This window comes from Coccinella septempunctata, chromosome 8, assembly GCF_907165205.1.
Source record: "Coccinella septempunctata chromosome 8, icCocSept1.1, whole genome shotgun sequence".
NCBI lineage: Eukaryota > Metazoa > Arthropoda > Insecta > Coleoptera > Coccinellidae > Coccinella > Coccinella septempunctata.
In genome coordinates, this window is record NC_058196.1 from 17,543,244 (window position 1) to 17,831,601 (window position 288,358).

At 36.6% G+C, this 288,358-nt stretch overlaps 10 protein-coding genes across 15 annotated transcripts; 5 read left to right on the forward strand and 5 right to left on the reverse strand.

Annotated features, from left to right (window-relative positions):
* Positions 1–721: 721 nt before the first annotated feature.
* On the reverse strand, positions 722–11,850 carry LOC123319044. Its single transcript, XM_044905887.1, has 5 exons — positions 11,699–11,850; positions 11,540–11,639; positions 5,450–5,539; positions 5,236–5,391; positions 722–824 (listed from the first exon to the last, which is right to left on the reverse strand). The coding sequence occupies exons 1-5, from the start codon at positions 11,842–11,844 to the stop codon at positions 765–767; spliced, it is 552 nt and encodes a 183-aa protein (XP_044761822.1). The 5' UTR covers positions 11,845–11,850; the 3' UTR covers positions 722–764.
* Positions 11,851–28,555: 16,705 nt separating this feature from the next.
* On the reverse strand, positions 28,556–32,086 carry LOC123319045. Its single transcript, XM_044905888.1, has 4 exons — positions 31,962–32,086; positions 29,196–29,763; positions 29,036–29,135; positions 28,556–28,698 (listed from the first exon to the last, which is right to left on the reverse strand). The coding sequence occupies exons 1-4, from the start codon at positions 32,044–32,046 to the stop codon at positions 28,564–28,566; spliced, it is 888 nt and encodes a 295-aa protein (XP_044761823.1). The 5' UTR covers positions 32,047–32,086; the 3' UTR covers positions 28,556–28,563.
* A 2,710-nt stretch (positions 32,087–34,796) lies between these two features.
* On the forward strand, positions 34,797–36,035 carry LOC123318348. The gene has a single exon (XM_044904958.1). It carries the CDS (start codon positions 34,797–34,799, stop codon positions 36,033–36,035), a length of 1,239 nt encoding a protein of 412 aa, XP_044760893.1.
* A 7,678-nt stretch (positions 36,036–43,713) lies between these two features.
* Positions 43,714–69,066, reverse strand: LOC123319037 (poly(ADP-ribose) glycohydrolase-like). Of its 2 annotated transcripts, XM_044905859.1 has the most exons (10): positions 68,968–69,066; positions 68,647–68,902; positions 55,181–55,336; positions 54,878–55,116; positions 49,774–49,868; positions 49,554–49,719; positions 48,075–48,205; positions 47,832–48,019; positions 45,025–45,253; positions 43,714–44,548 (listed from the first exon to the last, which is right to left on the reverse strand). In XM_044905859.1, the coding sequence occupies exons 2-10, from the start codon at positions 68,872–68,874 to the stop codon at positions 43,752–43,754; spliced, it is 2,229 nt and encodes a 742-aa protein (XP_044761794.1). In that variant the 5' UTR covers positions 68,875–68,902; positions 68,968–69,066; the 3' UTR covers positions 43,714–43,751. The 2 variants fall into 2 exon arrangements, with proteins under 2 accessions (XP_044761794.1, XP_044761795.1); XM_044905860.1 differs by lacking the exons at positions 68,647–68,902; positions 68,968–69,066 and having other exon boundaries at positions 54,878–55,106; positions 55,181–55,298.
* A 2,635-nt stretch (positions 69,067–71,701) lies between these two features.
* Positions 71,702–143,555, forward strand: LOC123319538 (WD repeat and FYVE domain-containing protein 3). 2 transcript variants are annotated; one of them, XM_044906576.1, is made up of 35 exons: positions 71,702–71,852; positions 72,560–72,791; positions 72,849–73,094; positions 73,148–73,306; positions 74,654–74,846; positions 80,819–81,005; positions 82,694–82,892; positions 86,513–87,128; positions 89,164–89,333; positions 89,392–89,714; positions 91,927–92,080; positions 92,140–92,268; positions 93,105–93,618; positions 95,454–95,675; positions 96,746–97,065; positions 101,381–101,746; positions 101,830–102,114; positions 108,974–109,527; positions 112,212–112,662; positions 114,326–115,059; positions 115,398–115,964; positions 119,636–119,903; positions 120,073–120,342; positions 120,395–120,639; positions 123,416–123,671; positions 124,285–124,503; positions 126,378–126,657; positions 127,589–127,823; positions 127,882–128,117; positions 128,174–128,427; positions 130,818–131,243; positions 134,401–134,779; positions 135,243–135,392; positions 135,451–135,562; positions 143,254–143,555. In XM_044906576.1, exons 2-35 carry the CDS (start codon positions 72,579–72,581, stop codon positions 143,546–143,548), a joined length of 10,227 nt encoding a protein of 3,408 aa, XP_044762511.1. In that variant the 5' UTR covers positions 71,702–71,852; positions 72,560–72,578; the 3' UTR covers positions 143,549–143,555. The 2 variants fall into 2 exon arrangements, with proteins under 2 accessions (XP_044762511.1, XP_044762510.1); XM_044906575.1 differs by lacking the exon at positions 71,702–71,852 and adding an exon at positions 72,179–72,337.
* Positions 143,556–155,492: 11,937 nt separating this feature from the next.
* LOC123319128 (ethanolamine kinase 1) lies at positions 155,493–185,190 on the forward strand. Of its 2 annotated transcripts, XM_044905980.1 has the most exons (7): positions 155,493–155,828; positions 174,258–174,391; positions 177,038–177,203; positions 177,258–177,310; positions 181,482–181,708; positions 184,083–184,305; positions 184,987–185,190. In XM_044905980.1, exons 1-7 carry the CDS (start codon positions 155,712–155,714, stop codon positions 185,045–185,047), a joined length of 981 nt encoding a protein of 326 aa, XP_044761915.1. In that variant the 5' UTR covers positions 155,493–155,711; the 3' UTR covers positions 185,048–185,190. The 2 variants fall into 2 exon arrangements, with proteins under 2 accessions (XP_044761915.1, XP_044761914.1); XM_044905979.1 differs by having other exon boundaries at positions 155,495–155,828; positions 177,038–177,310.
* Positions 185,191–195,475: 10,285 nt separating this feature from the next.
* Positions 195,476–224,266, forward strand: LOC123319179 (synaptotagmin-11). Its single transcript, XM_044906039.1, has 6 exons — positions 195,476–195,638; positions 212,666–212,904; positions 213,686–213,942; positions 221,102–221,474; positions 223,579–223,899; positions 224,061–224,266. The coding sequence occupies exons 1-6, from the start codon at positions 195,599–195,601 to the stop codon at positions 224,178–224,180; spliced, it is 1,350 nt and encodes a 449-aa protein (XP_044761974.1). The 5' UTR covers positions 195,476–195,598; the 3' UTR covers positions 224,181–224,266.
* On the reverse strand, positions 219,525–220,570 carry LOC123319180. 2 transcript variants are annotated; one of them, XM_044906041.1, is made up of 4 exons: positions 220,521–220,570; positions 219,924–220,446; positions 219,732–219,865; positions 219,525–219,676 (listed from the first exon to the last, which is right to left on the reverse strand). In XM_044906041.1, exons 2-4 carry the CDS (start codon positions 220,320–220,322, stop codon positions 219,589–219,591), a joined length of 621 nt encoding a protein of 206 aa, XP_044761976.1. In that variant the 5' UTR covers positions 220,323–220,446; positions 220,521–220,570; the 3' UTR covers positions 219,525–219,588. The 2 variants fall into 2 exon arrangements, with proteins under 2 accessions (XP_044761976.1, XP_044761975.1); XM_044906040.1 differs by lacking the exon at positions 220,521–220,570 and having other exon boundaries at positions 219,924–220,502.
* Positions 224,267–233,805: 9,539 nt separating the features above from the next.
* On the reverse strand, positions 233,806–256,306 carry LOC123319012 (GRAM domain-containing protein 2A-like). Of its 2 annotated transcripts, XM_044905812.1 has the most exons (9): positions 255,630–256,306; positions 251,573–251,791; positions 238,679–238,860; positions 237,545–237,648; positions 237,265–237,489; positions 236,924–237,026; positions 236,689–236,864; positions 234,975–235,103; positions 233,806–234,431 (listed from the first exon to the last, which is right to left on the reverse strand). In XM_044905812.1, exons 1-9 carry the CDS (start codon positions 255,794–255,796, stop codon positions 234,321–234,323), a joined length of 1,416 nt encoding a protein of 471 aa, XP_044761747.1. In that variant the 5' UTR covers positions 255,797–256,306; the 3' UTR covers positions 233,806–234,320. The 2 variants fall into 2 exon arrangements, with proteins under 2 accessions (XP_044761747.1, XP_044761748.1); XM_044905813.1 differs by lacking the exon at positions 251,573–251,791 and having other exon boundaries at positions 255,630–256,305.
* A 335-nt stretch (positions 256,307–256,641) lies between these two features.
* Positions 256,642–276,338, forward strand: LOC123318778 (Fanconi anemia group D2 protein). Its single transcript, XM_044905517.1, has 6 exons — positions 256,642–257,111; positions 259,800–260,251; positions 265,732–266,387; positions 269,975–270,185; positions 270,319–270,685; positions 274,224–276,338. The coding sequence occupies exons 1-6, from the start codon at positions 256,816–256,818 to the stop codon at positions 276,196–276,198; spliced, it is 3,957 nt and encodes a 1,318-aa protein (XP_044761452.1). The 5' UTR covers positions 256,642–256,815; the 3' UTR covers positions 276,199–276,338.
* Positions 276,339–288,358: the final 12,020 nt, after the last annotated feature.

Consider the following 288,358-nt stretch of genomic DNA (forward strand, 5'->3'; position numbering starts at 1 on the left):
GCTCTCATAGTTGGTCCTCAGCGCCCAAACACTAAGTGCAACTCTTAGATTATATTCTGAAGAGAGAGATATGAAGGACTGATTGTCCAATTTTCACAACCATTCTATAGTTTCAGACTATCAACGTTTGGGTCTGTTTCAGCAAATGATGCCAGATTTGCACGCCGAAATTAGCAGAATTAGATTCACGATATAGTTCTTTCATTAGAGAATGATCTCTTGTAGTTATAATAAATATAAGACTTACCCAGCTGCCAATTTCTGTTCGGGGTAACAACTAAGAGAATTTTCAAATAGGAAAGTGTACCCATTGTGTGAGTTAGGATTGAACTAAAAATACGTAAGAAGGGTCTCAATTTTTGTAAACATCTTTCCTATGTATGCTTGTTTTATTTGTATTTGTGAATTTTTGAATTTTATAACCGAACTCCTAGTTTGTAACTGTAGTCCATCACAGGAACCTGAAGATGGGATGCGTTTAGACATCCCGAAACCGGTCGTAATTTCGAGAAATAAAACTGTGAGATTGAGACCCTTCTTACGTATTTTTAGTTTAAGAGAATTTTTTTGTTCAATAATGTTTACTTAGAAATTAAACAAATTGAAGGGTTTATTCGCAATAAAATAGAACAATGATATTTGAAGGAGGAAACAATGGATCATATGAACTTTTAATCTATTGAACGGAATTTAACAACAGCTATATTCCAGTCGAAACAGGTTTTAGTAATTCCGAATATCCATTCAATTCTGTAACATTCTTTTCATCTTCTGCTCGATGAATTGATCAAGAATGTAGTTATGCTGTAAGATCCTTGAAAAACCTGAAAAATGAATCAAATCAATATACGGGATGATTGATAATTGGATGTGATTCTTCGAAGCGGTTATATGATACAATAGGTAATTTGAAACTATTCAATCTAGTGAACCCTGTTCAAAAATTGATCGTTACTGAGATGTGATGATTCCGTCTGTGTCATCACTCAGAGATTGTGATTTCAGCTTTCGTGTCTGAAAAAATCTAATAAAGATATTATAAACGCGAATGTTTGAATGGATGTGTGGATTTTTATTACTTCAAGCAGAAACTACCAGATGAATGTCATTGAAATTTTACAATAATATAGCTTATAGATCAGAAAAGAACAAAGAATACAATTTATAACAATGAAAAGATTACGAAAGTTATCGATTTTGTCATTTTTTCAAACCGTTGATTTCAGATTTTTATGGCTGACGCTGGCTAAATTATAACAGATAGAGAAAAGTTATCAAGTTTTTCCCGAATGGTTTCAATTAATTACGTTATTTACTGTGTATATCATTCAAAAAATTTTTTTTAATTAACATATTTTTATTCCAATGGAGATTTCAAATTCAGAATTCCCAATTTGATTTTGTTTATTGTCAATTCACAATTGATTAATGCCAAATTGAAATTGATTATTGTCAATTTGCTTCTGATTAATGCCAGTTTGACATTGACGTTGCCAATTCGATATTGACTATGCCATCTTGATTCTGATTTGCACCAATTTGAACTTGAAAAGGTATAGAATTGTAGTATTCACTTGTAGATATTACTTTTCTAACGACGCCGACGTTTCCTCGATGGTCCCGAGAGACTGCTATTCTTTAAAGAGAAAAATAGCAAACTTACCTCGGTGGCTTCTAGTCGAAAACAAGGTTCCTTGTTATCTGGGATATTAGCGACAACCAGAAAAAGTCAAAATCAAATTTTATCCGTTGACTTGCAATAAGGAACAAAACAGGCACTATTATTACTATTATTATATAAAATCAGTCAAGTGAAAAGGGAAGATGAACAGTCTATTTCACACAACGGTTTTCCTCGGAATGGAACAGAAGTAGAGAAAGAAAAAGGGGGATACGATCTCAAACGCGCCACGGGTGTTACGGATTCGTTCGCCAGCCAGAACCAATACTCTCACCTTAAACGGGCAATGAAGTCGAGGCTCAGTTCCAAAACTACGGAATTGAGGTTGGGAAAACAAAGGACGGCGTTAGGAAACGGTTCTCCATTCTGTTTTATGCTTCCACTCGGCACATAATTTCGAATTATGAATTGATACCAGCTATATGAATAAGAATCAAGCAGAATCAAGAATTAACACCATAGCTACCGTATAACTACTCAAGACAGAAAATACGGATTCCTTGACCTGCGGGGGGACATCTCCTTTTAAACCCACTAGTATGGGTGGAAAAGGAATGTGTCTCAGACGTTTTTCTGATCTAAATAAGGAATAAAACGCTCCGGAACTTTTACGTTTTCGAACGATGTCGAAATCCCCAATTGCGAATAGAAAGTATTCCTATTGAAAACAAAATGAAAAAAATTATTCAAGACGAAAAAATTATTCTGAACTGAGGGTGCATTTTTGCAAAAAAAATGAAACTTCATTACACTCCCCCTGCGTGAAAGCAGAATTCAATCCGCTATAAAATAGCGGACTGAATCTGTACTGTATCTGAACAACGTTTGTTGATTTTACATAATCTACATGTATTGTGTAGTTTATCCTGTTTGTATCCCAAATCGAGAAATAAATGAATAAATTGATTATAAGTTCTTGGATCGAGACCTTTGTTAATGATGACAAATGGAATGAGATGCCTCATGAATTCAACATCCAAAACCTCATAAACCAAATACTCATAGAATGCAGCATGCACACACCACCCCTAGATCTACCAATTACATCGAACTGTTTGTCTGAACGCACTAGACTATAACCAGGAGGGACCAGCTCTGCATCAAAAACTGACTCATATATATATATAGAGCGGTCCTAGATTAAAGTCTAGTTCATATTATCCGTCCTTCTCGGTTTAGCTCAGTCGCACCAGAATATCTTTGAATGTCTATTATAATGATTTATACACACTATCTGTCTACGCTACGAATATTCAGCACCTATCAGCATATTTACAGCCGTACGACCACAGAGCACGAAGATTCAAGAAAGGTAGTGTACCTACTAATGAAAGAAGAACAACGCCTTTACTATACCCAATTTAGACTGATTTACTTGACAGGGTTGAAGGTCAGGTTGTTGGAACAAAAAAGCCCCTCTCAGACCATTGCCGACATGTTTCGATTTTAGATTAAAATCGTTTCAATCCTTGCATGCGCGTCTGGTTCATTTTCCAAAGGGCTCCAGACAGTTATCTTTTGAATTAAAAAAAGCAGACTTTTCTGCTTTGAATAATTCTATCTGCCGCTATGATTGGACTATTTTGGAGATGTTCAGTGATATCAGTCTGGCCCTGGAATTTTTTCATGATAAGCTATTTTGTTTTTTTGGTGAACATGTTCCTACTAGGTTAGAGGCTTCCATGGGGGGAAGATATCTTGTTTGATATGCTGAAAGACACGAACATCAGTGTGCGAAATCTGCTCGAAAGTTGTTGACCGGTACTCTCGAATGTTCGTATCTGCTGTTCCAAGGTTGACCTCTACATAGATCTGTTCCTGTCTTTCGATTGCCGACACCTCGCACTAACTTTTTAATTCGTGCACAAATTATCGTGCCTGTAAAAGTGCAAATGAGCTGAGAATGAATATGTTTCCTTAGATGTTAGGTATGGTCAAGTGTTATGATTTTTTGTTCATAAGCTTGTTCATAGTTTGTATATTACAAAGAGTATCTGATATTTTCAAATATGTATGTGCTTTTTCTCAGGTCTCGAATTTTCAAATTTTTTTGATTATGTTTTTATTTTACCCTGTAATTGGGAGTACAATGTTATATTATTATTATTATTAAATATCACTCAATCGCAACTTATCATATCAGTTGAATGAAATTCTTTGCTTGAATTATCGAATGATTATACTCATCAACTCGATAAGAATTTCAGTTCTTCACGTTTTCGTATTTTGAAATTATTCGTTCACAAAAACTCGCAGAGCAGAAAAAATTTTGGCATCTATAATTGACTCAAATAACAGGGTAATAAATTTCAAAATATAATTCTCACGACCAACGAGAACAATTAAGAGCTGCTTCTTTGATGTGACTTAAGGTGTGAAACAAAAATTTTCTAACAAAGTCAGCAGTACCTAGAACCAGCCGCTAGTGATATTCAGTAATACCAAATGTCCAGAATCCAGAGGTGAGACAGCACTCCTTATTATCATCTGAGAATCTCAGCCTGCACCTTTACCCATCCATTGGATCTGCTGGTTTGAAAACCCGGGGGGGAAATTATGGGTGAACTTTATTCGATTTTTTCCTAATTTGATAGTTTCCAGATTCTACTGACAGTACGAACATCTGCTGATGTGAAAACTCGGAGGAAACTCAAAGCATCTAGAGGTGAACCAAGCCGTTTTTCTGTGCCATCTTGCTCAAACCCTAACCCTGCTGAGTTCCGAAATCATTGTCCGTTATGTGTAAACCTTGGTTCTGGCTGGCGAACGAATCCGTAACGCCCGTGGCGCGTTTGACATCGGATCACAACGTAAATTCACCATCTGTATGTAATTTCAAGAAAAACTCTCTAAGTTGTGTAAAGTAGACTGTTCCGATTTCACCAATTGCACTGTGATCATCACTTGATTGATTTAGTTCATCTCCCTGTGAATCGGTGGATTTTTAGAGTTGTGAAATATTGCGTATTATGTTCCTTATTGTGAAAAAACGAATTAACTTTGTTAACTCGGATTTTGACTTTCATTAGTTTAATTAGTTATCGCTAACACCCTAGATAACTGGGAACAGGGAACCTTGTCTTCGGCTTTCCCAAATTTCAGATATTTGAGAATTACAGATCGACACATACATTTCATTTATTAGTTTATTGAGGAATTGTTGCCATTATAAACAATATTTCAACACACATACAGTTTGAATTCGCATATATTTTCAATTGCTAATAACTTTCGGGTCACCCAGGATAATCAGTTGATATTTGGAACATAAAATATTCTTCTATTGGTCAGTTGATTCATCATGGAACCGATGAAAGTCGTGTAGAGTCGAAGTCTAGTTTTATCGAGCCAAGCCAAATCGAATGCAATTTGGATATTCACTTCGGCAATCATGAGAGCTTATGTTTTTCGGTCTTATTTCATTTATGTTCAATATTATTATTGAAGAATCTCATCTGAGAAAACTTACGAATCTCGGTTATTCCATCACAATTTTTAAATATGTCTAATCTTGTGCTGTTGGTGAAAATAAGGAAGTATTCATTTTGACTCACAGAAAGTAAATACTTGTGGTTAACATCTATATGTGGATATATTCTGATTTGAAGTGGCATGTGAGCACTTGATAGAAAAAGTCGATAATTTTTCTTCATTTGCGGGGACATGTTATACCAAGGTAGATCTTCAATGGAATATATCAACTTCTGATGCTGAAAAATTAAAGATATTCGATGATTTATTGAATTTCTATGGAATATTTTCTTTCACCTCGTCTTCCAGATTTTGTCCCACACTGCACCATGTATATTGTAAACCGATACAACCAAACAGAAATGTAAAATTCTTTATACTGCCATCCTGTTGAATAAGATTTTCTATATTGATTAATATCCAAAGTGTCAGTCAGAATTGATTCGAATACATCCGGATAATACACCCAACATCGATCTAAGGAATCGCTATAACACATCAACAAAAAGATCATTGCATCGAGGAAGAGTATATGCTGAACATGGTTTCGGTCTTAGTCGATCACGTCATAGCAGCACAACTCCCGACTCGACGGAAATATGATATATCAAGCACCCAAGCGATAGCTGACAAGAAACGGGATCCACCTCAATTAATTTTCTATCACAGTGTATTAATTTCCCTCTGCAGTCCGAAGACAACCAAGACAGGTCAACTACAGGCAAAATTTCGTCCGAAGTTAAGAATGATGTTGCTTCCCTGTCTGTTCTGTCTGACTGGTAAAAGTCTACCCTCTTCAGACATGTGCTATGCCAATTTTACGATGGCGCTACCTACATATTCTGAATAATTGAAATGTCGACGTGCAGAAAGATTAACAAGAAGTAAAATAAATAATTGCGCATGACTTCATTTGACGAATATATTTATTCATTTCTCAGATCCGATTCATGTTTTTAATCTGTTTTTAACATATTATTTTGTCTGCCCTATATAAAACTTATCGCAATCCCGGCAAGGAACCTTATAACTACTTCTGTCTGCAATTCAGGAGGAGTAAAGAACCACTCGATTGTCTGCAAGTTATAAAAAGCGGCTGATGGCGTGCTAGGCTGACGCCTGCCAAGTCATGATTATGGCCCTTAGCATGCTAAAAAATAATTAAAATAAATAATAAGTGGACAAATTTCCAACCTTACAGGAACACCGTTACTCGGAGGGTTCACTTGCTCTTGGACTATAAAGGCAGTTCATATCAAATTCCCGGTAACGGGATGCAGCGATGAATTCTTGGCTTTCATTGATACCCCTAGCGATTGCAGTGACTTCCATTTTCTCCGTTTTTAGAGACACAGTTTCAGTACGGCGATCGTTCTCCTTCTCTCTACTCTACATATTATTGCTTAATTTCCAATTGCCACCACTGTTAGAGTCACAGATTACAGAAATAAATTTAGATGAGAAACTCCCCCGTAAAATCGTGAAACTGAAAAAAGTTAAGATCTCTTCAGACAGTAGGATCCAAGCAGCGAAAAGCACAGGTTACAGGTAAAAATTTTCTGTTTTTGTAATCTGTTGTGAAAAGTCAACAAATTGACAAATTCCTGATGAACTTAAGTTTTTGATTCCAATTAAGAAGCAGAAAAATTATTGATTGAATAAATACTGTGGAGGAGAGTGAAGCATTGAGAATGGAGTGTCGTTTTCTTGGATGCCAAGACAAGTAAAGCAAACGACATCGGTTTCTGATAACAAAATTTCTGGAAAGTGCCTGGATATTATTATTGGCATCCACTAGTCGGAATTAATAAACTTACCTTTGAAAAAGCGTATTTAAAATTTCCTACCCAATTGTTGATGAAACAATAACTGATAAAAACTGCTCCACAAGAGTTAGGGATATCGTATTCAATCGTTTTTAAAAGAATGTAATCTTCGAGAAAATCGCTGTAAAATCATTTAAAACTCAACAAAACAACTTTAATCGATCCAATAAAAATCAGTATGAAACATTTCGTCAATCTGATTCACTTTTTTCTGAAATTTGGTTCTTTGCATATGCTTCATGAATGTTCTTATTTTGAAATGAAGTCAGTTCATCAACGGCTTCGATTTGAAACGAGTTTTCTGAAAATGCCAAGACGTAAATTAACAAACGCTGAGGCTAACAGGGATATCGGAATGCTACAGGGTGGCCTAACTCAGGTTGTTGTAGCGGAAAGGCTCCCAGTCAGCCAAAGTGTGATATCTCGACTTTGGAATAGGTTCAGGGAGGGAGGTTTTGTGTTGGAAAGACCAAGGCTTGGTGGGCGACGAAAAACAACACCTGCTCCGGATCGTTTCATCACCGTTTCGGCGAGGAGAAACCCTACATGTACGTGTAGAATGCTGCGGAATACTCTTCAAAATGCAGATGGGGTCCAAGTTTCCATCTAGGTTCTAGACGTTCTAGAGGAGTTCCATTAACACGTGACCATAAGCGGCAAAGATTGGAATAGGCATGGCAACATATCAATTGGAACGATCAATGGCGTAGTGTCCTTTTCACTGATGAATGCAGATATGGACGATTTTTAGATTCTCGAAGAATAAGGGTGTGGACAATCCCACACATACCCCGTAATCGTCGCTATGTCCAAGAAGTCCATCCATTCCGAGGGGGTAGTGTTATGGTATGGGAATCCCGGCCCATACCAACGTTTCAACGGGCGCACAGATCTACACATTTGTACTGGGAATATGACCGCCCTACACAATGTTGTGCCAAATTTTCACGCTGCTATTTTCAATTTCTAGACGATAACGCTAGACCGCACCGTGCAGCCATAGTTGTTGCATAGAACATGCATGGGCTATGCTCCAAAGAAGATTAGATAATCATCAACCTACCCCAGAATCCTCAAATGATCTCAGAGAGCTTCTGCCCCATTTATGGAACCAAATTCCTCAAGAAATGTTCAACAACCTCGTGTGTAGTATGCAAAGAAGATGTTAAGCTGTTATCGATGCCCGTGGAGTCCATATATTGTATTGATAGGTAGTCTTAAAATGCTTGAATTCTCTGGGAATAAAATTTCGTTATTTTACTCGATTTTTTCAACCACCCTGTATACGCTGCAGACCTACAGGCTAAAATAAATTTGCAACTTGAAATCATATTTATATGAATTTTCATCACAAAAAACTTATTTAAACTATATTTTTTTGCAATTTAAGTCAATATCCCTAACTCATGTGGAGCAGTTTAAATTTCGTTTCGAATCTCGTCCGCTACAACAACAGCGCCAATTGATGTTTGGCTCTTTAGGCCCGGTACTTTCACGTGCGAATAAATAAATTTATTCGCATTTATTAAGTCTTATTCGTAAGATTAGTAAAAATGCAGTCTTTTCACTTTCAGATAGTGTTATTCATCGAATAAATCTGTCATTGAAACTTAACTAGAAGAGTTTATTTGTCATAGATCGAATGTCGGTACGTCATTATTCGTTGAATAAAATTTATTCGAAGGTGAAAGTACCGGGTCTTAGTGGGATTCCCATAGGGATGGGGCGTTATTCCCTAACCTGTTATTTAACAACGGTTATTCGAAAAAAGCAATAACTAACCGTTATATGTCCTGAACAGGTTGCGCAGTAACGTGTGCGCGAACAGTCGGCGTTGAAAAAGCCGTTTATTCAGACCGTTTCTGATCACTGAACTATAATCAAAATGGAAAGCGCCCAGTAATAAATACATGCAAGCCGAGAGAGATGGGTTTCTTAGGAGGATCATCTATCCTCGTAAATGAATTTTAGCCAATCATTTCCTCTGCTCCAATAACTGATTTCATTACTATGGAAACGGCTTAAACAGTACCGTACTACTGTCACGAATGAAATAATTATCATCATGTTCATAAAAATGGTGAAAAAGTGCTGTATTGAATCATGCAAGTGTGAATCGAGTCCTGAAGGGATTGTTACTTTCCGTAGGTGATATTGCAAGGTTTATATTCATAGAATATAAGAGTAACTTCTGGTAAATTTCAGTTTCCCACTGAAAAAATCAGAGCTGTAGGAAAAGTGGATGATGGCAATTCCTGAGGATCATAAAACGCCAACAAAATACCATTATTACCATTATATCTATTTGTAGCCAACAATTCTCCTGCGAGTCATTCAACAATTTAACATAGGAACGAAGACCACGGTGCTGTACCAAACATGTTTTACTGATGTTGTTGAGACTTACAAATACCTGAGTTCTTATTGGTTCCATAAATCTGTCTCTTGATCTTTCCTGATGCTTTTATCCTAGACATGGCGAAGTATACTGATGACATACCATCCGATGGGTATATGGAAATGAACATTCCCAGTATATTTTGAACAAGATAATCAAAATCATTCTTTTTCCCAGAATTGAAAATTTGTGGAATGAAAGCAATCGTAAGATATTTTCTATGCTAAGTTTGAGTTATAAACAAATCTAAATTATATTAGGAACATTCAAATCACTAGATTTGTGTGATTTTGCCTAGATATTCACCTTAATAGTTTTCATTTCACTGTTAGGACTTCGATAAGCTCGGATAAAAAAAATAGCATACATTGAATTTTTAGTTACCCATAATTGCCGATTTTCATTTTCAGATTACAATTCCCTCAATCGATGAGAAATGGATCCGGTTTTGTGATGCACCTATTCAGTTTTCGCCCCAGGACTCAAAACCGTCTAACAGAGAAAAGGAACTCATAACGCTTTCCTTGCTTTTTAATTCATAAAATATGTATAATATTCTATTAAAATTTGAAGCATTGTTTTATATTCGTTATCTTATGTAATAATTTGATATGCTGGTGTGATGAGTCCTCGCAATTTTGGCATGTTCTTTTGTTGGTATGGTGGAATTGGATGTCAATAATTGCGAGGCATCATAATTTTATTTTGATAGTCTGGTTCCTTCCATCCAGCCATGATTTTCCATTTTTTCTATGTTGACATGTACCTATGCTCATGACCTTTTATATTTATACCGATTTGATGGTGATAATCTAAAGGAGAAGTGAAAAGGGGATGCACATACGAAATTTAAAAAAAATCAGTCACTTTTCGTTCTTTTTGCGTATTGGCGTATTGATATTTTTCTGAGAGAATATTTGTGAAGGAAACAATGGTGTTATTGTGAAGAATGATAAAATGGAGTAAAGAAGGTAATAAATCGTTATAATTGAAAAATAATTACTATATGGCAAAATCGGAATAAAAGTTCAGGGGTACGGCACTCGTCGACGTTGGCGTTGAAAAAGCCGTTTATTCAGACCGTTTCTGATATAACAGTCGGCGACGTTAGCGTTGATGGCGTTTAGTTAGACCGCTTATCATATAACTGTCGACGACGTTGGCGTTGAATAAGCCGTTTATTTAGACCGTTTCTGATATAACAGTCGACGACGTTGGCGTTGAAGCCGTTGAGTTCAGCAGAGAGGTTGTTTCTGGCGGTTATTGTTTAGTTAAACCGTTTCTCATATAACAGTCGGCTACATTGGACTTGTTGGCGGTTAGTTAGATCGTTTGTTGGCGTTTATTAACAGTTTACACTTTTCAAACGGATAACGTTGGCCATATTCTCGACTCTCGATCTCGGTTGATGGTTCTGTTACGTTAGCGAGCGGATGGGAGGCTATTATTGGTACATTATGTTGTTCACATCGAAGTGATGAGATTGGATAAAATATCGGGAGGAGCACTCACCGCAGATATTAGCCGATATTAGCGTATTATTTTATTGGCTATATAGAATTAATAAATCGAACTTGGAATAGGACGAATGGGTAATGAGAGTATCCAGATGAAAAAAACAAATGAAAAATGGTTATTTAAATATTGGGGAACACATTGAATACTCTAATATTTTTCATCAGTTGCGAAGTATTTCACTGGTTTAGAAAAAAGTAATTTTTTTTTACATTAATGTAACATTAAGATGAATGAAAGTAGTAAACATCCACAAAAATTATAATCAAAAATTTCCAACTCAGTCGTGACTCGTTTACACCCTAAATTTGTAGAGAAAACCCCTTAATCGACAAACCTTGAAGATGTTATCGGTTTTCAGAGCAAATAACGTATTCACCTGTTATCAACAACCGTTATTTAAAAAAAACCATAACGGTTGATAACCGTTAGTGAAAAATAACCTTTTTTTGTAATCTATGGTCAGAGTCCCTGAACCGCACTGGTCGCAGGAGACCTAGATCGTAGTATTCGTTGATTCTTATATCAATGGATGTTATGCAGCAGAACTAATTGCGATTATTAGGTGTACATTTTGTTTTTGTATGAAGTTATTCTTCTTTTTATATCACAATATTTAAATTATTGAGTTTACAAATGTGTACTTACTACTAGACAAATGTATTCCAGCAATGCCACACATACTGTTATGAGTACATATACAACAATACAACAATATCCGAAGGTTTGGTTCACGTCTTTAACGAATCTGAAATGAAACGAACAACGAGAAATTTTTGCAATGAAGAACACTGAACGAAAACTCACTTTTGTATCTCAGAGAAGTATTCTACGAGGGAGTCGAATTTTTCCTCCAAATCCTGAATATTCCTTTCATCGAATTCCATCAAATGCATTGTGAGGTCCTGCATTCTGAGAGTAATAATATAAGCCATCCCAATAAATCCAACCATAGTAACACTATAAAAGGTCAACATGGCTGCGGAACCTATACTTGTGTAAAGAGCAAAAAAAAATTTCCAACGGCTCGAATCATCTATCTCGAACGGATACCAGACAGGGTTCAGTAGACCACACATGTATCTTTTATCACCTATGCGCTTCCTGGCTTCACAATGCGCATCAAAAAAGAAGGAAATCAAACCAACAAATATGATGACGGCGAAGATTCCGTAAAACGTACTCCAGATTAGTTTATTGAGATAGATATAACCCTTAGCAACATTCATGGGTACTTCATTGGACATACATTTTATCCCGTGAATGAGTTTTCTGATTCTCCCACCAAGTGAAAAGTAGATCATCGTGCACAACACATCCATCACGGCATTAACTACTATATGCAAAGATTCAATTAACTCGTGGCGTAGGCCATCTGAAAAAGGCGAGAATTGAAGCAAAGTATACATTTTTCGAAAGATGTAGAAAAGCTCGAGATGCTAAAAACATCTGTAGCATACTTTGTAGTTGGGGAGCCGACGATGCTGAATCGGGATTTACTAGAGCGTCGTGGAGACCTAGTGAAGATTAGATGGTAGAAAGAAAAAAAGGTTCTATGATGTATGCACTTTCGAAGGTGGGGAAAGCATCTGCAGGGTCTCAAAGATGTAAAAAAAACTCGTCAGGTGTACATACTCGAGCGTGTCAGATTAAGATACTGTATATGTCCTACCTACGTGTCTCTGATAATGAATTCATGCTCATCTGACAGTTTGCGCGGTGGGACTGGCCGTACTACGGAAGAGTTGAGAAATGGTGAAAAAACAAAACTTCCAACGTGTCAGATTTTTGGAGGATATGTTAATTGGTCCCAAAGGAAACTACTTTTCAAGGGACTGACAATTTGGAAGTGACGCAAGATCACAGCGGTCTTTTGAAAATGTAAAAAAAAATCGTTATCTGTACATACTCGAGCGTGTCAGATTTTCATACAGATGGTTAATCTCGGTGTTGTAGACGTGTTGAACCATTAATCTGACACTAATCAGAGGGGGTTTTCTTCATCTGACACTTTGAAGATGATAAAAATGCTTTTTTTTTTCGAGTATTCCCCTGCCAGTACCTCTAATCGTTTTTGTAATCATCATGAAAGTTGTAGATAATAAAATTCTACACAACTTTTGTCTGAAGCAATTTCATATACTCTTAACCGTTCTGGAGTCAGAGGGGTTGCGTTCACAAACTTACTCAGAGCAAGCTCTGAGAAACCTCTGATTACCCGAAGCGTTCACAAACGTACTTTTAGTTCCTCAGAGTATGCTCTCTGTGCATGACCATACTCATACTCTACTCTCGGAGTAAGTTTATGAACACACCCAGGGCGATAAGGGCGAGGAGCTTAGCCACACATGCGAAAGGGCAAGGTCAATGTAGAATCCCAGTCTAATCTACATTCATGCAATCGTCAACATGACAAAGTATTTCTATGATGACAATTTCGAAATTAGTCTCTGACTGAACCTTAGAATGTACTATTTTCCAACGAGTGAATTTTCGCTTCAGCATGTATCGCTAAACACCCCGCATTAATTGCCATATATCTCAAAAACGTTTGAAAGTAGAAAAAATTGCTCAGGACAAAATTTGTAGAAAATGTTATGCTCTACAACTTTTATAATAAATGCGAATAAGATTCGAAGCCCAGGGGAGGAGATAATTCAAAAAAACTGATTTTTGTGACCTTTATGGCCAATTTTTATTGTTTCGGCTTGCTAAAACTGTCAAATTATATTTTTTCCGTTATTCTTGAATCATTAACTTCAAAATAAGAGAAAACGCCACCGTGTTCGAGAATGTACACGTGACGTTTTTTTTGCAACTTTGGCGCCCTCCCACACATTTTTGACAGGCTTAAATTCTCAGATTAAGAGAATATATACTTTTGAAAATGTAATTAACCACATATATCTCAATCTGACACGATCGAGTATCTACAATGATCGTGTTTTTTTACTATTCTGACAGGCTATCCTAGACAATTCCCCCTATATACAGGTCTAATTTTTGGTAGAGGTACTCTACAGGGTCCAAGGTATCTATCCTTGTATTAATCTGACACGCTCGAGTATATCCCGAATCTCCCTCTTCGACTCCCCAACTATTGTGGCCTAGCTCAAAATTCGAGGCCCGTAATTCAGATATACGCTTGTTTGTGAAAATTTCAGAAGGCCCCAATCTCCCCCACTATGGTACCTAATTTCCTCCAATGGAAAGGTATGTTGTCAGCACTCGTGTATACATGCACGATTGAAATCAAGCATTTAAATGTTTAGCTGTCCTGCATAATTAGACGTTGGATTTCGATAAAATCACAGACCGTCGTTATACTCAGCAGTACCTATAGTATAATACTAAAAGGAGTGTAAGGGGAATGGATGCGTTTTATAGCCTCTCCTCTCAAATGCCAACCTCACCTACTCGCGGTGCACCCAGTTCTTACGAACGAGGCTCTGGCGACCGAACATGGGCGGTATAACTCTGTTTCCCATAGTTACCTAGCCTGAACATCGGCTTGAGCAGGAAATGGCTCTCTGCGTTGCATAAGTTACGTCTTAGACCTTGTCGTCTCAGGATACCTGTGCCACAAGATAATCTAGGCGAAACCGCAACCAAAGTTGCACTAACAGCGTTACCAGTGCAGCTTTCAAACACCTTCTAACGCAGCTCCTACAAAAAGATGGCTCAGTCGAACAGGACAAAATTTGTATCCGGAGGTAAAATACCCTCCCATTCGGATCTCCGGGGGAGGGTGCCTGAACGAGTGAATCATCGAACAACCACCAATGAAAAGCACATAGCTTTTGCAGCATGGAACGTCAGAACCTTGCTAGACAACCCCAGGGCCGAGCGACCAAAGAGACGTACTGCCCTGATCGATAAGGAACTGCAACGTACATCCATTGCAAAAGTTGCCTTAAGCAAGACACGCTTTTCGGACGTAGGTAGCTTGGTAGAACAAGCGTATACTTTTTTCTGGAAAGGCTTGCCGGAAGGCGAAATCAGACAACATGGCGTAGGCTTCGCCATTAGAAACGACCTGGCCGCCAAACTAACCGAAAAACCAGTTGGCATCTCAAAACGATTGATGACCCTACGCTTTCCTACAGCGAATAACACGTTTGTGAACATCATTGCAGTATATGCACCCACTTTGAACTCCTCTGACAACTTTAAGGACACCTTTTACGAAACACTCGTTGCTACATTGAGTAAAATCCCAAAACGGAAACGAATTATTCTCCTTGGGGACTTCAACGCCAGAGTGGGAAGATGTCAAGACTCAGAACTGTGGCCGGAAATAATAGGGAAACACGGCACAGACAGCATCAATTCGAATGGAGAACGTCTGCTGGCTCTTTGTGCAGAACACAATCTGTGTATAACGAACACCTATTTTATTGCGAGACCCGATTCAAGGGGGACCTGGCGCCACCCGCGCTCAGGGCATTGGCATACTCTCGACTATGTGATCGTGAGAAGAAAAGATCTGAAAGAGGTGTTGGTCACTAAACCCAGAGCAGATCTGGAGTGCTGGACTGATAATAGGCTGGTAATCTCGAGAATGAAAATCTCAATGCTCCCAAAATACCCACGGAAGCCAAAGTATCTAAGAGAGCGCCTTCAAATCTCCAAACTACAAAACCCTTCTACAAAAGAAACATTCACATCCGCCGTCAAAGATAGCCTAACACCACCGGATTATAATGACGACATTGAGAGTCAGTGGCTCCGCTTCAAGACATCTCTTACAAATACAGCAAAAGAAATACTGGGCACAGGACGCACCCGAAAATCCCCAGACTGGTTCGCCTACAGCGAAACTCATATCGCACCTCTTTTGGAGGCAAAACATAAAGCGATGAAAACGGCAATTAACAAGCCCGGCGATGTTGCAGCCCAAAAGAGTCTTACAAACATAAAACGCGAGGTCCGTCAAGAAATAAGAAAAATCAAGGATAGCTGGTGGAAAGAAAAAGCTGGGGAAATACAAGCTTACGCCGATAACCATGATTATAGGCGTTTTTTCGAAGCTATTAAAACTGTTCATGGTCCAAGTAGAAAAGCTAACTTTCCTATAAGAGATGCTCATGGAGCTCTTCTAACTGATGATAGAAAAATTCTCGAAAGATGGAAGGAGCATTACTCGGAGGTCTTGAATCAAAATAACGACTCGGATTTATCCACTTTAGACCTGCTCCCCGCATATAGTCCGATGACATCGCTTGAAGACGAAATCTCAATGTCGGAAATAATAAGTGCCATAAAAATTATGATAAATGATAAGTCACCAGGTCTAGACGGCATTCTAGCGGAGGTATTCAAAACCCTGGATGAAGACATTGTCAATAATCTCCTAGCACTATTCCGCAAGATCTGGGAACAAGGAGATGTGCCACAAGACTTCAGAAACGCTTTAGTTATCAATCTCTATAAGAACAAAGGCGATACGTCAAATTGCAACAATTACAGGGGCATATCGTTGCTTAACGTGGCCGGCAAAATTCTCTCGAAGATTATGGCTAATCGTCTGATTCCACTCTTAGAAAAGATTTTACCTGAATCCCAGTGCGGCTTTCGACCAAATCGAGGTACGGTGGACCTAATTTTCACACTGCGACAGCTGCAAGAGAAGGCCCGTAAACAACAATCAAGGATCTATACAGCCTACATTGATTTAAGTAAGGCCTTCGACTTGGTGAATCGAAGTACCCGAAAAATTCTTAGCAGAAAACCAGGAGGCCAGTATAAGCGGTTTAAGGATACACTTCATCAATCCCTAAAATCAATCAATGCCAATCATAACTGGGAACAAATAGCGTTAGACAGGTCACAGTGGAGATCTATGGTGCACAGTTACAATAAAGACTCGAGAAGAATTCAGCGGCTGCCAGATCTGGTTGGTGACTATCCATGCCCGGAGTGTGGAAGGATCTGTAGGTCGCGGTTGGGTCTCTTCAGTCACAGAAGGGCACACAGTCGCAATTAGCCCCAAGAAATTATAAGTCTGTTCTTTTTTATATCTTTTTGTAGATAAATTCCCGGTAACGGAAAACAGCAATGAATGAATAGTAGGTGCAGGCGGATGAGTAAGACGTCGGATGTCGAAGAAAATTCGTTCTGAATCGCCCAGAGGAAAAACATTCCGGGTTTGGTAGCTCAAGTCCACCTTTTGCGAACCTTCAAAGGTCAAGGAAGAAGATATGGAGAAGCTCTTGAGGAATACTGATGGACGTGGGAATATAATTGTGAAAAAACTAGATACAAAAGGTTCAAATTCTGCATTCAGTGTAGGTCTACCAACAGAAGAAGAACAGTATACAATGAGGAAGTTTGGTCAGCAGGAATAATCCTGAGGGAATTCTCATTTGAGAATTTTTTTTCGAATAGAAAGAACAATTACAGGCAAGTAATACATTTTCCAAAATTTTTTGTATAATCCAACTAAATGTTCAAGCCTTAAGTACAGCTTTCAATAAATTTGACTTAGTTATAAATAAAAACCTTACCTATTTGCCATCATGGAACATTGGCAAGAAATCAATCAACTTGAAGCAAACAATTTTGATGAATATAAATTGGCTTCAAGCTTTTGTAGAGACAAAGGTAAACATGGGGGTTATGCTATATACCTACGTACGCAACTTCTATACTTTTGATGAGAGACTAGATATAACATCAATCAATGTTCCCAATATTTTTGAATGTTCAACTATTCAGCTAGACTTGGGATGATCTAGAATCATAGCAATATGTATTTACAGGCCTCCTCAAGCTGATGTTAACATATTTTTCGAGAAAATAACAACCATTCTCCAGAAATGTTTACAGGAAAAAGCAGAAATCCTAATAATGGGTGATTTCAACATTGATATACTGTCTGATAACAAGGGAACACGTGAGTTCTTCTCTATTGCAGAGTATTTCAGTCTAAAGTTCACTATCAAAGAGCCTACACGTCCAGTTTCAAGATCATGTTTGGATAACTTCATGACTAGTGTAGAAGGAGAGACAAAAGTTACTGAAAATCATATATCGGATCACTCTACCTGCGTATTCAAATTTGCTGGAGATGTAAATGTAACTGAGGGTAATAGCAAGACAGAATACTTGAAACGAAAAATAAATGTGGAAACGACAAAAAGATTTCTAGAGTGCCTTTCAGAACAGAACTTGGGGGATATTTTTGAATTTGAAACACATTCCAAATTATATTTAATAAATGTTTTCCTATAGTAAAAAAAACCAAATCGAAATCAAACAAATTTATAGAAACTCCTGATTTAAAAAGAATGAAAAATCTTCTTATCTACTGATTGCATGGACAACAAAACAGGAACTAAAAAGCAGTTACAACAAAATGAAGAAAAAATATGATAGGGCTATCTAAGTGGCTAAACGAGCTCACACAGGCAAAATAATCGCAACATCAGATAACAAAAGCAGGGTAACATGGAGGTTAGTAAACTCATTAACTGGAAAACAAAATAAGAACAACGAATGTTCCATGAAAACTGGGAATCCAAAACAACTAGCAGAGAAATTCAATAAATTTTTCGCTAATGCTGCACCGGAATTAATTAAAAATCTCCCAACAAAACCACAGGAGAGGAGAAAAGAGCAGAAAAGCATAAAAAATTCCTTTTTTGTGTTTGACATTACTGAGGCAGAGATGATATCTGCCTTGAAGAAACTGAAGAACACTAATGCATGTGGTTATGATGACATTCCTATCAGCTTGTTGAAAACTTGCATGTCCGAGATAGTATCTCTATTAACTCATATCTTGAATTGTATTCTAAAGGAAGGAATTTTTCCAGATGCTCTGAAGGTAGCAATTATGAGACCTATATTCAAGAAAGGAAGGGAAAAGGAACTTGGGAATTACAGACCCATAAGCCTACTCAGCTCCTTTTCAAAGATTATTGAAAAGGTTATAGCAACTCGATTGATTAAGTTCTTCAGGGAGTTCAATATATCATCTCAGACTGCCAACATGACTATAGAAGAAATAAAAATGCAGAAACTGCCATTTATGAGCTAACGTTGGCTATTTTGAAGACCTTGGAGGGGGGAGATGTGGCCATGGGCTTGTTTCTTTATCTCTCTAGGGCCTTTGATTGTGTTGACCATCAACTGATTTTGAACAAGCTTGAAAGATCTGGTATTAGGGATAAACAACTTAAAATAATGAGTTATCTGCAAAACAGGAAACAGAGAGTGGTTATATCTAGAGAGGGTGAGAAGTATAACTGAGAAGACATCGACGTGACCATGGGCATACCGCAGGGCAGTATACTGGGTCCTCTACTTTTCCTGGTGTATATTTATGACCTAGGCCTATAAATAACAAATGAAACATAATAAACAACATAGGTTATACATATAGATCTCCCATGAAACAAATATTTGCATGATCCATGTTTGAACTATTTACGCTCCTTTCAGAAAGGAGATTTGTTCCTTGTTTGAGGCGGACATAGGAGCACAGCTCTGCTACATAAGCGCTCCTGTATTTGTGCTGTCAGTGTGATATATCTGTTATAAAACAAGGAGCGTGGGATACATTTCTGCTTCATAACTGTAATGAGATATGGTCACCTGGGAAATGGTATATAGTGGAATCTTATAGCTTGTCATGGGGCGCATCGGATTTCTTTTATATATGAGAGAATCAAGAAAAGTTATCTTTTTACCTGAGTAACCATGAAAAATGAAGCCGACGATACCATAGACGTGAAATCCGACCGTGGCCAAAAGAATTGCCCAATGTTTGAGCATCAGAATGTAAGCATTATATTTTTCTCCTTCCTTCGGGAGGGCGAAAAAAGTCTTGTGGATTACATCCATAGCATGCCAGAACTCTGGTTCATTCCATCGGTGCATCCTTCGTTTTTGTAAATAAACTGTTTTTAAAAAATGTTGATAATTCGTTCGCTTAACTTAATTGAATAATTTTACTTTATATATGTGTCTCTGACATTCAAAATTGCGACATTGGGATCAGGAGAGCAGCATAAATATGGTAATCAATTGAAACTATTAACCACATATGTTCAATTCTCATGTTAGGGGCGTGACTGTTAAGGATATTACAATTCTTTATGGACTGGAGATGATTTCTAATGAAAAAAAGCCATCAAGTGAAATCGCCGTATTCAGGATTCCGTTCTATGGACTATCACATATACCATTAAAAAAATTTCGAAAATATAGCTCTTTCCCACAAAATATTACATCATATAATCACCACATTTATCAGACTTCGTTGGAAGGATTTCCGTTAGAGTAGATGTTTCCTTTTATTAAAATTTTTTGGGTTAAGAATTTTGTAAGTGAAAATGGAATAATGTTGTTAGGTTCTTCGGAGAAGCAAACTGTCCTGTCTCCTGATGTCTTTTATTATTGATGTTTTATGCTGAAATGATATCTTATGCTGGTGATTCATATATATTTGTATGATGTCTTAAAGGAATATTTGCACCACTCATATGTCAGCACCACATTTTTATTTATCAAACAATCTAGCATAATGTACTGTGATGAAGTTAATTTTAACTCTATCTAAAAAGGCCATTCCTTCACAGCAATACTGTGGATAATAAATAGATCTGAAAACCGAAATATCTTGAGACGTATTCAAAAAACTGAAGGATATCCGTATAACTATAGGGTTTTGAGTAGGAGCATAAGCATTTCCCTTTTTTTGTATTCACAAAGATTACCTTATACTTGGGAGGATATTATGCTCTAAAAATAATTATGGGCATGGTGGCTTTGTGTGTACCTCGTCAGGTTCCAACCTGTTTACTAGTGTGTGGGAGGATAGAAATCAGGGCCTTTTGGTGTGCCTACTGATTGCAAATTGCCAGTGGTAGTCGAGTCGGGTTGTTCACATCAGAAATTTAACATGGAATTGTGGTGAAATGTGTTCTTAAATTTTTTTTTTGCTTAGGTTGCTTGATTTATTGGAACTCAAAGTGAATGTAAGTGTTACCTTCTATACATATGTGTTATGGAAGAAATCAACTTTGAGAAGGGACAGTTGATATCTGAAATAATGAAGAGGTTAGTTTATTATACCAAAGCCGTGTCCGCCTTCTTCGTAGAGCGAATAATTTGAACTCAACTTTTTCTATTTGACTTAAAATCGCCAAACTTCATTTTATTTCACATCAATTAATTCCTTCTGCTCTTTTCTCTTCTACTTCACTCCACTTCAGGTCCTTTCACTCGAATCTATACTAATCTTCCCAACTTTTTTGTACTCTAATACCTTCCTTGAAGAAGCCACTTCACAACAGTCAAACACCCGTTAGAATTGGTGGGCCATTCGAGGAATTACCAGAGACAAACATATAAAAACTTCGAAGAGAATTGATTAGGTTTAGATAGGTAAGGCGCAATTAATACAAAGATTTCGAAAAAGTAATATATTCGAAAATTACAGACTAACACTACAATTCATTGATTTGTATAGGTTTGCAAATCTTCGAGCATTTTGAATGAGAACTGTTTTTCAGCCACTGAGAATTGAGTTCCCAATATACCGAGAAAACCCCTAAATGAAATTATACATTTTCTTCAATTTTTAATTTGAACGATAATTATTCTCTAATTATTCCTGAAAAAACTGATTTAGTATTACTAAAATAACTCTATTCTAGATGAATGATGACAAAAATTAATTTTTTTTTGACAATGTCCACAGCGACATATGATATTAACAAGATCGAATTGATTTCACAACTGTCACACTTTAATAGTCATTCCAAAGACAAAACAAATTCCTACTCGTTTTTCAACATTTGGTGTAATTATTTCCGAAGATCTTTCCTGGTCTGCTCATGTAAGCTATACCGGGTGTCCCAGAGAGCTTTTAGGCCAGCAGATATCTCAGTTACCTGCGGAAAAAAAAAATTGAAAAAAATACTTGTCGTAGGAGACCATACGCTCTTTCATGCAGCATAGCAAAATCCACCCCCTGACAAACAACCCCTGAGAAACAACCCCTAACTTTTGTTTTTCAAATGGCACCCCCATGTTTGTTTGGCTTCAACTGACAGCTCTTTTTAATTCTCAATCAATGATATATCATAATATGTAGTTGTAAAGATAGTCACTCGATAAAATTGAATTCGTTAGTGGGTACTGTTAATTGGACTGATCGAATTAGTCCACATTGTAGAGACAAGAAAAAATGGATGTTGAAAAAAAAGATTCAATAAAATGTGTGGCAAGTGCTGGCCAACATTTTGAACATTTTCTTTAGTATAATGTTGCAGTAACAATACAGCTGAGCGTATAAATTCGTATTTCATTTGTATTTTTATTTTCCATAATTCTGCATGCCATTCTAGCTACCATGATACATCATTGAATGAGAAATGAAAAAAACTGTTGAAGCACAACAAACATGGGGGTGCCATTTGAAAAACAAAAGTTAGGGGTGGTTTCTCGGGGGTTGTTTGTCAGGGGGTGGATTTTGCTATGCTGCATGAAAGAGCGTATGGTCTCCTACGACAAGTATTTTTTTCAATTTTCTTTTCCGCAGGTAACTGAGATATTTGCTGGCCTAAAAGCTCTGGGACACCCGGTATATCATCTGGAACAGGGATCCTATACCTGATCCGAAGAGTGTTTCCTGGATGCTCGGTAATTACTGATTGGTAAGATTGGAAACATAGTGGGCGAAGACGACGTGTGTGAAAGTGACTCATTCAAAACTGTCAGAGAAAGTGAATTTAAATCCGTTCAATGTAGAAAAAAAGTAGTGGAACCAGTGAAGTGTTATGAATGCTCGGAAATTTTTCACCCTAAATGTATGGATCTGGCCGCAGGTCAAAAATCTGCAAACTGCAAGCACGAAGAAGGAAACATCAGAAAACTCGCGAGAGAAATTAGCGAACTTCGAAAAAAACGGATATTTTGAACATCGAGTTAACATACCTCGGATAATTACAAATAATAGAATACTAATGGAAAATAACGCCCTTCTGAAAAATCATAATGAAGATGAAACAAGCTGATAATTCAATCAAAGTTAAAAATGTAAACAAAGAAAAAGCGGAGAAGACAGACAATATAAAGACAAGCGTCAAGACAGAAGGAATGCGGAAGATAATGAAATGTCATATGCCAAAAAGGCTGCAAAGGGAATTTTGAAATTACCGTCTCCCAGAAATTATGCGGTCGAAAAGGTTATGTGAATATAGAACGCCAAATTAGTCTAAACAGCAAACAAACGTCAGCACAGGATGAAGACGATTTTACGCAATAAAAATGAAACTAAACTTAAAATTGAAGTAATATGCACAGGCTCACAAAAAACCGACGAAATCCATAATAAAAGGAGCTGCTAAACGAAAATGAATCTATTTCGGCAGGATTCAAGGCAAGGAGATTACTGAAAAGCAAATAAAAGATTACCTTGGAGATATGAGTCAAAATGAGGAAATAAAAGTGAAAAAGCCGAATACACAAGGCAGCAATTCAGCTTTCAGTGATTTCCTGTAAAGACACCACAAAAACAGAGACACTCCATTTTAACTGAAGTTGATGCGTAATCGACATAACAGAAAAAACACTACTATTGATTGTTCCATTTTAACAGCCAGTCTAGCCACTGAAACATCAAATAATAGCTTTTGACTATCATTTTATCTGCGTGTTTCAAGAAATGATGCCAACTGCTGCCAGATTCTCACCCATAACTCACTGCACAACTCTCTGGTCTCCACACTTTCAAGAACTTCTCGTTGCCGAAAATACTTCTGTCGCCGAACTTCAAAGTTGTGCAAAATCATAAAACGCTTTCAGCTAATATGCTAATCAGCGTTCAAAATGAGAATTATCTACCTAGCTGCAACTTTTTGTTTAGGGTACCAACTAGGTGAACAGATTTTTTTGTTCAATATTGTTCACATAGAAGCTAGAAAATAAACTAATTGAAGGGTTTAGTCAGGACAAATTATAAGAATGATTATTGAATGAGCATAAAAATAGGCAGGCTTTTGCCAGAACTTTAAATCTATTGTATGAGTTTCAGCGACGTGATAACTATAAATATTCATATACTTAGACGTTATACAAATTCCAAATTATGATCAATTAATTATGTTACATTTTCTTCAACTTCTGCCCGTTGAATTGAACAAGAATGTAGTTATGCTGTAAGATCCTTGAAAAACCTAGAAAATGAATAAAATCAATGTATGTACAAGGTTACTAGCAAAGATTATATAATCTTTGGTTACTAGTTATTGGACGTGATCCCTCAAAGGGTTTTCTCAAGAGGTTATTTGCAAAAAAGTTGAGTCTAGTGAAACATGTGTCAAGAATGGATGTTTACTGAATTATTACGATTTTTTGACTTCTTTCCCACCTCATTATAAACGGTTGAATACTCAAAGCTTATTTCTGAGCACAATTTATAATTTCTTTGCCTATTCCATTGGATCCATGTTTTTGGCGATTTTTTGTAAACCGTGAATATCTCCGAAAGTATCAGGAAAAGGAATAGGGAAGTACAAGACAAAAACACTACGATAGAAATAGAGAAGCGAAAAAAGGTATAACAAATAACCTTGAAATAACGAAGTTTGTAGTATTTTGTGTAAAAGCAGCAATGTTGCAACATTGATCATATTTTAGGTCCAATGGGGTATTTTCCTAAATTTCAAAATATATGTCATTGAAATCCTTATAACACAAATATATCGAAATATATTTTTTTAGAATTTTAACATATTGCGTTTTGTCTGTATTCACTTACGAAAATTCTGATTTCAGAAGTGCTCTCTTATGAACATTCTACGTCATTTTCACAATCCGGCAACGCCCGTCGAATCAATAAAGGTCATGAAAGTTTTATGATCATCATAGACTTAATAAATATCAAGTTTGGTGATCACATTTGACAAGGAAAACAAACAGTGCATAGAAATATCAAACAATGACACAAAATGTCATCGTTTTTAAGAATATATAGACACAGATTACAGAAACAATTTTTTGAAATGTTCTATATCTTCTTGATCAGTTCCACTGTTGTCTAATTAACAAAAATTACTAGACTTTAGTAAAGGCATTCTACGTCACAAGCTTTTACATACTCGAAGTTTCGAAGGGTATATTTCTGAAATTTCTTAATTTTGAAGCGAATCTTTTACGTGTTGGATAACTAATGGAAAGGGGTTTCCATAAATAATTTTAAATTCGATTTTGGAGTTTTAGGAAACTTGCCCATTCTACCAAACTGTGATTAACTCCGCACAACTTGAACTCAAATTAACTGTTTTAACATTGAAATCTGCTGTTTCCACGAGGTTTCTATGAAGTGAAGTAAGGAGTGTGAAGAATCTACAAAATACAGAGACACTCCATTTTAACCGAAGTTAAGATGCGTAATCGACATAAATCAGCGCACTTCTTTCCTTAACGCCAGTTAGGTCTTATCTCAGTTAATATTTTGGGTGAAATTGGCCCAATAGTCAGATACAGCAGAAGCGTAAACCCTAGTAGATACTCAAATTTTCAGAACAATCCTCTGATGAGTTTTCCGTACACGGCTAATAGGCCACCTATATATTGTTTATACACAAGTTTGGTGATCACTAGAGCTGATTATCAATTTAACAGATGCTAGGGGAATTCATCACAGAAAAGTATTTGGAATTTTCCACCTTGGTGATTTTGACCCAGGCACATAGGGTGATTCTTTAGGCGGGAATTATCTACGTACTTAAATTCATCTAATAGGCAGATATCATCAGGTAATCAGGTAAACCTTGCAACCATCAAAGAATTTATGAAGAGGAAAGCTGAAAAGTTATTCGAAACAGCGAAGGAACATCCTAACGAAGAACTCAGGAGACTAGTGGAATACGATCCGGAGGAAGACAGAGGAAGAATGAGAATTTACAAAAGGAGACCGCGAGATCAATTGAGGAGAGATTAAAATGAGTACGGAAACTTATTAAAACTATACTAAGAAGAGATATCCGAAGAGGACGAACATGAAAACCCTGGCACGACAATGTGCAAGAAGAAATTAACCGATTAAGGGATAAATGGTTTATAGGCAAATGCCCGGAACCAATGTAAAGCAGGTTAGGTTTAGTGGGTCGCGAACTCAGGAGAGTGAGTAACCCCACAGTGTTCCCTAGAAATGGGTTCCTCTGGGCGAGAGATAGAGCCCCGTGTTTTCACGGTCGCAGATTCCCCCTGCTATAAAAAAAACAAAAACCTTGCAATACAGTTAGTTTACCCCTAGAACTTTCGTGGTTCTACCCTATATCTAGGGCTGCTTAATTCCGGCTGTGGCCGGGTACGGCAGAATATACTGTGCTAGCTGTTGAGGTGGATCAACGCTTGAGGTGTAGAAGCATTGCACTTAGGTACGACGAGCCCCTAGAATCCTAGTTGAATTCATCCGCGAGCGGATCAATAGGCGTTTCTTTTTTGTGCTTCATGCACCAGTACAGCTCCGGGCTTATCGCCCCGGAACGGTTCCGGCATAGACAAAGGAAGGAAAGACAAACAACTCTCATTGGTCGTTTAAAATGTTGATGGTGGCGCCCTGTCCGGCAGTAGATAGAACTTATTGTTTGAAATAGCGCTATAGTAGAAAAAGACGGAATAAGTTTTCGCAGTGAACTCTGAAGCAACTTTCTTCTTTTAGAGTTCACTGTGTTTTTCCCAAGAGATAACCTAAATTCTGAATTTTCTTTCGATTTCAGTTGTATTTTCAGATTAATCTGAAGTCATAAGTCAAGTTTTCGCCATAGTTTTCTACAATTTTTTTATAATTTGTTGTGATTTTAAGGCATACATGGGTTTATTTCTTGCAGTGAATACATCAATTTTATCAACAAGTTTCATCAGATAAAAAGGCAAATATCTTTCCTTCATTTTGAGAAGCAATCGTGGAGTGTAGAAGTGGATAGGGGCTACTATATCTTCATTCCATTAGTTCCTTTAGGTTTACGTGAAAGAGTAAGTATTAATTCTTAGCACCTATTGTCATAATCAATCAGTATGGCATCCTTTAAATTTCAGTTTTCATACTGCATTCCAAATTGTTCGAACAAAAATTACTCGGGGTCAAAAAGGAACAAGCACTTTTTTCGATCTCCAAGTAGAATTTCAGAATGGGATAACGCAATCAAGTCAGTTATTGATTCCAATTGAATTTTTTAAAAAATTTTTAGGATTTATGAGGACCATTTCAGTCTAAAAAATTAGACTAAACCAAGATTTGTACCTTTAGCTCTACCGGATTTTTAAATTTTTACGCTGCATTCAAATCGATGGAGGTTTGAAATCGTCTGTTGCTTAGAGAATATTAAATTTTCGAAATTTGACTGTTAGCCGAGCACTAGTTCAACATACTAAAGATCAAATTTACCAAATGCAGTAACTTTTTCCTCTTCGTGATAAAAAGGTCAGGCATTTTGAATGAAATTGATAACAAGCGTAGGAACCAGTTGTCACATGGAGAAAAATATTAGTTTTATATCAGTAAACATCAATAAGAGCAGCTATCTTGGTTGAAAAAAATCTATTGAAAAGTCCAAACATACATTGAAATTAGCTGCATTAGCTTTGAATGACCGATTTTTCACTCTGTTCCAGGTTATGTGAATCAGATGGCTAATGCTGGAGTTGTGCCAATGAATCAAAGAATCCAATTCATTATGTACAGTACTGTACAATGAAGGTTTTAATTCAAATTGTTCCGAATTATGATTGAAGGAGGCAAAATGGGAATTCAAAGAGAGCAATACGCCCCCTGGTGTCAATTTTCGTAACAAGTTAGTTAAGACCTCCTGCCGATTAGGGGGCTTCAATCACGCTTAATTTATTTTACTACTGAGTCGGCACTATATTCCTCCTTTCTCTATGGGTTCCGGAATCAAACTAAAGAGGTTCCTCTTTAATAAAAGCAAAGAGTATAAACAAGAGTATTCACTCTATCATTTTGGCCGGTTGCGTTTCAATGCCCTTGAATGTTCCTTGGTTTAGTGGAGGGACGAAAACGAAAGCAGATGTTCGTTCTGTTCGCAACTCCCAATCTGATTGGTCGCCCAGATTCTCGTTTGACTGTAGTGAATCTGAGCGCAGTATTGCTGGCGCGTAGCGTCTCCCCACTTCAAGGTTGAAATTCCATGCATTCGATCTTCCCTTGTAAATCGGCGAAGTTAAACCTCTTGTTGTTACTCTTTGATAAAAGGGTGTTTGCGGGCTTCACTCACACTCACGCACTCGAGGTGCACCAGCCAGACCTTTGGTTGTTGCAATAGGAAGAGGGGGCAGGGAAAGGAAAAGCGAGGTGCTCCGGTGCTTCTCGCTCAAATCGTGATCGTGCTAGATGCAGCCATGCAGCCCAGGAGGGGTTCACTTCGGACATAACGCGGATATCACGGGGAGAGGGGAGCCCCATCAAGCGTGCTGCTGGTACCCGCTTTTTGGAAGACCCCTAAAAATATAAAATGATTCAACTTGACTCACAGAAAGTAAATACTTGTTGTTAACATCTACAAATGGGTATATCCTGAATCGAAGTGGCATGTGACTACATCCTAGAAAAAGTCGATAATTTCTCTTCATTTGCGGGGACATGTTATACCACGGTAGATCTTCAATGGAATATATCATTTCCTGATGCTAAAAAACTAATGATATTCGATATGATCGATTGAATTTTGTTGAATATTTACCTTGTCTTCCAAATGTTGTCCTACACTGCACCATGCATATTGTAAGATGATACAAATACAGAGAGATGCAAAATTTTTGACACTTCCATCCTGTTGATTAAGAAATCCAAGATATCAATAAATGTTCGCCAGTTTCGATCGAAATTAATTTAGATAAACATATATTGAAATGAAAATCAACAAATCGAAATAGTTATAGCCAGTTTTGTGAAGGTGCTTCATTCCTGTGCGACCTTGGGATTTTTCGATGCTTGGGCAAAAGGGCTTTTAATATTAGCTTCGCGCGGCACTACGCCATCTTGGCCATACAATGGATATTATATATATACACCTGAATTAATTTCGATTACAATCATTTCCTCTTAGATATGAGGGTAGTCTTCTTCTCAAAGTATCGATTTTATTGAATTTATAAAAGTGTGCTTACTATTATACAAATGTATCCCAGGAATGCCGTACATATTGTTATGAGTACATATACGACAATACAACAATATCCAAAGGTTTGGTTCACGTCTTTAACGAATCTGAAATGTAAAAAAAAAACGAGAAATCTTTGCAATAAAAAACAGTTTACGAATACTCACTCTTGTATCTTAGAAAAGTACTTCACTAGGAAGACGAAATTTTGCCCCAAATTCTGAATATTTTTTTCGTCGAATTCCATCAATTGCTCTGTAAGATCCTGTATTCTGAGAGTAATAATATATCCGATACCAATAAATCCAACAAAAGTTGCACCATAAAAGGATAATATGATTGCGGAACCTATATTTATGTAGAGAGCAAACATAACTTTCCATGAGCTCGAATCCTCTATCTCGAACGGATACCAAACAGGGCTCATTAGACCACACATGTATCTTTTGTCACCTTTTAGTTTCCTGCCTTCACAATGAGCATCGAAAAAATAGGACATTAAACCAACAGAACAGATGACGGTGAAGTTGGCATAGAATGCAATCCAGGTTAATTTATTCAGAAAGATATAACCCTTAGACACATTCATTGGCACTTCTTGGGACACATTTTTCATCTTTTGTAGTAGTTTCCTGAATCTCTCACCAAATGGAAAGAAGGTCATCATGAGCAATCCATCAAGCAAGGCTGTAACTATTAATTGCAAAGGTTCAATTAACTCGTTGCGAAGGCCATCTGAAAAAAGTCAAATTGGAAACAAAGTTTGTACATTTTATAAGAAGTGGAAAAAGAAAGTATTCTGAGGAAAAAATCATCAGCATATTTTTTGGTATTACTGTAACCTGACAATTCACACGAAATATCCGTTAAAGAAATATTTTTCGAATATCATTTTTTATCCACAATGAATGCACTTTTCAATTTATTCCATGTCATCCAGAAGTCCAGTTTGAATGAAACATTATTTTGGATTGAATTAAAAACTTCAAAATCGGTTATTTTGTGTTATTCTCAAAAGTAAGATATATATCATCACAGATTATTTAATTGAACTTTTTGAGCCTACAAAGTTGTACTTGATCTCATAGCTCAACCAGCGTTGCCGTAAATCCCTGAAAACAACTGCTTCATCCATAACTTGCTTGTGAAAAAATCGAAATTTTTCGTCATCTCTTCTTTCTATATAAGAACGAATCTAATCGAGTGTTCATTTCAAAAACGAATCATACCACTTCTAGAGGAGTGTACAGGGTTGGCAAATTTCGATGTTTTAGCACTACAGCTTTTAAACCAGTGGAGATAGACAAAATCTGATACCCCATTCTCGGTCTCTTTTTCTGAGAAACTAACAAGAGTAGTAGTCATTTTTGGCCACCTTCTTTTGTTTTCGAGATATAAGCGAAAATTGGAAAAATGGCGATCTCGAAATGAATATATATCTCCGCTAATACTGATGATAGAGCTCTGAAATTAAAACATTATACAGGCACTTTTTTAAGTAGAATCCAGTGGCGTGCTTGCCTTTTTAGCAGGATTTTTAATTACGAAGCTATGACCCAAAGTTATGTTTTTTTAAATGATTAAATTTTTGTGCGATTTTTTGAAAGCTTAATTTTTACCGATTTCAAAAATATATGACATCATATAATTTGTATCAATATAAATAATAGAAAATGGTCAAAAACCTATTTTCTCAATATTTCTATGGTTTCAACTTTTGACGAACACAGAAAAATAGAGCTTCCTATAACAAGAGCGCTCTCCTTCCGGAAATGTCATTATTTCTATGCTTTTTACCAATTTTCACAAAATTTGAATCTTGAAGAAATTGAGTAACGAGCATAGAAATTAAAGGACTAATAGAAGGAAACTGTGGTTATCATAAGATGCTACATTTTTCTATTCTCATCAAAAGTTGAAACCATAGAAATATTGACAAAAAAGGTTTTTGACCATTTTTTATTATTTATATTGATACAAACCATATGATGTTATATATTTTTGAAATCGGTAAAAATTAAGCTTTCAAGAAATCGCACAAAAATCTAATGTTCTCATTTAAAAAAACATAACTTTGGGTCATAGCTTCGTAATTAAAAATTCTGCTAAAAAGGCAAGCACGCCACTGGATTCTACTTAAAAAAGTACCTTTATAATGTTTTAATTTCAGAGCTCTATCATCAGTATTAGCGTAGATATAAATTTATTTCGAGATCGCCATTTTTCCAATTTTCGCTTATAACTCGAAAACAAAAGAAGGTAGCCAAAAATGACTACTACGCTTGTTAGTTTCTCAGAAAAAGAAACCGAGAATGGGGTATCAGATTCTGTCTATCTCCACTGGTTTAAAAGCTGTAGTGCTAAAACATCGAAATTTGTCCACCCTGTACATAAATAGTGCCAAAAAAATTTCGGGTGTGATTTCTCGTCAAAAAAATAGGCTGTATCTTTCATATAAACTTTATTTTTTAGCCTCCTTGTTAAGTGGCGGCCCCCTGAAGATGTCACCTGAAAAGCAGTTTTCAATTTTTTTCCTTGAAAATCAAAAAACTGACCACAATGAAATTGAGCAAACATTTTATGCGAGCGAGCATAAAAGCACTCAAAAAGATTTTGGTGGTGTTTCTTTCTAACTGCAAGGGGTCAACTCCTTGCAATATAATTGCTAGGGGTAGAAAAAGCTACCCCTAACCTTGTTTCCCAAGCAACTTTTTTCCGTATTCATATTTTACAATTGAAACATTGAATTTGCACTGCTTTTGTTCCATTCTTAACAAATAAAGGCTCATGTAAGTTCTCAGTTAGTTTCACGATTTTTGAGAAAAAAAGATAGTTGACCTGAAATGATGTGAACAGCAGAATGTGATAGTCCGTCATGTGGTGAATCCGATTTCTTACAAACATTAGACAAACAAGAAAAGTTATCTTTTTACCTGAGTAGCCTTGAACAATGAAGCCGACGATACCGTACAACTGAAAACCGACTGTGGCCAGAAAAAGGGCCGAATGTTTAAGCATAAGAATCTGAGCATTATATTTTTCTCCTTCTTTTGGGAGAGCGAAGAACATCTTATGGATTGCATCCACATTTTGCCACAGTTCTGGTTCATTCCATCGGTGCATCTTTCGCCCTTGAAATTCTGTATATCTACCTAAGTAAACTGATGTTGATAATTCGTTTACTTGACTTCATTGAATAATTGAACTTCATACCTATGTCTCTTCAACATTCGTAATTGTGATCTTGTAATCAATAAGGGGGCATGAATATGGTAATAAATTGAAACCATTAAACCTCATATGTCCAATTCCCACGTTATGTGCGCGTTTGAGAACATTGCAATTTTTTACGTACTTGGATTGTGAAACAATGTACTGAAAGTATTGGGAGGAACATCATATCCCACAAAATCTAATGGGACTGATCTACGATTCTACGATATACAGGGTGAGTCGTACAAATATTTTAATAGTAGATTCTTGAGGTCAAAAGAAACACTTTTTCCTTTACTATTTTTTCTTCCGAATCGGTTCGGTTTGAAAGATAAATGCTGTTGAAACACCAAGAATGGAATGAATTTCGGAAAATGGTTTTTAATTTTTTTGATTGATCTTTTTGGAACACACGATATGATCCACTTTTTCCAGTTTTCTCCATTATGATAAAATTAGGGAAAAAAATGAATAAAAGTACCAAAAATTCAAAGAACTCAACTCTTGAAACTATAAGTTGAGCCGTATCTTATGAATACGTTTAGTGAAATAAAAGCATTCCTCATATTTTTTAATTAAATTTAATAATTTTTTTTAATTGGGTACTTTGCCTGAATACAACTCTTTTCAAATGATCCGCAGATGTGTCACAGCTTCAGCTAGTTATTCTGAAGGTAATCATGTCGTAGTGAGTGGATGCTCGGAAGTTACAATTGAAAATAACTCTAGTTATCGCTCTTCAGATTTATTTCTGGCCTTCTGGGTGTTCCTTGAGAGGTAGGATAAGCCAATTGCTCGATTGAATCATTTTCCTCACTAAATAACTTTTATCGTGAGCTAATTTTATTGGTGTTTTTTCTTGATTTCCTTGTTCATTCGTTGAATATTGTTGTTTACTCCTGCGTTTACGCACCGCGCAGGGAACCTGTTTCCCCACTATATACTTTGGCAGCACTGCGCTCTTGGTACCGAGCGCTGCGTGAATTGTGAATTCAGTAATTTCTAATAGCTGGAGGAGTCCATTAGTTGTCTGCACAAACACTGGGCGTTCTTCTCACCGCGTCAATTTCTCGTTTCCATTTTCACATTCCATTCCTCGTGTGTAACCTTATCTTTCCGTGGCCGTCCTTCTGTTGGCAAGTCTCTATTACAGGCCCAATAGAGTGAAGCGTTTATCCTTTACCCATCCCCCGTTATTAATTCTGCTCTTATTTTGAAGATCTGTAAATTATGCCAATTTGTAAGTTGTGCGGCGGTTCGGGCACGCCGACTCAGAAATTCTTAAACTGTGCGTCATGCGCAAAACACTTCCATGCAGATTGTCTGAAGCTCTCACCCTCAGGTTCCAATGCCTTGTATGATAATTGGTCATGCCAAAACTGTGTGAAGGACGGTCGCGTCCTCCGAAGTAAGACTGCCTCCGGTTCAACGTCTGGTGAAGTCCGGGGTAGCTCAGCTCCTGTCTCCGCATTTACATCTAACCAATTTGATATTATCATGAACAAATTGAGTAAGATTTCTGACGATGTTTCGGAGATAAAGTCCACCCAGCATACACTCAAGAAGGAAATATCTCAATGTCGCTCAATTCTTGAAAAACACTTTCAAGTTTGAAGACAACATACGTTCACTTGAAATCAAGATCGACCAGATCAATACCAACGTTGATTTTTCAAATCGTTCACAACCTCAGGTGAGGCTCACAATATTTTGGTTAGAGGTGTCCCTGAGAGTTCCAAGGAGGAAGACGCAACTATTGTGGGTAATTTGTTGGATTTTGTAGAACCCAATGCGAGTTCATCTAAGATTAACAATATCCGGGTGGGAAGGAGAGACCCTTCGAAACCGAGGCCTATCAAGGTATCCTTCACTAACCCGATGGTGGTGTCCAAAATTCTTCGTAACAAAAAAAAACTGGCCCGCGAGTCGACTTTCAGTTGTTATTCAATTTCCGATGATAAGACACCGCAGCAGGTTTCGGAGTTGAGTTGCCTGAGAAAGGAGTTAGCTTCCAGAAGAGGTGCTGGGGAGGAGGGTATAGATATAAAATATATCAATGGCGCTCCCAAAATAATCATGATTAATAAAAACAGCCCAAAAAACTAAAAAGCGGTCCACTCGAGTGGAGCGTCACCTACTCGAACGTACAGTCATTGCATTCAAAGTTACTCGAGGCAACTTTGTATGTTGCCAACTCCAAACCAACTTTTCTTCTCATCACCGAATCATGGCTTCACCCAGGTATCCTTGACAGCATGGTAGCAATCCCGGGATATTCTCTGTTCAGGAGTGACAGTGTGACAACCATTGGTTATGGGGGGGTATGTGCCTATATCCTCGATAGTGTGATTCGTGACTTTGCTGTTGACGTTTCATCTGTTCATCTACCCGGTATTGACAACATTGTGTTGAACGTTTCACATAATAAAAGGGAGGTTTTGACGATTTTGTGTGTTTATAAACCTCGACCCAGCCCAAGTGATTCTCAGTTGTGTAGCCTTTTAAAGGATCTAACCAATAAAAAGAAGAACCTATTTTTTGTCGGTGATTTCAACATGCCGGACGTTCGATGGCCCTTGTCCAGTAGCAGGGACTATAACTCTCCTTCGGGTTTATACGTCGACACTATCAGAGAGAATAATCTTTTGCAGCTAGTAAGTGAACCTACTCGATTCAGGAGCGGTCAGACCCCGTCCTTGCTGGACCTTATTCTGGTAAATGATCCAAATCTTGTTGCTTACCATGAAGTTTTGCCACCTTTTGGAAGGTCAGACCATGTCACTCTTTCTTGCAAGATCCAACTCAACATCACTGAGCCAAAGAAAGTAACTAAGCGTTTGAAAATTATTGATTACGAACAACTTAACGCCAATTTGGAGAATGTTGACTGGGAGTCAATTCTTCATTCGAGCATGGATGTTGAAATTATGTGGTCTTCCTTCGTTGATAGGCTTTCGGTTGAGTGTGAGTCCTGCACTTCCTATCGCTCTCTGACTACAATTCCATCCAAACCGTGGATCAACAAACGCATGCTGAGGATGCTGCGCAACAAGAAATCCATGTGGCAGCGCTATTTGCGCAGCCGTAGGGAGGAAGATTACGTGGCACATAGAACCTATTCCAATGGAATCAAAGTTTTGCTGGAAGGTGCAAAATCAAGTTTTGAGTCTAACCTGGCGTCTTCGAGGGACCGCAAAAAGTTCTTCAGGTACATCAGGTCCAATCTCAACACTAAGGTGACCATCCCGATGGTTAGGAATCGACAAGGCTGCGTGAGCAAAAGTGCTGCCGAGTCTGCAGAGTCTTTATCTGAAACTTTTGCAGCTAGCTTCATCAAGGAACATGACAACCTTCCTAGGACAAATTTTGCCGGCAGTCAAGGTCAGCTCTCTTCGGTCGAGTTTCCTCCCGAACTTGTTGAAAAGCATTTGTCCTCGCTAGATATTGCAAGTGCACCTGGAGGCGATGGGATTTCTGCTCGATTGCTCAAACATTGCGCTACATCATTATCTCTCCCGCTGTCCATGATTTTTGAGCGATCGTTCGCCACGCACTCGTTGCCGGGATGCTGGAAGGAGGCTCTGGTTACTCCGGTTTTCAAAAAGGGTGACAAGCACGACCCGAACAATTACAGACCAATTAGTCTAATCCCTATAATTTCTAAAATCTGCGAGGAAATAATTCATGAAAAGATTCTTCATTTCGCCCTCTCTAACCGTGTTCACATCAGACCTCCCCACTGGGCTGAAGTCGACTTGCTCCTTGTTTACCGACGACGCAAAAATTTACGGTAACCCGTTAACCGGGGCGCACCATTTGCAGGATGACCTCGACTCTATTCTGAGATGGTGCTGTGCTTGGATGATTCCCTTGAACATAGAAAAATGTAAAGTGCTCCACATGGGTAGAAATAATCCAAAACGAATCTACCATTTAAATCAAGATATTATTCAACCGGTTTCTTCCCACTGTGATCTCGGAGTTACTATGACTGAGGACTTGTCTTGGTCTGAACATGTTGTGGCTGTTACCAACAAGGCCAAAAGAATGCTGTACATGGTCCAGAAGACCTTTGGACGCTGTGATCCTCAGACCAGCAGCTTTCTATATTCCACTTATGTGCGTCCTATTCTTGAATACGCTGGACCAGTGTGGGCACCAGTCCTATCCCGTGATAAGAACCTCCTCGAATCAGTCCAGCGAAGGGCCACAAGGATGCCTTACGGTGTGATAAGACCTAGTTATGGGGAAAGATTGGGTTTGATGGGCCTACCAACTTTCGAAGCTCGACGTTTAAGAGGAGACTTAATTATATCCTATAGGGCTTTACATCATCTGTTTGATGTGGATCTATCGGTTCTCTTCACTCTCAATCCTATCACTCATTTAAGAGGACACAATTTAAAATTGGCGAAAGAAAAGTTCAAGTCTGCCAGTAGAGAACACTTCTTAACCAACAGGATTTTCGGCTCTTGGAACGTACTACCAACCGACGTGGTAAACGCTCCTTCGGTAAACGCGTTTAAGAATTCTTTGGACAGATGGCTCGCTAGCAACGCCCAGTGACAGTTCTTTGTTCTGTGCTTAACGACTGTGACAATTCATTTTTTTTCTTTTTCCTCATATGTTGTAATTTTATTGAGTTTATAGATTTTATCTCAACTCTACTCCATGTTTATAATAATAATAATAATAATAATGAAAAAAAAAGGCTATATCTTTTTATCAGGGCTGAATCGGAAAAAATGGCATGGGAAAGAAGTGTTTCATTTCACCCCAAGAATCTACTGTTTAAATATTTGTACGAGTCAAAGACCCACTCTGTATATTCCAATAACCCAATACATCATGCAACTAAAATAAAAACAGTGGATGAACTAACTGAACCTATAACTGTATCAATTCTGCATCACGGACATTCTGGAAGCTAAAGGACAGAGTATTTCAAAATCACGAACTCAATCTGAAGACCAAGACAGCTGTTTACAAAACAGTGGTCCTTCCAACGCTCCTCTACGGAAGCGAAAGCGGCAACAACGTCATTTAAGACAAATAATGCACATCAGATGGTTCCACAAAGTTACAAATGCAGAAGTCTTGCAGCGCGCGAGTTGTATAAAAATTGAGACTCAGTAGGTGCGGCCACATTCTGAGAATGCAAGACACAAGTCTTCCCAAAATAGCTCTGTATGGCGAATTCACAGAGGAAGCCCGGAAACCAGGAGGCCAGTATAAGCGGTTTAGAGATATACTGCATCAATCCCTGAAATCAGTTAATGCCATTCATAACTGGGAACAACTAGCGTTAGACAGATCACAGTGGAGGTCTTCGGTCCACAGTTATAATGGAGACTAGAGACGGATACACCGGAGGCCAGATCTGGTTGTTGACTATCCATGCACGGAGTGTGGAAGGATCTGTAGGTCATGGTTGGGTCTCTTCAGCCACAGGAGGGCACACAGTCGCAAGCGGCCCTAAAAAATTATAAGTTTGATTGCATCGTTTTGTCTTTGAGTCTTTTTGTAGATTTATTCCCGGTAACGGGATACAGCAATGAATGAATGTACTGTCAAGTGGAGTAGCCAAAGAAGGAGGGAATGGGGAGACCATGTTGATAGGATGGAGTCAGATAGAATTGCATACATCTGCAAGAATGAACAACCCAAGGATAAAAGAGAATCTGGACGACCATCGAAGAGATGGGCACAAAGCTGGTTGTCCACATCTACTGAATATGAAACTATACCAAGCAAACAGAAAACAATCCCTAGATGAAGAAAGTAACAAAAATACAGTTTATTTCAAAAAGGATACTGATAATAAAACGTTTTCTTTTCTAACTTTAGAATGCCTTCAGAACGTACAAAAAAAAGAACTATTTTTTTATGTTTATTTCACTGCAATCAAGATAGCCTGTTGTAATGCCTTTTTCTCGGGGTACTCGAGCGCCAGCTATTCTTCAAAGGGAAAATAACAAACCTACCCTGATAGCTACGAGCCAAAGACAAGGTTCAGCGGTGTCTGGGGTGTTAGCGACAACCAGTGAAAGTCAAAATCAACGTATACAAATCATATTTGTCGACTTGTAAAAGGAAACACAAATAGCACTATTATAAAATCCGTACAGTGAAAAAAACTCAATATAATGGGTGGAACGGAAATAGTCTACTTTATACACTTCAACAGGTTAATCTCGGAATCAGATACAAACGACAATATCAGGGAATTTACAGAGCAAAACGGACGAACTGAAACAGGGGGTCCGATCTCAAACGTGATACGCCAGCCAGAACCTAAGACCCACACTTAACGGACAAGTATCGGACCTCAGCCAGGTTAGGGGACGAAACAAGACGGCACAGATTCACGACAGCTCACCCCTAAGTGCGTTCTGCACCCTCTGAGTATCCACGCCAGCGGGCAGCTTTAATAACAGCAGAAGTGAGCGTTGGAAAACGAGGGAGGTAGGAGGGTTAGCCACTCCAAAGTGCGTTATGCACCCCCTGAGTATCCACGCCAGCGGGGTGCTTTAATAGCAGTAGGAGTGGAGGTTGGAGAGCACGGGACGAGGGAAGTTCAGCCACTCCAAAGTGCCTTATGCACCCCCTGAGTATCCGCCAGCGGGATGCTTTAATAGCAGTAGGAGTGGAGCTCAAACTGGGGTATAGGAAGGGTGGAAAGGAAAGCTGAAGCTCCAATAATATTTGAAAAAACGGAGTGTCGTCTTACCTATGGTTTCGGTACGGCCACTTGAACTCGCAGATTTAAAAATCACCCAAATAATAATGAAGCAAAAGAAAAAAAAAATATATTCTGGATTATAATAATACATTAAACGAAAACTTCTTTAATCGGCGGAAAAAGGCAATTGAAACACGTTCGTACTTGGGGTAGTTAATCGTAAGTGATGTGACCTGCGGGGGGACATCTGATTTTATACCCACAGGAGGGGTGCGGAAATCAGATATGCCCCAGCTGTCAAAATTCGGTAAAATTTGCGTCGATGATGACGTCTTAATTTGGACTTCTGTCGTCTGGCTCTCTGGTGAACCAAGACCAATCGACGGAAGTCTCGAAGTCGTTCCGCTGGTAATGCTTGGCGTGTACACCCAAGGTTGCCACGGAAAGACCACGTAGCCTATCCCGTCCTACCCCTATTGTGTTCCGTTTAGATTTCCCGTTTACCTCAGCCTTCTGTCGCCTGGCTCTCTGGTGACGGAAACCAATCGGCAGAGGTCTCGAAGTCTTTCTGCTGGTAATGCTTGACGTGTACACCCAAGGTTGCCACCGAGATACCACGATAAACTACCCCGTTAAGCGGTGAACACATATGAGCGGCCGCGGCCACGATCACGATCACGATCGAGACTCGTCCCATGCAAATGTATTATTCCGCACATAATATCACGATCTGTTCAGCGATATAGCGGCATTCAGTCGCGATGTCTCACGATCGTGATCGTGATCGTGGCCGCGGCCGCTCATGTGTGTTCACCGCCTTATCCTGTAAATTGTTGCATTGTGTTTCACCTGAAAAAAACCCATCCCGTTCATTGAATAGTTTCAATTCTGATCGCTAAATTAACCTATTACAGGGACTTGGATCTTTCTGAGACAATCGGTTACTGTAAATTTTGTCTTAACCCCGTACATCCCTCATTGTCTCAGAAGGAATCAAATTGACCGCTATTGATTTCTTTCTTTCTTTAATACCTGATATTTTGACTGAATATAATTAATTTGAATATTGTATAATTCATTAATTTCACTGTGTTGAGTTCGAATTTCTGACCACCGGGACAGATTAATATTGTTGCGTTTCTGTTTTCCTCATTTTAAACTGGGTCATCAGCTGTATATATTTCTTGACTTGGAAATCATTGTATGGTTCACTGTAATTTAGATTCTTGTAATAAATTCGGTTTGTAAGTACTTGTTATCGCTATCACCTTAGATAACCCCGAACTCTGTCTCCGACTAGTAGGTACCTGGGTGGGTTTGCTATTTCCCCCTATTGAAAGAATAGGGTTCGGTTTACGGTTTGACTATTAACTGCGAGGCGCTAATCTACCCAGGTGGCGTATACTCGGCTAACGCCATCTCGGTTGCTCCCACTCTATGGTCCGCGTAGACGGCGCACGCTTCGATGGGGCTGTCGGTGACGAAGTTCTGTATTCTATCAGCTTACCCCCAATTGTCCAATTCCGCCGGGTGGTTCCAGATTTCAATTTCCATCGGTAGAAGAAACGCTGGAAAATCGTGGAAACAGTGCAGGATGGAATCCTCAAAGTGAGTACCATTTCGATTTGTCATTCGTTGTGATATTTCTGACCATTTTAGGGTGGACTTCGCAAAGCCGGGCTAGGAGTGGACGTGGGGGAGCACGGAACGAGAGAAGTTCAGCCACTCCAAAGTGCGTTCTGCACCCCCTGAGTACCCACGCCAGCGGGGTGCTTTACTAGCAGTTGGAGTGGAGCTTAAACTGAGGTATAGGAAGGGTGGAAAGGGAAGCTGAAGTTCCAATAATATATGAAAAAAGAGATGTAGTGTCGTCTTACCTAGTTTCGGTACGGCCACTTCCACTCACAAATTTAAAAATCGCCCCAAATAAAAATGAAGCAAAAGAGAAAAAAACAAATTATATTTTGGATTCTAAGGATAAATTGTACGAAATCTTCTTTAATCGGCAGAAAAAGGCAAAAATATCACGTTCGTACTCGGGGCAGTTAATCGTAAGTGGATCGTAAGTGAAGTGACCTGCGGGGGGACATCTGATTTTATAGCCACAGGGAGGGGGATGCGGAAATCAGATGTGCTCCGGCTGTCGAAATTCGGTAAAATTTGCGTCGATGAAGACGTCGTAATTTCGACTTATCTGTGTTAGCGAACAAAAAACACAGTTATCTTCCAATTCAGGATGTTTTACATAGTGCGGCATCGTTTTTCAGAAGTGAAAACGGAATAAACACGGTGCGGAATGTTTACACATCCGAACGATGTCGGAATCCTCAATTGGAAACTGAAAATATTTCTCTCAAAATTGATTCAAAAATTAAATTATTAAAATGAAACTAAAAAATTTATTCTAAAATTGTTGGTATATATCGTTAGGCAAAACTCTACAAAGAAGAACGACTCCTAGATAATATAGGAAACTACGAAATTCTGTACTTTTCCAATAACACAAGGTATCAAGCCCTCGTACAGATCTATGAATTTCTAATGGCATTTTACAACTCTAAAAAATTAGAAACTATAGATGTCTTTTGCGCACCATTTTGATCTATATATACTGTAACGATACTTGATTGTTTCATATAAAAATCAAACCTCGTTTTAATAAATGTCCGTTTCCCTGATGTTTCACCGTCTGATGGAGATTTCAGTTTTAATATAGATATTCCGTTTCACTTTTCAGAATCCTGATTAATAAATTAAAATTCTGTAAAATTGAAATTTCCATCAGTAACCCGCCGTAAGAATCCAAGACAAAGAAAATGTGTCTTTCTCTCTGTCGGCGTTGTTTTTCCGTCCACAAAAACACACCGAATTCAGTATAAAAACAACGTGGATTGCAGATAACGACAGTTTCTTTTACCGATAAGGAGATAACCGCCACCGAGAATATATCATCTGGGGAGAATATTTGGATGCAATTTTGATCACATGACTGTACACATGTGGAAAAGTTGATAAATAGGGCCGCACAACCAGACGAACGTCATTCTTTATTCGGGCATTACTTATTCACTGTTCGACAGTTATTCATTATTCGGCAGTCATTCTTTATTCGGCAATTCATTCATTCTTTATTCGGCATTCTTCATTCATTTCGCTATTAATTTTTCTAAATTCGAAGATCCTGTGATCTGTTTCTTTTTCTTTTCTATTATTGGTGGTGTAACCGTACCGGAACAAACCGTAAGTCTTCTTGATACCGCATACTTCGTGATGGTTGCGTTCACAAACTTACTCAGAGCAAGCTCTGATTACCCGAAGCGTTCACAAACGTACTTTTAGTTCCTCAGAGTATGCTCTCTGAGCATGACCATACTCATACACTACTCTCGGAGTAAGTTTATGAACACACCCGATTCAAAGTTGCATACTTTAATTTGTTTAATTGTGTTAATCCTTATTGTTAATCCCCCTGTTTAACGCAGACTTCTGTCGTCTGGCTCTCTGGTGAACCAAGACCAATCGACGGAAGTCTCGAAGTCGTTCCGCTGGTAATGCTTGGCGTGTACACTCAAGGTTGCCACGGAAAGACCACAGTAGCCTATCCCGTCCTATCCCTATTGTGTTCCGTTTAGATTTCCCGTTTACCTCAGACTTCTGTCGCCTGGCTCTCTGGTGACGGAAACCAATCAGCGGAGGTCTCGAAGTCTTTCTGCTGGTAATGTTTGACGTGTACACCCAAGGTTGCCACCGAGAGACCACGATAAACTACCCCGTTATCCTGTGAATTTTGTTTCACCTGAATCAAACCCATCCCGTTTATTGAATAGTTCCAATTCTGATCGCTAAATTAACCTATTACAGGGACTTGGATCTTTCTGAGACAATCGGTTACTGTAAATTTTGTGTAAACCCCGTATATCCCTCATTGTCTCAGAAGGAATCAAAGTGACCGCTATTGATTTCTTTCTTTCTTTAATACCTGACATTTTGACTGAATATAATTAATTTGAATATTGTATAATTCATTAATTTCACTGTGTTGAGTTCGAATTTCTGACCACCAGGACAGATTGATATTGTTGCGTTTCTGTTTTCCTCATTTTGAACTGGGTCATCAGCTGTATATATTTCTTGACTTGGAAATCATTGTGTGATTCACTGTAATTTAGAGTCTTGTAATAAATTCGGTTTTTGTACTTGTTATCGCTATCACCTTAGATAACCCCGAACTCTGTCTCCGACTAGTAGGTACCTGGGTGGGTTTGCTATTTCTCCCTATTGAAAAAATAGCTGGCGCTCGAGATTAAACCCTTTTGCAAACTAAACCCGTTATAATACAAAAACTACCATCCCTCCAACCTATAAGGCACCTCTTTATCATTCCCAAATCAATTAGATGCAGGGAATCACCAATGGGGAAGTCTTCTATCATATCGATTGGGAGTAACATCAATGGAGAATCCTGTTTGTGGTGACTTCCTTATAATTTAGCCCTAAAACTTGCTTCCGTTCGTAATCGTATCGTAGTATTAATTACGAGTATATTTTAGTGTTACTTGGTTAACCTGCCTGGCAAGATAGATCTATGGGGGGACAAAGTCATTATAATGAACTGTTCACACATTTCAACAGCTTAGGCTGAACAATAATATGGCCATTCGTGAAAAGAAAGCACAGTGTTATATAATTTTCAAAAATCACTTTATTCCAAATTAAATATTCTTGTATCTCGTATCACATGTAAACAAAATATACTTCACTTTTCTGCAAATTGTATGTATGTATGTGTATGCAGGATTGAGAGTAAATTATAAAAACCCCAGAATAACTAGCTTTTAGTGGACTTCGAGAAATAATCTGTGATTTTATTTTTCGTTTGAAGTACTCTGCTTTCAGATTCCTGATGATTTTCTTCAATTTCCATGGTATTTTCATTCATATTTATAACAACAAAGTCATCTGTTTGCATCATCTTCTGTTCTTTCACTGTGTTCTCTTCTTTCAGCCATTTATCTGAAGCTGTTAATAGTGTATCAGAAACCTCTTCCTTGGCTTCACTACCAATAGGTGGCCCATCTATAGTACTGAATATATTCAAAAGTTCAGTGTGACTTTTTTCGAAGAATTTCTTGTTGAACTTAGTTTTCTCACTAAACTTGTTTGTTGAGATACTGTAGAATGATTTAGGATGTAGAGCCGCTATTGAATCACTATTTGAATTGGACTGCGAATAAGTGGCAAATGTTGTAGATCTAGGTTTATCGGATGAAAGGATTTCATCATTATTCAAAGTTGCTCCATGTTCCTTTCGTTCCTGAGAAAAAGGGATAATCTCCCCTTCAACAAAATTTGGCTGAGCACTACCTATAGGTTTGGATGTCGTCGGTGTATCGAAATGATCCTTCTTAAGTTTTTGTAAGGGACTTTTGGCAGGTGATGTTTCCCTTTTAGAAGACTGTCCATAATATTGTATTCCTTCCCTACTGAGCAGCTTGAATGCGGAATTATCAGAAATGATCGTTGGATTATCCTTTATATCGAACCAGCATTGTTGAATGAAGGAGTAAAACTGATGAATTTGTAATCTTGCAGCAGCAAATCTACAGAATATCTTCCATAATTCACCTAAAAAAAATATATTCTTTAATATTTTGAGAGCTTCATTCTCAATAAACGAATTATCAATTTGCAATTAAAAAACCATGTTCACTCTGGCACAGAATGGAATAATCTAGAAAAATAAGAACAAAACAATTGAATGCGCTCACTTATCCCTCACAACAACCAATGAAAAATTAACAATTATGGCGGTAATGGTAATGCAAGAGGATAGTGGAAAAACTACTAATTTTCCAACACTCCTCTCTCACCAAACCTGTAAGCTCAAAATAGTGGGACTTTTTACCCTATAATATAAGGACGGTGTAAGTGTGTAGAACAATTTGTAGTTGGAGGAAAACATTCACTTTGATGTTGGAGTTTTTGTCTGATTGCGCCCTATTGATATTTCTTCTAAAATCCATCCGTGAACCGTATTTTATTTTTGAATGTGTGGGCGAGTAATGGACAAGCGAGAATTCAACCTGCAAAAGTGAACTAACCTGTTTTGATCTTATTATTGGCAATGAACAAGTACATGCTGTAGAGAGTCTCTTGCAATTCTTCATTTCCAAAAGTATAATAGACGAGATCCCGATGTGCTGCATTGCAGGCTATCAATTGAATCAACATCTTGAGTTTCACATCCCCATTGAATGCACCACAACCCCAATTTCCTGTTGCAACTGGAGCTAGATTATCAGTGTGGTGAGAAGAGAATCCAACATAAGCCTGCAATAGATATTTCACAAAGAAGTTACTCTGCTTCAGAATAATTGTGTAGTTAGTACGGAAACGGAATATTATATTAATCTCAAGGCACTCAATAGTATTGTGAGGACGAGTAGTATTCATCGACACAATTCCACGAATCGTAAAGTTTTGAAAGTATAATGCATTTATCAAAATACAGAATGTTTATAATTTTATTCATAACAAATCATTCATCAATTCATTTGCAATAATAATTGAGGGGTTCAGAGCTGAAGTGAACCAAGTCCATTCAGCCTAGTTATGAGATGAATGGCTTAGAAGTTGTTTATCACCAATTAATTCAAAAGTGACTTCTTTAGATTTTGAAAGATTAGAATGTAAGCATATGCTCACATAAGAATAATAATAAATAAAGAAGTCAGGAGATTGAACGAAAGAACTCTTCCTGACCGATATCAAATTCCTCGGATCGAAGATTTCAATCACATATTAGATAAACAACTAATCTTTTCAAAAATTGACCTTCAAAAAGCTTATTACCATATAGCGATAGCCGAAGAAGATAGACATAAAACCGCCATTACAACTCCATTCGGGTTATTTGAATTAAGAGTTATGCCATTTGGACTACGCAATACCCCTTCCACTTTTGAACGGTTCATTCATGAAGTTTTGAGATGTTTCCAATTTGTTATTGCTTATTTTGCTGATATTCTTATAGCTTCTGCTTCTGAAGAGGAGCGTATAAAACATCTAAATTTAATTTTTGATAGGCTTTAAAATTCGGTCTCAAAATATATGTTGCAAAATAGAAATTTGGTGTTCAAGAAACTAAATTTTTAGGATATTTTATCTTTTATCACCCCTGAAGGTTAAAAACCGCTTCCTGAAAGTACAAGCTATTGTTATAAAACTTTCGCGCTGCAAGACTTCTGCATTTGAAAATTTGTGATACCATCTGATGTGCATTATTTGTCTTAGATAACGTTGTTGCGTTTGTTCAAGCTGTTTAATGTGTCGCCGCCTCTAGGGCTTCCAGCTTTCGCTTCCGTAAAGAAGCGTTGGGAGGACCACTGCTTTGTAAACAGCTGCCAACAAGCAATAAAATACCTTGAAGTCTATGATAAAATGAATTTTAACCAACACCCTAATCGAATGAAAAAAAAAACAAAGCATTGCTCCAAACTTAATCGGAAACCAAGGTTTTTCTGTTAAAAAGGTCGTCAAAATTTACAAGGCAATATGCAGACCAATTTTGGAGTATGCCCATCCAATTTTCATTAATTGCAGAAATCCAGCTATTTAAAATATAGAAACAGCAGAAAGAATAGCACTAAGAACCATATATAGAATAAGACATCCCCACAACAGATTACACAATCCACCCAAGGAATTGTTATATGCAAAAACGAAGATACAACCTATTTCGGACAGACTTCAGTTCCTTAATTCAAGATTCTATAATAGACTGAAAGAGATGCCAGATATCTACCACGAAGATCCCGTCAACAATCCAGCAAGAAAATTTCCTACAACAACCCTTCTTACGAAACTAAGACATATAGAGGAAAATTTATGATTGTTTGTAAATGTTAATATATATTTTTTTTTGTGAAATATGCTGGACATAAAATTTATAGAGCTGAAGGACCAAGGTCGATGGCTCTTGTCGATGACAATAAAGAACAGTTCTCTCTCTCCCTATATTATTCGCCTTCTTAAGAATAATCGCTTTTCACCTCATCAATTAAGGGACGCTGTAAATTTGTTAGTGCCCCAATCACTTGAACAATAACTACAGCGTGTACAAAGAATGAACGGGGAATGAAATTAAGGATTTTGTAGGTCTTCATTCGTTGAATTACTCTCTAAACGTGGATTCTTGCTCTGGCAATATATTTCGTTTGCTTAACTCAAGTGGGTGTGAATTGAGCACTTACGAAAAATGGAGGAATATTTACATTCACTCCATTAGGTAGTAAATCCGTAATTAACAAGCCTTTATCAGCCAATATCAAATCACAAGTTTCGAGATTTCCCAAAATGCCACAAGTTTTTTATCAGATAATAATTTTATTCTTATGATTATAGCTACTATAAGTGACTTTTTGTGTGCCCATTGGCGCACGGGGAACAGTCATAGGCTTTCGGTGCAATCAAGGACAATCCCATAATTTTGTTGAACGCTGTTGGTAGGCAAGTTTGATTTATTATTTCGTTTACTCACCTTAAATCTCTCAATTTTGTAAACTGTATGAAATATTGAACACAATCTTGAACAACTCTCACTAAAATAGCTTTGTTTGGAATCCAGACACTGACCTACGTTAGTTAGCTACGTCACACTAGCGCGTATTCGTCAATAGTGTCAGAAGTTAATATGAATTTTTTATATTCCCGTGCGGTTATGATTACTTTCTCATACTCATTTAGGTTTCGAAAATGTCACTTCTCGATAACCGGGATTAATCAAAAAATTGTAAAATTATTAAGGTAACCGAAAGGCACAGATACAGTCTAAAAAAATGCATTTCCGGCGGAAGAGTTTTTTCTAGTATCGGACCCACCAATGAAAATATAAATAAACAATATATACCTTATTCAATTCTCTTATTATAGCACTTGGATAATATTGTTGATCAGCTTTCCAGAATAGAGTGGCATCTATAATGGAAATAGTTGTTTGTCTTCTACAATAAATATCGAATGGGGTGTTATCCACGTAGTTTCCATCCCATTTGAAGGTTTCTCCATACCCTGTGTATTTGCTGAATCTTTCCACTCCTTGAAATATAATTTACCCAATATTTTTTGTACATTTCAATTGCCTTTTTCTTACCTCTAACAATAACGGCTTCAGTATCATCTAACTGTTCGATGAACAACCGGGTAATCAACAATTCTGGGCATATCACAAACCTTATTTCTTCTTGTACACAGCCATAACCCAATACACCACCTCCTACATACCTGGGGAAAAAATAGTATTTCATAATAATCGGTTTTCGGAGGCAATGTCAAACATAGAATGATGCATCTCAGACGGAGGTATTACTGATAACTTTTTAGGCGCACAGCACAAAAACTTGAATGACAAAAACTAGCGTGAACCTTTCCTGAAAATAATTAGTACGCGAGACATGTTTTATTGCATCCACTGTAGTCAGATCAGTCAGTAATCCAACTGCTTCACTGACGTTATCTGGAGTAATATTTTGCCTATATAGTTTCAAGAAAAAAAAAACTTTTTCGATAGCCAAGAACGTAATTCTATGCGTAGATAGGCGAATAGCCTTTAAAATGTAGGCTCCCACTTCAAACAATCTTTATAATCAATGTTACTATTGTCAAATCATCAATAAAACTTACTTTCTCGAAATGGGATAAACGCAATGAAAATTTTTTTAGCACATAGAAATTCTTATCTTGTAGCTAATTAAATGCCGTTTCCAAATATGTGGTCAAATTTGATGAGACTACAAGGATAACTGAAGTATAATTGATTTTATAGCAGCTAGAAAAAAACGGATAACACGTTTCCGAGTTCTTTTTCGGAGAAACAAAGAATGGTTAAAACCGCAGCCTCCTACGATACTTCGTTTTTGAGTTTGACAATTTCGTAAAGTTCTCATAACTTTTTTGTCTTTGAAGTTACAAATCTGAAACCTGAACCTTCTACAGGCACTTTTTACGTAGAATCCACTGACGAGCACAAAATATTTTCTCATTTCGAATCATTAGGTGAACTTTCATTTTTTCAAATGCAAACTTTTATTGAATTTGTTATTTTTGAATCGGAAAAAAATCTTGTCAGTAGATTCCATGTATGAAAGTGTCTAAGAAGATTCAAGTTTCAGACCTGTAACTTCAAAAACAAAAAAGTTATGAGAACTTTTCGAAATCGTCCAAATCGCAATTTTTGTTTATAACTCGAAATTTAAAAATGATAAGCCGATTCCGTTTTCAGATTTGGATTAGTCATGAAAAAATACATCAAGAATGTATCATCTGTTTTCTTCTAGCTGCTATGGTTCTCGAGATCCCCTCAGTAGACAACGAATTTTGCCCAGTCTGTACAAGAAATTGACAAACGCATATGTAAAGAAGACAGAGTGAGAATCAAACTTCAGCTACCTCGTTTTCAAAGAAATGCTGCCCAATAATTCTTTCAGCCACATTGCACACTAAACGCAACAAGACCCATCCGTAACATCACAAGCAATACTATGTGTGTTACCTTGACTGGCAAGGATTCAATTCGTTCGCTGTTACTGAATCACCCTGCAGAATGTTAGTGATGAACATAAATAACAATTACTTGTTTGCGAAATCGATCTGCAAAAAGCCCAGTCCATCATCCTCTATTGTACCAGTATTAGCAATATGGACTCTGGTGTTTCCGAGATTATTTTGCAAAGTATCCCACCTAGGGATTTCAGTCTTGTGTAAAAATCTTCTTTCAACTGTGATAACACCTTTTGGCTCTGAAAACCAGAAAAATTGTCAACTTATCAGCATGAGAAAAATTTATAGCCCACCTGTTTTTGTCACTCTTCGAAAATAATGTAAAATACATTTAATTTTTTCAGCTACAGAATCACGATATCTAGGTCTTTGGCTAGATATATACAACCTAAAAAAAAATACGGTCAGTTGTTTATATTGATAACATTTCCAGTTCCCATCAAGTTTATGGCAGCGACTCGACAACGATACTATTTTATCTTTATTGAGGTAGGTATGAGCATACTTAAGATCAGTGGGATAAACTTAGGATTATAATCGAGGACCGGCTAAGGTTCGATAAAATGTTTTTATCCCATTTTGACGTTTAAAGGAGACAATATTCAACCCATGGTAACAAGTAAGATGTTCTTAGACATCTTAGTTTCAAGTAAAATGTTTTTAGACATCTTACTTACAAGGGTAAGTTGACGTTTATCCACTGAGTGAATTAAATTTTTTTTAATTGACTAGTGAAATACTCATTTTAAAGTAAGTTTATTATAACTTCATCAAAAATTCTATTTAACAGTCATGTCTTTCATTACAGTAGAAATTACAATTATGAAGATTTTCAAAATGAAATTGAAAACCTGCACCTCCTTCAAAAGAAACACGCTCAGCTGTAATAGCACATGTGTTTGTGGAATTCTCAGGCCCTGCTGGAATATCTACTTCTGCATCATTGGATAATGATGTTCCAAAATCTGCTGACTTGTTAGAGGTTGGGAGAATTTTTTTCGCAATGGCATTTCTTTAAGCAATGGAATGATCAACATAGACCTCGGCTATACCGTCCTACACTTCCGTCCACCATGTTTTTTTATCTCCGTTATATTTGCTCCTGATTCTGCTTGCAAAGAAGCGGAGGATCTACGAACAGTGGGCCGTATATTGCTTTGGTTCTGGCAGTTTGAGGAATTCGGCAACAATAGGAGGCGTTTTCCAAAATGTATTTACACCAACTGGATTGGCAGTGCATTTATTATTTATGTATTTCAGGAAAAAACGACGATGTTTGATAACGGTGCAAAGTACTTACGAAAGTAGTCAACATACTTCCCAATAATACAGAAAGAACGACTGACTGTTGTTTTTGTGTTTGGAAGTTGTATGGCCAACATAATAATCAAACCAACCAAATAATCCCAAAATAGTTGCAATCTAACCATCAAGTATTTCTCATCTGGTGCCTCATTTATAAATTTTTCAACTTGTTCACGAGTGAGAATTTTTGATTTTTTCGGACGATATCCTTCACTTCGTTTTGAATATGCCATTTCCTTAAAATATTTACTAGCATCCACACCATTTTTAGCAAAGGTGCTTGACTTTATCATTGAAAATTTGCTCCACAATGATGATGAGCTCCATATTTTTGATTTTTATTCTAAATATGCCAAGAAAACATGTGCACTGAAGTTCCCTCTTACATTTTTCAATTCACACCTGGCCAGGAAATTGATATATGCAATATCGTACTGCTGAGCAGATTTTTTAGGTAAGAGTTCCAGCTCTTCTTGCAGACTCTTCAATATCCACAGGAACAACCAAATCGACACTTTTATTAATAATTCCACTATCGACAAACATATTGAGCAGTCAAGAACTAAAGATAACAAAATCATATAGATACCTTAGAACATAGTATCTATGTTCTAAGATAGATACGACACTTCTCTAATATGGTGAAAAAAGCTACAGTGACTCTAACGAGACAGTGGAGATATTTGTGGTCTCGTTTTTCATAGTTTTATCAAGAATATGGCGGATTTGGTCACGTGACGTGACGTGAGCCAATTCGCATTCCGAATTAGAGATCATAGCATTGAAATATGTGCTTCTAAGCCGCCATATTCTTGTTAAATTTCCAATTGGCGCCACTGTCTCGTAAGAGTTACAGTGACTCTAACGAGACAGTGGCGACAATTGTGGTCTCGTTTTTCATCGTTTTAGCAAGAATATGGCGGATTTGGTCACGTGACGTGACGTGAGCCAATCCGCATTCCGAATTAGAGATCATAGCATTGAAATCTGTGCTTCTAAGCCGCCATATTCTTGCTAAATTTCCAATTGTCGCCACTGTGTTTGATAGAGTCACTGTAGTTAGAGTCGCTGTAAAAAAAGCTGTTTGCCGCCGCCATCAAAACGGTGCGATTTGAACTACGAATTACAGACCCAATTTATCGATACAAAAAATTTAATTTAGCGCGAAATTCAAATAAGCGCTTTGGCGTGAAATTCGAATTATTTTATTTGATGATTTTATGCCGTGCTCTCACGGAAGCAACTTATGTCGCAAACCAGTCTTCTACCTGATTGGTGAGATCGCCATAATAGTAATAGTATTTATTAATTCTCACAATGATTCTACAAGTGAAATAAAAAGAGAGTAGGTCAAAAGAGAAATTGAATTTAATTCAAGTGAAGTTCAGATAGGGAGGAGGGTTCTATATCAACCAAATAACTGAATATTTTCCTCTTGGAAGTCTTTATAATTGTGATTTTTCGGTATTCCTTTGGTAGGGCGTTGTAGTATTTCATTCCTATATATATAGAATGCACATCTCTCATACATCGTTAGGGAATATTTGGGGTAGATATAGGGGACCACCTGTCTTGCATCTTATCGACGTCTGCATCCGGCGAATAGTTTTTACGTGGAACAGCAGTAGTTTATTCACACAGACTGTAAGGATTTCGTTTTCCTTGAATGCTCCTCTGCAATATACTCCGTAACCCTTCTTCAGCATAACTCTCAATACCCTCTTTTGGAGTACGAAAACTTTCTCAGTATTTGAGCTGATCCCCCCAAAATATTACTCCATAGCCTATCAGGGACTGAAAGTTGGAGAAGTGGATAGTCTTGAGTAGATCGATCAGAACGTGTTTGCTTAGTACGAATATACTGTATGCTACTGAGTTGAGTCTACTGCATAGTTTATCAAGTTCCACTTGAGGTTAGTACCCAGTATCACGCCAAGGAATTTTGTCGAGGGCTTCGGTGAGATTTCAACGATCTCTGATACTTCAATTTTCTCCGGGTACGTCAGACGGCTTTTATCTGTCGAGAATCATATCAACCATACCACGTCCTTTGCAATGTACATAAAAAGGATAATGGGAAGTAGGACTGAATGATTTTTATAAATATTAACTCTACTGTAAATGACAGAACGGATACACATAATTTGAGTTCTGTGTATTCCAATATTTTGAATTTGTACAGTGTGAACAGAGGTCGGCTGAGAGAGAGAATAACATGAACGTTTATACCTGGTTCGCATTACAACCTGTATTGATATTATGTTATCACACTACATCTGGTGATGAGATAAATTACTATTTGATGTGAATTTCTGGTTGATGTTTGTTATATATGATGTCCGTTCTAATTTGTTATTTTAATTGTAAATATCTGAACAAATTTTATTTATACACTGTGTGTTCAATGTTTTGTATTACACCGTTGGCCCACAACAATTAACTAAGGGTGAGTCACCACTATAGTTTTTTCCAAACATTCTGTAATGGTCCATTGTTCTAGCTGTGAAGAAGTCCAAATATATGGACGAAACGTCGCTGAAGTAAGAGGTTGTGTTTCATTGGCTGTCCTACTTCCCATTATCCTTTTTCTGTCGAGAATATTACACATTCAGTCTTGGTATCATTCAATATCAGACAGTTATCTATACACCAGTTTCGAGCTCTACCGAACGCCGAAGACAAGTTACCTCGAAGATCTGCGATGTTTGCTGACAGGATAAGGAAGTCTGTATCACCCACGTATATTACAGCTTTCTCGCTTCCACTCACTGCTATTTTGGGAAGGTCGTTTATGTATGATATGAAAAGTATCGGTCCTGATGTAGCACCCTGTATTACCCGCATATTAACAAGGCGCTCTGAGGAGTCAAAGGGTCGCATTTCGGCCTTAAGATGTACACGTTGTCTCTTATTTGAAAGGTAGCTTTTGATGGGAAGTAGCTGTCTGTCTCTGATCTCGTAGAGTTTCTGAAGTAATCTCACATATCTGATAGGCAACATCGACTTAATTACGATGAAACTGGATCTAGGTATATTGGGAGAGCAGTCAAGAAAAATAAGTGGACTCTTTTTTCTGAAGCTCGAGCTTTCGGAATATGTTTATTCCTTCATCAGGAGCAGCTATAAACAATTTCCAATATTAATCTACAGAAATATAAGTACCACCAATGTCTTACCTATATGACGAACCCTACCGCATTATTTTTATGAAACCAGCATTTAAAACACAACCTCAATTTGTAAAATGTACTTATATTTCTGTAGATAAATATTGGAAATTGTTTATAGCTGCTCCCAATGAAGGAATAAACATATTCCGAAAGCTCGAGCTTCAGAAAAAAGAGTCCACTTGTTTTTCTTGACTGCTCCCCCAATATACCTAGATCCAGTAATCTCACATAGTCAATGCAGTCGAAGGCTTTAGAAATATCTAGGACCTTTCTCCAGTGCTTCAAGAATAGACTGCGTTAGTTGGAAAATCGCTTTTTCTGTGTTTCTTCCATTAATAAACCCGTGTTGACTTCGGGATAGGATTTTGAATTTTTGAAAAAACTTCATGAGTTGCTGAGCTAATATTTTCTCGAAAATCTTCGAGAATGAGCTCAGCAGACTGATAGGGAGATAATATTTCAGATGGGTTCCCTTTTTTTAGTATAGGTTTGATAATTGCTAGTTTGAGCTCGTCAGGGAAAACTCGACATTTACGCCTATATCACCACTGTTGAAGACTGGTGTGATACATAAGTTGCCTCCGAGGGCTCCGACCTAAAATGAAAAATGATATCGGAATTACTTTTTTAATAATAGCAGATGTATGTGAATGTTTGATACAGATTTATACAATTCCTCCATCCACTCAAAACCTCTAAAAACCCAATCACAAGTATTGAGATAAGTTTGTAAGAAATTAGAAAAATGAATGTTTTATTCAACACAGTTCACATACCCCTCATTGAAATGGTAATTATATTTCAACTCTTCACATCTTTTTGAGTAGTTCTGTAGTTCAATTAAATACAATAACTTATTTTAGGAAGAACAATTAAACAAATTATTGATTAATTTGGAAAATGCATTGATAAATACACTCACCTAATGAAATTTATTCCTGGATACGAGGAAGAAACATTTTTCCTCCAAGGAAAAGTGCATAGAAACGCATTGGCTAGAAGTGAAGATACTTGCACTTGGCTCAAACTCACAGATTTGCTATGATGCTTTTTCAAAAGGGGTATACTTCCGGGGACGATTTCTGGGAGTCTGAGTGCTAACTGAATTATTTTTGGTAGCATATTTTCAAAGAATTCTTCCGATTCTTCCTCTGAAAGCACCTTCAAGTAAATGAATATGTATATTACAAATCAGGAAATACAATGAAACCTAAATCGAACTTACTTCCTCAAAAAAAATTTTTAGTGCTGTTAGTTTTGAAATTGATCGATTATAAGAACAAATTGCTTTTTCAAGGTCTGCAAATGATTTTATTGGTTTCTTCAACTCTTCACAAATCAGTTTCCACCTTGATACAAGGATTGCTTCAGTGCCACCTTCCTGAAAAAACAATTAATTGGAACAGCTAGATATAGTTAGGCAAAATGAGGGGCCGACCAAATACTATGAAAAGTGACCGTCCTTTTACATAAGGGCTAATTGTTTCTAGTCAATGAAATTACATATCCACTAAGAAAGTATATTTCAACTACTATTCCAAATCAAAATTGGAACGATTCAGAATTTTATTAAGGAAAATTGACGGCATGTAGACAAATTATTAATAACAATTATAATAATATAATGGCAGGATATTGAGGAAGCGGGCTCCTGCTACGAAAGAAGCTACAGCCCCAAACCAACAACAGCAACCAACGAGTCTAATTCAATTATACACCTCCGGGCAGGACTCGAACCCGCTACCCGTTCATTACCGATCGAGTGCTCTCACCAACCGAGCCACCAGAGGACACCAACTTCCACCTGAGTTGGGAGGTATACTGGACCAGAATTCAATTGCTAGTAAGGGTTACCTATTACCCCTGGCATCTTCGACATTTAGCAACATCTGCAGGAAGCGGGTGAGGAATCTCAGACTACTGAACCGAATAAGGCGAAATTTGAATTAAGAAGTAGGTTTTAATGTCTGGGAATAATAATTAAGGAATAACTCATACTTGTCATTTTGACAATTGTATATTAGACTGGGATTCTACATTGACCTTGCCCTTTCGAATGTGTGGCTAGGCTTCTCGCCCTTATCGCCCTCTAACTCGAGAACGGTTAAGAGTATGTAAAATTACTTCAGACAAAAGTTGTGTAGAATTTTATTATCTACAACTTTCATAATGAATACAAAAACGATTAGAGGTACAGGGAGGGAAATATTCGAAAAAAAGGGATTTTTATCATCTTCAAAGTGTCAGATTAAGGAAACCCCCCTCATTAGTGTCAAATTAATGGGTCAACACGTCTAGATTAACCATGCATCTGTATGAAAATCCGACACGCTCGAGTATGTACCAGTAACGATTTTTTTTTACATTTTCAAAGGACCGCTGTGACCTTGCGTCATGTCCAAATTGTCAGTCCCTTGAAAAATAGCCTTCTTGGGGTCCAATTAACATATCCTCCAAAAATCTGACACGCTGGAAATTTTTTTTTTACCATTTTCAACTCTTCCGTACGGCCCGTCCCACCGCGCAAACTGTCAGATAAGCATACATTCATTATCAGAGACACGTAGAGCATATACAGTATCTTAATCTGACACGCTCGTGAATGTACAGGGTGGGCAAATTTTTGTAGTTTTAGCACTACAGCTTTTAAACCAGGGGAGATAGACAAAATCTGATACCCCATTCTCGTTCTCTTTTTCTGAGAAACTTACAATAGTAGTAGTGATTTTTGGCCACTTTCTTTTGTTTTCGAGTTATAAGCAAAAATTGGAAAAATGGCGATATCGAAATAAATTTATATCTCCGCTAATACTGATGATAGAGCTCTGAAACTGAAATATTATACAGGCACTTTTGCACTTTTTTACGTAGAATCCAGTGGCGTGCTTGCCTTTTTAGCAGGATTTTTAATTACGAAGCTATTACCCAAAGTTATGTTTTTTTAAATGGGAACACTAGTTTTCTGTGCAACTTTTTGAAAGCTTAATTTTTACTGATTTCAAAAATATATAACATCATATGGTTTGTATCAATATAAATAATAGAAAATGGTCAAAAACCTTTTTTCTCAATATTTATTTGGTTTCAACTTTTGATAAGCACAGAAACATAAAGCATCGTATGATTACCACTGTCTCCTTCTATAAGTCTTTTCATTATTATGAAAATTTATTAAATATATCTTGATTCAAATTTTGTGAAAATTGTTAAAAAGCATAGAAAGAATGACATTGCCGGAAGGAGACTGCTTTTGTTATAGGAAACTCTATTTTTCTGTGCTCGTCAAATGTTGAAACCATAGAAATATTGAGAAAAAAGGTTTTTGACCATTTTCTATTATTTATATTGATACAAACCATATGATGTTATATATTTTTGAAATCAGTAAAAATTAAGCTTTCAAAAAGTTGCACAGAAAACTAGTGTTCCCATTTAAAAAAACATAACTTTGGGTAATAGCTTCGTAATTAAAAATCCTGCTAAAAAGGCAAGCACGCCACTGGATTCTACGTAAAAAAGTGCCCGTATAATGTTTCAATTTCAGAGCTCTATCATCAGTATTAGCGGAGATATAAATTTATTTCGATATCGCCATTTTTCCAATTTTTGCTTATAACTCGAAAACAAAAGAAAGTGGCCAAAAATCACTACTACTATTGTAAGTTTCTCGGAAAAAGAGAACGAGAATGGGGTATCAGATTTTGTCTATCTCCTCTGGTTTAAAAGCTGTAGTACTAAAACATCGAAATTTGCCCACCCTGTACACCTGACGATTTTTTTTTTACATCTTTGAGACCCTGCAGACGCTTTCCCCACCGCTGAAAGTGCATACATCATAGAACTTTTTTTTCTTTCTACCATCTAATATTCAAAATCCACTAGGTCTCCACGACACTCGAGTAAATCCCGATATAGCATCGTCGGCTCCCCAACTACAATAGATAGAAATTTTTCAAAACTTTTGTTTATGAATTTTTTTTTTTTTATTTTAGAAATTTCGCTTCAACCACAAGGGTTATTAGCGATGGAGTGGTACATATTAATATTATTAATTATATAAGGTTGTCAATTTGTACACTTCTGAGAAATTTTATAATATTATTAACTTCACACTTTTCCACCAAAATGTCTTTCAGAGAACCTGCAATGAAATTTCTTGTTCTTTCTTCGTGGTATCTTGGACATTCACAAAATATATGTTTTACAGTTTGTTTCACGTTACACGTGTCACAGAAAGCTTCTTGGGTCCGGGTTATGAGGTGTTCGTGTGTTAGTCTGGTATGACCGATCCGAAGTCTACTTAGTATCACTTGGTGTCTCCTAATTTTCGGAATGTTTTTATGTGGTTCAATGAAGTTTTTTACTTCTGCCAACTTGGTAGTAGATGAGTTCCATTCTGCTTGCCACAGTTTCTTCTGGGTTTCTTTCAGAAGAGGTGTCAGATCTGTTTGTATGTTATATGGAACAAGTGTAGCGTCTACGTTGGTTGTGGCAGTTTTAGCTAGATAGTCGGCTCGCTCATTACCTCGGATTCCTGTGTGTGATGGAGTCCACAAAAATTTGATTTTCGCTGCGTTGGTATTTGCCCTTTCTAGTTCTTTTTTAATCCTTGTCAAAATTGGATGGTTAGTGTAGAGATCTTGCGTGGCCTGTAATGAGCTGAGGGAGTCGGTGATTATGACGCATTGTCGAAGGTTTTCATCGTTGCAGAATTTTAGTGCTCTCCATATAGCGTATAGTTCACCAGTGAATACTGTTGCTGTTTGGGGTAATCTGAAAATGCTTTCGTGGTCGTCTGTGGTGAATGCAGCTCCAACTCCTTGTTCTGTCTTAGATGCATCTGTATATATATGTTTGTAATCTTGGTATGTTTGCAAGTGGTCATTGAAAATTCTTCTAATAGTATTGTAACGTTTTCTTCGCTTAATTAAAACGTCCAACTTATTAAAATTATTTATTTACACTTAATACACTTATAACTCACAAACTAACTATCACACTACTATTTATTTCCACTCTTGTTTATTTCCACTAGTCGCTTGCACTGTTACTGTACTTGTCCTTCACTACCTGCTCCTCCGCTGGGCTTATATAGGCGCCGGAAACATTCAGGTACCTTCGCGAACCTTTCGCGATTCTTCCAGAGGAAGCGACCGCTCGGTTCTCGAAAGGTCCGACCGCAAGGGCCGGACTGGTTACACTGTCCCCTCCTTAAGCCTGTTCTGTCCCAGAACAGATTTAGTGAATTTCTCCGAGGACCGTGGCGAAACTTGCAGTCATCACCATTCCTACAGTAGCCATTCTGATGGAAGTAGCACTCCACAGTTTTTCCAGGCTCCCTGGCCTGCTTCGGGTTGAAACTGCACACCAGGATCCGTATACCAGTCTCCTGAAATACCACCTCCAGCATGCTTCGCACAACTCGCCAATTCAGCTGGTCCAATCCACAACCGAGCTTGGGAACAGCTAATTTCCTAACTCCAAAGCGTTGAAGGTCTTCTTTCAAGCTATGCAGTGCCGTCCATAGATTCTGATAGGTTGGCTTCTGATAGGAATGTTGCTTTGTGACTAGGTAATAAATGAACCGACCTTCAGCCTCCAATTTCAAAACTTTTCCGATTCTTGGCTGCTGTCGCAATAGTTGTTCCTGACGTCCAAATTTATTTCTGAATACTCTGGCTATTCCTTTGCTCATACGAAGGTCCTCCGCTACGCAATGAGCGAGAGAGTATTCCTCAGACACGGTAAAGAGATCTTGATGTACTTGCTGTGTAACGCCGAACCGTGCAACGCGTGTCTCACCATAACAATCCATAAACTTCTGGTAATCGCTTCTACCTTGCATCGGGGCTTCCACAAGACGTACCTCTTCTTCGTCCTGCGCGTACGGGGCTAATCGGTTGAAATGGACAACCTTTGGTTTTCCTCTGGGGAGCTTCCTTATCCGGTAAACTACATCATTTATCCTCTTGATTATTTCATACGGTCCCTCCCACTGTCTCTGCAGCTTTGGTGAAAAACCTTTCCTCCTTTGTGGATTATGTAGCCACACCAGATCTCCAGTGGTGAATCCACCTTCAATAGCCTTGATGTCGTAGCGCATTTTCATTCTGTCACTTGCTTGCTGCATTTGATTGCGTACCTTGTCATGAATGTAATCCAGCTTGTTCCTTAATTTACTAACGTAGTCCTCCCCAGCTACGTCTTCTCCAGGCTTACATCCAAACTCTAAGTCGCAAGGCAGCCTTATTTCTCGGCCGAACATTATACTGGCTGGAGTTTCCTTGGTAGATTCTTGAACCGAAGATCTATATGCCATGGTGAATAGATGTAAATATTCATCCCAATCCCGCTGGTGATCAGAAACTACTTTGGCCAGATGTTTTCCCATGGTCCGATTCATTCGTTCGACCATGCCGTCTGATTGTGGATGAAGAGGTGTAGTCCTTGTTTTATGAATCCCCAATTTGCTGCATACTTCTTGGAATAACTTCGATTCAAAATTTCGGCCTTGATCACAATGCAGCTCCAGAGGTATTCCAAATCTGCAGAAGAATTCTCTGACCAATTTATCAGCTACCGTACTTGCCTCTTGATTAGGAATACCGTAGGCTTCCACCCATTTCGTGAAATAGTCCATCGTTACCAAAATGTACTTGTTTCCATGGTCTGTTTCGGGAAAGGGGCCAGCGATGTCGATAGCTACTCGTTCCATAGGGGATCCGACGTTATACTGCCTCATTGGTGCTTTTCCTTTACCATAAGGTCCGTTAGCAGCAGCACAAACCTTGCATCTTCTACACCAATCTTTAACGTCCCTCTTACAATTTAGCCAATAAAATCGCTGCCTGACTTTTTCCAACGTCTTGGTTATCCCGAAATGTCCACCTGAAGTTCCATTATGTAGTCTGGTCAGAATGTCTGTCACACGGCTTTTTGGCACAATCAACTGAAGTCTCTGCTCAGTTCCATCTTCATTTTCCCAACAACGTTTCAGAAGACCTCCATCAATCTTCAATGTTTCCCATTGTGCCCAATACGACTTTACATTCTGGCTCAGTCTGGATACTTCTTCCCAAGTAGGTCGTCTACCGCTCTTCTTCCAACTCAGGATTACATTCAAGTCGTTATCTTCCTCTTGTGCTCTTTGAATTTCTTCAGGTAGCCAGTCGTCTTCGATTACGGTGGTCCGCCTTAAATAGATCTTTTCTTCCAGGCGCGAACAATGGCTGGAATTCTGGGGACACTCAATGGTTTTGGTCGAGCCATTGTCTACCACAGCGACTCCTTTTATTTTCCCAGTTGTAGCCCTTTCAAATTCTGGACGATTTTGCTTGAAATGCCTCCTTTTGTTGCAGTTCCAGCACACAGCATCCTTTTTCCCAGCAAGCAATATTCTGCGGACTTTTTCTCTGACAATCTCCTCAACAGATCGATCTGTTTCTTGCTCTTGTCTTACACGAAGGTCTCCCCTATGGGACGCTTGCTTCGCTGCTTCGATTTCCAAAGCCTGGGCTAAGGCATCATCTACGGTTCTAGGGCGTGCTAGTCTCAGAGCTTGTTGTATTTCACTATCCTTTATCCCATCCACGAATGTCTGGATTGATAGCTGTTCCAGGAAGCTATCTGGAGCAGATGGATAAGCCAGCCTGACTAATCTCGCCACATCAGCTTCAAACTCCTGGAGATTTTCCCCTGTTTTCTGCAATCGGTTCTTTATTTGTGCATGGTATACTTGTTGTAAATGAGCATCACCATATCTCATCTGAAGTTTCGATGTAAGAACTTCGTAACAGGCTTGTTGACTCTCCGGGATCGTCTGCAGAATGTTGAGTGCCTCTCCTCGTAGAGCGATAATTAATGCCGTGGCTTTTTCGTTGTCGTTCCAATTGTTCGCCAGCGCAGCAGCTTCAAACTGTTTCTGATATGTCGACCAGGGTATTTTTCCATCAAAAGTTGGAGGCTTGATCTTCATTCTACTACCTTCGCCGTCATTTTCCGCTTTCGCTGTGCTGTAGGGTGTTGAACCCAAAATATCTGTTCTGTTTGACATTCTTTTCAAGGAATCTATCAACTTGGAATGATGTTCAATTATTCCTGCCATTTCTTCAAACTTGCCGTTAACCTTGTCAAACTTTTCATCAACTTCGTCAAATTTTCCACTCACTATATCGAATCTCTCGTCCACTTTATCGAATTTTTCATTTATGGTTTCCAGTTTCTCATCCAATTTATCTGATAGTTGACTCACCACATCGTTACAATTTTCCCTAATCTGGTCCATTTTCTCATTCAATTTCTCATCAATTTTCTCATTTAATTTTCTGGGATTTTCTTCCATTTGTTCATTCAACTTACATGAGTTCTCGTCCATTTTCTCATTCAACTTACAAGAGTTCTCGTCCATTTTCTCATTCAACTTTCGAGAATTTTCTTCCAACTTACAAGAATTCTCGTCCATTTTCTCATTTAATTTTCTCAAAAAGTCCATTACCGCTTGAGTCTCCATCGTGTTCTGCAGTCTTGTGGTCACTGGCATGAACTCCAAATATCCAAAATTATTTATTTAATTCGAGCGATGTTTCACCCCACACCTGACACCAATGTAACGTTTTCTTCGCTTAATTAAAACGTCCAACTTATTAAAATTATTTATTTACACTTAATACACTTATAACTCACAAACTAACTATCACACTACTATTTATTTCCACTCTTGTTTATTTCCACTAGTCGCTTGCACTGTTACTGTACTTGTCCTTCACTACCTGCTCCTCCGCTGGGCTTATATAGGCGCCGGAAACATTCAGGTACCTTCGCGAACCTTTCGCGATTCTTCCAGAGGAAGCGACCGCTCGGTTCTCGAAAGGTCCGACCGCAAGGGCCGGACTGGTTACAGTATCATGGTTAATTTCTGTTTTTTTGATGTAGGTGAGCTTACAGTCACATTCAGGGAGAGGGACTATCCAGGGTGGTGCATCGTGAGGATTCGATGTCTTGATCATAGTTGGGATGGAGGTGTTGTATTTTGATAGGTATTTGTTCAGTCTTTCATAAAATGGTGGATCAGTTCTGGGATTTCCAAGGTATGTAGTTTTGAAACGATTAGCTATTACGTTATGGAGAACTGGATTTGATGGATTCGATGAAACTTTTGTTTATGAATTGAGGACCCCTATTTGTAACTATATAATTACACAAGCCGAATCGGATGAACAGATCTTTGAAAAAAATCAACAATTTTATCAGCTTTAATGTTTATTCCAAAATCATGAATTTCCGGCCATTTACTGGTCTCAAAAAATCAACATGAATACGAGACCAAACTATATTTGGATAAGGCCAATGTACAATCCAAATTTTCGTAGGATTTTTTCTATTAGAAACACAAATTTCGCAACTTGCACTGATTTCCTTAATCTCGGAATCAAGATTTGGCCACCAAAAATAAGAACGAGCCAACTGTTTCATTTCACATATACCAAAATGTGACGCATGCAGTTCTTTCACAATTTCAGATTGAAGAGATTTAGAAATAATTATTCTGATGCCCCAAAATAAGCAACCCTGATCTAAATTGTATGAACGTCGATATTTTTCAAGATCCATTAGTTAGGTTGAAGAAAACTGTCAGGACCAACCTTGAGGCCTCAGATCGATAATTTTATGATTTAATGTAAGCCTGTTTTGTTCATTTTTTTCGGGTTGGTATTTTATGTTGTTTTTGCCTTAGATGGTAGGTTCTTGTTATTTTGTGCATGTATGATTTAGGAATTGCCTTTTGTTTGAAACAGTTTGTATATTATGTGAATACTGTTTCTGGGCGAATGCCTGTATGTATTCCTTTGTGAAATAAATAAATAAATAAATTGAGTTCATTTCTTCTAAAAACGAAGTCTCTAACTCTCTAACACGTTTAACCCTCAACTGCTTTCGTTATTTCATATAACGATTCTTATATGGTGGGGTTAATTCTGACCCCAACTTTGAACTATGTCTAACCATGAAAATTGTCTATATTTATTGGGTTTTTTGTTTATTGAGTGATGTTCGAAGTCTGCAATTTTTGTGCAACAGTACTCAGCATTCCACTCAGTTAAAGTAAGCCTATGTTTTGGGTATTTCAAGTCAGTTGTTCTTGTGTTGTATTTGTGGTTTTCCCTTTGAAGTAGTCTCTATTCTTATGGACAAATAACAGACATTCCTGAATGTAAATGGCGAATGCTGTTAGTAAATTGTTTTAATGGAATCTTCCTCTACATGATTCTCTGAATTCCAGTCTATATATGATGCGAATCGCTCTCTTTTGGAGTTTCAAGATCTCCTCCATTCGCGAAGAGGCCCCATAGAAAATGATACTGTATCTCATCTTTGATTCAAATACCGCTTGATAGATTGTCTTCATAGATGTTGAGTCAATGTATACTCAGGACACCCAAGGAGTAACATATAGAACTGAGTTTTCCACATAAGTTGGTGACATTATCACGGCAGTTGAGACTTTCATCTATGGTCAAACCCAAAAAGTTACAATTTCTTTCCAGGGGGAGCTTATAATCAACTCTCTCAATGTATTGAGGAATTTCAACATTTGCGTGGTTGGTGTGAAACATTACAACACTTGTCTTCTGAGTGTTCAAACATAACTGATTTTTAAGAAACCACTCATTTACTTTTGTGATGGTTGATTCAATCAAGCATTTTAGAGCACCAAGCTTTTAATGAAATATTGGTGTCATCAGCATAATTTATCAATGAGCAATCGGTGATTGAGGCTGTCTCAGCAAATAGATCATTAATGAAGACAATGAAAATATGTGGACCCAAAATGCTTCCTTGTGGTACACCCAAATCAACTGAAAGTGGATCTTAGACGGCTTGGGTTTCTTCGTTGGTGATTAAGACTTGTGTTCGAGAAGAGAGATATGATCTAAACATTTAAGTGGGATATCTCTCATTCTATAGGAATTCATCTTTTGCAGTATGTGCTCAATCAATGATGAACAGGAGAAATAGAAGTGGCCCAAGGACCAATCCTTGTGGTACTTATTCAGATCATGTTCGCCAGATAGACAGCTTCCAACTTTCACAAAAATGGATCTACCCTCGAAATAGCTCTGGAGTCAATCCAAAAATACACCTCGAAAACCCAAGTGTGTCTATTTGTAATATACTGGTCTCGGGTTGTAGGAATTAAGAATTATATAGTTAGGTACAATAATAACGTTTTATTCCAAATCCATAATACAACTGGCTGCGGCTGTTCGAGAGGGAAATCGACATATGTTTCCCCCAGATTTCCCGTTCCACAACCACAGCTCAAACTCCCTAAATACAATACAATACATTACACTATTATAATATTATAAATCGAAAAGGAGGACTATCGAATGCTTGCGAGAGGTCGAAAAATAAGGCCGCTACATGCAAGCCATTCGAGGCATTCATACATTCATTGCTGTATCCCGGTACCGGGAATAAATCTACAAAACAACAAACAAACAAAAATTTGAAGGTGCGAACAGACTTGTAATTTCTTAGGTCTAGTTGCGACTGTGTGCCCTCTTGTGTCTGAAGAGACCCCAACCTACAAATCCTTCCACACTCCGGGCATGGATAGTCATCAACCAGATCTGGCCGCCGCTGTATCCATCTCTAGTCTCCATTATAACTGTGTACCAAAGACCTCCACAGTGACCTGTCCGACGCCAGTTGTTCCCAGTTATGATTGGCATTAACTGATTTTAGGGATTGATGTAGTATATCCTTAAACCGCTTATACTGGCCTCCTGGTTTTCGGGCTCCCTCTGTGAATTCGCCATGCAGAGCTATTTTGGTGAGTCTTGTGTCTTGCATCCTCAGAATGTGGCCGCTCCATCTAAGTCGGGCCCTCGTTACTTGAGTCTCAATTGTTGTACAACTCGCGCGTTGCAAGACTTCTGCATTTTAAACTTTGTGAAACCATCTGATGTGCATTATTTGTCTTCGATGATGTTGTTGCGTTTGTTCAAGCTGTTTAATATGTCGCCTGTAGGGCGTCCAGCTTTCGCTTCCGTAAAGAAGCGTTGGGAGAACGACTGCTTTGTAAACAGCTGTCTTGGTCTTCAGATTGAGGTCGTGATTTTGAAACAGTCTGACCTTTAGTTTTCAGAATGCCAGTGATGCCGAATTGATGCGGCTGTGTGTTTCCGTGTCTAGGTTAGCCCTAGTATTTATGAAGCTTCTCAAGTATTTGAACTGCTCGACCTGTTCTAGAGTTTCATTCTCAAGGTTAATATGTGTTTGAAGGCTTTCTGGCGGACTTACCAGGATTTTGGTTTTGTCGATATTGAGTCTAAGGCCTAAAGCTTCATACACATAACCAACAAAGGGAACTGCAGCTGTCCTTGTTGAGCGACCGATCTGAAACCATGTTGAACCTTATCAAGTATACTGAACTTGTCAAGATACTTGATCATTTGGTTGAACACAACTCTTTCGAATACTTTAGAAAATACGCTCAGAATAGAAATTGGTCTATAGTTCGACATGCTACAAAGGTCGTTCTTCTTAAAGATTGGAACAACCAAGGCTTTTTTCAGAATAGAAGAAAAGATGCCAGAACTTACAGAAAGATTAATACAATGAGTGAAATGCTTACAAATATTTGAGCTTTAGACTTTAGAAGTCTAGCAGATATAGAATCAGCTCCTGCACACGCATTATTTTTCAGAAAGTTAATTACATCAGCCACTTCGCACTCAATTACCGGATGAAAAAAAATGTTGGGCTAAACATTACTGAGGAAGTACATGAGGAAGATAAACGAGTACCCATAGAATAGACGGAGGCTGGTTTCGATTACCGTTGAAAGGTAAGCGGCAAAAATATTTGCCAATTCCAGGGTATCATTGTGCAAGACACCATCAACGAAAAGCTCAATACACTCGTTAGTTCTACCCTTTCGGCCAGTCAAGTTATTTACCATGGATCATACTGTTTTGTTTTTATTATCTGATCTACTAATAAGGTCATTATGAAATTTCAATTTAGTATTTCTGATTAACGAGTTATACTCGCTTTTAGTTTCCTTGTATGATGTATAAGTGCTGTGACACTTTACATTCAAGTGTAACCAGTGCAGATTCAAAAGTATGTTTGACCAGAACCACCTCAGGAGTGATCCAACTATTTATTTTATGATTGTTAGTAGGGAATTTCACCAAAGGACAGCATGATTCAAATGTGCTCTGAATTGCATCAACATGTGCTTGAAAAGATTCATCGACATCATTGATAGTATAAATAACATGAAAATCATAAATTGGGAAATGGAAAACAAAATTGTTAAGATTTTGTTGACTTAGAGCCACCCTGTGTATTCATATGAGATATGCTATTGAATTCAACCAAGGTAGCACGGTGGTCACCCAAAAGAGGCTCAAAAACTTTTACATTGGAGTCAGATACTATAGATCTGCACTTATTAAAACATAGTCCACTTTTGAAATAGATGTATGACCCGTTATGTTAGTGAATACACTCGTAGGTTGTGACGAAATGTTCAAATCAAAACAATCCATCAAATCTTTGAGTAGCCAACGGTTATTACATTCAGACTTCAGATAACAAAGTTTTTGCTGTAATGCCAGCTTTCAGATAGATCATCGGCCCCCCATGTTCCCGGCAAGGGTGGCAGTTATAGTCAGCTAAAATATATCCAGGTACTCTTTGTTTTCACACTACCGGCAATGCACCAGTGCTCAACAACACTTATATCAGGATCATTCTCTGCCAGAAGTAATTCCCTGTTATTTATTAGAGTGGACGTTTAGCTGCAGAACCCTCAATTTATGAACTTTAGCAGTATTCAGTCAGTTGGACGGTTCATCCTTTTGGGAAGGAAAAAAGGGTGGATATTAGCGTTGTTTGGCCAATTTGATCCATTTTAAGCCTTCTCATATTCAGAGCATGGAATAAGCACTTTGAAAGATGAATAACTTTTAGGATATTTTGAGACAAGCTTTTCACACTGCACTGAAGAGAACCTCTGCATTAAAATATCTTGTCTCAGACCCTCTCATTTGGTATTTCTATATATAGCATGTTTATTGGTTTCAGAAATAGTGTGTGTAATGGGTTCCTGTTTACTTTAGCGCTCACCTTGAATTTTTGCCATCGATTTTTTCATAAATTTCAATGAATTTGGATGTTAGCCTTGAGATAACTCAATGAGTTAACGTTTTCAGTTAGTTTATTCTGAAAAATTCAATAGCATACAATTCATCATATGATACAAAAGTTTATGGAGAAACCCCACAATCCCAATGAGTAGCATAGTGATGTAGAAAAATATATTTATAGAATAAGCTTATAACACTGAAAGGCATATATCAGACAGGAACCCAATTAACTGGTATCATTAAGTCAAATCTGACCCTGTTCCTATTGTTTTCAATGTTTTCATAGCAGCATTACTGTTTCTGCATAGGGGCAATTAGTATTGCAGATATACTGAAGGTACTTGTGATGAAGGGTCGATAATTTCTAAACAGATAGTCTTGCAAATTGACAGAACAAATGCTAGTTCATAGAAATTAGTCAGAGAGCCTAAAAGCTGATACTGAAACTTCTTAGTTTCGAAATAACCTGACAATACTAGTTAAGGTCAACTATTAGTCAGATCCCTTCATCTTTTCATATTTCACATACCTCCAGAGGATATAAATTTTCTGCAGAATAGGGCATTCTCACGTGATCTTCATCCCAATGTTTTGGATTCCTCTGCACATGAGGTTGAGGTATTGATGAGAGAGTTGCAGGAAACTGGTATAGAACGGTATGATGTTTCGATGGTGTTATTGGTGGTACATAGAAACTCCATTGATCCTTTCCTCTATAGAAATCACTTATACTAGACCCCGAGTAGTTCTTAGACATCTTGATAATGTATTCAAAAAATAAGTACCTAGAATTCGTGTACCTTAGTAGTAGGAAGTGGAAATTTTCTACATGTAGAACTATTTCACCAACCAATTATTGTTGAATCCTTCTATACATTCATTCCATGTAACCCTTATATATATTTATCGAACAAGAAGCTCATTAATGTTAAATAAATATTGATATATATACATGTCAGAGGAATGTTTGTTTTGATTGCTAACTAACCTAACAGTAAGTTATAACTTCTATGGCTTTACCATACAACTCTGTCATAGAAATAATAATTACCGAGTTCGGCAATTACCTCGGACCTCTCGGATTCAGGATTGCTCTGAATCGTTCGTTTACGGTATCCAGATGCACCATAAACGCTCTATTGAACAAAGGCTTCCTTTCTTACATACGATCTGTTATGAAGTAACTATAAAAAAGTTATATTTCATCACTCAGACAAATAGTACTGACCAAACATCCCCTAAACAGAGTCTCTGCCCTAAATATAAAAATTATTAAGCCAGAAGTATGAGCTCGAGAGAACTATGCGAATGCATGCGTTTCAGAGTGAGTGAAACTATAGCTTTGTTTTGGTTCGCACTTGAGGCGGTTCCGAATCGGTTCAAAGTAGTGGAGCAGCAATGGTGTGGGAAGCTACCCGCATGCTACGCGCGAGCTTACGCTGAATAAATAAATGTGCGACTGTTTTGAACCGTTCTGGAACCATCCTAAAAGCGAACCAAAACAGGCCTAATGGTACCTCGGTTCCCTTTAAAAATCTGTTTGGAGTCCCTTTACTGTATACATTGCTCGCACATGGCACATACACATACCTAAGAGTATCAACTCTTGCACATACACAGCATATATTTATACACAATAAACTAACTGACCGCATTCATAGTCCCTTGTTAATTCAGGTACAATGGGGTAGAATTTTATTTCCTATTCTTAAATAGTTAATGGAGAGGCATATCTCTTATTTATGGAGGGTACCCTCCATACTCTTATTGAAACAATAATTCTGTTATATTTTCGCAGATGATGCCAGGTTTTGCACCAATCGATTGCAGTACGGTACAGTCTCGATTATCCGAAATAATGTGGTCCAAAGTGATTTCGTATAATTGAAATTTTGGTTAATCCACTTTTTTTTGAGTTTAGGATACCTGTATCATAAGATCGAGAAGAAAATAAGTAAAGTTAATTTATTTTTTGTGCAGCTTCAAAGCGTCTGCCAAGAGTTTCGGCCCATGGAAAGTTTCTGTCACTTTTGATATATCTTCAGAATAATATTCTTCAAAACATATATAAAAATCAGCCATGTGAAAATAAGTTAAGTAACACTTATTTTCAGTTAACTTTGCCTCCTGGTATCTGCTCAAGTGACACTAGGCAAGCTTCACAAGTTCGCAGGTATTCAAAGCACATGAGACTACTGAGATCCTAAAGTTTACAATTTACATCCGTGTGAAAATAAATTATGTCTGGTAGCTCTGGGATCTTGGACTATGAAATTATTAATTCTTTCTCAGAAAAGTTTTGTACTATTATTGTCAAACTAATAATGCTTATAAAGCTTCTTATAAACCTAGCCCCGTAGTACGTTACTGCCAATTCACAATGATGTTAATGGTAATGGTAATGTTAAAAGTGAGCTACGATGTTAACGCTTAAATAATAATAAATTCAAGAAATATTTATCATTATCATTAACATTACGCTTGACATTAACATTGATGTGAACAGTATCGTAGAAGCTCTATTATTTATTATTATTTAAGCGTTTACATGTAGTTCACCGTTAACATTACCATAACCATTAACATCATTGTGAATTGGCAGTTAGTAATCTGCTTCTGACACAAAAAAATACCTGAATGTTCTGATAAGGATTTTGTAATCGAATCGGCGCAGAATTTCCATTCTACAACTTCTACAAGATTGGAAATATCTTTACCAAAGATTATAACTTAATAATCTTTGATTATTACATTACGACGCCGTTGCCGATCCGATAGTTTCCTATTGTTTCTATTCTAGTGTTTCCTCTGACCCAAAGAATAGAGAGTTGAAGTGCAGCCATGAACGTAAACGTTAACGTTATAATTGACATCTACGCATGCTCATTCGTCCGTTTTTAACGTTAACGTTAGCGTCAGCTTTACGGCCTACGTAAACTAGCGGTCTCCCACGTATACCTTAAACATCGACGTACGTTATCCGAACGTTAAACGAGTAGCACCGATGACTTGCGAATGGCCGAATTTTGATTGTTAAATGCAATTCTCGATAACCTCAAACTGTCATTGTTTACATTTCCTGTGTATTTTCTCATAATGAACGAAAATTATAGGAAATCAGCAGTGATTTGAAAGTTATCAAAAGGATTTAGTTATATTACTGTGTTATCAGATTACATTCAGTACATAAGGAAATGGCTGAAACTACATTGCAATTCTCATGTCTCTAACACTTGAACATTTCATTGATAATAAAATACTTCCAAGCTGAAAATCCTCTTTATTAGGCATATAAATCATTAGAACATCAAAATTCCAAATGTTATTCCAGCTTTCGAAGCTCAATATCAGATAAAAGAGAGTTCACGCGAAACGAAAGCAAAATCAAATTGATAGGTTATGTTTAACGTCTGACGTTTCATGATGGCAGCACTTCAACTGAAATTTCATTACAACACGTAAACGTTATATTTGACGTTATTTGTCACGTTAACGTTTACGTTCAGGCTAACGTTCTGTGCGCACTTCAACTCTCTAATATCTTTGCTCTGACCGATATATTCGTGCATGCGCTTTCCAAACTAATTTCATTATTAGTCTGATAGTCTGAACAGTTCAACCATTGGAGGAAAATCTTGAGATTTACTGTAAAACCACAAATCATTCAAGATTCAGACTAATGAGCCGCTTTAATCTAGTTCTTTCAAGTTATACTGAAGCTTCCAGCAAAATAATGTAAGTGTAGAAAATTCCATTTCTCTACAGTTCTCTTTGACAGTTTCGCCCAGACAAAATCGATTGGAATTATGGAATTCTCACTTATGTTATTGAAAACAGAGTGTGATTAACTTGAACTGGAAATGCGGAAACAGTGTTTATTTATTTGTCTTGGCAACTCCGGAATCTCATGAAATCTCAAGCAAAGATTATAGAGTTAACTCTATAATCTTTGATCTCAGGAATCAAGAATCAAGATTAACCTCTTTGATTAAGCTCACAGTGTCTGATCTCTGGTCTGATCAGACAACAAAACTGTCATTGGTCTCACTAGTCTGATGAAGATTAAACTTGAGTTTAAAATGAAATAGAGTTGTTTAAGTTTATTACATTACAAGATAAGGCTAATTCATCAAACTACAAGATAAGGGTAATTTTGTTTATATTATCCGAAAATATGCCAGAAGGAAGTTGAATATTGTTTTTCCTCTCAATTATAACTTGTAAGTTTCAATGTTTTGACAGTGTATACACCCCGACTTTTGACATTGTTTATTTGTGACATAGATAAACAAACAATAATTTATGAATCATTGGAAAATTTGTTGTAGGAAAAATGAGTTTTTCTTTCGTTTTCTGATTAGAAAATGAAAATGAATCTGAGTATCTATATGGATGTACAATAAAAAAACATGGTTTTCACATTTGATCATTTTTGTTTTTAGGTATTCATGAGTTGATATAATGAATATTATGCGAAAATTGAGAGCTGGGGTTTCCAGTGTGCCACCGGTCTCTTCAGCAACCTTAGGTGATACAGCTTCATCGTCTCCACACAATCAATTAGGATTAATGCACTTGAAGAAGCTCTTTTCTGAATACACTCATCCGAATCATCCACTTACAGAAAAGGACAAGGATGATAAACTTTACAACATGCTTCCCTTATTCTGCAAAGTAATGTTTTTTGTTGCTCATCTAATCAACAAATACTAACCATTTATTTTCATTCAGGTCTTTGGTTCCAATCCTTCATCAGATATGAATGAAAAATTTTGGGATATTATGGCTTTTTGCCAACATGTATCTTTACTGATGGTGAATGAAATAAGGAAGAGAGCTTCTAACCAAAGCACAGAAGCAGCAAGTTGTTCTATAGCAAAGTTTTTAGAAATTGAGAATTGTGAAGAATCGAGTAATGGCTGGATGTTGTTATCAACTTTGAATTTATTAGCTTCTGGGGATACGACACTCATTCAGGTTGTCCTTCCTGAACAAACAAGTTTTGCCTATTTTAACACTATTACTTCTAGGTTATGTCTGAAGTGTCAGTACCTTCCACTTTGGTTAAATGTTTGTATTTATTCTTTGATCTCCCTGAGATGAATGAGAAAGACTCTAATACAAAGGAAACAAATAGCGATTTTACACCTAGAGAAAGAAGGATTTTACTCCAGAAAATCTTTGTTCAGGTAGGGAATTACACTCAATGATTGCGTTCACAAACTTACTCGGAGTAAGCTCTGAATAGGGTGCAGCATTCCCAAACTTACTCCAAGGAAGACTGAGTAAGCTATGTAAGCGTTCATAAACTTCCTCGGAGTAAACTCTGCCTTTGAAGTAGGTAAAGTCATACTCTGAGAGTTTTGACATAAGGTTCCCAAGAAGACATTATAGGATCCATGTTATACATTTACGACAGCCAAAATTCAAGATAAAAATGCACTGACAACCTTCAGAGTAAGCTATAATTGTGAACGACGAGCTCCAAGTAAAGATCGGAATATATTTCTGAACATATGGTCTTACTCTTACTCTACTCTCGAACTAAGTTTGTGAACACAACCATTCAAATTTAAACGAAATTTTTCTCCCCCTACAGACCTATTAATTTATTTATTTATTCAAATTAATGTCTCACAAAACACCCAAGAGTAATTACAAAGTAAGACAGTAACAAGGGAAAACACAAAAAAAAACAACATAATTTATCAAATAAAAAAAAAACCATATCAACTATCAGTCAGAATTAAATTTCTTAAAACAGTCACACTTGTGCCAAAGAAATCCACTTACTTATTTCTTAGTCTGGGAGGCAGGGGCTTTTTTTTTCAAGGAATTTCATCCCGGCTGAATTTAGTACTGTATGTTGTAGTCACTTTGCAAATGACGAAACTGACCGTCAGCTGTATGAGCGCGCTCATGCATTTATAAGGCGCGCAGAATTTTCAATGGTCGGACTGACGGTTTTTCCCCCGCTACACACGCAGCTGACGGTCATTTTTATATTTACATTATATGTAAGAAATCATATGGAGGTGTTTTCATTCGGGATGAAATCACTTGAGTTAAAAATTTTTTTCTCAAGTTCACGCGCTCGACTGACGTATTTTCCACCCTCCGCCTATCGGCTGACTTCACTGTTATGTTTCTAATTAACATCAGTATTACATATAGAAAATTTCAGCCGGGATGAAATTACTTGAAATTTTGAATTTTTTCCCAAGCTTATTGTTTATATATTTTTCGTTACCAAATATTTCAGTTTACCTTCACCTACCTGAAGATGCTATTGCGATAGCGAAACACGTGTCGTGATTTAAAAACTCATTTTGTGGAAATCGTAAAATCTGTTTCAAATAAAACGAATTTTGCCCACCCTGTACATGGCAGCACTTGAACTCAAATTACACAACCACCCGTAAACGTTACATTCGAACGTTTTTTCTCACGTTAAAGTTTACGTTAAGGTTTACGTAATGCGCGCCCTCTCTCTATTATCCTGTTTTATAAGTTGTTTGATGAGTTTTCTCTTGCAGCTGTTAGTGAGGTTATGTAGCCATAAGATACCCGCAGAAGAATTGGCTAGAAAAGATGATTTGACATTATTGTTTTCTGCAATTACATCTTGGTGTCCATCATACAATACGATGTGGAGGAAAAGTGCAGCAGAGGTCCTCATGACTTTATCTCGCCATGGACTAACCCCACCAGTAGTTGGATATATTCATTGTAAGTGTGAACAAGTAATTATTTTTTTTTTTGATATGGGGGATTTATAAATGATTGGAACAACGTAGTTGACTTTGAATGATCCTAAGCTGCTGTCTCGGTTGGTGCTTCCTAGGGTTCTGAATTAAATATAAAATTTCGAAATGGAATTTATACTTGCTTAAAGAATTATTGATCTCTCGGGCAGTTATGGAAAATCGAAATTATGCTGGTAATATCCAATTTTAGTAAGAAGTCTGTAAGATTTTGAATTGCTGGATTCAGGTGTTATTGAGAACAAACGCTGACTGATGGAAAAATAACATATAGGAGTCTGAAAATTACAGTGCCTCTAACATGACAATAACATGGCGGCTTAGAAGGACAGATAATATTCGTGTTCTGTGCTGTAATCTGTACTTATCTCTATAGTTGGGTGATATTCTTCCCATTATTTGTTTTTTGGTAGATTTTATAGGGAAGAAGAGACGTTTAGAGAATACGAAATCCAACTATTCCCTACAAAAAATTGCAAGCTCCATTAAAGATTTATAAAATACATATTCGTTTTCACTGAAGGCCTTCAATAATCAAAAGCAATTGTATTCTTGATGGGCATTGGAAATTTTGCGAAACTATATACAGATGGGGAGGTAACGTTAAATTTTTCTTCTAATTTTGACACATAAAGTGACACTTTTTAAAACTCAATGACGTTTTGAAACGTTTTAAAATAGTTCGCAACTGATGATGAAACGATACTTGAGACGAATTTTGGCGCTAGTGGTTAACTATGGTTAGGTTGTAGTTACTTGGGTAACCACATTTTGGCGATGATAACCATGTAACTATGACGTTTCAATGACGTCACAGGAAGTTAACCACGTAACTACACGTAACCTTCCTCTTGAGTAGGGTTAAAGCATTGAACTCTATGGAGTTCCCATAGAGTTCAATGGTTAAAGAGTATGGTATGTAGTTCTATCTCCTTTCAATGAGTGAAATGGAATGAATTTTAGTGCCATAGATTCTTAGCAGAGACGCACAGAACACAAATAATAGACGTTGGGAGCGGGATTCACGAAGCACAGAACACACCCATATAGAAGGGAAACTTCCCTTCTATGAAGTAAACAGCGAAAGTAATTTTTTTTGCCCTTGGTGGATCCATCACAACACATACATATAACAAATTATAAAATACTACTACTGGAATCTATAATGCGTATTGAATTATTAAAAAAGAAAGAGGTAAGCAAAAAACTGCATTTGGAGAGGCACCAGTATACACCAGGTAGGTTAAACTAGTTAAAGAATATTTTCTTATTATTCTTCTTGTACATCTTCTTCAAGAAGGGTCTCTACCCTCCAAAATTTTATTTTTATCGAAAACTAACCAAACAAAACGTACAGCTGTCACTTAACAGCTGATGACATAAATGTCATCAGTAACTATGACGTCAGAGATAACCATAACCATAGTAAGCTATGGTTACAGCGCCAAAATTCGCCTTTGATTTCCTAATAACGGAGTGAAAACCTGAATTATTTCCGTCACTAGACGATTTTAAAGTGATCTTTGAGAGTAGCTTCTATAGACGTTTTTGGAACTTTTTATTTGAATACATAGCAACATCCTATTCAAAATTAGAAAAAAATATTGTGTGGAACACGTTGGGAAACAATATTTTTCGTATTTCGCGTTATTACGCTCATTACGAAAAATAATGCTTTTCCCAACTGGTTACACAAATAACTAATTTAGTGATTTGATAATTCATTGTGGGGTTAAATTTATGTTCAAGTATCATGAAAGTAAATGTCAGTCGCCGCGCCAATGGTGGGGCTAATGGTAGCGACGTGTTAAAGTTGCCGAAAAAGAAAATTTTTCAAGTGATTTGATACCGCACCAAAATCAGTAATATGATTGACCAGATCTTTCTGAATTGGAATATAATCGTCAGCTGCATAAACGATGGTGGATTATACGTCAGCCGCTCGTATGAACTCGACTAAATTGAAGAAAATAATAACTGTAAGTTTAGTGTCCTGAGAGTAGGACGAGTACTTCCCGAGAGTCGTTGCGAAACATCGATGGAAAAAGGAATGTATTTAGAGATTTATTTTTTGAAGGAACTGTTGGTATGAAAGGTAGGCATTTCTCCGCCAGATGTCACATCTGTTTGTTATATCTCAGATGTCATTTCTGGCATTGAATGTAAGTTCTGAATTTCATTTTGGTTGTCATCACAGAACACATCATCGATTTGAGTTGTGGGGTACTGATGACGGCAAATAAGCCAGAAACCGGTCTACCTACTACTCTTTCGATTGATGGCGACACGTTCCATACAGTTCACTTCTCAATTTAGATTTCCTACTAGTCCATTTTCATTATTAATAGTACTCGTCCTTCTCTCAGGACACTAAACTTACAGTTATTTAATTATTTTGACTTCCATTGATGCAAGATGATGTTTTGTTGAAGAATTTAACATTCTGACATTCTTATAATTATCCGTTAATTCCTTTAAGAGATACCCATTCCCTACCACTGCACTATATGCATTTCATCTTCAAGTTGATCTTTGAAAGCTACAATTGATGTCACGTCTTCAGCCTTTGGCCAAAGAAGATAACCAACATTAACTCTCCTCAAGCTACTGAATATTATGTGTCAATAATTCAACTTTCTTATTTATATGTATTTATTTAATTTTTCATTTATTTGATCAATCTTTTGCGAACACAAGATATCACCCTCGCCTTCCAGTTTTTTCATTATAACCATTACGTACCATAAAAATACCAAAAATTCGAAGAACCCAGCTCTTGAAACTAAGTTTGACGCTATCTAATGAATATTTGAACGTTTTGCAGAATAAAAGTATTCTCCCTATTTTCTCGTGTAATGCACCGTTTTCGAGTTATTTGTAATATCTGCGAAATTCGAAAAATTGGCTACTTTACCGAATGCAACACTTTTTAAAAGATCCACAGATATGTAGTGTCACAGATTTTGCTAGTTATTCTGAAGGTGCTCTTGTTTTTTCCAGAGATGGCTCAGCTTATTGAAACTTAAAATGGCTATATCTTTTTATTAGGGCCCAACGTAGAAAAGAAGTCATCAAATCGTTCTTTTTTGATGCTGTGTCGTGGCGGACAGTAGACTGCTGCAATTGTGAGATTATAAGATAACGATTGTACTCTTATTGTTGTGGCTTGTAGAAATTCTTTTTCGTACTTTGGCAATTCTTCATGTTTTATGGTGTTTTTTATCACAATTGCAGTACCTGCATGGGCTGTTTTGTCTGGATGGTTGGTGGTGTAAGTTTTGTACTGTGGTATGTTGAAGTACGATTTTTCAGTAAAATGTGTTTCACTCACCAGTAAGACATCTATCGAGTTATTATGAAGGAAAATTTCTACTTCATTCTTATGTTGTAGAAGGCCATTGGCATTCCATTCTGCAACTTTTATTATGTTATTGAATTTTATTTATGAGCGTTGTCAATATATTCATTATCATACTGTTTTGTTGGATTATTTGCTGGAACATACCTTTGAATTCCTCAAGAAAATGATTCATGGTGTCGTTGATATTTCCTAGTTGCTCCCTGTTGTAGTTGACCGCATCTGCATAGCTTTTCCTGGGTTGTGTATAATTCTGAGAAGTTCTTGTTTGTTCGTGTTGATTTTGTTGGGTTTTTGGATATTGGTCATATTGTGTTTGCGTTATTAAAGTTGTATTATTATCGGTTGTTAACTTTTTGTTTTGTTGGATATTTAGTCTGTTATTTGTATTTTGTTTAGTTTTCATAAGGTTGTTATAGAATTCACAACCTTTGTAATTTGCAGGGTGGGCTCCACCACATAAACAGCACTTTGCTGGAGAGTCTCGGCTCTTCTTTCATGCAGTTGTGTTATGTGGTCCTCCACATTTCACACAGAGGAATGGTCTGTTACAATATGTCTTGGTGTGGCCATATTGTTGGCACCTTGTGCATTGGGTGATTCCTTTCGATTTCCTCGGTGGTTCTATTTTTATTGCTCTGTTACTTAGGTTCTGTATTTTATACACATCTTTATTATTTGGGGCTGGTTCCAAGTCCACAAAAAAGATATTTAGTGGTTCTTTTGTTGACCTGTGTCTACCATTCATTATATTCCTTGTTCTGTGTCCAGAGTTTTCTAATTCCTGCTTGATTTCATTTACATCAGTTGTGTGATGTAAGTTTTTTATCACTATCCTGAAAGCTCTCTCATCTTTGGGTTGGTATGTATGATGGATAACATTATTGTCGCGCATAAAATTTATAAATTTTCTGTAAGTTTCTGGTGTTATGCTATTTACTTTGATAGTATTGTCGGGCAAGCATTTCGTGGTATACTGATCATCTTCTGCTACGCTTTTTAGTTTTTTGGCCATTTCAGGGTAGTGAACTACCCCGTAAATGAATATTGGGGGTGGTTTCGGAATTTTCTCTGAAGCGGCATAATTTCTTGTTGTAGTTGTTTCGTCGACACTCTTTAGAACATCGAATCTATTTTGGATTGTAATGTTGTTGTTGTTGTTTTTGTTGTTAATTTTTCTCCTCTTTGTTGGCGCCGACCTTACTGATTGCCATGGATTTTCTTCAGACTTATTTGTCTCAAATCCTAGAAATTCTTCTGAACTTGTTGATGACGTTCTCACTATGTAAGAATTGTTTGTTTTTGTTTGTGTTCGATTGAGGTTAATAAGAATATCTTCTAACGTACTTGAGTTCTGTGATTGGTCACAGAATTGTTCGGTTGACGTATCCATGCTCATTGAGTAATTTGGCGGCACGCCAATGAATAAAGTAAACAGACGTTATCTGGATTCAAGAAATCCAGACCATCTGTTTCGATTGTTTGTTTTCTTTCACTTTCGAGTCTTTTTTCTCACTGTTGTTTTTGAACTTGTAGTGTCTTTTCTCACTATTGTTCACAACGTTTGAAACGTTTTCTCACTTGTACTTAACTTCAATTGTTACTGGATCGAAATTATTATTTTTCACTTCTCAAATTACACGATTTGCGATTAATTTTCCCGGACCGTCGTGAATTACGACCGACCTGCGCTCAGTCCACCGGAATCCGACCACTGACCGAACCCCCAGATACCAGACGACTGAAGAGAAACTGGCCAGCAGATCTGAAGGATGCCTGAGGACTTATCTGGATAAGACCTCATAACGCCACTTAGGAGCCTCAGCTCTGAACCAGCAAACAGGCCCATAGAATGTACATTCTGATTGCTTGTATACGTACTATAATAAAAAAAAAAAAATCTTTTTATTAGGGCCGAATCACAAAAAAATGGTAGAAAAAAGTGTTTCTTTTGACCTCAAGAATCTACTCTTGAAATGTTTGTACGAGTCGAAGACTCACTCTGTATAGAGCAAATACAGAAATTCGAAGGAAAAGTCCCATATACGCCAGTTTGACAACTTTCAACAGCATGTCCAGCCATATCAAAAATTCTTTGAATTGTAAAATTCATAATTAAAAAAAGAGTGGGGCTTCTGCGTTGGTCAATTAACGATTTCCCTAATTCCCATAGAATTAGGGTACTATACTTTCACGTCTGGAACTTGTCAGTAGCGTAGAGCAAGGTCAAAGGGGGTTTCGCTCGATTAACATATTCACTTCCTATATGACTGGAAGTGCTATTTTGATGAAAATATTTTAGAAAGTTTGCCCCCAATAGAAATGAGCAGTGTCTCAATTTTTTCTAGAAGATGGGAAACGTCTAATGCGCGGATTGTTTTGATAACCCTGTATGTTAGTGTTGACGTGAAAAAATTGGGGATGGAAAATTTTTAGTAGGATTCATTTGGCCATTTTCAAATTTGCAATATGGGCTTGATGTGGGTTTTGATAAATTTACAAAAAAATGTCACTCCTAATAAATTTGTTATCTCAGTTGAAATTCGATCAACTACATGAAATAATTTTTTCTATTGCAGCAAAGGGGTGTGTGGCATTATGTATAGACAATATGAAACGTGTACCTGAGTTAGCACCCTTAGAAATAGTTGAAATGTTTGTTACCATCTTCTGTTTTTTGAAGGACTCTAGTGATGTCTCATCAGTGTTATTGGATGATTTTCGACAAGCTCAAGGTTATCCTTTCCTCTCAGATTTTCTTCTAAAGTAAGTACTGAGTTATTTTATATACCTAACCAATAACTGACCTCGTGATCTGAATTTCAAATAAAAATGTGATCGAAGGAATATACAGGGTGGCCATGATGAATAGATGGGAGTGCCAGAAAACAGCAATTGAAATATAGACTGAGGCTCTTCGTTTCTGATATACAGGGGATTTATTGATTTGGTTTGAACTTTCAGTTTGCTGTAAATCTTTTGAATTTGGCAGTTATTGCCATCTCTAACCATAAACAGTGCACATCGCGACAGAAATATTTTGATTTCTGCCCTCGGGTTCAATAAAAAAACCTGCCATAAAATATCAATTTGTTATTATCGTCTGATTCTGTTTAGATTTGTACTTCGAATACTGTTCTTCACTAAAACGGCCCATGTTATTGCAACTAATTATACTTTATTTTCTTCAATTCGGAATCCCTTGCTTGTTGAACTGAAATACGTCAATGTTACATATTTCAATTTTCCTTCATAACATATGCTAGAGAATTGACGAATGTCGAGAAGGTATAGTCCACTTTTATAAAAGCAGTCATGGTCATGGTGGAATAATTTTCTTATGTTTTTGACCAGTGCAGTTCAGTCGTTCGATGTCAAATTTGACGAAACAGTAAACTCCGGTTTGCAAATAAAACGCAACTGTTTACCACAGTGTAATCTGTGTGCCAAAACGAACGATGTCTTTGTAACTTGCACGGAGTAAGGTTGGCACTCATGAAATTTCCTTATATAGTGTATAAACGACGTTGCCACAACCATTTACTAACTCTTTTTTTCACGCTGCAAATATGCCGACAGTGCTTGTCACAAAAAAAAGTATCAGGAATTGCTACCACGTTCTTAATTCACTCGTAAAATGTAGAAGATTCCGTGAAGAGTTAATTTGGCAAGTGCAAATGACAGTTATTGTCACAGTCCCTTATGTTTTCATCAAGTCCTGGCTCTCAAAATTGATTAAATCGCGCCAGAAATAGTCGACTTCGTTCGGAAATCAGTACGTAAGATGTAATTTTTTTTATGTCTACGAAAAATTGGCTTATTTCATACTTATACTGATACATTTCGAACAAATAAACCTCAAGCTACCGTATCTATACACATGGTTATATCCCCCCTGGTAGTTATACTAAGCAGTTAACTCCCTCTAATATATTTACAAAAACAAACCGAAAATTGTCGGTTTCTTCAGTGAACTTATTTCCGGAATTGCAAGAATTCTCCATTGGACGGTTGTTTACGAATAGTCAAACATGAAGTCGATGTTTCCCTTCTTTCATCAGACATGCCAGCCAACAGACTACTGCAGTTGGGTAGAAGTCTGTACTTCAGCACTTGTTTCATTCGAATTCATTGAAATTGAAGAAAAAATCGATGACAAAAATCCAAGGTGGGCGCTAAAGTAAACAGGAGACCTTTCTTGATTTCATTTTTCTCCTCATTGTTTTTTTCACGGCCTTTCGAATTTTGAAACTTCAGTGCCCTCATCGTGCCAGTACATAAATCTTAATTTTTGGGCGTCATTATGTCTCAGAATATTGTGATGAAATCTTCTTGAAATTCGTTGATCGCTTCTTTCGGCCCAAGTTGACAAGATACGGTGGTTCGCCACCTTTAATGTATAGTGTTTATATTGAACAATCTCATCTATTTTGAATTTTTTCGTAATTTTACAGATTGGAAAATGAAAAATTGCCTGAAGCTCAGGAATCTATTAGAAATCTGGTATTAATGGTGACATCACTTTGTATGTGTGGCTACATTGAGTTGAAACCATCACAGGCTTCTGCAGGTTCTTTGTTTCAAATGCAAGGCTTCGTTTTACCTCAGCCTTCTGGTCATGGAGCTAGTGTTAGAAATATTCAAGCTTTTCATGTAAGTTAAAGTTTTCATTTTGAGATTCCACCAATTTTATACGAAAATAAATGTTTTCTGAATGGATTATATCAAAAACCCTGTGTGGATCTGATATGATGGAGGGCCTGTTCCGATATTGCTGGTTTTACTGGCCAGCAATTGAATAACAATAGAACTCGAACGACTGGGCCAATAGGCATCGTCTCCGAAATACTGACAGTACTGTTCAGGAATATCGGAACAGACGGTGTGTGCAAACATGTTGATCAATCAGTTCGAGATCCAAACTGTACGCAAAATGTCCAAGCATTTCATCAGGATTTGAAATATCAGGCGCTGCGGATTTTGCATCGTTTTTTTTTTCAACTCTCTCACTTATCGAATAATAATATAATAAATAATAAATAAAGTTTATTCTGTAAATCAACATACAGTTGTCCTCATAGAAATATTAACAAAATGTAAATGTTTTTGCTATATAAATTTCTTATTTGAAGTTTGAATTTGTTAGTATTCAATAAAATCACACAACTAAATGTTTTCATACATTAGCTCGAAATGTTCCCAGCGATGTGGAAGATCTGATGGTATGGGGCAATTTGTTATAAAGTTCTAGCGGCATAGCTAGGTCTTCTGCCATAAATTGTTTTCTGTGTTTTTATCCAGCTCGTATCTGTCTCTATTTCTTGTATTATATTGATGTATGATGTTGTTCTCCACTGATAGGCCGTTAAATGGCTTAAATGGTTAAATGGCTTCGCGTATCACTTCCAAGGCCCACCTACCTGTTGCCCGCGCACTACCGGTTGAGGACTATTGAATATAGGGTCGTTCAGTCTCTCCTTGCCCGAAATTATATGGAGAACTACAAGAAAAGCTCTAGTGATTATGTAATAATTTCAAAAACGTAATATATTTCATTTTCTTTTTTTTTTCTTTAATAACAAAGGAATTAGACAGAGCGGTGCTCTGGAGACAACTTAAATTAAGAATGCCTTTACAGCACAGTTGCCTGGTTCAAACGAAGTTCATCCTACGAACAATTTGGCAGTCTGGAAAGTCAACTACTCTTTCAGGGTAGTTAAATGGACGGTGAATGAAATTCTCGAGCTCGATAGATCGATGAGAAGAGTAATGAATATGAATCATAGCCTGCATTCTAGCTCTTCAATATAACGTGCGTTCAAAAAAATTCGTCGTCAAGTAGGCTATGAAATTTTGAAGGCTAATGTTCGGTGGCTGAACGTACGTCTTTCCTTGAATTACTTCATCTTCCCAAAATGTAAACAATGATGACATTAACCTATATATCGTAATTTTGTACGGAAAGGCACTTTTTAGAAAAAGTTACCTGTAAATTTCACTCAACGTTCTAAAAGCATTTCTTTCATTGAGTAAGATGACAAGAATCCAAACAATCTGAGGCGGTTAGAAAAATCTTCGTAAAAATTTTAACCTTCCACACATGAATCTTGAATTTATCGTGGTATTATGTATTTTTTGTAAGGAGATTCTAGCTACTTCAGTCATATGAATAAATCACAGTAAGAATCTCAATAATATGTTCATTAATTCTCTATAAACATTGAATTGATTCAGTTTTTACTGAAAATCCATGACTAAACTAAAAGAACTGAATTACATGAAAATAGCTATTGGACAATTTATTAAAATTCAATTCAGCTATAGAAAGGCATGATGCTTTCTCCATCATAACGTTCTGCTATTAAAGTTTCATAAAAGAAAGTAGGTCCACATTTTGCCTTTGACTGATGCATACTGAACTCCAATTTTTCTTGGATGCTGCAAGGTTAGGTAATCACAACCTTTTCAGTTTTCTGATAACATGTCAATCTTTATGGAAACAAATTGGTATCTTTTTTTCAAAATCGAGTGGCATATGCCATACGGATACTCCAGCCACTTGAGATGAAACCTGAACAGAGGTTTGTCGAGCTTCTGTCATGTGTTCATTATTGCTGAACTCTGGAGTTTTCTTCTTTGGTCGACCACCTCCTTTTTGGTTTGAACATACCTGTTTCGTCAACACATCGCAAGACAGTACAATGGAAAAATTCATACTTAATAATCTACAGCAACATAGGCTTCTATGAAGATGCCGGAACAGAATATTTCCATTCTCCTTCAATTTTCTCCCCAATTTTGAAGTAGGATTCAATAGTAAAAGCCTTTCACACGTCCGTAAAAACCATCTTTATAATTTGTTGATAATTTTAATTCAACAACAATCCAAAATGCTAAAATGACAGTTCACCTAGGAAACAGTATAGCAAGAGAGAGAACATGGCTCTGGGGTTGGATGCTATATTCGGAAACCGCTGACCAAGCTCAGTGTTAGTCTGGACGGGCTAGTGACAGCGAGATGATTTTGATTCCCACGCAATTGTTGTTTTTGATGGATATCCAACTGATGGTGGCAATACAAATACAAGGAAAGCAGAAAGACTTCGTCGATCGAAAAGGAACGTGTCTGTCTTTTTCGATGAAACAGTGGTGGTGCATGTTTCACACGAGCGTTTTTTAGCCAATGAAAAAATAAAGTTCGTCTTATATCAATGCTGAAGAACAAATTTGAGCTGGCTGCATTTACAGTTAAACAAGCTGAAAATGATGCCGATGTACTAATTGTCAACACTGCAATTTTATTATGCAGTGAATCTATATTTGATGCTGTATTTGTGGTCGGGGAAGACGTCGACCTTTTAGTACTTCTGACAGCCTTAGCACCAGCCGAAAGTTCTATCTATTTCCGTAAACATGGTAGAGGAAAAACTGCTGAGAGGATATATTCAGCAAGTAGCTTCAAATATGAAGAAGCAACCAAGCACATTCTGTTCTTGCATGCCTTCAGTGGTTGTGACACTACGTCATCCCTATTCAATCAGGGAAAAACTAATGACGCTGATAGAATAGAACAGAGCGGTTCATGAAATAATAAAAATTCCCCACCAACATGATGCCACGCCAGTGGAGATTGCCGAGGCCGGAGTAGAGTTTCTTGTAGCTTTATATGGTGGCAACATGGATAAAGAGAGTTTGGAAGAGATTCGTTTTCAACGCTTCGCCAACTCGACGGTGAAAAGTAGATTCAATATTGCCTCTTTGCTGCCTAGAGAAGACGCGGCGCGATTCCACGCCTCTAGGACGTACCACCAAGTACAGAACTGGAGTGGAATAGAGAAAAACCCTGAAGACTGGGGTTGGGCATAGCGCTTACGGGCTCACTCCCATAACAATGGCGGAAAAACCAGCTTCCGGTAAAATCGGTATCTTGTAGCTGCAAAAAGGGCTGTGGTGGAGCATGCAGCTGCCGAAAGGCTGGACTCAAATGCTCGGTTGTATGTGGCTTTTGCAACAATGAATCTTGCGGAAATATGCCGGAAATCCGCATTGAAAGCGAGGACCAAAACTGCGACCAGGACACCCACAATAACCAACCCGGACCATAGAAACGTTCCAAAAAGTAGTAAAAATCAAATGAAAATATTTAAGTGCCTTTTATTTGTTTTTATAATAATGTAAAATATAATGATATTTAATGAGAATAAGAAAATAAAACTCGACAGTCGATTTGTTTCAGTATATATAAATATATAAATTTTTTTTCTCAATTTCAGGTTCTACAGACAACCTTTGTGAGATCAAGTTCTACTATTTTACTATCTACTATATTAGATGCCATATCCAGTATTTACCACTCCGACAGTGCAAACTACTTCATACTCGAGAACCAAAATACCCTTAGTCAGTTCACAGAAAAAATTCATACCAAACCAACCGAAATTCAGGAGAAGTTGTTCAAATTGATCGAATTTCTTGTTTTCAATTTGAACTTTGTCCCATGTAAGGAACTTATATCGATGTCTATTTTTCTGAAGACCCACAGTTTGAAACATCCCGAATGTAGTATATTATGCCTCCAAACCTTATTGAATATTTTAAAACACAATTCCATCTTCAAAGATGTCTATAGAGAGGTGGGCATGTTGGAAGTTTTCGTTACATGTTTGAGGAGGTATGCAAATTTTTTAGAGGAAAAGAAACTGACCAGAGACAACAGTAGGAATTACGATATACCAGGTGAACAGGAGAAACTGGGGAATTTGGTAGTGGAAGCCCTAACCTCACTATTGAGCGGAAACTCATCAAACGCTACCGTCCTGAGAGAATGTGGTGGATCGAAGATAGTACACAGTCTAGTCCAGTATCAGGAGTGTAAATATCAAGCTCTAGGTTGGTCAAGTTTTTAACTCCTTGTAATGCAAAATCTGAAAAAAAAATCCTCCTGCCTATATCTCGGTACATTTATTCCGAAATAAGGAAGAAATCGGGAATACTGAAATTTCGAATTCGTTTTTCCAATCCTTAGGCTCGTCCGGAAAGAATGCGACGGTGCCTCGTCGAAGAAAAATTTTAGGATTTTTGTTTAACGGACCTGAACTTTGTACGAATAGGTTAAAAACAGGCAATTACTTATGAATATTATATTATACAGGGTGTGTTTTACAATGTACTCTTTCATGTCGATATTTTCCTAGTCATTTTACCTCGTATGAGGAGAAAAACTACATAGAATTGAATGATGAGACAAAATAGAGGTCCACGAACTGCCGTTCATTTTGCGTTACGATGGACAATTTTCCATCAACTCATCCAGTTAGATACATGTCATATGTCAAATAGTGAATTTGAAAATATGTCGTGAAGCGCCCTTACGCTGGACTATTATTTTATTGTAATTGGGTGTAGCATCCCACTAGGCGGTTCTGCGCTGGATACAGAGTTATGGTATGTATACTCCATTCACTTTTATAAAAGCACTCTTCTGGACATTCCACACTATATAGTACGAAAATGTGAGGTTATGATGCTTGTCAAAACATTTTTTGGCTTTAAATCAGCGCTATGATGTCTTTTCCACGTGAAAGTCTCAGTAATTACGTATTTTAGCACAATGTTAAATTACTTCGGAAAATATTAATTCGAAAATATGTGATGAACATGATTGACGTTTGTACAAATTCATTGAAGGGATTCCCAATCTAGTTATTTGCATGGAGAGCACAATAGAACAGTTTTCAAATATATTTGTTTCTGCTAAATAAAATTAAATTATGGGCACATAATATGCAGTTGCTTGAGAAGAGATGTTGGTTATCTTCTTTGGCTGAAGGTTAAAGACGTTACATCAGTTACTGAATAAAAAAATCAACCCAAATATGAAATGCAGATACATGTTGTCTCGAAAACATGACATAAAATATGAATTCGTCCGGCTCCTATTCTCTTGTGACAAGTGTGCCATGCAAAGTGAAAATTGAATTTCTTAGAATGAATTATATAGTTTTTCACGGCAATAACGAAATTTCTGTAAGGGATGTAAAAAATATAGATTTTGCGGCTTGAATGAAAAATCACGATATTCTGAGTACTGCCCTGAAAATATTGATATTTCATAAGCCGTTTGAAGAGCTTTCTGAAGTGAACAAACTCATAAAGTTTGATCGAAATTGGATCTTGCATTCCAGAGTTATGGCTATCGCAAATTTAGGCCAATATTCATGAATCACCCCGTATCTCCGAAACTAATAGACTTAGGATACAAAACAAGCAAGTTTTCTGAAAGGCCTGGATGACCTGCATTCACCATCGGGCTATGGCCATCGACTCAGGAAACATCCTGTATATGGTATCGAAAGCACCTGAGAAGTCTGTATAGATCACAGCTTCCTGTCCTCCATCATCTAGAGACTCGGCAATGTTTTGTCAAATTATGGCTAGGTTAGTTATTGTTGACCTACCTCGTATGAAACCATACTGCCTAGAAGATAAATGTGGTTTAACATAATGGTAAATTCTAAATAGTACTCCCTGATACTCTATCATCTTTCTTTTTCAATCATTTTCGTAATGATTATTAATATTAGTTGTGGCTACGTCGTTATGACATTAACGACGTTTCATGAGTGCCAACCTTACTCCGTTATAGATTCAAAAACTTGAGAAAATTATTTCAACTCAACCAAGTGCTTTTAAAAGTGAATGGAGTATACATGAGGGTTCTGGGACGCTTAGTTCTTAGGGAAAGTTGTAATTACTTACAAATGTTCAACTCTTAATTCTAACTTTCTAGTCTTATGTCTTAGTTATTAGAATTAGGAAGGACGTATAAACGGACAATCGGCCTCAAAAATATGCATACCAAAGATTATCAAAATATTCCAGCTTGGCTTCCATAGTATCTCAATTGGTGAATATTTTTTTAAAGGAATCATAAAAGAACTAATATTAACTACGGGTGGCGATGATGATATGACCCAGATACTTCAAACACTTCAATCTGATCCATCAAGTAATCTACAGTTGAAGATTGATATACTTGAAGCACTTCGATTATGTTTGAAGGAATCCCATCGTACAAGAACGGTATTCCGGAAGGTAAAAGTAAACCTTTCGAATATTTACCCATAAAAGTAAATTGAACGTTTTTTTTTAGGTCGATGGTTTTATGTATGTATCGCAAGTTATACTCACTATGAAAGGAAAATTCCTCCATAAAGAAGAGTATAAACAGGAATATCTTCACCTTTTACACTTGATATTCCAAACAATCAATATAGCAATGCGATTCGAACCTGCCAACGCAAAGTTTTTTCATGACGACCTATGCAAATCATGCTTGTGCGATCTGTTACGATGCCTAGGATGTTTCTCAACAACTAACGTTGGCAGCGTAAGGGAAGTGACTTTGCAAACTATTTCTTTAGAGTCCCAGGATATGTTCTATAATATCTTTATTGGGAACGTAGTACAAACCAAGTGAGTATTTATTGATCAGATATGTTCTTTTATTCCAATCTCCCATCTATTGCATGAAAATTTTCAAAAGTGAGTTTTGAAGTATCAATTGATAAGATGATCGAAGAATAAAAACTACAAATATTTATGGATATAGGATTTATACAGAGTACATTTTTATTGTTTCACGATCTTTTTCGGAAACTTGTAGGGTTATCAGAAAAACTCATCATTCGAACACTAGGTTTAATGTCAAGGTTTGTGGGAGACTATAATTAGTAATGATAAAATCGGAACTAATATGGTTTATCCAACTTGTAGGGTTATCAGAAAAACTCATCATTCGAACACTAGGTTTAATGTCAAGGTTTGTGGGAGACTATAATTAGTAATGATAAAATCGGAACTAATATGGTTTATCCATCCAAACGCTACCTACATCAAAACTGAATTACTGTTCAAAATGGCGGAAATGAATGTTGTACAGCTTCAAACCGAGTTGAATAAGTGGAAAAATGACGAGCTTATTGAATTTATATTGTTCAGAAAAGTACCACAAATTTTAGAGATTAGTGGACCAGTATTTGTCGCTCTTTCCAGAAGAATTGAGGAGGAAAACTCGAGGTTTGGAGGTGCACAAGATGTACAGAAGAAGTTGGAAGAAAATCTAGTGCTAATGCTATACAATAGTTACCTGACTAATGCGATGACTAATTTTGATTGCTCGAATAAAAATTATTTCTTTCACGGGTGTGAAGTAGGCAGCCACTTGAGATCTTGTTAATTTTTACCAGTGGCTGTTTGACCAGTGGCATCGGTACTTTTTTTTTCGTGGAATTACTGAAATCAATATGAGGTCCCCCCTCGGTCAATCTCTATAAGCCACAATAAGTGTGAAGAAAAAAAAAATTTATACTGTTACACCAATTCGGATTTCGAGCAGCTCACTCCACTGTACAGCAAACCCACAGAATTGTTCACATGGTAAATCAAGCATTGGACCAGAAAAAATATTGCACTTCCGCATTTCTTGACGTGAGTCAGGCTTACGATAAGGTGTGGCACCCAGAGTTGCTATACAAAATAAAGCAGTTTCTTCCTTTAAAATACTATAAACTTTTAAAATCATATCTGGAGCATTTCAAGTAAGAATAAACGATAAAATAACTGATAAATATCCGATACCATCTGGAGTACCACAAGGTAGTGTGCTGGGCCCCATGCTGTATCTACTATACACTGCAGATTTGCCTTCTAACCCACGTACGGAAATGGGTACATTTGCAGACGACACTGCTATTTTAGCTAGTGATGAGGACCCAGTAGAAGCTTCTCACTTGTTACAGAACCATCTCGATCAAATACAAAAATGGCTGCAAAAATGGAAAATAAAGATTAATGAGACTAAATCCCTACAAGTCAACTTCACACTACGAAAGGGCGAATGTCCTCCAGTGTATATAAACCAAGTCCGAATACCTGTATCTAACACAGTAAAATACCTGGGTATGCACATGGATAAAAAACTAACTTGGAAAGAACATGCCACGAAGAAGAGGAAGCAAATGGACCTAAAGGTCAAGGAATTGCACTGGCTTATTGGTAGAAAATCACAATTAACTCTGGAAAATAAACTCCTCATCTATAAAGCCATCATCAAGCCAATTTGGACATATGGAATTGAGCTCTGGGGATGCACTAGTAAGTCAAACATGGCAATAATCCAACGAAGTCAGTCCAAAATTCTAAATTCTAAGAATGATAACAGATGCACCGTGGTATGTTACAAACCAAAAAAGCGAAAAACATCACACAAGGCTCGAAGGCCATATGAATGTTTTACTTCAGCCGCTGACTGAAGTGCAAAATAATCGGCGACTCAAACGTAAATGGCCAGCAGATCTGAAAGAGATTTGAGTTGGAACTGCCTCTGGACAGGACCTTATCACGACAATTGAAAGCATCTAGATTTAAAGCCAGCAAATGAGCTCATAGAATGATTATTCTGATTGCCTGTAATACATATTATAATACGATCCGTTTAATCCTTCATTTTATTTTGTACAAAAACTTAATAATTCAATCATCGAAATCAAAACTATAAAAAATATTCAATCCCGGACTGACATTTCTAAAATATGAATATGATCTATTTCCTTTTTTCTCATACCATCACATCATAAATTTTCAAATACCAAACAAATTTCCTGAATTTGCACCATCATTCTTCCAGCATTCCAGATGATATTCCGGCCCATCTATTCTATTCCACCATAATCTACAGACATTTGTATGATTTAGCCTTGGATTTATATGACAAACCAAATTCAGGAGTACTAAGTATTAAATCACCATCTCTTTCAAGACAGTCTTCATGTGAACCTCAAGTAAATATAGAAATGTATGCCTTTTAGATTTATATCTATCAATATGTTTTTTTTTTCAGAGTAGTAGTGCCAATATGAATAAGAGGAGCAACATATCATCTTTAAATTTAAACCCTCCTGTGCCTGATCCAATAATTGTTCATCCTGGTGTAGTGGTTGTCATGCTGCAACTTTTACCGTGTATAGAGGTAACTTTTTTATCAAGCATGATTGACTACTTAGTGGTATTTTGGACACTGCCGAGTTTTCTCTTTTTCTGTATTAATATCTTCTGATAAGCATCTTGAAATATTTCGTTGTAAAGTTGAAAATTCTGGAACATTAACGACAAAAATCGCAAATGTTCATCGTCTTGAAACTTATGTGCAGTTCTGTTATTGTGAGAGGCGCTTATTGTTAACATTCCCAGTTTCGTTGTGAAAAACTGCATTGGTGTTCTGGCGCTGCCACTTAGTCATATTTACAATCTCATTTTAAAGACTAGTACCTTTCCGACTAAGTGGAAGACAGCAAAAATTATTCCTGTACTCAAAAAGGGCAATTCTTCGATTATAAGTAATTAAATTTTCTCTAGAAAATTTACTCGAGAATTCATGCGCCGTGAATTATGCACCGTTACATATGCACTTTCGGTAGAATTCTCTGTTCAGTTGCATACAAAATAATCTCTGCCGTTTTCTTACAAAAATTTGGTAGAGAATTTCCCAGAGAATTCTCGGACAATGATTAATCAGATGATTTATGGTTTCTTCTGGTTCTCCGCATTCACGTTTAAGACATTCTATAGATTCCCTAAATAATGTATAGAACACCTCTAGTTACCACATTGCCGGTAACATATACAGGTTGAATTATGGGTTAAAACCCGTAAACATTCCTTCTTTTTCCATAACAAATTTTGTTTTTAAATGTATGAATACGAATTTAAAGGTTTTTACTACACAACATCAGACAGAAGATCATATTCATATTCAACATATAATAAAATAATGATAATATAATATCATAAAATTGTTTTCTTCAGGATGAAGAGACTGAAATGGGCCTGAGTTTGCAACTTCTGCTCGCTGAAATAATTAAATCGTTGGTGAGGAGTGAAAGGAACCAACAGGTGATGTGCGATAAAGGTCTCGTGAGTCAGATAATATCGTTAGCTGCTGTGGCCTTGCAAAACGAGAATCACCCATTGCATACTCCCATTCAGTACATTTTAGAAAGATTGGCTGCGCAAGCAATGGAACCAATTAACTTGAGGCAGTTTTTGAGGTTAGGTAATCCTTTGAATTGCCTGCCGTTGGAGCAGAGGGAAATGGTTGGCGGTCCTGTTCCATTAACGAGGATCAAGACGTTGGTTTCTATGACGACGCCGAAAGATTTCAGGGCGCAATCTTCACACTCCCTTCCGCCGTTTGTCGAGTTCGACATGTCAGCAGAAGGCTTCGGATGTCTCTATTTACCAAGTATTGCGCCACAATCTCCGGCTACGTCCAGCGTTGTTTCTAATGCTGACACTGCAGTTCTGGGAGGAATTGGAGCAGGTAATACCTTTTTGTAATATAAACAAATTTGAAAAACTTCAATTCTTAATTTATTTATTCATTTAACTTAGAATTTGTGCGCGCGCGTGTGTGTGTGTGTGTGCGCACGCGTGCAGTAGTGAGACGAATACCCTGATGCAAATCATCAATAACGCACTGAGAGAAATCTTAGAATCTTGAGTGGATTTCGAGGAGTTATGTCACATAACTACACTACTGACAAAAACCCGAGTAAAAAGTTAGAAAAGAAAGTGAGCCTACGCCAAAATAATTGGTCTGAAGAAAAACAGCCCTAATTTCCATCAAAATTCGAAAAAGCTGAAACAAAAAATAGCAGCATTAGGGAATAGCCTGAGGAGGTATCACAAAAAGGCCAAAAAATACCGTAACAACAATCTCTTCGCTAACAACCAGGAAGCATTTTTGAGAAGCCACGAAAAAGAAAAAGAAGGAATAGGAAAACCGCCCAAGTTCCGAAGAAATGGAAGAATACTCATCCACGGTATGGTCTCAGAGCATAGAGCACAACAGAAAAGCCTCCTTGATTGAAACTGAAGTGAAAAAGCTAGGCAATTTGCAGGAAATGGATGAAGTTGTTATAATTGAAGAGGACCTGAGATGGATAGTGAACAGGCTGAAAAACTGGACATCGCCAGGTGTAGATCGGATTCACAATTATTGATGGAAAATCCTAGCATCGACCCATAATGGTTGGGGAGCCGACGATGCTTAATCGGGCTTTACTGGAGCGTCGTGGAGACCTAGTGGATTTTGAAGATTAGATGGTAGAAAGAAAAAAGATTTCATGATGTATGCACTTTCAGCGTTGGGGAAAGCGTCTGTAGGTTCTCAAAGATGTAAAAAAGAATCGTCGGGTGTACATACTCGGGCGTGTCAAATTAAGATACTGTATACACCCTACGTGTCTCTGTGTGAAGAGTTGAAAATGATAAAAAAAAATTGTATCCTCTGAGATTTTCATACAGATGGTTAATTTCGGTGTTGCAGACGTGTTGACCCATTAATATATTAATATGCCAGTTTGAAGATGATAACAGGGCATTTTTTTAAATATCTCCGTTCATGTACCTCTAATCGTTTCTGTATTCATTAGAAAGTCGTAGATAATAAAATTCTATACAACTTAAATGCTCACTTCCTTTCAACATCATGTAAGTGTACGCTAATGGGAACTAGGAAGGTGAAAAAATCAGCGAATCTTAGCTAATGCCAACGTTTCGCAACATATATTGTCGCTTCTTCAGGGCTAAAAAAAATACAGATTATCGTGAATAAAAACGAAAAACGACAACACACACAGAAGAAAACAAATCAACATGAATATAATAAAATAGACAATTGCAAAGTCACGATCTGCACTGAGACAAACCAAAGCCAAAATATGCTTTCAAAAAATATATGGTACAACAAGGGACAGCAAACAGTGATACATTGAAAAACTTATTCTCTTGACATCACTTTAACCGTCGAATGAAATTTGTCAACTGAAAAAGGCAAAGGCAGAATTCAAATGAACATACACAGTGCCACCCACATATGTCCCACTATCAGATAACAGACCGAACCCATTATCGTTTTCTGGTCGCCGCTAGGTGTTCCACTACCTGATCTTGAGAGTGGGTGCAGACTAATGTACACCCTCAATACTAAATTATATTTAATTATGAGCCATTACAAAACTCTTGCCGATTTTCCTTGCCATATTTCATGTCCCAGTTATTCGCTCGCTGGCTCGCGCAGTTTTATGCGGGATACCCTGCCTAGATGAAAGTCTGCTTAATAATTAGTTAATTTTCACATTTATCTTTTTTCAGGAGATAGAATATTTCCTCCTCAAACGGGATTGAGTTACTCCACCTGGATATGTGTTGACAAATTTTCTGATCCAAGAACAGATCCTCATTGTGTTCGTCTCTTAACACTTGTAAGAACATTCAATGGTGCCAGGGATGACCACTTGGTTTGCCTATCTGTGGTTCTATCTGCCAGGGATAAAGCCATTATTGTTTCAACACAAGAGACTCACATTCCTAGTCGTAAGTTATCGTTTATTGAATGTAATGTTATCGTATTGGTCTGGTACTCAAATGTAGAGCAAGCTACAGTAATTCTTTCTTAAACTCCGCCAAAATTATACAGAGCACTTCAAAAGATATTTGCATAAAATCAATTTTCAGTGTGGTGATACCCGGAATGACGAATTTCGAGAAAAATCTAAAAATGTGATTGAACGCATTTTTATATTTTTCTCAAAATTCTTGCGATTCATGAAAAACTTGTCAAGAAATTTCATCAATTGAACGGGTTTTCTTATGGCTTAACAATTTTCAAGGAATTCAAATACACGGTAAATATTTAGTGGTTTCAAAGACATTGTGTCCTTAAAAAAATTCTTAAGAGGGTCCATTGTCAAAATAGGTAGCACTATGAGTTTTCGCATATCATAAATCTCCTGTGTACCAACTTCAGTATGACCGGATTCTGAGATAGAAAGGAAAGACTATTTTTGGGGCGAAATTCGGGGGCTGCAACACCAAAGAGAATGCTCCACCCCTCTACTGATTTTGTCCCGAGAATCTGTGAACACTTTTTTGCTTTAATTCGGGACGCCCTGTATAACACTCGCCATGAATAAGAATAAGATTCAAGTAATTTTCATTAGTAAATTCAGGCATCTTGTCAAAACTCTAATACACAGTGAACTCAAATGAAACTGAATGAAAATAAAGGTCAAAGATATAAATTCCTGATGTTGGACATTTTCAATATTGAATAATTCGGTAATAATATGAGTACTTAGAACTGAATTCGTCACTCACCTTAGAAACGTGAAATAACTTTCGTCGAGTATGACAATTCTTTTAGTATCATTATTATTATTGTAATGTAATAGTGATTGAATGAAAAAAACTTGCTGTGACAGAACAAAAATATATAATGAAAAGTTTTAAATGGTTTTTGAAGAAATTCTTTGTTTAATTCGAATACTTTTGTAAAAGTGTTTTCGTGATTGTATTTTTTTAGAATACGTGTCAGGATCATTAGGATTGCAATAAATATGGTTATCTATCATCAGATAAAAACAATGATTACTTCATTATCATAGATGTTGGTGAATGGGAACCTGAAGGATCTGGAGAACATGGGGCTAGGGTCTGGTGTCCTGACATTCTTCACGAAGGACAATGGCATCACATCGTGGTTGTCTTGAATAGAGCAGTCCTTAAGAATTCTTCTTTTTCTTTATATTTGGATGGGCATCAACTTCATTCGCAAAAGATGCATTACATCTCTCAGAATCCAGGTGGTGGTTCCTCGAACATGGCCGTTTACTCATCAGTGTATGGTTACATTGGGACACCACCAGCTTGGAGAAGATATTCGAAATTATGCTGGAAACAAGGACCCTGTCATTTATTTGAAGAAGTAAGTTCAAGAAGGATTTCGAAAATAGGAATAGCTTTAAACTTGTTGTTTAATAAAAATTTTTCTGTAGCACATTTTACCTGAATGGGTTTGTTCCATTGTTGTTCATTCAACTATTGATACTTAATTAGTTGGTTTTCTGTACAAGTCCAACATCAAAGTTCGTTCCATCAGGATTTCTAATCACTCTTGCGTATAAAAAAAAAACGTTCATTTCCACTTCTTCTAAATTAATACTTAAAACAGATTAGATATATGGTTTTCACAAAAAAGAGTTTTTGAATCACGACACGTGTTTTGCTATCACAATAGCATCTTCAGGTGGATGAACCTAAACTGTCATGTGACTGATGACATGTCGTGGTTTTACAACTGACTTTTGTGAAAATCATATAATCTGTTTTCAGTTCTTAGTGTATTTTGTTGATCAGCGTTGAAAGCATTCCCAAAATCATGCTCTTTTGTTGCATTAATTGCTGGAACATGCCTTTAAATTTTGTTAAAAAAGTATGTAAGTATATAGTTGATGAACTATTTTCTTCGTTTAATTTTGTGGTTTTGTTGTTCTTGCTTAGAGCTTCAGCTTAATTCATTTTCTGTGGCTGTTGTGTTGGTAATTGATTATTCGTATGATGATTGTTGTTGAACATCGGGTTTTTTGATTAGATAAAATTGGCACCCTCTATAGTTCGCCGGATAAGGACCATTACACAATACACATTTTGCTGGGTTATTGTTGCTTTTTTGCAGTTTACCGTATGGTGCTCTCCACCACTATTCACACATGCGTATGGCCTATTGCAATATGTTTTAGTATGTCCATATTGTTGGCATCTCATGCACTGAATTAGTCCTTCGACTTTTTCTGGTGCTTCAATTGTCACAATCCTATTTTGTATGCCGAGTATCTTGTAAATTTCTTTGTTGTTCTGAGCTGGTTCAAGATCGACGAAAAATAAATTCAGTGGTTCTTTTGTTTTCCTACTTTTTCCCTTGTGTATATTTCTTACAGTGTGTCCCTCCTTGGAGAGTTCCAGCTTGGTATCCTCTACATTTGTTGTATGGTGAAGATTTTTTATAACAACAGTGCCTCACCAAATAAATGCTGGAGATTACACGTATTAATCGAATATTTTATTAATCCATTTCATCATCTTTTCAGTCCAATTTTCGAATTTTCCCATCATACTGTATGGCACTCTGTTTTCAATAATAATCCTGCTCAATCTTACGATTCTTCTATATTCATCCCACTTCCTCTTTGAGAAGTAAGAGGTTTGAGGCATGCCTACGCGCTTCCTTGTCTAGCGCGTGATCTACATCGATGCGACGCGAATATATCCATCCACACGCCTTTGAAAGCGGCTTCTGCTTCTAATGATCATTTTGAGGCATGCCTCAGATCTCGTACAGCGAACATTCCATGTCTTCGGAAAACTGCAATTATTCTGCACTGTTCGGGAAGCGGGAGATAGCGCTTGGATCTACCAAGAATACGTGAAGTTTGAAAGAATTATCAGGCAAAGAATTATTTTCCTATGTGTAGATATGTATACAGGGTGTTTCCGAAGGTGAGGCTTTTTTTTCAACGGAATAGAAGTGGTTAAAATGAAGCGTTTCACCAAGAATAAAATATCCGAAACTTTCAAAATGAAAAAGTTGAAAAAAAAATTTGAAAATTATTACTGAAATAGATCCTAATACACCTTAGACCGTTTGTTAGGTGAATTATCGCAAAGCAGTGAGAAAAAACTTATCTCCTGATTCGACCATGTGTTTGCGTTAGGATGTTGGCTCGTTCGATATTTACGCGGTAATGAAAATGGAAACTTAGGATTGCCGAATTGTTCTCATTATTTTTAGTAACTTTAGCCCGTTTGCAACAGCCGAGAATTCTCTAGAGAATTTACTGGAGAATTCATGCGCCGTGAATTCTTTACCGTTACATACGCACTTTCGGTAGAATTCACTGTTCAGTTGCATACAAAATAATATCTGCTTTTTTCATACCAACATTTGGTAGAGAATTCTCCAGAGAATACTCAAAATTCACCAATAAAATTTGTTTAAATTATTCACGAATTTTTTCACAATGGGCATCACAATCTTCTTGTTCGAACATTCCAACAATCGTCCTAAAAATGAGATGAAATGGGGAAATATCATAGCACTTTTTCAACATAACTACCATAGCACTTTCAAGAAACTGCCCCGATTTTCAAATTTTTTTTTCATCCTGAATTGAACGATATACCAATTATGATTATCTCAAGAGTGACCTGATGCATCTAATCCGATGAACTTGGTACTGAACCATTCATTGTCCAGCCATATGTTTATTTGTTGTGTTTCGTTTTTGCGATGATGGAGTTATCTTCCACGTACTTGAAATTTAATGAAATTTCGTCGAACTTCTAGGAGTTGTATCTCAGCCATCTTGGATATTTTATGTAGACAATTTTTGGTGAAACGACTTATTTGATGAATTCCAAAAAAAAAGCCTTACCTTTGAAAACACCCTGTATACAGTAGTGTTCGCTTACAACGGCTCCGTTTTCAGCGAACTTTCGCATATAACGAACCAATTTTTAGAGAATAAAAATAATAGTTAATTCCTGATAGCTATTTACATTTATCCTTTATTGCGAACTTTGCTTTTAGCAAACCGTTTTTGGCGATCCCTTGAGGTTCGTGTTTTTTCTGATATGCCTCACCATCTCTCATAGTGTCACGGGCCGCCACTGATAACAACTCTAAATGCTCGTTCCTGCTTTGGTTGATCAATTATTATATTATATTATATTATCAGTCCTCATATGGTGACTAAGTTTTCTATAATCATCAACAGTTTGGCAATTCACTTTCACAGTATTGTCGGCTAGTGTTTTTGTGGTGAATGGATCTATTTGAAGAATTCCACTTATGTTGGAGATCATCTCCATTAACTCCATAAACAAAAATGGTGTAGGGCGAGGAACCTTGGTGATTGGCTCATCTGCTTTATTACTCACTTCTTTTTTTTCATTCAGACTGCTGAACCTATTATTTGTTGGGATTTAATAATTTTTCGGATTATGAATTTTCCTTTTCTTCGCTGGACGTTCTATACTTTGCCATATTTGTTGGCTATTGGTTGATTGATTTACTTCGTCTATACTGAATCCAGCGAATTCTTTTTCACTTGATGAGAACATTCTGCAGTCGCTAGATAAATGTGAACCATCTTGTATATCCATATTTGTCTGATTCATTTGTAGAGGCATAATATAATTGTGACAGTTTTGTGGTCGAAACATAGATATAGTTTTTAGTTCTATGTAAATAATTAGAATTTAAATTATCACCTATCTGTTAGAAAACAATTGATAAAAAAATATATAAAAGTCACACTGAAGTATTGTATGTTTTCTCTGTATTTCATATTCTAATAATACAACACATTCCAGTCGACGAGGAATTTGCGACATCTAGTATCGAATTCATAATTTATTTTATCTCTTGCTATTTGCGTTTATCAGTTCCATCCACCATCTGGTCTGATAAGGGATCACTTTATTTCTTGAATTTAATATAATTCTCGTGAACAATTAGTGGAAATATTTTAAATTATCGTGTATTTCCTTTTCTGCGGGGATTTTCGGATTATTCTTGATCAATAGCTCGATCAATCCGGGTTTTAATGAACGGAGTCGGCTTGTTACTAATATCACACTTTTTGCGTTGTTATATGATTTATATTTCAGGAGCTGATGTTTACGCGGCGGCAGTTGACCATTGTATGATATTGAAAATAATTTCAATTGTACATAAATACAATTCCGGACGTTCTCAATTTAGATACAAAAGTAATCACAACCTCGTGTTGGTTGAGATGCGATTCATAAATTGAACGACTCAACGGAAATGATTTATTTAAAAGAAAGCCATAATCGTGCAATATTGTTGCAGAATTCGCGACTGAAAATTCTTTGATTTCTATCCGAATTACCGCAAATTCCGCAAAAATGTTTAAAGACAATCTTTCCTCTCTGCAGTAAATTTCTCTTTCATTTTATATAAGTTTATTCACCAATTTAAAGCCCCCTCAATACACTATAATCAGCAAAAATTTTGGTGTAAAGTCTACAGTCTGCAAAACACTCACGCAGTGGTGAATTTTAAAAGAACGTCGGAATACGTACGTGGCTCTTTTCGATATTTTACCTAATATTACAATATTGGTACGGTTGTTATTATACACCCCTTCTTCTCTCCAGTGATGAGCATCGAGCATTGAAATGAATACATTTTGCACTACTAATCTTTTTATTTACAGGTTCTCACACCACTGACTGTCACTCAGATGTATCAGTTGGGCCCGCACTACATGGGATCCTTCCTGGCTCCAAATTTGAACAAAGGTGATAACGCACAATTAGTTACTGAAGAAAAAGTTACATTTGGAGTGAATGCCAAAGCTGTTTCTTTATTGACTCTCAATAAAATAAGAAAAGTGTACAGTCGCACCGATAACAAATCCATAGCAAAACAACTAGGAATGTCTAGTCATGAAAGCGCGACCCCTATACGTATTTTACATAATTCAGCTGGACATTTAGGCGGCTCCGCGAGGACTCTAGGAGGTGTTGTTATAGGATATTTGGGTGTCAGGGTTTTTTGTCCGAGACCTGTTGCAGTTACGGTGAATATTTTTCTCTTTGAGCATAGGAGAAATATTCGAAATTTTATTTTACTCAAGATTTCTTCCTTATTTTTCTGTTTTAGATTGATGCAGTTGGCGGTTGCGCAGTACTTCTTGGTTTGATTGCTATGGCTCAAGATATAGAATGCTTGTATGCTGGAGTAAAGGCGTTGGTTTGTGTTGTAAGAAGTAACAAAGTTGCGCAAAATGAAATGGATAGAAAGAGAGGATATCAAACACTAGCCATGTTATTGAGGAGGAAGAAATCACTCCTCAATTCCCATATTCTTCACTTGACCTTCAGTTTGGTAGGAACAATAGATAGTGGACGAGAATCTTCTGCTATTCCAAACAGGACAGCATTTCAGGTAAGTGAATTATATAGATTCATTTTTGATATTGTATTCTTGTCCAAGATTACAAATTCCCCAGACAGCATACAGACAGAATGTTTCAGGTAAGCGGGTCACTGGATTTTGGTACTGATTCATTGATGAAAATTGAATAGTTGGCTTTAGCCTTGCGGCTTTCACACACCTCTCCAGAGGAACACTAACTTATTCCATATATGTCAGTTATCAAAAGGATTGAGCTCTGTTGGAACCCTTTTCTGGTTTTCGGGCTCATGGTGGTGGTCGGGTCCGGTTTGCAGCTCAGCTTCCTAATGTCGATCAGGTCCTGCCTCCTCCTCCTCGTCTCCATGGTGCTCCTTGGGTTCCTGATCTCCCTGCTCAAAGTACACTCTTTGAAAGTGTAATAATTCACCCCGTATCTTGATCAATGGAAGAGCGGCTGTCCACTGGGCAAGGGGTGATTATTTTTAACATGTTAATACCCAAAATTGAAGGCCCCCGAAAGGGGAAAAAATGTTGATTTGGCCGGTCGCGCGAAGGACAGGTCTTGACGTTGAAGTTATTTCTATATTTTTCTAAGGAGAAAGTTTAATGCCCGTTTGCACCGTTTCGCTGGTAACCATGGTTAAACCATTGTATAAAGACCACAGTCTTTATACAATGGTTAAACTAATCGATGTTCAATATTTAAACGTTGCGGTTGACGGTTTGCACCGTGGAAATATAATCGTTGTTTACTTTAATCATCGATAGGTTTGGCAACACCATTCACAGTATAAAAAATTCAAAATTTCAGCCAAGCACATCATAGAAGATAAATTAAAAAGAAAAAGAAGTCAAGGTTTTCTGACTAAAATTCTGTTGTCAATGTGGGAAATTTGAACATTTCTTTCGGAGTTTCGGTGTTGTGTTTTGAATTTGAACATGGGTACCATCAACACATCCTATTACTCTAGGAAAAGGAGCTTTCTTGTGAAAGGACTGTTGAATTTGCACTATATCTTCATCTTTGGTCATTTTGATGAATTCGGAATATAATTCGCCAATTGCTAATGAAACTGCAGCAATAATTCTTGATCCCTCCAATACATCTACATTTATGAAATTATGTATCAACAGAAGCCAACTGACCAGCACTGGCATAAAACCTCAATGTAGCTAGCAGTTGATTTATTGGGTCAACACTATTATTCCTGAAATATGTATATTTGTATAATATAACTAATTATTAAATTCCAAATCATTTTCCATATATGGCAAAAAAAATAACACGGTTTCTTTCGTTGAACGAAATCTTCTGACGAAAGTGAGGTCCCTTCTTTCGAAATAATTTCTTCTACAGGGAAAACATCTGGGAAATCAAAATTCTATATTGCCAAGTGCATCAAGATCATCATCAAGTAATATCTCATCTTCCAAATCATCCATTATTAATTCGAATTTTATATCAACACAAATAGAAAACACAGAACTGTCAATCGAATTTGAAGTATTACTTCAATCAACGTTTTAATCGAGCTTTAATCGAGCAAATTTATGCGTTTAGTTTAAACAACGTTTGAGGGCCTTATAATCAACGTTTAGGAACGGTGCAACCCGGTTAAGGAATTAAACGTTGTTTAAGAATATAATCGTTGTTTAGACAAACGGTGCAAACGGCCATAAGACCCGTTTGCACCAAACGCACTAAGTGTCCCTTAAAATGAACCCTTAACTTAAATTACGTTGCACCAACTGTTGAGTGACATTTAAATGGCTAAAGCTAGCCTTAAATTTAAGCGCTCCTGTAATGACCACTTTACAGGTATTTAAGGGCGGGATTCTAACCTAAAATAATTTGTTGAACTGGCTGCAGAACTTCGCATTTTTGATGGATTTTGAAAATTGAATGAATTCATTACTGAATACCAAGCCTTTTCTTTTGCCTTTATTGTAATGCCATCAGTCTTTTTTAATTTTCAATTTGGTGTCACAAATAATACTATAATTAGTAACTAACTCTTTTTTTGCGTTGAGGAGTTGAGTGCCCTTCGTCAATTACCACCACTTGCTCGACAATCATTCACCGTATTCGTACTAACAAGGCAATAAGGACATTTTCTTCACGTTCCTCTTCAACATTAGTAAAACAAATCCACACAAGACCTTACAAAGAAAGTGTTGTACTAGTATAAACTTAGGTACCTTTTATTTGACAATCATTATCAATATTAATGCTAATTCAACAACAAAAAGTTGTTACTCTTTGACACTGACTGACAGGGCAATAAAGTTAGGTTAATGAAATGACAACGATCATCCGCAACCGGCCAATCAATGAAATGGCTTTATTGGACTAGGATGAAGTTGCACCAAAATAAAAAACTGAAATATCACTATAGTATATCCAAATCCAAGAGGCCAGCGGTAAACATTGCACCATGCAATGATCACGCGTCAAGAATGTGATAACGCAGAGGTGTACTAATAAATTTTATTCCGAGAGCGTTATATTTTAAAACTTTTTATGTGTTCCAGTTCCGGTGAAAAATATGTACCTATGCTTATCTACGAGTCTCAGTAATGAACAATTAATCTAAAGTTCCCACTTTAATACATACTATGTATTTAAATGTGTTACAATATTTTTTGTAAAAGTGACTAGTCCGTAGTGTCGTCAGAAGATGCAGAACTTTCTTCTAAGTTGACGATGACTGGTGTTATATCATCCATAATATTATCCAATTTCCACATGTTCACCTCAACTTTTTGTTTGACATGTTCCACACACTTTCTCCATCTTTCGGAAGTAACCCGTGAGAGAGCCTCTTGAAAAAGATTTTGGACGTCAGTCATTTTAAATGTGGTGTTTTTATCTGCCACAAAATTCTTGACATCGGCCCAAATCAATTCAATAGGGTTCAGTTCGCAGTGGTAGGGCGGTAATCTAAGAACGGTAATATTTTGGGCCTTTGCAGTTTCATCCACGATGTATTTTTCAAACTTTTCTTTGTTCTGCCTGACTATCTTCAACAATTGCGCTTTTATGAGGTCAGGGGTGAAATCAATATTTTTTTCCCTCAACCATTGTTGGATATCACTCTTTCTGAATAGTGAGTTAGGAATTTTTTCCATTTTCCTTGAATGGTAAGGAGCATTATCTAAAACTACTACAGAATTTTCCTCCAGTTTAGGAAGTATACCCTCAAACCACTTTTCGAAGGACTGACCATCCATTTCTTCATGGTAGTCACCAGTTTTTTTGGATTGGAAAGTCCAGAGTCCTCCAGTTAAAAAACCAGTGTCACTGCCAATATGACATACTATAATTCTCTGCCCTTTGCCTGGAAAAATATATTCACTACATTTGAAAAAGAATGTTGAAATTGTTCTTCACCAAAAAGGTACTTACATCAAGTTTCACAAAACTTTGATTGCTCGATCAACAATTTGGCATTCGATTTCCCGAAGGAAATCATTGAAACTTTCATATTTCCGAATATATTGGAGGAGTAGCAGTTGAGAATCATTAAATGGGCGTGAATAGATAATTATTTGGTGCAAGAATGATATTCCGAATGCTTATGACCAACTTATCGACTGAAAACTAATTGACGTTCATCCGTCAATCCATCGTTGATTCTCTGATCAAGCTTTATGAAACCGAGGTTCAAACGAGGGTTAAACTCAAAATTCAAGACCTTACCAGACGGATTTTTCAATCCAGTAGATAGTCCAGCAAGTAACGCTTGCCGAGAAGATGTAACCGTTTCATCGGTCCACACTTTGGATTTAGTATGACCGGCATTTACCCAAGTTTCATCCAAGTAGTAAATCTTCCTGTTTTCATCACGGAAGGCCCTAATTTTCGTGAGATACTTTCTTCTCCAACATTTAATGTCGTCACGATCCATTAAAAAACTGTTGCGTTGGCGACGTCCATATTTGAAATTAAGTTTTTTCAATATAATAGAGAAGGTACTCTTCTTAAAATTTGGCAAATTCGAGTCTTCATTAACTATTTTTAATACTTTCTCTATAGTCGGGTGTTCATTTCTGAAGAAAAACTCGTGAACTTTTCGCCGTATTACATTTTTATCGAAATCTGATAAGGACTCCCATTTGGTGGTCCGATTTTGATTTGTTGCCGGCTGTGATAGAACACCGGAATTTATGTATTCAGAAATAATTCTCCTTACACTTCGAGCTCCAATGCCAAGTCTCTCAGCAACTCGGAGTTCTACGTCCTTTAAACACATTCCTGCATTTTGAATCATCTCAATTTTATAAGTATTCAAAATAATTTCTTTTATCTCGGCACTGAAGTGTCGTTTCAGACGTCTCTTTTTTGGAGGACTTAAGTCAACACGCGATTCCTCAGCAGTATCAGTACTTGACATTATCTTAAATGCTTGTAACTTGAATAACTTGCTACAACTGTAAACCAATTTACGAAAGACAAAACAATGAATGACCTCTGCAGTTCTGCACAACAATTCGCATACAAAATGAATCAAACGTAATGCGGTTCTGCGGAGAGTGGTTCTTACTTTCGCCTGCACACATGGCGTTCCTAAAGCTTTGACCAATAAGAGGAGTACCTCAAATACGATCACGCGTTCGTCAGTTTGTTTACGCTGGCCTCTCGGATTTGGATAGACTATAGATATAAAAACTTAAAAGCCCCTTACTTAAGATTCTGTTAACCCACCCTGTACACCAGGTACAGAAAATGGAAAATATGTATGTTCGCTATGGTTAAAAAAAGTGATAAAATGAATAAAACTGCAATATTTAACGTCTTGTATTCATTGAATCATATACATCATGGAAATATTTTCTGAATGTTGATTTTATTTCGTCAGGTTCAGATTGAAATAAATGAAAAAGTACCTCTATATCCATTAAGAATTCAGAAAATATGAGCCGATTCAAAAAAAATTTGTATTTTAAATGGTTGATGGCTCACGTTTTAATTTTCTTCAATGAATTACTCACGAAATCTAGGGACTCCCTTACTTCGAACGCATGCATATCTGCTAAGCTGAAATATTGGACCAAGCTGCAAGTATTCGATGAGAAAGGTAAGATAAAATAGGAAAAAAAATTTTGAAAATTGGAAATGTTGGTGCTGAGTGTGAACTAGTCTCGAAAGTGGAATATATCTTTGAACTCAAATAAGGTACTCGGAAACGGTTAACTTTTGTTTGATAAATTTGGGAGAACTTATTTTCAAGAAAGAAGATTTATTATTTATGTTGTATCTTGATATAGTGATGAAAAAATTTTTATTGTAAAATTCAACTCACTGAGGTCTCGTGACCCATTGTTCGTCCGCTTGTAATTGGAGAGAATCAAACTCTGTGACATGCTGACAAAAATGCTACAAGTCGACAGAGAGGTGTCCCTCACACCATAGGAGTTGTGGGTGTTGTGTTTCCTAGGTATGTCATCCTTAAGTCTTCAAGGATGATACAGAAGAACAGAATGTGTTCAACCGTTTCATCCGTGCTCCTGCACCAGCGGAACAGGGAACAGCTAGTCAGTCCCATTCTATTTAAGTGTTTATTAAACCAATGGCCAGTCATTGCTCCAGTCATTAGAGTCAGTTGTTTCCTCTCAAGAGCTAAGAGTTTTTTGACCTCGGGCACAGAGGATGGTCTCTCAATGAGAAGCCTCGACTGTCTGAGACCACTTCTCATGCTCCATCCAGAGGAAAATTTCCCGTCTAGCTACCTATTTATTTATTTATTTATTTAGTTAATATTACAAGTAATATAACATGTTTACGGGATCATCCCCATTTACAAAGAAAAATACGATAAACCAATAAAAATCTACAACCATAATAAAAAGAAATACCAATTTGAAAAAAAAATAACAGAAGTTCTTGACAGATGTAGGACAGATAGGCAACGCCGGTCCCGGACCAACTTACCCCCTAAAAATTACTCTCAGCTAGTCCGGAGAATCAAAGAAGCATAAGCAAATAACGTTTCTTGTTGTCCTCAAATAATATCCAACATTTTAATGTAATACGGTATCCCGTTCTAAAATTATTTAGGAAAAAATTATCATCGTCAGGCACTTTGGTTGATCCTCCTTGTTAAACGGTTTTGGACATAAAATCATCAAACAAGGACGACTGATTTTCTGGTGCTCTTTCATCCTTAGAAATATTATTCGACATTTCCGGTTCACGTTGTGCAGTCATTGAATCTTCGTCCTCAGAAAAATGAACGAGAGAATTTTATTTATAAATTTTATCGTATTCCAAAAATTGGTGAATACTCAACCAATAATTTAATATACTGAAATCTGTTCTCATTGATATCTTACTTGCTTTGAAACTTTTGCTTAGTAATCTCTCTGCGAAGAATTTTTGATGTATGTGGGAGGATGTTTGATATATAAGATTTGTCTGGCTGATAACATATAGTTTCAAAATATTCCTCTGAGTAACTTGCATAAGAATCAAACTTCAAAAAATAAGTAAAGTTCAATTATGTCTGGCAATGTTGAATAATATTCTGTTATAAAATTGTACACAACATATATAAAATCAGCTATCAAAATTCAAGTGTTTTTTTCTAACCTTTCTCAGCAAATACCTGCGAATTGGACCTCTTCCAAGCGGATACGTTCAAAGTACACAGTAACTCTGCACTTTTGTCCCTTAAAACCCTAAAATCAAAGATTTTAGAGTTAGAATAGGTTAGGTTACTCTATAATCTTCGCCTGAAATAATACTGATGCAATTCAATATTTGGTAAAAAATGGTATCAGGTGTTGAACACAAGCTTCCAAAACATTATTTTAAACTTGATAGAAAGATTGAGTTCAACGCGCAAGTGACAATAACAATCAAAATAACTATTCATTATTTATTTTTCAGGATCTCTTGTGCGATCTAGAAGTTTGGCATGAAGCTCCAGGTGAACTCCTCAAGTCCCACTTGGAACATCTCTATGAACTAGCTGCTGAGTCAAGCGAGAAAAGGACAAACGTTTGGATAATGAGAGATCTGAATCTTGTGGAAAAGCTGCTTCATATAATCCTTGATATCCAACATCCACCCACAAAACAGATTCTTTTCTCACTCTTGTCTGTACTCCTAAGCGGACAACCCAGACAGAACGACCTACTTATTTTTGGTCAGTTTCTATGTTCTACCATTCCGCAGCCTTTGTCTCTCAGTGAAAAAGGCATCTCACTGAAAGAACAAGAGAATACAGTTGAAACCGAACGTATTACGTTGAGAAATAGGTGTTTGAGTATCCTACACTCAATGATATTTGCACAGAAAAATGCAGTTAGCGAAGAGATCAGCAAGACTTTAGGTTTCGATTGGATAATACTATTCATGCAACCACATTTGCATTCATCAACTGTGGTTTGGGGATTGAGAATTTTGGTTGCAATGTGTGCCAACCCCACTCTCATGATAAGGTAAGTTCTTGTTTACATGAAATATTAACTGTCGGTATTCAATTTGAACAATAAGTTATGATACCCATCAAGATCATACCCTAAATTATCATCATCATATGGCTTCTTGAGTTAAGAAGACAAATACAGTGCTCGACAATTGGAGTGAAATGTTGTCAGATTTCTCTGAATTTTAATCGTGAATTGGAAATAATTTTTTTTTATTAATTCAATAATTTGTGTTCATTTGTTTCTCAATATGATTGTAGAATCGGACAAACGAATATTCAAATGTTGTAATGACTAATTTGAAGAAGAGTTAAAGACCGAAACTTGAAACCCAATCATACCGGGTGAATACTGAATATTGTTGGTGAATAAAAATGAACTGCTCCACATGAGTTGGGGATATTGACTTAAATTGAAAAAAAATATTTGAAATAAGATTTTTGTGATGAAAATTCATTGATATGATTTCAAGTTGCAAATTAATTGTAGCCTGTACGTCTGCAGCGTATACAGGGTGGTTACGAAATATCGAGTAAAATAACGAAATTTTATTCCCAGAGAATTCAAGCATTTTAAGACTATCAATACAATGTATGGCCTCCACGGGCATCAATAACAGCTTAACTTTGCATACTACACACGAGGTTGTTGAACATTTCTTGGAATTTGGTTCAATAAACGGGGAAGAAGCTCTCTCAGATCATTTAAGGATTCTGGGATAGGTTGATAATTATCTAATCTTCTTCGGAGCATATCCCATGCATGTTCTATGCAATTCAAATCTGGTGAGTGCGGAGGTATTGGTAAATGTGGAATACCAAGCTCCTCGCGCGCATTCTCAACTATGGCTGCACGGTGCGGTCTAGCGTTATCGTCTAGAAATTGAAAAGTTACACCTATAGCAGCGTGAAAATTTGGCACAACATTGTCAATGACATGCTCCCTATAGTGTAAGGCATATGCCCAGGACAAATGCGTAGATCTGTGCGCCCGTTGAAACATATCCCGGCCCATACCATAACACTACAATACATAACAATAATGGATGGACTTCTTGGACATAGCGACGATTAAGGGGTATGCATGGGATTATTCTTCGAGAATTTGAAAATCGCCCCTATCTGGATTCATCAGTGAAAAGGACACTACGCCATTGATCATTCCAATTGATATGTTGCCTTGCCCATTCCAGTCTTTGACGCTTATGGTCACGTCTTAATGGACGTCTAGAACCTAGATTCACCTCTCTGAAACGTCGTCTGATGATTTCGAAGGAAACTTGGACCCCATCTGCATTTTGAAGAGTATTCCGTAGCATTCTACATGTAGATGTAGGGTTTCTTCTAGCCGAAACGGTGATGAAACAATCCTGATTAAGTCTTGTTTTTCGTCGCCCACCAAGCCTTGGTCTTTCCAACACGGAACCTGTCTCCCTGAACTCATTCCAAAGTCGAGATATCACACTTTGGCTGACTTGGAGCCTTTGCGCTACAACAACCTGAGTTAGGCCAGCCTGTAGCATTCCGATAGCCCTATTAGCCTCAGCGTTTGTTAATTTACTTCTTGTCATGCCAAGTATGAGTTTCTCAGTGTAAATTTCTTTCTCTGTATGAGTTTAATATCTTCGTGAAAACTCGTTTCAAATCGAAGCCGTTGATAAACTGACTTCATATCAAAATAAGAACATTCATGAAGCATATGCAAAGAACCAAACAGAAAAAAGGCGACCAGATTGACGAAATGTCTCATACTGATTTTTATTGGATCGATTCAAGTTGTTATTGAGTTTTAAATGATTTTACAGCGATTTTCTCGAAGATTGCATACTTTTAAAAACGATTGAATACGATATCCCCAACTCTTGTGGAGCAGATTATTTTGTTTCATTTTTCCATTTGGCTTGATTGATGTTTCACTTTTTTGTGTATCCATCAATTCAGCTGAAAGATCACACAACAAAGTTCATTACTTTTTCGAATTACAAATGTCTTAAATGATATTCAATTAATTCATTCATTACGACTTTCGAATTTTCATGAAAAGCGTAAATTATAATTTCCAAAGGTTTTTTCTAGCTTTCAATCTCACAAATTCATTCAGCACAGTAACATCAAGTAACTCAGTTTGCCGTCTGAAGGGTTGATCTTCCCAGATTCTTTTATCTTTTATAGGCTGGGACCACCTACTTCAATGAGATGTCTATGCGTTTCAGATTTATAGCAGGGAGTAACCTTTTGAAAGAAACTTACGGAATAAAAAAAATAATCTATGAGTCACCAAGTGCTATTTTTCAAAATACGGGGTGAAATACCAATCAAGCCCATTGTAAAAAAATTTGGTTAACATTTATTGATCAGCAATCAGAATACAAATTCTATGAGATTATTTTTTGCCAAATTTAACAATACATTGGGAGAATCTCTGAATATTCCACTATGTCAGTTGGCCATTTCCTTTGCAGTCTTCTTGTTCGATTGCCTTATCTTAACCTTACCCTTGTCTTAAGGGTTGCAGAAAGATATTCGTATCTTCTTCCAATCTAGTTCTACTTCTCGTTTTTTTGGACTGGCATCTTTGAATTATGCCATGTTTGATTTACTTGCGCATCCCCAAAAATGTAATAGTACAAAAGAACTTTATTTTCTAACGTAGGTTTAACTTTCTTCTCATTAGCCAATAGCTTTTTATTGTTCCAGATTTCGCGAGGGCAGTGGGAATGGCGGATGGCTGAGGCACATAGAGCAAATAACCCACAACAAAATGGCTGTTATTCTAGGTGTTCATCATGTTGCAAGTTATGGAAACGATTCCAAGTCAGAGGGTCTTCATATCCCAGGATTCAGATATTTAGAATGGCTACTTCCCGCCCATCTAGAGGTCTATGAGGTGTATTTCCTCTTGACCGCCCTGATGATGGGACAACCTATTAAGATGTTGCCAAGCGAAAAAAATTTCGATCTGGATACAGTATGGGCTTTCTTATGGGGCTCAACATTGAATAACCAGCCGATAAGTACTGTCGCGCCGCGGGTTAACATATGCCAAGAAGCTATTGTTGTGTTGTTGAGTATGGCTAGACATATAATACACAGCGATGTCAGTACTCTTCCTGAATGGCTCCAGAATCACACAATATCTATAATTCAGGTGAGGAACCATCTTAATATTGAATCCTGTGATAACTTTTTGCCCTCAACCTTTAATAGAACAATGGATATTATTTAATCTTCAAGCTGTCTCTACATAAAATGTGAACATTTTATTTTCATTGGTTGAATATTCGCGATAAGTCTGCAGACTTATTTAATTTAATAACAGAACTGAGTTGCTGGGAAAACACCAAGAATCCGAAGGACGATATTAAAAGACAAATTTTTCAGCTAAGATGGGACTTGAAAATAAAAAAAAAATCATTCAGTTTTTGAATTTTTCTACCGGGATGTACAGAAGTTAATCGTAAATTGCAATTTCTGTGTATGTGTTAACGTATCCATTCATTCTGTTCGTGAAATCGATATCAGACATGATGCAGATGAAAGCATCAGCAACTTGTCAAAAATTATCGAAATAGGTCGTAGAAATTAATAATTATTCAAGATTGAATTGAAGCAAATTTTTTTCTGTCCGGTTTATTTTGCGGTCCAGTGTACAGGGTGGGCAAAATTGGTGTCTACTGAGGGGGTCTCGAGAACTGTAGCAGCTAGAAGAAAATAGATGACGCATTCTCGAGTATTTTTTTCCTGACTAACCCTAATCTGAAAACAGAACCAGCCCTCACTAAAATGGCTAATCAATCCGGAAAATTACTTCAGGTCCACGTTTTCCATAAAATGCGATTCATTCTGAATAATATCAAGTTTTAATTAGTATTTTCATGATAGCGTAGCTTCTCATCTCTACCTTTGCTAATTATCAATAAAAAAGCTTATTATCAATGTAAATGACTATTATGAATAACCAGATATGCTATAAATATCAAAAACAAATACAAAATGAAAGCCACATATAGACAACGAAAAAAGTAAGTTGGACATTTCCAAATCCAAAGTGCTGTTTTTTCGAGAGGCGTTTGACCACAAAACAATTATTCATTGAATATAATCCACGGATAGGGACACCAACGATTGATTGAATTTGAGACAATCGTATGCAGATAACTAATATATTAAACTCATGATAAAAAACATAAAAGTTTCGTCAAATTTTAATGTTGTGTTTTATTGAAACTACTAACAACTTTAACATGTTAATGAAATTTCAGTATAATCGATCGAAAATATCAGGAGGTGTAGCGAAACCAAAATTCAAGAAATTTTAGGATACCAAGACAAACATAATGAGGTGTTTCGAACACAACTCAATGCCCACTCGCATCCAAGAATTTTTTTCTGTTCCCTTATTTGCAATCAGAGTGATTTACATTCTATAAGCCATTTGATGCCTGATGGAATTCAATATTGTAAACAAATAGCGATGTTTCCTCAGTTCAGTCGATTGCACATTTTCTTCTGAGTCTACTGTTGCAAGTGGATCGTAACGGAGATTATATCAGTGGATTCGAATACCATTCAATTTGTTGTGGTACTGATGTTTTTTTTTTGACATCATTCACATATGGCATTTTTAGTTTATTGTATTGTGATGTACGGTTTGAGTACTTTAGATTGTGCTCTTTATTTAATGGCGGTGGTCTTTAACGCTGCTTTATATATTTTCCAATGAGATGCGTACAAATTCATTTAATTAAACTATGAAGATGTCAGTAATAGATTTAAAATATTTGTGATTTTAGTGTGAAATATTTTTTCAGGTTTTATTCCAGCTCTACCACAATATGCCTGAAGTGATGCCAATATTTATGTCTTCTGAAGTCTTAGGTGCCTTAGCGTCAGTCTTATTCCCCCTGCCTGCTTCCTTCTTCGATAGCTCTGAAGATAGCGGATCCTCCACTCCCGCCGGTGAGGAAGTTGACGGAATTGTTGTCGTTCCCAAAACACCAATCGAAGAAGAGGCTCTCACAACACATCCTGCCAGGCAGTTCATAATGGACTTCATTCGGGTCATAATAGTAGATTCTTTAAGTTTGTCCAACACTGGAAAAACTTCTCCTGTTATAGATTTAGCATTGGATGCCTTTCCTGGAAACTCCACCCCATGCCAACAAACCTGTTATCAAACTGATGTGTTAGTCATACTGATGGATCATCTTCTAGCTGCGGATATGTTGGTCGGTGATCAAGCAGCTATACCTATCGTTCCATTACCAAATGCTCATATTCAACATATAGCACCAAATGTGTTTTATCTAACGGCTAGGATTGTAGATAAATTATGGATGGGTTCTTTGCAGAAGGATCCGCATGACGTGTTCGATTTCATTATCAAACTAATTGGACAGGCTAAGAGAAGAACAGGAAATTTGTCCTTGGAATGTTTGTATCACTGTCTAAACAGGTGCATCTTGTTTCTCCTTTCAAGATCCACGGAGACTATTGCAGATCAAATGTCAGTGTTGGAAGCTTTACATAAACTCACAAATAACAGGTTAGTGTTCATTCTATTAATTCATTGTGCTGCCAACGTAATACTTTCAATTTTACGCATACTATTGGCACACTAAACTTAGGACCCAATGCTAGCATGGTTTTTACATCTGGTAGAAATTCTTCTGTCAAATTTTTCAGCCATTTTTCTTGGATTTTGAAATGTTTGTTTGTTTAGGTCTTCTAATTTTCTCATTTTGTTTATATTAATCATTTTCATTTTCTCAAGAATCCTACTATATTGCGTATTTCTAGAAAAGTTTATAGACTTTCAGCATCATAATTCTCCTTTCAATAAAAAGTCACAGTTCCAAATAATGAACATTTTTTTTCTTGCAGATTGATCATATTCGGAGCTGGTAACCATGAATTGGATTTCATAGGCTGCCTTACCTATTGCTTGCTTCAGTTAACAGCAGACATGCGCGTTATGCTAGAAACTAATATAAAAACTACTTGGCATGTCAATCCCAGCAGCGATATAGAATCCAGGGATGAATGCTTGAATACCCACCAAGGCCGCAATTTAATGGCTGGGGCTGCGCTCAGGGTATGGGAGGAATTATACGTCTGCAAAAAACCGGCCATCGAAGAAGTATTCAAAGTAACCTTGGCATCACCTGGACCTAACCAGAAGGCACCCGACCTCACAATAGTTAGAGATCAAGTGTTCGAGTCCTCTTCTAAATTGTGGATTAACTATGTGGAGATGGAGAGAAAAGCGACCTATCGAGTACCTTGGGAACTGCACAATCAGATTCAGTCTAAAATTCACAAGGTCACTGGCGGATTGACGCGACTGGCTAGTCGAACCAAGGTTAGAAAGGAGGAGACGTTGAAAATTAAGGTCAGAATGGGGAAAAAGGAAGCATTCCAATGGATGATCAATCATGTAGAGCTCATAAGGTATGCACAAATTTGAATCTTTATTTGAATCTGTTAAGTGTGTTGTAACGGCTTTTTCTCGGTGTACTCGAGCGCCAGCTATTCTTTAAGGGAAAATAGCAAACCTACCCTGGTAGCTACGAGCCGAAGACAAGGTTCCTCAGTGTCTGGGGTGTTAGCGACAACCATTGAAAGTCAAAATCAACGTACACAAATTATATTTGTCGACTCGTACAAGGAAACACAAATGGTACTATTATAATATTCGTACAGTGAAATACTCGAGATCAGTGAATTTACAGGGCAAAACGGACGGAATGAAATAGTATCCGATCTCAAAGGTTATACGGGGTTTACAGACGTGTTCGCCAGCCAGAACCTAAGACGCACACTTAACGGACAGGTATCGGACTTCAGCCAGGTTAGGGGCTGAAACAAGACGGCACAGTTTCCTGACAGCTCACCCCTAGGTGCGTTTTCACCCCCTGAGTATCCACGCCAGCGGGGTTCTTCGATAATAGCAGTGGTGAGCGTCGGACAGAGGGTTAGCCACTCCAAAGTGCTTTTCGCACCCCCTGAGTATCCACGCCAGCGGGGTGCTTCAGCAGTAGGGGTGGAACTTAACCCAGGGTGTTAAGGGATGGAGGAAGTTTTTCGCCACTCCAAAGTGCTTTCCGCACCCCCTGAGTTTCCACGCCAGCGGGGTGCTTCAGCAGTAGGAGTGGAACTTAAACCGGGGAGTAAGGGATGACGGGAGGCTGAAGTTCCAATGATATACAAGAAAAAATGGCGGAGTGTCGTCTTACCTATGGTTTCGGTTGGCCATTTGCACTCGGAAATTTCAAAATCACCAGATTAAAGTGACAAAGAAAAGAAAAAAAACAAAAGAAAATTCTACTCTGAACGGTGAAAAAGAAAATGCCATATGTCACGACGGCGGACGGCACTATAATCTTAAATCGAGCGTGAAGCAAGTCAACAGCAAGTCAATGAATCGTAACTGAAGCGTAAGTGAGTGACCTGCGGTGGAACATCTGATTTTATAGCCACAGGGGGGGTGCGGAAATCAGATGTGCCCCGACTGTCGAAATTCGGTAAAACAGACTTATCAGTGCTAGCGAACAAAACACACGGTTATCTTCCAATTCAGAATGTTTTATACGGTTCGACATCGTTTTTCAGAACTGAAAACGGAATAAAAACGATGCGGAATGTTTACAATTCCGAACGATGTCGGAATCCTGAATTGGAAACTGAAAATATTTCTCTCTAAAATTAATTCAAAATAAAATTACTTAAAAATGAAACTAAAAAAATTATTGTAAAATGAGGGTGTATTTTTGTCGGAACAATATACGTTCATTACAGTGTTAGATGCAAGGGAAATAAGGTTATGTTGTTGATAAAATTGATGACCACATGGGTGCTTGTGTTTCATTGCCGTTTCAGCGTGAAATATTTACCGAGTGATTCACCGCGTTGGTCTATTTGACGTTTATGGAGAATTTATCATTGTTTTGTTCTGAAAATTTGCAAGTTGGAAATTTTCGACAATGAATTTCCTCCCCATAATGTTTTCGGACTACTGCGACTGCCGGTTATACCCAAAACAGCCAATTACTTTCTCAAATGGCACACCTAGAATATTTTTGCATCTTTAGATAGCTGATTTGGGGACAATCTCAACAGTATGACATTCCTTTCGTACAAACTTAACGCTTTACGAGTTATTGGGATTCTTATGAAAATTCTTTTTTTATATCTTGAGGACGTTTTTTCAATTTCGCCTATATGTGATATTTTAACACTGTATGTACCTAAAATGTACAGAGTGTTTATGTGAAGATCATTCAATTGGAAAATTTTAACTCATCAAATAGTTAAATAAATTTCACATCATTCAATTATTAATTTGACTTCATAGGTCACTGTGTAATAGGAAAGGTATATAGTCAAACTACTTAAACTCTATTCATTCGAGCTCTTTCAGCCTTGAAAAGTCGAAATATATCGATGAAACGTCCACTTAACTTAAAGTGGTTTGATTATATACCTGTTCTATTACTCAGTGACCTATGAACTCAGATTAATAACTCATCAAAACTAAAGATTTTAAATTGCAACCAATTTTTTTTATTATTGTACGTGTAGCATCTGCCCTGTACGGTTATTCTTGCGACGCTCTACAGAATCGATTTCATATCAATAAAGTGCTCCAATAATAAACAAAAGTCACCATGGATTCGACAAGTGACAGCGATTATACGGAAATGGAGATAGACGACAATGTTCCATAGTGATGACAAATTTGTTTACCGAATGAGCTTTTAATACTGAAGGGCTTCTTTTCTATTGACATTAAAATTTATTTCCTCATTCCATTTCGAAATTATATCTGAAAAAAACCAGAGCAGAAAACGAGAAAGAAAAAGTTAATAATATGTACAGCCTTCATCAAATTGATTCGAAGAGGTGATGATAACTGAAGAAAAACTAATTAATCATAAGTACATAACTGGTTCTCCATTTGCACTGTGGAAAATATCATCTCTGCGTCAAAAATCTTTTGCTGAATTTATGAATTATCATTCTCGTCGTTAGAAATCCTTTCAGCACTGAAATTAATAATATTCCAAATCTTGCCTTTGACCGGGAAGGCTTTTCGACCTGGTTCGGTCTTCCAAGTGATGATTCTTCTGTTCTTTAGTTGATTGAGGAACGCTACAGGACCCCTATGTTGGGAAAACATCTCCTATAAATATATCAGTGGTTATTCATTTAAAAATAGGAAAAAACGAAAAAGAAATTCAAAAATCTACTGACACTTCACTGTTAGGAACGTACACAGAAGACGCTCAGATCTCCTTCAAGGCTGTTGATACTGTAAGTGTAAGGTTTATTCTTATCAAATGATATTTGATAGCGAACTGTTCGCTAAAAAACTCAATTTTTGTAGATGCGCCTTTTAAATCTATATTTTGTTCCTACAACTAATACGTCTCTCTGGCTACTAGCTAACTCTACAATCTCGTGACGGTCATGCGTCATCCCAACCACATCTTGCAGTCAGCACACAATTACGACCCAAGAACCGATGCGAGGGTGTTACACATTCGTGAAAAGGGCTTTCAGTTAGATCTTCTGGAGATCTTGGAGATCCATAGAGCACTAAGTTCCAAGAAATATACACCTGCGTTAACAATCAGTCCAATTTTTATTGTTTCTCATTTTTCCATTCCACATAAGGTGCTTAATTTTATTTTATTGTATTGCTGATTTCTTTTTCAACTATTCATTCAATCGTTATTTTAAACAACACTCAAGTTATATAGGTTTTCATTTCGGTTTCGACGTGCATAATGTAGATATTATAATAGTGTGATTTTCGCCCCTCAGATTTTATCACCGTTGTTGACGTTTATATTTTCGGTGGGTTTTAGCTGAAATTTTCAGATCTTTCTGATGATGGCTAGTTAACTTGGCTGAAATACATTGTATCCTGTCAGAGGAATACATTAACAGTGCTGTGCCTAAGGTGGCGTAAGGACACAGTAACAAAGACTATACCGAACACAACTGGTTCTTCGAACTCATACAAGCTACAAAAAGCTTCTGAGGGGTACTTCGGTACCTACGGAGTAGTAACGTATAGTATGCTAATAATATAATAATATGAATTCCTTTCATTTCAGAGAATTAATTGAAATGAGGAGGCAGCAACATCAAAACACTACTCAACACACTCAGAGATATGTACATCAAGAATGGTTACAAACAGAAAATGAACTAACGCGAGAACGAGGACTATGGGGACCACTACAGCCTTGTCATTTAGACAAATGGATGTTGGATATGACAGAGGGTCCTAACAGAATGAGGAAAAAGACTATGAAGAACGATCTTTTCTACTTGCATTATCCCTATAGGCCTGAACATGACAAAGGCGCTCTGAAGTATAAAGTGAGTATAAATTATCGTATGGTAGGAATAGGTGAGTAACGAGCAAAGTTTTTGATTTTTATTTCTTATATCAGCAGTAGGTTATTATATCATTAATTTCTCTCAAATTGTTTAGGATAGTTAACACTCTCTTGTTTGATCGTTACTTTCAATAAAAGTATTTCCACAGGTTGCCACAAGTAATCACAGTAAAGAGTACTATTACGCTGTTCAAGCTCACCAACAATATAGTATATCAGGTTTATCCGAACCTGAAAGATCAGATAGCTTAATCGAGGAGCCTTCACCATCTCCTTTACCCTTAACAGCTCTACCATCATTGACCAGATTGAAATCGGACCCCGAAGAAGGCCAGGACGATAACGACAACGAAGAGGAACTACCATCTATTGCTCCAGACAATCAAACTCTGATGAGACTATTGGAGGAAAATGAGAAGGTATACTGATTAAGGAACTCTTGGATCATTCTTGATAATTTTTCTTCCGTAGATCACGTATATGTTCAGGTGTGCAAGAATTCAGGGCTTAGATACAACAGAAGGATTATTGCTCTTTGGACAAGAGCATTGTTACGTCGTAGATGGATTCACTTTGTTAAAGAATCGAGAGATAAGAGATATTGAGAGTGTTTCCAGCAATGAAAATGAATATGAACCGATTTTGCCTAATCCAGGATCGCCTCGAAGATCAAGAGCTATGAGACAGTGCTCAAGATTTTCATATGATGATATAAGGTAAGAAAAAACTGTTCATCAAAAATTCACTTCTACTCCGTTATTTGTTATTTTACACTGCGCAAAAAAATTAACGCAAATACTGAAAATCTCAATTTTAATGAAAGTTAACTCTACATTGACTATTTTTTATGTTCTCTCGGGAAGGTTTTGAACGAAACAAGACACATTAAATGGAAGAAAAATTCAGGATTTCACCGAATCTTATGTGAAAGAAGAGAAATGAACAATTTTCAAAATACTGAAATGCTGATAAGCATTTAACCCCTTGCGTTAATTACAGCTCGGCAACGACGGTTCATACTCAAAATGACTGATCTTAAAATGTTCTGATCTAATCCTTCCCAGATTTCTCCGAGTTGGATTCCTAAGTCATTAAGAGTAGCTGGATGATTTTCTGAACTTCTCAGCCTTCTATTGAGGTTGTCCCAAACCTGCTCAATCGGATTGAGATCTGGACTTCTTGCTGGCCATTCCATTCGAGAGACTTCAACCTCTTAAAGGTAGTCCTGAACGATGCGCGCACGATGGGGGTCTGGCATTATCGTCCATAAAAATGAAATTTTCACCAATGTATGGGGCAAATGGCACCACATGCTCTTCAAGAATGTTTCTTATATACTTATCAGCATTCATAGCTCCATTATCAACGACCAGTAGGTCTGTGCGAGCAGTCAAAGATATTCCACCCCATACCATAATAGATCCTCCCCCGAAACCAGTAGTATTCAGGAAATTGCACTGAGCATATCTTTCATGTGGACGTCTGTATACAAGGGAACGTCGATCACAATGGTAGAGGCAGAATCTAGACTCATCTGTGAAGAGAACTCTTTCCCAATCTGCCTCTTCCCAATGGATATGCTCTCTCGCAAAATCCAAACGCGCCCTTCGATGAGCTGGGGTAAGAGCTGGGCCTCTTGCCGATTTCTTATTGTCTGAGTGCTAATTTGCACCTCATGAGTTTGCTCAAGCTGAATTTGAAGGAGGCGAGCGGTTCCAAACCGTTTTCTCAACGAAGAAACTCTCAAGTAACGTTCTTGAATGGCAGTTGCTACCCGTGGTCTACCCTGTCCTGGTCTTCGGACATTCATACCTGTCTCCCTGAATCGCTGCAACATTCTGGACACACTTGTATGGGAAACTCCAAACCTTTCTGCAATTTTTGTGTATCTCCACCCTTCTTCTCGCAAAACTACCGCTTGGGCACATTCCTCTTGGGTCAAATTACGTGTTTCGCGTTGCATAGCGATCGAGTGTAGAAAATCAAACAAAAGAAAAACTATTGATCACTAGAATTGATCGAGAGCAACTGATTTTAGAATGGAGCCAATATATTCAAAATCTGATAATATCATCTTTTTTATTCCTGCTGGGAAAAAACATCTGTATTGAAGAAAACCGTTGAAAGTGGATAACATATGCATGCATAATTCTGATAAAAATAATTATCATTGAGAACACCTTCAGTTGTAGAATAAATTTGAGATTTCCATAATGTGGGTTAATTTTTTTGCGCAGTGTATTTTCAAACGTTAAGAAATCCATAAAAATCTGAATATCCACTTTTGATACAATGAAAAAGAGAATTCTACAGAACTCCAAGTGCCAAACCGGACACGTCGGAAGGATCAATAATAATTGGAAACAACAATTCCGAAAGAATTGTCGTTCCAATATTGCGAGCTAGTCATGAACTATGAACCAAAGCTTATAGGGTTAGGAAGATAATAAACGAAGCGACTAAATTTGCTTGAGCGTCACCTGGTAGTTCAGTAGTGTTTTAAAATACTAAGACTGGTTAAATTATTTATTCGAGGGCCATTTGCCATTTCATTAAGATATTTGCACATGGCCGTTTTGTTTTTGTTTTGATTTTCGTACCGCTCGTTCTAGTCACCTAATTTGAAGGTTATTTGTGTATTTTATTTAATGAAAACTATTATTTATATTGATACAAACCATATGATGTTATATATTTTCGAAATCAGTAAAAATTGAGCATTCAAAAAATTGCACAGAAATCTAATGTTCCCATTTAAAAAAACATAACTTTGGGTCATAGCTTCGTAATTAAAAATCCTGCTAAAAAGGCGAGCACACCACTGGATTCTACGTAAAAAAGTGCCTGTGTAATGTTTCAATTTCAGAGCTCTATCATCAGTATTAGCGGAGATATAAATTAATTTCGATATCGCCACTTTTCCAATTTTTGCTTATAACTCGAAAACAAAAGAAAGTGGCCAAAAATGACTACTACTATTGTTAGTTTCTCAGAAAAAGAGAACGAGAATGGGGTATCAGATTTTGTGTATCTCCTCTGGTTTAAAAACTCTAGTGCTAAAACATCGAAATTTGCCCACCCTGTACATTCAATGTAACCAAAGATTATAGAGTACAAAGATAGGAAACGAAGCGACTAAAGTGATGTGAGCGCCATGTGTGTTTCAAAAGTATGTTTAAGGCCCTAAGATACATGAGACATACGAAGAATCCACTACATGAACCCAGCCAACGAATATCTTTACGAGAAGACAAAAATAGAACCTATAAGTAGCAGAATGCAGAGACTAAACAAGAAATTCATCAGTCATCAACACAACTTTAATACAAAGCACCATTAATACATAGCATATCTCACCTTGAAAGACCTAAAAGGAAACTACTAGAATAACCAATATTTCAATATTTACTTAGCCAACTTCAATATTCTACTCATTCTATATTTCACAGACATATCCAATTTCTCAGTTTTGACATCTAATTTTTTTTGCAGGGAAGTTCACAAAAGAAGGTATCTTCTTCAGCCCATGGCTCTAGAAGTATTTTCAGGAGATGGTAGAAATTACTTACTGGCTTTTCCAAGAAAATCCCGAAATAAAGTTTATCAGCGGTTCATGGCTTCAGCTACTGGAATATCTGATAGTGCACAACAATCAGTTGCCGGCCAGAAGAGAACTGCAAATGTTGAACAAGCTTCAGGGTTGCTTAGCAATCTGATCGGAGAGACTACCGTTACACAAAGATGGGTGGTGAGTTAAAAAAAAGATACGCACACATATCTAACATTTGAATCTCCGTTAGATGTTTCGAATACTGAATTATTATTTTTCGTACCAGCACATAATTTGTAGATTAAACCGAAACATACAGAGTGCTCCAAAATAAAAAAATACTTTTTTTCGTCTTCCATTTCTCCTCCTGGCTATATCCCGGAGATATAGGGTAAATTTTTTCCAATATGCAGGGTGTTTTTTATGGTGAGGCTCTTCTTTCTTGACAGGAGTTAGAACTCATTAAAAGAGATCATTCCGCCGGCAGTTTCTCATATAAAATATTCAATATAAAAAAACATTCAAAAGCCTCGGGCATCAATATCTTAATACGACTCTGGATCGTAGTATCTGTCCCTAGCCCGGGATTGAACTTGGTACCTTGTGGTTGCGATATACTGAGCCAACGCTTTAGCCACCAAGCCACGGACGCTTTAATTGATATCTCTTATGAAGATTTCGCTTAAAAACAAAATGGAATTGTCTCACAATAATGTTTCAGGCGTCTCAATAATTCCTCAGGAAAGGATTTTTCACATCATTTGTAAAAGTATCTATATTTCTTCAAATTGATGTTACATTCAATTTCCAGAGAGGGGAAATTTCGAATTTCCAGTACCTCATGTACCTGAACACACTTGCTGGTCGTTCTTATAACGATCTTATGCAATATCCCGTGTTTCCTTGGATTCTTGCTGATTATGATACGGAAGAATTGGATCTCACACACCCGTCAACATTCAGGGACTTCACGAAACCCATGGGTGCACAGAGTCCTGAGAGATTAGAACAGTTCAAGAAAAGATTCAAGGTAATATTTTATTTATTTTTCTTATGCATAAATGAATTGCAATTGATCTTCTAAGATTATTATTGAATTCTATACGCTGTTACTGATTGTACGCCATAACATTGAATGATTTTCGCAATGACAGACAAGTAACTTCAACCAATCATGTCTTAAAATTTGCAGATATGTTATTTTCTAGAAAAAATTCTCGGTCATATACCGTATCAAAATATCAAAATTATTCTTTGATGGTGTCAAAAACCAGTAGGTATGTATACGCAAGCGTCTGAAATCTGATTCTGTCACATATAATACAAGCACTGTATAAGATTCATCTAAGGTAGGGTTTATATACAGGGTGTTTCATCATAAACTGCACAAACACATTTGGTAGTTTAGATGACACCGGCAGAATTATTTTTGCGTTATCACATATACCCCCTTTCGAAGCATAAGCGAGATACAGAGTGTTCAACGTTATTTTTGTTCAATATTCTAATGAGTGGGGACAGTTATGTATAAACCAGGTAATAAGAAGAAGAACGGCGGAAATATTGTGTATTTTCAAATAATACTTTTTGCTCATTCACAAGCACATATATAGTTGTTTGTAGTTGACAGTAATTTTTAATTTAACTGGGTTTGAAAGTCGTTATGGAAATTTCGACGAAAAATTATTGTTCCGCAAAGCAAAAAGCGAAGTTGTTAGATATGTTACAGAATGAACAGGAGTTAGTGATAAATTCACACCTTAAGGGCACGAGCCGTCACTGTACAAAATGGTTCCCTGCGCCTCACTTGCTCGCATGTGTCGGTCGGTTGTTCTTAATAATTTATTTAGCCATATACATATATATGAAAAAGATGTATAAAGGATGATTCTGAAATAGGTGGCCAAAATTTGAGCGTATATAGAGCATCTAAACATAAAAGATCCTTTCGTTTGCATAAAAAGTGTAGCACTTTTCTACACTCGATTTGATTTACACCAGTGTAGAGAAAGTGTAGTTTATCTACACATAGTCAAAAGGAGATATAGATAAACTACACCTCCTCTGCACTGGTGTAAATTCAATCAGCAAGCGAGTACTAAAATCGAGTGAAGAAAAGTGCTACACTTTTTATGCAAACGAAAGGACCTAAACTAAACTTTGGTACTTTTCCTCTCTAAAGTGACCCCCAAGAACGGTAGATCCCCCAAGGACTCTCAAAAGATTGTTTAAATCTATAATAATACCTCCCTGCTAACAAGAAAGGTCCTATCTGCAAAATCTGATGAATATAATATAATCAAATATCTACTAACCGGGAAGAGATAAATCAAAATTATGTTTTGCAATTAAGTTCTATATTCTTCGACATAATGTAAAATAAAACCTGAAGAGTTTGTTAAAATACTATGTGTAATACAATGACAATGAAAAGAAACACAAACCGGATTTTCTCTAAACCTAAATTTTGCAGATATGACCTTTCATGTTAGGACGGCAGAATAATAAAATTCGGAAAAGTCATTCAATAGTGGCTTAATACCAGATTAAATGAATTGAAAATCACCCGGGGTGTATCAAAATAAGGTGGTTCGCTGTGAAAATAACCCAAACTTCTTCGGTGTGCAAATAGGTAGTTATTCCTTCAACATGAAACTATAATATGTACGGGTATTTCGCACAAAAAAAGGTATTCCTGGTAAAATTGGATAAAATGCACCATTTTCAAGTGAAATCAATTTTTGCATATTAATTGATCATTGCTTTGGAGATTGAATACTATCAATTTTCCAAGATCATTACTTTCACTACAAGGACTCCAATACATTTACAGTTACCTATTTTGAAATTTCTAGAAATACTGCATATTTTGTGAAACAGTGATTTTCTAGAATAATTTTTCAGGAATGGGATGATCCTCATGGCGAAACCCCGCCCTACCATTATGGTACTCATTATTCTAGTGCAATGATTGTTTGCTCCTATTTGGTCAGGATCGAGCCCTTCACACAGCACTTCTTGAAATTACAAGGTGGCCATTTCGATTTAGCTGATAGGATGTTCCATTCGGTTAAAGAAGCATGGTTGTCAGCTTCCAAACACAATATGGCTGATGTTAAGGAACTAATTCCAGAGTTTTTCTATTTACCAGAATTTTTAGAAAATAGGAATCAATTTGACCTAGGTAGGAATATATATACCTAATACAGATTCTCACTAAATGATTGCAACATCGCAAGGGGGGGGGGGGTTCGAAATATTCTGATTTCAATCATTTACACGATTTTGGAAACATAAAGTTTACGTTATTTGAGTAAGGGTTGAGGACTCAACGATAATACAGTCATAATAAGAAAAAATAATTGAAAGCCCACAGCGATGTTACAATGATTGATAAATACATTTAATTTATCCTCATTTGTTTTGTAATTGCTCCAATCATAGAAGTTCCTACTTCTATAATTGGAGCAAGATTTACATTTTTAGACAAAAATATAGATATCCACAAAAAATTAACTTGTCGTCCATAACAGACTACGCATCATGCTAAACCGTAGTGGAGACTACAAAAATCTATACATACTACATACATAGAATAAATTTCAATGAATTGCTTTCAATTGAGGGCTACCGTTTTTGTGCTCACCATTTGGCGCCTCTGTGAGGTCCTGAACATAAACAAACTAATGCAAGATTTGTTTGTCTACGATGACGGGGTCATAATATTGGAGAAATTTAATATACAAATATTTGGTTACTATAATCAATACCTTCTTAGTTATTTTTGGATTTTTAATTCGCGCATATACGTGTAAGTTCCTTTCTGACAACGATTTGGCTTCACTCGTTTCATAGCAGGGGGGTGAAACTCCCTCAGTAATGACGTGAACCGAATGAACTGCTGCCATCTCTGAAAGGTCAGCGAGTTAATATGAAAAAATGTGTTTATCTATGTTTCATAGCATGAAAGACGTATTGTCAATTTAAGTATAATAGATATATGGAGACCATAAAATTAATATTATTCGTATAGTTGAGTCTATGATGTGGACCTCATGCTACACTAGCACATCTTTGCCTAGGCGTTTTTTTCAATCTTGTTGTTTGTCTTATAGGTGTCAAACAAAATGGTGTAGCTTTAGGGGACGTTGTACTTCCTCCTTGGGCAAAACAAGACACTAGAGAATTCATAAGAGTACATAGATTAGCTCTCGAGTGTGACTATGTCTCCCAAAATTTACACCACTGGATTGATCTCATATTTGGTTATAAGCAACAGGGCCAACCAGCCATAGACGCAGTCAACGTTTTTCATCATTTGTTTTACGAAGGCAATGTAGATATTTATAAGTGAGTTCACCACTGATAATTTCAGATCTGTTGAATGATTAACTTGATTACTTTACAGCATCGATGATCCACTGAAAAAGAACGCGACAATCGGTTTCATCAATAACTTTGGTCAAATTCCCAAACAGCTTTTCAAAAAACCTCATCCGTTTAAAAAGATGGGGAATAATAACAATAATCGAAGTTCTGTAATAGATACCAGTTCATTAGTTCAAGCTTTTTCTGTTCCTCAACCAGAAAAATTATTCTTTCATCATTTGGACAATTTGAGGCCGTCTCTTCAACCAATTAAAGGTATTATTCCCACTAAAAATATATAAATGAATACTTTATTTTTTAATTTATTTTAGAGGTCAAGAGTCCAGTCGGTCAAATTTTGCATTTTGATAAGAATGTTTTCGCCGTGGAACAAAATAAGGTTCTCATACCACCAACCTATAACAAATATGTGGCTTGGGGTTTTGCTGATCACTCACTGCGTATAGGGAATTATGAAAGCGACAAAGCCGTATTTGTTTGTGAAAGTGCTATTCAGAATAATGGAGAGATCTTGGCTTGTGTTACACCATCGCCAAGATTGATAGTCACCGCTGGAACAAGTACCGTAAGTCAACTAATGCATTCATTAAATCCTGATATTTCAAGATTAATCTGTAAAAACTGTAGTGTAGGTACTAGCTTTTTTTTTCATTGTTATATAGAGGCTGTTTCATACTCTTACCATGTATGGGTCATAGCTGGGTACAAACTCGTTAATCGTTAATTAATGAAGTTAACATTTTCACTGAGAGAGTTACTTTTAAGTTTAATAACTTAATTTTTCATTAACGGGCTCGTTAACTTCCGTTGAATTATCTCTAAGTAATAACAAATTACGTCCATAAAATAACTTTGGGTTCTTTTTAAAATCTTAAATACACTGCGCAAAAAAATTAACGCACATTATGGAAATCTCAAATTTATTCTACATCTGAAGGTGTTCTCAATGATAATTATTTTTATCAGAATTATGCATGCATATGTTATCCACTTTCAACGGTTTTCTTCAATACAGATGTTTTTTCCCAGCAGGAATAAAAAAGATGATATTATCAGATTTTGAATATATTGGCTCCATTCTAAAATCAGTTGCTCTCGATCAATTCTAGTGATCAATAGTTTTTCTTTTGTTTGATTTTCTACACTCGATCGCTATGCAACGCGAAACACGTAATTTGACCCAAGAGGAATGTGCCCAAGCGGTAGTTTTGCGAGAAGAAGGGTGGACATACACAAGAATTGCAGAAAGGTTTGGAGTTTCCCATACAAGTGTGTCCAGAATGTTGCAGCGATTCAGGGAGACAGGTATGAATGTCCGAAGACCAGGACAGGGTAGACCACGGGTAACAACTGCCATTCAAAAACGTAACTTGAGAGTTTCTTCGTTGAGACAACGGTTTGCAACCGCTCGCCTCCTTCAAATTCAGCTTGAGCAAACTCATGAGGTGCAAATTAGCACTCAGACAATAAGAAATCGCCTCAGAGAATATGATTTAAGGCCTCGTGTCGCGGCAAGAGGCCCAGCTCTTACCTCAGCCCATCGAATGGCGCGTTTGGATTTTGCGAGAGAGCATATCCATTGGGAGGACGCCGATTGGTAAAGAGTTCTCTTCACAGATGAGTCTAGATTCTGCCTCTACCATTGTGATCGACGTTCCCTAGTATACAGACGACCACATGAAAGATACGCTCAGTGCAATTTCCTGAATACTACTGGATCGATTATGGTATGGGGTGGAATATCTTTGACTGCTCGCACAGACCTAGTGGTCGTTGATAATGGAGCTATGAATGCTGATAAGTATATAAGGAACATTCTTGAAGAGCATGTAGTGCCATTTGCCCCATACATTGGTGAAAATTTCATTTTTATGGACGATAATGCCAGACCCCATCGTGCGCGCATCGTTCAGGAGTACCTTGAAGAGGTTGAAGTCTATCGAATGGAATGGCCAGCAAGAAGTCCAGATCTCAATCCGATTGAACAGGTTTGGGACAACCTCAATAGAAGGCTGAGAAGTTCAGAAAATCATCCAGCTACTCTTAATGACTTAGGAATCCAACTCGGAGAAATCTGGGAAGGATTAGATCAGAACATTTTAAGATCACTCATTTCGAGTATGAACCGTCGTTGCCGAGCTGTAATTAACGCAAGGGGTGGAAATACCAAGTATTAAATCACTTATCAGCATTTCAGTATTTTGAAAATTGTTCATTTCTCTTCTTTCACATAAGATTCGGTGAAATCCTGAATTTTTCTTCCATTTGATGTGTCTTGTTTCGTTCAAAACCTTCCCGAGAGAACATAAAAAATTAGTTATAAAGTCAATGTAGAGTTAACTTTCATTAAAATTGAGATTTTCAGAATGTGCGTTAATTTTTTTGCGCAGTGTATATAATTGCAATGACATTTCATTTTCAGAGTGTCTTGTATTGAGCTAGTGTTCTTTTTTCGTTTTCTCAAACTCAGAGAATCCTTCGAGATGTCGTGTGTGAAAGACCACTAAATCCTTGAAGGGCTAGTTGCGCCGTTCATGGTCTATAGATTTGGCTATTAGAAACCACCCTATACCAACAAAAAGACATTATAAACCAACCCACCTTGTGAATAATCATGAATTCAATTTTTCATTTGAACTATAGTTTAAAATTGTATCCCCACGTTCGAACTATGGTTCAAATGAAAAATTGAATTAATCGCAATTAAACAATACATAACTGTGTATAAACAACACAAGACATCTTCTAACTGGAAAAATGCTAATGTTTTGAAAAGCGATGAAATATTTCTGATTAAATTCGATTGTTTGTTCTTTCTATTCTCAATGCTTAACTAGCAAGCAACCCTCCTACACCCCAATAATCAGATTAACAGTTTCGTAGCGGTTTGACTAGTTAAAAATTCAAATACCTGTGAAATATCATGGGGTAATAAGGGTTATCTTAATTTTCCAGGTTATAACAGTATGGGAATATGAGGCCAGAAAAAAGGCCTTGAACATAAAATATAATCTATATGGACACACCGATGCCGTCACTTGTTTGGCTGCAAGTCCAGCCTACAACGTCATCATTTCCGGATCAAGAGACTGCACGGCGATAGTCTGGGACTTATCCAGGGGTATGTTTGTGCGCCAGTTGAGGGGGCATGCTGGTCCAATAGCGGCAGTAGCCGTCAATGATTTGACTGGTGATATAGCGACTTGTGCTGCTACTTGGTTGCATATTTGGACAATCAATGGTGACGAAGTTGCCAGCGTAAATACATGTGTGGGAAGGGCGGATAGGATGCAACAGATATTATGTGTTGCATTCTCGCAGACTCATGAGTGGGACCCAATGAACGTCATTATGACAGGGTCGACAGATGGTGTCACAAGGGTGAGTCTGTTTTTTTTTTTTCCTGATCAATTCTTTCATAGTATAAGCATCTAACGCCATGGATTTGGTAGATTTTTCATGCGAATTATTAGTAAAACTAATGAAGAAACTGAATTACATAATCTTCCCTAGGAGTTCATGACTACCATAGATTAACTTGAAAATATATAATAGAAAAGCCACTCTTGTATCTGGCGCCATCTGTTAGGATGGTACACTAGGCACGAAAAATTATTCTAATATTGATCGTTAGGCGTCGCTGCATTCGGGGCAAGCAGATCGTAACCACTCGTGAATGATCGTGATCTCCTGAGTTCGACACGAATAATGTCCTTTCAACCTAAATTTTCAGACGACTAGCTGAGCGGTCTCTAAATTTTTAGGAATCGCCTCACATGGTATTCTAACAACGAATATTTGTGATTTATACTTCAATTTTCGTTGTAAAAATAAATCTGCAGCTATTTCAACACTATAGAAGGATTCGAAGGAATACCTACTGTTCTTCGTTCTTCTGTTGACAAATTTTATTCACGAGGAGAGTAATTCAATGTGATTTCAATAAAACACAGTTTATTGGAGAAATATCCAATATATTTTGTTAACGGAAGTGGAGTTTTCACTATACTCATACTCAAGAATATTTGAAGAACAGACTCGAATAGATTCATGTATTTCTGTTCCGTTGATTAAATATTGCCGAAGTTGCCATGAAACTGTTAGCTGTATCCGTCCCTACTGTTGGTTTTGCCTCAAATCCCAACAACTGAACATGTTAAAAATGAACGTTCTACACTCTGTCTCGAAACTAATACATTTTCATAGACCAATAATCGGTTATAAATACAGCACATTCGCAAATCGCAGGAACATATTCAAATCATTTTCAAATATGAATTGACAATGAGCTGTCGATTTCTAAATACCTACAGTGGGAAAAACGAAACTTATCCCTTATTCGCAAAATTGGAAAAACAAAATCTAATCAGTGTGTATGTTACGGCTAAAGATAGGTGTGAACGTAAACTTAAGATTAGCCGGCTAAACTTAGGTTTAGATTCGGGTATTTGCTAATGTTAGTTTCTTCTATCTTTAGCCGGCTAAACTTAAGTGCAACCACTGCCCATCGGCTAAAAATGTAAAAGCTAATAGAAAAAAAGAAAAGTATAGGCAAAGCGTAAGGGGCGCAAATTTTCGGCAATTAAAAAAAATTTAAAGAATTAGTAGGTAATATAACACGAGTCAACACCAAATTTGACTTTGACTGCAAAGGATAAAATTTCGATAGTTTAGATGATTACACGAAAAAAAAATATGGCATGAAAAATTTTGCTTCTGTGTTTAGGAGACTGATTCAACGATATCATTTACAATAACCACAAGCAACATGTGGAGCTCATGGCTTGTCTTGATTCTAAACAGGAAAGTCAAAATATGCTTCATAGGCTTCAGAGAGAACGTGAGATGTCTTTAATTCGTATTTCACGTCACGAATTGTAATAAATTGACCACATATAAAACAAAATGCACCAGCATCGTATTTACACTTTCTTGACGACATTTGAAGTTTGTCTGGGCTTGTAAACAACACCTTATCGTTGTTTATGACTCGAGTGCCAACTAGCGGCACTTTGTAAGGGTAAACACCCCTCTCTCATCGCGCGGTTTTTGAATTATTAAAAATTATAAGAAAAAATGAAGAATGAGTACTTTAACTATCACATAAGCAAACTTTATACGAAAAAATGGTATTTTCTTTTCGTTTTTGTGCATAATTAACCGGAAAATCCTAGTGTAAACGTTAGGACAAAGAACGAAAAATTTTCGTAGAGCCGTGTATTCAAACTATTGATGCAATGCATTTTTGTATGAATTTCACATATTTTTAATAGCCGAAAAGGATTCTGTTAAGCAGTTGATGAATTGAAAATGCACATTTATTTGTTTCTACTGTAACTCAAGGCATTCCTATTAGCGAATCTAAAAATCTAAACGCCTGATGACAAAATTCGAGACGAACCTTCTATTGAATCTGCACTTGCATCCTCCGGGATGATTCATCAACGGTGGCAATATTTAACAAAATCAGCTAGAGAATGTATTTTGACCTCTTTTAATGTTCATAGTTTTTATTGTTCTTTTTTGCAAAAGTATTGAGGTTGGGAAGAAATTGCAACATTATAGAAACTATATTTTCTATTTCATAAAATTTTTTCCATGAAACCAATTATTGTATAGTAGCGGAAATATTATTATTATTATTATTATTATAAAAGATACAGAGTTGAGTATAAAATACTATAAAACTCTTGAAAAAAAACATAATAAAAATAGGCAATATTCATCCAATGACAAGGAAAAAAAAAGAAAAAACAGAAAAATCCCCAACATGTGCTGAAATATCCTAAATAACACTTGTCCTCCAGATGTCGAACCGATTCTTGAAAACATTAACCGTCGGAGCTCCAACAACATGAGGTGTAAGTTGATTCCAACAAGCGAACACTCGATTGCACTTCCCTTCACTTCAAAAAATACACTTATCTAATGTCTAATATTTCATTTCCTGGTGAGGTCATATTCTGGTTTTCACAGGACAATTGACTATCCACATTCCTATTGGATGTATATCCAACTTCTGTATATGAATTGATTTAAAAAAACTTAAGCTCCATTTGAAGAGCATTAATCTCCTAAACATATGATAATAACTTAAATGTTAAACTGAAAACCAATGGGCTTTATGTCACGAAACCTCAGTACAATAGCATTCGATGCTATTTTACATATTTCAATTCTTAAAATTGAAACCGATTTCATAATCAAACCTAATGTCGCTTTAATTTTGAAGCTTCCTTTAAACCTACTAAAAATGACACTAAAGCAACCTTTAAGCTTAAAGTGACTTAAAATTTGATTATGACACTGGACGTTAGTCGTATTGTATTAGTGAATTATTGAAGACTGATTTAGGCAGAAAAAATTTTACTTGAAAATTTTTTCGGTATTTCCTACAGATTAGCATGTTAGGGATAGGGTAATTAGGGTATTTTTTTTGGCGGACACCCTGTACATTTACTCGTGGGCCATTCTGCAATGTATAGTATAGAATGGTTGAAAAACTGATGATATAATTATTTTCTCATTCTTTTTCAAGATGTGGTGCATCGATTATGTGCAAGTGCCAAACGACGACATGAATCAAATCTTCAAGGAGTCACTAAAAGAAATGAGATCTCTAGATAACAAACCTAAGCCAATTAACCACAAATTAGTTAAGCAGATAAATGTTTCGAACGAAAGTTCTTGCTGCAGTCTTTTGAAATCAGGATCTGAGAGTAGCCTATCAGAGGACAACAATTCTAGGAAAATACCAAAAATAGTGAACGAAGAGAAGACTACCAAAGAATGGCGGAATGAACAGCAAAACGAGAAAGACACTTGTAGTGACACTGAAGAGGCAACGCCCCTCTCGCCTCCTGTTCCTGCACGGAGGCGGCGATCGAGAATACACGGAGGATTGCGAAAGAGTGAAGGTAATTTTTTATGTGGCAAGAAAAATGAACTTCAACTCAAAAGAGTATATATGACAATAAAAAACTACAACATGACTTAAATAATAGTTCCTGAAAATTTCACCCGTCTAACGAGGGCAAGTCTCTATAATCATTTTTGTGATAACCTAGCTCTGGAAATCTTCCGAATATCAAAATTCGATGGGGAATCCAAAAATCTGATAATTTATAATACTTCTGGTATAACCGCAAATGGCGAAAGCTCGAAAATATTCTAGATTCTGTCGAAAACCCGGAAAACTCAATGAAATTGAATATAATGTTTCCCTTGGAACGTGTGCGAAACAAAATTCTGAAAACTTCAGGGTAGGTGGAAGTTTTTAATTTTTCTCCGAGCACGATTCCAGATGTTTATTATTATAAACAACCTTGAGGCTTGGTTTTGCAGGTTTTATTCTTGCATTCCTTATTATTATTATTGCAGGTGGAAGCAGTACCGACAACAACAGCTTGGAAGTTGATGAAGGATCTGGAATAAGGACAAGTAAGTCAGATACAAGCTTGACAGATTCCTTCGTTATTATACCAGAAACGAAGAAAAAAGCCATAAGTCCCTTGAATATCTTAAGACCTGGTGAGTACGTCTTGTACTTGAATGCAATTGTTATGGAATATATTTTCGAATATTACAGGACACAAGTGGCAACGACAACTAGTTTTCAGAAGCAAATTAACGATGCATACAGCTTATGATAGAAAGGACAATACTGAACCAGCATCAATAACTGCTTTGGCAGTCTCAAAGTGAGTCCAAAGTTCTCCTTCATTATTTATGTACTTTTATCGATTCTGAATGCCCGAATACACTTGGAGTCGATAACTCTGAATTCAAGGTCATCGAGTGAACGGTTCGCCAATCGGCACCAAAGAGCACAAAACTAGGAAAAATACATATTTTGCAAACATGGACCCTTTTATACCAATTTCAAGATGCATTTCGTACAACAGATTTGCGAGAATTAGCGAATGAAGAACTGTAAAACAGGATTATATCGACCCAAACAAGTATCGACAAAATATTCATGTTTAAACCTTCAATATAGGAGCCCAATTTTTATTTCATTGCCAAAGAACCTCATTGATGTAATGTACACATCGAGAAAATATGAGTTAAAATAGAAACACCTAAGAGGGCAAAATTTGTGACTATGTATTATGTGTGTGTGTATGTGTGCTACCATATTCCATTCGAATTTTTCTTTATTCCATACGGTCCTCAAAATATTTCTCAAAATGGGCCCAGCAGTTTTCGAAAATTTGGATTTCAACTATTATAATACTTAAATTGTGCAACTCATGCATTGAGTTGTGTGGTTTGAATTTCTGCAAAAGTTCCTGTAATTACCCGGAAAATCGAAAAAAACACTTTTTTTTTCTTCTTTTCTAAATGAAGGGGAAAAATTTTAGGTACATAAGTCCTGAAATCTGCAGTAAATATTCTCATGAAAATTAGAAGAATTATCAGAGAAATCTCGAAATTCCAGAACGAGGTAGCCCAGCACATTGACTTTTTCTTAATGAAAACAAATGCAAAAAATTAGGTGCGTGCTAGCTTGTGCTATTGAAATTTTCACGAAAATCCTGCACTTCAATTTTTCTTCGTCGAAAATTGTTTTATATGTGAGCAAGATTTGTGCTCACTTGTGCTGTTTCATATCAATTGAACAGGTAATAGATAGCCCACTTCAGAAACAAGCTTCTGTGCCATCTGTTTTTGATGTACACAGGTTTTAAATTTTCTTGTACTAATCTAGATAAACACAATGAGAGCTAATGCGAATCTTCTACAATTTTCAGTCCTCGTATTTTCGACTATTGAGTACTATGTTCAAAATTGCTGCACGCCACGTCACGTGAGCTCATGTGAGGCATCGGTTGGAATGATATCGTGCGTAAAAGTGCACTGGTGTCATCAGTATGGCTCTAGACTGTTGACCCATTAAAATACATGGACCAACTTTGAACTATACTTTCATGACCTGACGTGACTCCCCATGATAACACGTGACGTAATAGCAGTCTGTTTCCGTCTTGAGTAGCACTACTCTGTCTCTTCACTCGATAAAATTCGATCGAAACCATGTTTTCAAATGATTTTGTTAAAGTTTAAAAGTTAGATTATGTTCTTATGGAAACGTTCTTATCATAACGTGATCTTTCGAACTTTTTCTGCAACTCTGACGCCAATATTCAATACTTGGCTAGGTAAGTCGGAATAAGGGCTACCGTTTTTATTCTCATCAGTTGGCGCCACTTAGTTTGTCAACGGTGACGGCGACTTATCATTTCACAGATCATAATATTGGGTACAGAAATATTTGGTTACAAACCAATATCTTCTTTGTCATTCTTGTCTTTCCAATTCGCGCATATGTGTAATTCCTTTGAAGAAAACGATTTGGCTTCACTTTTTTCATAGCATAAAACGCGTTCTATGCATATTTAATTTCATTTCATTTATAAGCCCATCAATAACTTACATAGGATGTAAAAAAAAATATAAAAATTGAAAATAGATACACAATAGAACACCATCATACCGACAAATTACAAAGGATTTACAAGAAAGAACACGAATAGAACAGTAACAATTTAAAATTCAGCAGTGCAAAAACAATTTTTTGTGAAACAACTTATTTTGATGAGTTCTATCTTCTGTAAAAGAAAAGCCTCACCTTTGAAAACACCCTGTATAAAGTTCTTTGGAGCAGTAACTCTTTAACTTTCCTCTTGAAGTGCGTAGCATTTGACGACTTTATGTCCGCTGGTAGTCGGTTATACAGTTTAAGGTATATGAAATTTGTTCCCTCTTGTTCCCTTTTCTATGGCAGGACGAATTCCTTTCTGCTCCTAGTTCCTTAGTCATGGAAGTTTTCGTTTGTAGTAAATTTCTCTTTATTTTTGTGGACAAAGTCAACTGCGGTAATTATATGGGTATAATAGATATATTATAGAACATAGACACAATAATAATAATATAATTAAGTCGTTGTTCATTGGAATATCTGCATCTAGTTTTTTACTATGCAGCTCTAACAACAACGAAAACCTTAGGGGCAAAAATTCGCCGAACGAACAACGATGGTCCATAATTACATAAATTACATGCGCCACCATGGCAGAAACGTCTTCAACACAAAACAGAAAGGCTAAGAAGAGATATTGGAGGATTGACGGAGTACTTGAACGGGAATCGCGGAAGAAAGGTTGTGAAAGCTGCCAAAGAAATCATGGATAGAAACAGGACACACACAGGACGAGAGACGGGGAATGCTACATCTCACCACAGCCTCGACACTCTGAAGCAAAAGTTAAGTCTGTATGCCGAACGCCTGAGGAGATATAAAAGCAATTATAGACGGAAAAGAGACAATAATTCATTCGAAAAGTCGGAAGAAACTTTCTACCGGTCACTCACACCGTCTGATGGAGAAAATGGAAAGTTACCACCAAAGGAAGCCATTGAACAATTCTGGACCGAACTACTTGTATTATCAACGAAACTCCAGTTCAATGGAGATACCGGATGGATTGAAGATGAAAAATCTGAAGCTATAAAATATGGGCCGATGCAGCATGACATGATCACAATTGAAGAAGTAAAATCAGCTATCAGAGGACTACACAACTGGACAACCCCTGGGCCTGATGGATTACAGAACATCTGGATCAAGAAACTCTGGATCATGCATGACAAATTGACCTCCTCAATAAATGATGTCATTGAAAATCCTGAAAGAATGCCAGTATTCCTTACACATGGCACAACATACCTGTTACCTAAAGACCAAAGGAATATAGAAGACCCATCCAAGTACCGACCAATCACATGTATTCCAACGATGTACAAATTAATCACATCTTGCATTTCAAACCGAATTCACAACCATTGCGAATAACATCATCGCCATGCAACAGAAAGGATGTACTAAAGACAGCCGAGGGTGCAAAGAACAAGTAATAATAGATTCAGTTATCTGCAATCAAGCGTTCTCCAAGCGAAGGAATCTTTACGCTGCTTACATAGACTACAAAAAAGCATTCGATTCTATACCTCACGAATGACTCTTGACGATTTACAAGGTGGATCCCAATATTGTTAAGTTCCTGAAAAACGCCATGTCAACCTGGCGTACTAGTCTTCAAATGAAAGCAGCAGATGGCTCCATTACAACAGGACCTATTACAATAAAACGCGGAATTTTCCAAGGAGATTCGCTGAGCCCTCTGTGGTTCTTCATGGCCCTGAATCCCTTGTCTCGTAGATTGAATTCTACGGACTACGGATTTTCCATCAAGAGCGGCAGTATAACTATGATGAAACTGAATCATCTCCTTTACATGGACGATTTGAAATTCATCGCATCTACCAAAAAACAAATGCAACAGATGCTGAAAATGGTGGAAGGATTCTCGGAAGACATCAAAATGAAGTTTGGACTAGAATAATGTCGACTGCTGAACATATCGAGAGGAAAAATAGAAGATGGTACGTTCAAAATCAAGGAAGGTGCAGAAATTGAAGCATTAAAGGAAGGAGACACATACAAGTATCTAGGCATAAAACAGGCAAGAAAAATCAATCAGAGCCAGATGAAGAATAAATTAACGGAGGAGTTCACCCGCAGAGAAGGATAATGAAAAGTGGTCTTAACAGCAAGAACCTGATAAAAGCGATTAATACCTACGCTTGCTCGGCGCTGAGCTACTCATTCGGTATCATCTCTTGGACCACCGCCGATTTAGCAGCCTTACAGAGAAAAATAAGGACGATGCTGACTAAACACAATAAACATCACCCTAAAAGCTCAAAAGAACGGACAGAGCTGCCACGACATCTTGGGGGTAAAGGAAATGTTGATTTGTCCAACCGTATGTCCCAGGAAATTGAAGGATTTCGAAAATATTTCCTGAGCAAGGCTGCTTCGTCAGAACTACATCGAGTAGTTTGTGTTGCTGATAGTTCTACACCGTTAAAGCTACAACAGGACCACTTGGAAACCGTCGAACACTCTGCAGAAAGTGAAAGGCAGAAACTGATTGGCAAACCTTTGCATGGAAAGCACCAGAATGATTTCAACCATGATTACGTCTACATATCTGCGTCGAACTACTGGTTGACTGGTTGTTTCCTGAGACAGAGGGCTTCATGCTCGCCATCCAGGATCAGGTGATTCTGACAAGGAAATACATGAAATATATCGCCAAGTATGCCTCAGTGGCGGACGATAGCTGTCGTTATGGCTGTGCGACACATGAAACTATTCAGCACATCACTGGGGGATGTCAGAAATTCGCGGGCACGGAGTACAAAAATACACATGATGCTGTTGCCAAGATTCTTCACCAAGAATTGGCACTAAAACACGAACTTCTAAGTTCGGAAAAGGTTCCTTATTACAATTACCATTCGGATGCTGTATTGGAAAATATATGGCGTTTAGATTCAGATGAAACATTATATAAATTCACTGACATTGAATATGTTCACTACCATCTCGTATATTGTAGATATTAGAATATCAGGGTTATCTTCTATCTGATTGAGCGGGCCTGAATTCTAAATGGCATTTCCTGAAACCCCGTCTTCTCTCTTTTTCAATCACTTTCGGCATTTCTGTAATATAATCGATACTAGTTGTGGCAACGGCGTTTTGACATTAACGACATTTCATGAGTGCCAACCTAACTCTGTTCTATTTACAAAAACATGAGGTAATTATTTCATGGCCAACCGAGTGCCAATATAAAATTGAATGGAGTATATATGTATTATATGGTTGTATTCTGCTTTTCATCTGTAAGTAACGAATATGTAGCGTACGATCGATCTGTCAGTGTCCGATTCACAGATTTGTAAATAATGCAATTCTGGACTTGTTCCTGTAACTATCTTATTTACAGTGTTATTTTTGAACTACTCATCGTAAAAAGTTACGGATTCCTGTAAGCTACAGATCAATAAAAACATCCAGAATTGCAATTTTCCTGTAACTTGAAAAGTTACAGATTGGCTTACAGATGAAAGCGGAATACCACCAATAGTGAGAGAAAACTGAAATCCCCTTTTGGGGTAACTTTTTTGCAAAATCTGGGTGCATGTTGCATCCGCCAAGTCGAACCTAGCGAAGCTCGCGGTCACTACATACCTTTTCTCGAAGCACTTCGTCGTTTTTTTTGAAACCTCATAACTTAGGTTTGAACAATAATAATCCTTCAGTTTTGTATTCTGCTAGCCTCAATAATTGTTCTTAAATTATACGATTTTCACACGATTTTGTGAAAATCGTATAATCTCATCAAACCAATAATTGTTGTTCTGTCCTGAACCCAAATTGCTCTGTAGGTAAAAGATGTAGGTATTCAGTTTCTTATGTCAGCCTCTTGGTTATTACTCTTTCATTTACTTTACCTACAGCAGATAGTAGACTTATCGGTCTGTAGTTTTGTGGGAATGTTCACTCATTTCCAGTTTTGTTGAACACGATGACTTCATCAATTTTCTATCTTCTGGGGTAATGTTCTGTTCTCATGATTCCGTTGGCTATGTTCTTTAATGCTGTGATTTCTTTTCTTGGCATTTTTCAGCATGACGTTCGTTATTTTGTTACCACTTTGTTTTCAAAGTTTCAATTATCACTCTGATTTCCATAGGAGGCTAGATTTTGGATTTCTACCACGCCAGGTGGTGTTTTCATATCTTCTTCATTATCTTCTACCTGTTGTTCCAGATCCAGATCTTCATTGTCGTCTTCAATAATTCTACCTTCAACATCGATTCTCTCACTATTGCGTCCGCCAATGCCTCTATTATCGCTTCTCGGCCCTATTGAAATAGTAAATGCTTAATTGATAACACGGGTCAACACGAATTTTGTCTTCGATAAGAGGGTATGGTATGAAATTCCCATAGATTTATCGATAATATTCGACCTGATAAAGCTTTATATCCTGTATCCAGGAGAGCGATTGAACAATATTTCAGAAAATCTTTACTTAAAAATTCATATTGTTCGAAAGATAGTTCAAAAAATATTTTTACATTGTTACATTACATTTTCTTCCATGTTTATGAGTACTTTCTCTCACTAAGCACCAGTGGTCATTTGAACCGAGGAGGCTAGAATTTTGATGAGCAAAAGTATTCAAATGAGGAGAGAAAAAAAATCAAATGAGCATACGTATATATATAAAACCATAAACTGATTGGATTGTGGAAAAAGGATGTAAAACTTACGCTATTGGCTTCATAAATATATCTTCTTTCGCCTTATTCTTCGGCTTCAGGGCATACAGCGATTATTATAGCTGGCAGTTTCATTCCAGAATCTCCGTAACGAACTATAATTTCTCCTCCGTAAAGCTAATGGCTCTTTGTTGAACTTGGTCGATTTTGGGTTTGACGAAAATTTGAGAATATCCAACTAATCGTTGAAACGAACACAATTTCTTTTGCGATGTTTATAAAAAAACTGTTTTAGGCATCCTACCGACTAGGCCATTTACCCACTTAATGATTAATGAACTTTGATTTTTAAAAAAGCTTTATTGACTATTGATGAAGCGGACCATGTTGAAGTTTCGACATTCAGTACAATAATTACATAAATATTGTCATTAATAATAATAAGAATGATCACGCCTAAACGGTGAGGCAATGAATACAATAATAATTAAGGGTGGTATGCATCTGAATTTATCCTTATAATTGCTATTAATATGTAACTAAAATTACTTTTTTCTGCTACTCATTGTATGATTCCTAGTATTATTGTATCATAATATCTCATGATGATACATGGGTCTTTTAAAGGAACATAGGAGGATTATGATAAGTAACTCGTTTTTAGTGTAATCAATTTGGTAGGATTTTCTTGGAAATAACAGCCGCACAATTTAGCACACGTGTAGCCCAATTTTTGGCATATTTATTTTCATTAAATTAGAGAGACTTCCGTAAAAAATCGAACTTTCGAATGGTGCTGGTTAAAAATTTTGTGAGAAATCTTGGGAACCATATGGAATTAAGAAATAATTTGAAAGGCGCAATTAAAGCAGATCAAACTTAGCACAATCCTTGAGTATAAACCCAATGAATACTTAAAGGCACAATTCAGAAAAAAAATTTCTTGGGAAATTGAAAAGTGCTGTGCCGATTTCACGTATATAAACAATGCTGCGAATTTAAAGCAAATCTTGAGTATTTCCTGACCCCCTTCTAAAGGAGAAAAAACTCAAATCTCAGACATCTTAATTACAAACTCCGTGCTAGTAACGTGAATGATTAAATCACGTTTTCATCTTCCCCATCCAACAATACGGAGACATTACTGTATTTTGGTGAACGGTGACCATTCGTAAAAAAAGACAAAGAGAATTCGACAACAGCTGATTTTAATTCGAAATTTTCATTAACACATAATTTTTTCTGATAGAGATCATAGAACAGTATACGTGGGAGATACCAGAGGGCGTGTATTCTCATGGAGTGTCACTGAACAGCCTGGAAGAGGAGCAGCCGATCATTGGTTGAAAGATGAAGGGGCGGACTACTGTGCAAGCTGCAGTATTAGATTCACGATTTATGAGAGAAAACATCATTGTAGAAATTGTGGGCAAGTTTTCTGTTCCAAATGCAGTCGATTCGAAAGTGAAATATCTAGACTGCGTATCTTGAAGCCCGTGAGGGTTTGCCAGAATTGTTTCGCAACTCTCAAGCAAGCAGGTTGAGATTAGATTCACCACAAAAAAATCATATACATATTTAGAAAGATACCGTTTTGTATGTAGTTTGTATCGGTTATGATATATTCGATGTGAGATAACCCAATCTATCCGAAGATTTTGATTTGTATAGTATTGAATTATGATAGATTATATTTTCCTATATATGTGTAGGTGATAAAGGAGTATGAACCACACTGAACACTTGATAGTATTTATTCATTTTGTACTAGCAGAATTGAATTGAATCTTATCCATAAAAATGATTTTTTTGTCGAGAAATTGACAATTTTCAATACATAGGTACTGAATTAGCACAAATCATATTGACATTTTATAATTTCAATACAACATACTCTAACGTGAGCAATTCCAAAAAATTATAAAAATCATTTCATTGAAAATAATTTATTCTGTTATGTTTTAATTTTGATTTTATAGAATTTTATGAGTCATTTAATAATTGTATATTCCATATTGAGTATTTTATAATAAAACTAATTATATTATCGATTCAATAACAAAAAATTAATTTTTATTATTTGAAATGATTCGATTGTGATATATTCTAGACGATATTTTATTTCATGTTTCCATTTACGTAATTGTTTTTTGAAAATATATTATCTTGTATTGATGAACTTTATTTCCCTCGATTATCCTCAGTATTTTAATATAGCACATATTGTTTCCTTTCAATTTCGTTAGAAATTAGTCTGGATAATATTGGTATGCTTTTCTGAGCAAAATTCATTTGTTTTACCTTTTCAATATGAACTTTACTCACCTTTAGTTATATTTTGTATGTATGTACAATATTATCCAGAAATTTCAAAAAACATATAAAAAACGCTAAAGTCTGTCGACAATATTCTAACGTGCATTCCAAATATCTATAATTGATATATTTGATATATGTGATATAGAATCCTTTAGTATAGAAATTGTAAATAAATGTTAAATGAAAATGAGTCTCTTAATGATGAACATCGCCAAACGGCATTAAAATTTAAAACTTTATTATGATTCCTCCTCTATGTCCACCAATCATACGATTTAATTCGACATTGAAAGCAAAGAGTCCTAAAAATTCTTGGTCTGAGATCTTGCAATTTCTATAATCTGTGATGAGATATTTGAAGTAGTGGGCGTCTGAAAATTATCGTGAGAAGAATGGACCAATACAGAAACGAAAGCCATAACACTTATGATAAAAAGGTGTGTTTTTTAATTCTTGTGACTTTCAATATTTATATTTTTGTATTTTTTGTCATAATTTGGTTTTTTTCAGTGTTCTTACATTGATGGCTTCGTTACAGAACTACTTGAATGACAAAGAAGTTGGTCAAGAATGAGAACAAAACCAGAAAAAACTTGTAACTTTTCTTTTTTCTAATATTGGAATTGCTTCTGTTATGATTTTAGATAAGTTACTTATTTGTCACCCGCAGCTCGAATGTCTTAATTAATCATGGGATTTGTTCGATTAAGTTCTTTCTGAAAAATTTAAAACAAAATGAGATTATGAAATCTGCAAAGTGAAACAAAATGACTAAACCTGGGGTTATGTCTATGGTCGAAATAATACCGTATATGTCAATATTTTAAAATTTTATTTACAAAGACCAGAAAAAATTAGTAGAACTGAATATTTGGTTTTTCCGCATACAAAGTTGAATCTAGATGTTTCATTAAAGAGGTGGCAGATAATTGAAAACCAAATAAATTGCTTTCCCCAAATAGTACTTTTCCAGATTCATTTTACGAAATCATCCAATCCTTCTTATTTTCTTAATTACTGGATCCCAGTTTTCATTCGACCTCGTCAGAGCAACATAGCTTCTCCGATGGAAAAACGTTTGGATTCCATCGGAGAAGATGCTATGTTGCTCTGACGAAGTCAAATGAGATCGATACCATGGTCATCATCTGTTTTTCTTCGGTGGAACGTTCTCCACTTAATTGCCCTGACGATGGCTGATGGCAAATTGGCTAGTTCAATTCAGATCGCAACACTTGTTGATATTCATATCAGACAGGGTGGTAGGCATCTGAATTAATTTTTATTATTGTATCATTGCCTCACTGTTTTAGGCGTGATCCTGTTCATTATTTTATTCATTTAATAATACGTTTACACTGGTCTATTTATCTTTTATCATCTAGAATACATGAGCAAAGTTGAGAGATTATTAATATTCTTGTTCTAGTTAAAATTTTTTTTAGATGTACAACCTCAAAATTCGAGATCGCTTAAGACTACCATCCTCCGTTCGAGGGATTCAGTGCTATAGTGTACTGACGAGGGAAAATGATCCCGAAACCGGTCTACAGTTGCACTTTTGGATGTTTCGACTTTCTGGGACTTTCTATGTTAGTTCATGACTAACCCACATTTTCGGAACAATTCCGGAGGAATTGTTGTTTCCATTAATATTCGTAGGTAGATTTGTTGCAACATTATTTCTGTTTAAAATAAAACAACTTCCCCCTTTTTTCATTTTCTTAATAAATATATGGCGCAATGTAATGATAAATTTACGCATATAGGTATATATAAGGGTGTTTGAAAGTAAAAAATAGTTGATGATTTGAGCCAGAAAAGTACCATTTGAGGAAAACAATTTAGTTTACAAAATTTCGTGCCTTATTTTCGAAACGTCTAGATCTCACTCAAGCTAACAAGTGAAACAGCAAATACAAAATCTGACTTTTTTTTTTGCTCTTTCCAAATTTGAATGAAATTTCAAAATATTGCTATACAGGGTGAAGTTTCGACTCGAAACCTAGTAATTAAATTTTTTAGAGCCGGACACCTGGAATGAGCCTATTTTTTATAATGTTAAACGATAGCACTCCTGACAAAGAACATACTTATAGGTTATGAATCACCCTCTATAATATATCAATTATATTACGTGTCTCGTCCTCTAGATCATTTAACCTAGTATACCCAATTCTGTACGAAGTGATCACATATTCAAGCTGAGAAAAATAAAAACTTGCATTTCTGTGGTTGATTCCCCACTCTATGGCGTAACCTCACCTTCTTTGTCTCTGAACCTCACACCTCTGGGGAAGCCAAGTCTCCAAACCATTATCTTCAAAGCTTGAACATTCATGTTGTAATTTCATATTAATTGATCAATTGATAATTTGGGTTAGGCAGGGAGGGAATGATCTTTTCGGACGAGACGCTTCGTATAATTAAGATCAAACTTCACTATGGTAGACAAATGCGACTCAGACGACCAATGCGACCGTACGACCCTACTCTAGGAGCAGTCTGGTCGCGTTGGTCGCAGTGAACTCGTGCGCACTTGAGGTCAACTTTCAATCAAAATGTCTCCGTTTTCCAGTGAGAATGATGAAAAACTAATTGAATATGTAGCTAGGAACCCAAACAGATATATCAAACCATACGATTTTTTTCTACACCAATGCAGTCACCAGAAAGTGTTTTGTCGCTCCAAAATTGTAGCGATTTCCATATATATATATATATATATAAATCGGTGTCAGAACGTCCTCCGACGTCTTCCGATGCCTACTAACCAAGCTTCCCTATCCATCCAAAGATCTTCATCTAATTCTCGCTCCCTCATCTCTCTGTCAACTCCCAATCAAGGATCTGTTTTGGCAGGCGTTGGTCCTCCATTCTTCGCACATGTCCATACAATCTGAGTTGATTGATCTTGATGTCTTGTGTTATTGTATGAGTAACCCCCATAATTTCCCTAATTCTCTTGCTCGTAAATCTCTCCATTCTGGATCTTCCTGCAATACTTTTTATTATTGTATTGTATATCCTGTGCTTGTTCGACTTTGATATGTGTCGGTCCCATATTATGCTGTTCAGTCGCGTGATAGCTCTTCTTCCCAGTGCCATACAGCACATGACGTCCAATGGACGTCCATTTTATATCCAAATGAAGTACAAACGTCCACGGACCTTATATGGAAGTCCAATGGATGTACATTTCTGGACATTTACTGTACGTTCATAAATGGACGTTTTATGGATGTCCATTGTACTTTAAATAAGGGATGTTGGACCAACATCCATATACAAATCTGGATCTTAATTGTACAATCAGAAATTGTACGTTAGTGTACGTCCATTCAACGTACAATTTCGGATCAACGTGAATTATCCATGAATGTACATCTTTTGGATGTTCGGATCTGGATACAAATATGTACATCCAGAAATTGTACTTTTCTGTACGACAACTGGATGTATCATTTTCTACTATCTATAATTATTCATTTCTCAACATTCGTAGGATGTACATTTCTGGACATTTACTGTACGTTCAAAAATGGACGTTTTATGGATGTCCATTGTACTTTAAATAAGGGATGTTGGACAAACATCCATATACGTCCCTTATTGGACATCCTATGGATATACAAATTTGGATCTTAATTGTACTATCAGAAATTGTACGTTAGTGTACGTCCATTCAACGTAATACAATTTTGGATCAACGTGAATTATCCATGAATGTACATCTTTTGGATGTTCGGATCTGGATATAAATATGTACTTCCAGAAATTGTACTTTTCTGTACAACAAATGGATGTATCATTTTCTAGTATCTATAATTATTCATTTCACAACATTCGTACGATGTAGATTTCTGGACATTAACTGTACTTTCAAAAATGGACGTTTTATGGATGTCCATTGTACTTTGAATAAGGGATGTTGGAAATAACAGGAATGTGTATGCAAAGATATAACCTTGTATTGCTGCCATGTCGGTCTCGGCTCTTATTGAGAGTAGGTACATACTGACTGTGTTGAAACCCAGATGTTCCGCCCTCTCATAATTATTCCTTTTTTTACTCTCGAACTTTCGTCCCAAAGACCGAAACCAAAGATTATAGAGAACTCTATAATCTTTGACCGAAACATTTATTTTTTGAGTTTCATTTCAGTAACACACAGCGAAATATTGAATCAGAACAGAATATCTAAGAGAAACTCATTATAATCTGTAATCAGTGGATTTTGAAGTGGACTCGACATATTTTGTAAATTTGTGAATATTTTGGCTTTAGCTTGTTGAACTACATTCGAGTAGTATAGTTCTAGTTCCAGTGTGTGGTGCATATATTTGATAGAAACGAGGTGAGTCAAAGTTTTTATTCTTGAGGGAAGTGGCAAATTTACGTGTAGAGAGAAAGATATATAATCTAATGGGTAGAAATGTTGAAGGAATTGAATGTTGAATGCTTATACGAACCACGAATGTTCATCTCTGTTTCATGTTAATTTGATGATTTCATTAGTTATAATTATATTCATACTATCGTAAAAAATATATTTTTGTCTTTTCACAACCATGAATATCTATTATTTGGTAGGGGGGCAACAATATGAAACGGAATTACGAGAAAACATCCAGAAATTCAATTTTCAAAAGATATTATCACCATTCTATTATAATTATAGTATGGTGATGTACTATGATATGACAACAGCAAAATTTCAATGAAATAAATTTACAGAAACGGCCATACACTCCAGTAAAAGGGTCAGGAAGGAGATAGAAGAGGCTATTTCTAAATGGGTTCGAGGAGCCAACGATAGAACATATATCATAAGTGTTTCCTGTTCAGTGTATATATACCTATATATCTGCTTCTTTGATATTCAGTTTTTTACAGTTTAGTTTTTTTTTGCTTAGGGACAGTAGTCCAATGTTCAAATTATACTTGTTATTTATTTTATTTTGATTTTTCACATAAAGATGTGGAACATTTCCAGGCATTTCATTTTTCAATAATCCCAATTTCCTTATAATTATCAATAAATATATGTATTGATAGGTGGGATTTTAAAATACCCTTTTCGAATCAAACTTAAAAAATGCTAACCCCAATAAAATGGGCATTTGAGACTCCCAAATAACGTCCACTTATGTATATTGAATGGTCCAGAAAATGTCCGAACCTCACTGGATTCAACATCCTATGGACGTACATACAGGATGTACAATGGACGAACATACAGGTATGTCCATAGGATGTTAAATCCAGTGAGGTTCGGATGTACAATGGACGTACCTGTATGTTCGTTCATTGTACATCCTGTATGTACGTCCATTGTACATCCTGTATGTACGTCCAATGTACATCCTATATGTACGTCTACTGGACATCCTGTATGTACGTCCATTGTATATCTTGTATGTACGTCCAATATATATCCTGTATGTACGTCCAATGTACATCCTGTATGTACGTCCAATGTACATCCTGTATGTACGTCCATAGGATGTTAAATCCAGTGAGGGTCGGACGTTTTCTGGACCGAACATTGTACATAACTGGACGTACAATGGATGTCCGTCATGTCCATTTTGTTCGTCCAATGGACATTCAATGGATATACATGTGCTGTATGGATTCCTCTTCCTGACAGCTTGGTCTAATCTACCATCATCTGAGATTTCTAAACCTAAATACTTATAATTGTCGCAGTATTTTATCTGATGTAGTCCATTATTCAATATCAGATCTTGCCGGGTACCTCCGATGTTCATGTATCTTGTTTTCTCTATGTTGACTTCCAATCCAAACCCCATTTCTTATATTTTTCGATTAATTTGCGAGCCATGTACCCACTCGAAGTCATCATAATTTTGCGCTACGACTATCTGGTCGTCAGCAAAGCAGAGTGTGAACAAGTTGTTATTTATTGCTAAAGGAATACCCATGTTTCTGCCAAAGATTATAGATCTTTAATCTAGATCTAGATCTATAATCTTTGGTTTCTGCCTATTCGTTTCCAGATTTTTAACGCTTGCTCTAAATATATTTTGAATAGGGTGGGTGAAAGGCAGCTTCCTTGTTTCAGGCCTTTAGTTGTAAGGAAGCCTTTAGAAGTTGATCCTTTTATTTTTACCTTAGAGTAAGAGCATCGATAAAAATTTTTAACGGCTAATATGATATTAGAATTGATGTTAGTTTCATGTAAAGCTTTCCATAGCATTTCTTGGGGGATGCTATCGTAGGCTTTTTTCAAGTCTACATATAAAATGTGTAGCTCTTGGTTTACTGCCACTTTCTTTTCTATGATCTGAGTTAAACAGAAGAGGTGATCTGTAGTGGATTTTCCGGCTCTGAAACCTGCCTGTTCTTCGGCTTCTAAATCACTGTATTCTCTTTCGATTCTATTTTTCAGTATCCTTCCATATATTCTACTAATCGTGCTCATAACTGCTATATTCCCCTATAATTATTACAGTCGTTTTTATTTCCATCAAGAAGATAATAGGGATTTGTATTTGCAGTCAGTATTTTCAAAATTACCTTCAAAGTTACTGAAAAGTTGCTTTATAGGCTAAATTAGAAAACTCAATGCAATAAAGAGTTTTTCTTCTGCAGTTATGGCTTTTCGTGAAGTGTAGGGCTGTAAGTGAACACTAACCAAATTAAGAATAAAATTAAATTGGTCATAATTCAGTCTGCAATACTTTCGAAATTTTCCCTCGTTTTTTTAATGCCTTTCAACAAGAATGTTGAACGAACCTTCACGTGTACGTGATTTATAGAGTTTCTTAATTGCTTTTTTTTTCTTTGTCACAAATAAGTGAGACAGGACATTATCATCTCATCCAGTAATAACTAATATCAGCATAGAATTCAGTCTTGATACTGTGTATACCCCGAAAGTACGCAAACTGATGATGATTTGGTATCGAATCATGTGGGAAGCGGCCGCATATGTCGCGCTCCTGGAAAGGGGGGTACGGATGCGACAGGTCGCATTGGTCGCAAGTCGCAGCCGCAGTCTGTCGCGGCCGCAACCATCGAAAGTCTACCTTTAAGGTAAGTTCGTTTAATTTTTGAATAATATTACGCGTCTCGTCCTCTAGATCATTTAACGTAGATGTTCTGAGCATATTACAACATGAATTATCAAAAAAGGGGGTTTTTCAACCCTATCAAATTAAAATACAAGTACCTACATTCGTCACTGTAACGAGCAAATATGAATTCAGTTTTATCCAGAACAAGATTATGATTAAATCAAAATCTTTATACAATAGAAGGAAATAGAAGGAAGGTTTATTATATACTTTATTAAAAGTATTTTTTTTTTTTGGTGTAGCAGGGGGAAAATGTGCAAATCTGACGAACCACCCTCTCCTGAGGGGAAACAAGTGTGGGGATTCTCACTCTCCTGAGCTCGAGACCCACTAAAAACCCTTAACTGCTTCTTGAATTGGTTCCGGGCATTTGCCTATAAACCGTTCATCTATTAGTCGGTTTTCTTCTCGAACACTATCGTGCTGGGTTTATGTGTTTATCCTCTATTGGAATATTGGATAACACTTTATTGGATTTTTCAATAAGTTCCTGTTCTTATTTAAATCTCTTCTTAATTGATCTCTTGATCTCCTTCGGTAAATTCGCATTCTCCTTTTGTCTTCCTATGGCTCGTAGTCCCCTAGTCTCCTGAGTTCTTCATTCGGGTGGTTTTTCGCTGTTTCGAATAATTTCTCTGCTTTTCTGATCATGAATTCCGTTATGGTTTCCCATTTTAGGTCCCTATAAATCTGTCTATTCCTGACAAACTAAGGTGCATCTATTGCACATCGTAGCAGCTTGTTTTCAGTGGCCTGAATTCTTGTGATATGGCTCGTTGCCGCGAAACCCCAGTAAACTGATCCATAAGTCAGTTGAGGCCTAGCAACGGCTTTAATTATCTTCAATTTTGTCTCTTTGGACATGTGGCTTCTTCTTCCTATCAGAGGGTAGAGTCTATTCATCGCTGCTTTCGTTTTGTCGATTATTTGTTTGATATGACTTTTCCAAGTAAGTCCTTTGTCAAGCGTGGGTCGCAGTCTTCTCTTCTGAAGTAATATTGCTTGGCTCTTTTGTCCATTGAGCTTGATTTTCCACTTTATGCACTAGTAATTTGTTTCGTCAATCGTTTCTTGTAGAACTCGTTCTATTACTTCTGGGTTGCGTTGTCGTGTTGCTATGCCTGTGTCGTCAGCATATAACGTTAGCATGGTTCTTGGATTCTTCGGAATATCATGAATGTATATGTTGTACAGAAGTGGCCCAAGTACTGACCCTTGGGGTACTCCACCCCCTACATCTCTTGGTATGGAGCACTTTCACGTAAAATCTTCTATTTTTGAGATAATTCCTGATCAACTTGCATATTTCGATCGAATATCTAGCACATCTCATCTTATATATTAATCCTTCATGCCATACTCTGTCGAATGCTCTGGCGACGTCTAGTAAAACAAGACCTGCAGCTCGTTTATTTTGGAATCCCTCTGTAATGTATTCTGTGAGCCTTTAATTGTAGCTCTGTTGAATGCTCTCTTCTGAATCCGAACTGTTCTGGTGGTATTAGTTTCAGATTTTCGGTTTCCTTATCTAGCCCTGTGGCTATAATTCTTTCTACTACTTTTCCTTACGCCGGCAGGAGACTTATCGGTCTGTAGTTTTGTGAAAACTTCTTCTCTTTGAATCGTTTATTGAACACCTTGACTTCCGCTGTTTTCCATTTTTCTGGGTAGTGTTCTGTCCTCATAATTCCATTCGCGATATTTGTTAGAGCAGCTATACATTTTCTAGGTAATTTCTTTAACATAACATTCGTTATTTTATCGCTTCCAGGAGCTTTCCTCTTCTTCAAACTTCTAATTATTTCCCTGATTTCATTTGGCGATGTTGTTTTCTCTATTTCAGCAACCGCTGGTAATTCATCCATTTCTTCTATCCTGTAATTTATTCTCGATTCTCGTTCGATCGAGTCCGCCAATGCATCTGCCTTATACGCCAGTTTTCACTTCCACCACTCTCACCTTTCCATCCTTCCCGGGAAAGACAGAAACAATTCTACCTAATGGCCAATTGTTTCGTGGTAGCGTATTGTCCATTACGATACTTGAAGATTTCTTTCTTCTTTGTGAAATTTGGTTCTTTTCGTGAAAGTTGGAAGGTATTCCCGAATACATCTCTGCCAGAAATTCTCGGCTAACTACTGAGAATACCTCCATTGCTTTCGCATATCTAAAATTTTTAAATTATAAGCGGGCACAACTATAGAGGCTTGAACTAGAGGTTCCTAAAACATTTGGGGATAAACTTTCGAATCACAAGAATTTGAGGAGACATAAGTAGGTGGACGACTATTAACAATATGCTCTTCTTCAAGTAAAAACGTAAAGAGAACTTCCTCTTCAACAATCCTCTCTTTCAGAAGTACGTATCCAAAAAACAGTTTGAAAAAATTCCTTCATTTGAAGTCTTTCCTGAAAAACGTAGTGGCGGAGGGTGTGATTTTCTTGAATTTTCGGAAATCTCCAATATCTCGAAAACCAAGGGACTTTTACTAAACATAAAATATATTTTTCTGAATCGCCATAAGGTCCTCTACCCGCAGGCACCATATTATCCATTCATTACGCCACACCCTGTATATGTACTGCTACTGATATTATGGATAGACACGTGAAAAGGATTCCATATCTTTTGAATCTCTTTCTTCCCAACACAACCTCTATAGGTCCAAAATAATCCATTCCACCGTAAGTGAATGGACGTAAAGGTTTGACTATCCTAAAATCAGAAAGCTGCCCCATCATTGAAACTCTAGGTTTGCTCTTCCTAATCTTGCATATCAAGCAATTTTAAATCACTCTTGCTATTAATTTCTTCCTCCAATAATCCAATACCTCTGCTTCAGCCCTCAATTCGTTCAAAATTATTTGAGTTCCTTCCCTTTACGTCCAAATAGTCTGTGATAATGTTCTACCAGTAAATAATATATCAATCTATGTCCACTATGTAGAATTAGGCCTGCCGCAGACATGCAACTTTTCAGTTGCGCAACAGTTTGATTGCAAGCGGTTCGAGGGCGCACACAAAGGCAATCGCTGCAACTTTTCAGTTGCATGTCTGCGCGGTCCCATATAAATGCATTGCACTTCTGCAACTAAACAGTTGCAAAACTAAAAATTGCATGTCTGCGGCAGGCCTTATAGGTCTTTTTGTGTCTATACTTATTTCAGGTGAATTATCTGCCCTTCCTTCTACTCGAAGTATTCCTTCTTCTATATACGGAGTCAACTGGTATATTTTTCTTTGCTTCGGGTTCGGCATTCCATTTTCCAAGCACTTCAATTCCTCCTGAAAAATATCTTTTGTATGTTTTTAAGCCAAATTTTTTCCTCTTGTTTTAACCTCTTGAACCGACAATTGTCCTTAAAGTAATCGCTCATTTTTATGTCGACTATTATTCAAAAAACGTAAAATATATGCCAATATGCGAAGTAGCTATTTTATTTTTTATCTGGTAAATATGCATCTCAGGAATTGATAGATAAAGTGGTTCGTTCTGTTGTTTCAATTTCTATCTCCTCTTGAGTTGAAGTCTCAAGAACAATCTCTCTCGGCCAATTTTCCTCTCTTTCGTAAACGAATGACCTGGAATCGTGTGCTAAATTGACCAACCCACCAAATGTTTTGTAATCTATATGTTTTGCTTCTTTCTATCAATAATAAAACTTTATGAAATTAAGAAGCTGTCTGATATTTTACAAAACTCTTTCAAAAAAAAACAATCTTCTGTCTCTCATTTTTTTACCATCCAAAAAGATAACTTTGATCTAAAATTCAATAAAATTTAAATTCAACAGGTAGTAGTTTAAAATATCATGAGTAGAATGTTTTTTTAGGGATTAGAAGTTGATAAGAATTTTTCGAATACTGAAAATATTTTATAACATAGTGTCTTTTTCTAGTTTTTCCACTTCAGAAAGAGGATGCGATAACATGAAATGCCAAACTATCTGTGGGCATCCCATCCCATCCCATTTTTCAAGTTTCTGACAATCTCGCAGGTACGTCCCTGCCTCTTAGAAGGGTGAACGTAGTCGGACAATGAAGTAGATTGTAGATTCATTCTGATAACATAAAGTCGACGGTCGAGACCGCAAACTGTTAGTTCTACGCCTATGATTGACGAGTCCCTATCGCACATTATGATGATTACGCTATAGATAGATAGATTGAAATTATTTAATTTAAACAATCAATTCCTTCGAGTTGCTTCATAAAGAGGGCGCAGAACGTTATCGATCAACCGTGTGCATACAGGTTACCGAAAGGATTTGTTTACTCGTGGAAATGGAGCTGGCACCGCATTTTAAAATCAACGTTGTTGAAAATGCATTGGAAGATTGCATTTTCCAACTTATTCAACACGTGAGACCGAAGTGGGATACCGCTAGGATCAAAACAAAGGTGAGTCGATTGTAGTGCCATCTGGTTTCTAAGATAAACGTTGGAAATATACAGAATGTTTTCTGATAAATTCAGCATCGGAGCGATATCGAAAAACTGATTTACAATTGGAGTAGAAGTAGATTCGTTCTTACATGTTTCTATTCGTACGCAAGTAAGAATTAAAAATTCAGGAAGGAATGAAAATGTCGAAATATCCTTTGAGACTATTTTTTACAATTTTTTCCTTTTCACACAAACTATTTTTGTGAAAAGATATGCCGAAATATATAAAAGCATATATACCATGTCTTATATTAAACATTGAGTGCAAGGTATTGCTTATTACTCTTATTAGTATTGTTTGATTATATTGAAGAACTGCGCTAATGAGGTAAATAATTAATAATAATTCACGTTTTTCAAATTTTAATCTTAAAAATTTCACATCTCTATTTTCAAAACCAATGAGATCATTTAATTTTTGGCATGAATATTTTTTAGGCAGTGAAATTTGTTGACAGTGAAACTTGTATATGATTTATAACGTGTATTTCATTTATGTCTAGGGTATGAAATTATCTCACTGAATACCACATAGCAATCCATATTATTATATCAATGACAATTTGTTATCGTTCACGGATATATCAATGAAAATTTGTTACTGGTCGACCCGGCGGGATATTTTTCAATATATAAAAAAATTCCTGATTCAATTTTAACTCGTGTTGAATTATAAGGAACCATTCAATGAGTATAAAAGAGCCTACAGAATTAAATTTATTCTTCGAAACCCTAATATTGTTACCTATTCGAATTTCCTGGAAATTTCAACTTTCCGTAATTTTTTCCTACATGCTGATTATGCCATTTATCAATCGTTTATCATGTTGTATATTTTGAAAATTCTTCCTGAACATTTTATATCCTGATCAAAGAGACTTAAGATTAATCCAATATCATCCATTATTTTTCATCTGCAGAAATATTTTTATGCACAAATTGGATTCATGACCAATGATAAAACAATATGAAAAGCCATTTGAATGTTAAAAGTGACAACAATAACATACAGGGTGTTTCATCATAAACTGGACAAACATATATGGTGTTAAACGTCGAATTTGAGCAAAATTCTAATGAGTATGGTCAGTTATGTATAAACCTCAAAGTAATGGTTTCTGGTCACATCAGAGTATTTTTGAGTGGTCAATTCAGAAAAGATGAAGAACTCTGAAAAAAAAATTTCAACATGGTGGAAAACCTTAAATGTTCATGATTTTTTTTTCAGATGCCAAATTGAATTTCATCTTCTGAATGAACACAATTTTAGAACAATTTCTGTGAAGAAATTGTTTTATAAATCGAACACAACTTTTTTTTACATGTCTACAGCAAAAAAAAAATTTCACCCGAAATTGTTGAAACTTTTCCCGATTGTACTTCCTTTTACACCTAACACGAATATGGAAACAGAATCTAAAAATATCAAACCGTTTCTTTACTGCATCAGTGCATCCGTCCAAATATCTCGTAGGAACCTCTAACATATAATCAAAAAAAATCTGGTTGGGCTTTGAGGCCCAAAATTTTTAAATGGAGCTGTTGAAACATTATAGATTGTAATATGAATTTATCACAAAAAAAAATTTTTCAATGAAACTTTGTTGGGATTCGAACTCGCGACTTTGTGGTATTACCCTCACCTGTGGAATGTAAATTGAAACTAATCGAAGGATGAAGGATATGAATTTTTGTCACCAAGCAACGGTAATTCGAATGCACTGTCAAATTCTGTGAATACTACCCATAGATTTATTGTTTTATTAATCTATGATATTACCATCTGTGATGTTTCGACAGCTCAATTTAAAAATTGAATATAATGTTCCTTCCAGCACAAGAACACTGAGCAACATTCAAGCAAGATAATAATTCAGACAAAGATTTGAATTGAAAGGCACTGAGTGTGCGGGACATTAATTATGTATTATAAAGTAATTTAGTTAAGGTTTTTTTGTATATAGTATTTTTTTTGGATTGAATTAGAAAATATTTCTAATTTATTTTTTTAACGTTTAAAATTTTCATTACAAAAAAGGTGCGTTTGCTAAGAACCCTCTTTGAGATAGTGATTTCGGGAAATTTCAAATTCAAAGATTTTTGTATTGATGTTATGGATTCGTTTTCTCATTTAATTCATATAAAATTTGAAGAGGGGATCAAAACGGACCATAACATATTATTTCCAACCAATCATGATTCTCATGAATAATTTTAAACAAAACATTTAGAACATCTGGATTAGATATTCAGATGAAAATCCTCCCATGCGATCATTCGAACTTGCGAAAATGTATAGCATTTATCGGCCGTAGCGCAATACTGCAATGTGTGTTGCATATTAGGGGAGGCTAACCGGCGATATGGTTCTCCCGACAGCGTTATCGACCTACGTTTACACTGTTTACAGTTCTCATATTGTCTCAGCTTCCGCCTGACTGGCAATATCCGAGCTTTCAACACAGATTACAGAGGCTTTCAATAGGGCAAGAGGGCTGAGCTTCGTTGGCTATACCGCGTTCATTTCAGTTCAACGTTTTCATGATAAACTCAAATTTTGGAATCTTTGTGATTTTGCTGTCAGGGGTTCAAACTGCATCAAAAATATAATGAATGGAATGGACTGAATGTAGGAAATCAAACATTGCGAAACCATTGTAACTACTATTGTACAATGGAAATAACTCTCATCTCCAGGGTATCGATTCTTGACGGCGATAGAATAGAACGATTTGTTTCTACTCCCTAGTTTCAAAACGAGAAGTCTGTATTCTTGAATGTCAGGGAAGTATCCGAATAATTTTTTTTTGGTGTAGCAAATCTGGAAAATCTGCAAGTCAGACGAACCACCCTCTCCTGAAGGGGAACAAGTGTGGGGATTCTCACTTTCCTGAGCTCAAGACCCACTAAAAACCCTTAACTGCTTCTTGAATATTGGTTCCGGGCATTTGCCTATAACCGTTCATCTCTTAGTCGGTTTTCTTCTCGCACATTGTCGTGCTGGGATTTATATGTTTATCCTCTATTGGATAACACTTTATTGGATTTTTAAATAAGTTTATGTTCTTATTTTAATCTCTTTTTAATTGATCTCTTGGTCTCCTTCGGTAAATTCACATTCTCCTTTTGTCTTCTTCTGGGTCGTAGTCCACTAGTTTCCTGAGTTCTTGATTCGGGTGGTTTTTCGCTGTTTCGAATATGTTCTCTGGTTTTCTAATCATGAATTCCGTTATGGTTTCCCATTTCAGGTCCCTATAAATCTGTCTATTCCTGACAAACCAAGGTGCATCTATTGCACATCGTAGCAGCTTGTTTTCAGTGGCCTGAATTTTGATATGACTCTTTGCCGCGAAACCCCAGGCAACTGATCCATAAGTCAGTTGAGGCCTAGTAACGGCTTTAATAATCTTCAATTTTGTCTCGACATGTGGCTTCTTCTTCCTATCAGAGGGTAGATTCTATTCGTTTTGTAGATTGTTTGTTTGATATGACCTTTCCAAGTAATTCCTTTGTCAAGACTTATTTCTAAATATTTGGCTTAATTTTTCCAATCGATTTCTTCGCCGTCAACTTCTAGATTCGTTGTGGGTCGCAGTCTTCTCTTCTGTAGTAATATTGCTAGGCTCTTTTGTCCATTGAGCTTGATTTTCTACTTTATGCACCAGTCATTTGTTTCGTCAATCGTTTCTTGTAGAACTCGTTCTATTACTTCTGGGTTGCGGAGTCGAGTTGCTATGCCTGTGTCGTCAGCATATAACGTTAGCATGGTTCTTGTATTCCTCGGAATATCGTGAATATAATATATATTTTGTACAGAAGTGACCCAAGTACTGACCCTTGGGGTACTCCAGCCTCTATATCTCTTGTTGTGGAGCATTCTCCTTCCACTTTCAGGTGAAATCTTTTATTTTTGAGAAAATTCCTGATCAACTTGCATATTTTGATTGAATATCCAGCACATCTCATCTTATATATCAATCCTTCATGCCATACTCTGTCGAATGCTCTGGCGACGTCTAGTAAAACAAGACCCGTAGCTTGTTTATTTTGGAATCCCTCTGTAATGTATTCTGTGAGCATTAATAATTGTTGCTCTGTTGAATACGCTCTTCTCACAGATTACATAGCTCTTCTGAATCCGAAATTCCGAACACATGAGGGATATTTTTCAATCCTCATCATGACGCGCCACGGCGCCACCCGTCCAACCAAAATTGAACCCCTTACTATGTAGTATCCCACACCCAAATATAATTCATTGACTGCTAATACTGGAATCCATTGCTTATAAAAATTAGTCTCCTCGGTTCAAATGACCACGAGCCGACAGTGTCAAACTCCTTATAAGACCCGATAGCAAATTTAAGGCCGGGTTCAAAAAAGCTCCATTGATATCCATTAAATTTTCAATCGATAATTCAGTAATGAGCAATAAAATGTCATCAGGCGTCAAATTATGACCGATAAAAGCCTATTTATTGATTTTTTCACTCTCTTCATTTTCGAACTGGAATTATTATATAAAGACCACTGGGTCTTTACTACGAATATACAGGGTCCTGCAATAGTGCTAAGGCTTCCATAGCTGCCAAACCAGACGTTATAGAAATTTAGTTGAAAAGCATCCCCTTTGTACTTTCAATTCTGCATCTCAGGAAATTATTTTCTAATATACAGGCTGTTCTTAAATAAAATCATTCAACAAATGAGTGTATTATATATTTATATATATCTATTTATTTATCGCACTGTTTCTAATTACTCAAACTCAACAAAATGGATAAAGTTTAACAAAGTTTATTCACAAATAATCTACACACAACTTATACTCAACAATCTCAACTCACCTCAACTCAACTCAACTCGTATCTAACTGTTTCTTACAATTTTGCCTAACCTTATCGTATTTGATCATAGAATATAGACTAACATAAATTTACATCTTTTTCTTTCTTATAAAATATTATTATAACAAGTGATTTTTTAAATGGAACACCCCTTATATTTTTGCATATTTTCAATGCTCTTCAATACCTCTACCATGATGCTAAATATTAGGGATATTTTTCCAACGGTACGGCTCTTATTCAGAAAAAAATGCAAAATTTCGACGAAACAGTAGTTCGGTAAAAGCCCTTTACCGATTTCCAGAAGCGATAGAAACATGAATTTGATCAGGATTTCTTTTAACTTAAGAATTTGCCTAGTCATCGTTCCTAAATGATCAACCTTTCTTATACAGGGTGTCTGTTATCAATGTCCAAATATGAAGAACTTCAAATTGTTTTTTCTCGATTTTTTCAAATGTAACATCCTGTATTTTTTTCCATGCTGATGTACAGAGTTTAAAACCTGACATTTTTTCAGAAGTATAACCTTAGGATTATTTTCTCTCCTGTGTAATGACATTTCAACCAAAAATTTCAGGAATAATGAACATAATAACTAACTGATATTTTAAATGAGTCACACAATGAAACCAAACTGAATGACCAATTTTTGAAAAACTTTTAAACCCTTCCAAAATCATAATCCTTGAAGTTCAACATGAAAATGATAATGTTTGTCCGAATAAGTAACACATACGTAGGTATTATTGGTAACTTGTGAATTCTAACGATTACAGAGTTTTATCGGCAATGGATTAACACAATTTTTCTTTGTCTTTTTCAACGCCCGTTTGTTTTTATATCCAATATTTAAATGAAATTAACGTGCCTGCTAGACGCAGGAGTGAAAATAGCGCTTTGGTTACTTCTAAAAAAATGTCAGGCCTTAAACTGTGTACATTATCATGGAAAAAATGCAGGGTGTTACATTCGAAAAAATCGAGAACAAACAATTTGAAGTTCTTCATATTTGGACATCCATAAAGGACACCCTGTATAAGAGAGGTTGAACATTTAGGAACGATGACTAGGCAAATTTTTAAGTTAAAAGAAATCCTGATCAAATTCATGTTTCTATCGCTTCTGGAAATCGGTAAAGGGCTTTTACCGAACTACTGTTTCGTCGAAATTTTGCAGTTGTTTCTGGATAAGATCCGTACCGTTAGAAATATATCCCTATATCATGGTAGAGGTATTGAAGAGCATTGAAAATATGCAAAAATATAAGGAGTGTTTCATTTTAAAAATCACTCATTTGTGATTTTTAAATTAATTTTATTTGGGAACAACCTGTATATCAGAAAATAATTTCCTGAGATGCAGAATTGAAAGTACAAAGGGAATGCTTCTCAACTAAATTCCCAAACGTCTGGTTTGGCAGCTATGGAATCACTATTGCAGGACCCTGTATATGATGTAGGCTTCGCGGACAGTAAGCGTATAATGCACAATAGTGCATCAATTGTTTCTGAATACGCACCTGTTCTTTTACGAAGGTGAAATGTAACTTTCGTGTTTATAACATCGAAGATTTACAAATAGGACAAATGAATACGTGGAATATGTTATGCATTAAGATTCTCAATTAAAGAATTGTTCATGCTGCATTTATCTTAATGAATATATATTCTCATTACATACATTTTAAGCTCCCATTCTTTTCTAATGAGATAACGACGACAAATACTCATGAATAAAGAATTACGTCGCTTATAGTTGAAACAGATAAGCATACAGTGTCACAGTGAGATCCAAAAATTTCTCATCGTATGAGACAGCTCTTTATTCTCATTGAAACTTTTAGGATAAGCAATTTCTTCGTCTTGAATCTTAAAGTATATACTTACATATCTAGTGCACACAAGGTTTCGTGAAAGTGTGACTTTAGATCCAGAAATATCTTACAACGCGCAAGTTGTACAACAATTGAGACTCAAGTAATGAGGGCCAGACTCAGATGGAGCGGCCACATTCTGAGGATGCAAGACACAACACTCCCCAAAATAGCTCTGTATGGCGAATTGACAGAGGGAGTCAGGAAACCATTGCATTGTGTTTAGCTCATATGAAAGCACACAATGCTTTGGTGAAACTCTGGAAAACTCTGCTATTTGTTGTTAAAAACATCACAACGTTTTTCGATGCGTACAATCGCATATGGCCATTTGAAAACGAAACAGACGAGATAACAGACGAAATAAATTTTTTCGATAGAAATGCTCGGACAGGTCGATTTCTGTTTCCAGGGGGACAACTTAAGATGTAGGTTACGGACGCATAGCCCTTCAACCCTTGCTACTACAACCCTCACCCCCAATTTTTGAATAGGGAAGATGGGGTGAGTGATACCTCATTTGGAAGGTATTTTTATACTGATTTCAGCACAGTAAAATGTTTTCATTTTGTTGATTATTGAATTCATATCTTTTTCAAAAGAATGAGAGCCACAGTCATGGTTGTTTTGAAGCTCAAAATGTCGATTTTTCACAAAAAAAACACTACAAGTGCCATGAAAACACCACTTCATTTTCAAATACTTAGTTAAGAATATTTCGAGAACTAATGCATAAAATGAAAAAACAATAACTGTGCTGAAATCAGTATAAAAATACCTTTCAAATGAGGTATCACTCACCCCATCTTCCCTATTCAAAAATTTGGGGTGAGGGTTGTAGTAGCAAGGGTTGAAGCGCTATGCGTCCGTAACCTATACTTCATTCAAATTTATTTTAGCAGTCGGTTGGCCATGAAATAATTTTCTAAGTTAGGTTGGCACTCATGATATGTCGTTAATGTCATAACGCCGTTGCTACAACTAATATCAATTTTATTACGAAAATGCCGAAAGTGATTGAAAAAAGAGACAGGGTTTCAGGAAGTGCTATTTAGAATTTAGGTCCGCTCATTCAAATAGTTATACCCTGATATTCTAAAATCCACAATACGTCAGACGGTAGCGAACATATTCAATGTAAGAGAATTTATTTAATGTTTCATCTGAATCTAAACGACTTATATTTCAGCTGAATATTTCCAAAATCAGAAAGTTTGTGAATGAAGAGGATGACAAAGAATTTCCTTCTATTGGGAGACCCAAAAAAGTGGTGGCATTTGAGAATTTTATGTTTGAGTGAATTAATGCGAAAAGTTTACCACAGGATTTTCGATAAATGTCATCGGAGAATAAGTTCCCTGAAATGGATTTTTTTATTTTTCATTTGACTTGTCCTATACAATGTTAATATGTTAAGGTACTAATAAATACCTAATTATTATTATTACATCAATATATTAAGATGAATAGCCACAAATACGCGGAAGTGCCCTGTTACTTGTTTATTCATGTGAAATTTTTGTTCAAAGGTGAAGTTCATCTTAACTCGAAACTTCCTTTAATTCCTTTTATTTACATTGATGCAAGATGATTTTTGTTGAAGAATTTAACATTCTTGTAATTACAGTTAATTCCTTCGGGAGATACCCATTCCCAACCACTGCATCATATGCATTTCATCTTCGGGTTAATATTTTTGAAATCTACGACTGATGTAACGTATTCAAACTTTAGCCAAAGAAGATAACGAACATTAACTCTCCTCAAGCTAGTGCATATTATGATATTATACTGATCTCTTATATTTTTCAAGCAAGTAACTGGATTTGGTATGGCTTCAATCAGTTTGTATAAACTTCAATTACGTTCGTCACATATTTTCCGAACAGATTCGACATTGTGATAAAATACGTAATAACAGAAACTTTTACGTACAACGGGCAACATAGCGTTGATTTAAAATCCAAAAATGTTTTGACAAGCTTCATAACCCCACATTTTCGTACTATACAGAGTGAAATGTGTCAAATTTCCATGGCCAACCGACTGCTAAAATAAAAGTGAACGAAGTATACATCTTAAGTTGTCCCCCTCGAAACAGAAATCGACCTGTCCGAGCATTTATATCGAAAAAATTTATTTCGTCTGTAATCTCGTCTGTTTCGTTTTCAAATGACCACCCTGTATTGCGAATGCTCGAGAATTACAGCCCTGGTCGTAGTTTTGGTCCGTAGCCTGAAAAATATCCTCATCCTCGACTTCGCTTTCAGTGCGGATTTCCGGCATATTTGCGCAAGACCTAACATTTAAGCCCAGCTATTCGGCAGTTGCATGCCCCATCGCTGCCCTTTTTGCAGCTACAAGATACCAATTTTAATGAAAAATCGGGAACTGGTTTTTCCGCCATTGTTATGGGAGTGAGCCTGTAAGCGCTATGCTTCCAACCCCAGTGCCCCAGTCTTCAAGGTTTTCCTCTATGCCACTCCATTTTTTACTTGGTGGTACGTCCTAAAGCGTGGAATTGCACCGCGTCTTTTGTAGGTGGCAAAGAGGCAATATTGAATTTATTTTTCACCGTAGATTTATCCATGTTGATACCATATAAAGCTACAAGAAAGCGTACTTCGGCCTCGGCAATCTCCTCTGGTGTGGCAACTTGTTGGTTGAAAATTTTTATCATTTCATGAACCGCTCTGTTTTTTAATATCAGCTATTACCCCACGTTTTGAATTTAAACACCTTTTTTTGATTTCCACGTACTGGACTATTATCAGTATGTACTCATGAAACAATAGAAGTAGTGTCATTGAACCGACGACTGTAAACATCAATTTCAATATTTGTATTCAATTAGGATTTAAATCTGATCTACTCGTAAAATTTTCGACATCACTAGAGAAGCACGTTACACAAGGATATTGTAGAGTTTTTAGATAATAGTTATTTGTGCAACCAGTTGGGAAAAGCATTATTTTTCTTAATAGGCGTATTTCTCGCTTAGCTCGTTGCGTAGAAGAACGCGAAATACTAAAAATACTGTTTCCCAACGTGTCACACACAATATTTTTTCTAATTTTGAATGGGACGTGGGTATGAATTCAAATGAAAAGAAGAAGTAGGTACCAAAAACGTCTACACGAGCGTCCCTTTGAGATTCTTATCAAATTTTTAAATCGCCTTGTGACGGAAATTATTCAATTTTTCATTCCGTGGCTATGGAAGCAAGTATTGTTTCATCATCAGTTCCGTTATATTTTAATTTTCGTAACTGGTTACGTAACGAAAAACGTTTCAAAACGTCAATGAGTTTCAAAAAGTGTCATTTTATATCTCAAAATTAGAAAAAATATATTTCTTGGATTTTAACACAATGTGGTTTGTATTTCGTACTTGCCTCAGCTTTTTTCTGTTTAGCTATGGGAAAAGAAATGTAGGTACTCCCATCGCCAGAACGAAAATGAAAAACGAATATACAGAGAGTTTCGAGAACTTTGCAAAGAAAATAAAAAGTAAAGTCAAATGCTTCTGTCCGCTTGTTCACCCATCTTGACACTAAAATGGTAAAATAAACCATTGATTCTTGGCTCCAGAAGCATATTTTCCCAATATTTTCAAATGTACAGATCCAATAAAATTGAGAATTGTTACTAGGCTCTAAAATATTTGTATAATTGTTCGTTCAAAGTGTATTGGACTTCAAATGGAATGGAATGATTTTCGGAATATAGTTTTACACTGATGTGATATTAATATAATAATAATGAAAATAGAGTTTATTGCATAGTTGAACTACAGAAAAACTCGCATGAAAACTTTGAGTTATCAATTCTTAAAAGATAATAACTGTGTACAGCTTCAACAACTTAAAAGTCAATATTCGACGGCGAAACAAACTGATAAGTATCCATTATTTTCAAATGCATTACCTATAAAATATTTCAAAATTCTGGATATTCGTAAGTTCCTGTCCTTATCGGTGTTGTACTCGTATTTCCTGTCGGATCCTATATATAGGTGAACGGTTGTCCTTGCTGGTATCTCTCCTAATCGGGAAATCTTGATTAATATTCTTTAATATAATATAGGATAGTTTTGCTTTTGTCATACGTATCATATTTCATCTTTTTATGATGAAAATAATTCAAAATTATAATCAAACTTGGTCAACGTAAAAAAAAAATTGACAAAAATGAAGTAAGGTGAGGAATTTTTTTAAAAACACAAGAACTCAAATATCGGAAACTGTTGATTTTTGGTTAACCAAGTCCATTCAGCCTTATTTCGAGATGAATGGCTTAGAAGTCGGTTATCACCAATTAATTCAAAAGTAACTTCTTTATATATTCATTATTATTCTTATGTAAGTATATGCTTACATTCTAACCTTTTAAAATCTGAAGAAGTTACTTTTGAATTAATGGGTGATAAACAACTTCTGAGCCATTCGTCTCGAAACTAGGCTGAATGGACTTCAGCTCTGAAGCCCTCAAATATGGCTCAAATGACAGCAAATGAGTGTTACTAACACCTTTTCCAAGGCTCACGTCTAATTTGGAAACACCATTTATATGTTCATGAAGGACATATTGCCTTAAATGAACATCAAAATATTGTTCTCGTTAGATAGCGAAGTTTGTTTCGGTGTCAAAATATCTTTGCTCGTGGAAAAAAGAAAATCAAATGCTGCTCTTTAGGGTATAGAAGTATTACCTAAATTTAATGAACAAATTCATGAAAATCTGCTCCCCAAGAAATTCCGCATCGTTAAACGAGTCTTTTGATTTGATTTCCGCTAATATTTTGACAAGATTTTGAGATATGGCCGTCGCCGTCGCTAAAGGATCAAGTACACGGCGCGAGTTTACAAGCCGGCTTTTTCACAAGCAGCTTGTAAATTAGTCCAGTGTACTCGACGCACTCACTCCGTTAGGCTGGAAACGCACCGGATGCAACATTTTGTTGCGAGACGTTGCGCATCATTTTGTCTCGCAACAAAATGTTGCAAGCTAAAATCTAACTATCTTTCGCTTGCAACATTTCGGTTGCAACAAATTTTTCCTAGTGTATTTCTGAAGTTTGACAGGATCACACGTATTTCGACCTTCGTGTTTTCGAAGTGAATTAATTTGTATACGTATAGAAAATGGACCCGAATATCCTTATACGGCAATTTCTTCAATTACTGGAACCTGAAAAGAAGATTTGAATACATCCTTTAAACAAAAAAAGAAACATACTGAGATTCATTGGAGAGCTCAGGAATGATCCAGAGAAATTTTATAATTATTGCCGAATGAACATCGAAACTTTCGACCATCTTTTGAGTTTAATCAAAGAAAAAACTCGCGAGCAAGATACGAATTATTATTATTTCTGAGAGTTTGGAAGTCATGCAGACTATTGAGAAATGTCCTATAGTATATAACATTACTAGCAAGGTAATGCGTTACCTTGCGTGTTGTATTGTTTTATATTTTATTTGTTTCTCATTTGTAAAAAGGTTAGATAAATTCCAAAAAAATCTCAATAATTTGAGGCAAATGTCGTAAGCTTGCCATGAACATGTCTGTTAATTTTTCTTTACATTTGTTTCGGCGAAAGCGAAACTGAATGTACCAAAAGAAATTATTCAGACAGCCAGCAGTGTAGCTTCAAGTTCATTACCTGCAAAATCAGCTTCAAGGTACGACGACTTCAAAAGGTGGCAAAACAAACATAGTGTGATTGGGGTAACTGAAGATGTTTTGTTGGTCTACTTGAATCAACTAGATTCAGCCCTAATACTTTATGGGCAAAATGGTCTATGCTGAAAAGCTGCTTGGAAATGAAAGAAAATGCCCCTGTTCGCAGGTTTGTTTTCCTTAAAAAATTTATTGAAAAATATGACGTTTAATTGTCATTTGCAGATTTCAAAAGGTAATAGCGTTTCTGAAACGAAAAAATGAGCGTTATACGCCAAAAAGGCCAAGGTATTAAGTAAAGAAGAGGCTGAACAATTTCATTTACATGCTCCTGATGACCAGTGGTTGCTGGCGAAAATTGTAACAATATTTGGGATTTTTGGATGTTGTCGATGTGACGAAATTCTCTCCTTAAACATAAATGATGAAAGATATGGTAAAATACGTTATTGTGACATTGCGGCAAACAAAAAATTTAACAACGAGAAGATTAACCATAACCGATGATGGCTGCAGCTTCAAGCCCTGCATGTTATACAGAAAATATGTAAATCTTCGGCCTCCTGGGACAGAAAGCCTAAGATTTTTTTTGACATACCGACATGGAATGTGCATTTCCCTTAATGCTGACCAGCACACTATTGTTGGTGTCCCAAAGCAAATAGCGAAATATTTAGGTTTAAAAGACCCAGAGTTATACACCGGCCACTCTTTTCGCAGAACTGGAGCCACTATGGTTGCGGATTCGGGTGGAGATATTTTAGCACTAAAGCGTGCAGGAGGGTGGAGAGTAAGGAGAGTACAAATGTTCTGCAGTCCTCGAGTTCAGCAGTTTTTGAGTCAACAGATGGTTCATCATCATCAGTATCAACTCTTTCATCATCAAAAATCTGTGTTACTGGAAATAACAATTGTACCATGATTTTCAACATATATGACGATAAAACAAAATTTTCTAATGTAAATAATACTACTAACTTGTAAAAATTTTGCAAGTTAACTGTCAGTTTTACAAGTTAGTGACTTGATAAAATAAACTTTCTTGATTAATATTGTGTTTTTGGAAACTGACGTTTACAAATAAAAACATCAACTGCACTGAATAGTACAGGTATAAATTTTTTTGCATTGGTGACGCAATGAGATACAGTATGCCTCATAATGTAAAAGCAAAAAGTGACCTAAATCAACTATTGACTAAAGTATAGTTTGTATTATTTCTACTCATCATCTGGACAACAGAACTTCGATCAATAGATCAATCCTCTAGTATGTTGCAAGGTGAATGTTGCAACCTCTTCGGCAGGGCTGCTTCGCCTTTTTGTTGCGAAACGTCTCGCAACATTGCAAGCAATGATTTTCTTCCCATTTCATTCTGAAGGGAACGAGAAGCTTGCAACATCTTGAAACAAAATGTTGCATTCGATCATTTCGAACCTTCGGTAGAGCACCTACTAAATTTGATGCGAAACACCTCGCCACATCTCGCAACGTCTCGCAACGTTTCGAACCCGTGTTGCAAGCGGTGCGTGCCGTCCCATTTGATTCTGAAGAAAATGCGGAGCTTGCAACATCTTGCAACATCCCGCAACGTCTCGCAACAAAATGTTGCATCCGGTGCGTTTCCAGCCTTAGCTGCTTGTATAAAAATGCTTTTGAGCGAGTACCTTGTAAACTAGCCACGTGCACTTACAGTAGCTTGCACACAAGTGATTAATTGCATTAGCAACACGTGGTTTCTAGTTTCTACTCGCCAACTAGTTGGCTCCCGAGTGTGTGGGAAATTTTGTGTTATCTACTCGACTGAGTAGCGCACTCGATGACCCGCCGACTTCTTACAAACCTGCTTGTAAGTTCGTAAACTCGCCCCCTGTACTTGACCCTTAACTAATGGAAACGTTCCAAAGAATAATATGCATGAGTCCAACGTCTTAACACTCAACAGTCTTCTTTTCTCCCTCACACTCTCTGGCAGCATAGTTTCGTTTCACTCGCGCCGCGCTTGCCCATATACATAGACATACAGGGTCTTTCACGAGGAACCTCACCCATATTTATACGGGAAACTACTGAACGTATTTTCATGAAATTCAGCACTTATAAGTATTTCACGATGCTGATGAAATCTAAAATATTTTCAAGGCATGAGCACCTCCGGTTTTTTCGGAAATGACGTCAACTTCCGTTTTTCAAATTAGAACACCATTTTTTTATTGCAGAAAATGATTCTTTAGAAAATTTCAAGTTATTTAATAATAATAATAATAATAATATTTATTTCCATAATCAAACAATATTGAAAAGAAAATACGTCAATATAAGAAGCAACTGAACAAATATAAAACGCTCAGATTTGAAATTTATGATTTAGGTACTCCTTCACATCGTACGGTTCCAATTCTATCAACAATTTCTTGATTCTAGTCTTAAACTTATTACCATCGAGAATTTGATAATTCCTCGGAAGTTTATCAAATAGTTTTAGGCACATATATTCCACATTCTTTTGTGTCAAAGTGAGCGAACACTTGGGAAAGAGAAACGGACGAATGCGCCTTGTTCTATTGCCGTTCTCATACTCCCTGAATAGATTATAATTGCTTTTCAAAAAAATCAAGCATCTAAAAATGTATGTCCCAGCAGTTGTGAGTATACCTTGACTCTTAAAATGTCCTCGACAAGATGTCCTCGCTGTTAGACCAAGCATAGCTCTGATAGCCTTTTTCTGGACCAAAAAGATTTTCCAAACATCCGAACCATTACCCCATGCCAAAATTCCATAGGACATGACCGAATGAAAATTAGAAAAATATACTGTCCTCAGCAACTCAGAGTCAGACTGCAGTGCCAAGACACGGAGTGTGTAGAGAACAGAGTTCAATCTACTCTGCAATGATCTTATATGTTCAGACCAATTAAGTTGATGATCGATAATCACACCCAGGAAACTAGTACTGGTGGAGATCTTGACAATTTGTCCAGAGAGAACAATATCTTCAGGAATATGAATATGAATGAGAGGTACCGAAAACAACACACTCCGTTTTATTCGAGTTGATTGTAATTCTATTCGAATTACACCAAATCGAAATATCATAGAATCCCCTAGCAGCTATCCCAACAACCTCTGAAATACCATATGCCGTCACCAGTAGATTAGTATCGTCCACAAACATGACGACTTCCCCCTCAGATTGAACTTCGAAATCTGTAAAGAGATCACCCAGATAAATAATTTCTTCATTTGCAGGTCTGCTATCAATAGCCAAAATACTCTCAACAGCCAGAGATTCTTCCTCCACCAAAATATTTTCTGGTAGGTCATTGATATATATTAAGAACAGAAATGGACCGAAAATACCTCCCTGAGGCACACCCACCAAAACTTCTGAATCTAACGAAACATACTCTACACCCTGGATCACCAGAGAAACCCTCTGTCGACGATTGCGCAAATAGCTCCTCATAAAATCCAACTGTTTATCTCTAATCCCATAAAGGAACAGTTTTCTTAGTAGATCTTCATGCACGACGCAATCAAATGCCTTAGAGAAATCTATGAAAAGACCGGCAGGAACATCACCACCCTCCAGGGCCCGAAGAACAGAGCGGATCATCTGATAGATTGCAGTCTCAGTACTCTTAGATCTTAGGTATCCGTGTTGACACTTAGAGAATATTCGATGTTTGTTGAAAAAACTTAGGAGCCTATTAACAATCACCTTTTCAAAGACCTTAGAGAAAGATGTCAACAAACTGATTGGTCGATAATTACCGAGCTCTTCTATACTCCCCTTCTTAAAAAGAGGTTTAACTACAGCAATTTTCAAAGAATTAGGAAAAATGCCTTCTTTGAAAGATGTATAAATAATATAGGCCAATGGTTCAGCAAACAATTTAATAGATTTCTTGATAACCGTCATTGGTATACCATCATATACGAATGATGTAACATTTTTCAGTTTTGGTTGGAAAATTCTCTCTGAGCGGGAAAATTCGAAAAAAAAATCGAAAATAGAGCTCCGCTGAAACAAGAATAACTTCGAGGTTTTTGGATGGAAAATTTTCATTTTTGGGATTTTTCAAGATGTAAGATTGACGTATCCACTTTAAAAATCGAAATCGCGATTCATGATACAGGGGGTGAAAAAATCGCTTTCAAAGTTAGGGATGACAAAATTTGAAAAAATCCATTTTTTCAAATTAGAACCCAATTTTTTTATGGCAGATATTGAATCTACGTTGAAAAATAATGTGAGTGTATGCATCACACCCTTGCCCTAAAGTGGATATTTTCTGAGTTATTCACAAAAAACTGTTTTTCGTCTTGAATTTTCAGCTATTTCTTTTCCCTTCACGCCAAAAAGATGAAATTTTCAGGAACTGTTACTTAAACCATGTTTTAGATTTTACTACCCTAATATGCGAGAGAAAAAAGTTACAGGTTGTTCCTAAATAGATGGCGAATTTTGATTCGAATTTGTATCGGAAACCTCTTTATTTCAACTAATCGGCCATCGGTTTTCTCTCCAGTGATAAATAAATAATTCCTTATGAACCATATGCAAAAACTTACCATGTTTTACATTCTTTTTTTTTAATGATATCTATCATTAAAAAAAGGATTATTTATTTATCACTGGAGAGAAAACCGATGGCCGATTAGTTGAAATAAAGAGGTTTCCGATACAAATTCGAATCAAAATTCGCCATCTATTTAGGAACAACCTGTAACTTTTTTCTCTCGCATATTAGGGTAGTAAAATCTAAAACATGGTTTAAGTAACAGTTCCTGAAAATTTCATCTTTTTGGCGTGAAGGGAAAAGAAATAGCTGAAAATTCAAGACGAAAAACAGTTTTTTGTGAATAACTCAGAAAATATCCACTTTAGGGCAAGGGTGTGATGCATACACTCACATTATTTTTCAACGTATATTCAATATCTGCCATAAAAAAATGGGGTTCTAATTTGAAAAAATGGATTTTTTCAAATTTTGTCATCCCTAACTTTGAAAGCGATTTTTTCACCCCCTGTATCATGAATCGCGATTTCGATTTTTAAAGTGGATACGTCAATCTTACATCTTGAAAAATCCCAAAAATGAAAATTTTCCATCCAAAAACCTCGAAGTTATTCTTGTTTCAGCGGAGAACTATTTTCGATTTTTTTTTCGAATTTTCCCGCTCAGAGAGAATTTTCCAACCAAAACTGAAAAATGTTACATCAAAATAACTTGAAATTTTCTAAGGAATCATTTTCTGCAATAAAAAAATGGTGTTCTAATTTGAAAAACGGAAGTTGACGTCATTTCCGGAAAAACCGGAGGTGCTCATGCCTTGAAAATATTTTAGATTTCATCAGCATCGTGAAATACTTATAAGTGCTGAATTTCATGAAAATACGTTCAGTAGTTTCCCGTATAAATATGGGTGAGGTTCCTCGTGAAAGACCCTGTATAGACATGGACTGTGCCTTCCCTTTATATCTATGCATGAAATACGGTCAAAGAAAGTGACAGAGAGAAACGCACGTCGAGCATGCAGTTGTCTTTTTCTAGAATTTTGATTGGTCCACACTCACCTCTATGTGAACACAAAAGAGACAGGTAATTCCCGACGATCATTTCTCCCTTTCTATAAAAAGGACATTTTCATGTTGACATTGCTCAGTCCATGTCTCTATGTTTATGCATATAGGAACCAACTTATCAGAACGTCAGCGGCGCAGAGTGGGCCTTGGTAAATAGTAAATAGGTCCGGATTAACGATTAACGGTAGTTAACAAGCCCGTTAATAAAAAATTATTATGTTAGCTTAAATAATCCGATAGTGAAAATGTTAACTTGATTAATTAACTGATTAATGAGTTAATGCTCAGCTATAATATCTAGTCCATTTGGTTAATACGATGGATGCCAATTATTTCAAGTTCAATTTGTTTGAATCGATAAATACCATTTTAACAAACATTGTTTTCAGTTGATGACAGATGGCATTACGAACAAACTAGTCCTATGCAGAAATATAACAGATGACGGTATTGAGGAACATTTACTGGTCAGAGTATATGGACACAAGACTGATTTGCTCATTGATAGGAAAGCGGAGATACGGTAAGTAAGTCGAACATGAAGATCATTCAAACCAAGAGCTAAGTACTAATGAATATTTGTCGGGCAATAGTATAGTGGGTCACGTGATCGCCATATGCCAATTAGATTGATTCATTTCTTAGATCTCAGCACTGAGGAAGCCAGCATGAATCCACCGTTAGACTAGGCGCCGAGTCGATTCAGAGTACTATACACAGAAAAGTTTAACACTTCTCCGACAGTGTCGGATCGTCATGGATCCACCAGGATCTGATGTTATCTCAAAATGCCTGCTGACCCAACATCTTCAGATTCTTCGAAGATGCTTTTCACCTCCATAAAAATCCAATCAATTGACTTCATCTGACAGGCAGAAAATTTCAGTTGAACCTACAGTAAATGGGTTTCCTATCGCACCATTAACAAAAGCTCATTGGGAAGCTATTACTCTAAGCCAAGCCACTCGAAGATTTAAATTTTTTTAGGTTTTCTCTCCACTAAGGTCAAAAAAGTACAGAGAAATGGTAAATGAAACAGAATTGTGATAATTAATTTAATTTCCTTCGACTAAACAACCATCTGCCAACCCTCAATCCAATCAAACGTGCAATTCTGATTTATTTCCCTTATCGCATTTTGTGTCATGGCTTTCACCGACTCAAATTTTCGTCCACGAAGCGGCAACTTAAGAGGGGTCGACACCGTTTTAGTGGTCAGTTCAAAGAGAGATAATGTATATCTTACGTCATGCAGAAACACAAATTTATATGGGATTTTCATTATAATTCAATTCAATCAGTTAGTCATGTCGGAATAAGTCAGAAATTTTTTATTCTCCAAAAAAAAAAAAATTTTTTTCATCGAAGAACAAATATTCATTCACATTTAATAACTTTCCGAGGTACAATTATCTCTTCTATGAATTTCCACATCCAAAAAATTTCTCGAAAAGTCTCGCCATTGGCTACAATTAGTATCCTGGTGAAATTGAAGAAAGACGATCGTTTAATTGCTGCCATCTTTTCGACGAAAGTGGAAACTATTGTAATATTCTTAACTTCTATTTATCGTACGAGTGTTCTGGCAACATCCCACATTCTGATAGTCTTTCCCCCTTTACACCTTATACGGATGTCGAGAAAGTCCGGTGGAATAAACTCCTTTTAAGCCAGGAGAACAAAAAGTCACATGTTACTAAATCTCGTGAAGGTCATGAAGGTTGGATCGTTGCCCCTTCGGTCCTTTCTTTTGAAAAGAAATTCGGTAGAATTTAGTACATCGAAAGTACCACTTCAGACGAATAGCGATTCTTGTTACTTTGGATATCTTTAGGCAGTTTTCACAAAAACATAAAATTTATATATTTATCAGAGATTGCGATGTCAGATTGGTTGGTGTTTTTGCATTACCAACATAAAAACGGCTACAAACAGGCAAGATATTACCTTGGAACATAAATATATGGAATGGACATTGACGTGCTATACATTCATTTTGTTGTGGTACAAACATTCGATGCTTCTCTGTCTAGCGCTACACTAAGGCAGTGGCGTAAAATAAATAAGAGTCTTTCGTTTGCATAAAAAGCTTAGCACTTTTCTTTTTTCGATTTGATTTACACCAGTGTAGTTTATATACTCATAATCAAAAGGAGATGTAGATAAACTACACCTCCTCTACACTGGTGTAAATTCAATCAGCAAACGAAAAATAAAATCGAGTGTAGAAAAGTGCTACACTTTTTATGCAAACGAAAGGACCTAAATTTATATAGTTCCTACCATACCTTTTCGTATGGAAAATAGATGTGACAATGATGTCAGATTCAACTATCTCAATTCTGATTTGCGACATTAAGCGACTATCTCACTCCAGTCTTTGGACAACAACAAATGTTCATTTTCCATTATTCCTTGTATGTATGTTCCAAGGATATAACACGCTTCAAATAGTGATTTTACGGAACTCGTAGGATTCTAGGAATCTCCTACTTTTCGACTCGAAATCACCCATCAATGACTCTTCTTAATGATATGATTTCTTATTAATGTAGGTATAATTGTCGTAGGCAATAGAACATACAAGTATTCAGCAGCCATCAGAATAATTATTTTTGTAGGTTGCATTGCTTTTCGGAGTAGCTGGTGCATTGAGGAAAGGTGAATTGCATAGGTTGGAGGATGCAGAAAAATTATGATCTTTTGAGAGTAACCAATACTACAACTTCAGAATTAATTCAGATGCATACAACCCGCCGATATGAATATTATGGTATCGTGGTATGCATCTGAATTAATTCTTATTATTTTATTCATTGCCTCGCTGTTTTTGGCTTGACCCTTTTCATTATTACTCAAAATGTCACATATCGAATATTCCCTCTATGAACGAACTGTTCAATCGGCAGCATGAAAATCAGGAAGAAAATTTATAACATGTCAATTTTGTTTAGGTAGTAATGATAATTTTCTTGCAATCAAGAATTCTGTATTTCAATTCACAATGAGGTCGACGGAAAATTTTTGTAATCAACTCGTTTATTAATTTAGCGATTAATGGTCTCGCTACGCTCGCACATTAAAGTATTTAAATCATTATGCGCTATCATTAATAAACGAATTGATGAAATAACTATTACAACGCTCCAGTTTTCTATACCCTTTACAGAAATATCCAACTGCTTCATCAGTACGGTCTTGCCCCATCTCTATATGCCACCTTCGAAAATGGTTTGGTTTATGAATTCATACCTGGAAGAACTCTCTCTTATGAAGATGTGTCAAACCCTAAAATATACAAAATGATCGCTAAAGAAATGGCGAAGATGCATAAAGTAAAGCACCCTGTTGATCAAAAGCCGGTAGCTAATTTCTGGTCAAAATTGCAGCAGTTCGTGGATTTGGTTCCGGATAAGTTTGATGATGAGATCAAACAGAAGGCGTAAGTACATTTTTTTTTTTGGAAGATACTAGAAAAAAAAATCAAGATCTTCTTGAAAGAAGTTCTTTTAGAGTTCAATGGATGTATAGGTAACACGAATGATTCAGCAAATTTACCTACCTCCTATAAATATTTTCAAATAGAGCCAGCAAAATAAAGGGCAAATTTATTAAATCAGTGTTAAACGAAGCTTGGATGTAGGAATATGTTTCATTAAAACCCGATTGCACCGACTTATTTAAGACAGGATTAACGTTAATTCGGTGATTGTTATAGTAACTGCTATAGAAATCAGAGAAATAATCCAGTATTAACGTTAATCTCGCCTTAAATAAGTCGGTACACACGGCCCTTACTAACATCATAACGCCGTCCACATTACTTATGCAAGCAGGTAGGTGTATAATTATTATTTTGTAATTGATTTGGACAACTTGTATTGAGTAGGTTGGCTATTTGCAACTGTAGTAATTGATATTTCATTGTGGAATATAATTGTACATGATCATAAAAATCACAAAATAGTAGTTGCAATGCGAAATATGAAATTTCGATAAGGCATACAACAAGTGATACGAAAAAACAAGATGTAATTACATTTAATCCTTCACAGGAGATATACGTATTAGAGATAATTTGCAAAAATTAAAACCAGTGAACCATGTGTCAAAGATGGATAGTTACTGAAACAATAAGGTTTTTTGACTTCTCAAGAATTTTCTGACTTATTAACGGGAACAATTGATTATCAAATCTGATACTGATTCAATTTTCGTAAGCTGAAAAAAAAGTTCATTTAAGGAAAGGAAACAACATTTGTCCAAAACTTAAAACTCGTTTATATCGAAATTAAATGTGGTTAAGAGGCTTTCAACACTTTTTTCTGAAATTTCTGTGAAATAATTGTAACGCCTTTTTCTCGGGGTACTCTAGCGCCAGCTATTCTTTAAGGGAAAATAGCAAACCTACCCTGGTAGCTACGAGCCGAAGACAAGGTTCCTCTGTGTCTGGAGTGTTAGCGACAACCAGTGAGAGTCAAAATCAACGTACACAAAAACTATATTTGTCGACTTGTACAAGGAAACTCAAATGGCACTATTATAAAATTCGTACAGTGAAACCCAGGTGACCAGTAACATATCTGTTATGTTTTCTTGGGAGATCAAATGGGGAACTTTGTTATGTGTTATTTTTCTGTAACCATTACGTGTCTGATACGATAATTGGGATGTACCTGTGCCGTATCCAAATTACATCCGCATTTTGTAAATTTTATGTTCCCGCTCCATGATATCCACGTAACATATTTGTAACATTGTTCTTTATTTGCCATGTATCATTTTGAGATCATAAACAGAGCATGACACCATAAGCGTTTTAACTACCGTCGAGGGCGCTGTAAAACGTAAACAAATATGGAGTATTGTGAGAAATGCTATTGATACTGCTGTCGTTTCGATATGTATTTTTATTATCATTTAGACGTTTTGTCAGTTGAATAGTGGATTACTGAAAGTGAAGAGCAGATATTGTACATTTGATAAGTTATTTGTGTGCCATAGTGATTTTCCAGTGAAATGGAGAATTACTGAAAAGAAAGTGAGATGGATATCGAACTGTAGGTCAATAAATCACTTCTCATATTTCATAGCAGTCCTATAAAACATAATAGACTATGTTTTTGTTATATCCAGCATATAAAAACCATATTTGAATAAATAATGTCCTGTTTGGTGTAAATTTCGATAGGTTATTTCCTCACGTGTTGCATGTTCCTCATATGTAGAAATAAATGAATGAATCATATACCTATAATATATCAAAACTTTTCTTCAGAAAGATATGAAATATGCATATAGTATTCTTTTCATTCTCACAACGCATGGACACAATTCTTCTAAAAACTTTTTGACCCAAGATTAATGAACTGTTGATCATTCTTTTTATGGAATGCAGCAAAGTGCAAAGACCAGAAAGACATGTCCTAATCAATCTTGGAGAACAACAATCATGAACCCAGCAGTTTGCATGATGTAATTTATTCTTTCTAGTTCTATTAACGTGTGCTCTAATTTTTGTAATCTGAAATTTATGAAAATATATTGTTTTTGAACATGAGTTCATTCGTTCACATACCTCACCGAACTGATGCGAGATGTTTTTGAAATTTATTTTCAAAAATGATTGATAAACTATTTGAAAAATCAAAATTCGAGTTCAATATTATTGCAATAGTTTTTATTAATTTCCATGATTTTTCATCTTTTTGTTGAAAGCGTTTTCAATAATAAATGAAACATAAAAAACATAGCATATGAAGGTAATATATATAGATCTCCCATGAAACAAATATTTGCATGATCCATGTTTGAACTATTTATGCTCCTTTCAGAAAGGAGATGTGTTCCTTGTTTGAGGCGGACATAGGAGCATAGCTGCTACATAAGCGTTCTGTATTTGTACTCTTAGTGAGATATATCTGTTATAAAACAAGGAGCGCGGGATACATTTCTGCTTCATAACTGCTATGAGATATGGTCACCTGGGAAGACTCGAGATCAGTGAATCACGGACGGAATGAAACAGGATCCCATCTCAAACCTGATACGGGGTTTACCGACGTGTTCACCAGCCAGAACCTAAGACAGGTATCGGACCTCAGCCAGGTTAGGGGATGAAATAGGACGGCACTGATTCACGACAGCTCACCCCTAGGTGCGTTCTTCACCCCCTGAGTATTCACGCCAGCGGGGTTCATCCATAATAGCAGCGGTGAACGTCGGACAAACGAGGGAGGAAAGAGGGTTAGCCACTCCAAAGTGCGTTCTGCACCCCCTGAGTATACACGCCAGCGGGGTGCTTCAGCAGTAGGAGTGGAATCTAAACCGGGGTAGTAAGGGATGGAGGAAGTTTTTCGCCACTCCAAAGTGCGTTCTGCCCCCCCCTGAGTATCCACGCCAGCGGGATGCTTCAGCAGTAGGAGTGGAACTTAAACCGGGGTAGTAAGGGATGGAGGAAGTTTTTCGCCACTCCAAAGTGCTTTCTGCACCCCCTGAGTATCCACGCCAGCGGGGTGCTTCAGCAGTATGAGTGGAACTTAAACTGGGGAGTAAGGGATGGAAAGGGAGGCTGAAGGTCCAATGATATAAAAAAAGGACGGAGTGTCGTCTTACCTATGGTTTCGGTTTGGCCACTTGCACTTCGTAAATTTTGTTTGGTGACAAACAGAAGTGAAGTAAAAAAAAATAAATTTGTATTCTGAATTGTGCAAAAAAAAACTCAACGAAAAAAATCTTCTAAGAACAATAATTCGTCGTCACACGGAGCGTTAATTCGGGTTCGTAAGTGAGTCAACAGCAAGTGAATTAATCGTAAGTGAAGTGACCTGCAGGGGGCATCTTATTTTATACCCACAGGGGGGGTGCGAAAATCAGATGTGCCCCGACTGTCGAAATTCTGTTAAATTTGCGTCGATGAAGACATCTTAATTTCGACATATTTGTGCTAGCGAACAAAAAACACGGTTCAGAACTGAAAACGGAATAAAAACGGTGCGGAATGTTTACAATTCCGAACGATGCCGGAATCTTGAATTGGAAACTGAAAATCTTTCTCTCCAAAATTAATTCAAAATAAAATTACTTAAAATGAAACTAAAAGATTATTCTAAAATGAAGGTGCATTTTCGTGAGAAAAATACACGTTCATTACATAATATATAACTCGCAAAAATCGATATGAATTTGGCGTGCAAACAAAAGGAAAAATTTCCTCGTTATCTTGAAATAAAATGCATGTCATCAAATTTTTTCACGAAATAAAAAAAGGGCCGCTTAGTAGAAATTTTATGTTTCGCATCACAACTTATTATTTGAATAAATGCATGGCAGTGGAAATTTGTTGCATCGTATGAACATCAACGAATAAAAGCCACAGTATCATCATTACGACTTCGGAACATAAGTAAATGAGAGGAAAGAGGAAGGGCTATTGCGGTGCTAGCGATGCGGCGCCCTAGGCAACCGCCTACCTCCTGGAGACAACCCTTTTCCAAAAGCTGAAATTATTGAAAAATTATATTTCAGGGTTCTTGGGTTGCGATTTTTCGATTCGATTCGCGACTGCTACCGATTTGATTAGTCATGCTTATTTTGTTTTCAATTATTTTCAGTTACGAAAAGCAGAATTTCCCCAAGGAGCAGTTATTGAAAGAGATAAGAGAATTCAGGGAAGGGGTTAGAGATTTCGATATGGATATCGTGTTTGCTCATAACGATCTTTTACTGGGTAACATCATTTACAACGAGGCCAAAAACAAGGTTTTTTTCATCGATTACGAGTATGCCAGCTACAACTACCAACCTTTCGACATAGCCAATCATTTCACGGAATTTGCAGGTAAACTTAACTTCTTCTTGAGAATAAATCATTGATAAAATACAGTCGCGTGTAATTGAGGCGATTGGGGCCGCACACATAAAAAGCTTAAATGGTTGATTTTTCGGCAAACGACTCTTACGATTTTCATAAAACTTTTTCATTCAAAAGCCTGGTATTTCATTTTAAAATACAGCACTTTTTACATAAATTACGACGAAATTATTCAAACAAATATGGTCAAACATGAGCGTGGCACAAATTGCTGGATGGTTGCATGAGTTGGGGGAATTTATCTCCTAGGAAACGTGACTAATATTTCTTATTTCTCATTCATTTTCGTAATTTAATGAGCACCATTTTAAAATGAATCTACTGCCTATTGAGTGATGTCTAACCTCACTAATATAGTGTATATCGAAGATTTCAAGAAACTGGTGGTTTCACTCGGAGACCTTAAATAAATGGGTACCGGAGCATATCTGAAAGGGATGAAATGGTTAAGAAATCGTCATCTCATGGGCGTTGATAAGCAATACAAGCTCTGAAGAGTTCGAGTAGTGTAGTGTCAGTAAGTGGACAATTAGACCATCCTTCAGATTTCTTCAGAAAGCTAACTTGACTCCAAAAAAGCCAGACAGAGGCCCGAAACTGACCGCAGCACACCGTCGAGCCCGGCTCCAATTTGCTGGTAAACACCTCCAAAGAGCCATTGAGCAATGGAGCTCCATCCTCTTCACTGAGGACAGCTGAATGTGTCTCCATGGCAAACGACAGAAGACCGAGTGTACGGGTGTCCAAGGGAATGGTTTCCGCTGTTTTGCTGAAACATAAATAGTGTCATCAGCTTGTTTTCGTATCTGGTGAAGCTCGGAAATCAGGTCTGGCAGCTAAAAATACGTTGAGGACATTCTTCTTGATTATTTTGTGCTTTGCACAGGGTATATCGCGAAAAACTTTGCTTTGATGCCTGATAACGCTCGCAAGTGTTACTCGCCGGTTCCTTCAAGAGGTGGAAATTGGGACAATGGCGTGGTCAGCACTTAGTCAAGAATTGAATCTTACTGAACCTTCATGAGACGAGCTCAAATGGAGGGTTCGAGATACGGTTCCGTCAAGAACCGTAGAGGTGAAAACTGCGCTAAAGAAAAAGTGGCGTACGATTTCCCAATACTTCAAAAAATTAATGAAGACGAAATCACATACCTTTACGTAAGTAGTTACGCAATCATAGGGCTCAGGAGCCGAAGTCTAGAGGAACTCAAGAATCACTCTCCCTCTGACATCATCTCCTTTCTGAGTATGATGGGACTAGAGGGAAAGGTTTAGCTCTCAGAGCTTGTCTGTGTGCTACAATAGACCGCTTTGATAGCGGTGGCAGGTTTGGTTGGTCGACCAACAACATGGCCAAACAAAGCACTACCTAACCTAACAGAGAGGATAAAGCAACATAAGAAATACTGTGAGAACCTAGCCAACTACAACAAAACAGCACTCACACTTCACCAAATGACCACCGGCCACAAATTCAACTTCGAAGATGTGGAGATCCTAGATAGAGAGAAAAACGGACACAGAAGAAACATGAGCGAGATGATTCAGATTAGGCGCAACAACACCCCGTAAATCACTGAGAAGATGTAGAACATCTGAGTATCATTTACAACAGTTTAATAAACAATTGAAGACGAAAATTCGGCTACAGTGATACCAGCTTTAAAGTGTTTTCCAGAAGTTCGTTATTAAGATCGTACTGTTTGTTTGTGTGTCTTTTAACATATTTTGTATATTTTATACTTTGTCGACTAATATTCGAAATAGTAGAGTCCACCTCTGACAACTACTAGTGGCGGTGACAGATGAACTCGACGAAAACGTCAACTGAGACAAAATTTCTGCGTCGTCAACAATGTCATCTGTCGCAGCCAATATTCCGAGTTTTCCAGCCGAAGAATATACGTAAGAAGATAATAATTGTGATATTAGAATTTGATCTCCTTAATACTAATCAATAATAAGTGAAATTGTGGATATTTTATATGGAATCTCTTCTGTTTATATCCCAAATTTGAAATAAATAAATGATAATTGATGATTCTCCAAAAAATTCTTCAATGCCATATTTTTGATATTCCCTGCGACTTTTACTGTTACATTACTGGTTGACTGGGTTTTATTACCTTAAAAAAGTATGACCCAGTACAATTTTTCCTCGGGTTATCCTATGTTTCTGCATCCCTCGAATCCTCTCCTTCCCGACAGTCATCTAACACTATGCATATAATACATTTTTGCAAAGTAGTATATTTTGACCCACATCACATATTAATCTGGAAAAATAGTGAAAATGCCTATTGTCATAACACTACCCTTTCATATAAAATATTCATTTAAGGTGTGAGCGAAATAGATTACAGTAGATTTCCGCAGAAAGATCTTCAAATGGACTGGCTTAAGACTTATCTATTGGAATATAAGGGTGTAACGGCTGTGAGCGATAGGGATGTTGAAACTTTATACATACAAGTCAACAAGTTTGTTTTGGCAGCACATCTTTTCTGGTATTCGTGGTCCCTAATCCAAGCAGCCCATTCTCACATCGATTTTGATTTTATAGGGTAAGTGTTTCCAACATATCGCACACATCCTAGAAGAGAGTTATTACAAGTCAGAGTGCGAGCGGCACATAGTCTTCTGCGAATATAATCTATAACAGTGTTTTTCAACCTTTTTCATGACACGACCCCCATAGTAAGAAAAAATATTTCGCGACCCCTCCAACATTTGCTTTTTTTATATCACCTTAGTCGTGCGAATTGATATTTTTATCAGTAGCACAAAGACTAAGCAAGAAATCACTCAAATTTGGAAAATAAATCAATTATCACATCGAATCCGTCTTTTTTAAATTTTTAAGTTTATTACTTTTTTAAGTGGGGTGATTTTCTTGACGTCTCGCGACTCCTCTACAGAAGCTTCGCGGCCACCTATAGGATCCCAACTGACAGGTTGAAAAACACTGCTCTGTAATATTTATGAGTGCGAGAAAGTGACTCTTTGTGGGAAAAGGGTTGTAGAAAAAAAATATTTCGGACTTGTACCATTCCTTTAGGATACTTACGATATGTTTACTTATTAACCATAATTTCGAACAAATGTTTCGTTTAATTTTGTGATTCCCCATATTTTTTTCTCAAAACCATTATTTCATTTTTGGTACCTCACCTCACCTTGGCAATTGGAAGAATCAGGATAATTATAATAATAATAATGAAAATCCATATTCTGCTCTTTTTCAGATACGCAGCTAATCGTATCGAAGATTATTTTAAGAGGAAACCAGAAATATCAGCTTTATAGTTGCTAGAATCAATTTGATGACCTTCCTCTCGGATCTACAAAACCATCACGATATTTGATGCGGTTATGGAGATTGAGAATCTCACTGGAGGTAGTTTGTTACCTGATTGATTTTTTGCTGTATAAATTGTTATTATATTTCATTGGTTGTTTCATTTCACATTTTCAAACATCCTTCAATTCCTTCCATGCCCCATGAAGGGACAGATCCTTGTAGAACCTAGCTGTACATGGACGTACCGACAATATAATAAATATATAGGGTACGTGAATGAGAAACACACTATGTTCTATTTAATAAATGTTTATTCTGTAGGCGATCGATTTCAGTTTATACAACCATCATCAGGCCAGTTGAAATGAAAACAATTAACAACATTGCAAAAATAATATTCTTTCATTCCTTGTAACATGACAAATTGAGGTTATGAGATTATCTGCAGAAAGGCAGGAATGTGAAACATACCGTCAATCGGAGTAAGCAAAGATATTAAATAATAATAATAAAGATATTATAATATCTTTGGAAGTAAGCTCGAAAAGGTTCAACATTCTAATCATGAATAAACTATAGTATCAAAATTAAAATTCCTTTATATGCTCAATTATAATGACTATGAATATTAAGATTAAGCAGTGTGGGTTCAATCCGACGAGGCGAGCGAATACAGGAAACGGAAGTAGATAAAGGTCAAAAGGAGATAAAACGTCAAAAAGTCCGGCGGGAAGATTCAAACATCGAGCTAAATGAAAGGGGGTTATGAGCCTGAAATTTTTTTTGGATGTATTGAAATCAAGTGTGTTATTTAAAAGGCAATCTTAATTCTCTTAATTATTTCGTATTGTTCAAGAAGGTAATTTTAAAGTGATTATATTTTCGTTATGTAAAAGTTCATGGTTATCAAAGTTTGTTGTATGATTAAGTTCTGGAAGGTGCTCTCTAAGAGCTGGATGGGGTCTATTCTTCAGGTGTTCGCTGAATCTTTTCTTCATGTTTCGGGTTGTCATACTTATAATTTTTGATTCAAATTTATATAGAAGGGATGATTTCCGGAGCACTACGCTCGCGGGGCCCATCCTCTACTTTTTCAATTTTTTTCAAAATAATTTTTCAATGATAATTCGGTTTTTTCAAAACATAGATAAATTTTATCGATAAAAAATAAGTTAGATCAAATATAACTAATGAATTAAAATCAACCAAAAATTGAACAAGTTAACAGTAGCAAATCAGGTAGAAAATACAACTCAATATTCATTTCTACAAAAAAGAACTAACATCTACATAAAAAATTATTGAATGTCGAAAAACTCATCAAGTTCTTCTTTTCATTTTCATGTCTTGTTAGGTACCTACCTAACGTTCAAACTTGATCTAGTTATTGTAGGCTGTGTAGAGTGCCGGCTTCCGCGACCGTTCGACCGCCGTTGGGTCCCAGGAGGACTTGGGGTTCCTACCGTATTTTGGTGCTCATTTTGTTAATATATCGCCGACTTCCGACCGATCAAGTTACAGGTTGATAGCTTTTTCCGACCTGCTGTCTGACTGGCAGCCATTTCGAGGGTCACAGAGAGAAAGAGAGTGCACTGCAATTACAGGGATGGGACTGGGTACAGCCGCCGACAGAGTGAGTGACTTACCAGGATTCCAAAATTTAACCGTATTTACCGTCTATTTCAACCGTACTTTCCTGGAGTGACCGTATCAAATTTAACCGTATTTACCGTCTATTTCAACCGTACTTCCCTGGAGTGACCGTACCAAATTTAACCGTGTTCACCGTCTATTTCAACCGTTCTTTCCTGGAGTGCCCCCACAACATTTAACCGTATTTACCGTCTATTTTAACCGTATTTTCCTGGAGAGACCGTATTTCATCAGCCGCCCCACACCGGCCAGGCCGCCGGTTGATATCAACATTTGTTACTACTTGTACATTGTACATTTGTTTATTTTGTTGCCAGTTATTTTTGCCAGTGAGAGTTTGTTCCCTAAATCAGTTAGAGCTAGATTTATATCAGAAGAGGTAGGTACTCTTTATGAACGATTAAAAACCGTCAGAAGGCAGAGATCAAGAAGACGTTACCACCCTAGTTTTCACTGCTACCCTTCTCCACTGATCATTTAAGTCCCCGGCTCTCTAATTCTTTGGAGATTCTGTGAGAGACGTGGGGTTTCACTGAACGTCCAGGGTGAGAGAAAAAAGCCCATCACACTCCTTATAGACTCGTACTCAAACTGGGTAGAAGTTAGTCAGATTATATAAATCAAAAACTGCAGATGACGTGATCAATTTTCGGGAACAGAAATTTTGGTAAACAGAAATTCTCGCAATTTGCACCCCTCTCTAGACTTCTAAACACGTTATCGACGGTGGCATGTTTTCAAAGGATGAGGCATGATTTCAAGAGGAGGAAAAATCTAGGTTGACCAGATTATCCCCAGTTCAATGACGGACGGACCTGGTGAATGTGCATACATTTATATACAGGGAGAGTCTTTGAATCGTAAAAATATTTGACAGTAAAATTTTTTCATGTATCTATCATTTTTTTCGATTTTGCCCTGATAAAAAGATATATAGATTTTAAAAGTGGCCAGAGTACCCAATTTTTCGAATTTCACAGATATATTTCATTCATGAACGCCAAATTACTCGAAAACTATATTCCCAAATTCATCTCATTCGATAAAATCGTTTGTGCGAACTGAAAATAATATTTTTTTATGTTGTTCAACAACCTTTTAAACCGAGCCGATTCGGGAAAAAATGGTAAATGAAAAAAGTGTTTCCTTTGACCTCAAGAATCTACTGTAAAATATTTGTACGAGTCAAAGACTCACCCTGGTATATGCTTCCACCCAGCAAACACTGAAATGCAGTCACTGTACAAAAACTGTACTTCGTTGCTTCAATTGACTGCAGTTACGCTAATGCAATAACTGCACCAAAAAGGACCGTATATGTCCCGGTGGACTTTGCAGTTACTGTACAGTACAAACTGCATTCGACATACAGCCACAGCTGCACTTCAAAAACAGCGATGGCATTGCAATCCACTGTACAGCAAGCTGCAATTCAAATGCAGCAGTTACGTGCTAAAACTGTACAGCAAGTTTTACTTTAAATGCAGTGGTCGCTGTGCAAAAACTGTACAGCTAGCTGTATTTTATATACAATAGACACTGTGCTCAAACTGTACAGGGTGGGCAAAATTTGTTGTCTACTGAGGGGATCTCGAGAACTATAGCAGCTAGAAGAAAACGGACGACACATTCTCGAGCTCTTTTTTCTTGACTAATCCAAAACTGAAAACAGATCCAGCCTAACGTTCATAGATTTTGAGTTATGAACGAAAATTGAGAAATTGTCATTTTCAATAAAGCTGAATAACTCTTTTATTTGAACTCTTATTCGAAATCCGTTGTTACATTCTACAGGCACTTTTTTATGAAGAATTCGAATATGATATCATTAAATTTTTTCATCCAGTCATTTTCGAGATACGACAGGGATTTCCGATTTTTCAAATGTAAACTATAGTTGAAAATTCTGCCATTCTGCTGCAATATTTTTGCTGATTTCAAAAATGTATCATATGTTGCTATTCACATTAATATAACATAAAAAAAAAATTCATTACTTTTTCCTGCTTTTCGATTCACTGTTGAATTTTTAGTAGCCTGACGTAACCATAGCAACCGTCGAATATGCATTATATTTTGTGAACCTGAGCCTCTATGATTGAAATCAAGGATTGCTGAATAAATATTTCGATGATTAATTTGCCATCGTTTGTTCTCGCGATCTTTGGCATGCTTATCTTACGATGGTTCTCAATTCGAATACTACTGTGGATAGACGTACCTATTTTTCATCATCTTACTTTTGTAAAAATCATAATTATAGATAGCTTTAGTATTTTATTTATATTACTGACTCTTTAAGTTTCTTTCATGAATTGAAAAAATAATTTCGAATAAATTTTCTTCTTTATATAATAGTCAGACGAAAGTCTTTTACTCTCTTTTAAAGGATATCGATCTCGATATATAAAAGAAATAATTATTCGACAGTCTGTGATTCCTATCACACAAGGTTGAGTTCACATAGGATTAAGTGGAGTTCACAAACCATAATGCATTTTCAACGGTCGCTATGGTTACGCAAGCCTACTAAAAATTCAACAGTGAATCGAAAAGCAGGAAAAAGTATTGAATTTTCTTTCTTATGTTATATTCATGTGAATAGCGACTTATGATACATTTTTGAAATCAACAAAAAAATTGCAGCAGAATGAAAGGACTTTCAACTATAGTTTACATTTGAAAAATCTGAAATCCCTGTCGTATCTCAAAAATGACTGGATCAAAAAATTTCACAATATCATATTTGAATTCCTCATAAAAAAGTGCCTGTAGAATGTAACAACGGCTTTTGAATACGAGTTCAAATAAAAGAGTTATTCAGCTTCATTGAAAATGACAATTTCTCAATTTTCGTTCATAACTCAAAATCTATGAACGTTAGGCTGGATCTGTTTTCAGTTTTGGATTAGTCAAGAAAAAATAACTCGAGAATGTGTCCTCCGTTTTCTTCTAGCTGCTATAGTTCTCGAGATCCCTTCAGTAGACAACGAATTTTGCCCACCCTGTACAGTAAGCTGCACTTTAAATGTAGCAGTTACTGTGTGAAAACTATATCGAAACTTGCAATTACGAAACAATATTCTATTAGAGAAGTTTCCTAGTTATAAACAGAAAATCTTTTCTGCAAATTAGGAAATTTTCAATTTCACTTGTATTTTGGCGGTAAGCGCAAGGGTGAGTTCACGCTATTTGAGGAGCGGCCTGCTCTTGGGGGTGGAGGTTAATGAACCATAGAAGTTATCTACGTCAATCTTCGAAGCAACGTAGTTCGTGCCTGCTATAAACGCCGGTTACATAGAGATAATAGAGTAGTGCGTCGCCGGTGGCGCCATCGTTTGGCGTATGCTGCACCGCAATAGACGTGTATGCTACCTTGTGATCGTAACCGTCAAAAGCAGTGATGCCATCATTTTGGTACCACCATGGTGCGATGAAGTATTCTTCTACCATGGGTATAATCCATATTTTGGTAATGAAAGGAGTCTTCAATTATTCAGCTACTCAATTTCCTACTCCGTATAGCGATAAAAAAAATAATTTATTGAAAACAGAACAATAATACAAGTTTATCACAACACAAAAACGAAAATATAATAATCTTTATACAGCGGTTGTACATTACACTGTGGAATGAGTTCAGGCCTACAGGAGTTGCTAGAAAAACTTTTTCATTTTGAATGTCTGAAATATTTGGTCAGGGAGGAGACGCTGCTGCATTAACCATTTTTTTATGTGTGTAACTTGAAACATGTCGTACAATATCACTTCTTTCTCTAAATGCAACACTGCAATGCTGCATTGACCCAAACACTCCGTAGGTACATTGGACTTCAGAATCAAGTTTTGTTTTTTTGAGGAATGGAAATTCTTTTGAAAGATCTTCCGTATATTTGCCCTTTCTTTTTTTATTATTCATCTCAAATTTTCTTGAGAAAAAAACTGAATTAAATTGAAGATTTTGACGGACATTTTGACGGACGTTTTCCAGTGACTTGAACGATTGACGGACTGTCCGTCACAATGACGGACGTCTGGTCACCCTATATGATTCTGTTATCTGTGCTTATATGTTCATCACCACTTCTTCCCAATAAGGAACCTAAATCTTCGAATCCTGATATCTTCTGATGCCGAATATTATATGATAGACCACCGCTTATGGAAATTTCATCGAAAATTAAAATGCAGTATGCATCCAACTCATCCATGTTTCCTATCTGAATTCTCAAAAATTCTAGAACCGATTTTAAAATTACGCCTTCAAATGGTGTATTAAAAAGAGAGTTTGCAAAGTTTTAGGTACAGGCAATTTTAAAGCTGATCCTAAATACTTATATTATCTTTAAAGTCTTGAGCTTCCTTTAAACATGCAGAGAGCAAAGTTTTATCATTTATGGTCTATCGTCGACCTGTAGGCGATTTTGCCGAGTTTCTCAATTGGGAATTAATGAAATGCTTGCTAACTGAATTTGAATATTCTTCAATATATTAGAATTTTACCGTCTCTATACAATCTGTTTATTTCACTAAGCTAAGTTCTTTTATTTCTCAATAATTTTTTCAATTCAGGAAGTTTAGACGTTATATTTCTATGTATCCGGTACACATCTTTTTCTACTTTATTTGAATGATAAGCCTCTTCAAGAATGAATATTTATGTCTTGTCTATGAATGAGTACGACCAAACGTACAGCAAAACTTTCCGAGACGTCAATCCTTGTTTGGCCACCGTTTGGACGGCTTCACCGTTCTTCGACCATGAAAGTTTTCGCCTGACATTATCGTATGTGACCCATTTCTCATCAGAAGTCACCAGCCTCTTAAAAAAAGGCTCGATTACGTTCCGTTTGGCCAAGAAATCGCAGATGGAAACACGGTCTATCAAATTTTTTCCGTTCGTTTTTTAAGCTCAAGCTTCTTTTTGAATCCAGCCTTATGGAGATGGTTCAAAACTGTTTTGTGGTCGATTCTTAGCTTCTGAGTGATGCTACGGCAGCTCTCATTCCGATCTGCTTCGATCATTTTCATGATTTTATCGACATTCTTGACTAGGCCTCCCAGTGCGTGGTGCATCTTTCACATCAAAATTACCAGAACGGAATCGATGAAACCAAAATTAAGCGTGATTGGCTGTTACAGTATTGGCACCATAAACCGCATCTACATTTGCAGCCGCCCGACTTGCATTTTCCCTTTTATCAAAGCAAAATTGTAAAACATAACGAATTTTTCCTTTGTTCACTTCCATCTTTGACTGTTTAATTGACAACTGAATCGTTCGGTCATAACAATGACAAAAACTTGTTTTGCTAGTACATGAATTCCTCTTTCCAAAGAGTATAAGTTTGTCCCAATGCGACGCATGCACACCGAGGTATAGGTCAATAAAACCATCTATCAAAAAAAATGGATTTCTTTTTCCCCAATATTATCTTTACACAATATGCAATGAACAAATGGAACAACCTAGGTACTTAAAAAAAAGAATAATCGATAGGCCTTCAATTATATGTCTTTTCGTATTAATAATCCAGTGTTTTTCCCTCAAAAGATCCTAAGAGAATTAATTTAAAAGCCTTTTTCGGTAGAATTAAATATTGCCCTCGATTGCTGCAAAACCTGGCCTTATCTATAAGAAATGCAAGAATGTATGGTCATTTATTATTTCAGCATTCAAAGGAAAATAATATCCCATTGCAAGGGACCAGGAATGCAGTGCTCTAATTTTTGCATTTTTATATAATATAACGACATAAATACTCATAGCAATCTTCATTCACCAATTAAAAATGAGCAAACACTAACGAAAACTGCGAAACGTTAATCCAACTTGAGAACAACGAAACACAACAAATCCGTTTAGTATTAATGACGGATTGGTCAGTTCACCAAGTATACCATGACCAAGTATACCATGTTATTGCAAGAACGGAGGTAACCAATGGAAAATGAGACCACATTTGTCGCCACAGTCTCGTTAGAGTGACTGTATATTGTCAATTACAGTGACTCTAACACTAGAGACAATTGGAAATTTTACAAGAACACGGCGGCTTAGAAGCACAGATTTCAATGCTGTGATCTGTAATCCGGAATGCGGATTGGATGATGGATGACGTCACTTCACTTGATCAAATCCGCCATGTTATTACAAAAACGATGAAAAATGAGACCAGAATGGTCGCCACTATCTTGGTAGAGTCCCTGTACTGTCTTTTTCAACTTCTATTGCAAGCCACATTGGTGAAAAAAAAAAATCGAGCAAAAATAAAAATACGAATTTCTCTTTTTCTTTTGTAATCTCAAGTCTAGCTCAAGACCCTTACTCAAGACATTCATTGGTTGAGTTTCAAGACTCGCTTCTTAAGATATTATCAACCGAGATAGGTCTAAAGCCCGTTTGCAACAGCCGAGAATTCTCAACAAAATTCTCGCAAGAAAACGGCAGAGATTATTTAGTACGCAACTCAACAGAGAATTCTACCGAAAGTGCGTATGTAACGGTACATAATTCACGGCGCATGAAATCTCGAGTAAATTTTCTAGAGAATTCTCGGCTGTTGCAAACGGGCTTTAGACCCGTTTTCAGGTCTTACGGGTCTTAGGGTTCGTGGCTCGAGTGTCACTTGAGTTATCTGTCATATTTTTGCTTTTAACCCTCTAATGCCCAAGTTTTTTTTTTTTTAAATTATTTCCGTATATTTTCAAATTAGCTTATGTAATCTACATCTTTTTTTCGCAAATAGTTAACTGATTTACATTAACACCTGTATACTCACAAAATGAACCTATACTGAAGGCGGACGTGGGCAGAATAATTTTGTATCCACTTATATGCAACCAGTCTCAAGGCGGACTTGGGTATTAGAGGGTTTTAAGGAAACTTCCAGTGAAAATGAAGACAGTGAGAGCGATTTTATGATTCGATATTGTCGCAGACGTAATTAATATAATAATTTCGCATGGCTCACTTATTGATTCATTTAAATCGATGAAATCCAAATATGAATATGGAAATATGTAATATTAGAATATTACATGTAAATTTTATCGCCCACGCCGTTTTTCTTTTTTTTTTTTGGTGTAGCAGGGGGCAAATCTGCAAGACAGACGACCACACCCTCTCCTGAGGGTGAACAAGTGTGGGATTCTCACTCTCCTGAGCTCGAGACCCACTAAAAACTCTAAACTTCTTCACAGGTTCCGGGCATTTTCCTATTAACCAGTTGACTCTTATGGTTTCTAGACTCTCACACGATCATAGTCGTGTTGATACTTGTATGCTGCCTATATCTTTTATAGGTTAAGTTCTACTTTGGTTACATTTAAATCCTTAACGGATCTCTCGGTCTTCGGTGGTAGGTTCTTGACCTTCTAGCTTCTTCTGTTGGATCGTAGTCGACTAATCTTCGTAGTTCCTCATTTGGATGTTGTTTGGCTTTGTCGAATATCCTTTCCGCCTTTCTCTTCATAAATTCTGTAACTGGTTCCCATTCCAAGTCCTTGTAGATTTGTTTGTTCCTAACAAACCAGGGTACATCCATCGCCATTCTAAGGAGTTTATTCTCAGTGGCCTGTATTCTCTTGATGTAATTCTTGGCTGCGAAGCCCCATGCCGCCGATCCATATGTTAGTTGTGGCCGCGCGATAGTTTTAATCATCGTCAACTTGATGTTCTTATTCACATGACTTCTTCTGCCTATGACTGGATAAGGTTTACTCATTGCGGCTTTTGTTTTATCAACTGCACATTTGATGTGGTTTTTCCATGTTAGTCCCCTGTCAAGCTTCACTCCTAGGTATGTTGCTTCATTTTTCCATTCAACCTCTTCTCCATCAACTTCAAATTTTTCTTTCATCCTCAATCTTCTCTTTTGCAGTAATATTGCTTGAGTCTTTCTTCCATTGATTTGAATTTTCCATTTGATGCACCATTTGAGTAATTCATCTATGGCTTCCTGCAGTCTCTGGTGTGTGATCTCTGGGCGTCGATGTCTGAACGCTATTCCTGTGTCATCTGCGTACAAGGTGAGCATATTTCCAGCATTCTTCGGGATATCATGAACGTATATTACGTATAGCAGAGGTCTCAGTACCGATCCTTGAGGCACTCCCGCTTCCAATTGTCTGGTTTGAGAGGTTGCTCCATCTATCCTCACATAAAAGTTTCTATTCCTCAGATAGTTCCTTATAATCTTGCACAGCTTGGTCGAATATCCTGCTTTTTTCATCTTGTAGATTAGGCCTTCGTGCCATACTCTATCGGAAACTCTCTCGATATCCATCAGAACTAATCCTGTGGCCTGTTTGGTCTGCATTCCTTCGGTGACGTATTCTATGAGCCGAGCAATTGGAGTTCAGTCGAATGTTCACGTCGCATTAAAAATTGTTCGGGTGGAATTATCTTCAACATTTCTGTTTCCTCATTCAGCCTTTTAACTATAACCCTCTCGACGATTTTTCCTATTGCTGATAGTAGGCTGGTTGGTCTATAATTTTGAGGAAATTTTCGTTCCTTTCCAGACTTGTTGAAAACTATCGTTTCTGCAGTTTTCCATCTCTTTGGGGCCGTTTTTCTTTTAATCGATCAAAATAAATATCGCGAATCGAATCCACCAATCAATTCCTGTTAAGAAAATGTCTCAATATTCATTCTTTAACGATTTTACAGGGGGCGGAAGTCAGGGACATGCGAACAGAAGGGGTGCAATGGCGGAGTCAGCGACGTCACTGGGGCGCCGGACGCACGCGCATCCCCCTGTTTATTGATTCAATCTTCGGATGACTAAGGTGAACTACCCAGACGTTAGTCAGTCCAAAAATTAACTTTTTCGGTCAAATCTGAGCAATTTAAGAAGATACAGTGTTGTGTTGAAAGCTGCTGGTGATCTTAGTGGAAAATGGCCGAAGAAGGGCCCCAAATCAAGGCCATTGATGGCGGTAAGTTCAAGCAAGAATCTCTCTGACGTGATATCTCGGGGGTAAACATAAGATGTTTCACGATGAATAATAATATGTATATTCAATATGAAGACGTATGTCAGAATTCTTCGGAAAGCACAACATTTTGTATCATAATTAATATTGTCGCTGAATTTCGCCTTGCGACAATGGAAATTCTTGCTGCCTGTTTTGACTTTATATTTCAGCTTATGCATTCATGACCTATGTTTCTGAAGCTATTCGTGAAACCCATGTTCTCAGTGGAAAACTATGGCCCATTTGTTGATTGTATCGATTCACCATTTGGTGTTTCTTTTTCATTTGACTTGGAAGTTTGAAGTCTTGATCAGATGGAACCAAGACGTCAAATTGTTGCGAGAAGTGTTTATGGAACTGACATAACATGAGCATCAATAAAAATATACGAATATTCGGGCGATATTCTTTAACGGAAATGTGTTTTTTGTCAACAATGGAAATCTTTTTATCAGGATTCGAGACTTTAGGAATTTTACAAGAACATTATGGTTGAGAAAATATGAGTGAGAATAAAATCATTAATAGGCAAAATATTATTACATTATTACATATTTCATTGGCGATTCGATGAAAATATTAGAATGTATTCTTTGAATGCTAGTCGTTATACAGGGTGTTCTACAATCTCTATGACAAACTTTGACAGAGGGTAGCTGTGCTTATTTTGAAAATTTTTTTTCCTATGAACATAGGTCCGATTCGTTTTAGTTTAGGAGTTACGAGCATTTGAAAAAGTTTTGATTAAGTAGGCAGACAGAAAATATCGGTTGATATGGTAATTGACGTTATTCCAATTATTGATTTGACACTTGTTTCACTGAGGATGGTATCAACAATAACCATAATGGACATGTATGGGCACTGCAGAATCCATGTCATTCGACAAAGACGATGTCAGCAGTGTTTTCATGTTATAAATGATCGTTTAAATGCAGATTTGTAAACAATTTTTTGGAGCACAACCTTTTTGACTTCATTGATAACTTAGAGCTCAACATTATTGGAAATATGTATGTGGTATCAGCACGATGATGCACCACCACATAAAGGGAGACCAGTAGGCAGTTGGCTGAATGAACATTTCTCGAATAAATGTATAGGTGAAGGAGCACCAATACAATAGCGATCTCGTTCACCTAATAAAGATTTTATTTATGGGGTCATATGAAGCAGCTTGTTTATCATGTTGAAATCTAATCTCATTAACAATTACTTGATAGAATTCAAGATGCAGCAAACCAAATACGAAACGGCCAAAATCTAATCAGCCGAGTAACGGCATTTTTAGTTCGTCCGTGTGGAGCTTGCATTGGAGCAAATGCATCATAAAAATATGATTTTTCAAATGCTTGTATCTTCTAAACAACGAACCTGCCATATGATCATAGGAAAAAAATGTTCAGAATAAGCACAGCTACCATCTGTCAAAGTTTGTAATTGAGCTTATAGAACACCCTGTATTATGGGAAAAATAAACAAAAAATTTACATTCGATTTCTGGAGTATCATTTCACTATTTCACAATATCTTATTTTCGGTGTTTTGGGTATATGGAATATTTTTTCATGGTTTCCATATATTTTCATAAACGGAATCGGATATTGCATATTATAATATACAGGGTGAATCTTTGACTCGTACAGATTTTTTGACAATAGATTCTTGAGGTCCAAAGAAACACTTTTTTCCTTTACCATTTCATCCGAACAGGCTGCTGAAAAACCATAAAAAAAATTATTTTTAGTTTTATCTCACAAACGGTTTTATCGAATGAAATGAATTTCGGAATATAGTTCTACATTTATATTTCATTAATCTTTTTCGAACTCAAGATATCACTCACATCTTCCAGTTTTCTCATTATGACTCTTACGTACCATAAAAATACCAAAAATTCAAAGAACCTAACTCTTGAAACTAATTCGTACTCTATCTAATAAATATTTGAACGTTTTGTGAAATAAAAGTATTCTTCATATTTTCTCGTATAATTCGCCGTTTTCGAGGATTTTGATGTTCAAAGCTAAAGTAGGTATCTGTGAAATTTGGAAAATTGGGTACTTTGGCTGAATTGAACTCTATTTGAAAGATCCACAGATGTGTAGTGTCACAGATTTAGCTAGCTAATCTGAGGGTAATTTTGTTTTTCCAGTAGTGTCACAGCTCATTATGAGAACTCAAAATGGCTATATCTTTTTATCAGGGCCGAATCAGAAAAAATTTTATAAGAAAGAAGTGTTCCTTTTGACCTCAAGAATCTACTGTTAAAATATTTGTATGTCACCCTCGGACTCACAATGTATATATATTATAGACTATAGGTATTCGAATGAAGAAAAAATGATAAATCCCCTTCCACCTCATCCTTTTATATATTAAAGAAGAAGAATGCTGTCTGAATATTTATTCTTATAGGTTTATTCTTATAGGTATCTTTTCGTGTTCATATCTCATACCAGTTGCTGCGTACGGCGACGAATTGATTGATTTTTATCTTCTTCAATACTTTCCTGTACAGCGACTACAACTCATTCAGTCTGCAGTGCTCTGCATCTCACATTATAATTAAGAGTAGGTTAACGAGATGCGAAAAATATCTATATTGCTATTCGAATTAGCCGCCTTGAAGGAGGATTATATACGTCATAAAATGGACGAAGTGCACGATAAGGTCGACTAATAGAATCATTATTCTGATAAAAAAAATTCAAGCATTGCTCTGGTGTAGATCTTTCCAACAAAAATTTTATATAAATTAACAATTGAAAGGACAAATGGCTCATATTTATGGATGTTCATTTTTAAAACTTTGATATAATAATATATTCATTGATCCCTCAAGACATTCGCAATGTTTAGGACAAGTAAATCGAAAAATAGAAAAATTAATTTTTTGGAACTTATTCTATGATGACTTCTACTTGAATCCTTGACACTGCAGTAACTTATTTTATGCAAGAAACATTTCATAGTTTTGTTGAATTGTAGTTTATTGAGCAACTTAACAGTGTTAGGCAGATGATCGTATAATATTATGGCCTGATAAACGGGAGAATTAAGTTTCATATTCAGATGATGGAGTATTCAGATGCAGTTTTATTAGTGCAATAACTATTTGAACCGTAACAATTTAGGCACAATGAGCCCAACTAACAATTTATCTGGGTCACTCATTAACTCTGATAGAAAATCATTCGTCATATTAATAAATAAAGGTCTTTATTTCAAAACAATTCAAGTTGAACAAGTAGAGAAATGAAATAGTGTCAATAAAAAGCGCTTTTCACCCAGAAAATTCTTCCATACTATATAGATATGGTTACATTTTCAATACTAAATCGAAAATTTTCTTCTTGGAAAGTTGCACTTAAAACCAGTGCTTAGTAATACGAGCATTTTTTCGAAAGGCTCAGTGCTTAGTTATCCCCATATGTTATCGCGAGCACTTTAATATCGAAACAAGAATAAGCAATCGACGCGTTGTTACTTTATGAGCATATAGTAGGTAGACCACAGATATAGATAGGGTTAGATTATTCGATGAATGATCAGAATAAACTACGTCCGTTAAAAAGAAAAAAAGATAGGGTAGACGTAGGGTCCATTTTGCATTTTGCTAATATGATTTCTTTAGAGTTGAAAGCATCTGAAGTTTTTTCTGAAATTTTAAAAATACCGACACACATGAATTGAAACAAAACAACTAGTAGGCGTCAGCCGCCGTTTGGCAGATGACGCTCAAATTCAAAATCAAATCAATGAACGGATGTTATGTTTCTGAATTGATTCGAACTACATTCGATGTTTTCATAAATGATTTCAATTTTTCGTGAACTGTTTATGGATTCTCAACAATACCAACGAATAATTTGAGGCACAGACAAATCAAGCAGTTGGAAACTGCTCTTTTCTCCGATTTCAAAATACTTCCTTAATGATTTACGTCGAATATACTCAAATACATAACAAATATAATGAATTCGCTAATCTTCCTGATCTTCGACGATTTTTTTGACCCTCCCTAGCAGACAAATTAGAAAATTGTGAACTTCCGCGTTTTCAACATTTTTATCATAAGAATCCCAATAACACATGAATCTTAGACTGTTTACCCATGCTATGGCACAATTTTAGAATTGCCACCAAATCGGCTATTTAGCAATGCAAAGATATGCTGGGTGTACCATTTGAAATAGAGAAACCTCTTTGTCAAGAACCCCAACATGAAAATTTTCAGCATACAATTTTGATTACTTCTCTGAAGACATGTAATTAACCCTGTATAATAATAACCCAAGAACATGAATCTTTCGATATGACTCAACCTGTTTATGAAGACAATATTTATTAATGTACATATTTCACGTGAAATGTAATTATGAAAACAGCAATTAACTAGCCTTGCGATGTTGCAGCCCAAAAAAGTCTTATAAACATAAAACGCGAGGTCCGCCGAGAAATAAGAAAAATCGAGGAAAGCTGGTGGAAAGAAAAAGCTAGGGAAATACAAGCTCACGCGGATAACCATGACAACAGGCGTTTTTTCGAAGCTATTAAAACTGTTTATGGTCCTAGCAGAAAGCTAACTTTTCTATAAGAGATGCTCATGGAGCTCCCCTAACTGATGATAGAAAAATTCTCGTAAGATGAAAGGAGCATTACTCGCAGCTATTGAATCAAAATAACAACTCGGATTTATCTATCTTAGACCGGCTGCCAGCGTATAGTCCGATGATATCGCTTGATGACAAAATCTCAATGTAGGAAATCTTAAGTGCGATAAAAAATATGAAAAATGATAAGTCACCTGGTCTAGACGGCGATCCAGCGGAGATATTCAAAGCCCTGGATGAAGACATTGTCAATAGTCTCCTAACACTATTCCGCAAGATCTGGGAACAAGGAGATGTGCCACAAGTAGGGTCCGACCGAAACTAGTTTTTACGGCCGAAACCGAAACCGAATTTCGGCTACGGTCTCAGTTTCGGCCGAAAACGAAACCGAAACTTCAAAATGCTATGTTTTCGTGGAAGAAAATTCATCATAATCAGTCATTATTTTTCAGTTACATAATAATAATCTCGATAATCTGATCTTAAAACTGATAATCAATATAAAGAAATAAACATATAATTTTTTTTTGAATCCAGTGAATAATTTGTGGTTTTAAAAAAATGTCGAAATGAAATGAGTAATTCCTTCCATATCTTTCCAATTTCATTAAACTTCGAATTACACACACTAGTGGAAAACATGAAATGAAGAATGCAAACAGAAATATTTTTTCTCAATATTTTTAATTGTACGAGAATATTTTTTCAACTTTAGGAAAAGAGAATATCTTCTAAATTTTGCTCATTTTGATGACTATCTTGTCAATGAACCAAAGTTAACTCAGAATGCCGATCAAAAAAGCTATAGAGATCTTTATTCAACGTTATTTAACGACAACCAGTGGCGGATTTGCCTTTAGGCCAAGAGTAGGCCTGATATGGCGGCTGTTCGTGACAAAAACAGAGTAGGTGAAAATAATTTGACTAAATTCAACAGGGCTAAGTGCCTAGCAGGTTGCAAATCCGCTATTGACGACAACGTGAATGATATTGTAGATTTTATTTCATATACATGATGTGAATGAAACCAATAGAAAATAAGACTTTTGTCTTCGTCTTCTTCTATCGTTTCGAGATACTGTTGTGATTTATAGGTCATGATAGCCGTACCGAAATTTAACAGCAAACAGCACTAATGGAAAGTTCGCTGCGCCAAGACCAGTCACGCAAATGATTCGATATCATCCAGCGAGGACAATTACAATGAGCGCATACGCGATGAATAACGAAAGAGTAACAATTCTATGGATAACCCTTAGCAGCGCAGCTGCACCGAACTCAGTTTCGGTTACGGCTGTAGTTTCGGCTGGATTTTGGCCGAAAACGAAACTGAGCCGAAACCTGCTTTTTTGGCCGAAACTAGGCCGAAACCGAAAACGAAACCGAAAGTTCGGTCGGACTCTAGCCACAAGACTTCAGAGACGCTTTAGTTATGAGCCCCTATAAGAACAAACGCGATACGTCAAATTGCAACAATTACAGGCGCATATCGTTGCTTAGCGTGGCCGGCAAAATTCTCTCGAAAATTATGGCTAATCTGATTCCACTCTTAGAAAAGCTTTTACCTGAATCCCAGAGGGGCTTTTGTCCAAATCGAGGTACGTTGGACCTAATTTTCACACTGCGATAGCAGCAAGAGAAGGCCCGTGAACAACATTCAAGGATGTATACAGCCTATATCGATTTAAGTAAGGCCTTCGACTCGGTGAATCGGAGAGCGCTATGAAAAATCATGGGACGCCTTTGGACTACCCGAAAAATTAGCAGTGTGTAAAAGCCTTCATACCAACAACACCGCTAGAATACAGCATAATGGCTCTACAACCGACCATTTCTCAACCACCTCTGGAATAAAACAAGGCCGCGTGTTAGTGCCTTTACTGTTCAATATTTTCGCCATAGCTGTCCCGATAATTGCTGACATGAGTATGCCTGTAAGAGGTGTTGGAATAAGATTCAGATTTGATGGGGGCCTATTTAAACTGTAGCGCCTCGAGCAAAAATCCGTACAAAGTTTATCACGGAACTTCAATATGCAGACGACTGCGCACTTATCGCTAGCAGCTCAGAGGATCTACAGATATTGTTGGACACCTATAAACATATATACGAAACTTTAGGCCTTAGACTCAATATCGACAAAACCAAAATCCTGGTAAGTCCGCCAGAAAGCCTTCAAACAGATATCAGCCTGGAGAATGAAACTCTAGAACAGGTCGAGCAGTTCAAATACTTGGGAAGCTTCATAAATACTAGGGCTAACCTTGACACGGAAATATACAACCGTATCAATTCGGCATCACGGGCATTCTGGAAGCCAAAGGTCAGAGTGTTTCAAAATCACGACCTCAATCTGAAGACCAAGACATCTGTGTACAAAGCAGTGGTCCTCCCGACGCTTCTTCACAGCTTGAACAAACGCAACAACGTCATCTAAGACAGATAATGCGCATCAGATGGTTCCACAAAGTTCCGAATGCAGAAGTCTTGCAACGAGTGTATAACACTCCAGATTCAAGTAACGAGGGCCCGACTCAGATGGAGCGGCCACATTCTGAGGATGCAATACTCAAGACTCTCCAAAATTGCTCTGTATGGCGAATTCACAGAGGGAGCCTGGATACCAGGAGGCCAGTATAAGCAGTTTAAGGATATACTACATCAATCCCTAAAATCAGTTAATGCCAATCATAACTGGGAACAACTAGCGTTATACAGGTCACAGTGGAGGTTTTTGGTACACAGTTATAATGGAGACTCGAGAAGGATACAGCAGCGGCCAGATCTGGTTGGTGACTATCCATGCCCTGAGTGTTGAAGGATCTGTATGTCACGGATGGGTCTCTTCAGTCATAGGAGGGCACATAGTCACAATTATCCCTAAGAAATTATAAGTCTGTTCGCACCGTTTTTTTTTAGATTTATTCCCGGTAACGGGATACAGCATTGAATGAATGAATGATGAATTATAATTCAATTTTGCTTTCAATATGATTTCTTAGGCCCAGTTTCACAATATATGGTTAACCCAAAGTTATGTAGTGACCAGTGGTTAAATCAAAAATTCTGTTTCACAAAGTGTGGTTTATCGTTTGACCTAAAGTAAACTTGTGGTCGACTTGACCCCGAAAATTTCATGAGTTAACTATGAGTTGCCTGGACATAGAAGTTTCGTGGCGTATGCTTTTCTGCATAGATAACATATTTTGAGTTCTGTCAGAGACACGTTTCACATTTATTGGGTGTTTATTAGTTATTATTTACGATTATCGTGGAAGATTATGATGAAAACTCATAGTAGTGATGAGGAAACAGTGAGGCCCAGAACATTTGGAGCTAGGAGGAATTATTTTGAGTAGTATGTCGACCTGGATTTCTTCTGTAGATTCAGAAACACAGTGGAAAGGAAGGCAGTTGGAAGCTTGGAAGCGAAGAATCTCAGCTCCTTCAATGAGAATATTAAAAGTATAGATGCAATGATGATGATTAAGTTCACAGCTTTTTTACATAACATATCTTGTAATGAAAATGAAAGACAACCTCCTTCATGAGGAGAAGAAGAAGCAATGAATTCATATCAAAATGTTGCTGTGCCCCCTATAGGGGATCAAGAATTATTGTCAAATAATAGAACTAGAGGAACTTGAATAGTTATTATGCAAATATGTTAAATTAGAGTGGTGAAATTAGAATTTTTGAAATATATCAAAGCATCTCAATTCAAACTCAAATAATCAATAAAAATAGGCTTTTGTAGAATTGTTGAGGAAAACACCTAGATAGATTTAAATTATTCAAGGAACTTTAAGTTATAATTGCAAAACTCAATTTTGTTTGAATTTTTCAATAAAGTAATAATTTCTATTGGTCCAGCACAGTTGCACTGTTTTTTCTTATTTCGCACAAGAAAAAACGAACGCTTCATCTTCACTCAAATCAAAATTCAAACGAAAAATAACCTTTAGGCAATTATGAAACTCATATCAGCACAGAACATCAAACATTCATACGGTGCTCATACGTTTTATTCGTTTTCTGTCATACTCATAACAATTTCTATATTCTTAAGTTCTTGTTTCACAGAAATACGAAATGTCAGTAATAAATAACCCAAAAGTAGATCTATCGTACACGAAAAACATTACCAACCTTCAGAAAAAAATTTAAACCGATGGTCAAAAAACCATCACTCGTTTTATTGTTGTGAAACGAGCATCTTTTTAAACCTTGGGTTAACTCAAAGGTAGTGGTTAATAAACCACCACTGGTTACCAATGATTGTGAAACTGGGCCTTAGAGGTGTATGAAATAGCATGAAACAAATTCGCATTTTGTGAAAACCGAATTCCCTTCTTTCAATATCCAAATAAGGAGAATCCCTAGGAAAAATAGCGCATTTGAATATCTTCAGATGACCACCTGCGAACTTATAAAAACACTTGTCGGCTTTGTCTTTATTGAATAAAAACTGCTTGACACATGTAATTTACGACAAAACTGCGCTTGCTTTGAGGAAGCCGCTTCAAATTCTATCCAAGGGAGCTTGTTTAAAATCTATGCCGGAGTACTCAATGGATTTTCATTCCATAGATGGCGAGATTTATAAAATAAAGAAAATTAGGACCCCCTCAAAAATTACTTGCTCCAAAAGAACGAATTAGGTCCTTATCAATGCCTAAAAATTTTAAACGTTTTCGCTAACTTCATACTTCAACTTCATCAAAAACTTGGCTAGGCTTCGAAGGCGTAGAAGCGCCACATATAATATTTTGAAAATACATAATCATCAATTTATTCTAAATATGTGAATACCCAGTTTTATGTGAATATGAATATTCGTTGAAAAAGCAACCTATATTTCAGAAAATAGTTCGTGCCGTCATAGAACACCCTGTAAAAGTTCAGAACTAAATAAAATTTCTACTAAAGTCGGAATTATGCGAAAAATACATATTTTGAAGTATTATGTGGCCCTCTTCTACGCATCCGTAGAATTAATTTTTCCATTCGTGAAACAATTATTTTCCTATACTTACTTATGAAATCGTGAAACTGCTATAGAGCAGAACGAAAAACTCATCGTTTCGAAGAAATAGAAGCGGTGTTTTTTCGATCGAATACAGATTTCATAACAAAAAATCTTATTTCCAACAGATTTTCAGAAAAGTGCTCGCAAAGTCGAATTACTTCCAGAAAGTGCTCAGTAATCGCGAGCCTTTTGTGAAAAATAGGTGCTTAGTGCTCGGGACTGGGGAGCACTATTAGTCAGTGCTCAGTGCTTAGTGCTCGAAGCACTTTTTTTCAGCGCTAGGCACAGCTTTGAATAGTTTATAGATTATTTTTGGGCACATTTAATGACAGTGTTCTTGTATAATCATTCGTTTGGAAATGTTGGGAAAACAGAAATATCAAACATTCTCGAATATGGTGAATGGATCACGCCTTCAGAGTAAGGCAGGTGATTAATAAACGAATTAATTAAGGTGCATAACATCCGCAGATAATTAAATCAACAAATGTTACGTTCTAAATCGAACTAACAAACTACCAACGCTCGAAGTATTACCAGAAATTTCATTTTGTCGACAAAGAGTAGATGCTGAAAGGCCTGGATGATTTGCATTCACCATTAGGCTATGGCCAACGACTCATGAAACACCCTGTAGGTTGTTGAAAATATACTATGTAATTATCAGTAGCGGCCCGTGAACATTTATCGTGGGTTGTCTGATTTATTTTTTTGGAATTGAAAGGGATATTAATAATAATATGAATATGACGTTGAATTGCACGAAATTTATGAATGTAGAAATATTAAACCGTGCAAGGTAGTTTGTACTTCATTGATTTTATCAGCAGTTCCAACTCGACATTTATTTATGTAGTGACCTTTGGGTCTCGAGTCAAAGGTCTATAGGAATGATTTATGGTTTCAATGAACTTCAATCAAGCCTGTTTCGAATCATTTTTCGATGTAGGTTACAAGTACCTGCAAAATATCATATGTTTCTCAGAATTTTGTTCTGTTTTATTTTTTCTGATATTAGCTTTGTTCGCGCGTGGTACCTACGATTATAAACTGCATTTTGAATCAGCAGGAATTGCAGTTCAGTTCCCATCGTAATTCGAACGGAATTTTAACTTAAAACGTGATGTTGAAGTTGGTTTTAAATGAAAGTGTACACAATGCAAAAAAATTTACGTTTTTGAGCTTCGCAAATCAAACCTAAAGTTCAAAAGCTTTTTGATATTATAGGGTCTTTTTTTAGTTGAACAGTTATATCAATTTCTCACCATACTTTTTATACGAAAAGTCAAGAACATATTGAAATCCTTATCAGAAGCAGCCGTGTAATGCTTGAAAGTTGAAGGATTGTTGTTCATACTTCTCTTAATGCTAATGAGGACAGGTTCTAAAATTTCTTTAATCAAAAAATATGACTAATATCTCCCCCGAAGACAAACCATAACCCGTCAAGAAAATATAAAATAATCATTATTGACAAGAGTGCATAGCATAAAACAACACAATAAGTCCATCAACCATAACAAAAGCTAAATCTTGTTGTTGCTGTTTTTGAAAATATAATGTGAGGTTAAAAAATGAAAACAATTCAAATCATTGAATTATAAAATTTTCAAGCATAGCAGGTATAGAACCTTGGAACATAAATACATGGAATAGCCATTACAGTGCTACGAAAGTACTTGTTGTGGTACAAATATTCGATGCTTCTCTGTCTAGCGCGTCACTAAGTCGGCGAAAATGCCCTGTAGAGGACCCAGTTGGTTGTAGCATATTATTGGTAAGATCCATATACTACTTAGATGCGTGTGTATTGAAGTTCCAGAGTAACAATTTGGAAGTATCTAGCGTTGGAAAATTCCGCCAGACTGCCTCTCTTTTATTTCACGTTCATGGCACAAACAAGAACGGATATAACGACCAATGTTGAAAATCGGATCCTCAACCTGAAACTGCCAAGTCCCTTGCTCTAGATCTGCGCTCTATAAAGATGTGGTGGATTTTTTAAATTGTTAGAATGAACAACCCTATTTCATTCTTGACCACATATTTCTAACGAGATGATTATATCACGCATTTTAACGAGCAGATTCATAAATCTGATTTGATGAACAGAGATCAATCAAGGTCTACTACCCCAGATCGTAAATCTCGAATACGAAGTGCTAACCGCTCTACCCGCCATAAAAATCTCTTCGAGGCTTCTATAATTCCATGATAAATCAGGGCGGCAAATGATATCCGATAGTGAAATGGTATTAGCGTCCATTCGTATTCGATCAAAGATTGCATATTCTGAGACGCCGGCGACGGCCGTCTCGGCGCCTCGGGCATTTTTCACCTGTGAGTTATGAAGAAGCCGATAGCCTACATGCACGACTTATGTTCGTGCAACAATTTTATGACTTTCCTACTTGAAATACTGATGATGCTATCGAGTTTTCAGTGGATGGAGTTATTCCTCAAAATTATTCGAATAATTTGCATGTTTGAAGCAATCAAATCCCGAAAATGCATCTAATATTTTTATCCGTGAGAACCTCAAACTATACAGGGCGAATCTTTAACCTGTACATATATTTCAACAGAAGATTCTTGAGGTCAGAACAAACACTTTTTCCCTATACTATTTTTTCCAATTCGGCTCAGTTGAAAAGATCTCGTTAAAGATACAGGCTGTTGAAAATCCATTGAAAAATTGTAATTTTCAGTTAGGGGAGACTGGGGAGGGTTGATACGTTTTTTGGAATTTTTATTCTGGAAACTTAATTATATGAAGAAGCAGGACTTTTCTTATATTATATAATTCTTCAATTAATCGTTCAACAAAATAAATATAGAAGTCGCAAAACATAAACATCTTATTCTGTACAGAACGTTGAAAACAAAAACATGCAAACTGTCTCAAGCCTCCCCACATATGGGAGGATTGATACGATGTACTGGGAGAGTAATCGAGAGGATTATTCAGCTCAGTAGGTAGGTCAGCAATGATACTGGCTTGCTTTGGTCCCATAGGTGTAGAAAAATCAGGAAATTGTCAGTTAGTCACTTCCACACAAGAAAAGTCGGCCTCGTTAAATACATGGGGATTGTACGGTTTTTAAAAATCCCTTTGATATGTTGGATGGTGAAGACGCCTTCATGTAGGCCTATCCAACTAGCTACGGAATATTTTTTGAAGATGATACATGTATCAGGCCTCCCCACGACAAATGTCTCAAACCTCCCTGAAAGCAATTTTTAAAGTGATTTATGTTTTCATCTTATACCCATATATTTTGAAAAGCGAATAAAACTGTAAATTGAGTAGTTTTATGCATATTTCCCAGTGAAATGTTTGTTTATGCCGAAGAATTAATGCATGATCATAAAACCCTTAGGTAACTTGAGTAAAAACTTATAATTTCTCACCTCGAAACACTCTTCGTTGAATATTTCACAAACAAACTACTGTTAGCCTTACAGATTAACGTCACGCAATGCCCTCTGCCAAAGAATAGTGTTCACTAGTATAATACTTTTGAAAACGGCTACAGATCGCAGATATAAGCCTGTATCAAGCCTCCCCATGTATCAATGCTCCCTAGTCTCCCCTATCTCAAGAACGATTCCAACGAATAGCATGATTTTCGGAAAATGTATAGTTTTTTCCAATTCCAAACGTAAGGGAGACGTTTTCAATTGTAACAAAACTTAATCAATATTTTTTTTTTAATTTATCTCACTTTTTAAAAAGATTATTTCACTTCTATAAGATTATGCACTGAATTGACTATTGCCTTCAAAAATTAAAACTCACAAAAATGATGTTGTTATCAAGTAAATGGACATTCCAGGATTCTTCGACAACTATTACAACTGATACCGACTTGGTGTCAATTGTGACAAGTGTGGTGTCAATGGTAACAGCCATGGATGGTTACAGGTTATTCTAGGAAGTTTCAAGAATAAATTTACTTTTTATACAGAGTTATAAAAATCATCATCTGAAGAATCGGAGGAGTAATTTTGCACGGTCTCTTCCTTCAATGCTTTCATTCTTTTACGTCTCTTTTCATTAGTTGACGATTTGCCAATTTTTTGTGTCATCTTGGAGTTTTTGTTCGAATTATGTCTTTCAATTAAGAGCTTTTCTGGTGTGTCGTCGGTCAATATTGAAGTTTGTCGTTTCATTCGTCCACCTTTTCTAGATTTTGAGTGATCTGCTTTTGGTAGAGGTTAAAGGATCTCAGGTGAAATTAATTCAACCGATAGTGATTGTGAAGAAATAGAACTTCTGCTTGTCGGTGGTTCTAGTTGTAAGGAAGAAATGGAATTTCTGGTTGTCAATTGTTTTAGTTGTGTTGAGATAGTAGAGTTTCTGGCTGTCGAATCTCCTGGTTGTGACTTTACTCGTGGATGGTTGTGGTTCATTATCATTGAAGTTGACAGGTATAACCGTGGAAAATTCTGTTCGGTTTTCTAGTTCATCCACTTTCACCAATAACCTCAACAGCATTCACAAAACGGTTTAATGAAACATGGCACATTTCATACTGCTTAGCGATTTTTCTAACTGATTGATTATTATCAATCACTTTTTTAGCTGCTTCTTCATGAATAATTTTAGGTATCAGTCCCCTTTCGGTCTTCCGTGGTCTGGGTTTTACCATTTTTCAGCGTGAGCTGTGAAAAAATTTTTCATCAGAAAATTAAATGCAGGTGTCAATTGTAACACTTTACAATCGACACCTTACAATCTTGAATTATGTTGATTACATTTCTATATTTTTTATGTGAAGCAGTGAACAAATAGCCACTGATAAATAAAGTCAAAACTATAATGAAGCCAACACTTACCTTGAAATAAACAGGCCCGGATCTACGATTTCTTCTGACCGGGGCAAAAATTCATGATGGCGCCCCCCCACCCTTCTAAGGTTCGTAGGAAAAATCTAATTGCATATTCGTCATCGCTTTCAACCCGAGTTATTTTTTTCACTAGTTCGAGGTCGTATAGATTATGCAATTAGATTTTTCCTAAGATGAGTACTTTGGGAAAAAAATCACTCTTATTTTTTTCCCATTATTCCATCAAAAGATATTTTTTCTCATTATTCCTTTAAAAGTTATTCTTTTCCCAAAATACTCCCAAAAATTGCATATTCGTAATCTACGACCTCGAATTAGTAAAAAAAAATGACTCGGGTTGCCATCGTTCGAAAAATAAAAAAGTTTGTATTTACAAGAATGTCGTTTGCAACCCGCCCTCGTCTATCGTTTTTACCCGCGCTTCACGAACGAAATTATTCCGAACAAAAATTTATTTTTTTAGCTACATATGTCGACCCGGATCATTTTACATATTAATTCAAGGTCCAAGATCACGAATATGCAATTAGATTTTTGGAGGATCAGTATTTTGAGAAATAAATCACTTTTAGTGCAAAATTTCGGAAATATTGGTCAACTTTGAGGAGGTGTAGCAGCTAGAAAAAAGGCACTAGTCATATGCTGTTTTTTTGGTGATGAATTGGTTCTTTGCAAATATAAAAAACCACACTTCATTCATCTATCACGAACAGTTCAGATTTTATGAATTTTTCCGCGAAGGTCCAAAATTTCCGATTTTCCATCGACCATAACTTGAAAAATGATTCTTTTTAAATATCTGTTTGCATATTCGTGTTCTACGCCCTCGAATTAGTGTACAGAATGAATTCGGTTTCGATCGGAGACCAAAAATATTCTTCAAAAAATCGCCCACTCTGTATATATTTCATTTTGTGAAAACATTTTAAAACACTCAATTTCGTGAAACTTTTGTATAAGACATTTTTTTGTACCTCTCTTAGTAACAAAGTTAAAGGGGGCACATATTATGGTGAAAAACTCGGTACAACGGTACATTTGAAAAAATTTCAATCTTACCGATTTCCACCAAAATTGGTGTTTTTACTTAGGCATAGATTACGAATATGCAAACAGAATTATGCTGAAAGGATTAGTTTTTAAGTTATGGTCTATAGAAAATCGGAAATTTTGGCCCTTAGTTCCAGATGAGAAGGCGATGAGTCGGCAGGCAAAGAAATTACTGCTTGCGACGCAGTGTGAAGATATCAGATCTTTCAACCTATTTCACCCAAGTGTGGCGGTCATTCGTAGATGACTGAATAATATGCAGTTAATTGATCCCTCATTGATTTTAAAGATTTTAGGCATAGTGATGGTTTATCATGTTTCCATTCTACACTTTCCATTTTAGAACTAGGAAATTAATTTTTTCCGAAAAAATCAAAAGTAAAAAATTTTTAACCTCTGGTTGATTTTGGCGCCCCCTTGCGCTGGCGCCCGCGGCAAGCGCCCCGCTTGCCCCCCCCTAGATCCGGGCCTGGAAATAAAGTCACTATAAAGACTTCAAGCTTGAAAAAACGATTTGTGGCACCTCGGATATTCACTTTCACAGCGTTATATTATATAAACATTCGTCTACAATGAAAACGTCATATTTCGACCGACAGGATCATCGTAACTAGCCACATTTTCCAATCATAACTCAATTATAACGTATATATTTATAAATGGGATCCAAAGGTTACATTTGAAAAAAAAAAGATATTTCATTAGGGGGAGAAGTGATTTTGCATGGCTGGCCTTCAATCACCCCTAGCCATAAAGTGACACTTCTCCTTATGAAATAATATACCATTACCATTGATGTGATGAACCTTCTCCAAATACAAAATTCCACCCACCTCTTTCAGATTCTTCATTATGACCATTACATACCATAAAGGAATCTTTGACAACTTGTTTTTAAGCGACTCCCAAAAAAAGGGAAACCTCACAAGGATAGCTTTCACAATACCCTTCAATACCTTTGAAGACAAAATTCGGAAAAGTAGTACATTAACGAGTTAAATGAGAATGATCCCTGAATGGAACTTGGGGTGATGCGGGGTGAATACAATCCTAACTGTCTTGTATTATATCAAAGAGTTACTTCTTTGACATGAAATTTCATCATTCTTGGGGTAACTTTGGAAAAAAAGTTTACTTAAGTTTTCCTTATACTTTTCATTGCTTTATATGCTTTCAAACTCTGACCGCCTTACTTATTGAATCATCTCTTATAATTCAATTATCTCAGGTATAACATTTTCTCACATTTCAAATTTATTGAACTTCAGTTTGAATGAGTATTGTGTTTTGGATATGGCCATAAATTGTAAATGTTTCCTTCCTCCTACGGAACATGTCAGCACCGGATCACTTTTGCTTCTTGTACCATTCTTTGTCAAATTTCAAAATAAATTCATGTTGAAACAATATGTTACTGATTGAATGATTATTTTATTTTTCAGTTTCATCTCCAGTGATTGTCGCTTTCTGCCTTGCTGCATTATTCTTCTTCCTATGCCTGGCCATTGTGACATACTTCTTATACAGGAGACGTATTCGGGATGCTAAAAGAGGCCCTGATATGCCTTTGGCCTTTCAGACTCATCGACGACCTACAGCAGTGAAGAGTCCGGCAGGAGCTACCACCCATTACCTCAAGAAGAGTCCGAGTCCAACGGGCCCTTCTAAAACACCACCAGGGGTAAGAGCAATTTCTTTCTTGCTCTTCAATCATTTTCACAAGGAGGCAAGGATTTCTGAAGAATTTTCCTCCTATAGTCTCTGCTACATATACCGGGTGTTTCATTCATAAACTGGAAAAAAAACTTATATGGTCTTGTAGATGATACCAGGAGAATCATTTTTGCCTAATGGCATATTCGTTTTCGAAGCATAAACGAGATGCAGGGTATTCAATGTCATTTTTGAGCAATATTCCAATGAATGTGGACGCAGTTATATGTGCTATTTGGTGTATTTGGTCATATCTCGTTTGTACTTCATATTCTGAATGAACACGGTTTTCGAAGAAACTCTGTGGAAACACTTTAGATATTACTAACCACGAAGCCTCTCGATTAAGTGCTGGAATTACTAAGCACTATGCATTGTTTTTAGAAAGCGGTAGGGGGCAAGGGCGGATCCAGGATTTTTTTTCTGGGGGGGCACAACGGGCAGACGAGCTAAAAAATCAACAGTAACTGTGAGAAATGAACTTCAAGTTTATTTTCAAGAGTTCAAGTATGCATAGAAAGATTCGTCCGTCTGGGGGGCACGTCCCCCGTGCCCCCACCCTCCTAAATCCGCCCTTGCTAGGGAGCACGAAAAGACTTTAGGTGCTTGCAGAAGCCCTATGTGCAATGCTCTGGCACAGCTCTGATATCAATCATGCTGAGTGAAATGAGATTTTTATAAAATAAACGAGACTCTGAGAGGATATTGGTACGAGCTGTTCAAATTCATTCGGTTATTTATGATTTTAGATGTCCGTGCCACAAACTCCGAGCCCAACTGGTAATCCACCAGCTATAGGTGGACTTCTAGAAAATGGCGTGGCAAAAGGAAATGCAAATGGAAACAACAATGGTAATGGACGTGAGAAGCAAGAAATCACAATTATCCGAGATGTCTACACTAGCGAAAGTGAAACTCATATGCCTAGCAAGGAAGAAATGGAAACCAATGAGAAGAATCTCCAGCAGAGTGCATCTTACCTTGGTCAACTAGTTTTCAAGTTACGGTGAGTTTTGGTCAATTTTATTCACCATGAGGTATTTATACTTCGGACACAATCTCAAAAGAATTTTTGTTGAAATAAAACAAAGTTGTATCTTTCAAATGACAATGATCATATAATAATACTTTATTGTCCAAACAGGCTCTAGGCCCAATTACAGGACACTGGTAATGTGGTAATATCTTAAATTTATACAAACAGTAAAAAATCAAAAATAAAATATTTACATATACATCAGATATAGATATAAGAAGTGACAACAAATTCAACAAAAGAAAAAAAAATATATTTATTCTCGAATTAAAGTTTTGGAGGCTTAACTACTGCCACTGGGCCTCAAACAGCAACGCTTTCAATTCCCCCCTGAATCAAGACAGACCAACAGAATTGGCATCCATATTTCGGCAGCACAGATTGAATCTATTGCACATCGAAAAAAGTGGGGATCTACGAAGAGCGGTAGTACGTGGTGTAGCCAAATAGAAACACTGGCTAAATCTGCTATTGACTCTAGGAACATGAAAGATCAGCTGAGACAACAGGCCTGGAGAGTCAACGAGATAATTCACCAACCTGTTTACGCATACAGGGTGTCCCGTAAAGACCACGTCAAACGAAAACGGAAAGTAGACCAGAATGTGCTCTACCTGATGTGAAAAAATCGTTCATATGAAAGTCTCACGGTTTTCGAGATATTTGATGTTTTATGAAAATGTTGAATTTTTTCACTTAAAATGCTTTCTCTCTTGGAGAAGCTACAATTAAATACTTTTCGAATCAGTTTTTTTCCGTAAATTTTGTTGAATAATTACTTCAATTCATGCAATGAAAAATACCACAAAATATTATACAGGGATTGTGAAAAAAAAAATTGAAATTCATGTTCTGAAGGAAGTGTTTTTTTGTGCTGAATTCTATCTGACGTGGTATAAAAAAAGACACTAGACCTTTTCTGCATATTACGTTGAAAAGTTGCCCATTTTGTGAGGATTCCGAAAAAGTAAAATACAGGTGAAAACCTTCTTCACGAAAAAAGATATTTGAATGTTTATCGAAAATGGAGCATTTCTATGAAAAATTGATTTTTTCACCTTTTCCATAAATACTTTTATTTTGCACTTCCTGCTGAAAATAATCAATCAACAAATCAATAAAATGTTATTAAGATGCTAATTCACTGACTGAGTTTTTTTATTTCTTTGCCTAAAGAACTCTCGAACATCGATATGATGTGATGCGATTCAATGATTCACCAGGCTTGAATCCTCTAGATTTTTTTACTGGGGCTTTTAAAAAATGAAATTTATTCGAATCCTATAAGAGATGAAGCACAACTTAGGGACCGCATTCGTATTTCAGCAGACAAAATAGCGGGGAGAAGTTTGTATGGTTTGATGGTTTGAACAGGTAATTTCCCAATAGATGCAGGGCATGTATTAGCGAAGGGGGGTGGTTATTTTGAGCATTTGCTCTAATAAGAATCCTGAATTTTTATTATTTATATTTTTATAAAGTTTCTTCACAATAGATTTGTTGATGTTGAAGGTCCTGTGCGTTATTACATTATATCATTGCAATTAATGAATAATTTCATTTTATAAGTAATTTCAGGACTAACTGACATTTTTCAAGAGAATTATTCAATATGTTACAGCAGAATCTGCAAAATAAAAGAATTTGTGGAAAAGGTGACAAAATCAGTTTTTCACAGAAATGCTCCATTCTCGATAAACATTCAAATATCTTTTTTCGTGAAGATGGTATCGCCTGTATTTTACCTTTTCGGAATCCTCACAAAATGGGCAACTTTTCAACGTAATATGCAGAAAAGGTCTAGTGTCTTTTTTTTACACCACGTCAGATAGAATTCAGCCCAAAAAAACACTTCCTTCAGAACATGAGTTTTAATTTTTATTTTCAGAATCCCTGTATAATATTTTGTGGTATTTTTCATTGCATGAATTGAAGTAATCATTCGACAAAATTTAGAAAAAAAAACTGATTCGAAAAGAATTTAATTGAAGCTTCCGCAAGAGAGAAAGCATTTTAAGTTAAAAAATTCAACATTTTCATAAAACATCAAATATCTCGAAAACTGTGAGACTTTCATATGAACGATTTTTTCATATCAGGTAGAGCACTTTCTGTTCTACTTTCCGTTTTCGTTTGACGTGGTCTTTACGGGACATCCTGTATACAAGCGTAATAAGTTCTCCTGTCTTCGAGGGAAAGCAGATGGAAACGCCTCAACAATTTTGTATTCTCCGTACCACGCTGGGGGTAGACTCCAGTAACTTTGAACGAGAGGTACTTCATGAACTGACGCTGGACCGATTCGATGGACTGTATATGAACCGCATAAATGGGCGACCAAACAAGGTTGCCATACTCCAAACACAACCTACAGACTCACAAGATATTCACCACCTGAAAACTGAAGAAACGTCACTGGATTATTAACTACCACCTTATATTATAATGCATTTTTGTTTCATTTATACTATATGTATATGTGTATATGTATTATATGTGCTGGTCATCTCATTGGCTTATAGATAATATTAGGTTGGAAAAAAATAAATCCATTATTTTTACGTTCATTTCATAGCTTTATTTACCATAGTTACAATCATTCGTTTTGGCTCGAGTATGCGCCCATTTTTTCAGTTACTCGTTGCCATTCAGAAGGTAATTTCATAATGTCCTGTTCTCATAACGTCTTGTTTCTATTGGCAGAAACCTGCGTTAGCAAGTTTTCACACGCCTCTCTTGAGGACAACTCTACACCACCAAGATCATTTGACATCGACAGAAATAGATGGTAATCGCTTGGTGCCAGACCCGGACTATAAGGTGAATACATACGAACCTCCCAACCAAGGTCTAGGAGCTTCTGGAGGCTCACCATAGACGTGTGCGGCCTGGCGTTGTCCTGGTGGAATGCCACACCTCTCCTATTAGACAATTTTGGCCTCTTTTTATCGATTGCTGATTTCAATCGATCTAATTGCTGGCAATAGAGATCCCAATTTAGCTTCTGAATATTAAGCAGTAGATCATGGAGGAGGAAAACTTTCCAATCCCACCAAACGTACAGCAAAACTTTCCGGGACGTCAATCCTTGTTTGGCCACCGTTTGGACGGCTTCACCGTTCTTCGACCATGAAAGTTTTCGCCTGACATTATCGTATGTGACCCATTTCTCATCTCCAATCACCAGTCTCTTAAAAAAAAGGCCCGATTACGTTCCGTGTGGCCAAGGAATCGCAGAGATGAAAACAAGGTCTATCAAATTTTTTTCCGTTCGTTTTTTCAGCTCGTGCGGCACCCAAACATTAAGCTTCTTTTTTAATCCAGCCTTATGCAGATGGTTCAAAACTGTTTTGTGGTCGAACCTTAGCTCCTGAGCGATGCTACGTCAGCTCTCATTGCGATCTGCTTCGATCATTTTCATGATTTTATCGACATTCTTGACCATAGGCCTCCCAGTGCGTGGTGCATCTTTCATATCAAAATTACCGGAACGGAATCGATGAAACCAAAATTAAGCGTGATTTGCTGTTACAGTATTGGCACCATAAACCTCATTTACATTTGCAGCCGCCTGACTTGCATTTTCCCCTTTATCAAAGCAAAATTGTAAAACATAACGAATTTTTTCTTTGTTCACTTCAATCTTTGACTCTTTAATTGACAACTGAATCGTTCGGTCATAACAATGACAAAACTTGTTTTGCTAGTACACGAATTCCTCTTTCCAACGAGTATAAGTTTGTCCCAATGGCTCCAATGCGACACATGCATAACGAGATATAGGTCAATAAAACCATCTATCAAAAAAATAATGGATTTCTTTTTCCCCAACCTAATATAAATATATGAATCTAATTATAAGTAAAGAATATGGAGGGTAGAGAGAAGGAGAACAAACTAGTGTAACGAAATGTGTCCGCAAGAAACCGTAAATAGGCCAGGTGGCGCTGTGAAGCAATAAAGGAGATAAGGATAGAAGATGTATTGACAGAGATGCACAGTGTTCGCGCCTTTTTTAAATAGAAGAATCATGACATTATTATACAAATTTCATTGATTCGTTCATGGTTCATGATTCAACTGCAGTTGAAACAACAAAGACAATGACGATATTGGAGATCAATGTTAATTAATAAGAAACGAATAATATATAACCCGTTTCCACGAAGCTTGATCAATATTGATGGCGGATATTTTCAATCCATAAGAAGTTCATCATGAGAATTCAGAATATCAAAAAATGTACGTTTATTTATATTTAAGGATTATGAACTGCGACATCGTCCATATATGTATATATTAAGTAAAGAATGAAAGTGGATTGTTAATACAGATGATTATTCTAAGTTGTGTAGTTTCCGTCTTCAACTTAGTTATGTATCGTGCGAAAAAAAATCGTTATATCTTATCCGAGAATCATATCCATCTCATCAAAATTTGAAGAACATGAATTGTTAATGAAATGCATATTTATTTAGTTGAATCTGCTTTAGCAAATGGCTCTTTTCACTGTTTTTCTATCAATAAAATAAGTGCGAATCAAGATTCGCAAGCAATTATATGGAGGTTTGTAATAAAAAAGGTTTAATTAGTAAGGAGAGGAATTTAGAACAAAATTGAAAAGAAATATTTATTTATTCTCAAAACCAACATGCATACACATTCAAGTCAGCAATTTTGCATTTTTTTTATGCATCTTCATTTTTGCCCTACTGGCTTCATGGTTTTTATTATCTGACCTGGCCAAAAACCTGGCACGCATAACTATATAGAAATCTATAATTTTTTTTTGTCAGCTCTACTTTGTGCGACTCATATCCATCTAGCTGCACTCTTTGCTTCTCGATTTCCTCTATGAGATCAATATTGAGGGTCATTTAAGCCACAGTTTTTAGAATACACTTTTCTAACTGCTTTGTTAGCAGAAATAAATCCAAACTGGAATAAAACAACCCTCCGTATTTTTCCATTTTTCCGAGAATTTCATTCCTGCCATCATCCTATATTCTGGAATTATTCGTTAATATATTTATGTGTTGCCCTTCAAAATGTCAAAGCCATTGAACTAAAAATGCTACCTGCATTGCCCTACATCTTTTCAGATACCACAGTTATCAAAAGAAGACACGATAATTCAAATTCAAAATTTCTATTTCAGACTTTACAAGAATAATATCAAGCTGGGAAAACCTACATTGTACATGAAATAATATAAGTATAAACAACTGTTACTACTACTACTACTAGTATAAGACATTATTCAATTAAAAAAAAAAACAATTTAATGATTTCATGTTATGCTATGATGAACAACAAATTATGAATAACACATTCTATGGGATCTCTATAAATTTAACTAATATCTGCCATCACTCAGAGAGCTAGCCAATATCTTCTAGCTGCAGAATACTATGGTTTCATCTTCTCCAAGCTGGGAACATCCACACTGCAATGTTACAATAATTGATAGAGACCCTGTAGTAAAGAAGTAAATATGATCTAATACTCACTTTTTTCTGTAAACAATTCATTGTTTCAGCGTAGTACCCTTCTTATGCTCAAATATAATCCATTTTTCCTGGACACTATTGCCACCCTTTCTATCATTGAGTTTCTTTAGGAGGACTCGACATGATTGACATCGAAGATTTTGTTGCATTCTTTTATACATTCCATGTCCAACAATAACTCCTTGACATCCTTTCTGAAAATGTTGCAATATATGAAAATCATGGTATTGGCTGCATTTAATCAATTACCTTTGATTCTCAATTTGGATGCCAACACTCAATGGCCACTTCTCCACACTTTTCAGATATGCATAAACATCCTCAGGCAGTGACGAGACAATTTGGTCATCTACATGTAGTCTTTCCTTATTGGGAAAGATAACCTGTTAACAAAATCATATGAATATGGTTAATGAATGACAATGAATTAAGTAGTCTCACCAGAACTGTTAAATCATCTTTAACCATTATGTGGTTTTTAATGAGACGAGTCTCTGGATCCAACCTAATGTATTCTATTCCATCAGGCTTTGGTATGTAAGCCCAATGGTGGGGCAAGAATTGCTGATATTTGTCCAACAAATATTGCAATGGTTTTTCTGATTGTTGTACACAATAATTATGTTCTATGGGAACTTCTGATTCTTGCTGTGAGTGCTGATTCACAATTTCTTCTTGATGTTGTATTATTTCTGGTTGTTGATGTACAAGCTTTTGTTTGTCTTGCAACATTTGCTCTTCCGCAAGATGTTCACCAGCATAACTGTGGAACTGATGGTGAATTGTTGGCAACGCTTCTGGTTTGAGTGTTCCTATGTAATTCATGTGAATGGACAACATCCTTAATAACAATTTTGTTGTACATGTTAATATGTTCGCTCTTGAAATGCAACTGGCAAACTAAATCATGAGGTTTCAAAGTAATCTCTAAAGCTTTTGACCAACTTTCTATCCTTCCAGGGGTCTGTTGAGACAGAAAAATAATTATAGGTAATTAATTACAAATAATAACTATAATATAAATTTCATTCTACTCACATTCGCTTTGAAAAATGATAATTTGCCCTGAGGAAGACACGTTTCAAAACCGCTTATACGACCAAATGGACAACTCTTCACCACACATAACTTAAGACATTTCGAAGGTAATTTGAATGCTCTTGTTTCAATACTAAAATTCAACTCTCTACTAAATACTATATCTCAATACTCAATAAATTAAAATTCTAAATCAAACCATCCAACTACGCCACGAGGGTTAATTCAAAATATTTACAAAACGACCGTCGTTGTCATGTCATGGATATCGCTTGAAATCATTGAATTTCTTTCGTTCTTCACATTTAAAATCGAATAAACTTCAATGTTGTTCAGTGGTTCATTTCTATTGCTTGCCAGCGCCACCTGGCCTATTTACGGTTTTTTGCGGACACTTTTTGGCCCAAAAAGCCTCGAAGTTTGTTCTCCTTCTCTCTACCCTCCATAGTAAAGAATTATTTGAACTCTGCGCTTACTTAAGTGTTACCAACCCTGTATCGGTAAAAATAACCTTTCATTGAACAGACCATTATCAATTACCTTACATTAGTATTTAGTCGGAATGTTCTATTCTGTTTCAGATACAAGCACGATAAGAGCGCATTGATAGTTTCTGTGGTGCGCTGTAGAGATTTACCAGCCAAAGATCCAAATATCGGTTCGAGCGATCCCTACGTCAAGCTTCAACTCCTACCTGACAAACAGCATAAGGTGAAGACCAGGGTACTACGAAAGACGCGAAACCCGGTTTACGATGAAGACTTCACTTTCTATGGAATAACTTTCTCTCAATTGCCAGATATTACGCTACATTTCGTGATACTCAGTTTCGATAGATACTCCAGGGATGATATCATAGGAGAAGTCTTTTGTGCATTGGATCAAGTGGACATTTCTCAGATTGAGACACAACAAATGGCTTTATGCAAAGAGATCCAACCGAGAAGTCTCAAGGTCAATATATTTATTTATATAGTTGAATGTAAAGGAATGACAGACGCATATATGAATTGCAAGGTTGCGTTCACAAACTTACTCTGAGCGAGCTCTGAGTAAGCTCTGATTACCCGAAGCGTTCACAAACGTACTTTTAGTTCCTCAGAGTATGCTCTCTGAGCATGACCATACTCATACTCTACTCTCGGAGTAAGTTTATGAACACACCCCAAGAGATCTATTAAGAACATTTTCAAAATTTTGGGAGAAAGAGGAATTAATATTTGCTTTTGCAAAAAATACTATAATGCCACCAAAAATGATACTTTGACTTCTGAAATGACTGGAAAATAGGTCAAAATGCAGAATCAACTATATTAATTATAATAATTTGAAAAATTGTTGCGATGTGGCCGAATACTTGATGAAAATCCATAATTAAACTAAAAACCTGCATTGTATGATTTCCACTAGCATTAGGTATTTTGCCATAAATATACTCATATACCTAATTAAGTCATTAACTGGCAGTATGCCAGTCGAGCGAAATTATTTGGTGATAACTGGCTGCTCAAAGTTCAAAGTAACATTGCAGAATACTAGGTGCAAATCGTCGACGCTGGTTGCACGTATATTAGGGATTTTGAGTAACTAGCTTAAACCCGCGGCATCGCTCGCATAATATTTTAGTGTGAAACGCTAGTGTAGGTACATTATGTTGAAAGCGTCTTTCTATTCGAAGAACCCCAGATATTTTCATGTTCTTTTGCCTTATATATAGTCACGACAAAACTGACTTCGGTAGGAAATTAGATTAAAACAGAAGACGGGTAAATATAATTGTTATACAAGGTATAATTCACTAGTTTGTCGCGCTTGCCAACTCCTGTTGAAATAGTTATAAATATGTAACATATAATAGTGATTGTCTCATTGTATAGCCTGCGTGACCTTGGTTGCATCGTTGCATCTTATCCGATGACACTGCTGAAAATAATTCTAAACAATTCGGACTCTATAGAATATTTATTCATAATAATAATAATAGTCATAATAATAAACCCAAAAAAAATTTGAATAACAATTCTCAAAGGAACAACCACACGAAGACAGCATGGACGGGCAATATTTATCAATACATATTATAACGCAAAGTCGCTTTCCGCTGTCTGTCCCTATATACAGTGTATACATAAAGTATGGAATGAATTCATTTTGTCGCACTGGGATTTAAAACAAAAAAATGCTGGATAATGTCGATCTACTCTTTGAGAGGGGCACATTTTAGGAATATTACCTTGTCTCTAGCTTCACGCCCTGAGCGGGAATCCAATACGCTTAGGATCTCCTGCACGTTAGGTCTAACATCCTTATCACTTGTAACGCCTTTTTCTCGGGGTACTCGAGCGCCAGCTATTCTGGGAAAATAGCAAACCTACCCTGGTAGCTACGAGCCGAAGACAAGGTTCCCCCGGTGTCTGGGGTGTTAGCGACAACCAGCGAAAGTCAAAATCAACGTACACAAATTATATTTGTCGACTCGTACAAGGAAACACAAATGGCACTATTATAAAATTCGTACAGTGAAAGAATCGAGGTCAGTGAATTTACAGGCAAAACGGACGGAATGAAACAGGATCCGATCTCAAACGTGATACGGGGTTTACGGACGTGTTCGCCAGCCAGAACCTAAGACGCACACTTAACGGACAGGTATCGAACCTCTGCCAGGTTAGGGGATGAAACAAGACGGCATAGATTCCCGACAGCTCACCCCTAGGTGCGTTCTTCACCCCCTGAGTATCCACGCCAGCGGGGTTCTTCGATAACAGTCAGCGGTGAGCGTCGGACAAACGAGGGCGGAAAGAGGGTTAGCCACTCCAAAGTGCGTTCTGCACCCGCTGAGTATCCACGCCAACGGGGTGCTTCGGCAGTAGGAGTGGAACTTAAACCGGGGAGTAAGGGATGAAAGAAGGCACGTGCCCCCCCTGGATCCGCTACTGTCGATATCTACCCAGAATACTGCTTTCAGTCAAGAAAAAATAATTAACCTGTCAAATATAAATTTTTCACTGCAGATGAAATAATCGTTTTCACCAATCACCATATAAATTAATTCCAGATTCGATCTCAAGGACGCGGAGAACTTCTAGTGTCTCTCTGCTGGCAACCAGCAGCCTCCAGACTCACCGTCGTCGTTCTCAAAGCTAGAAACTTGCCAAAAATGGATGTTACAGGATTAGCAGATCCGTACGTCAAAATATACCTAACCTACAAGGGACAAAGATTGGCCAAGAAAAAGACACATGTGAAGAAGAGGACGTTGAGTCCTGTATTCAACGAGAGTTTCGTATTCGATGTTCCGCAAGAGGCCAGTGAGGGATTGTCTGATATAGGACTGGAGTTCCTCTTGTTGGATTGGGATCGGGTCACTAAAAATGAGGTGAGTTAGATAGATTACCTGAACTCTATAGTTGCTACCGCCTACCACAATCTGTCGTAAATTTAGGCAGTAGTAATTCAATTATTATTTCGAAACTTCGACTTACAACCACTTTGTGAAACTAATAATCGTCTTAGAGCTAAATCACCCTTTCTTTCTAGGTAATTGGAAGACTAGATTTAGGAGGGTCCAAATGCACAGGAACGGCGTTACACCATTGGAACGAAGTCTGCAACTCGCCACGCAGACAGATCGCAGATTGGCACAAACTACGAGAATAAGGCGGGATTTTCTCAGTTTTCAAATAATCTTACCATTAATCATGAAACTTGTCAGTCCACACTGAATATACAATAACCATCGCTAATGGATGTAGCGCAAGATCATCCTAATTTTTTACATGCTTGAGGTGTGATAGATCAGAAGGGATTACCTTCATTTGGTTCGGGACCTTTGTTCATCTTTGAAATGTTTAGATTTAGGAGAAGACACACACGTTGTTGAAATTACTATCATCCACTTTTCTTCATCCAGAGTAAATGAGAAACAGATAATGTTTCATCGTGTGAGTTTTGGATCATAAATCTCTCGGCCAGGCTTTAAGCTGATAAGTAAATGAAGACTCACAGAGAATTAATGATTTTATTCTCACTAAGAAAAGTATGGAGCTCGAAAGCATTCTGGTTATCAGGGTCAAATTGATAGGAGCTAGTATGAATTGAGGAAAGCACAACAACAAGGAGAGATTCAACTAAAAAAAGGGATGTTACCAGAGAATAAATCGATATATTTCAATAAAAATTTCAATATTAGTCTTTACCCCTTAAATTAACAACGATTCTTTAGAAAGCAAAATAGGATACGAAGCTCACACGGTCAAACTAACAAGATGAATTATTTTCGGTACCTACATGGAATTTTAGAACACCATATCTCATACTACGTAGATCTAGTGTATATTTTTCAAAGTGTCTATCGATGTAATTTGAACTGTGCACAAGCTACAGCCTTAATCGTTGCCGTATAAAATTGTCTAGACTATATAGAGCGTATCGGAAATAATTCATCTGTTTGTACTGCAATTGGCTGTACAAACCTATAGACTGATTTCTACACATCAAAATAGATTTGTATAGGAAAAAGAGCGTATGTTAATTTGTCTGCTAAAAGGCGCCGCTAGATTTGGTGGGAGACTAATCAGTTGATGAGATTCTGAAGAAATGGAAGGAATGTTTGTTTTCATTCCGAAATTGTGAGATTGTTTATAACTTCTAATATATCCTTTTTAAAATCGAGTGATTTATTCAGAATTCCATTGACTTTTTGCACAACAAGACAACAACGAACAAACAGTTTTTCAATTACATATAATCAATTCTCATTCATGAGACGGGAGGGAAAATAATGAAGAACCATTGATTTCCTATTTCATTTGAAGACACCAATCATCATCACTAACCTACAGCAACAAGAAATTTGAATTAGTCTCAATTAGCATACAAGTTACTCAAGAAATTTAGTTTAGATGACCAGTTTTCCAGAAATGTTAAAAGCGTCTATTAGCTCGAACATTCTACTTGGGTAGAATGTAATGTAATGCGCTGAAGGGTTATGACCTAACCCATCACTAGGTCTATCATGAATGAACAAGGTATACATTCCGTATTGTGAGCATTTTAACAAAATGATTTGGAATTCTGAACAGACTACTTTTACCCATTCTCAAGAAAGTCAATCTTAAAATAAATCGCAACGTTTGAATGATCATAATTGTCAGTTTTTCCCACTGAGCTAACGGACCTTTATACAAGAACCTTGTAGATAGTAAATAACTGTCGAGCTTTCATTTTTCGCATTTCCTCAGAAGTAGTTTTGTGTAAATAAAACATTAAAATGGAATTAGATAGGCTAAACAATGAAAAAATACATCTAAGTATATAATACACCATATAACGCTTCAGAAAAATTTTTCACCGAAGAGACATGATGTGGATATGGGTGTAATGTGTTTTGGAACGATAAAAAGCTCAGATACGTTCATCAGCTATATCGAAGTTCATACCCTCGACGTCAAAGTTATTATAAAGAGATATATAAGTTCCGTTTAACTCAAGCTTAATTATGTAGAGACAGACATATGGTACTTACCTTATGCTATTTTAGTATGATAGAATCAATGTTATTAAATCCTCCTTTAAATGAAATATACTCACTTCAAATTGATTGAAACGTTAGTTGAAAGAAATATGATTTTAGTTGTAATGATAATTTGCATTGGATATAGAAATTCAAGATATATTCTGTTGGTAAAAATACTGTTTGCGTACGATTAAAAAATATGAATCCTTTCGAATCGTAAGCTTGGGTGGAGAAACAATTTCGGGAATCTCATCCCTCACCGATTCTGTGTGAACGGATGCCAATTTGTGCTATGAATTATATGAATTCGATTGCGACTACAAACAATTTTTATCTTTAGAAACAGATTTTTTTTGTAAATATGAAATAAATGTTTGAATGGTTTTTATTCTGTATTACCTTATTTATGGGTTACCTTGTAGTTCCTGCAGTGTGAAATGATCATCCCACTCATCTCCCATAACCCAATTCCAAAGGGTGATTGGAAATGGAATAAAATTTCATCTCGAATGGTATTCGAACAGTAATATTCGACAAATACTATTCATTTCCGAAGCTATCTTGAATTTGAGAAATAAAAAATTGTCGCTGAAAAACTAATCTACTATACTTCATTCAACTTTATTTTAGCAGTCGGTTGGCCATGGAAATTTGACACATTTCACTCTGTATAGTACGAAAATGTGGGGTTATGAAGCTTGTCAAAACATTTTTGGGTTTTAAATCAACGCTATGTTGCCCGTTCTACGTAAAAGTTTCTGTTATTACGTATTTTATCACAATGTCGAATCTCTTCGGAAAATATGTGACGAACATAATTGAAGTTTATACAAACTGATTGAGGGCAAACCAAATCCATATATTTGCATGGAAAATACAAGAGATCAGTATAATATCATAATATGCACTAGCTTGAGGAGAGTTGATGTTCGTTATCTTCTTTGGCTTACAACATTTGTAGATTTCAAAAATATTAACCCGAAGATGAAATGCATATGATGCAGTGGTTGGCAATGGGTATCTCCAGAAGGAATTAACAGATAATTACAAGAATGTTAAATTTTTCAACAAAAATCATCTTGCATCAATATAAGTAAAAGGAGTTGAAGGAAGTTTCAAGTTGAGATGCAACTTCACTGTTGAACAAAAATTTCACATGAATAAACAGTAACAGGGCAACTTGCGCGTATTTGTGGCTATTCATCTTAATACATTGATGTAATTATAATAATTAGGTATTTATTAGTAGGTACCTTAAGACATTTACATTGTATAGGACAAGTCAAATGAAAAACAGAAAAATCCATTTTAGGGAACTTATTATCCGATGACATTTATCGAAAATCCTGTAGTGAACTTTTCGCATTAATTCACTCAAACATAAAATTCCCAAATGCCACCACTTTTTTGGGTCTCCCAATAGAAGGAAATTCTTTGTCATACTCTTCATTCACAATCTTTCTGATTGTGGAAATATTCAGCTGAAATATAAATCGTTTAGATTCAGATGAAACATTATATAAATTCTCTTACATTGAATATGTTCGCTATCGTCTGACGTATTGTGGATTTTAGAATATCAGGGTATAACTATTTGAATGAGCTGACCTGAATTCTAAATAGCACTTCCTGAAACCCTGTCTCTTTTTTCAATCACTTTCGGCATTTTCGAATTTTCGTAATAAAAATTGATATTTTGGCAACGGCGTTATGACATTAACGACATTTCATGAGTGCCAACCTTACTCCGTTCTAGTTACAAAAACTTGAGAAAATTATTTCATGGCCAACCGACTGCTAAAATAAATTTGAATGAAGTATAAGTTTTGCCGGCTTTCATGTTTTATCACTGTGAAACGCTATGGAAACAGTTTCCATAGCTCACTAAAAATGAAATGAGTAAAATAGTCACTTATATATGTCATCACTCTTCAGTCATTATTTGTTTTTTTTTCATCATTTTCATTCAAGAGCATTTTTAATATCGCTTCATATGCATACAACAATAAAATATAGCCCAGGCTTTCTCTGTCATACTAGGAATTCTCACAGTTTTCCATATCTCACATTTCCTCAGCCTCAGCACTCTCTATCAGATTATTTGGGCGCAAGCCTATAGCAGAGGCGGCAGCTCATATCGGAAGGAATAACGAAAAATCGGTAGCTTCGAGGCCACTGGCCGAAGACTGGTTCCGATATTCCTGAACAGTACTGTCAGTAATAAGGATAAATTCGGATGCATACCACCCGCCGATATGAATATCAACAAGTGTTACGATCTGAATTGAACTAGCCAATTTGCCATCGTCAAGGCCCCAAATGGAGTACGCTCCATCGAAGAAAAGCAGATGATGACAGTTTTGGTCTCATTTGACCTCATCAGAGCAACACAGCATTTTTCTCCGATGGAGAACGTTTGGAATTGATGGAACCTTATTCAATATTGGCACACGCGCTACTGGGTACTATACATTTACCCAGTACTGTCAGTATTTCAGAGACGATGCCTATTGGCCTAGTCGTTCAGTTCTATTGTTATTCGATTGCAGGCCAGTAAAACCAGTAATATCGGAACTGGCCCATAAAAACGACAGTCGTTAAACGCCTGGTCGTACTGTGATGCATAACGCTTGAAAAGTGTCTACGAAGCCTCCCTCGCCTACGATTCTCACCCTGAACGATAGAGCAACGCCTCGTGAGTGGATCTCTACACATTTATATATGCATTAACGTCCCGGCGTAGAAAAAACGCATCTCTCAAGATTGTCGAACGACCCGTTTGCCTTGAACGATGTTCACATTTGGTGTCATCGGAATATAGAAACGATAATCAAAGATTATATAGTTAGGTTAACTCTATAATCTTCAGATAAAATCTTTCACTCGCGAAGGCAGAACTGCACTTCCCAGTCAACCAGTATTAGGCACAGGGAAGTTGTTGCGATTTACCACTGTGGAAGTAAACACAGGACATCCATAAGAGGTCCATAATTGGTACACATGGACATCCTTTGAATATCCATTGTACATCCATTCATGGACGTACTGTAGATATCCAATAATGTACATCCATTCATGGACTACTTTGGATAAACAATATTGGATATTTATTGTACACTCATTCATGGACGTACTAGTACTAGGGATATAATGATCTGTTCTTAATTATTGAAGTATTTTGTTAGCTGAAATGGATATCCATATCTTGCAGAATATCAATTATTCTTCTATTCTATTTTTTATTGAGTATCAAACCAAAGTGTTCTGTGATCAAACCCTCATACTCAATGATCATAAATACGGAATAATCCATAGAGAAAGGATGTCTTGTCTCTGGAATAATCTAATAAGTATCTTGAATAGCTTTGGTAGATCTGTGGTTGGCATTACTGGCGGTCGGCGGATGCAGGAATGTGTCAATTGTCATTCATTTATTGTTGAAGATTGACACCTTGGTTGCGTTCACAAACTTACTCAGAGCTTGCTCTGAGTAAGCTCTGATTACCCGAAGCGTTCACAAACGTACTTTTAGTTCCTCAGAGTATGCTCTCTGAGCATGACCATACTCATACTCTACTCTCGGAGTAAGTTTATGAACACACCCCTGGTGAAAAAGTGGCTTGGAAAAGCCAAGGAAAGGAGTAAACACGAGAAGAAAAAATGACCTCTTATATTGTACTTTTGGTAACGAAGAGTGTGATGGCTCCTCTACACTACTCGCGAAGTTCCTCGGCGAACTACTCTAGAAAGTTTGGCGAAGTCCGACGCTACACACTCGTTCAACTTCGCGAAGCTCATTCGCTCTGAGGTGCCGATTGCGTGCGTACTTTGGAAATTGTTTGCTTGCATTTGAATACCGATTCCAAATAGCTGTCCTTGAAATCAAAAGCAAACCAAACCGGCCGATACCTATGCATCGTCGACTCCAGAACCATATTTTAAGGATGCTTGTATCTTTCTACAATAGATCCTGTATGTTGCAAATAGCGAACGCTTAATCCTTCTTTTTTTCAATTCTTCAACGGGCACACAGGCTCCCAAGGTGTCGCGAATGCGCACACAAGCATCATTATTTTTTTTATCCTCATGACATGACATTTGTCATTGGGATCTCAAATGATTGTTTCCGTTTGCAGTGTTTCAAGGAACAACATAATTTGCTCCTGGATCCACTGTAGATTGCTCATACTTGCATTAATCAAAAAATTACGCATCGGCACAGACGACGTCGCGCGTCGGTCTAAGGCGCGGATCTCACTGGAGCGATACGATAAACGATGCGACAGGTGATTCGATAAGCAACCCGACCCTGATTCGACACCGACCTCTTATAACCGTGCAAACGTAATGGAAGCAACTAATTCTGTGCACACTGAAGCGATCGCGATACTACACCGATAAATATCTGAATCGCGTCGGTTTGGGCGACACAGCTACCGGGTCGCTTCAGCGACAGAAAGGTGATTGAGAATCAAATCGTAAAAAGTAGCATAGAATTTCGTAATTGATTAACAATTAAGCGCTTAATTTGGATATCGTATCGCTTCAGTGTGCACTGGAGTGTTGCGAAGATAAAAGTTGCATCGGGCGATAAAAGATTGCTCATGTTGCATCGCTTATCGTATCGCTCCAGTGAGAACCGCGCCTAAATGAGCTACTTTGTCTTCGTGAATGAAAACTGAAGTCGGTCGAGTAGTGTAGAGAGATACTTCAGGAAGGCACTTCGTCTAACTTCGGGCCCTTTCACTCGGGCGAAAAAAACCGACAACAAATGGAAGTCGAGCGAGGCTAGGTAAAGTTTGACGAGGTAAGACGAGGTGCCTCTATACATTATCGTATTATTAGAACATAGATACATGGAATGGATAGTAAACATTCCAAAGACTGGAGTGAGATAGTTGCTTAGTGTCGCCAATCACATTTGAGACAGTTGATTTCATAAATATATGGTTCATTTGGACATCAATGTCACATCAATTTTCAGTAGGAATAAATAGGAAATATGTGAATTTTTCAATTTATCGCCACTGCTTTAGTGTCGCGCTAGACAGAGAAACATCGAATGTTTGTACTACAAAACATTCAATTGTAGCACTGAATGGCCATTCCATGTATTGTAATGAGAGGATGGTTTTTCAAACCTACCCCCTCATTTTAGAAGAATCTTTTAGTTTTCATTTTTAAGTAATTTTATTTTCGCATTAATTTTAGAGAAGAATATTTTCAATTTCCAATTCAGGATTCCGACATCGTTCGGAATCGAAACATACCGCACCGTTTTTGTTCTGTTTTCAGTTCTGAAAAAAAACGATGTCGTACCGTATAAAACATCCTGAATTGGAAGATAACCGTGTTTTTTTTTGGTCGCTAGCTAGATAAGTCGAAATTAAGACGTTTTCATCGACGCAAATTTACCGATTTCTGGAAATTTGCGAGTGCAAGTGGACAAACCGATAGGTAAGACGACACTCCGTTCTTTTTTTGTTTTACCATTGGAACTTCAGCCTTCCTTCATCCCTTCCTACCCCTAGTTTAAGCTCCACTCCTACTGCAGAAGCACCCCGCTGGCGTGGATACTCAGGGGGCGCGGAAAGCACTTTGGAGTGGCGAAAAACTTCCTCCACTCCTTCCTACCCCAGGTTATGTTCCACTCCTACTGCAGAAGCACCCCGCTGGCGTGGATACTCAGGGGGCGCGGAAAGCACTTTGGAGTGGCGAAAAACCTTCCTTCATCCCTTCCTACCCCGGGTTAAGTTCCACCCCTACTGCTAAAGCACCCCGCTGGCGTGGATACTCAGGAGGTGCGGAAGCACTTTGGAGTGGCTAACCCTTGTTCCTTCCCCGTTGTTTCGACGCTCACCTCAGCTGTTATCGAAGAACCCCGCTGGCGTGGATACTCAGGGGGCGAAGAACGCACCTAGGGGTGAGCTGTCGTAAATCTGTGCCGTCTTTCATCCCCTAACCTGGCTGAAGTCCGATATCTGTCCGTTAAGTGTACGTCTCAGGTTCTGGCTGGCGAATTAGTCCGTATACCCCCGTATATCTGTTGAGATCGGATTCCGTTTCATTCCGTCCGTTTTGCCCCTGTAAATTCACTGATTTCGAGTCTTTCACTGTACGAATTTTATAATAGTACCATTTGTGTTCCCTTTTTACGAGTCGACAAATAAAGGTTGTGTACGTTGATTTTGACTATCATTGGGCGTCGCTAACACCCTTGACACCAGGGAACCTTGTCTCCGGCTAGTAGCTGCCAGGGTAGGTTTGCTATTCTCCCTTAAAGAATAGCTGGCGCTCGAGTACACCGAGGAAAACCCGTTACAGTATCTATGTTCTAAGATCGTATTCGTTCAACTTCGCGAGTAGTGTAGAGGAGCCATGATATTTTAGTTTAAGTTTTCAATTTTATATACTTGGTTTACATCATATGTTTTTTTATATGAATCGATTTTTATTTCATAGATGTTTCATTCAATGTTTCTATATGGAAATTGGACATTCTCTCAAGACCTGGACGAACTTTGGATATTTGGTGGACGTTGCCTCGACAGCTGATGGAGATTAACTGAACCTTTTAATGAATGTAAACTGAGCTAGTTATGGACGTCATATCGACTTCAAATGAACCAATACATAAGTTCATTCAACTGACTCTGCGTCGATATAAATAGCCCAGTTTTCAGCTGTTCAGACAACTTGCATCGAATATCCATTGTTTGGAATTCTTGTCCAGAACACTTTCATATTGGACCAAATATGGATATCCTAATTGGTGACAACGGATATCCAATGGAAGTCCTTTTTCCGGCAAAGGAGGTCCAATGGATATCCGAATTGCATGATTTGGATATCCATTGGATGCCCTTGTGTTTATTGGGATGGCGATGGTTGAATTATTGGGCTTGTGGCTCTGGAAGATTTCTTCTCTGGCGCTCGTTTTCCTAGTAGATTCGTTCTGTTCCCTGGGATTCTGGAAATGTGGATCCGGAAGGCTTGTTCGCTGGCTCGGATTTGGCGCTGGATGGCTTCGTAACGGATTTTTTCGTTGGCTCTGGAGGGCTTCTGCTGGCTCTGGCGTTGGCTCTGGAAGGCCAAAGGTAAATCCTTTCTCTCGATCCGGCTCGAAGGACCATAAAATGTTGCTTCTTTTGTTTGAAACAACACTTGAGACAACTGAACGACCAGACTCAGAAGGTTCAAGGGATGTCTTAACTCCACAGTTGCCGGTGAGGTAAATTGATCAGAACATTAAATTCATACATCATTTCTTTTCTTTCTGTCAATGGAAGTTTCAGATAGATGAACAATCACATAAAAAGAAGATATGATGTTGGAAACAAATAATTACCTACTGATATTTGTATTGACCCAACATCAGAAAATCACCATAATCGTTTGAGTCGTTCGAAAGTTATCACAAAAATACGGAAATATGGGATAATCATATGATACATGTCATTTTTGGCATGGAGAGCTTGCTTTGAGGCTGTGGCTAGCTTTAGGCAAATGTTCCTTCAATGAATGCGGACTTCACATCTTCTTTTGGCCTAATAGTGGTTTTAAACAGCTTTCCTTATAATGAAGATTTACCATTCTAAGAAGCAACCTGCCAATAAGGCATCTTCATCTTAGTTGGGCTGCATAAAGCCACCATTCACGTATGTGAGAGTGGTTTTCAGACCTGGGACCCGTTTCATTGCATTTAACACAATGTAATTAAATTTGCGTTAATTATTCTCCCACACGAATGAAAACTGAAAGACTATATAGAACTCTTTCGCATTGTCATTGTCAATTCTTATTTTGTTAATTCGAGAAATCGGTACACTTTGTCATATTACATAATGTATAATACAATGCTCCTTATGATTGACATATATACATATTTATGTTTTATTCAAATTAAAATGTCGTTTTCTTCTGTAGCGAGGTTATTCTATCAGCATGAAAAACCCGGATCGGGATGTTTGAGATGTATTCCAACGGATAACAATTTAATGCTGAATTAATTCATCATTCATCACTTGTGTTTATATCATCCAAGTTATCATCCATTCAGATAGCAAACATACAAATTTCACAGCATTTCATATTGGCGAATTGGGTTCTTTGTCAACGGAAGTCCATCAAAAATGAAATGCATTCCGTGAAAGAACTCCTTATTGTTTTAACTCTAATAGCGAATCAACTCAAAGTGCGGAACTTTCATCCATATAGGATGCACTTCTCTATCACAAGAATCTGGTCTGGTTGTTCAACAAAATGTTCTGTAGGTGGAAACTTCAACTGTCATTGCTCAGCATATCCTCCTGGCGATGTTCCTTCATGTTGGCGTCGTACAACGGATCTTTTGGCATCAAAAGAGACGAGAGTAGCTCTAGATTCTGTCTTATCTGCAGAAAAGAAAAATATGCAATATTTAAAGAATCTGATTGCACTCTGTAGCTGGTATTCTAAATGCTACTAGTTCATCGAATATTAATTATTTTTGTTTTATTGTTGGTAAACATACAATTTTTGATAGCAGTGTTCGTTAAGTACGCTGCTGTTACAAGTTTTGATGCATTCATATTCGACGATGAACACTAACTGAAGCTTTGAAGTCGTAATCCCTCTCAGAAAAACTCACTCATGTGAATTGCCCTGACGGCGTGCTTCCAGCGAGCTCGCCGCGAATACCCTCGCCCGTGTGAATCGAGCATTAATATCACAAGTTCAGAATTGCATCGTGAACAAGCTACAAAACATTCTTCATGAAAAAAAGCGAGAAAATCATAATTTCTGAAATTTAGTTATACACGTTGTTCCATCGAAAAACTGGATGGGGGTATGAAACATCAAAAAGTGGAAAACTCTTTCAGTAACTATATAGCTTCATCTACTGGAACAGTATATCTTCGACTCATTAAACGGACTAATCGAAAATTTTCACACACCTTGGAAATCTGATGTAAATTGGAATCTATGAAGTTGTGCATTGAGTTGGCAGACTTTGAATGCAGATGCATTGAGAAGCGAAGTAGCTGGTTATACACATTTTCACCGGACAATGAAGGGTCATGGTGCTGAAAAAAAAACCTTATGAGAATCGAAACAACATAATAAATTTTTTTAAAACAAAGTAAATGGTTTTTTCCTGAAACTTTTCAGAGTTTTCACTCCCAATCTCTGGAACAAAATCAATTAAAAAATTGAAATAACCGATTTTCTCCTGCCTTAATTCTTGCACTAATTTGTCAGGAGCAAATTAGTGCAAGAATTTAGGCAGGAGCAAATCAGGTAGAAAAATGGTTGCCTAACAATGAACTGAAAAAAAGAACTTTGAAATTATAATTATATGTATAAAGTAACGCTTAGGAGTCTATATCAGACTCCTTCATCAGAAGAAAATCAATTTCCGGAAATCTTCTGAATTATAGATTTTTATTTGACATTAATGGTCTTTCTACTTGATTTGCTTCTGACAAATTAGTGTAAGAATTCACGCAGGAGCAAATCGTTTATTTCAATTTCTTAATCGATTTTGTTTCAGAGATTGGTAGTGAAAAATTTCAATCGATATCTGAACGTAAATGGTGTTAAGATTAACGTTTCATCATAAAAATTTCAAGAGCATTCAAAATCTAGAAGGAAGAGTTTGAGTGTGTGAAGAGAGATATATTAAAAATTAAATTACTCCTAGCAGCTCGGTGGCAATCACTAGGCCGTAGGTTATAGTCCCGCAGGAGTGGTACTTATTTCCGAATTGAATAATTTATCCGCCTCCGCTAATTTTTTTTAATAGCACCTAGAATTGAAGAATTTTTCGAGCATTGAAAATAATGTCATAGTGCTAAACAATTATCAATCTATGAAAAAGCCATTTCATCTACTCTCCTTTGATGGGATGATCTTAGCTTGGTCAGCATGGATTATAACTTTTGGGTATCCAGATCGTAACATTTGTTGATAATTTCAGCTAGTTTTCTATTTAATCCAAGGAAGGGTGTACTAAAGCCAGTTTTGGTGTGTACCAACTGGCAATAAATATTATAAATGCGAATATGTAAACATCTACTTACTTCTACTCATTTTCAAATCATTTTCACAGAACATATTGAGTACCTACTAAATATTGGCATTAAAATTTTTCCTAAACCTGAAAATGTTCGTGGTGAGTGTGAAGTTTTGTAGGAAACAAATTGGAACGAGTTGGATACTAAATAATTTCAGAATTTGTCCTCTAATTTCACGCGGCCCTATAAATCCTATAGCGAAGTCAATTACCTTAGGTTGAAGACATCTTTTGTCCTACTTGCAGGAAACACTGATCAAGGTATTCGAGAAATTTCGCCAAAAACGATTAAAATTCATTATCAAATGTATGTTCGAAAATTAATTAAAAAATTGAAATTCCAAATCCAATGCGAACCTTTCATTGGATAATATTTTCTGGTAAATTGGATCAAATATTTCAGGATACTCAGTTCAAGTCGAGCTCTCCAGATGTCGTCAAGTTTGCGCATAATTCATGACCATTAATTTTGTTTTTACCAACACAAGAAAACATAAATCCAAGGATTGGTGCAGGTGCAGCTTCAAGAAGCTGCACCAAATACAACATGTTGAAATGAGAAGAATTTATCTACTGATAATTTCATGTAAACTTACCTCCATAAGTGAAACATACTCATCATGGATTTTGCTTATTCTATAAAGGATCAATGTGGCAGATAGAGTTAACGTTAACAATAAAAACATGGCAGCATACAATATCAAAGTTTGCGTAGGCAAATCTGATATACTTTCGTATTTTTGGATAAGTCTACGTTTAATATTCGAACCAGCTGAAATTGAGAGATTTTCCATGAATTGAGATATGAATTTTTTTTAAATGTAGCATTACCTTGGTGATAGTGAACAGATTTAATATCATTCAATCTGATGTTATCTTCTTTATCGCTCTCACCTTCTTTTGTTTCAGATGAATCGCTTTCGGTAGCCAGCTCCTGGAATGAAAAGATGAATTCAAGTAGAAAGAATTCTGGAATTGAGTTCTAATATTTTAGCTCAGTCGTTTCAAAAACGCATTCATAATATGATCGTTGAATAATACTATTATTTAGTGTTTCAGCGTTGCCGATATGAAATTAATCATTTGTTAATATTTTAGTCATTCAGTCCCTATTCTGCAGACAAATTAAATGTTTCGAAGATCTCGAAGAAATTTCACCATGCGTTACTTACCAAAGCTTCTGGAGTCACTAGTACTTCCGGTTCGATCGTAGCCTCCTCCATGGCCTTGTGAGATACCTCCCAAATCTTCATCATATACTTGTAGGTATTCTCTCGGGAGATCAAACTTCCGAAAACGTGCTTCTCTTCGGCAGTCGAAATACCAACAGCATTAGGGATAATCCTCGCTGTTTTTTCCTTCGTTATTTTCTCTACGGTTAGCATTGGGATCAGAAGCTACAAAAAATTTAAATTTGAAGAAGTCGGCACCGTTTTTGACCTGTCGACTTACTTTCGTCACATATCCGAAAACGTTCGAGTAGAAGGCAAAATAGTTTTTCGTAATATAAAGGTGCCCCTGTAGTAAAATATCACTAATGAGGGCACACGAGTAATCTGAAAAGGAGCGAGTTTATTTATTTCCAGAAGACAGTCCGAAGAGAACGGGAAAATATGAAATCAACAAATGCAATTTCAGAACGCTAACATCAATAAACATGTGATCATCTGGAGAAAGAGTGATCAACTTGAATTAACAATTACTTTATGCGGAAGGAACATACGAATTTTATAATAGTGCCATTTGTGTTTCCTTGTACGAGTCGACAAATATAAGTTGTGTACGTTGATTTTGACTTTCACTGGTTGTCGCTAATACCCCAGACACCGAGGAACCTTGTCTTCGGCTCGTAGCTACCAGGGTAGGTTTGCTATTTTCCCTTAAAGAATAGCTGGCGCTCGAGTACCCCGAGAAAAAGGCGTTACAACTAATATGAAGTATGGTTCCATCATCAGTTGCGAAATATTTTACTTTGCGTAACTGGTTGCGAAAAGTAAAACGTTTCAAAATGTCAATGAGTTTTAAAAAGTGTCACTTCATATGTCAAAATTCTAAAAACAAATTTTCAAACCCAAAATATTTTATTAATATACCTATTAATATCAATAATAATATTAAACATATTCTCGCCTTAATTGGACATATTAATTAGGTATAATGATCCTTCGAAGCTTCTAAAATAACTATATCTTTGAAAATCAAATTTGATTATTCATCCCCCCTTTTCTTACGGAAATTCAGAACTTTTAAACATTTTTTCACATGAGTAAAAATCGAGGTAAAAAACATGATAGCTGGACGGAGCCAGATCAGATGAGGTGTTGCTTTTTCTGTGGAATCCTTTCGTCATATTTCGTAGAACTAGCCGAGTGCTACTCAACTCTCATCAGAATTTCTCTGAGATCTTTTTTACCAACAGGAAATGCTGGTTTTATGACTTTTCAGGCAGTAGAACAGTTGCAATCGTAAATTCCCAACAATGTTTCATACAAAATGAAAATGTATCGTTCTGAAGGAATGGCAGTACTAACGGAAAAGTATGAAAGAAAAATATTAAAGATACATAACACAGAAAAGTTTACTCACAATTGAGCACCTGCTCGTCGCTCTCAACGGTAGGAAAATGTCGATGAAACTTTTTCTGTCTAGACTTCGAGGCAGCTGGAGTTTCTTCGTCCTTCTTTTCAGGTTTCGGACTTGGAGGTGCAGTTATCTGCGACTGTGAAGTCATCGCTGGCGATGAAGTAGAAAGCAATTTCAAGGAGGCTCTGAAAGGAACGAAAAGAAGGAATTACCGAAATGAAAAGTCAACGAATGAAATGACCCGTGGGAAGAATTACGATGTAAATACTTATATATTATATTGGTACAAATAACATCAATGCTAAAGAAATATAAAATTTCGAATAGAATTTCTCACCCGGAATTAAAAAACTTCCTCTTCCTCATTTCGCAAACAGTCGAATGTCGATCACTTCTTCGCAAATAGCGAGACCTACCATTACTGTCATTGAAAGTATGTAAAAACACATAAAAATAGTTAACATGGAGTAATAACCTCAATTAAAAGTTGATTTGGCGTCACGAGGATGAAAAATTTTATATACCTAGATGCCTTCAACAAACATGGTAATTTTGGTACGATTTCAATTCTCGCATAACATCGGTAAGTAATTATTTTTATCATTCGTAAATTTTTTGTGGTAATGATTAATTTCCATGTCTACGAGTGAAATATCTTATACAACGGTGAGTTCCCATCATCATGATCCGGTAAAAAATGGGATCGGATAAAATAAGCTATGTGAAGCTGGCACCACCAAATGCGAATTTTGAAACAGACATTTCAGGGTCGTTAGTCCATGTTTGTCCACCATTTTTTTTTTCATTTGTCCAAGAACCGTTTTAGAGATATTAGAAAAGAACATTTTCTGAGCAGCACCCCCAAATTGCAAAAACGTATTTTTAATGGTGAAGTTGGCACCCCCAAAAGTAAATTTTTGACCCAAAAATTGAGGGTCGTTTGTCCATCGTAGATCCATGTTTGTCCACCTTTTTTTTCATTGTTGAATGTTCGCGATGTTTTCGAGAGGCGGCAGGGGCGTATTCAGAGCATTGGGACGTTGCAGTATCTTCTCTTTTCTCTAATTACGATGGTATACGATTCGATAGATAAGGTATAGATTGAAAGAGCGCATGAGCATGAGAACTGAATGGGGTATTTTCCTAAATTTCAAAATATATGTCATTAAAATCCTTATAATTCACATATATCGAAATATATTTTTTTCGAATTTTAACATATTGCATTTTGTGTGTATTCACTTACGAAAATTTTGATTTCAGAAGTGCTCTCTTATCATAGACATATAGACATGGACTGTGCCTTCCCTTTATATCTATGCATGAAATACGGTCAAAAAAAGTGACAGAGAGAAACGCACGTCGGGCATGCAGTTGTCTTTTTCTAGAATTTTGATTGGTCCACCCACACTCACCTCTATGTGAACAAAAAAGAGACAGGTAAATGCCCGACGATCATTTCTCTCTTTCTATGAAAAAGACATTGCTCAGTCCATGTCTGTATGTCTCTGTCTCTTATGAACATTCTACGTCATTTTCACAATCCGGCAACGCCCATCGAGTCACTTATGGTCATGAAATTTTTCTGGCCAATATAGACGTAATAAATATCAAGTTTTGTGATCACATTTGACAAGAAAAACAAACAATGTAAGACATCTTAAAACAATGACACAAAATGTCATCGGTTTTAAGAAGGTATAGACAAAGATTACAGAAACAAATTTATGTAATCTGTGGATATCTTCTTGATCGGTTCCTCTGTTGTCGAATTAGTAAAGGCATTCTACGTCGCAAGCTTTCACATATTCGAATGTTTACTATGTTTCGAAGGGTGTATTTCTGAAATTTCTGAATTTTGAAGCGAATCTTTCACGTGTTGGATAACTAATGGAAAAAGGTTTCCATAAATAATCTTAAATTCGATTTTGGAGTTTTAGGAAACTTGCCCATTCTCGGTACAGCCGATATAATGGAGATCACTGGAATCTATTCTGAATCATATATTTCACATGGTCAGAATTTGTTATTTCGCATTTCCTTCATTGCACAAAGAAGTATCCTATGTTTGCAGGTTATACCGATTTTTTCATTTGTTATTCTTGCATTGAAGCAAAAATTCCCCCTGATAAGACGAGTTCATAATTGCACCGCGAACAGAGCTAATATCAGCAGTGCCTTGTTCCTTCATCAGTAACTGCCCTTGCAAGATAGTATATTAACCATAGACATATAGACATAGACTGTCCTTCCCTTTCTATCTATGCATGAAATACGGGCAAAAAAGTGACAGAGAGAAACGCACGTCGGGCATGCAGTTGTCTTTTCTAGAATTTTGATTGGTCCACACCCACCTCTATGTGAACAAAAAAGAGACAGGTAAATGCCCGACGATTATTTCTCTCTTTCTATGAAAAAGACATTTTCATGCTGACATTGCTCAGTCCATGTCTCTATGATATGTCTATGATATTAACTGACCGCTTTATACTCAATAATATATTATTATAGGGTGTGATTAAATGCGATGGTCTACTAGACGTTTATAGAGATCTAATCATAATTTTGTATTGACTATTTCATTCATATCCTTTTTAAACAGAAAAATTCCATAGCGACGCTTGTTTCATAGCGATAAACATTGGCGATAAAACATACAAGTTAGTTTTTCGGCGATGAAAAAGTCTCAAATTTAAGATAGTTTGGGCAACGCATATTTGTCAAATATGACTGTTCGACACCGGAGTGAAGTTGGCCACATCCTCACATACACTGCACGACAAAAAATTGGTTCAATATATTTTCAGGCGTGAAGTTGGCCACATCCACACATACACTGCACGAAATAAAATTGGTTCGATATATTTTCAGGTTTAGCGGAAAATATTGTTCAATTCGTACAATTTAATCATAAAAAATCATAGTCTACGAAATAAACCTTCTATTTTCCTTTTACAGACCATCAGAGGGCTGGGAGGGGGTAGTTTATGAGGAATAATTCAATAACTTTTTTGAATGAAGGAGTACCGCCTTCTGCTTTCATACGTGTTTAAACAATAAAAAATGAATCGAATGAAATCGACCTTATAGTTTGTCAGTCGGTCAGGCAGTGGAAGGGGATAGTTCATGAGAAATAATTAGATAACTTTGCATAATTCCCTCACTGAACCTGAAAATATATCGAACCAATTTTTTCGTGCAGTGTATGTGTGGATGTGGCCAACTTCACGCCGGTTTTTGAGTCTCTTACACGATTGTATCAATAATAGTATTAATAAATGTGTTTTCACTTGGAACTGGATGGAACCCCATATATTATCTGCTTGTAGCTTTCTCATTTTTATTGTTCTTCATATAAATTGAAAAATTTTCCTCTTTTGTGTAATGCATTTGATGAATGGAACCTCCACGCATATTGTAAGGTCTTGAGAAGTTGGAATCTACATGCCATCCACTTAAGGAGTATGTGTCAGTAACCCCAATGGTAATGTTCAGTCACACAGACAGTATCACACTTTTTTTTTATAGCAGGGGGAATCTGCGACCGTGAAAACACGGGGCTCTATCTCTCGCCCAGAGGAACCCATTTCTAGGGAACACTGTGGGGTTACTCACTGTTCCGAGTTCACGACCCACTAAACCTAACCTGCTTTTTATTGGTTCCGGGCATTTGCCTATAAACCATTTATCCCTTAATCGGTTAATTTCTTCTTGCACATTGTCGTGTATCACACATATTATTCCTCATGAGAAGCAAGTCCCACACTTTCACCATATGGGAAGCCAATCCATGAATATTCCAATGTATAACTGGGAAGGTGCATGCATCGTCTTCGGTTTTGTTGTATATATGATAATTCTGTAGAACTTTCCAGAATATAAGTACTCGATTCACTCTATGCGTACCTATTTTCCGGCCTAGCGAATATGGAATCCACGATGCTATTAAAGGAACAAAGTTTACGCGACTCCAGCGAAATATAATTGATGCGATGGAGTGAAAGTTTGTTTTGTATAAAATGAAGGTTGAACAGACTATGAAATGCGATTATTCATGGTGCACTTCTCAATTATATTCTCCCATTATCGTTGGAGTAATTTCACCCGTCCAAGTTGTGAACGCAAGCTTCATAGCTTGCGCCAAACAAGTCGTACTTTTACAGATCTGACCGAAAGATTCACTCTCACAAAATAACTGGTTTGCGCAAGCAACTCTCAAGTTGTACAAATCAATAAATTGAATAATAATATTAATTAATTAAATTTTTACAGAAAAGTAACACAAGAAATGAAGAAAAATATCCTTACTGCCCTTTCTCGTTGACAAGAATCTCATCCGGAAACATTTCGAAGTCAGTAGCTTCATTCATTTTTATGCTGGAAATTTTCGAACACCAAATTTTAGGCAGCTTCTTCTAAAGCACGAGTGAATACAGTGATAAACTCAGTTCGAAAAGTAGGTACAATGGCAGCGGTTGTTGATATTACTATTCATTTCAATCGATAGCTGCATGTTTTGTTCATCATATTCTTAGAAAATGCCGTTGTTCAAACAACGGAAACAGGTGTACTAGGTATCAGGAAAGTAAAATTTCTGTTTTGATATGCATTTGCTTGGATCTACTATGGCAGGCCGAGGGAACTTTGGTATATTTTCTGAATTTTACAAATGGCATTGACGCCTTTGACCGTGGACGTAACTTATCAGAACGTATAATCATGATGCATTGGTATATCAGTTCCACAAAACGAAACGCATTTGGTTTTGGTACCCAATTCAGTTTCTCTCTTGTATCTGAGGCTTTAGTGAGAGATCATTAAGAAACTTAAGAATAAGAGTAGCAGAGACATCTGTGGATTAAATAGCAAGATACTCAAGAGTTTGGTGAATGAAATAATTGGTCCGCTCACGAAATTAAAAGATAACATATTCCCGAAAATACTTAAGGTAGCAAGAGTTATCCCTGTTCATGAAAAAGGTTCAGTGCAGGTGGTCAGCAACTATAGACCGATATCAATTACATATACCTATATTCGCGAAAATCTTTTAAAGTGATATCAAGCTGCAGTTAACCTTCTATTTTGAAAACAACTGCCTTTTTAACAGCTCTCAATTCGGGTTCAGAAGTGGCCTCTCCACAGTTGCTGCCATCACAGAACTCATGAAAGTAATAAATGAGGGTTATAATCAGGGTTCATACATAGGTGGACTCTTCAGTGACTTAAGTAGAGCTTTTGATTGTGTCTCCAGAGAACATCTTTATAAATTACGGCGGTATAAACTAGATCAGTGTGCAATTGCCCTTATAGATTCCTATTTATCTGATAGATTGCAGCTTAGAACATAGAATATCAGGAAGGAGCTTTTTCGAATAATTGTGACGGGAATTGTGCGACGGAAACGGCCATATTGGTCTTTCAAGTTTTAATTTTAAAAGTGGCAGACTTGAAAGTCAAATAATTCTGTTATCTGTGGCCAAATGAACAAAGTGATGTTTTAACTTAATTTTGGTAATTTGGATTCTTGAAATTTGCTGGAAATGAGGTTTTTGGATATTGTAGCGTGAATAATTCATAGGTAGGTGATTTTTTTAAACTGAATATCAGGTATTAATTATGAGTTCCTGAATTTCATGACATATAACAAGTTTATCCCATGACAATAACACTCCATGGGCGTAGGTGATGTTAAGTCATAGACCTTAATTCCATTAAGTATCTAGCCAAGCAGTGTTAGGCGGGGTGAATTTCCGCTTTGATTATCAATTTGAACGAGCTTGAAAAAGCTTCTGACTTTACGTCAGTGCTTTCCTAATTTTTTTGATAAATCAGAATCAACTGACTATTGAAGTTGGTTTTTTTGGAAACTTCATTGTCCTACGTCACTGTTGAAACGGAAATATATGTCGGCCATATTTCTTCTCCATTCCGGTCAAATTGAAATGAGCAATATGCTCCTTCCTGTTATTCTATATTCTAAGGATTGCAGTGCGTCGATCGCGAAGGGGATCAGTCTAATATGACGGATGTTGATTGTGGTGTACCTCAGGGATCGGTCCTCGGACCGCTTCTTTTTCTTATTTACATAAATGATTTTGTGAACTGTGACCCAAATGCAGATTTTGTTCTTTTCGCTGATGACGCAACAGTGCTAAAAAAAGCTCAGTCTAAAGAACTCTTACCCGACATCATGAGAGACTTGTTTTCTGTTGTCACCGAATGGTTCAATGGTTCAATAGCAATCAGCTCAACTTGAATGAAAGACGGAGTTCATGTTTCTTTCAATGAGAGATCTGGGTGATATGAATCCACCTGATCCAATCAAATTCTTGGGGGTACTGATAGAGGGAAAGTTGTCGTGGAGTGCTTGTATCGAAAACGTTTGTAGTTGTATATCGTCAAGTGTTTATGCGCTGCGATAGTTAGTTGGGGTTGTGTAGGATTTTGTGTTGATATCTGTGTATCGTGCTTTTGTAGAATCAAGATTAACATATGGTATTTTGTGCTGGGTTCATGATGCTAGTGTGAAACGACTGTTTTGATGGCAGAGAAAGGCTATTAGAGTTATAGGTAGACTAAATTACAGAGATGAATGCAAACATGTTTTTCAAGATAAGAAAATACTTACGGTTCCTGTCTGTTCATATTTCAATGTTTATTGCATGTAAGATCCCATTTGGGTGAATATAGGACGCACCAGGATATACATGCACATAATACAGGTCGAAGAGATCAAATTTCATAGAATCGATCAAATGAAGTGTGGTGTTACATACTATGAGCCCAAGTTTTTCGATAAGCTGCCGACCACTTTGAGAGCGATGCCTGCAAAGCAATTTAAGCAATTTGAAGAAATATTTATTGAGTAAATGTTTCTTTACTCTGGAAGAATTTTTCTGTGATGATTTTGTTGATATTTCATGAATGTTTAAACTTTTTTTTCCTGTCGTTGATGCATGCAAACATTTGTTAGAATGTACTAGCATGAATGAATATTATTATTATCGTTTTCACTCGCCCTATCTGGAGTGATTGCCTTGTCCGCAATTACCCCAAATAGCATTTCAAAAATAATAAAACAAAAATTTGAGGCTAGTACAATATTTTGTGGAATGTTATTTGAGCATCTTTCTATTGAAAAAAAAAATCGATAGAAATTATTTACTATTTGGCATCACTTTTTTGATATACACCAAAAGCAAAATAACAAAATGAGATCAGCAAGTTGAAAAATGTTTCGAAATTACTTATCTTGGAAACTATGAACGATCACAGGGTAACTGTTTGCTTCGCACTAAAGATTATTGAAACTAGATCACTTGGTCATGATAACTGAGCGCATGGAGAAGGATCTAGTAGATATCCTTGTGTCCGCTTTCACCCAGCGTCCGCAATTACCCCATCGTCCAATATAGTTGGGAAGCCGACAATGCTAAATAGGGATTTACTCGAGCGTCGTGGAGACCTAGTGGATTTTGAAGATTAGATGGTAGAAAGAAAAAATGTTCTATGATGTATGCACTTTCAGCGGTGGGGAAAGCGTCTGCAGGGTCTGAAAGATGTAAAAAAAATCGTCAGGTGTACATACTCGAGCGTGTCAGATTAAGATACTGTCTATGCCCTACGTGTCTCTGATAATGAATTCATGCTTATCTGACAGTTTGCGCGGTGGGACTGGCCGTACGGAAGAGTTGAAAATAGTAAAAAAAAAGAAAATGGTGAAAAAAATTCATAGCGTGTCAGATTTTTGGAGGATATGTTAATTAGACCCAAAGGAATCTACTTTTCAAGGGACTGACAATTCGGACGTGACGCAAGGTCACAGCGGTCCATGCCACACATGCTAAAGGGCAAGGTCAATGTAAAATCCCAGTCTAATCTACATTCATCCAATCGTCAAAATGACAAGGTATTTCTATGATGACAATTGCGAAATTAGTCTCTGACTGAACCTTAGAATGTACTGTTTTAGAATGAGGGAATTTTCGCTTCAGCATGTATCGCTAAACACCTCGCATTAATCGCCATATATCTCAAAAACGTTTGAACGTAGAAAAAATTGCTCACGACAAAATTTGTATAAAATGTTATGATCTACAACTTTTATAATGATTGCGAAAAAGATTTGAAGCCCGGGGGAGAAGATAATTCAAAAAAACTGATTTTTGTGACCTTTATGGCAAATTTTTATTGTTCCGGCTTGCTAAAACTGTCAGATTATATTTTTTCCATTATTCTTGAATCATTAGCTTCAAAATAAGAAAAAACGCCACCGCGCTCGAGAATGTACACGTGACGTTTTTTTTTGCAAGTTTGGCACCCCCCCACACATTTTCGACACGCTTAAATTGTCAGATTAAGAGAATATATACTTTTCAACATGTAATTCACCACATATATTTTAATCTCACACGCTCGAGTATGTACCATGATCGTTTTTTTTTACTATTCTGACAGGCTGTCCTAGACAATTCCCCCTATATACAGGTCTAATTTTTGGTAGAGGTACTCTACAGGGTCCAAGGTATGTCCCCTTATATTAATCTGACAAGCTCGAGTAAATACCGAATTTCCCTCTTCGGCTCGCCAACTACTATATGCACATATAATTACAAACCCTTAGCCTATTTTCGATTTATTCTTAGGACTCTGAGAAGAGGGGGTGAAATTCAACCTTCCAAGTCCAGCAAATACAAGCGGAATATCGTTTCTTAAGGCTTCATGTATATGTTTATTTCGAATATCCACTTCATAGATGAAACTCAAACTACAACATTCTGCGAATAAAAAATCTTTGAAATATTATTTATCAACTTCTAACGAATTCATTCATTCCTGAGACCTAATATAGATTTCAGTATGCATAGTCCATAGGTACCTGACGCCACTGGTCAAACGGCCGCTAGATCTGCTAGTGGCTGCTAGCAAATGGCCGCTAACTTCACACCGGTAAATTAAATTAGGAGCAATGACCCAAATATTGTACCATTCGTTTATTACAATAATTATTCCCTCTCCTCTACTCGTCCTAGCGCAGCTAGCCCTAAATCAAGTATTTTTCACTCACTTCCTTTGAAAATACCTTTGTGTAGTTTACTAAACACCTATCACGACAGGCTTCTCATCAAATGGACACCTACTGAATTAGTCTCAGAATAAAATTCACAACAAATAGACTGCCATACGGAGGTAACGCATCACTGATTGATCCGATGAGTTTGTCTCTATGCCAGGTGTAATTGATAAGATTTAAGTGGAAAACACTTACGATCACAATGAAGTGATAATGAGCTGAAGCAATAATTAAGCCCAATTTATTTGTATTTTCGTCTATGAATTCAACTAATGAGTAGCTGATAGTATATCATATACTATACGATAAAAATAATAATGTGAGTTAAATTGGACAGTGTGGTTCTTTAAATTTCAACAACATATTGCTGATGTGAAAAACACGCTGCAAATGTGATATAAAGTGTCCATATTTTGAGAATTATCGAAATATTACAACTTCAACTTTACAAATCGAAATAAAAATCTCTGTCGCGTGAGTTTTGTACTTGAAAAAGTCTCTTCAATCTCTGTCAGAACTCAGAGCACCAAACCTCTACTCCACACAATAAGATGTTACATTGGAAGTGATAAAACTGTGATATACCTTACCACAAAATCAGAAATTTACTTAGAAACGACAATGATTTTTATAATACAGTAGAGCATCAATTCGCACCACATTGTCAAAATAGTTTTTAACTCAGAAAAGCATCCCTTTTGGGATTCAGAATGTTGCCCGAAGTTTTGTAGCTTGGTGACAATATATTTAGTGTCCATATCTCATTCTTTTTTTTATAACGAAAGACAAAAAAGTAAGAGATATAAATAAGAAGTCATTAATTTCTTTTGGCAAAAGTGAATTTCAACATAAGTCGTTAAAAAAAAATACAAATAAAAAATCCTTCATCGTTTTGTTAGTTTCAATTATTACTAAAAAAATATGATTTCTAATTTCACGCATTTGTTCATTCACAGGTCTAAATGAACAATTTTAGAAAAGGTTGTTTCATCAATTGTCATATATATTTTACCATCTTTTTTGACTAATGAGATGAAAACATACTGTCAACTGCGGGTACAATAGATGTACCCGCACGCTTTGCAGGCAACAACAAAACATGGCGGTAGAAACACAACAAAAAAAGAAAATGGGATTTTTGGTCACAGAAACAAATGCAAACAGTTAATCGCAAAGCAACAACAACAATATAGCTGTAGAAACCTACGTTGTTGAAGACTATTAGTCATAATAATCGGAAAGATCACGCCTAAAGGCAATAGATATAATAAACTGATTTAATTCATATGAATACCACCCGCTGATATAAATAGCGTCCAGTGTTATGATCTGAATTGAACTAAACAATTTGCCATCGTCAGGGCCCTAAATGGAGAAGGTCTTTTACAGTTCACTGCGCTCCATCGAAGAAAAGCAGATGCTGACTATGGTTTCGGCCTCATTTAACCTCACAAATCTTTATTAATATATTTACAGAAGAAATTATTACAATGCAGTTCTCTATTATAATATAAAATGAATAGTTCCTACAAATGGATGTTCGCTTAATTTTTTTGAGATGTGTGGCTGGTAGCCTTATAAAAAGATATTTCTTAAGATTACTTTCAAATTAGTCATATTTTTAAAATCATTTGCATTGGTGTTGGCAGTAAAATAAAATAAAAATAAACCGGCTATGTTGTCCGTTATACGTGACAGTCTCAGTAATTACGTATTTTATCACAATATCGAATCACTTCGGAAAATAAGAAGTCGAAAATATGTGACGAACATAATTGACGCTTATACAAAATGATTGAAAGGCATACCAAATCTAGTTTTTTGCATGGAAAATACAAGAAATCAATTTTTGAATAACTTTATTTTTGCTATTTAGAAAAATTGAATTATTGACACATAATATGCAGTAGCTTGAGCAGAGTTATTTTTGGTTATATTGATTGGCTAAAGGTTGAAGACCAAAGATTATAGAGTTACCTAACCTAACTCTATAATCTTTGGTTGAAGACGTTACATCAGAGGTAGATTTCAAAAAATCAACCCGAAGATGAAATGCATCTGATATCTGATGCACTTCTCAGTAGTAGGGATGGGTATCTCTCGAAGGAATTAACAGATAATTATAAGAATGTTGAATTCTTCAACATAAAATCAACACGCGTCAATGGAAGTCAAAATAATCAAAGGAAGTTTCACGGCTAGAGGAACTTCACCTTTAAACAAAAATTTCATATGAATCAACAAATGACAGGACAACTGGCTCGTATTTAGGGCTGTTTTAATTTTTAATACTTTGATAATATCAATAATTATATATTATTTGATCCCTTAAAACATTTACAGTGTATAGGACAAGTCAAAGAAAAATAGAAAAATTCATTTTTTGGAACTTATTCTACGATGACATCAATCGGAAATCCTGTAATAACTTTTCGCATTCGCTTACCCTAAAATAGAATTCACAAATGCCACCACTTTTTTTAGTCTCCCAATAAAAGAAAATACTATGTCATCTTCATCATACACAATCTTTCTGATTGTGGAAACATTCAGCTGAAATATAAGTCGTTCAGACTCGGATGAAACATTAAATAAATTCACTAACATTGAATATATTCGCCACCGTCTGATATATTGTAGATAATAGAATATCAGGGTTACTTACTATTTAACTATTTGGATGAGCACGTCTGAATTCTAAATAGCACTTCGTGAAATCCTGCCCGCTCTCTATTTCAATCAATTTCGGCATTTTTGTAATATTAATTGATATTAGTTTTGGCAACGGCGTTATGACATTAACGACATTTCATGAGTGCCAACCTTACTCCGTTCTAGTAAAAAAACTAGTAAAAAACTTGAGAAAATTATTTCATAGCCAACTGATTGCTAAAATAAATGTGAATGGAGTATATACAGGGTGATTCATAACTTTTGGGACACAGGCTAAGGGCAGATTGTTTGGACCAAAATATTGGCGATAGAACCAAATATACCCCAATAAAATATTGCTGTGCAAAAAGATAGGGGGCGTTAGTTGAATTTTTTTTTCGTTTTTTGCTAATAATTTCACTGTATATTTTTTCATCCGTTTTTAAAAAATACACAATTGAACAGTTCAGAGCATCGGAAGGGGATTTGAAGTAACGATTTATTTATTTTATTTATTTATTTAGACGATAAAGCATAATTAAAAACAATGTAACATAAAAAGAATAAACTTAAATTAAATGTTCTACGTGGCCTCCTCCGACTTCTATGCCTTTTCTAATTCTTTTAATAAAGGACTTTCGAACTTCGAAGGAAATATTATTCTGTCCCCTTTTAAAAAATTCAACTTCAACGCCCTCTATCTTTTTCCACAGCAATATTATATTGAGGTATATTTGGTCCTATCGCCATATTTTCCAAACAATCTGCCCTCAGCCTATGTCCCAATAGTTAACGAAAAATAAAATTCGAGGACATTATACCTCATATTATAGTGTGACAAAAAATTATGTATTTTAAAATATCTACACCGATCTCATGAAAATGTACATAATTTATCATCTGAACAAGATTATTAACAAATTAACGCTAAGAAGCAATATAAGTATGTTTCACAAAAGGGTTCAAGTCGATAATTGTAATTATTTTTATTAGTGAAGGTAGTTCATATACCTCTGAACTAGTCTAGTCTAAATGTCTAAACCTCGGTCTAAACTAATTCGAAAGCATCTCTTCTGCATGCAAAGTGGAAATGTAGAAAGGAAAAAGAAAAAATCTTCTAATCTTTGTACTCTTCGATCAATACTGTGCAATGACGCTATAGTCCGACTTACTTGTCCATCTTGGTGAACACGCTTTGTTGGTGATGACTAGGACTGCGATGAACCTGCAGCAAGGACGCGGCGGATGCGGAACCCGCCAGCGTACGTACCGCTGCCCTAGTAGTGGCGTCGCCGAGGTTCGGCGATACAGCCGATTGGGTTCGACAGTGTGTCTTGTTGGGTACTACCATTGCTCTGTCGGAGGTTGAGATATCGAAGTTCGCCGAAGATCTGCCCAAAAGAACCACATTTAATCTTTCGAAGCAGAAATCAATGTGTATTCCAAAATTTGAAATATAAGGTGTGGATTATACAAGGTGATTTTGAAATTGGTGGTTAAAATTTGGGGTATACAGAGCAGTTGAAAATACGAGAAAAACTTCTTTTTTAAAGTAATTTCAAAGAAAGATGGAGCCGCCAACGATGGCTATGTAAAAATGGTTTTGATCTAAAGTATAGTCGAAACCTTTGATGATTGAAATCAGAAGTTGGTAGTTATTTAGATAAATAATAGATAGAATAAAATGAAAGAACATCGCCCCAAATTCAATCCAAATGTGTATCAAAATAGGGCGTTATGGGGTAAAAATAACTTTTGGTGGATTAAAAGTAATACCGGCGTGGAGTTGGCCACATCCACACATTCACTGCATCAAGACAGTTCAACTTCAGAGGTTTGGAGGGGGGTAGTTTTTGATGCACAAATCATTTCATCCTAGAGGTCGTGTTCAGTATAATGGTAACAACCGATTTCCATCAAAAAACCCCGAGCAACGGTTTTTTTTTCACACTTTTAATGTATCAAATTAGTTCAACTTCAGAGGGTTGGAGGGGGAGTAGTTTTTGATGCACAAATTATTTCACCCTATAGATCGTGTTCAGTATGTTGGTAACAACCCATTTCCATCAAAAAACCCCGAGCAACGGTTTTTTTCACACTTTTTACTGCATCAAGACAGTTCAACTGCAAAGGGTTGGAGGGGGGTAGTTTTTTATGCAAAAATTATTTCACCCTACAGATCGTGTTCAGTATGTTGGTAACAACCCATTTTCATAGAAAAAGTTCGAGCAGCGGGGTTTTTTCACAGTGTATCAAGATAGTTCAATTTCGGGGGGTTAGTGGGGGTAGCTTACGATGCACAAATTATTTCACCCTAAGGACTGTGTTTATAATTTTCGGAATAACCCATTTGTATCAAAAAACGCCGAACAAAGGGTATTTTTGCGTTCTGTATAGTAAAAGCGAAAATGAAAATACCGTTGCTGCTTTCACACCTGTGGCTACAAGAAGAATAGCATATTACATCTGCGATGAGGTTTTCGATTTTGCTCCCCAACCTGAATTTTTGGACAGTTTCCATTCCCTTGAAATATGAAGCCAACGATTTTAAGGAAACAATTGTCAGCAGTTGCGTTTTCATATTTTTCCTTGAAAGCACCACTTCATTAATTAGATTTTCTTCAAAGTCCATCTTGTCCAACTTTCGATAGCGCGAACAAAAACAAACTTTTTTGTTCTGGAGCAATCAATCGCATTGAAGTCAGGAACCAATTCGGTCATTTCGGTCACAACAGTCTATACGATATATTGAAAAATTCTTAGCCTACTATAGATCCAAACAAAATTTCAATGTCGAAATATTTTATTACACAACATATTCTCCTCTTGATTGGATACATTTATTATAGCGAACCAGCAACGTCTCTAGATCTTTCAAAAAAAATTTACCTTTTAAAGTTTTTTTCAGTTGAGGAAAAGAATGATAGTCGGATGGAGCCAAATCTGGTCAATAAGGGGGGTGTTCTAGTAATTCAAACCCTAAATCACGAATTTTTTGCATGGCAACATGAGAAATGTGTACAGGGGGCGTTGTCCTGCAAAAATAAAACACCTTTGGAGAGCTTTCCGCGGCTCTTCTCTTCAATTTTTTCCCGTAGAGTGTTCAGTAATGTCGAATAGTAAACTCCGGTTATTGTTCTACCCTTATCCAAAAAATCAATCTTAATTAACCCATGGCAATCCCAAAAAAGTGAGGCAAAAACTTTTCCAGCAGATTTTTGGACACGAAACTTCTTAGGTCATGGAAAACCAGAGTGTCGCCATTCCATCGATTGTTGCTTTGTTTTTGGATCGTAGAAATGTACCCAAGTCTCATCCATATAGTAACAATTCGGTTTAAGCAGTCTACATCGTTTTCAAATCGTTTTTCAAATCACAGATCGAACGTGATGCTTCTACCTTGCACGCTTTTGGTCAACATTCGAACATTTGGGGATCCATTTTACAGCATTTTTTCTCATGTCCAAATGATGAACGCGTTCGTATGAAATATTCAGTGCTCCAGATATCCGTTTTAGCCCAATTCGACGGTCTGATAAAATCATGTCATGAACTGCTTCGATATTTTCGGGGACTGACACAGAATCTGACCTTCCCGATCGGTCATCATCTTCAATGGAAAATTTACCTCTTTCGAAGCTTGCAGACCAATTTTTCACGGTCGCATACGAAGATCAGTAATCACCAAGGGTTTTAAGCACATCTTCGTAAATCTGCTTATCTCTTAACCCTTTTAAATACAAATACTTGATGATGGCTCGATACTCCAAATTTTCGATTTTCACAATTTCGGTGGACATCTTTCTTTCAATTTAATGCGTAACTCTGGTTTACTCTCTTGACCTCAAACTTCACACTGACACTTCTAAAGAGTTATTGTTCGTTGCTATGGTAACGCAATATTTTTTAATGCATGGAAATGGTCTAGGCTTGTATCAGGTGTTGAGGCGATGTACTCGACGCGATATCGAAACAAACAAGTGCGAGCGTCCTCCTCCATCACGCGAGCCAATTTGATGGTGTATTAAGCTGCATCCACATTATGCCGCTGTGTGCCGCTCTTCAAAGCCACTGTGTATGTCATGCGGCTTGTGCCAACATGCCGATGTGTGCCGCTGAAAAATCGCTGAAATGTCGGTCTCCATCAAAGGAAGCAAAAGAAATTTATATTAATGCTGCATCCACATTATGCCGCTGTGTGCCAATTGGCAAGTCCGCTCGGCATCCGTTTTCTTCTAGCTGCTATAGTTCTCGAGGTCCTCTCAGTAGACAACGAATTTTTACCAACCTGTACAATATGGCTGTTTTGATTCTATTTTACAGATTAGGAATTTTTCAGATCGATTCAAAACAGTCGCACATTTATTTATTCAGAGTGAGCTCGCGCGCTGCCCACATCATTGCTGTTCAACTACTTTGAACCTATTCTGAACAGTTCAGCCCACGTACCACAAGCTCACGACAAGCGCACGACCCGACAATAATCCCGTTTTTCCTCTTTTTTCCTGCCTTATCTTTAAGTCGAATATTTGAAAATTTGTACCAAAGATTATCAGTATTATCTGTATGAACATCTTGTTAACACGAAAACTGTCGGGTGTAATTAGATTGCCGACAACGCCTCATCGACATCGACATCGATAAATTGTCGATCGATCGTGGTACCACTGCTGGTGTGCAAACACTGCGGGCCTGTTCCGATATTGCTGTTAGTACTGGCCCGCAATCGAATAACAATAGAACTCGAACGACTGGGCCAATAGGCATCGTTTCTGAAATACTGACAGTACTATTCAGGAATATCGGAACAGACGGTGCGATTACTGGGAACCAAATCAAAGCTGAATTTATGAACGAAACCTAAATTTATATTATTACAAGACCGGAATTTTTCACTCTGGCGATCACAGATTATTGCGCGGAAAAGGTTAATATGTATTTCTTCAACGACGATTTCACCTATTTTGGATTGAAATCTGGAGGAATCAGCCTACATGAACATCGGCCACATCACGAGAGCTCTCGCTAGAATACTGAAAGAGAAGATTCTGGATCAGTTCTTTTCTTAATCCTTTTCTCTCTTACTGAATTCTATATTTTCGAGAAATTCCATTTTTTTGAATAAATGAATCAATTCAACCGGGAAATTTTCCCTTAAGGAGCCACCTCTGAAACGTATATTAACTTCGACATACCTACCAACGACGCCAAAGTATTTCCATTGCTTACCTTGATTTCCTCAGAAGACGAAATCTGAATGTTTTCTGCTCTCTGTTGGGATTTTTCTCATCTCTATCGTTGAATCCATGAAGAAAACACAGCATCGCAGATGAAAAGGACCTACCACTTTTAGCACATGCTATTATATCATTTTTCACCAGTTTTTGTTGTTCCATCAACAAATAAAACACAATCCTTACACAAATTCATTCATAACGGACAGTACGTTTTGAATTCATTCAAACCATATCGAAATTTCAGAAAAATAATTGAAGAACTCAAAATCAACAAGCGCGTAAATCGCTTTGAGGATTTTTTCTTCACTTGTAACTTTTATTGATCAACAAATTTGGCCTGTTTCACATTTTCTCTATCAATTCATATTCGCACCGTGCCTTTGGAGAACCTAAAGCGAGTCAAACTATATTTTTAGACCAGTTGATATCTCGGTTGATATAAGAAAACATTGGACAGGATTCACCAATCCATTAATGATTAATCGAAGAAATTATCACACGGTTCTCTTTGCATTGGAGCGTCTTCTAATATGTTGTTGCTAGATTAGTTTCCAACAAAAGCATACAAATGTAAAGAATTTAATGGCACTTGAATACGCACATCCTGTAAAAACTTTCAATTCCAGCAAAATGTTACCCCTACTCAGTCACATCTGAGTGATCTGACAGGACAGATTGACAGATCACAACACTTGATTGTCAAAATGACAAGAAAGAATTGGACAATTGAACTACTGCTACTGGACACTCCATAGAGAAAGGGACACTCTGGGACACTCACGGAAACCTACAACCATAGAATAGTAGTATAATAGATATTAGATAGTTAACTAACTAATATTATTAATAGATTAGCTCATTGAACTCAATAAAGAAGTGAAAAATTGAATTCAATTGATTAACCTAAAGTCCTTCTCAAGCCAGGGATGTGGATATATCACCACTCGAAAGACCGCGACCGGACCTGCCGCGAAGAAGATCATGGAACTAATGAACTAATATAAAATTTGGTTCTATGGTTGTACGTTGAAATTTGAATTAAAAGTAAACAATCAAGAAAGATGAAAAAGTAGAAATAGCCTGGGAATGTGGAAAACAATTCGATTACAATTCTCAGTTTTATTCTTCACTTTCCTAGATTACTTACTAATTAAATTCGTATAAGTTTCAAGAAAAAAATGGATACATTAGAACCACATCCTCAATCTATATTACAACTGAAAAGTATATTGGAGGCTTCTTGTTCCTTTTCCTTTCAATTCAATGAAAGTCCAAATATCATTACTAAAGAACAATCTTTAGTTGTCAAGGATATTGAGAGAGCCATTAATGAAGATGAAGGAATTGTTGCAAAGATAATGGAAGGAATCGGTGAGATATTTTCTAATGAAATATACCTCAAGAAAGCTCTGCTGCCTAGTGTCCTCAAAAAAGATGGTGTAACATTTGTGATTGAGCAAGAGAGCCTAGTGAGGTATGAATTAAGAGGATATAAAACAGGTTTCGCAAGTTGGTGATAAATTCTGCTTTATGTATGGGTATATCTATAGTTCATATCAAGTGTTTCTAGGTTTTCGAGATATCATGTACCTATATAATGGTGGGCTATGTATCCCGTATACTTTAAATGAGCTTTCAAAGTACTAATGAATAATTGTTCAAAATTATGAGTGTAAGGAAATACTGTATTTCCTCAGTGTGTTGTGATTTGCATAGTATACTCAAAAAGATGTGTCTCATTTTTACCCATTATAAAGTGTGTAAATGGGACACCATCTATACAAATATGAGACTACTAGGCGGTGTTTTCTGGTTGAGGTAAAAATAAGACACTGAAATAAGGGATGGACGCTATGATGTCTTCAAATGTTATCTGTGGGGTTAAAAAAAATTTAAATTATGATATATTATAATATGGGGACTAAGGATATACCAATAATATTGCTTTTTAATTACACTAAGATTTTCTAAAAATTTTAAGGGTGAATATTTACTTGGAACATAAGCCAACATATCCTAAGTATTAGAGCATCAAGTTTTTAGTCTTAATGTCCCAGATGTACCTATATCTTGCACAGGTCTTCAATTCATTCGTTTCAATTTAAGTTTGATAAAGATTTGTTTTTCACAACACTTCAGATCACACCTCAAGTTATTTGACTTGAATAGGTTTCAAACCCACAACTTTAAAGTGCTATAGCAAATCTTAATACAAGTTTCAAAGCAGATAGAGCTAAAGCCAGGCAATACAAATTGTTCGTTTGAGCAGTGCTGAAGAGATATATCAAGTTCATCCCGAATATCTATCCTGAGATATGACATTTTCTGTTCTGGGAGTATTTTTATTTTATTTTACTTGATTTAAGTAGAAATTTCATCTGTTTTCAAGAAAGAATTAGCACTATGGTTTGACAGATATATATTGTTTCAAATCAAAAGTGTTGTTTCATTCTTCTGTAAAATGACAATATTTTTTGGTCGATAATACATTAGGCATTCAAAAAGCTCAAACCTGCTACTAGAAGGCCCTAACAGTACCTCAGCTTGAATTAGAAGCTTTTATTTGGTAATAGTAAACCAGAAATGTATGTGACTGTTATTCTGTTGATTTCTTATGGTTCTTGTGAAGTTTTTACAAGTAGTATACAAGGTGTTTCACGCAAAGTGTCTGCTAAAAATATCTATAGAACCAAATGCAATTTTTTTCTGGAAATTTGTAGAACATAATAAATGGCTGAGATCTATTCAACTGAAATATTTTCTTCTGAGTGGTACTTCTGGTTGTAGAGGAAGTTTAGTGAAACTTTGTTATTTCAAATTAGATACCCTATATTTACCGCATCTTTGGATTCTTCACAAAAATTTCACAAATTTCACAATTTAAAATTATTGTCATATATACAGGATGTTCAAAATCAAAGATATAGACCAAAGTTACACTTTTTTTAAATGCAACACCCTATATTTGACCTAAAAAATGAAATGGCAAGCTCAAAGTATGATGAGTTTCTTCAGATTACTTTATAGCTTAGAAGCACCCTTTACGAGATAATGGCGAAAAATCGAAAATATGGAGTTTTTTTAAATAGCAATTAATGAAGAAACTAGTTACGCCATCGATACAGACAGAATTTTTTTGAGTAGACAAGTTTTCTACTCTTACATATCAAAGAAAATTTCAACTCGGTAATATACAGAGTGATAATAATTAATTCTCAAACATCAACTACAAATAATCGTCGTAAACTTTCTTAATTCAAATGGCACACCCGGTATTTCTATATCTCGTTGAACGTAAACATTAATTTCGAAACTATTTTCATTAAATTTTCCTACATCCAAACCTGATTGTTTCTGAGCAATTTTCGATTTTTGATTCAAAACTAGTAAACCATTTTCGCCATTATCTCGTAAATGGTCTTTCTAAGGTATAAAGTGATCTGAAGAAAATCATCATAAGTTGAGCTTGCCATTCCATTTTTGTGGTCAAATACAGAGTGCCACATTTAAAAAAGTGTAACTTTGTTCTATATCTTTGTTTTCAAAGACCCTGTATATATGACAATAATTTTAAATTGTGCTTTTGAACACCCTACACACACCACAAGAAAAGATTTTCAAAATATCTCTATTTACTCCCTCAAAATGAGCGCCGCTTCTGGGGTGGGCCACCCGGTATATTTTCGTTTTTGGACCAAGTAATTTAGTATACCTTAACTTTCTTTAGATGCTATTGTGGTAAAATACAGGATTGAATAACTCATCCTATTGAAAACCATTGTCATTCAGTTACTCCTTTGGTCCTGAACAACCTTTTGACAGGTCAGTTTTTCAGTTAAATTCTGGTGGTTTAAATAGAGGCCAGTGTTGATGGAAAACAGATCGATATTAGATATAGATCAATGAAGCACTGATTCCCTGATCAAGCTTTTTACAAACAGGCATAGGTGTATTAAAAGTCTTAGGTACATGATATGGTTCTTGATAGGACTTCCTGCTGTATTCATGAAAAGGCGAATATCAACTTTGCGTTTTATCACCAACTTACTTTGATATTGTAGAACAAAAGTTATTTGGGTTTCTCCCAAACTGGAAACAGCCCAAATAATTTTTCTTGACCAACTTCTAGCTCTCAAATTCCAATTTTGCATAATAATTACAGACTATTATTGAGAGTGAATGAACTTCAAAACGCTGTCTTCAAATTGCTGATGGAAGAATTAATCAGAGTTTGTTCAGATACTGAGGAGTGTAGTGAATTGAGGCTCCTTCTCAATCCCCTCAAGTATCTTCCAAACATCAATGACGCCCAATATTTCAGTCAGAAATTACTTGACATATTGGAGATATGTACCCCAGAGTTACAACTTGAAATGTTAGATGTTATACCTGATATAATACCCGACAGTTGTTACAATTTAGTTGCTGAGCAACTTCTCACCATATTGAACGAAGAAAATAGTCCCTGGGATGCGATTATTGGGTGCTTCGGGGCCTTTGATTTCGATGATGATGTTAAGAAGAACATATATGGAAAACTCATGAATTTAATAGTTCCTGTTCATCCTCAATGCTTGCCAGCCACAATTAAATTGCTGTTCAATACTCATAAAGGTAAACTTTATTATTATTACATATATATCTATTTTAGATTCGAAATTTAATACTTGCATTGTGGACTTTTGAGAGTTCTTCAGATCAGAGTTTTTCCATATGGAAATATGGAATATCATAATATTATGATCACCTGTCTGTTGTTAGGTTGTATCCTCTTCGATCTGCCTCTAATTGTTTGATTCAATGAAAATAACGCTAACAGTTAAATCACTAATGCTTTGCAAAACCTTCTATAATTAATAGAGTACCTCAGTGGCGGCTGGTCTGTGAGGGCTATAGGACTACAGCCCCCCATACAAGAAATCACAAGAAATCAATCCTTTTATGCTATTTACCTTCCCATACGATAATTTATCAATGTAAAACTTTCATGCGACTCCTGCAGTTTTGTTTATTTCAATCACAATCTAGCAGTTCGTCCCTGCATGGGCGATGAATCGTATAACCCCGAATTCTTGCATTCAGACAGTCATTCGGCTCCAGCCGCAACTCTTCGTGTCGATCGTTTTAAGGAGTAAAAGGGCTACGATAAAAGTCGCCCCTATCCGCTTCAGTCTAGCCCTAGCCGCTTCCCGCTAGCGTATAGACAACCTAGCCTAGCGTGTGTTCGTATTTGTTTACGTTTTGAAATCATGGCGGACAAAAGTGCTCAAAATATTTTAAAAACTGATTTCGCGAGGCTTTCGCTGGCTAAAAAAAGCCGTATTAAACTGTTGGGTAGACCGACTCCCGATTTAAATTTAACCCAGGCAGATAAAACTCCAAAAACTTCTTACGCAAGACGATTCTCAAGACAACTGTATAACAAGTGATAACGTATGGGCAAGGGCAGGATTTAGAGATTTGAAGCACCTTAATGAAAAAATTAAGAAGCATGAGCTATCTGCCAAGCATGTAAATTGTTCGACAGAATTAGCTTTTCTGGTTACGACTAATATCGCTGCTCAATTAGATTCAGCTTACCGGAATAATATTATTAAGCACAACGAGCAAGTAGATAAGAACGGGTATGTTTTAAAAAGAATTATAAATTGCATCAAATTTTGCTGGTTTGCTGGTTTTAAAATTTCATATTTTTATTATTATTCTAAAAGTAGCCCCCTAGTGAACTAGATCACGAGCCGCCACTGGAGTACCTACTATTAAAATTCCATATTTATAAGCAATAGATAAAAGTGAGCAGGAATTTTTCAGGGTGTTAGTGATAAAGTGCGACAAACTACAGAAGATGATTCTGCATGAAAAAAATAAGGAACCTTTGTCAAATGACTTTTATCTGCAAATGAATTGTAAAAACTGTCTTATTTATTGCTCTGAAATCAGTCGAGATATGCAAATAAAATTTGGTGCGTTTCAAGAGGTAGTTATTGTGCATCTAAAGTAAAGGGTCAATCCCAATAAAACAGAGTTCATTCCCTTCGTTGAAAAGAAAAAGTTTTGAAAGCTATCTATGTATTTGTAACAAAGAGTTACATTTTGAAAAAGAGCTTGTAATGAAGCTGGCAAAAATACGCCCTCATTTTAGAATAATCTTTTAGTTTCATTCCTGTAATTTTATTTTTGTATTAATTTTGAGAGAAGCATTTTCAGTTTCTAATTCAGGATTCCGACATCGTTCGGAATTGTAAACATTCCGCACCGTTTTTATTCCGTTTTCAGTTTTCAAAAACGATGTCGCACCGTATAAAACATCCTGAATTGGAAGATGAACTAGTTTTTTGTTTGCTAGCATAGAATAGTCGAAATTAAAACGTCTTCATCGACGCAAATTTTACAGAATTTCTACAGCCGGGAGACATCTGATTTCCGCACCCCCCTGGGGGTATAAAATGATGTCCCCCCGCAGGTCACTTCACTTACGATTAACTGCCCCGAATACGAACGTGTTTCATTTGCCTTTTTTCGCCGATTAAAGAAGTTTGAGTTTTCGTTTGATTTATTCTTACAATCCAGAATATAATTTGGTTTTTTTTCTTTTGCTTCACTTTTATTTGAGTGATTTTTAAATTTGCGAGTGCAAGTGGCCGTACCGAAACCATTGGTAAGACGACACTCCGTTTTGTTATATTATTGGGACTTCAGCTTCCCTTTCCACCCTTCCTATACCTCAGTTTAAGCTCCACTCTTACTGCTATTCAAGCACCCCGCTGGCGTGGATACTCAGGGGGTGCAGAACGCACTTTGGAATGGCTGAACATCCCTCGTCCCGTGCTCTCCAACGTCCACTTCTACTTCTATTAAAACACCTCGCTGGCGTGGATACTCAGGGGGTGCATCACGCACTTTGTAGTGGCAAAAACTTCCTTCATCTCTTACTCCCCATCTCCACTCCTACTGCTAATAAAGCACCCCACTGGCGTGGATACTCAGGGGGTGCATAACACACTTTGGAGTGGCAAAAAATTCCTTCATCCCTTGCTCCCCAGCTCCACTCCTACTGCTATTAAAGCACCCCGCTGGCGTGGATACTCAGGGGGTGCATAACGCACTTTGGAATGGCTAGCCCTCTTTCCCCCCTTGTTTTCCAACACTCACCTCTGCTGTTATTAAAGCACCCCGCTGGCGTGGATACTCAGGGGGTGCAGAACGCACCTAGGGGTGAGCTATCATGAATCTGTGCTGTTTTATTTCATCCCCTAACCTGGCTGAGGTCCGATACTTGTCCGTTAAGTGTGCGTCTTAGGTTCTGGCTGGCGAACACGTCTGTGAATCACGTATCACGTTTGAGATCGGATCCCCTGTTTCATTCCGTCCGTTTTGCTCTGTAAACTCACTAATATTGTCGTTTGTATCTGATTCCGAGGCAAACCTGTTCAAGTGTATAAAGTAGACTCATATACAACCCATAATATCGAGATTTTTTTTTTTTTTCATTGTACGGATTTTGTAATAATGCCATTTGTGTTTCCTTTTACGAAACGATAAATATAATTTGTATTCGTTGATTTTGACTTTCACTGGTTGTCGCTACCATCCCAGACACCGCGGAACCTTGTCTTCGGCTAGGTTTGCTATTTTCCCTTTAAAGAATAGCTGGCGCTCGAGTACCCCGAGAAAAAGGCGTTACAAGCTTAAATATTAAAACATAATTGGGACAAACATGTGTAGGGCATCGGCTCTCCACAAAACATGGGGCGTATGGTACACTAGTTTCGCACAAACATTGTGGCCTACGAGCAAGCAAGGACGGAACTCAACAAACCCCAGCCAGACACTTGTTTTCTTCTGTATTAAGTGATGAGCGATATTTCACGTACTGTGATTAAAAAAAAAATTTTAAAATTTCAAAATCACAAGTCGTCATAGTTCCTCAACAGTAAAACTTGAGGGGAAGTAGTACATACGATTAGGGATCAAGATGATCGACATTGGTTGCTTTACAGATGCTACCCAAAATACAGAAATGTGCCACATACTCCATCCGGACCCATACTGAACTCAGGGTTTGAATGAACTGGAAAACTTCAGAGGAACCAAACGACAAAGAACTCAAATCCATTATTTCTTTAATATCATAATCTGGAGGAACAGCATGCTCACTCACATATACCCCTACAAAGAAATTCGAGAACATGTCCACAATATCCTCCAATTCTGAACGTTCCTCACCACCTCAATGCATAGATGAAGGCAATTGATCCGAATTCTTCAAACCTCTTAAATAAGACCAAAAATTACGTGGATTTTCTCTCAAATACACTGCGCAAAAAAATTAACGCACATTCTGAAAATCTCAATTTTAATGAAAGTTAACTCTACATTGATTTTATAACTTATTTTTTATGTTCTCTCGAGAAGGTTTTGAACGAAACAAGACACATTAAATGGAAGAAAAATTCAGGATTTCGCCGAATCTTATGTGAAAGAAGAGAAATGAACACAATTTTCAAAATACTGAAATGCTGATAAGTGATTTAATACTTGGTATTTCCACCCCTTGCGTTAATTACAGCTCGGCAACGACGGTTCATACTCAAAATGAGTGATCTTAAAATGTTCTGATCTAATCCTTCCCAGATTTCTCCGAGTTGGATTCCTAAGTCATTAAGAGTAGCTGGATGATTTTCTGAACTTCTCAGCCTTCTATTGAGGTTGTCCCAAACCTGCTCAAGCGAATTGAGATCTGGACTTCTTGCTGGCCATTCCATTCGAGAGACTTCAACCTCTTCAAGGTACTCCTGAACGATGCGCGCACGATGGGGTCTGGCATTATCGTCCATAAAAATGAAATTTTCACCAATGTATGGGGCAAATGGCACTACATGCTCTTCAAGAATGTTCCTTATATACTTATCAGCATTCATAGCTCCATTATCAACGACCACTAGGTCTGTGCGAGCAGTCAAAGATATTCCACCCCATACCATAATCGATCCTCCCCCGAAACCAGTAGTATTCAGGAAATTGCACTGAGCATATCTTTCATGTGGACGTCTGTATACAAGGGAGCGTCGATCATAATGGTAGAGGCAGAATCTAGACTCATCTGTGAAGAGAACTCTTTCCCAATCGGCCTCTTCCCAATAGATATGCTCTCTCGAAAAATCCAAACACGCCCTTCGATGGGCTGGGGTAAGAGCTGGACCTCTTGCCGCGACACGAGGCCTTAAATCATATTCTCTGAGGCGATTTCTTATTGTTTGAGTGCTAATTTGCACCTCATGAGTTTGCTCAAGCTGAATTTGAAGGAGGCGAGCGGTTGCTAACCGTTGTCTCAACGAAGAAACTCTCAAGGAACGTTCTTGATTGGCAGTTGTTACCCGTGGTCTACCCTGTCCTGGTCTTCGGACATTCATACCTGTCTCCCTGAATCGCTGCAACATTCTGGCACACTTGTACACATTCTTCTTGGGTCAAATTGTGTGTTAAGCGTTGCATAGCGATCGAGTGTAGAAAATCAAACGAAAGAAAAACTATTGATCACTAGAATTGATCGAGAACAACTGATTTTAGAATAGAGCCAATACATTCAAAATCTGATAATATCATCTTTTTTTATTCCTGCTGGGAAAAAACATGTGTATTGGAGAAAACCGTTGAAGGTGGATAACATATGCATGCATAATTCTGATAAAAATAATTATCATTGGGAACACCTTCAGTTGTAGAATAAATTTGAGATTTCCATAATGTGCGTTAATTTTATTGCGCAGTGTAGATTCCCAGTACATTTATATGAGTTCGGTTAAAATTTTCTCTCCGTGACGGTCATTATTTTATCAACGAGTACCTCTCCCGTCGACGTCTAAATACAGATTGAGCCTGTTTCCACCCGACAGAGCTCCACACGATCCAATTCGGTCGTGCGGTTGGATGGCTAGGCCATACGACAAGACCCGACAAATCCTCTGTCGGCGGTCATAGCTACACACGGACGGATTTCACATCCAACCCAACCAAGTCGGTTTGTCGGCCCGACCGAGTTGAGCAGTGTGTAGCCGCTTTTAAATTTTTTTTTTCATTTGACATGTTTTTAGGTAAAATCCCTTTGGAGATATTTCTCAGAATAAGAGACATCATTGATTCTGAGATGGAAAAGGCAGGCCTCCATCCCCTGAAGTCAGATATTGTGAACGCACTACGGAGTGTGTCAAATAAGGAGTACTTCATTCAGAGCTGTTTAGATATGTTGAACTCTATTAAATCCCCGCAAGATCACAAAACATTCGACCTGTTCATATTACTGATATTAAGAGACGATACAAAATATAAAGAAATCATCAGGAAGAAAGTGGAAACAGGTTATTTCATTTCCATGCTAGTTACAAATCTTGTGCATAATTCGCATTATAACAACGCTCTTACGTGCCACGACAGTTCCAATGTCCTGATTAAATTGGCAGGATATTTATTGAGATTTGTATCCACGAGGGTGGAGAACTTCACAATGAGTTTGTTCGAGGCTCTCATCAGTGCTAACCACAATAAAGAACATGTCCGTGTGCTTGCCAAGGAAACTATAGAGTGCATTATCAGAACTTGTAACAACAGTGATATGAAATGTGTCCATCAGGCTCTCAGAATATTTTATAACCTAGTGGAGAAACATCCTAAAAAATTCAGTGATAACTTGAACAAGCTGTTGGGACTTTTGAAGAAAATGGACGATTTCGATTTGCACGCCGCATCTATGGTGAGTCTAAATTAATGTAATTGTCGATAATTTCCTAGCAAGTGCGGAAAGTGCGGGCAAGACTCTTCCCGCATGAGTTTAGAATAGTTATTTTCCTAATAAGTGTGGAAAGTGATACTTTTCCGCAAGAGACTGCAGTTGACCGCCAAACGAGGCGGAGTTCGGTCAATCTGTCGAGTGCGGAAAAGGCACTTTTCACATGAGTTGGGAACAATATTGTTCCTACTAGCGTGAATGAAACACTTTCACGGAGAGTCTTGAAACTGACGATATAAGAAATTATATTTTTGTACGTTAGCCGCATAGAGAAGCGTTTGAATTGTATGATTGGTGCATAGAGACATGTCAGAATTTCATGATTTATGCGACTCTTTTATACACTGCGCAAAAAAATTAACGCACATTATGGAAATCTCAAATTTATTCTACAACTGAAGGTGTTCTCAATGATAATTATTTTTATCAGAATTATGCATGCATATTGGGGGTTGAGTGGAGTAGCAGATGCTAGACTTCGCCTCAAATATGTTTTTTTTCTGGTTTTTTTTTTTTTCTTTTTTAAATAAAGGCACTATTATTAAGATTATTATATTATCCTTTTTCAACGGTTTTCTTCAATACAGATGTTTTTCCCAGCAGGAATAAAAAAAGATGATATTATCAGATTTTGAATGTATTGGCTCCATTCTAAAATCAGTTGTTCTCGATCAATTCTAGTGATCAATAGTTTTTCTTTCGTTTGATTTTTTTACACTCGATCGCTATGCAACGCGAAACACGCAATTTGACCCAAGAGAAATGTGCCCAAGCGGTGGTTTTGCGAGAAGAAGGGTGGACATACACAAGAATTGCAGAAAGGTTTGGAGTTTCCCATACAAGTGTGTCCAGAATGTTACAGCGATTCAGGGAGACAGGTATGAATGTCCGAAGACCAGGACAGGGTAACAACTGCCATTCAAGAACGTTACTTGAGAGTTTCTTCGTTGAGACAACGGTTTGCAACCGCTCGCCTCCTTCAAATTCAGCTTGAGCAAACTCATGAGGTGCAAATTAGCACTCAGACAATAAGAAATCGCCTCAGAGAATATGATTTAAGGCCACGTGTCGCGGTAAGGGGCGCAGCTCTTACCCCAGCCCATCGAAGGGTGCGTTTGGATTTTGCGAGAAAGCATATCCATTGGGAAGAGGCCGATTGGGAAAGAGTTCTCTTCACAGATGAGTCTAGATTCTGCCTCTACCATTGTGATCGACGTTCCCTTGTATAGAGACGTCCACATGAAAGATATGCTCAGTGCAATTTCCTGAATACTACTGGTTTCGGGAAAGGATCGATTATGGTATGGGGTGGAATATCTTTGACTGCTCGCACAGACCTAGTGGTCGTTGATAATGGAGCTATGAATGCTGATAAGTATATAAGGAACATTCTTGAAGAGCATGTAGTGCCATTTGCCCCATACATTGGTGAAAATTTCATTTTTATGGACGATAATGCCAGACCCCATCGTGCGCGCATCGTTCAGGAGTACCTTGAAGAGGTTGAAGTCTCTCGAATGGAATGGCCAGCAAGAAGTCCAGATCTCAATTCGCTTGAGCAGGTTTGGGACAACCTCAATAGAAGGCTGAGAAGTTCAGAAAATCATCCAGCTACTCTTAATGACTTAGGAATCCAACTCGGAGAAATCTGGGAAGGATTAGATCAGAACATTTTGAGATCACTCATTTTGAGTATGAACCGTCGATGCCGAGCTGTAATTAACGCAAGGGGTGGAAATACCAAGTATTAAATCACTTATCAACATTTCAGTATTTTGAAAATTGTTCATTTCTCTTCTGTCACATAAGATTCGGTGAAATCCTGAATTTTTCTTCCATTTAATGTGTCTTGTTTCGTTCAAAACCTTCCCGAGAGAATATAAAAATAAGTTATAAAGTCAATGTAGAGTTAACTTTCATTAAAATTGAGATTTTCAGAATGCGTTAATTTTTTTGCGCAATGTATTTGCGTGCGGAAAAGTAACGTCAATACGTGTGGAAAGTAATACTTTCGAAACACTTGTAGGAAAAATATTTTTTTTCGAAGCGCTTGAAATATTATATATACCGGGTGTCCCGGAAAATGTGAGAAATCTCTCGGAGTCGGATAGAACATAAAAAATGAAGATGACAAGTTCCCATAATTTTTTTTCCTAGCGGCCCTCCCTACTAAGATACGACCTCCTAAATGACGCCACTGGAAATCCATTTTAGTGGAATAAGTTTCAAACTACTCGATTTAATTTGATGAAAATTTGATATTAATAGTAATTTGAGGTAAAGACCTCTTATATCACCGCATTCAAATTTCAATTAGCTTGCTCAGTTTACCAGGGGCGGACTGGGTTATACATTTTAATGCTTACATTTTTAACACCCTGTATGATAAGGTGCTAAAAAAACAAATTTGGATACCTTGAACATAAAGCTAAAGAAAAGGTACTCTTGTCCAGTGTCGATAAAATGAACCGTTTTCGAAAAAAAAATAATGAAAGAAGTAATTTTTTAATTTCTATTAAAAATAACATGAAGTTCAGTTTTTTGTCTGCAAAAAAGTGTGTGTTCTATTTTTTTAACCGGAAACGGTGCCTCGTACAGCAAAAGGTCAAGAGACCGAATTTCCTCCAAATTAAATAAGGATTTAAATAGTAATTTTTATTGTCGGAAAAACTAGTGGCGATCATTTTTTATCTGAAAATATTCAGTCTAGCTGCAGTACGGACGCCACTGGTCGAATAGAAAAGAAATGATATTATGCAAAAAGTGCTCCTTGACGTTCAAAACCTATGTCTCAAATTTCATAAAAATATATCAAGCAGTGTGAAAGTTATTAATAAAAAACTTTTTTTTATATAATTTTAACACCCCGTATCTCGGAGAGGAAACATTTCTCGACATATGTTTATATGACAAACTAGGACTTATTTTTGATGTAGAATGCGTGGTTAAAATTTCTTGGTTACGATCTGGACCATCCTGTATTAGATGGGACATTTTTCATTATTGTTTAGGATCATAATTCGATGAAAAAATATGGGTTCCTATTTGAAATAAGTGTTCGATACAACCTCGAATCCAAATTCTGCATTTTTTGTGTATTCTCTTTTGATAAAAATAACAATGAAAAACCTACCTCATTGTTTCAATGATAGTTCAAATTGCGATCATCCCCCCGAATAATATTTGTCTAAAGCTCTAAACATCTCTGGAAAGCTTCGAAAAATAAGCGGGGTCATGAACTCACATCTAAATTCGATAAGAAATCCAAAAATTTTATAATTCATTGGTAATGCCATTCAAAAGAACAAAGTCTATAGCCTCTCCTGGTATAATTGGAACATACAAAACTCGAAAAACTTTTAGATTTTGTATTTTGTCGTTATTCCGAATAACAATGATAATGAATTCAATATAAATATCTTCTGGACATTGTATAAATATGTTCTGGATCTGGAAGGAACTAGTATCTCTCTATAGTCTATACTGTTCATTCTATTCTGCATAATATCTTTACATGAATTAAAAATATTTTCTACATATTCTTTTTCCAGGCGTATAAAACTATATGCCATATTCCATATATCTTGGATCCTGAAAATCCACAATCTGAAGCCCTTGGAAATGAGATTAACATTATGGTCAGGAAGCAGTTAATGAGTTCCAAAAGATTAAAGAAGTCTAAAGGAATTATGGGAGCAATTATGCTGTTGCAGCGTGATATTTTTGCAGACGATACAAGTGACGGAGGAAGCAATGATGAAGGTAAGTTGCTAGGCATCATGTGAAAATAATAGTAGTCGTACACAACTAATTCTTGTTAACAAGAATTGATGTAATAAAATCATTTCATGAAGTTCCAATAAATGAAATATTTTCAATCATACAAAAATTTCAGAAATGTGCGGTCCAATGCCACCGGAACGTACTTTAACAGTTATTGAGAGTGTTATAATTCTAACTGAAGGATTCCCTGAATGTACTGGTATGTTCTACGATGAATTGGCTACGATTGTTCAAAAAAATGTTGTGAAAGCAAATTTTTCTGAATGGATGATGAAGAAAACTCGCCATTTATTGGAATATTACGTTTGTAGCCATAAAGATCAGATGACGTTGATAGACAATTCAACTTATATACCAAAGTATGGAGCAGTTACTCCTGGAAAATCATTGTGTCTGAAGATAGGTTTGATGTGTGCAGAGCCTCATAAATATGTGAATAGTCCCTTGATTCTCCTGCCGCCTTTGTTCCGTTTATACAGGTAAATTTTTATGAGGCCTTACATGATTATAGAGAAAGTATATTTAATAAAAATTCAAGAAGTTAGACGAAAATATAGTTACACAACCAGTTGCAAGAAAGTACCTTAAGATTTAATGTTCGATTAAAATTTAATCTCCTCCATTATTTTAATTTTAATGGGGCATTAAATCTTTTGAAGTTCGTGCAACTGGGCCTCAGAGAGATAGTTTTGATTTAGTTGTCAAATAACTTTTGTTAATTGATTGCTTCACTTAGAAGAAACAAGAGCTTTGTTCGTCCAACTTCCATGAAAGTTAGTGGAAGGTTGATAGATAATATTTTGCTTCTTGGTTCATAATGATGCAATAATCACATATTCTAATGGAATATAGTACAGGATGTCTCAAATTCCAAATTGTTTCATTTGTGCTATTCCTCGTACTTCTAGGCCAGATAGAGAGTAAATATACCAATTCAAGTTTGGAATAAGCTACTACATTAGAAAAACAAGAATAAACTCAATTTTGCCATTCCATTTGGTCAACACAGTAGTATTTATTATATAATGAATGAGTTACCGCATTTCGTTGGCGATAAATATTAAATACTCTTCTCTTAATTTCAATTTTGGATAATAATGAGGAATTCAGCTGCCAACCACCCATATTACCCCTGATATTCTCTAATATGTAATCATTAATTATCGTTCTTTATTTCATTTCGAACAAGAGTTGCCAGATTCAAATATAACCATTCAACCTTTCATTTTCTTATGAATAAATACAAAGTATCTTCTCCGACCGTCCATACGTTGCCAAGTTGGCAACAAACAAAACACTATAATGGCAAGAAAATTCTCTTGGAACATAGGTACAAGGAATGAAAAATAAACATTTGTTGTTGTCCGAAGACTGTAGTGAGATAGTTGCTTAGTATCGCTAATCACAATCGAAATGGTTGACACAAACATTGTTGCCAAATGAATGATCGGTTCGACCCAATGTTTAAAAAGGCTTCGATGTAAGGTAGGATTGAATCATTGAACCACAGAGCACCCAGGTTTTCTGCATCATCCAATAATATCAGGGTTGGGTTGGGTGATCCTGTAGGCGACAGGCCTTGAAAATGTACTCGAATGCTAGCCATTTTCTCCTGATTTAAAGCGGCATTTCAGCACTTTCTGAAAGAAAGATGTTAGTAGGTGATGAACGCATCATTCCTAAGACCACTCTCAGTGCAGCATACTGGACACGATCCAGTCTGCCCAGAGTAGCACATCTACCATAAATTAATGAGGCATAATCCAGATGGGGCGGACAAGAGCTCTATTTAAGTGCAATAGAGAACTAGGTTGGGACCCCCAATATACTCCTGTTATGGATTTCATAACATTCAGTGCTCTTGATGCCTTCGAACAGGCTGAATCACCCTGTGACTTCCACTTGGGGTCCAAGATCACCCCCAGATATTTTACTGCTGTTTTCCACGGTATAGGAACTGTATTCAGGGACAAGGGTTCTGGGTAATCTGGTGTTTTGTGCTTGGAGAAGATCATGGCTGATGACTTTTCTGGCGCAATAACCAGATTGCGCATTCTCATCCATTGGGAGATTCTATTTATGGCCGAATTAAGCGTCGCCTTCATCTTGGCAATGTTCCTGCCCCTAATCAGGATCAGCATATCATCTGCAAAAATAATACAAATAATTTCGATCGGCAATGGGAAACCAGGTAGATGAACATATACAGGGTGTACCAAGTTCGAGGGCCTATTGGACGTTTCTGGAGAACTGGAAATCTGAAAATTTGGATTATGATATTGTTCGACATTATCTACTGAGCTACGGTATTCTTGAAGCGTGAGCACTTACAGTTATACAGGGAATGAAAATAAATTTTTCAAAAATTTCTATTCTTTCGTTTCTGATAGGATAGAGTATTCAATTTTCAATATATTTCTGTTCGAATCGTTGCATTTGTCCGAATGGTTTTCATAATATCGAGAAAAAACTGAAGAAAAAGTAGATATGCGTATTCAGTTTCGATATTCCTATTCTGATATTCGATATTCCTATTCTGAATATCTTAAGCACAAACCGTTTTCACATTTTTGAAGTCGAAGAATGTGAGAGTATTGTACATTTTCTGAATTTCGAAAAACTTGCCACAGGGTGTTCCAAATGTTGTGTCAAAAATGGGGATAAACTGATAAAGATTTTCCCATAACTTACGTTTTTCAAATTAGAACCCTAATTTTTTATGATTGCGTTGGTTTCTGCGAAGAAAAATAATGACAGTGTTCTAATATGTCAATGCTCTAAAAATGAATAATTCCCGAGTTATTTGGAATTTTTTGAATTTACTTTCATTCCCTGTGAAACTTGGGCCCCAAAAATATTTTAGCTCAGTAGATAATGTCGAACAACATCATAATCCAGATTTTCAGGTTTCAAATAGATCCACTTCTCCAGAAACGTCTAATAGGCCCTCGAACTTGGTACACCCTGTAGATTAAACAAAATTGGGCTTGAGTACCGAACCCTGCGGGAGACCCCCGTGAGGCTTATGGGGCCTCAACAGTTCCCCCGAGATCGCACTACTTAGGTAAAGTTCCCTATTTCCGAGGAGTTCACAAATGACCCTAATCAATTCTGGGGGAATTGAGCAAGCCTCCATGTCTTTCTTAAGAACATCGAGCAAGACTTGATCATAAGCTGATTTGACGTCCAAGAATGCCGCCACGAACTCGCATTATTGATTATTAATACAAAAAATCCAACGGCATTTGCAGGACGGTTTAACGATATCAAGTATAGTGAATAATGAATTCATGTTCAATGCCAAAAAGTTGCCCCAACTTTCTTTTTCGGCATTATTCGTAATTATATTTCTTATTGATAATAGACATCGTTAAATTTGTTGTGAAGTCGAGGTTTATAGTCCCTCATTTAAAATATCTATCAAATCATCCAGATAACTGAAACTAAATTTTTGTATTCCTCACATCCACATTTCAAAAAGGTGAATCTAAATAAACCCTGAATCTGTAAATTTCAAAAATACGGCTCTCCATCTTGCCAGCCATAGTTCAACAGTTACTGTATACTTCTCTTCATTTTGACTATTCACATCTACATGTCCAAATTGGTTTTTAATCTGTACACATCTACACACAATGGCAAAATTAGGAAAACGGACAAAACCTCAACGAAGATTGTATTTCATTTTCAATTTTTTTTTTATTATAGCAATATTGATTCTTCGGGAAGATATCTGTTCCAATGGTTCTTCAGTTACTTCGTTTCTTATTATATACATGGGTTAACAAAAAAAGTCCCTCTTTTTATTTTGCAATTCAAAACATTAATTGCTCGTTTAATTCATACACAGTACAATAATTGAACCGTAATTAAAGTTGACTCGGATTTCCACTGCAGGAATTCATATAAATTTTTACAGTTCGTTGATAGGGATTAATCTGGGTGTTTTCTCCTTTATTTTTACTCCTTAATTTTTTAATTCTTCACGAAAAAAAGGCTAAAAATCTGTTTTTTCAGAATACTCATATCCAAGAAATTTGTAGATCCAATGGATTCAGAAGACTATAGGGCACTCCTCAGTTGTTCTTTCATGCTACCAAGTTTAGAAAACCTTGAAGATCTTAGCAGTAACCAGCTGAAGCAAACCGTGGACATTTTATTCCATACGATAAATTATCTCAATGAAGTGGTCGATGCTACTATTAGTATGCCAATACATGAAGAACTATTTCTGGATCGATTTGAGCTAGTCATCAAACTGGAAGGAATATTCAATGGCATTCTTTTCAGAATCACCGAACACACATTTCCTACAGTCTACTTCTATGATTGCCTGAACAATAAGCAAATGCACGAGATGAAGAAAAAGTGTACAACCAGAAAGGGGAAGAAACGAAAAATCACCCACGACGATACTACTGCTTCTACGTCTGTCCTAAGTATGAATGAACTAAATACTACCTCTACCTCTATGATCACCTCAAAAAAACATGGTGTACAAAGTCTACCTTCGAAGTACCTCATAGATCATAACATCCACTTTAGAGAAATCAGCTTATACTCCTTGTTTAATATGATTCAATACTCCACAGTGGTTAATCGTGACGAACCAAGCATGAACATACATATAGAATATAGCCTTCTGGTTTTCATTTTGAGAGATGTAGTTAAAGGATTGAAGGGTGTTTCGCAAAAACAAAGAGAATTACCCAGTTTGAATTCGATATCAACGCCAGAGCAAGTACTAAAAAATGTTCTGGAAGATTTACCTAAAGCTGTCGTTAGTTTCAGAGAGTTAGTTAAAGAAATGGATTCGTTGGATATCTCAAATGATAATGTTGAAACTTACTGTGAATTGATCATGTGCTTTTCCTACTTTTTGGAGTTATTTCATTTAATTTTGAATTCTCCAGTTGAAAAATCTAATGAACTGATCCATAAAGTTCATCAAGCTTTAGATGTTGGTTATGAAAGATCTGATAGTCCTGCAGAAACTAGAAAAAAATTGTTGAAGACCTTTTTGGACGATCTCAAAATCAGCGTTGTTTTATCTCATGGTGTGCTAATCTATCAGATGATAGAAAAAATAATGGAATATGAACAGTCAAGTAACAAATCCTTGAAAATTACATTGTGTGAGAAAATTGTGAACAAGCAATGGTCTCTACCCAAATGCATCCCATATTCTGAAAAACAGTTCAATCAAGACACCAAGTTCATTTTGGAAAAGTATTTCAAGGAATTGAAAGTTGAGGAACTCCATGAATTATTATCTAAAGTAGCAGTAGAATATGTTGATCTGAAGAAAAAAAGTGATCATCTTCCATCGTTACCTATTATAAGTTACTCGAATTTCCACATTCTCTTCGTCAGTTTGTGTACAGCATTGCACGAAAATGTGGAAAGGGAAGTGCAGTTCTTCCAGTTGCGTCATTCAAATATGGAACATTTGAAGTTGTGGAAAAACACAACGAGCTTCATGTTTCTCCTGATGGGAATTGCTCGAAATGTACTCAATCGACACAACATTTTATTGTGCACCTTCCTGAAGAAATCCATTCCTATCCTGAAAATATTTATCGCTCACGCTTTACCGATTTTCGACGTCATGTTTTCTTCTAAAACAGAGGCTGTGGTGGAAATTCTGAAATCAATGCAAGCAAGTACAAGATTCATCCATCACCTCTGTTGCCAGTCTAAAATGTTCAAGAATTTTTCTGTAATTTCGCATATTCCGAGTTTTCGTCTGGTATTGGAACAGTTGATTTATAAGGTTAAAGCTCTCTTGGTTTCACACAAATGCGAGGAGGCTTTCTTTTTGGGAAATCTGAAGAACAAAGATATCCACGGTAACACCCAAACGAGCGAAATTATGGATGAAGATACTACCCAAGAGAATGAGCAAGGTGAAGATGACGAAACAGTTCAGTCTGACGATGATAGCGATGTTAACCTGGAAGATGATGATAGGTCAGAAAGTTTAACTTTTTGATTGTAGCTTCGAGACAGCATTATGGATTGATTTATTCATATGTATTCTATTACTGTTCTATTTTTTTAATGTTATGGATATAATGGTGATATTAATATATCTACTTTCTTACGTTTTTATATTAGAACTATTTGAGTTGAGATTGATGATTTCATTACTTAGAAACTGTTGATAATGCGTCGATGGCAAAAGAATTGTTGAGCATTGTATGGATTTGTATTGAACTGGGAATACATAATGAAACTCTCACTTGAACGATCAACATAACACTTTACTATTACAACTGATATTTGGTACAGTTAAGTGTACAAAGCACATAGTCAATCTTAGGAAAACAAAATGGATAAAATATCATTGTAATGAAAAGCCGAGTGCCGAGAAGAGATAATCTCGAGATTGCTAAAGAATTTCGCGGCCATGATATAAACACTATTTGTTGTACCGTGAAAAATACAAATACACTGCGCAAAAAAATTAACGCACATTCTGAAAATCTCAATTTTAATGAAAGTTAACTCTACATTGACTTTATAACTTATTTTTTATGTTCTCTCGGGAAGGTTTTGAACGAGACAAGACACATTAAATGAAAGAAAAATTCGGGATTTCACCGAATCTTATGTGAAAGAAGAGAAATGAACAATTTTCAAAATACTGAAATGCTGATAAGTGATTTAATACTTGGTATTTCCACCCCTTGCGTTAATTGCAGCTCGGCAACGACGGTTCATACTCAAAATGAGTGATCCTAAAATGTTCTGATCTAATCCTTCCCAGAATTCTCCGAGTTGGATTCCTAAGTCATTGAGAGTAGCTGTATGATTTTCTGAACTTCTCAGCCTTCTATTGAGGTTGTCCCAAACCTGCTCAATCGGATTGAGATCTGGACTTCTTGCTGGCCATTCCATTCGAGAGACTTCAACCTCTTCAAGGTACTCCTGAACGATGCGCGCACGATGGGGTCTGGCATTATCGTCCATAAAAATGAAATTTTCACCAATGTATGGGGCAAATGGCACTACATGCTCTTCAAGAATGTTCCTTATATACTTATCACTGGGTCTGTGCGAGCAGTCAAAGATATTCCACCCCATACCATAATCGATCCTTCCCCGAAACCAGTAGTATTCAGGAAATTGCACTGAGCATATCTTTCATGTGGACGTCTGTATACAAGGGAACGTCGATCACAATGGTAGAGGCAGAATCTAGACTCATCTGTGAAGAGAACTCTTTCCAATGGAAATGCTCTCTCGCAAAATCCAAACGAGCCCTTCGATGGGGTAAGAGCTGGGCCTCTTGCCGCGACACGAGGCCTCAAATCATATTCTCTGAGACGATTTCTTATTGTCTGAGTGCTAATTTGCACCTCATGAGTTTGCTTGAGCTGAATTTGAAGGAGGCGAGCGGTTCCAAACCGTTGTCTCAACGAAGAAACTCTCAAGTAACGTTCTTGAATGGCAGTTGTTACCCGTGGTCTCTGTGGGTTATCTGGCAAAAAAAAATCGAAAATTTTGACAAGTGATCAAATGAATAAATTTCTGATGAAAGCTTCATATCTGAATTCTGTACTATGTGAAGCAGTGTTGATCATGGAAATATCTGGGGTATTACCCCAAGATTGAAAAAACGACCATACAGATTCAATCTTTAAATATTTATTCTCTTTTAAAGTTTTGAGTTTAATGCAAGTTTCACTTTATTTCATATTTTGAGGGGAAAGGGGTGATGCAGGGGTTAGAGGGTGGATGTGGTGAGGGGTTGTAAGCAGTGGGGTTGGAGGGTTAGGGTTTGAAAGTACAAGGATTTGGGGGCTGGGGGGGTTCACCTAAAATGTGTCACTAGGGAGGAGTCATGGTCATCGTAGAAACGTGTATGAGCATAAAAAAGGCGTGTCATGAGATTACTTCATCATGACCTAATAAGATGAATACCTAACTACCGGATGGGAGGTGTCCGACCCTAAAACTTCCAGAATCGATTTTTACCCGCTTTAGACCACAAATCAAAAACAAACGAACACTGCACAAATAAATTTCCGATAATTCCAACTTTAACTTTAATTTACTTCCGTTTTTCTCTATAGCTACTTGTTTCCCTATATGCCGTTTCTACTTAAACAAAACAAAAAGGACTGGACTTTTCCTTATTCGCAACTTCTTCCAAAATCTATGAGTCGACCGTGTTTTCCTATACTATCACGTGATCTACTTATAGTTTTCCTCTTTATTCTAAGTCCCTATACAGGATTACATGTGAACATAAATATAGAATTTAATTCATACAATGAATATTGCAGAATTTTTCAATATTTATAATTTAAAAAGATACAGAACATATAACAAAACAATAACAAGATTCAAATTCAAGTGATTTCTCAACTGGACACATAGGTAAGGTCAATTATCTATTACTTGAGGATATATGTACTATCCTGCATTCTCAGATTATTTTTACCAGACATTTCCAGATTCCTTTTCCTTTGATAAAGGGAAAAGAAGTTCCCGAAACGTCGGCGTAGATGTAATAAAGTTTAATGAAGTCTATATTCCTGATCGTGATATTGTTCATTATTGAATAAGATAGACGATATGGAACGATCAGGATCAATACTCATATTCACATTCCATTATCGTAACAAATTTCATTGAACTATACTCAATATTTTCCTGAAATATTCACAACTTGAAAGATAACATATGAGTACCTATAGATTCAACTTGATAACTACTGTTTATTTCCAAGTACCCATCTATAGTTTCAACTTGATAACTACTGTTTATTTTTTCTAAGGGTTTAATAAATGGGAAGTACTTACCTATTCAAAAGCTCATATATTTTAATTCCAATCAAATTTTATAATATATATGTACAAACAAATCCTCACACAATAGAAATTGAAATAATGAAAAGTGGAGAAACTGAGGTTAAATAAGTACACAAATTCTCATTATTTTTCAATTTATATTATTAAACATCTTTTTGATTTCAACATCATTCTCTGGTGCAAATGATTTCTGGTAAAAATTCAATTTTGAGCATCGCGAAGACTGGTCTCAGCACAGGGTAGAGAAATTGGCAGAAGAGCCCACGTAGCTAGAACAATAATAAATGTTGGTTGAAGATAGTTATGATGGGTAACAAACTCAAATATTATTCCTTTTACGTTTAATCAAATGAATTTTTCAAGGACTGAGCGTTTTCAGCATCAAAGACCCTTATACGGTAGAGTAGTGTCTTTTGAGTATTCAATTAAATAATATAATACTCAATGGTAGTGAGAATTATGTACCTACGCATTATTTTCTGGCACTGTAGGTATGTTCAAAAATGAGGGTATTTCCCCATGCGTACGATTTTTACTAAAACCACATGATAGGGGAGGTAAAAAATTTCTGAAGCAATCAATTTTGAACAGTTGTTGTGAAACATTATTTTCGACGATGATTTCAAGTAAGGTATTATATAAGTGTTTCACACATTTGTTTCATTATTACAAACTCAAATGACCATTGCAAAGTCTATTTAATATACTACAGAAATATAACGATAACGATTACAGTAAAACATGTGTAATAAGCATTTCCTTCGTGTTTGAATAAATCGGAAACGGTGATATTCATTGAATTCTTGCAGGAATGCCTTTTATACGCTGGAAAGTCTAATGAGAAAATTCTTAAAATAAGTTATACAAAGAACTGAAAATTAAAAAAAAAGGGTCTAATAAATATCATTTAACCCTCTAATACCCAATTCCCTGTGAGCAGTTTAGTTCAACTGCCCATGTCCGCCTTCAGTATAGGTTTATTTTGTAAGAACAGAGGTGTTAATGTAAATCAGTTAACTATTTGCGAAAAAAAGATATAGATTATACATAAGCTAACTTGAAACTATACGGAAATAATTTGAAAAAAGAAAAAAAACTTGGGCATTAGAGGGTTAACTCCCAAAACTAGGCTGCATTGATGAGGAACGGAATAGGTATATATGGTAAATTAAACAAGCTAATTTAAATTTAAGGGCTGTATTGGAAGAGGTCCTTACTGTTCATCATATCAAATTTCCATTGAACTATATTGAGTGGTTTAAAATTCATTCCAGTAAAAATGGATTTCCAGTGGCGTCGTTTAGGAGGACGTATCTCCGTAGGGAGGGCCGCTAGGAAAAAAAATCATGGGAACTTGTAATCTTATTTTTTTTATTTTTCATCTGAATCCGAGAGATTTCCCACATTTTCCCGGGAACCCTGTATATTGTTCTTCGGAAGTAATACCTGCGCATCGAAATGTATACGGCAGGTACCAGAGGTATTGAATTTAGATCCAAATTGCTTGTAACATCAGTTAATTTGCAGCTTTAGTTCTTGAGTTATGACAAGTAACAATAAATTGTTTGATTTTGGCTTTTCATTGTACTTCTAGGCTAGATAGAAATGTTATTAGTAAAAAGTTTTCATTCTTTTCATGTTTCATTGCAACTGTTGATGTCATTACAGAACTATTATATTCTTTTTTTCGGCAGTATTAATAAAAAGGTCTAAAATGTACGGCATTCTTGAAAATGCTATCGAATTGCTCTCAAATAATCAAAGTATCGCTCGACCCCCTTTCCATTTAAGATTTCAGGGTTTGCTGTCATCATGCCCACAGGGTTGATACCAATTATGGAGGGTACCCTCCATAATACCAATTTAACCAACCGTATAAAATGTCCCCCTATGAACCAGAGTTTACCTCTTTTTGCATTTTTTCTGATTTGTTATGGGGGCCGGAAATTTAAAGTTCGGATTTTAAGAAATTGACACACTATATATTTCAATATATATATTTTTTGTTAAAATGTAGAAAAATCAAAAACCCATCCTGTATACTCTATAAAGTTTTCGATGTATCCAGGTATGGGAGGCAAGTATATGACATCCATTGAAAAGTGTAGATCCAAAGAAGTATGTAAAAAACTGACTTGTATTTTTTAATTCGAGTAATTTCTTCCTTGAATGAAACGGGAAACCACTCGATGAAGAATGGATGCATAGAAAATTTTCGTTTCTATGACCGTTACCCATAGAAAAAATTTGGGAGAAAAAATCTCAAGATAATTAGTCCAGAACTGTAATTAGGCGCTGAAATATTTTCTTAAAAAATCTGTTTAACTAATTATGTAATCTAAAAATATTACCTTTTTGATTATACCCTTAACTGATATCAATCGGCTAAAGCGACCTTGAGCCATGCACACTCCCAGGCATGCCACAATTACGGCTAAAAACAAGATTTGTCTAAAATTCATCGCGAAAATTTCTAAAAGACTGAACAGAAGTGGAATTATATGTCGCTTTTATAAATACGAAAAGAAAAGATATTTTCCTGATCTTGCCAAATAATGCAACACAATCGTTTCGAGGATGGGATTTTTGCGTAATTCGAAAGATATCAGGATGCCACTTTCACGAAATTCTCGAAGCTTGAGGTTTGCGGGAATCTGATAGCATGTTATCCAACGGTAGGAAATTTCCATTTGAAAAATGGAATCTTATTATTGGTTCAGGACTTATCCTAAACAAATTACAAAAACAGCCTTAACTTTACTTGGTATCACTGGATTTTTGAATACTCCTGAATATTCAAGATATTATGACGGCCATGCATCCAGTATAGGTAACTTTGATATTGGTCCACCTGACCAGGCAATTTTTCGAACAGATCAAATTTTATGATAAAATCGAGTACCGCATGAAAATATTTATCCCTTTTTAGGGTGTAAAATTGAGAAATAATTAAAATACGATTTAATTGCTACTTCAAAGTTGAAATTTCATTAAATTTTGTGGATCATTTCCCGAAATACAATCTACTTTTTTTTCAATGAAAATTCACATAATACACAGGTATTATGTATTATGTAGGTTTATAGGGCTTTCTTTGATATTATTTGAGTTTTCTTTTATGAGAGGACATAACAAACAATAATATAAAAACCTTATTTAGAGTGTCCCATAACTACTTAAATAATTTTTTATATTCTGGATGTTTTATAAAAAAACTCGTTTTTTATATTATTATGTACCTAAGTGCAGGATTTCAATGGACAAGGACTTCATTCTTTGATCTTCAGTTTTCTTATATGAAGAGGTCATTTCAACGGCAAGAAAACCTCAAAGTACCTATAGGCTATATGAGGTTATAACTTTATGAATACTTGGGTCTTGGGTCATTTCCATTCATTCATTCATTCATTCATTCATTGCTTTATCCCGTTACTGGGAATTAATCTGCAAAAAGACATAGAAAAAGAACAGACTTATAATTTCTTGGGGCTAATTGCGACTGTGTGCCCCCCTGTGACTGTGTAGGTCACGGTTGGGTCAACCGTGACCTACATCCTTCCACACACCCAACCAGATCTGGCCGCCGCTGAATTCTTCTCGAGTCTCCCTTATAACTGTGCACCATAGATCTCCTCTGCGACCTGTCACGCTAGTTGTTCCCAGTTATGATTGGCATTAACTGATTTTAGGGATTGATGTAGTATATCCTTAAACCGCTTATACTGGCCTCCTAGTTTCCGGGCTCCCTCAATGAATTCGCCATACAGAACTATTTTGGGAAGTCTTGTGTCTTGCATCCTCAGAATGTGGCCGCTCCATCTGAGTCGGGCCCTCGTTACTTGAGTCTCAATTGTTGTACAACTCGCGCATTGCAAGTCTTCTACATTCGAAACTTTGTGGAACCATCTGATGTGCATTATCTGTCTCAGATGACGTTGTTGCGAAATTTATGGCTTACCATAAATTCCGTTCTCGCCAAAGAATACTCCGAAATTATCGAAATAGCCCAATAAATTTTCAATCATCTCGTCGACAATGATTTGAATTCCCGCCACATTATGAATAGTTCAGCCTGCAAACACAAGAGGCGCTGGTGTCAGCGCAACCAGGCTTTAGTACATTAAACTCTTTCTTCAGTTCAATGCTTTAGTAAGTACGTTGGCGTAGTTGGCAATCTAGAGGGACAATAGGGACATAGACAAAACACTATAGATGGAAAACTCTCGAATAAAATTTCGTTACGAAAAACATCGCCATCTCTTAAACGTCAGCAAACTAATCTCGGTTAATTTATCGAGAGCGCCCTTATGCCTACCTACGCATAATCAGGAAATTTTAATTTCATTTGGGGACAACTATGTAACAAATAATACTCTGATTTCATACATACATATTTGATAAATAAACTCAAGTTTCAACGTATTCTAGAGAGAGCAAATTTCAACTTGTGAACATTTTTTTGTAAATCTAATACTAGGGACAAAATCAGTATTTAAATTATTTAGTATTAGCCTCATATTGATAAATCAATGACTGAATATAAAGCATCTGCTTATGATCTGATAGTTCAAATGTAGAATAGAAGAATAAGAATAAAACAACTTAATAATTCGAATAATACGATGATTTATTTTATTTTCTTCTGGAAATTCTCGGTTACTACTGAAAACTTGAAATGTGCGCTTCTTTACAATTGAGTTTTGTCCCAAATAAGTAACTGTTCGGAAAAACAGATGGCACTCAAGCAGTAGACTAGGCTACAGTTAGTCTAACAACTCTGATCATAAAGCGGCCCACAGACGAGCAACTTAGGTGACAACTATGTTGTCAACGAGCTTGCAAACCATACGAGGTTGAAGGAATATCAACCACCAACCGGCCCACAGACGTTCAACTTGGTTGTCAACACGTCGTGTTGACAACAAAGTTGTCTACTAGATTGCTCGTCTATAGGCCGCTTTAGTCTACGATCATAATTACTATGGGGGGGGGGGGGGAAAAAGTGAACAATTATGGAGTGACGGTACCCCCCAGAGAAAAATTGAAATACAGAAATATTAACAAATATGTAGAATCCCTGCTGCATCTATATTAATAAAAGAGGATCTATGGTTTACTTCAAAATGCTTTATTGTTCAAACGATCGCACCAAATTGGACAATTCTTTTTTTGTTGTGTTTATTATTGTTAGGGCAAGGTTTATATAACAAAATATTCCCAAAAAAATTGTACAGAACAGAAAAAAAGGCATTCCTTTTTCTTACGACCAATCGAGCAATCACGATCAGTTAGTTATTATTATCTACCCTAGAAATAATTTAAATGGCAAAACTAGGTTTGCCGGGTCAGCTAGTATAATATATTTAGAGATATGTACACTTCAAATGCTTTTTTTTAGAATTAAATTTCAGTGTTCTTATGGAACCAATAAAAAAATATACGATACCTTAATTAATTTCATGAACCATCCATTTTCATGGATTTTATCCTCGGAAATCTTCCTTTCGAATCCGACCTTTCATTGTCTTTTTAATGTGTAGCTACGGTATCCTCTGAAGTGGAGCGATTTACATAGGCACAACGCTAGCGGCAGTCACGGTAAAGCTGTGTGGGGTGACGTTCAACGGTTCAACCCTTATTTTTGCAACCCCAACTAATTACGGGTAGGGAGCTTAGGCGAAATTGCTTATCCTCCTTCTTCTTCTTTCGCAGACAGCCGCGAAGGCTCGTTTGCTTCTTATCTAGTTTGCTTCTCATTCTTCAGAGCATATCTTAGCTGCCATACTCTGGAAATGGCTGGAAATTTTTCTACGTTCAAACGACGGGAATTATCTTGAGGGGTTTGGGCAAAAAATGGTGATTTTAATTTAATTAGGTCTTGTCACAGTTACGTAAAAATCCGAATGGCTCTATGGGATAGGTGTGATACATCGCTTGAAAGCTCTTTAATACTGACTCTGATTCCACAGGGCCGGATTACCCAAAAGATGTTCCTGGTCAATTCTCTCTGAAACACATTTGCTCACAACATTGTAATTATAAGTAGGTACTAATAATAACGCTATTTTCTCCCTATCTTACGATGGATTATTGGCCTCAACAAATTAGACAATAAAGTAAATGAAAGAAAAGTATGCTTTTTTTTTAAATTGAGTACAAAAATAATATGAATTTCAAAGGATTGTTGGAAAATAGTTTTTTAAAGTACATGGTGGGCAAAATTGGTGATACCTGAAATACAACTTTTTCAACCCAACGGGATAGAGAAAAATGTTTTTGGCACATTATGGTCGTATTTTTTCGAGAAACTAATAATGCCATCCACTTCATTCCTCTGTCTTCTTTTGTTTTCGAGTTATAGGTCAAAATTAAAATTTCAACTTTGGTCATTATCTCCGTTTTTGTTTAAGCTAGGATGTTGAGATGAAAACATTATACAGACACTTTTTTGATAGCAATTGAGTGGCGTACTATGATTTTTTCCAACAGGTATATTTGCTGAGCTATAGCATTAAGATGTGTTTTCTCTTATGAAAACAGTAGTTTAAAATGACTTAGAAAGACTGAGGGCGATGCATGTTATATTTCTGAAACGTTACAAAAATGGCGATTCTTTCTAAGTCATGTTGAACTACTGTTGCCATACGAAAAAACACAACTTTATGTTATAGATCATCAGATAAACCTGTTGGAAGAAATCATAGTACGCTACTGGATTGCTATCAAAAAAGTGTCCCAATAATGTTGTCATTTCAACATCCTAGCACAAACAGAAACGGAGATAATGACCAAAGTTGAAATCGCCCAAATTTCAGTTTTGGCCTATAACTCAAAAACAAAAGATGTTGGAGGAATGGTATTATTAGTTTCTCGAAAAAAGACGACATAAATGGCACATTCATTTTCCTCTATATCGTAGGGTTAAAAAGTTGTAGTTCAGGTATCACCAATTTTGCCCACCCTGTACAATAGGATACGATATAGGCTCTTAGTAGATGAGGGGTTTCCACGTTGATGGCGATGTGGAGCATGTGTTTCAAAGTTATAGTAACATACATCATGGTATCAACTGTTATGTTCCATAGGAAAGAGGCACAGAGGAATTCCAATAAATATTCCAAATGATTTAACAAGGATTTAGTCAAGTTGATTTGTCTGGTCATAGATCATTTAAGAGCACTCATCATCTTTTTTTTTGTGTAGCAGGGGGAAAATCCTCAGAAAGACGAACCACCTCTCCAGAGGGGGACGGTGTGGAGTTTCTCACTCTTGTGAGCTAGAGACCCACTAAAAACCCTTAACTGCTTCTTGACTTGTACCGGGCATTGGTCTGTAAACCAAACTCTTAATTGTTTTCTTCTTGCACACTTTCATGCTGGGAATTTGTGTTTATCCACTATTGGATAACACTTCATTGGATTGTGTCAATAAGTTTCTGTTCTTATTTTAATCTCCCTTTCTCCTCCATCGATCCTCCTCCTCCTCCTTCCTTATTTCATGCCCTCCTCACCATCCATCATATTCCTCCTGAATGATATTAAAGAACATCCTGTATAAATATCAATCACATTCATCATAAATGTACGAACACACAATATGAATGAATGTCAATATTCATTAAAACAGAAACTTATTGTATTACGAAAGCAAAACCTCTCATCAATCCCTCTGTATACATGGAGAAATAATCTGTGTCGTCGTAGAACACCCTGTGCATCTAAACTGTATCGGTTCCGAACTAAATTAAATTAAATAAAAATATCTTATGAAAGATTCGGAATATCATTGAGGTCACGATCAAAGTTATATCGAAATTCGATGGGGAATCCAATTCCCCTGCTGATGCTGGTATAATCGGAAATCGGGAAATGATACAAACTCGAAAATATTACAGTTTTTCTCCATAAACAGTGAACACACTGGAAGAATGACATAAAATCATTTTGTTGTATATATTACGGCCAAAGATAGGTGTGAGCATAACCTTAAGATCAGCTGGCTAAACTTTGGTTTAGCTTTACAAAATGAAAATGTAGAAGCTAATGAAAAATAATAATAGGAGAAGTATTGCAAGGCTTTAGGGAAGTGACAAATTTTCGGCAATTAAAAAAATTGTATGAAAAATAGTAATTTCAATTCAATAATGCATTTTTTCGTATGAGAATTACATATTTTTTAGCAGAAAATCATTCTGTTAAGCAGTTGAGAATTAGCATACAAGGACAAATATGAGGAATCAAACTGTTGTTTTTACTGTGTCTCAACGCATTCTTATTAGCCAATCCAAAAATCTAAACGCTTGATGACAAAACTCAAGACTCAAGAGAAACGTGCTATTTTGAGTGTGAGGGAAAACTGTAGAGGTAAGCGTATCTTTCATCTTGTCGATCTTGTTATCATGTTATCAATGTTATTATTCATAATTTGACAAAGGAATTGAATGAGTAGAAGCCGAGTGACAAGAATGATGCCACGAAGTAGACTTCTTCAAAAATCCTGTAATTCTGAAGAAATAATAATTTTACGAGCCGGTCCTCGAATATAAACCTACGTTTATGCTCACACCTATCTTTAGCCTTAACATATGTACATATAGGTATATATGTAATTGTGAATCAACTCCGTCTATGTTATATAAATAAATAAAGAGTAATGATAAATTCTGAGTATTTCTGACAAAAACCTCACTTGAACTGAAACGTTTCCTTTATATTTACATTTTAATATCCCTGCAAAACTTCACAGTGTCTTGATTCATTATTCCACCTGTCACCTTGCGCGATCCTTCAGTACGCGCTTTTTATAAAAAAAAATTTTATGAGGCGAATTCATCGGCTAATGTGCCTTCCCGTACCCCGTCTTCGCCCGTTGTGTCTGCACCGGTCCCGTGCGTTATCTATTACACCCGTCCTTGCGGGGACACTAAGCAAGATAAATTAAAAAATATAATTACTGGAGGTCCCCCAGAAAGAACTTTCGTGCCACCCCCGGGTTTGGGGTGCCTACCCTCGCGAGCAGCGGTACTGAAACGTGCAACGGTTAGAAATGGAAATGGAAAATATATTAGGTATTTATACGGATCGAAAGGAATTTTTTATAACTGACACTTAAAAAAAAACATTGTCTGCTTTTGAGGAGTGACCTTTAGTTGTGCAATGGCAATATTGACAAAAAAAATTGAAATTGTGGGGAAGCCAGTTCCAACGGCAAAGAACAAAAATAATAAAAATAACCCCAATTTATATCATGTTTTCATAAACATAACAAAAGTGTTTACCTGAAAATGAAAAATTGCAAATCTAGTTTGCAATTTAAGTTTCAACAAGATTATCA

Excerpts from the sequence above, each read along its gene's own strand:
- LOC123319044 (XM_044905887.1), bottom strand. The coding sequence starts at position 11,844 with ATGGTTGGATTTATTGGGATGGCTTATATTATTACTCTCAGAATGCAG. Across the intron at positions 5,392-5,449 it reads GACAAAATCTGGAAGACGAG|CATCAGAAGTTGATATATTC; the intron begins GTGAAAGAAAAT and ends TTAATTTTTCAG. Across the intron at positions 825-5,235 it reads ACCACAAGTATTTACTTTCT|GTTTTTCAAGGATCTTACAG; the intron begins GTGAGTCAAAAT and ends TTCATTTTTCAG.
- LOC123319045 (XM_044905888.1), bottom strand. The coding sequence starts at position 32,046 with ATGCTTAAACATTCGGCCCTTTTTCTGGCCACAGTCGGTTTTCAGTTG. Across the intron at positions 29,764-31,961 it reads CATTGTTCAAGGCTACTCAG|ATGGCCTTCGCAACGAGTTA; the intron begins GTAAAAAGATAA and ends GACTTTTTTCAG. Across the intron at positions 28,699-29,035 it reads TGGGATACATTTGTATAATA|GATGGAAGTGTCAAAAATTT; the intron begins GTAAGCACACTT and ends CTTAATCAACAG.
- LOC123318348 (XM_044904958.1), top strand. The coding sequence starts at position 34,797 with ATGCCGGACGTTCGATGGCCCTTGTCCAGTAGCAGGGACTATAACTCT.
- LOC123319037 (XM_044905859.1), bottom strand. The coding sequence starts at position 68,874 with ATGTCTAAGAACTACTCGGGGTCTAGTATAAGTGATTTCTATAGAGGA. Across the intron at positions 55,117-55,180 it reads TAAAAATTTTTTTTGAGGAA|GTGCTTTCAGAGGAAGAATC; the intron begins GTAAGTTCGATT and ends ATTTACTTGAAG. Across the intron at positions 49,720-49,773 it reads TCGAAGAGTGACAAAAACAG|AGCCAAAAGGTGTTATCACA; the intron begins GTGGGCTATAAA and ends TCTGGTTTTCAG.
- LOC123319538 (XM_044906576.1), top strand. The coding sequence starts at position 72,579 with ATGAATATTATGCGAAAATTGAGAGCTGGGGTTTCCAGTGTGCCACCG. Across the intron at positions 95,676-96,745 it reads AGAGACTCACATTCCTAGTC|ATGTTGGTGAATGGGAACCT; the intron begins GTAAGTTATCGT and ends TCATTATCATAG. Across the intron at positions 127,824-127,881 it reads GGCAATGTAGATATTTATAA|CATCGATGATCCACTGAAAA; the intron begins GTGAGTTCACCA and ends ATTACTTTACAG.
- LOC123319128 (XM_044905979.1), top strand. The coding sequence starts at position 155,712 with ATGGAGCTGGCACCGCATTTTAAAATCAACGTTGTTGAAAATGCATTG. Across the intron at positions 174,392-177,037 it reads GATAGGAAAGCGGAGATACG|AAATATCCAACTGCTTCATC; the intron begins GTAAGTAAGTCG and ends TACCCTTTACAG. Across the intron at positions 181,709-184,082 it reads TCATTTCACGGAATTTGCAG|GTGTGAGCGAAATAGATTAC; the intron begins GTAAACTTAACT and ends TATTCATTTAAG.
- LOC123319179 (XM_044906039.1), top strand. The coding sequence starts at position 195,599 with ATGGCCGAAGAAGGGCCCCAAATCAAGGCCATTGATGGCG. Across the intron at positions 212,905-213,685 it reads CTTCTAAAACACCACCAGGG|ATGTCCGTGCCACAAACTCC; the intron begins GTAAGAGCAATT and ends TTATGATTTTAG. Across the intron at positions 223,900-224,060 it reads ATCGGGTCACTAAAAATGAG|GTAATTGGAAGACTAGATTT; the intron begins GTGAGTTAGATA and ends CTTTCTTTCTAG.
- LOC123319180 (XM_044906041.1), bottom strand. The coding sequence starts at position 220,322 with ATGTTGTCCATTCACATGAATTACATAGGAACACTCAAACCAGAAGCG. Across the intron at positions 219,866-219,923 it reads AAGATGATTTAACAGTTCTG|GTTATCTTTCCCAATAAGGA; the intron begins GTGAGACTACTT and ends TTTTGTTAACAG. Across the intron at positions 219,677-219,731 it reads ATCCAAATTGAGAATCAAAG|AAAGGATGTCAAGGAGTTAT; the intron begins GTAATTGATTAA and ends CAACATTTTCAG.
- LOC123319012 (XM_044905812.1), bottom strand. The coding sequence starts at position 255,796 with ATGGAACAACAAAAACTGGTGAAAAATGATATAATAGCATGTGCTAAA. Across the intron at positions 237,490-237,544 it reads TTTTCGGATATGTGACGAAA|CTTCTGATCCCAATGCTAAC; the intron begins GTAAGTCGACAG and ends AATTTTTTGTAG. Across the intron at positions 235,104-236,688 it reads AGTATGTTTCACTTATGGAG|CACCATGACCCTTCATTGTC; the intron begins GTAAGTTTACAT and ends TTTTTTTTTCAG.
- LOC123318778 (XM_044905517.1), top strand. The coding sequence starts at position 256,816 with ATGGATACATTAGAACCACATCCTCAATCTATATTACAACTGAAAAGT. Across the intron at positions 266,388-269,974 it reads ATTTGCACGCCGCATCTATG|GCGTATAAAACTATATGCCA; the intron begins GTGAGTCTAAAT and ends TTCTTTTTCCAG. Across the intron at positions 270,186-270,318 it reads CGGAGGAAGCAATGATGAAG|AAATGTGCGGTCCAATGCCA; the intron begins GTAAGTTGCTAG and ends CAAAAATTTCAG.